The sequence below is a fragment of the Suncus etruscus genome, chromosome 8, assembly GCF_024139225.1.
Source record: "Suncus etruscus isolate mSunEtr1 chromosome 8, mSunEtr1.pri.cur, whole genome shotgun sequence".
NCBI classification, from domain to species: domain Eukaryota; kingdom Metazoa; phylum Chordata; class Mammalia; order Eulipotyphla; family Soricidae; genus Suncus; species Suncus etruscus.
In genome coordinates this window covers 40,947,457-41,235,814 of record NC_064855.1, presented here as the reverse complement: position 1 = coordinate 41,235,814, position 288,358 = coordinate 40,947,457, and the positions used below count along the sequence as shown (strand labels likewise).

Below are 288,358 nucleotides of genomic sequence, written 5' to 3'. Positions count from 1 at the left end.
TGAGATATTAATAGTTTGTGTAACTCAGGAATACACAGATGTAATCTGAAACACAGCTGAGAAGTAAGAAGTGGATAGTCCAATCAGTCAGCCCAGCCTTCATTCACTCCTCAGTACTTACAGTGTTGATTGCATGCCATACTCTGTACTGGGAGTCTTGAAGTATATAAAAGTGGTTTTTTTAAAGAATACAATTATTCCGGGGAAGGCCCTAATATCACCCTGGCACCAACTTGCTCCAGGGTAGGTTCATATGACACCCTGGTGATGAGGAAACAGCAACAATTTGCTCTAAGGGCAGGTTTCTCTGCCTTGCCACCTAGCAGTGAGACTCTCCATGAAACCCGACTTCTACTTAGGATATGTGCAAAAAACAAAATCTCTAATTACAGAAGACTATGACAACCACGACTAAGTAGAACTTTTCCTGGAACTATAAATAAAGACCTTGGGGTTGGACAATTAGCATGCCAACAATGCCATACACACCCTTTCTACTTTTTCTTTTTTAAAAATTTTTTAAATTTTTATGGATACACTTCTTTTTCCATAGAACCTAGGACCAGGATTCACTTTGTTTCATCTCATATTTCTACATCTTTTTACAAATTAAAAAAAGGAAAAAAATGGATGGTGTCCAGGGGCCAAGTGGGTGCATTGGGTGGGGAAAACTGATCAGATCTAAATACCTAAACCAAAGTCAAGAACAAGAAAATCAAGGGACTCACACTATAACAAGCTTAACACAAAATAGATCTGTTACACTGGTAGACCTAGGGTCTAAGGGTGGAGGTAGGAATGCATGCTGGGAACTCTGGTGGAGGGAATAGACCTAATTCACTGTCACTATATGTCTAAAATACAACTATGAAAGACTTGCAATTCACAATGGTCTCAATAAAAACTTTAAAAATAAAATAATACAGTTCTTACTCTCCAAACTGTTACTATGCACTGGAGAACTAAGGCAAACACAACAAAATAGTGATAAAACAGATGTTAAGTCTGATGAGCTACCATTCAAATTCAGTTTCATGATGTCACTGAGAATAGAATTTGGGAAAGTTAATTTTAATGTTGCACAAAACCTGAAGAATCTGGGCCCAGAGAGATAGCATGGAGGTAAGACGTTTGCCTTGCATGCAGAAGGACGGTGGTTTAAATCCCGGCATCCCATATGGTCCCCGAGCCTGCCAGGAGCGATTTCTAAGCACAGAGCTAGGAGTAATCCCTGAGCGCTGCCTGGTGTGACCCAACCCCCCCCCCAAAAAAAAGCCTAAAGAATCTACTAGTAAGTCTTAGTTCAGTGATCTAAAGAATGTTAATTTTCCTCCTTCCTCCTGTAAATTTTCCTACTGAAAAATCAAAAGTGACGTATCGGCCGGAGAGATAGCACGGCGGTGTTTGCCTTGCAAGCAGTCAACCCAGGACCTAAGGTGGTTGGTTCGAATCCCGGCATCCCATATGGTCCCCTGTGCCTGCCAGGAGCTATTTCTGAGCAAATAGCCAGGAGTAACCCCTGAGCACTGTCAGGTTGCCCCCCCCAAAAAAAACACAAAAAAAAAAAACAAAACAAAACAAATCATTTGGGGCTGGGAAGGTGGCGCTAGATGCAAGGTGTCTGCCTTGCAAGTGCTACCTTAGGACAGACCGTGGTTCAATCCCCCGGTGTCCCATATGGTCCTTCCCAAGCCAGGAGCGATTTCTGAGCTCATAGCCAGGAGTAACCCCTGAGCGTCAAACGGTATGGCCCAAAAAAGAAAAAAGAAAAAAGAAAAAAAGAAAAAAAAAAGTGACATATCACACAAGCAAAGATAAGCTTCTCTCACCCAGAAAAAAAAAAAAAAGAACAATCAAATAAGTTGCAGCCATAGTCCTCATAACATGAACTCAAGATTGGAAGCCTGGTCCTTCGGAGACTCTAAATCTATATTCATATGTGAAGTTTCCATTTACAAAGAGGATGTCCAATATTTGTTCTTTCCTAATAGTTCTTATGATCCATTTCTTTACCTTTCATAATTTTTATTTAATTTGAAAAGGAGTCACATTAAATTGACAGTTTGTACAAAATATATTTAAGGATCATGATAGTCTTTATTAAAGTATTCTGTATAGATACATTCACACTCAGAAAGTATAAGAGAGTGGATAAAAAAGAAAAAGAACAGGAAGATATATATATATAATAAAGGATGGAAAATAATATCTAACTAACACTCTTTGACCAGAAACCAGGTGTAATGAAAGTATTTTTAATGCTGTGAAAAAAAAAAAAAGAATTTCACATCTTATGGCTGATTGTAGGAGTGAGCTAGCAGCTGTTTCCTTACTAAAGACAAAGTCCCACAGGCTCCTTTGCAAATGTGAGAAAGTCAGACCTTTTCCCAGACAAATATTTCAGTAAAACAGTCTCACGGCAGCTAAGGACACTAGTTTTATTCCTTTCACGTCAATAATGTCTTTGACTGGCACACTTGGCTCTTGGCAACTGAGATTTCCAGTGGGGAATTCTTTGCAACTCTATATGATATCTCATCTGGCCCATAAATAAAAACCTGTTTTTCTTTTCTCTGAGGATAAGCAATGTCGTCAACAGGAGAGGTTTCAGTTCTCACAATATGAAAGAGCCCAAGAGTTTGAACTTAAAGGTCAGGGAAGGGACACTCTCTTTGACCAAAGGTTTAAGTGAAGGAGAATTTCCAATGCAAATTCACTTGGAAACATGACATTCTACGCAAAGAAACTAAATTGACATTGAGGAATAATATTCACACAAAATTTTTTAAATGTAAGATCAGCACTAAGAATTTTTCCATCTGCCCTTGACACTGTTCTTAGAGAGAAGGTGGGGAGTTTAGCATGCTGTCTACTCTGTCTGTCAATCTCATTGAGAACTAATAATTCTGGTTCACAAAGTAGTGTGCATCAGTCCCCCGGAATTTCAATAAATTGAAGTTTTTGGTTGTAAGAGAATTCAAAATATTTTTTTAAAAAAAGCTCAGTAAAAGTGATTGTTCATGTATACTGAGGCTTTACTATGAAAAGGCACTGTGCAGAGATGTGTAGACCTGGATTCATTAGCACAGTATATTATGTACATCTTTACCACCACTACCATCATGTCCATGTTAAAAGATTTAGGTTTCAGTGACTTACTTAAGTAAGATAAAAAAAAGTCAAGAGGTAGCTAATAAGTAGTAAACTGAATTTGGAGTTTACCTGACACCCAAATCCAGTAGTTAATGGCTTAGTAACATCTTAAGATTAAGAAGAATTGGGGGCAAAGAAACAAGATAGAAACCATCAGAGGCCAAGGTTCAAAGCCCTATTCTGTAAATAGGATTCATTGTAATCTTAGATATTTTAGTTTTTCCTTTTTCTTTTTTTTTTTTTTTTTTTTTTGAGGTGGTAGCTCCCAAAACAATGTCAGGGTCACTACTGGAGAGAATTGGCCTATCTTCCTTGATTGGTAGGATTGCTTGATTGATCAATTGATTCCATGATTGCTTGGGCCTGTTATTACTTGGGTCTAAAAAGCTTTGGAGTCATCAAGGTCATAGCTTGGGCAGTGCTTAAGGAGTCATGCAACACTGGGAGTTTAAATTATGACCTAGATATTTCTTTTGAAATATCTCTCAGTTGTGTTTCATAGCTATCACTTATATTTTGAGAGTCATTATGTTTTTTTCTTCACAATGAGAGCTGATTAATAAACTAGGAGCATCTGTTTCAAAGCTATTACAACTACTAGACAAAACAATACATACAGAATGTCTTGTTCATGTGATGATGAACAAGATTTATTCTTTTAGATTAGAAAGTAACAATAGTCAAGGACATCATTACAGAGAAACTTCCAGAGCTAAAGATGGCATGCAACCGTATCCTGTATGCCCGAAAAGTACCAGCTAGAAGAGACCCAAAGAAAAGTACCCCAAGGCACATCCTAATCACAATGACAAATCCCACAGATAGAGACAGAATACTGAAAGCTGTGTCTCAAAAAGAGAAATTGAGGGGAAAATCCACAAAACTACACCTGCCCCGTGGGGCCCGAGTGTGAAAAACTGTGAGTGCTGCCTGTGTGTGTCTGCCTACTATCCTGTTGCATGAACCTCTTGGGAGTGGGCCGAAAAGAGGCTCCAGAAAACTCGCTTTCCCAGAGGCCAATTCCAGGGTGGGACTCCATAACATGAAAACCGTCTAGGCTTTGCAGAAGCTGGGTCCCCTGTTTGTGACGTCAGGCTGAGAAAATCCACAAAACTACGCCTGCCCAATGGGGCCCGACTCTGAAAAACTGTGAGTGCTGCCTGTGTGTGTCTGTCTACTATCCTGTTGCATGAACCTCTTGGGAGTGCGCCAAAAAGAGGCTCCAGAAAACTAACTCTCCCATAGGCCAAATCCAGGGTGGGACTCCATAACATGAAAACTGGCTAGGCTTTGCAGAAGCCGGGTCCCATGTTTGTGACGTCAGGCTGGGAAAATCCATGAAACTATGCCTGCCCAGTGGGGCCCAATTGTGAAAAACTGTGAGTGCTGCCTGTGTGTGTCTGTCTACTATCCTATTCATGAACCTCTTGGGAGTGGACTGAAAAGAGGCTCCAGCAGAGCATGGCAATTCTGCTTTGCTACGCGGCCGTGCGCTATTTCTAAGAAAAGAACACAATCGCAACAAGAAGAAAAAATCCACTAAGAACTGTGCTGGATCACAGAAGAAAGCATTTCTCACTGGACTGTCTTCTCTGCTGCATACTCGGGCCTAAGATTTGATACTGTGTGAGGCTTCATCCACGGAGGACTCCCCTCCCTTGGAGGCAAGTTGGCCCATCTAGAAAGGGAGGAGCCAGAGGAATGTGCTGCCTGAATCATATAGCCAATGAATACCACCACAACATGTAGAAAAACCCACAATACAAGTGTGACAATGGGGAAACAATGCAGGCCAGCATCAGACATAGAGAATAAAGATGACAATTCTGATGACCAGATAATGACCAACAAACTAATCAACCTCTCAGATAAGGACTTTAGACGAGAAATATGGAAGATCCTCAATGAACTCAAAGAAACCATGGATTGAGTTGAAAAAAACACTAATAAGAACCAAGAAAATATGAAGACAGAAATCACAAAACTCCAAACTGAAATAACATGTCAACTAACAGGCCTGAAAAACTCAGAAAACGAAGTGAATGACAAAATGGATAAGCTCTGGGACAGGGTATCAAAAGCTGAGAATAGACTTGGTGCTGTGGAAGATGAGATACATAACAATTCCATACAGCAGGAGAGATTGGGAAAAAACTTAAAGTAAATGAACAGACAATGGAAAAATTAGTCAAAGAATGGGAACAGATAAAAATAGAAGTCTATGATAAGCTCAACAGAAACAAATTAAGAATCATTGGAGTCCCAGAGACCAAGGAAGAAAATTTCCAGGAAGAATCAACGGTCAAGAATATCATTAAAGAGAAACTTCCAGAGCTAAAGAATATATGTGATCAAATCCTACATGCTCAAAGAGTACCAACCAAAAGAGACCCCAGAAAAACAACCCCAAGACACATCCTAGTCACAATGACAAATCCCACAGATAGAAAACAGCAAGATCAAAAGGGGAAATTAAGTTCAAGCAAGCATCCTTGAGATTTACAGCAGACCTGTCACCAGAAACACTCAATGCCAGAAAGCAGTGGTGGGATATTGTGACAAGACTGAATGAAATAAATGCTTCAACTAGAATACTGTACCCAGCAAAACTCACTTTCCGGTTTGACGGAAGAATACATGGTTTCACAGACAAAAAAACAGCTCAGAAACTTACAGATTCAAAACCAGTCTTAAGAGAAAAACTGAAAGACCTAATTTAAGACAAGACTAACCAAAAAACACACCAAATTTCGATATAAAGGTGTCATTAAATCCCAGGACAATTTTTTCTCTCAATGTCAATGAACTAAATGTACCAGTTAAGAGACACGGAGTGCCTAAATGGATCAAAAACTCAATCCAACCTTCTGCTGCTTACAAGAAACGCATCTGAATAGTCAGAACAAACATAGACTCAAAATAAAAGGCTGGAGAATAATTATCCAAGCAAACAACACCCATAAAAAGCTGGAGTGGCCATACTAAGATCAGATAATGCAAACTTTATACTCAGGAAGGTTGTAAGGGACAAGGATGGACATTTTATATTAATCAAGGGGTATGTAGAGCAGGAAGAAATAACTCTCCTAAACATATATGCAACGAATGAGGGGCCAGCAAAATATTTAATACAACTGTTGACAAATCTGAAAAATAATATCAATAACAACAAAATAATTGCAGGGAACATCAACATGGCATTGTCAACACTGGATAGGTCAACCAGACTGAAACCCAACAAGAATATACTAGACCTGAGGAGAGAAATGGAAGAAAGAGGCCTAGTGGATATATATAGGACACTCCATCCCCAGAAACCTGGATACATATTCTTCTCCAATGTACATGGGACATTCTCCAGGATAGACTACATGCTGGCACATAAAACATATCTCCATAATATCAAGAGAATAGAAATTTTGCAGACTACCTTCGCAGACCACAAGGCTCTGAAATTATTTGTGAATTCCAAAGGGACTCAGAAGAAAAACTTTAACACCTGGAAGTTAAACAGCTTCATACTGAATAAGCAGTGGGTCCGAGATGAAATCAAGGAGGAAATCAAAAGGTTCCTGGAAACAAATGACAATAAAGACAGAAACTATCAGAACTTATGGGACACAGCAAAAGCAGTACTGAGAAGAAAATTTATAGCTTTGCAAGCACAAATCAGGAAGGAAGAAGGAGCTTACCTGAATAGCTTAATGACACAGCTAATAGAACTAGAAAGTGCTCAACAAAAGGACCCTAAAATAGGGAAAAAGAAGGAAATAACAAAGCTGAGAGCAGAAATCAACAAAGTGGAAACCCAAAAAACAATCAGAAAGATCAACGAAAGCAGAAGTTGGTTCTTTGAAAAAAATAAACAAGATTGATAGACCACTGGCAAACCTAACAAAGAGAGAGAGAGAAACTTGATAACTTGTATTAGAAATGAAAAAGGAGATCACTACTGATATGACAGAGATTCAAAGGGTAATCAGAAACTACTTTGAGAAACTCTATGCCACTAAAAATGAGAACCTGGAAGAAATGGATAAATTCTTGAACTCTTATAATCTTCCATGGTTGAAGGAAGAGGATGTAGCATATCTAAACACCCCCATCACCATTGAAGAAATTAATACAGTAATCAAATGTCTGCCCAAAAACAAAAGCCCAGGCCCAGATAGATTCACTAATAAATTCTTTCAAACATTTCAAGAGGAACTACTACCAATCCTAGGAAGACTCTTTTATGAAATTGAACAAACAGAAACACTTCCAAATAGCTTTTATGAACCAACATCACCTTGATACTTAAGCCAGACAGAAATGCTATGAAAAAGAAAATTACAGACCAATATCGCTGTTGAATGCAGATGCAAAATCCTCAACAAAATCCTTACAAATAGGATTCAATGCCTCATTAAGAAGATCATCCACTATGATCAAGTAGATTTCATCCCAGGAATGCAAGGATGGTTTAACATCCATAAATCTATCAACATAATACACAACATCAACAACAAGAAAAAGCAAAACCACATGATCATATCAATAAATGCAGAGAAAGCATTTGATAAGGTCCAACACCCATTCTTGATCAAAACTCTCAGCAAGATGGGAACGGAAGGAACCTTTCTCAATATAGTTAAGGCCATCTACCACAAGCCAGTGGCAAATATTATCCTCAATGGAGAAAAACTAAAAGCCTTCCCTCTAAATTCTGGCACAAGACAAGGCTGTCCTCTCTCACCACTCCTATTCAACAGAGCACTGGAAGTACTTGCTATAGCGATTAGGCAAGAAAAAGATATCAAGGGAATCCAGATAGGAAAGGAAGAAGTCACGCTCTCACTGTTTGCAGATGACATGATACTCTACTTAGAAAACCCTAAAGACTCTACCAAAAAGCTTCTAGAAACAATAGACTCATATAGCAAGGTGGCAGGCTACAAAATTAACACACAAAAATTAATGGCCTTCCTATACACCAATAGTAATAAGGAAGAAATTTACATTAAGAAAACAACCCAATTCACAATAGTGCCACACAAACTCAAATATCTTGAAATCAACTTGACTAAAAATGTGAAGGACCTATACAAAGAAAACTATAAAACTCTGCTTCAAGAAATAATAAAGGACACGTGGAAATGGAAACACATACCCTGCTCATGGATTGGCAGGATTAACATAATCAAAATGGCAATACTCCCCAAGGCATTATACAGATTTAATGCTATCCCACTAAAGATACCCATGACATTCTTCAAACAAGTGGATCAGGCACTTTTGAAATTTATTTGGAACAATAAACACCATAGAATAGCTAAAGAAATCATTGGGAAAAATAATATGGGCGGAATTACTTTCCCCAACTTTAAACTGTACTACAAAGCAATAGTTATCAAAACAGCATGGTTTTGGAATAAGGACAGGCCCTCAGATCAGTGGAATAGGCTTGAATACTCAGAAAATGTTCCCCAGACATACAATCACCTAATTTTTGATAAAGGAGCAGAAAATCCTAAATGGAGCAGGGAAAGCCTCTTCAACAAGTGGTGTTGGCACAACTGGATAGCCATTTGCAAAAAATTGAACTTAGACCCCCAGCTAACATCATGTACAAAGGTTAAATCCAAATGGATTAGAGACCTCGATATCAGACCCAAAACCATAAGACATATAGAACAACACATAGGCAAAACACTCCAGGACATTGAGACTACAGGCATCTTCAAGGAGGAAACTGCACTCTCCACGCAAGTGAAAGCAGAGATTAACAGATGGGAATATATTAAGCTGAGAAGCTTCTGAACCTCAAAGGAAATAGTGCCCAGGACACAAGAGGCACCCACTGAGTGGGAGAAATTATTCACCCAATACCCATCAGATAAGGGGCTAATCTCCAAAATATACAAGGCACTGACAGAAATTTACAAGAAAAAATTATCTAATCCCATCAAAAAATGGGGAGAAGAAATGAACAGACACTTTGACAAAGAAGAAATACAAATGGCCAAAAGACACATGAAAAAGTGCTCCACATCACTAATCATCAGGGAGATGCACATCAAAACAACTATGAGGTACCACCTCACACCACAGAGAATGGCACACATCACAAAGAATGAGAATAAACAGTGTTGGCAGGGATGTGGAGAGAAAGGAACTCTTATCCACTGCTGGTGGGAATGCCATCTAGTTCAACCTTTATGGAAAGCGATATAGAGATTCCTTCAAAAACTGGAAATCGAGCTCCCATACGATCCAGCTATACCACTTCTAGGAATATACCCTAGGAACACAAAAATACAATACAAAAACCCCTTTCTTACACCTATATTCATTGCAGCACTATTTACCATAGCAAGACTCTGGAAACAACCCAGATGCCCTTCAACAGACGAATGGCTAAAAAAACTGTGGTACAGATACACAATGGAATATTATGCAGCTGTCAGGAGAGATGAAGTCATGAAATTTTCCTATACATGGATGTACACGGAATCTATTATGCTGAGTGAAATAAGTCAGATAGAGAGAGAGAGAAACGCAGAATGATCTCATCTATGGGTTTTAAGAAAAAGGAAAGACATTTTTGCAATAATAATTTTCAGACACAAAAGAGAAAAGAGCTGGAAGTTCCAGCTCACCTCAGGAAGCTCACCACAAAGAGTGATGAGTTTAGTTATAGAAATAACTACATTTTGAAATGTCCTAAAAATGAGAATGTATGAGGGAAATGCAGAGCCTGTTTAGAGTACAGGCGGGGGTCGGGTTGGGAGGAGGGAGACTTGTGACTTTGGTGATGGGAATGTTGCACTGGTGATGGGTGGTGTTCTTTACATGACTGAAACCCAAACACAATCATGTATGTAATTAAGGTGTTTAAATAAAATAAATTTAAAAAAAGAATTAGACATCCATAAAAAAAAACAAAATTGTATCACGTGACCAGTCAGACCACCGAAGCAGCTATTGTGAAGTACAGGCTTAAACTACAGGCTCTACTCATCAAACAAATTCAAGCAAACTAGCATTCTCTTGATATTTTCTCCTCTCTTCTCACTACTTTCTTTTTTATTTTTTTCTTTTCTTCTCTTTTCTTTTTTCCTTTTCTCTTCTCCCTTTCTTTCTAATGTATTTTCTATTTTCTCCCTTCCTACCCCTTCCATATATCTTTCCCTTTCCCCACTTTGGAAATCCAATTATCCCTTCACTCCTCAATCCCATCCAGACCTCCCACCATATTAAAACTCTTCACCCTCAGTCCTTAATCCATTAGGCATCAAGATTGACCTCCTCTACCCCAACGAACCAGTACCCAGCACCCAAGCGAAGTGACACCCAGTCAAACCCACACCTCGTCCCCTGCAAGAAAAGGCAGCCAACTCCCCTGCGGACTCATGCTGCGCGGCCCTCCCTACCAACTCCCCCTAACATGGACTGTTACCTGAAACCAGACTTAGTTCCAAAAGTATCCCCAATGCAAGAACTCTTCCAAGACCTCCCTGCCACAAATCTTTTGCCAATCTGAAGAAGGTCAGGGGGGTGTGATGGAAAGGTGCCTGTGAACCCACACACCACAAGAAAAACCCAAAAGACAATGGGAAAACCTGCACTTCCAACATAAGTATAAGACCTGTATTACACCACCTCTTAACCTGCTTTTCCCCAAATGTAAGGTAGTCTTTTGCATCACTTTGGTCCTTTAAATACTTTGTTAATTCATTTTTTTAAATGTCTGTTCTACATACACATATGTAAGCACATACATTCTTATTCCTATTTTTATCTTTTTTGGGTGTGTGACCTGTTTCTGTTTTCCTCTCTGTCCACCCCCAAATACACCGACAATATAATGTAGCACCATTTCTCCCTGCAAAGGCACACTAAAAAAGGGGAGAAATCTTACATATAAAAAAGAGCTTTTATCTACTAGGGATAGGAACTCATAGTTGTTTACAATACAGGGATATCTCCTACCTTGAAAATATGTCACGTGGACTCAACTTAGACCTCAGGTGATTAGACACCATACGTCCAGCCTTGAACCCTGGATCCCAGACATAGAAACGGCACAGTTCTTCACAAAAGCTGCAGGAAACAAATTCCATCCAGGACAACCTTAATACTGCTGGGTCACCAACAAGTGCCAGCTCTAATATGATATCCTGACAACGAGGAAAATGGGAAAAACTTGACCTAAGAGCAGGTTATCCTACCTTACCAGCTAACGATAAGACAAAATCAGAAGACTTGTCACCCTTTAGTAGGTCCAAAAGCCAAGATCGCGATTTACAGATGACTGGCTGCTAGAACCATGACCAGACCATATATACCTTGGGACCAATAAAAAAGCCCTAGTCTAGGGTTTGAACTACAACTTGCACAATAACCATGATCCCCAGTTCCAAAGTTCTGGCAGAGACAATTGCAATGGAATGGGGACTCTGGAAATACAAAGAAAGACACTATCCTAGGTGCCATCCTAGGTTCAGTGCAAAGACCAAGACCACCAACCACAGAAGATGGATTAAAATGACACTGAGGGAACAGAACTTCTAGAACCACAAAGAAAAACTTCATCATAAGTCCCACTCCTGGACCTGTGCAGATACTGATATCTCTAGATACAGAGGTCTGATTTTATCACCCAGGATGGAGCAGAAGTCTTCCAAACACCACAAAAGCACCACCAGGAGAGTAAATGATTCTGAACAGAGTCTATAGTTAATCCCATGACAATATACTCCAAGGGTGGAGAAACCCCATATCTCTTAGGCCAAGTGAATTCCTTTTCGAATGACCCCAATATTTACTGTGCCAAGGCAGGAGGGAAAAAAAAGCAAAAAGCACAAAACATTGTTTACTTTTTACATATTATTTTTTATCTTCATTTATTATTATTATTTTTATTTACCTATCTACTTTTGGTCGATTTCTTTGTTTTGGTGTGGTTATTGAAGTTGTTGCCCCCATTTATACTTATTTTTTGTTTCTCTTCTTTTCTTTTCTTTCTTTATGTGCTCTGCCATGTTTCTTATCTCAAGATCATGGCTTTTTTTGTGTGGTGCTTATCGTTATTGTTGGAGTCCTTACTGAATATTTGACACTTCTTTTTGTACTGGTGGAGTGTTTCACCTTCTTTTTCTCCTTTATCTCTCAAACCAATGATGAGAGCCTCTAGATTCTGCTCATTTTTGGTGTATTAGACTTTTACCCCAGTTTATTACTTTTCTCTTCTTCAAACAAAACCACGCAACTTGAACTAGCTAGTCCTGCCTCTCAATAAGAGGGGGAAATAAGGGAGGCACCAACACCAAACAGGTGCTAGACTACTAAGTAGTAGGCTAGGTACAGAGGGGACCACATATTCTAGCAGCCCCGGGGGTGAGGGAAGAGGATATGGGAGGTAGGACAAAAACGGAGGTGTAGGGGGGACAAATTGGTGCCAAGTACACAGATTTTCGATCTTAACACTTGCAACGATTTATTGCATTATTTTATTGCAAGTTCTCCAGGTAGAGCCCATATCTGATTCACTTTTACCTTTTAAACACTATGTCTGGTAGACACATAAGTTTAATGATTTTTGTTATTTATCTTAAAATATAACTTACAATTCATAAACAATGAAACTCACTATTTTAATTATTTAATTGAGTTTTTACACATACATATAGCTATGTGCCATCATTGCAGTAATATAGAATGTTTCCATCTTGTTAAGAATTACCTCTGCAGGAGGGAGAAAATTACCTCTGCGGGAGGGGAAAAAATTACCTCTGCTATGCTAGAACAGTAATATAGCATGGTAGGGCACTGGCCTTGCATGTGGTCAACCTAGGTTCAATTCCTGGCATTCTATTTGGTCCTTCGAGCATTTCCATGTGTACTTCCTGAGTGCATAGCCAGAAGTAACCCAGAGTTTTAATGGGTGTCGCCCAAAACAAATAAATTTCTTCTGTCTTCAATCCTGCCTTTCTTTCTCTTACTTTCTCTTGCCCTGAGCAACCTCTAGCATACTTTCTTTTTATTTTTTGGTTTGTTTTTGGTACATACCTGGTGGTGTTTAGGGGTTACTCTTATCTCTGCACTCAAAAATTACTTCTGGATGGAATACTGAGGATCAAACCTAGGTTGGCCACTTAGAAGGCAAACACCCTACCCACTGTGTTATTGTTCTGGCCCCTTCTAGCATATATTTATCATTATAGACTTATCTTTTTTAGAAATATATGTAAGTAAAATAACAGTACACAGATTTTTTTGTGTGTAACAACTTTATATGTACATGTATAGTACATATAGTGATTAAACCATGCCGATACAGATGTTTCTAATTCATTCTTTTTCCTTTTTGAGTATTGCTCAGTTGTATATATCCACTCTCAGGATATATACATTTAATGTATTACCAATTTGAGGCTGTTATAATCAAAGCTGTTAAGGACATTTGAGTGATGAAAGTTGTTGGGGACATATGGAAGGAGTACAATTATAGGATCATATGGTAAATGTATGTTCCACTTTATTTCTTTTTTGTTTTTGTTTTGGGGTCACACCAGGAGTTGCTCCTGGCTCTATGCTCAGAAATTGCTCCTGGGAAGGTTCTGGGGACTATATGAGATGCCAAGATTCGAACCACCATTCTTCTGTATGCAAGGCAAAAGCCCTACCTCCATGCTATCTCTCCAGCCCCTCAACTTTATTTTTTTAACTGCCAAACTGTTTTCCTGATTCCTGCCATGTACTTGAGCACAAGAGAGCCATTTTAAACTACTGCTGCCTTGCTCCCTGCTGATTTTCTGCATGAGGCAGCCAAGAAGACAACAGCAAACATAATCTCTTCAGGGCCAACACTTTTGTAAGTTGTAAGGGTGGAGCCAGAGGAGCTTGCTCCACTTCACTACAAAGCCACGCATCTTCTAACTCATGAACCTCACCACAGCACATAGTAAAAACCACACTATACGCATGGCAATGGGGAAACAATGCAGGACAACCCCATCTATAGAGAATGAAGATGGCAGCTCTGATGACCTGAAAAGTATCAATCATATAGGTATCCTCTCAGACAAGATATTTAGAGAAGAAATATGGAGGGTGTTCATGGAGAAACCATAGATAGACTTGAATGGAACACAAATAAGAATCAAGAGGATACGAAGTTAGAAATTAGAAAGCTTCAAACTGAAATAATAGGTCTAAAAAATTAGGTAGATAAAATGAAAACCTCAGTGAAAAGTCTTTTATGGAGTAACAGCAGCTGAGGACAGGGTCAATGAGCCAGAAGATGAAATGCAGAACAACTCCATATAGCAGAAGAGATTGGAAAAGAACCTCAAATCAAATTATCAGACAATGGACAAACTACTCAAAGAATGTGAACGGATGAAAATTGTCTTTGATAAACTCAACAGAAACAACATCGGAATCATTGTAGTTACAGAGACCCAGGAAGAGAGTAATAATGAGAAAAGTTGAAGGAAGAGTGAGAAGAGGAGGAGGAAGAAGAATAAGAAGGGGAATATGAAGAGTAAGAAGAAGAAAGGAAAGAAGAGGAAAAAAGAAGAGAATAAAGAAGAATAGAAGAAGAGTAGGAGGAAGAGGTGAAGGAAGAGGAAGAAAAAGAAAAGAAGAAAAAAGAGAAAATAAGAGGAGGAGGAGGCAAGGGATGTAGCACAATAAGACAGTAGTGAATCCCAAATACACCCAAAGATGTATGACATTTATTTTTTGACACAATTGCCAATGTAGTTCAAATAAGAAAAAAATAAATGCTAGAATAATTGGATAGTTGTAGTTTAAAACTCCTTTAATTTAGTTTAACTCATACCATTCACAAATTAGATTGAAGTGGACAGATAGATCAAAAGAACTGAAACTATAAAACTATTAAAAGAAAACAAATTTGAGTGTTAATTGCATGCGAATTAGGCTAGGAATTTTTTAAAAATAAAGGACACAATAAAGCGGAAATTAATAAAATATACTTCATAGGAATTTTATACTTTTAATTTTATTTTATTTTATTTCCCCCTTTTTTCTTAACTGCACCAATTGACATTCTTATGAACACTGTACCAACCCACACATTCAGTCCTGTCTCTCTCATGTTCTCTTCTCCCCCATATAAACTTTAAGATATTGAAGAATTGTGGGGCTGGAACAATAGCACAGGTGCAAGCTGAATGCCTTCTACCAAGCTTAAATGGGGGCTATGGAGCTCCTGCCCACCAATAGCCTTTCCTCTTTTTCCTCCTGGATTCCAGGGCCATTCCTGAGCCCCTGCCAAGGGGGGCCAGCTAGGTGGGTGCTGGGGAGGACATTAAAGGGGACCCCAGGCCTTTCTCACCCCCTTACCCAGCACAAGAGGCAGGCTTGGGGAAGTCGCCTGCAACTTTCCTTTCCATCAGTCTCCATTCTCAAAACCCTACAGGGGTGCATAATGTGTAGATAGTTTAACAAGATATCATAGGGCTCATAATCTTAGAATGATTTTAGGAAAGGAACAATATACTCAAGACCCACTGGACAGTTTTCGTGGTGTAAACTCCACATAAAGGGCCTACTCCCATATCACTTAGCTTTCTTGACTTGAAAATTATGATTGTTTTTAAAAATGCTCTATACACGATCTAATCCATGAAACCTTTCTTCAGTAAAGTTTACCATCACTAACCATATTTGGTCTAGAAAATGAAAAACCATTACACTGGACTAGCCAGCTTTATATACATATATATATTTATATATTTTATATATTTTATTTTATCTTACTCTTTTATGTCTATAAAAAAAAGCATCCTTTCTCACTACACCTGGGTCAGTTTTATCCTCAGTGTATGCCAATATAAACTCATGAGTATATATGTTTGCCATACCAATGTCTTTCCAATGTCTTCTGTGAATGTCTATTTTATGCTATTGATTACACATAAGTGCTCATTACCATTTCACTTAGCTTTTTAGACTTGAATACTATGATGTTTTTCTAGAAAGGCACTATATAGAATCTAATCCTTGAAGCCTCTCTTCAGTATATTCTACCCTCACCAAGCATGACTGGCCTAGAAAATAAAAAATAAAAAACCTTTGTATCAGAATTGCCGGCTTTTTCTTATTTTATTTTTTTAAGCATTCTGTCCCATTTCATTTAGGTCAGCTTTTTGACTGTAATCTATGGGCCAATCCTTAGTGTCTGATGTATGTGCTTAGCGTACAGGCCCACCATACCTATGTCTGTTTAATGTATGTTTGCAATATACAGAATGCCTATGTTGTATACTGCTCCCCGCTTTACAAGCTCATTTCTAGTCCTTCACTCCCTCACCCACCTGCTATTGTCTTACATTTAACCCTTTTTCCCCCCACAGTTCTTGGCTACTCACAACGCAGATCATTATACCCTTTCAATCCATCTACCGACCAGCTCCCAAAGTGAAAAGATAGATGCTCATCCTGAGAAGAAACCAATATTCTGTTGCTACTGATCTACTCCTTTCCTCCACATCCCTTCACTGTGGCCTTTGCTTACTACCAGACTCGGTTTCTGAGAAGTCCCCCATCAAGGACATTTCCTGATATGGGACTTCTGGGAGCCGTTTTTCAGACTCCACAAGGCCAAATCAGATTTTACACACACACACACACACACACACACACACACACACACACACACACATAACCACAGACTATTTCTTTTTGTGTTTTTGCTTTTGGGTCACACCTGGCAGTGCTCAGGGATTACTGGCTCTGCGCTCAGAAATCACTCCTGGCAGGCATGGGGGACCATAGGAGATGCCAGGATTTGAGCTATCATCCTTCCTGGTTTGGCTGCGTGCAAGGCAAATGCCCCATCACTGTGCTATCTCTCCCGCCCCTGGACTATTACTAAAGACTTAAAAGGGACATGTATATCTCCTTTGAATATGTGTGTTGGCCACTTCAATGTCTGTATAATGTACATCTATAATATACTTTCCCCTTCACTTACCACCTTACAAATTATTTTCTATGCCTTTATTTTCTCACCTTCATCTGTTATTTTTCCCCATTTTACCCTTTTTACCCTCAGTTTTTAACTTCTCAGGAAGTAGAACATTTCCCCCACCCCAGCTGCCAACCAGCTCCAAAAGTGAAAAGATAGATTCTCAGCCTGAGAAGAAACTGCCACCGCTGTTGTTGCTGCTGCTGCTGATGAGTTGCTCTCAGTAGCCCATTTTCTTCCACCTTCTTTTGCTGTTGTCTGTTGCTCACTACCAGATTTGATTTCTGAGAAGCCCACATCTCTATGACATTTCCTTATATGTGACTGCTGGGAGCCATTTTTTAGACTCCACAAGATCATATTACAAGCAAATGCCGTGCTCCAGATTTTATTACCCCCCCCCAAGACTATTTAAAAAGACTTAAAGGGCTTTCTTCTGATTAGTAAAAAAAAAAAAGAAAGACTTAAAGGGGAAGTGTATATCTCCTTTGAATATTTCTTTAGATGTATTTACTTAATAAGTATAAACCTTATTGTCTACTTTCTTATGTAGTGGCAATTCCCCCATTTCTTGGGGGGGGATCTATTTAAAATGTTTAGATAAGTTTCTCTAGTGTTCTCAGTTCATATTAGAACCAGGTTATGGTTATAAGGATTGTTTAGCTTATTTCTATATACACCAGTAGTACCATGTGGCATTGTTCATTTTTGCATAAGCACATTCAAATGGGAAAAATCATATGTGTGCAAACGAGTTCCTATCTAATAGAGATAGTGACTTGGCTTAGGTTCAGAAGATCGGACATTGACCATTCATCCCTAAATTTGGATCCCAAGTATGGAAGCAGCACTGTTTTCTACATTAGTACCAGGAAAGGTCCTAGTGCTGCCCTGGCATTGACTTCCTCCAGAGTGAGTTCATATAACATCCTGATGACTTGGTAACAGCAACAACCAGCTTTCAGGGCAGGGCTCTCTGCATTGCCACCTATTGGTGTGATGAAACCAGAAGATGCTCTTTGTCACCTTGATTTCAACATAGGATCTGTACAGAAACCAGGATCTCTAACTACAGAAACCTGACAGCAACAACCGTGATTGTAAAGAGCTTTTATTGGGACCAAGAGAAAAACTATGGGGTTAGACAACTTAGTATTCCTGGAGCCTGGAGTTGGTCTTATGCCAGGATACTTCATGGGTAAGGTCTCCCTGTTTTTAAACCAAGGTTTTTTCCATTCTATTTTCCCCATATTTCACTATACCTATGCAAACAACAACTGTCACAATCACACACACACACACACACACACACACACCTTTTTATTTATGTTTGGGCCACATGCTTTGATGCTGAGAAGTTATTTCTGGCTATGTGCTCAGAAATTGTTCCTGGCTTGGGGGACTCTATGGGACACTGGAGGATCAAACCAAGATCCATCTTAGGCTGATGCATGCAAGGCAGACGCCTTACAGCCTGTACTACCGCTCCAGCCCTACACACACCTTTGTTATTGTATTTTATTAATCTCTATCTTTAAAAAAAAAAAGAGCTTACTAAACCTTCTGCTATTGTACTAATGACTTTATTAAATTTAAATTTTATTTTATTTTTATAAGTATACTTGCAACTGAACGTTTTTTCTTTTCTTTTATTTAAATTTTTAGTTTTTCTTTCTATTTTTCAATAACTTTGCTTTCCCTTACTTGATATGATCAGTTATGATTCACTTTCTTTAAATTAATAAATTAAATATATATTTAATAACTTTGTAGCTTTGTATCTCATGGTGATTCAATTAAGAAATTTATAAAAAGTAAAATTAAAATAAGATAAGGGTCAAAATTTTTCAGATAAATACAGGCCAACAAGATCTGGTTGCAGTACAAATTCAACAGTTTGCTTTTTATTCTTTTTAATTGGATAGGGAATTATCCAGAGACATATCTAGAGACAGTACAGAAAGTAAAGCATACATACTTGGCTTGTATACATCCAACCTTGCATACATCAAATCTGGTTTGATCCCCAGCACCATTATGGTCTCCAAGCCCCACCAAGAGTAATCCCTTAGCATAGGGCTAACTATAAACCCTAATTATAGTCACATGTTGACTCCTTTCAAAAGAAATTTACCCATTCACCTGTTTAAAACAGATCTGGAAAGTTGACTTCAACCTTGTGTAAAGCAATCATGGAGCTTTAAGGTGAACTCTCTTTGCATATGTTGAACTCAATTTTTATCCTCAATACTGAATATGGTTTCATGAAGATCATTAGGGATCACTCCTGTGCACAAAGACAGAAATTGTCCCTAAACACCTCTGAATGTGGCCCCCAATTCCCCCAAAATGAAATTTCTTCAAATCCAATATTTGACTCATTGTATAAGATGGAATTCTAATGTGAATTCTCTCTGTGTCTCAGCTTGCAGTTTCACACAAGATATCAGTTAGAGTCAAACGTGCATTTTCAATTAGGGGTGTTGAGCAGCTTCTTGAATCTTACTAAATCAGCCTAATTCTTTTTCCTGCTGCTTCTCTGCCACTTTTACTAGCCAGAGTTTACAAAATCACCTGACGGACAGGGTTGATGTAATAAAGGGTACTTGTGCTAATTAACTCAAAAAGGTGAAAGAAAAAAGTAAAGTGATTTTAAAGGTGCATGAAAACATACTAATATGGACATTTTATAAATGCTCCCAGGTGATCTTAATATACAAATAAAGTTTAGAACTATTTCTGGAGCCTCTCAAAAGAGTAGAGTCAGAGGAATGATTCTGGAGAGTTGAGCAAAACTCTCAGATTAGGAATCACTGAGTGGAAGAGATTAGAGTCACACAGATTTTGTCAAATTTCTTAGCAAAATTGCAAAGAGGCACTAAAAATATGACAATTTCCCTGAAGTACTGATCTCCGTCTTTTAGAAGTATCTACACCCTCACTGAATAGCAAGAAATTTAACTCTCAACGAACCAGATATATTCATTATTGGGATTGGCTGTAGGTTATTTTGATCACTATTTTTATTTCATAATAAGAAAATATCCTGGGATGTTAGTGAATGTATCAAATATTTACTTCAGGTTGAACCAGGATTGGAATTCAGTGATCTGGCTATCAAGTTTGGGCTCTTCCCACTTTCCTGTGTAGCCTGAGCCATCTGCTCACTCTTTTGCTAAGAAGTAAAGCCAGTTAGAGGTATAGCATACTTATTTATGGGCCATTCTGACCACTGGCTTCCCAGCCTTGGTACATCAGAATCACCAGGGAAATTTAAACATGAATACTTGAGTACAGCATAGATTCCAGATGTTTGGGATGAAATCAGATCAATCCCTGACCCACTAAAAATCAAGTCGGTCTCCATGAATGAATGAAGATTTAAGAGCTTTCTTATTATACCAGTATGCTTACAATTACCTTTTGAGTGTTCAGGTGAACCCTCCAGGTACACTGCCCCACTTATCCCATATGGCAGTATCATCATGTTAAGAATTGAAGGGTCAACGTCATCTCTCATCCTGTATAGTCTCCTTAGTATCCTCCAAATACCTAATTCTGCCATTCTGCTCTTGAGCTATCCCTTAAGATAAGCAGTTGGGTGTGGGGGAGGAGTGGTAGATAGAGATAAAGCAGCAAAAACGAATCCAATCCCAGTTTGAATTCTCAGCAACACATATGATTCCCTAGAGCACCATCAGGGGTCACTCCTGAGCAAGTCAGGTGTAACCCTAACCATCTTTCCTCCCTCAACAAAGAAAACTATTTAAACAGTAATAATAACTCAATGGGCTAGAGTATACATTGTGCATACAGGAGACCTAAATTTTATCCCTGGAACCACATTGTCCCTTAAGTACTGTGGGAGGCAGCACCATCACCAGCCAGCCCCTAGCCAGGAATAGACCCTGAGTACCAACAGATAAATAACAAAAAAAAAAATTATATATATATATATATATATATATATATATATATATATATATAATTATTATCTAGGCCTCTGACCTAGAAAAATCGGCCTGAGTGCCAGGGTTCCTGTAATCCTGCAGGACATAAGTTCTTTGACACTGTTCCTTCATGACTGTCCCCAGTCAAGATTACTTCAAGTGTCCCTGTTTAGATGAGCAATCCTTTCTTGCCTGCCACCCACTTCCCCAGGCAGTTCTGAGCAAGTTCCTTAGTATAAAGGCTGGCAGGACACCAAACCTATTCAACATTCATAACCACTCTTTCCCCAGCCATAGCTCAATGGCAGCTCACCTGGCTGTGTGATTGCCTTGCAGCTTCCTCCTGACCCTGGGGCTGGCAAACAAATCAAGTGTTTCCTGGTGGCCTGAGAGAGTGGTTCTGTGCAAGGACAAAAGCATCATTTAGACATAATCAAGGATGCAGAAGAGACTTCAGCTCACACAAAGACAGGCCATTTCTAAACCAGTAATTGTTATCTGAATGTGGTAGAGTCTCTTTCCACAAAGCTGGGATTGTACAGCTTTCAGAAAAATAAATTAGCTTGAAAGTGAACATAAAAGGGCTTTGTGATCCAAAAGTATGCTTACAACGTACTACCAAAAATAAATATTACCTCTTTCCCAATATTGAACCAGGCACTTTTCAAAGCTCTTAGGGACTAGAAACAGACAAGATAAAAGAGGAAAATAAATTTTCTAATAAGTTTTTAATAATATTCATGTCAGTTTATCAATATGATTTGAGTTCCAACTGGCATATAATAAAAAAAAACAGTTAAATTTTCATGAAATAATATTTTCCTGGGAATGAGAGATAATTTAGGATGTAAGGTGCTTGCTTGTCTTGTACATGACCAACTCTTGATCAAGTACCAGTATTTCATATGGAATGATCTCTGAGCACAAAACAAGAAAGCAAGCCCTGAGCACAGTTGGGTGTGTCCCCTGTTGCCCTCCCTCCCCACTGTGTAAAGAATCTGTTACTAAAGAAAAGAGGTAAATCTATAAGAAATTAGTGAGTAGAGGGAGTATCAGTGGATGTAGGATCTCAGACACAATATGCCCAGTATATATATCAAGAGTACTTTTCAGCAAATAATAAAATCATCTTAAACTGGCTTAAAAAGTTAAGATAGTAAAAAAAAAAAAGAAAGAAAGAAAGAAAGAAAGAAAGAAAGAAAAGACCAAATATTGGTTTGTATGTGATGAGAAGGGAACCCTTATTTGCATTGGGTGGGAATGTCATCTGATTCTACCTCTAAAGAAAGCAGTATGAAGATTTTTCAAAAAAGTATTGAACTCCCATAAGATCCAGCACAATTACTTCTTCTTGCTATCTTCTCCAAAAAAAAATTCACTCTAAGGAATATATACATACCAATATTCACTCTAGCACTAACCCAAAAGTCCAAAAGCAGTATACATGGGACTGGAGCAGTGGCTCAAGGGGTAAGCCTTGCTCGTGCTAGCCTAGGATGGACTGCGGTTTGATCCCTGCTTCCCATATGGTCTCCCAAGCCAGGAGCTATTTCTGAGCCCATAGCCAGGAGTAACCCCTGAGCGTCACTGGGTGTGGCCCCAAACCAAAAAAAAAAATGCAGTATCCATACACAATAATATATTTTACAACTTTAAACAAAGATGAGATCATGCTCTTTGTCTCTACATGGATGGAACTAGAGGACATCATGCTGAATGGAGTCAGTCAGAAGGAAAGGGATAGAGACAGAATTGCCTCTCTCATGTGTAGTGTACATAGAGGAAAATATGGTGAAAGACAACAAAACTGTAGAGCTATACTATAGAACAGAATTAGGGCAAGTGGCATGGTTAGAAAAGAGCCCTTTATGTAAATTGGTCGAGGGAAATAAAAACTCTGGTGGTAGGTATGTTGTTGGAACAACATATGTATGAAGCTATCACTAATAGCATTATAAAGCACAATGCTGCAATGACACTGGGGAGGATAAAGGTCAAGATATTTATATATTCCATAACTTAAAAATCCAGAGTGGAATGTTATTGCAGGGCACAGGTCTACCTCAATGCCAACTTTATCCCAAGAACACTGCTCCCCTACCTAATAGAAAGAATGGAACAACCTGTAAGCTGATGCATGGTGTCTCTGTCACATAATTGTGTGTCATATTACTAATTACTTAAGCAACATATTACTATCCTGAGAAATGAACATTTTTGTAATAATGTGGATTATTAATATGGCAAGTTGGTAATGAAAGAGCTCAGGCTTTTTCATCATAGAACTTTACAAATGCTTACTGAATGTTTGATACTGTGCTAATTTGTGAAGATAAGAATTTGTGAGGGAAAAAATGTCAGAAGATAAATATTAGAATATTATGTGGTTATGGTAAGAATCCTGCCCCTTGGGTAGGAGCTAAATTAGATATGTGTTAAACCAACTTCAGGTTGATAGGAGAGAAACAAAAATGTGGAGATCCCCGTGCCTCATCATCCTTCCATGATTTCCTTTGGAGACAAAAATCTCACTAAACTTCAAGTATGCCAGTTTGGGGGCTAATATTACCAAGGCTTTTTGGAGTGAGTGCGGGCACTCTTCCCCTCATATCTTCCTTCTTCCAGGAGCCTAGCAGCTCTGTACATATTCCTAAAAGTCTCAGTATTAAAAACAGTGCTGTAAATTTCTAGATAATTTCATTTATTTGATGCTGTCACCCCTATAGGAACACACCAATTTAACAGAATGGACACTAACAAAAAAGAGCTTACCAAACCTTCTGTTATTATATTAATGGCTTTATTGGAGATATAATAATTTTCACAAATGTGCATGCTACTATACTTTTTCTTCTTTTTTTAAAATTTCTTCTTTTCCTCTTTCTTTTTTTCATTATGTTTTCTTAATAGCTTTGCTTTGACTTAGCTGGAAATAAATGTATTATGGTCAACTGTATCAACTATATGATGTATTTTCTTTAAAAAGTTTTAAGAAATGGGGAGGAGGGCCCGGAGAGATAGCACAGTGGCGTTTGCCTTGCAAGCAGCCGATCCAAGACCAAAGGTGGTTGATTCAAATCCCGGTGTCCCATATGGTCCCCCGAGCCTGCCAGGAGCTATTTCTGAGCAGACAGCCAGGAGTAACCCCTGAGCATCGCCGGGTGTGGCCCAAAAAAACAAAACAAAACAAAACAAAAAAGAAATGGGGAGGAGAGCTTTAGGCTTCTTTATATATATATATGAATATATCTCAAATATTTAATGTATTGCTCACTTTGACCTCTTTCTTCTCTTTACTTTAAAATATGCTTTTTTATTTTGTTATTTTGACCATATTGGCTTACATATTTTTCACAGTAAAATTTTAGGTACATATTAACATAGAATTAGGGGAAATTCCCATCACCAAATTTGTCCTCCCTCCACCCTCCGTTCCCATCTTGCATCCCATATCCCTCACCCTCACCCCCCGAGTTGCTAGAACAAGTGCTCCCCTCTGTGTCTAGCTTACTACAGTTCGTACATCTATTTAGTCCTGGCACCCTACCCTATTTCCCCCTCTATTTGAGAAGCGGAATTAGATAGTTCAAGTTATGTGGTTCTGTTTGAAGAAAAGAAAAGCAATAAAATGGGGTAAAATCAAATAAGCCAAAAATGGTTGGAATCATTCTAGAGGCTCTCAACCTCAGTTTGAGAGAGGAAAGGAAAAAAGGAATTGAAACACCACAACAATACAAAAAGAAATGTCAAATAAAATATCCAGTGAGCACTACAGTAATAAATACAAGCAACACATAATAATCTTGGTCCTGAAATAAAAACATGCCAGAGTGCATAAAGAAAGAAATAGATAAAATTGGAGACATAACTTCAATATCTACATCAAAACATAGAAGTCAAAAATAAATAAAATAAATAAATAAATAATAAATAAAATATATGAGATTGATTTGTGCTCTTTTTTTTTCCTGCATAGGCACAGTAAAAATATTGGGGACATTAGAGAGGGAATTCCCTTGGCCTGAGAGATACAGGGTTTCTCCACCCTTAAAGTATACTGTCATGGGATTTAACTATAGACCTCTTGTATGCTTTTCTGGTGTATGGAAGACTTCTGCTTCGTCATGGGTGATAACATCAGACCTTTGTATCTAGAGATCTTGGTGTCTGCCACAGGTCAAAGAGTGGTGCTTATGATGAAGTCTTTCTTTGTGGTTCTAGAAGTTCTGTTGCCTTCAGTGTCATTTTAATCCCATCTTCTGTAGATGGTGGTCTTCGGACTTTGCGCCGATCCTAGGAATGGAGCTTGGAATAGACTCTTTGGTTATGTTCCAGATGACCTGATCAGTTGCGATTGTCTCAGTCAGACCTCTGGAATTAGGCTAGGGCTTTTTTATTGATCCAGGATACGTGCTGTCCAGTCATGATTCTTGCAGCCAGTCATCTGTAGATAGTGATCTTGGCTTTTGCACAGATCAAAGGGTGACAAAGTCTTCTGATTTTTTCTTTTTTTTTTTCTTTTTTTTCTTTTGGTTTTTGGGCCCACACCCGGCAGTGCTCAGGGGTTACTCTTGGTTAACTGCTCAGAAATAGCTCCTGGCACGCTCGGGGGGACCATACGGTGGATACCGGATTCGTTTGCAAGGCAAACGCCGCCCTATGCAATCTCTCTGACCCCTGAAAAATTTGAGCTGATTTTTTTTTTTTTTTTGGTTTTTGGGCCACACCCGGTGGTGCTTAGGGGTCTACTCCTGGCTATGTGCTCAGAAATAGCTCCTAGCAGGCACAGGGGAACCATTTAGGACACCGGGATTCGAACCAATCATCTTAGGTCCTGAGTCAGCTGCTTACAACGACAAAGCCCGCTGTGTATCTCTTCAGCCCACGATTTTTGTCTTATTGTAGGCTGGTGAGGTGGACAATGCTCTTTTTTTTTTTTTTAACAGTTGGTGCCACAGGCAATTTATTTTATTTAATTTATATTTTTTATTTAAACACCTTTATTACATATATGATTGATGTTTGGGTTTTAGTCATGTAAAGAACACCACCCATCACCACTGCAACATTCCCATAACCAATGTCACAAATCTCCCACTCTCCACGAAACCCCAACCTGTACTCTATATAGGCTTTCTATTTCCCTCATACATTCTCATATTAGGATAGCTCACAATTTAGTTATTTCTCTAAGTAAAACACATCCCTGTATGTGGTGAGCTTCATGAAGTGAGCTGAAACTTTCAGCCCTTCTCTCTTTTGTGTCTAAAAGTTATTATTGCAAGAATGTCTTTCATTTTTCTTAAAACACATAGATGAGTGAGACAAATCTGTGTCTTTCTCTCTCTATGACTTATTTCACTCAGCATAATAGATTCTATGTACATCCATGTATAGGAAAATTTCATGACTTCATCTCTCCTGACGGCTGCATAATATTCTATTGTGTTATGTATCACAGTTTCTTTAGCCATTCAATCTGTTGAAGGGTATCTTGGCTGTTTCCAGAGTCTTGCTATGGTAAATAGTGCTGCAATGAATATAGGTGTAAGGAAGGGATTTTTGTATTGTATTTTTGTGTCCTGGGGTATATTCCTAGGAGTGGTATAGCTGGATCGTATGGGAGCTCGATTTCCAGTTTTTGGAGGAATCTCCCATATCACTTTCCATAAAGGTTGAACTAGACGGCATTCCCACAGCAGTGGATAAGAGTTCCTTTCTCTCAACAGTCCCCGCCCAACACTGTTTATTCTCATTCTTTGTGATGTGTGCCAATCTCTGGGGTGTGTGAGGGTGTCCGGTTACCTCATAGTAGTTTTGATTTGCAATCTCCCTGATGATTAGTGATGTGGGAGCATTTTTTCACTGTGTCTTTTGGCCATTTGTATTTCTTCTTTGTCAAAGTATCTGTCCATTTCTTCTCCCCATTTTTGCATGGGATTAGATGTTCTTTTCTTTCTTGTAAATTTCTGTCAGTGCCTTGTATATTTTGGAGATTAGTCCCTTAACTGATGGGTATTGGGTGAATAGTTTCTCCCACTCAGTGGGTGGCTCTGGTATCCTGGGTGCTATTTCCTTTGAAGCAGAAGCCTTCTCCAGTATAATATATTCCCATCTGTTAACTCTTGCTTTTCACTTGCTTGGAGACGATGCAGTTTCCTCCTGAAGCTGCCCTGTAGTCTTTCGGGTTTGATATCGAGGTCTTTAAGCCATTTGGATTTTATCTTCATACATGATGTTAACTGGGGGTCTAAGTTCAATGTTTTGCAAGTGGACTAGCAGTTGTGCCAACACCAATTATTGAATAGGCTTTCCTCTGGTTCATTTAGGATTTCTTGCTCTTTATCAAAAAATTAGGTGATTGTATATCTGGGGAACATTCTCTGAGTATTCAAGCCTATTCCACTGATCTGAGGGGCCTGTCTCTTTATTCCAATACCCATGCCGTTATGATAAACTATTGCTTTGTAGTTAAAGTTTAAAATTGGGGAAAGTAATTCCTCCTATATTCCTTTTTCCCAATGATGCTTTAGCTATTCTAGGGGTGTTTATTGTTACAAAATAAATTTCAAAAGTGTCCTGATGCACTTCTTTGAGAATGATAGGTATCTTTAGAGGACCACATTAAATTTGTACAATACTTTGGGTGTATTGCCATTTTAATGATGTTAATCCTCGCCAATCCTTGAGCAGGGTATGTATTTCCATTTCCACTTCTCTCTTATTTCTTGGAGCAAAGTTTTATAGTTTTCTTTGTATAGGTCCTTCACATTTTTAGTCAAGTTGATTCCAAGGATATTTGGGCTTGTGTGGCGCTATTGTGAATAGAGTTGTTTTCTTAATGTCATTTTTTTCTTATTACTATTGGTGTACTAGAATGCCATTGATTTTTTGTTGTTAACTTTGTAGCCTGCCTCCTTGCTATATGAGTCTATTGTTTCTAGAAGCTTTTTGGGTAGAGTATTTAGGGTTTTCTAAGTAGAGTATCATGTCATTTGCAAACAGCGAGAGCTTGACTTCTTCCTTTTCTATCTGGATTCCCCTTGATACTTTATCCTTGCCTAATCACTATAGCGAGTACCTCCAGTTCTATGTTGAATAGGCAGTGGTGAGAAAGGGCAGCCTTGTCTTGTGCCAGAATTTAGAGGGAAGTCTCCTTAGTTTTTTCTCCATTGCAGATAAATATTTGCCACTGGCTTGTGGTAGATGCTCTTAACTATATGAATAAGGTTCCTTTCATTCCTATCTTGCTGGAGTTTTTGATCAAGAATGGGTGTTGGACCTTATCAAATGCTTTCTCTGAACCTATCAATATGATCATGTGATTTTTATTTTTATTATTGTTGATGTTGTGTTATTATGTTGATAGATTTACGGATGTTAAACCATCCTTGCCTTTTGGGATGAAACCTACTTGATTGTAGTGGATGATCTTCTTAATGAGGCATTGAATCCTATTTGCCAGGATTTTGTTGAGGATCTTTGCATCTGTGTTCATCAGCGATATTGGTCTGTAATTTTTTTTTTCATAGCATCACTGTCTGGTTTAGGTATCAAGGTGATGTTGGCTTCATAAAAGTTACTTGGAAGTGTTCCCGTTTTTTCTATTTCATGAAAGAGTCTTGCCAGGATTGGTAGTAGTTCCTCTGAAATGTTTAAAAAAACTTCATTAGTGAATCCATCTGGGCCTAGGCTTTTGTTTTTGGGCAGACATTTGATTACTGTCTTAATTTCCTCAATGGTGACGGGGGAGTTTAGATATGCTACATCCTCTTCATTCAGCGATGGAAGATTATAAGAGTCCAATAATTTATCCATTTCTTCCAGGTTCTGATTTTTAGTGGCATATAGTTTTTCAAAGTAGTTTCTATTACCCTTTGAATCTCTGCCATATCCATATGATTCTTCCCTTTTTCATTTCTAATCGAGTTATCAAGTTTCTCTCTCTCTTTCTTGGTTAGTTTTGCCAGTGATCTATCAATCTTGTTTATTTTTTCAAAGAACCAGCTTTTGCTTTCATTGATCTTTCAGTTTGTTTTGTGTGTGTGTGTGTGTGTTTCTACTTCATTGATTTCTGCTCTCAGCTTTGTTATTTCCTATTGTCTCCCTATTTTTGGACAACCTCCTCTTAGATCAAGTTGTTCCCATTTCCTCATTGCCAGGATATCATATTAGAATTGGCACATGTTGTTGTCAGAGCAGTATTAAGAATGCCCCAGAGGGAATTTTGTTCCTGTACCTGTTGTGTAGGACTGTGTCTTTCTATTTCTGGGCTCCAGGGTTCAAGGCTGGATTGTAGGTGTCTAATCCGCTGGGGTCTAAACTGGGTTCCCATGACATATGTTCTAGGTGGGAGGTGCCCCTGTATTGTAAAAAAGTATGAGTTCTTATCCCTAGTAGATAAGAGATTGTTTTTAGAAGTAAAATTCCCCCTTTTTTTAGTATGCCTTTGCAGGAAAAAATGGTGCTACATTATTTTGCTGGTGCAATTGGGGATGGAAAGAGAAGAAAACAGAAACAGGACACAAAAATAAAACTATATGTGCTCACATATATAAAAAGAAAAAAGATTTTTAATGAAATAAAAAATAATTAAAGGAACAAAGTGATGCAGGAGACTACCATTTGGGGGGAAAACAGGTTAAGAGGCAGTGTTATATAGGTCTTACACTTAAGATGGGAGTATAGCCTTCCCCATTGTATTTTGAGATTTTCTTGTGGGGTGTGGGCTCCAGGGCACCTTTTCATCACACACCCTGGCCTTCTTGAGATTGAGAAAAGATTTGTGACAAGGAGATCTTGGGTAGAGTTCTTGCAGTGGCGATCCTTTTGGAACTAAGTCTGGTATCAAGCAACAGTACACGTTAGAGAGAGGTGGTAAGGAGGGCCACACAGTATGAGTCAGCCGGGGTGTTGATTGTATTTGCTTGCCAGGGATGAGGTATGGGTTTGAGTGGGTGTCCCTTCGCTTGGTTGCTGGGTACTGGTTCATTGGGGTAGGAGGTTGGTCTTGATAACTAATGGATTAAGAACTGAGGATGAAGAGTTTTTAAAGTGTGGGAAGTCTGGATGGGATTGAGGAGTGAAGGGATAGTCGGATTTCCAAAGAGGGGAGAGGGGATAGTATATGGGAAGGGCTATATACACTATAGGTATGGGTTGTTTATAATTTAGGTTTCGCTCTCAAGGAGGAATCCTATCTCTGTGTGCTCCTGCCCACATATAGACATATAGAGTTAGCTTAATGACAAAGAGGTGGAAAGAGATAAGCTGACTACAGAACAATAGGTAAACATAGTACATGTAAGGTAAAGAAACTAATAGATCAACTTTTGGATACATATGTTTCGCATTCTGAGTACTAAACACTTTGTTAGTGGGGTCTATCTATATAGGTGTTTACCCTATGCAGTATTGTCTGTAGCACCTTATATATCCACTTTATTTTCCTAAATAAGAGGTAACAGTGTGGTTTTTATTTGACATGGATTGAATTGATGATAACGAGGAGGTAAGGGTAGAAGAAGAAGCAGGAAAGAAGAAAAAAGAAAAGAAAAAAGAAGTATTGAGAAGAGAGGAGAAAAGAGCAAGGGAATGTTAGTTTGCTTGAATGTATTTGATGAATATGCCCTGTAGTATAAGTCTGTAGGTCACAGTTGCTACTTTGGTGGTTTGGCTGGTCACGTGCTTCAGGTCCTAAAAGAAGGCATAACCTAGAGGTAAAGGGTATGTTAAAGAGTTTTATCGAGACATTTTCATAATGCGTGCTGAGTATGGTATCTCTTGTGAGTGAGCACCGAGGTGTCACCTTAGGTTGTCCACCCTTTGTATCCAAGAACCCCTGTGAACAGAAAAGCTGAGAGGTTATTTAAATATAGTATGATTAAGACAGCAAAACTTATTGTTTGAAATGCTTCCATTGGAATCAGTGATTTTCCATGGTATTCTTTACCTGTACTCCTGTATAAAAACCCTAAGAGATTATTATCGGCCTTTGTAGTAAAAGGCTGATTACATACCTGTTCTCTATATGCTGCTTCTGGTTTCTTTATGGTATAATGTGTAGTCGAGGCTTTGTGTTGTTCCTCTTCCATTTGGTTTGAGCACTACTCCCCAGTATATGTTGACTATTACAATGTTTGGAGTTTCTACCCTGTTAAACCCTGTTATTTGGTTGTATATATGATGTATATTCTAGGTACTTCAGAATAGTGCTATCATTCTGTGTTTATCTTTCATCTTTGGCTTACTTAATTTAACATAATATTTTCTAGGTCCATCCACGTTGCTGCAAAGTCTATGATTGTATTTTTCTATCTGCTAGGTAGTATTCCATTGTGTACAGATACCACATCTTAATGATCCACTCATCTGTTGATGGACATTAAGGTTGGCTCCAAGTCTTGGCTAGTATACTGAGTTCTGTGATAAATATTGTGGTGCACACATACTTTGGGATGAATGTTCTTCTGACTTGGGGGTAGATACCTAGGAGAGCAATTGCTGGGTCAAATGGCAGCTCAATTCTGAGTCCTTGAGCATTCTCCAGACTGTTTTGCATAGGGGTTGGACTAGGGAGCATTCCCATCAGCAGTGGATGAGAGTTTCTTTTATACCGCATGCTCACCAACAGAGATTGTTCCCGTTATTTTGGATGTGACCCATCCTCACTGGTGTAAGGTGGTACCTCATTGTTGTCTTGATTTGATTTCCCTAATGATGAGTGAAGGTGAGCATGTTTTCATGTGTTTGTTGGCCGTCTTTCAGTCTTCCTCAGAGAAGTGTCTATTCATTTCATCTCCCAATTTTTCTATGGCTTTATTTGGTTTTGGGGAGCTCAGCTTTCTGAATGCTTTGTATATTCTGGATATCAGCCCTTTATCTGATGTGTTAAGTAAAAAGACTTTTCCCATTCAGTTAACTGTCTTCTTGTATAAAGTGGGTTTCTTTTGCCATGCAGAAGCTATTTAGTTTGATGTAGCCCCATTTATTTATGTTTGATGCTAAAGTTCTTGAAATTGGTGTTCCATCCTTGAAGACTTTTTTGATATATAGGTCTTCGAGTGTTCTGCCTATTTGTCCTTAATAAACATTATAGATTCAGGTCTGATTTCAAGGTCTTTAATCTATTTTGAGTTGACTTTTGTATAAGAAGTGAGTTATGGGTTAATTTTAAATTTCTTACAGGTGGTTTTCCAATTGTAGCAACATCATTTGTTGAAGGGACTTTCTTTGTTCCATTTTAATTTCTTTGCTCTTTTGTCAAATATTAGTTGACTGTATATCTGGGGGTTTATGTCTGGAAATTCTGTTCTAATCCACTGGTCTGAGGCTCTGTCTTTGTTCCAGTACTATGCTGTTTTGATCACTATGGCTTTATAGTATAGCTCAGGTTAGATAAAGAGATGTCACCCAACTTCTTGTTTTTTAGTATGTGTTGGCTCTCCTGGGTCTTTTGTGGTTCCAGATGAATTTTATGACTGATTGTTTTAAGTCTTTAAAGAATAATGTCTGAATTTAAATAGGAATTGCATTAAATCTATATAGGTGTTTGGGTAGGATAGTCATTTTGACGATGTTGATTCTACCTACCCATGAGCATGGGATGTTCTTCCATTTCCTTAGATTCTCTTCAATTTTTTTCTGAAGTGTTTTGAAGTTTCCCTGGTATAGGTCCTTCACTTTTCTTGTGAGGTTGATACTTGATATTTTTTGGATACAATTTTAAATGCGATTGTCTCCTTAATCTCTCTCTCCTCTACTTTGTTATTTGTGTAGAGAAACGCTACTGTCTTTTGTGTATTGACTTTGTAGCCAGCCACTTTTCTGTAGTGGTTAATTGTTTCTAGGAGTTTTACTGTGGACTCTTTTGGGTTTTCGATGTATATCAACATATCATCTGCAAAAGGAGATAGTTTGAGTTTCTCTTTCTCAATTTGGATTTCTTTGATTCCCTTCTCTTGTCGGATTTCTATTGCTAGGACTTCTAAGATTATTTTGAATAAGAGTGGAGAGAGTGGACAGCCTTGCCAAGCTCCTGACCTTAGTGGAAATGCTTTCAATTTTTCGCCATTAAGGAGAATGTTGGCTGTGAGCTTTTCATAGTTAGCTGTAACTATCTTGAGGAAGGTTCCTTCTAACCCTATTTTCCTGAGTGCTTTCAACATGAAAGGGTGTTGGATTTTGTCAATGACCTTCTCTGCATCAATTAATATGATCATGTGGTTTTTATCTTCTTTATTATTGATATGGTGTATGAGGTTGATTGATTTGTGTATGTTGAACCAACCTTGCATCCTTGAGATGAAACCTACTTGGTTATGGTGTATAATCTTTTTGATGTAGTGTGGATTCGGTTTGCTAAAATTTTGTTGAGTATTTTTGCATCTATGTTCGTTAATGAGCTTGATCTGTAATTTTCTTTCTTGGTGGTGTCTTTGCCATCTTTGGGAATGAATGTAATATTAGCCTCATAAAAGGAGTTCGGGAGGATACCTGTCTTTTCAATGGTTTGGAAGAGCCTGTGAATCAATGGTAGTAAGTCTTCTCGAAATGTTTGATAAAATTCATCAGTAAAGCCATCTGAACCTGGACTTGTGTTCTTAGGAATTTTTGTAATTACAATTTTGTAATTTTTATAATACAAATTTCTCTGAAGTTATTGGCCTGTTTAGGTTCTCTAGATAATCCTTTTCCGGTCTCAAAAGATGGTATTTTTTTTTCCGGGAATCTGTTGATTTCTAATGAGTTCTCTGGCCTAACTGAGTATAGTTGCTCATAATATGACCTCATGATATGTTGTATTTCTTGAGGTTTTGTTTTAATCTCTCCTCTTTATTTGTGATCCTAGTAATTTGGTTATTTTCCCTCTTTTTGGGGGGTGATTCTTGCCAGTGGTTTGTCTATCTTGTTTATTCTTTTGAGAAACCAACACCTGTTCTCATTGATTTTCTGTATTGTTTTCGTGGTTTCTATATTGTTTATTTTTGCTCTGGTTTTTATTATTTCTTGCTTTCAGGTTGTGTTTGGATTTTTTTGCTGCTGTTTTCCAGTTCCTTAAGGTGATCCTTTAAACTGCTGATTTTGTCATTTTCCTCTTCCTTGACATAGGCCTATATTGCTATGTTGTGTCACAAATTTTGACAAGTTGTCTCTTCATTATCGTTTGTCTCAAGAAATCTTTTTATTTCTTCCTTGAGTTCCTCGTTGATCCAGCTATTGTTGAGCAGCATGTTGTTTGATCTCCAGGTGTTGGATTTTCTCTATTGCTTTTTCTTACAGCCAATGTTGACCTTAGTTTTGGAGTGATCTGATAGAGTGCTTGTAATTATCCTTAGATTTGTTGTTTTATGCAAGTTAGATTTATATCCTAAGACATGGACTATTCTGGAGATGGTTCCATGTGTGCTTGAGAAGAATGTGTATTCTGATTTCTGGGAGTAGAGGGCCCTATATAAGTCTATTAGCCTTAGATCTTCAAATTTTTTCATTAGAGCTCTTATTTCTTTGCTATTTTTCTGTTTGCTGGATCTGTCCAGTGGTGAAAGTGGAGTATTAAGATCTCCTACTATTATCACATTACCCTTCATGTGTTTCTCCATGTTTGCAAGCAATTGCCTCACATATTTTGCTGACTCTACATTAGGTGCATAAATATTGACCAGGGTTAATACTTCTTGATCTAGTGTTCCCCTGATTAGTAAGTAGTGACCCTCTTTGTCTCTGATCACTTTCTTGAGGTTGAATGGAATTTGGTCTGATATAAGAATGGTCGTCCCTACTCTTTTTTGTTTTTCATTGGCATGAATAATTGATTTATATCCTTTTATTCTAAGCCTGTACCTGTCCTGTACTTGTAGGTGTGTTTCTTGCACACAGTAGAAGTCCATTTTTAGTTTTCTAATCCAGTTCTCTACTATGTATCATTTAATGGAGAGTTTAGTCTGTTAACATTTAGGGAGATTATTGACAGAGAGGGCTGTTGTGCAGTTGTGTAGGGTGTTTGTTCTTACAATTGGGGTTTTGGATTGTGTAATTTGTCTCTTAGTAGGTTTTTGGAATCAGTTTTGTTTGCACAAATAATGCAAATTTGTTTTTGTTTGAGAAAGTTTTTAGTCTACCTCCCTTATGAATAAGAGTTTTTCTGGGTATTGGACCCTAGGTTGGATGTTTCTTTCATTCATTCATTTAAATATGACATTCCACTGTCTTCTTGCTTGAATTGTTTCGAATGAGATCTGGTTTGTTTCTTATGTCCCTTCCTTTGTACTTGATTTTTTTTTTCTCCTTTACTGCTTTAAGAAGTTCATCTTTCTCTTTTTTTTTGTTTTGTTTTGTTTTGGCATTTGGATTACTATATGTCTTGGTGTTGGTTTATTAGGGTCTTTTTTTGGGGGGGGGTTACACCCAGCAGTGCTCAGGGGTTACTCCTGGCTCCACACTCAAAAATCGCTCCTGGTAGGCTTGGGGGACCATATGGGATGCGGGGGATTCAAACTACCATTCTTCTGTATGTAAGGCAAATGCCTAACCACTGTGCTATCTCTCTGGCCCCTATTAGGGTCTATTTTATTAGGGACTCAGTTTTTCTTTTAAGAATGGTTTTGAGTCTGTAAAGTTTCTGAGCTGTTGTTTGTCTGTGAAACCATGTATTGTTTCTTCAAACCTGACAGTGAGTTTTGCTGAGTGCAGTATTCTAGGCGAAGCATTTATTTCATTGAGTTTTGTCACTATGTCCCACCACTGCCTTCTGGCTTTGAGTGTTTCCGGTGACAGGTCTGCAGTCAATCTCAAGGATGTTCCCTTGAATGTAATTTCTCTTTTGATCTTGCTGCTTTCAGAATTCTGTCTCTGTGGGATTCATCATTGTGATTAGGATGTGTCTTGAGGTGTTTTTTTCTGGGGTCTCTTTTAGTTGGTACTCTTCGGGCATGCAGGATTTGATTGCATGTATTCATTAGCTCTGGTAGTTTCTCTTTAATGATGTTCTTGACCGTTGATTCTTCCTGGAGATTTTCTTCCTGGATCTCTGGGACTCCAATGATTCTTAAGTTGTTTCTGTTGAGCTTATCATAGACTTCTATTTTCATCTGTTCCCATTCTTTGACTAATTTTTCCATTGTTTGATCATTTGCTTTGAGGCTTTTTTCCAATTTCTTCTGCTGTATGGAATTGTTAGTCATCTCATCTTCCAATGTATTAATTCTATCCTCAGCTGCTATTAACCCATGGGAAAGCTCAACCATGTTTTTCTTCAATTCATCTACTGAGTTTTTCAGACCTGTTATTTGACCTGAAATTTCAGTTTGGAGTTTTCTGATTTTCTATCTTCATATTCTCTTGATTCTTATTCTTGTTCTCTTCTATACTTTGTTTGAGTTCTTTGAACATCTTCCATATTGTGACTCTAAACTCCTTATCTGAGAGACTGAATAGTTGGTTGGTCATGTTCAAGTCATCAGAGTTGCCATCTTCATTCTCTATGTCTGGTGCTGGCCTGTGCTGTTTCCCTATTGTCACACTTGTATTGTGGGTTTTTCTACGTTTTGTGGTTGTATTCATTGGGTAAATGATGTGCACGGTTGCCAAGCAGAGCAGCCATGCTCCTCTGGCTCCCCCCCTTTCTGGACATGTCGACTCACCTCCACAGAAGGCTCATGGGAAGGCGGGCCGTCTGCAGATGAGCCACACACAGGATGAAATTAGGCCGAAAATGCAGCACAGCAAGAAGAGAGGCAGATAGGGGTGTTGGCATCTGAGATCCAGCAGAGTTCAGTGGCTCCTCCCTTTCTAGGCATGTCAACTCACCTCCACAGAAGGCTCACAGGAAGACTAATGCAATTTTTATTGCAATTATTTGGTAACGAATAATCGTGAATACTGTGATATTTGAAGGATGGCCGCAGGCCACAAAATGTTGATGGAGGGCCGCAAACGGCCCGAGGCTGTGAGTTTAAGACCCCTGCTCTAAAGATACTCGTGACATTCTTCAAAGAAGTGGATCAGGCACTTTTGAAATTTATTTGGAATAATAAACACTCTAGAATAGCTAAAGCAATCATTGGGAAAAAGAATATGGGAGGAATTACTTTCCCCAAGTTTAAACTTTACTACAAAGCAATAGTTATCAAAACAGCATGGTATTGGAATAAAGAGAGGCCCTCAGATCAGGGAATAGGCTTGAGTTCTCAGAGAATGTTCCCCAGACATACAATCACCTAATTTTTGATAAAGAATTAAGAAATCCTAAATGGAGCAAAGAAAGCCTCTTTAACAAGTGGTGTTGGCACAACAGGCTAGCCACTTGCAAAAAATTAAACTTAGACCCCCTGTTAACAATCATGTACGAAGGTAAAATCCAAATGGATTAAATACCTCAATATCAGACCCAGAAACACAAGATACATAGAACAAAAAGTATGCAAACCACTCCAGGACATTGAGACTATAGGCATCTTCAAGGAGGAAACTGCACTTTCCAAGCAAGTGAAAGCAGAGATTGACAGATGGGAATATATTAAACTGAGAAGCTTCTGCACCTCAAAAGAAATAGCACCCCGCATACAAGATCCATCCAGTGAGTGGGAGAAAATATTCACCCAACACCCATCAGATAAGAGGCTAATCTCCAAAATATACAAGGCACTGACAGAACTTTACATGAAAAAAACATCTAATCCCATCCAAAAATGGGGAGAATAAATGAACAGATACTTTGACAAAGAGGAAATGCAAACGGCCAAAAGACATATGAAAAAATGTTTCACATCACTAATCATCAGGGAGATGCAAATCAAAACAACTATGAGGTACCACCTCACACCCCAGAGATTGGCACACATCACAAAGAATGAGAATAAACAGTGTTGGCAGGGATGTGGAGAGAAAGGAACTCTTATCCACTGCTGGTGGGAATGCCATCTAGTTGAACCTTTATTGAAAGCGATATGGAGATTCCTCCAAAAACTGGAAATCGAGCTCCCATACGATCCAGCTAAACCACTCCTAGGAAAATACCCTAGGAACACAAAAATACAATACAAAAATCCCTTCCTTACACCTATATTCATTGCAGCACTATTTACCATAGCAAGACTCTGGAAACAGCCAAGATACCCTTCAACAGATGAATGGCTAAAGAAACATGGTACATATACACAATGGAATATTATGCAGCTGTCAGGAGAGATGAAGTCATGAAATTTTCCTATACATGGATGTACATGGAATCTATTATGCTGAGTGAAACAATTCAGAGAAGAGAGAAAAACGCAGAATGTTCTCATTCATCAATGAGTTTTAAAAAATTGTAAGACATTCTTGCATTAATAATTTTTAGACACAGAAGAGAGATGGGTTGGAAGTTACAGCTCACCTCATGAAGCTTAGCACAAACAGGGGTGAGTTTAGTTAGAAAAATAACTACATTTTGAACTATCCTAATAATGAGAACATATGAGGGTTATAGAAAGCCTGTCTAGAGTACAGGCGGGGTTTGGTTGGGGAGGAGGGAGATTTGTGACATTGGTGATGGGAATGTTGCAGTGGTGATGGATGGTGTTCTTTACATGATTGAAACCCAAACACAATCATGTATGTAATCAAGGTGTTTAAATAAAATATATTAAAAACATTAAAATAAAAATTATTAAAAAAAGAAAAAAAAAAGAAATTCGACTAGTGCCAGAGACCAGACCATAATTAGAATACAAAGGCTACCTACAAAATGGAAGGAACTATTGACCTAATATAACTGAAAAGCTTCTTCAAAATTAACTTGAGGTCTTCAAAGTAGAAACAGTTGTTTGTTTTTTAAAGTCAGTTTTAATACCTTTAATAGTCATAGTTTATGTTCTTGTGTTTAATCATTGAAATTTTAACACTATTGCAGCTGTCTTACTGTTCTACTGTGAAACTAATTTAAAGAAAACCTGTTTATTTACAGCAGATGAAATTATACTTCAGAGTGAAGACTCCTACAGTGCTATTTAAGTATTTTACTTAAAAATTTTAAACTACTTATTAACCATTTTACTTAATGTTTTAAACTTCAAATTAGAAATGTTTTAAAAATGCTTTTTGCTAAATATAAAACTTAAAGTTTTTATTTTCAGCAAAGCTCCACTCCATCTACCTTAAGTACTTCTAAAAGCTGGAGAAGTTTTTCTACAAACATTTTTCTTACAAACATGCGGCTAAATTTTTAAAAGCATTTGTCCAATTTTACCCGGTGTCAATTTTTCTAATGTAAGTTTTGGATCTGTTCATGTGTGTGTTGTGCTTAAATGAAGTGGCCACTAAAGTAAAAAGTTTTGTTTAGTGTTGCTTCGTCTTGTGTAAAATGTCCTCTTATTTGGTATCTCTACATTTCGTGATAAAATACAATTTTCAAAGCCTTATCCATTTTTTGACATTTCAATTAATTTTTTTACAACTTGGTCAGTCTGGCCACTTAGCAGCTGACAGACTGTGGCATCCCTGAACCTCCCGAGTATGCCTCTGTGCGTATAGGCCCCAATGTTATGCTACATCCTGTGACCCCACTCCCTCCCAAACCTATAACCATTTTGCCTCCTGCCAAGCCGTTTCCTTATAGACCTCCTGCAGTTGTGTTTTCATCCACCTCGGAAGAGCCTGCCACCCCTGCATTACCCACCGTTCCAGTCCTTCAACCCACCATTTCTGTTGGACCGCTTCCTTCCTCTCAGCTTATCCTGGACAAGATATATGCCTCTGCTACGCCTTAACTGATCCTCGCCTATGAGAAGTGTTGGATTTTGCCACTCAGTCTAACCGCCATTTTATGAAGGAATCACCACCTCCAGTACTCTCGCAATCACCAATAACTCAAACTTATTGCGGTGGGGGTATTGATTATCATCAAAAAAAAGAAAGAAGAAAGAAAAGAAAGAAAGAATGAGAAGAAAGAAAGAAAAGAGAGAAAGAAAGAAAGAAAGAAAGAGAAGAGAAAGAAAGAAAGAAAGAAAGAAAGAAAGAAAGAAAGAGAAAGAAAGAAAGAAAGAAATGAAGAAGAAAGAAAGAAAGAAAGAAGAAAGAAAGAGAGAGCGAGAAAGAAAAGAGAGAGAAAGAGAGAGAGAGAGAGAAAGAAAGAAAGAAAGAAAGTAAAGAAAGAAGAAAGAAAGAAAGAAAGAAAGAAGAAAAGAAAGAAAGAGAAAGAAAGAAAGAAAGAAAGAAAGAAAGAAAGAAAGAAGAAAGAAACGAAAGAAAGAAAGAAAGAAAGAAAGAACGAACTTTGGGACAGTTATCAGGAATTGGGCTGTGTCTTTTGAGATCCGTTATGCGGCCTCCCATTCAATTACAAAAAAATCTGTACTCAATTTTTTGCTGTTAGTATTCTGCACAATATGTGCAAGCCCCAAATTTCACATATTTTGCTTGCTCCACTGGACTTTCTCCCCATATTGTTACTGAAATGTTTCTTGCTTATTATGATTATTGTGTTTTAGTTTTGTTAATGCCTAGATTAACCATTAGACCTGTTGATGATTTGCTTTGAGATAGGAAGATTACTATGTTTAGACATAAGCATGAGCCTATTACTGCTATTACCCTTGCTGTTGTTTTGGGTTTGAGTTTTGCCGGAGTGGGAACTGGTAGTGCTTCTTTAATCACTTCACAAAGTCATTTTAATCAGTGTGCATTTGCTATAGATAGAGATGTTCAGGAATTACAAAGAGGTTTAAAATATTTTTAAAATAAAACACAAGAGGAGTGAGTAAGAAATGGCTGACCAGGGGAACTGCCAGGTGAAGTGCTGACTGACTCACTTGCGGAGTCCCCGCCAGGCGGTGCTTCTTCTGAGGAAACTGAGGACCTGAAGGGAGCCCTGCCCTGTACTTCTCTGTCTTTCCTGAACTCTGGAAGCTCTCCTCAGAGCCCTGGGAAGCGAACCCCCAAAAACTGCATTCTGAAGCTACCCAGCAAGTGGAGCCCTGGGAAGCGAACCCCCAAAAACTGCATTCTGAAAATACCCAGCGAGCAGCCCTCCACAGAGCCCTGGGAAGTGAACCCCCCAAAAAACTGCATTCTGAAGCTACCCAGCAAGCAATCGAGCGACCCTGCACTCTTTCTAAGAAAAGAACACCATTGCAACACGAAGAAAAAAATCACACTAAGAACCATGCTGTATCACATAAGCAAGCATTTCTCTCTGGACTGTCGTCTCTGCTGCATGCTCAGGCCTAAGATTTGATCCTGTGTGAGGCTTCATCCACGGAAGACTTCCCTTCCTTAGAGGCAAGTCGGCCCCATCCAGAAAGGGCGGAGCCAGAGGAGTGTGCTGCCTGCATCATATAGCCAATGAATAACACCATAACACGTAGAAAAACCCCACAATACAAGTGTGACAATGGGGACAACAACGCAGGCCAGCATCAGACATAGAGAATGAAGAAGACAATTCTGAGGACCAGATAATGACCAACCAAACTAATCAACCTCTCAGATAAGGACTTTAGACTAGCAATATGGAAGATGCTCAAAGAACTCAAAGAAACCATGGATCGAGTTGAACAGAACACTAATAAGAACCAAGAAAATATGAAGACAGAAATCACAAAACTCCAAACTGAAATAGCATTTCAACTAACAGGTCTGAAAAAGTCAGTAAACAAAGTGAATGACAAAATGGATAAGCTCTGGGACAGGGTATCAGAAGCTGAGAATAGACTTGGTGCTGTGGAAGATGAGATACATAACAATTCCATACAGCAGGAGAGGTTGGAAAAAAACTTAAAGCAAATGAACAGACAATGGAAAAATTAGTCAAAGAATGGGAACAGATGAAGATAGAAGTCTATGATAAGCTCAACAGAAACAACTTAAGAATCATTGGAGTCCCAGAGACCCAGGAAGAAAATTTCCAGGAAGAATCAATGGTCAAGAACATCATTAAAGAGAAACTTCCAGAGCTAAAGAACATATGTGATCAAATCCTGCATGCTCGAAGAGTACCAACCAAAAGAGACCCCAGAAAAACCACGCCAAGACACATCCTAGTCACAATGACAAATCCCACAGATAGAGACAGAATTCTGAAAACAGCAAGATCAAAAGGGGAAATTACATTCAAGCAAGCATCCTTGAGATTTACAGCAGACCTGTCCACCAGAAACACTCAATGCCAGAAAGCAGTGGTGGGACATTGTGACAAGACTGAATGAAATGAATACTGTACCCCGCAAAACTCACTTTCCGGTTTGACGGAAGAATACATGATTTCACAGACAAAAAACAGCTCAGAAACTTTACAGACTCAAAACCAGTCTTAAGAGAAAAACTGAAAGACCTAATTTAACACAAGACTACCCAAAAGACACACCAAATTTTGATATAAAGATGGCATTAAATCCCAGGACAATTCTTTCTCTCAATGTCAATGGACTAAATGCACCAGTCAAGAGACACAGAGTGGCTAAATGGATCAAAACAACTCAATCCAACCTTCTGCTGCCTACAAGAAACACACCTGAATAGTCAGAACAAACATAGACTCAAATAAAAGGCTGGAGAATAATTATCCAGCAAATAACACCCATAAAAAAAGCTGGGTGTGGCCATACTAATATCATATAATGCAAAATTTTATACGCAGAAGGTTGTAAGGGACAAGGATGGACATTTTATATTAATCAAGGGGTATGTAGAGCAGGAAGAAATAACTCTCCTGAACATATATGCACCGAATGAGGGGCCAGCAAAATATTTAATACAACTGTTGACAAATCTGAAAAATAATATCAATAACAACACAATAATTATGGGGGGACCTCAACATGGCTTTGTCAACACTGGATAGGTCAACCAGCTGAAACCCAACAAGAATATCCTAGACTTGAGGAGAGAAATGGAAGAAAGAGGCCTAGTGGATATATATAGGACACTCCATCCCCAGAAACCTGGGTACACATTCTTCTCCAATGTACATGGGACATTCTCCAGGATAGACTACATGCTGGCACATAAAACATACCTTCATAATATCAAGAGAATAGAAATTCTGCAGACTACCTTCGCAGACCACAAGGCTCTGAATTTATTTGTGAATTCCAAAGGGACTCAGAAGAGAAAAACTTTAACACCTGGAAGTTAAACAGCCTCATACTCAATAAGCAGTAGGTCCGAGATGAAATCAAGGAGGAAATCAAAAGGTTCCTGGAAACAAATGACAATAAAGACACAAACTATCAGAACTTATGGGACACAGCAAAAGCAGTACTGAGAGGAAAATTTATAGCTTTGCAAGCACACATCAGGAAGGAAGAAGGAGCTTACCTGAGTAGCTTAATGACACAGCTAATAGAACTAGAAAGTGCTCAACAAAAGGACCCAAAAATAGGGGAGACAGAAGGAAATAACAAAGCTGAGAAGCAGAAATCAACGAAGTGGAAACCCAAAAAACAATCCGAAAGATCAACGAAAGCAGAAGTTGGATCTTCGAAAAAATAAACAAGATTGATAGACCACTGGCAAAACTAACAAAGAAAGAGAGAGAGAGAAACTTGATAACTCGTATTAGGAATGAAAAAGGAGAGATCACTACTGATATGACAGAGATTCAAAGGGTAATCAGAAACTACTTTGAGAAACTCTATGCCACTAAAAATGAGAACCTGGAAGAAATGGATAAATTCTTGGACTCTTATAATCTTCCACGGTTGAAGGAAGAGGATGTAGCATATCTAAACACCCCCATCTCCATTGATGAAATTAAAACAGTAATCAAATGCCTGCCCAAAAACAAAAGCCCAGGCCCAGATGGATTCACTAATGAATTCTTTCAAACTTTCCAAGAGGAACTACTACCAATCCTGGTAAGACTCCTTCATGAAATTGAACAGAGACACTTCCAAATAGCTTTTATGAAGCCAACATCACCTTGATACCTAAACCAGACAGAGATGCTACGAAAAAAGAAAATTACAGACCAATATCGCTGATGAATGTAGATGCAAAGATCCTCAACAAAATCCTGGCAAATAGGATTCAATGCCTCATTAAGAAGATCATCCACTATGATCAAGGATAAAAGAAATAAATACAATTTTTATGAGTTGCTGTTAACTTTTTAAAAAATTTCTAAAAGATTTATACATCAATGAAATGATGAAGACTTTTAAGATGTACCTATAATGAAAATAAAATATCTCCAATTAAAAAAAATAAATAAAAAATAAAACACAAGGCCGGCCCCCAGAGTGAGTGCGTTCCACTAGGGTGCTCACACGTGGGAGACCTCCGCCGCCCCGAGCCCCCCCCCCCAGAGTGGCTGCAGGGGCCCAGAGCTGCCCCAACAGGGAAGCAGAGGCCTCGCGCCCGTGACCCGCCGGCGCCAGGGTGAGTGCGTTCCCCCCGCGCCCGTGACTCGCAGGTGCCCAGGGTGAGTGCGTTCCACTAGGGTGCTCACACGTGGGTGACCTCCGCTGCCCCACGCCCCCCCCCCCCCAGAGTGGCTGCAGGGGCCCGGAGCTGCTCCAACTGGGGAGCAGGAACCCCTGCGCTACCCCGCCGGCGCCCAGGGTAAGTGCGTTCTACTGGAGCCCTTCCACGTGGGCACTCGGAGAACCCCGCACAACCCAACTTGTTGGCACAGTGACCACACCACCCATCGCCTCACTCTCCAGGCCCCAGAGTTCACCCCACCTGACCCCGAGCTTAGACAGAGGAGGGCATTCCCTAGTATTTAGTGGGCCAGAGCCACCTGCCCCACTGGGACCAGGCTGGGACGAATAGACTGGATGAGCTTGGGGCCTTCCCCCTGGACCTTTAGGCAACCTAGAGCAACCTAGTCCTGAGCCCCAGAGTGGACCTGAGACCCCCCCAAGAGCCGAGAGCAGCTAACGGGAGGGCTTGACTGGGGGGAATTTCTTCTACAGAAACTCGGAGGGAGCGGAGCTTCATTGACTCCCAGATAAGGGAGGGAACAGAGAGTTAGGCTCAACAGCACCTGCAATCAGGTGTGGGCCAGGGGCGGAACTACACCTGCTGACAGGAATAAAGAGGAAGGCTGACTTCCAGGTACTAGAGGAGGGGCGAGAAAGAGCTAGGCTCAACAGTGCCCTCCACCCATTGAGGTCAGGAAAGGGCCAGTATTAGCTGCCAACAAAAGGGGAAAACAACTAATCAGGCCACATAAAGAGCACAGGAGGAACCAAACCCCAGCGAGTTCACCCAAAAGTCCCTCTAGAACCACCCTCAAGGAGGGAACCCACTCCCACACCACAGGGGATCAAAACAGGCAAAAAATAGAAGCACAGCACTCTAAAACACCACCAATTAATACAAAGAAATATGCGTAAATCAAGGAGAAGACTAATATCTGGAGATATGGTGACAAACCCTTGCAAGTTTCCAAGCCCACCTAAAAGCACAGATCCACGTGAAGAAGACCTAAAAGCAGCCATGAAGAAGGAAATGCAAGAATTAATAAAAGATATGAGAGAAACCCTAGCTATCGAGTATAAGAAATCTATGGATGAGCGAATCAGCCAAATTAAAGAGGAAATGTTAAAGAACATGAGAGATTCCATACAAAAAGAAGTGAAGGAATTAAAAGACAAAGTAACAAGCCTTACAAGCAGAAACACAGAATTGGAGAAACACATTGAAGAACTCGAAGGAAAACTGCAAACAAAAAATGATCAACAAACCAACAAAGAAATAAAAGGCAAAGCACTGGAAGGAAAAGTCCAGTATCTAATGAACAAGGACAAAAGAAACAATCTAAGAATTGTGGGTATACCAGAAGGAGAGGAAATAGGGAAAGGGGAAGAACAAGTAGTCAGAGAGATAATAGCGGAAAACTTCCCCACCCTCTGGAAGGAAACTGCAATCCCAATACAGGAAGTAAAAAGAGTTCCCAATAAGATAGACCCTAATAAACAAACACCAAGACACATGGTAATCCAACTGGCAAAAAACAAAGAGAAAGAGGAACTCCTTAAAGCAATAAGGAAGAAAAGAAACCTCAAGTACCAAGGTAGGGACATAAGAATCAAACCAGATCTCCCATTCGAAATAATTCAAGCAAGAAGACAGTGGAATGACATATTTAAACGACTGAAAGAAAGAAATTTCCAACCTAGGGTCCAATACCCAGCAAAACTTACATTCATATGGGAGGATAGACTAAAAACATTCTCAAACAAGAACGAATTTGAACTATTTGTGCAAACAAAACCGATCCTAAATGACTTACTCAAAGACGAATTACACAATCCAAACCCCCGATTGTAACAAAAACCACCCTACACAACACAACTACACAACAATCCTCTCTTTCAATAATCTCCCTAAATGTTAACGGACTAAACTCTCCAATTAAAAGGACACATAGTAGAGAACTGGATTAGGAAAAATAAACCGGACTTCTGCTGTCTGCAAGAAACACCACCTACAGATGCAGGATAAGCACAGGCTTAGAATAAAAGGTTGGAAAAGTAATTATTCAGGCCAATGAAAAAACAAAAAGAGCAGGGACAGCCATTCTTATATCAGACCAAATTGCATTCAACCTCAAGAAAGTGATCAGAGACAAAGAGGGTCACTACTTATTGATCAGGGGAACATTAGATCAAGAAAACACTACCCTGGTCAATATCTATGCACCTAATGTAGAGCCAGCAAAATATGTGAGGCAACTACTGGCAAACCTGGAGAAACACATGAAAGGAAATGTGATAATAGTGGGGGACCTCAATACTCCACTATCACCACTGGACAGATCCACCAAACAGAAAAATAGCAAAGAAATAAGAGCTCTGAATGAAAAATTAGAAGATTTAGGGCTAATAGACTTATATAGAGCCCTCCACCCCCAGAAAGCAGAATACACATTCTTCTCAAGCCCACATGGAACCTTCTCCAGAATAGACCATGTCTTAGGATACAAAGCCAACCTATATAAGACCACAAAGGTAAGGATCATTAGAAGCACCCTCTCAGATCACTATGCAACAGAGCTCAAAATTGAGGTCAAGAAGAAGCAATGGAGAAAAACTAATACCTGGAGATTAAACAACATGCTGCTCAACAACAGCTGGATCAAAGAACAACTCAAGGAAGAAATAAAAAGATTCCTTGAGACAAATGACAATGAAGAGACAACATGTCAAAATTTATGGGACACAGCAAAAGCAGTAATTAGGGGGAAACTCATAGCAATACAGGCCTATGTCAAGAAACAGGAAAATAACAAAAACAACAGTTTAAAAGAACACCTCAAAGAATTGGAACAACAGCAACAGAGAAATCCAACCACATCCAGAAGGCAAGAAATAATAAAAACCAGAGCAGAAATAAACAACATAGAAACTAAGAAAACAATACAAAAAATCAATGAGAGCAGGAGTTGGTTTTTCGAAAAAATAAACAAGATAGACAGACCCACTGGGCAAAACTCACCAAAAAAAAAGAGGGGAAAACACCCAAATCAGTAGGACACAAATGAAAGGGGAGATATTACAACAGAACCCCAAGAAATACAACATATCATGAGATCATATTATGAACAACTATACTTCAACTAGGCTAGAGAACCCAGTAGAAATCGATAGATTCTTGGAAAAACACCCTCTTCCAAGACTGGAAAGGAAAGATCTAGAAATCCTAAACAGACCAATCACCTCAGAGAAAATTGAAGATGTAATTAAAAAAACTCCCTAAGAACAAAAGCCCAGGGCCCAGATGGATTTACAGGTAAATTCTATCAAACATTTAAAGAAGAGTTAATACCACTTTTCCATAGGCTCTTCCAAACCATAGAAAAAACAGGAATCCTCCCCAACTCCTTTTATGAGGCTAATATCACACTCATTCCCAAAGAAGGCAAAAGACACCACCAAAAAAGAAAACTACAGACCAATCTCACTAATGAACATAGATGCAAAGATACTCAATAAAATATTAGCAAACCGAATCCAGCACTTCATCAAAAAGATCATACATCACGATCAAGTGGGATTCATCCCAGGAATGCAAGGTTGGTTCAACATACGCAAATCAATCAACATTATACACCACATCAACAACATGAAGGACAAAAACCACATGATCATATCAATCGATGCAGAGAAAGGCGTTTGACAAAATCCAACATGCTTTTATGTTAAGACACTCAGCAAAATAGGGTTAGAAGGACCCTTCCTCAAGATAGTTACAGCCATATATGAAAAGCCTACAGCCAACATTATACTCAATGGTGAGAAAACTAGAAGCATTCCCACTAAGATCAGGAACTAGGCAAGGCTGTCCACTCTCTCCACTCTTATTCAATATAACCTTAGAAGTCCTAGCAATAGCAATCCGACAAGAGGAAGGAAATCAAAGGAATTCAAATTGGGAAAGAGAACACAAGCTATCTCTATTTGCCGACGATATGATGATATACATCGAAAACCCTAAAGAGTCCACAGTTAAAACTCCTAGAAACAATTAACCAATACAGCAAAGTGGCTGGTTACAAAGTCAATACACAAAAGACAGTAGCGTTTCTATATACAAACAATGAAGTGAGGAGAGAGAGATTAAAAATACAATTCCATTTAAGATAGTCTCAAAAAATATCAAGTATCTAGGAATCAACCTTACAAGAGAAGTGAAAGACCTATACCAGGGAAACTTCAAAAACACTTCAGAAAGAAATTGAAGACGATCTAAAGAATGGAAGAACATCCATGCTCATGGATAGGTAGAATTAACATAATCAAAATGGACTATCCCTACCCAAACTCCTATATAGATTAATGCAATCCCTATCCAAATCCAGACACAATTCTTTAAAGAATTAGAACAATCATTCACAAAATTCATCTGGAACCACAAAAGACCAGGATAGCCAAACAAATACTGAAAAAACAAGAAGCTGGGAGGCATCTCCTTACCTAACTTGAAAACTATACTATAAAGCCATAGTAATTAAAACAGCATGGTACTGGAACAGAGACAGGACCTCAGACCAGTGGGTCAGAACAGAATTTCCAGACATAAACCCCCCAGGTATATAGCCAACTAATATTTGATAAAAGAGGCAAGAATCTGAAGTGGAACAAGGAGAGCCTATTCAACAAATGGTGTTGGTACAACTGGAAAAACACATGTACGAAAGTGAAAATCAACCCATACCTTACTCCTTATACAAAAATCAACTCAAAATGGATCAAAGACCTTGAAATCAGACCCGAATCCATAAAGTTTATCGAGAATAAAATAGGGCAGAAACACTCGCAAAGACCTATATATCAAAAAGGTCTTTGAGAATGGAGCACCAATGGCAAGAACCGTTAGCATCAAATATAAAACAAATGGGACTACATCAAACTAAAAAGCTTCTGCATGGCAAAAGAAACCCTACTTAACGCAAGAAGGACAGCTAACAGAATGGGAAAAAATCTTTTCACTTGACATATCAGATAAAGGGCTGATATCTAGAACATACAAAGCACTCAGAAAGCTGAGCCCCCCCAAAACCAAACAAAGCTATAAAAAAAGGGAAGATGAAATGAATAGACACTTCTCTGAGGAAGACAGAAGGATGGCCAACAAACACATGAAAAACATGCTCACCTTCACTCATCATCAGGGAGATCCAAATCAAGACAACAATGAGAATACCACCTTTACACCAGTGAGGATGGCTCACATCAAAAATAATGGAAACAACCTTTGTTGGCGGGGGATGCGGTATGAAAGAACTCTCATCCACTGCTGGTGGGAATGCCCCCCTAGTTCCAACACCTATGGAGGAAAGTCTGGGAGATGTGCTCAACGAACTCAGAATTTGAGCTGCCATTTGACCCAGCAATTGCCTCTCCTAGGCATATACCCCCAAGATGGAAGGACATTATTCCAAAATAGTACTGACACCCCACTATTTATTGCAGCACTCAGTATAATAGCCAAAATCTTGGAACAACCTAGATGTCCAACAACGGATGAATGGATCATTAAGATGTGGGTACATATACACAATGGAATATAACATGGCAGTTAGAAATGATACAATCACAGACTTTGGCAGCAACGTGGATGGACCTAGATCATGTTATGTTAACGAAGTAAGTCAGAAGACAAAAGATAAAACACAGAATGGTAGCACTATTCTGAAACACCTAGAACCATATATTTTACACACAACTAATAACCTAACAATCATACAACAGGGGTTTAACAGTGGTAGAACCCCGAACACTGTAATAGTCAACATATACGTTGGGGAGCAGTGTTCAAAATACATGAAAAAGGAACAACGCAAACTCTGACTGCACATTATACCACAAAGAAAACAGCAACAACAGAAACAGCAACATAGAGAGAACAGGTATGTATCAGACTCCCCCACAACAAAAGCCCACATAATCCCCTTAGAGATCGTAAACAGGAACACAAGGTACAGAACACCACGGGAAATCACGGACTGCAATGGCAGCATACCATAACACTAAATTTTAATTCCTTTACCCTTGCTATACTTTAAATAACCTCTCAGCTTTTCTGTCCACAGGCACCCTTAGATACAAAGGCCGGACAAACTAAGATGAACAACTCGGGATACACACGAGATACCATACCTTGATTGCACTCGGATGGCCACGAGAAAAACTCTTTAACATACATTTATCCCTAGGTTAAACCTTCTTCTTAGGGAATTGTAGCACGGGACCAGTCAGACCACCAAAGCAGTACCTGCGATGTACAGACCTAAAACTACAGGCTCTAGTCATCGAACACATTCAACCAAAACCAGGCATTCCCTTGCTATTCTCTCCTTTCTTCTCACTACTTTTTTCTTTTCTCTTCTATTCTTCTCTTTACTTTTTCCCCTTTCTCTTCTCCCTTTCTTTCTACGGTATTTTCTCTTTTCTCTTCCTTCATACCCCTCCCATATACCTTCCCCATTCTCCCCCCCCGGAAATCCAACTATCCCCATCACCCCTCAATCCCATCCAGATCTCCCCACCATATTAAAACTCTCCCACCCTCAGTCCTTACTCTTTTAGGCAATCAGATCGATTTTCCTACCCAACGAAACCAGAAGTACCCAGCACCAGGCGAGGGGACACCCAGCCCCCATCCCCACACCTCGTCTCCTGCAAGAAAACGACAGCCAACTTCCTGTGGACCATCATGCTACGAGACCTCCCTACCATCTCCCCCTAACGTGGACTGTTTCCTGAAACCGGACTTAGGTCCAATAGTATCCCCCAATGCAAGAACTCTTCCAAGACTTCCCTGCCGCAAATTTTTACCAATCTGAAGAAGGTCAGGGGGTGGGATTGGAAGATGCCTGGGAACCCACACACCACAAGAAAAATCCAAAAGACAACGGGGGAAAAAACCGTACTTTCAACATAGACATAAGACCTGTAATACACCACATCTTTACCTGTTCTCCCCCAAATGTAAAAGTAGTCTTTTGCACACTTTGGTCCTTTAAAAACCTTCGCTAACACATTTTATTTCTTTTTTTTTTCTTTTCTTTTTTAAATGTTTGCCCTACATATACATTTGTGGGCACCTACACTTTTATTTCCTTTTTTTAATTTTTTTTTTATTTTTATAACCCATTTTGGGTATGCGACCCTAATTTCTGTTACCCACTCTGTCCAACCCAAATACACGGGACAATATAATGGAGCACCACTTCCCTCTGCAAAGGCACACTAAATAAAGGTGGAATCCTTACATATAAGAAAAAAAGAGCTCTTATCTACTAGAGATAGGAACTCATAGTGTTTATAATACCAGGGTTATTCTCCTACCTTGAAAATATGTCATGTGGAATCAACTTAGGACCTCAGGTGATTAGATACCATTAACCAGCCTTGAACCCTGGATCCCAGACATAGAAATGGCCACAGACTCTTCACAACAGCTGCAAGAAACAACTCCATCTGGGACAGCCTTATTACTGTAGGGTCAACAACAAGGGCCAGCTCTAACAAGATATCCCGACAATGAAGAAAATGGAACAACTTGACCTTTAGAGCAGTTTAGCCTACCTCACCAGCTAACAACAAGACAAAACAGAAGACGTGGCACCCTTTGGTAGGTCCAAAAGCCAAGATCGTGTTTCACAGATGACTGGATACGAAAACCACGACCAGACTGTATACATCTGGGACCAAAAAAAAAGCCCTAGTCCTAGGGTTTTGAACTAAGACCTGCACAATAAGCATGATCCCAGTTCCAAAGGTCCAGCAAGCTAAACGGAAAGGGGCTTCTGAAGCACAAGAAAGGACGCTATCCTAGATGCCATCCTAGGTTCAGGGCAAAGACCAAGATCACCAACCACAGAAGATGGATTAAAATGGCACTGAGGTAACAGACCCTCTAGATTCACAAAGACTGACTTCACCATAAGTCCCACCTCAAGATTTGTACAGATACTGAGACCCTCTAAACACAGAGCTCTGATTGTATCACCCCCTGGACAGAGCAGAAGTCTTCCACACACCAAAAAAAAAAAAAAAAAAAACCCACCACCGGGAGAGTAATGATCCTGAGCAAAGACTAGAGCTGATTCCATGACAGTATACTCCAAGGACGGAGAAACCCCATATCGCATAGGGCAAGTGAATTCCTTTTCAGAATGACCCCAATATTTACCTGTGCCAGGGCAAGGAGGGAAAAAAAACAAAAATACAAAAAAAACCCACAAAACCTTGGACATTTATAATATATATATATATATTACCTTCATTTTTTTATTGTTATTATTATTTTTATTTCCCTAGCTATTTTGGGTCGATTTCTCAGTTTGGATGTGATTATTGAAATTGTTGTCCCCAATTATCCTTATTTTTTCTTTCTCTTCCCTTTCTGTTCTTTCAATATGTGCTACGCCATGTTTCTTATTTCAAGACCACGGCGTGGTGTTTTGTTTCTGTTTGTTTGTTTTTTGTTTTTTGTTTGTTTTGTTCTTGTTTTGTTTATCTGTCTTTTGTGGTGCTTATCGATATAGCTGGAGTCCTCACTGGATATTTGACACCTTCTTTTGGTACCTGGTGGAGTGTTTCACTTCATTCTCTCATTCATTTCCCCAAATCGATGATGAGAACCTCTAGAAGGATATTGCCCATTTTCGGGGTATTAGACTTTTACCCCCAGTTATTCATTTTCCTCTTTTTCAGGCAAAACCACGCAACTTGAATTAGCTAGCCCTGCCCCCACTTACAGGGGGAAATAGGGAGCGTCAAGACCAAACTGATGCAAGAATACTAAGTAGTAGGTTAGATACAGAGGGGACACATGTTCTAGACGCCCTGGGGGTGAGGGGAAGAGGAAATGGGAGGTAGAATCCCCCCTGAATTTTATGTAAAATATATACCTAAAATATTATTGTCAACAATATGTAACGCACTATCGATCAAAAATAAAAATTATATTAATAAAAAAAATAAAATAAAATAAAAACACAAAACAGTGGCCGCTCCCTTGCAGAGGGTAGTTTACCAGAATAAAAGGGATTACACTTTTCTTTCTGAAAGAGGGGAGATTATGTGCCACCCTTAAGGAAGAATGTTGCTTTTTTAAAATAAATTAGGATTGGTTGATGACAGCATTAATAAGGTACAGCAAAACCTAGAGGAAAGAGAAGGAGACAAAGAGAGCAAAGTGAATCCTGGATCAGAAATTGGTTTTCAATGTCCCCCTGGCTCTCAAACATTTTCTGCCCAGCTCTGCTGGGACCATTTATAGGATTTCAGCTGCTCATTTCTTTTGGCCCTTGGGCATTTCATAAATTAACAGATTTTGTTAAAAACTCAGGTTGACTCTGCACAAAAAAGACAATAGCTGTCTATTAGCAATGTCCTGGATGTGTCAGAGCCTCTGGACACTAACTTTATTGACCCTACTTCTGTTGTGCTTATAGGCCCTGAAGGACCACTTCCACAGGATGCCCTGCAGCTTGTAAAGCTAATCAGACTATCCTTGTAATCCTGGCTGTGGAGCTGCCAAAGATGGGAATAGCTCAGTGCCAGGAGTCAGTCACACTCCCTCATATAATTAATGATTGGACAGAACGAAATTATTTCATTGTTTTGAGTGCTGATCCTGGGAGCCCACTGGGTTACCTAAGACAGGCTCTCCACCCACCTTTTCTTTTACACTCAGAAGGGGGACAGACTAGTAGATATATATGGCACTCCATACCCAGAAACCTGGATACACATTCTATTCCAATGCACATGGCTCATTCGCCAGGAGAGACCACATGATGAACCATTAAACATACCTCCATAAATTCAAGAGGATAGAAATAGTGCAGACTACCTTCATTGATAACAAGGCACTGAAATTAGGCATGAACTACAAAGTGACACAAAAGAAAAACTTTAACACCTGGTAATTAAACAGCTTACTACTAAATAACCAGTGGGTAAGAGATAAGAAATGAAATTAAAGAGGAAATAGAAAGACTCCAGGAAAGAAATGACAATAAAGGCACAAATTATCAGAATCTATGGGACATGGCAAAAGTGGCACTGAGAGGAAAGTTTATAGCTTTGCAAGCACACATCAGGAAGGAATAGGGGCCTATATAAATCACTTAATGACACAGCTTATAAAACTAGAAAATGATCAGCAAAAGAAACCAAAATATGTAGGTAGGAGGAAATAACACATCTTAGAGCAAAATTAATGAAGTGGAAATTCACAAAACAATCTGAAACGAAAGCAAATGTTTGTTTTTTTAAAAAAATAAGCAAGATTTATAAACCACTGGCAAAACTCACAAAGAAAGGGAGAGAAACTTGATAAAAAAAAAACAGATTTAAAATGAACCAGGGATATCACTACAGATATTTCAGAGATTCAAAGAGTAATCAAAGACTACTTTAAGAAATTCTATGCATTGAAACATGAGAACCTGGAAGAAAAGGATAAATTCTTTGACTCCTATAACCTTCCACAGTTGAATAAGGATGCCATAGCATATAGAAACAGTCCAATCACTATTGAGAAAATAAAAATGGTAATCAAAAGTCTTCCCAAAAACAAAAGCCCAGGCCCAGATGGGTTCACTAATGAATTCTTTCAAATTTTTCAAGAGGAACCAATCCTTTTTAGGCTCTTTCATAAAATTAATAAAACAGAAACACTTCCAAATAGTGTTGATGAAGTTAACATCACCTTGATAACAAAACCAGGGATACTGAAAAGAAAATACAGACCAATATCCCTGATGAACACAGATGCAAAAATCCTCACAAAAGTCTGGTAAATAAGATTCAATGCCTCATCAAGAAGGTCATTCACCACAATCAAGTAGATTTCATTCCAGGAATGTAAGGATGGTTTAACATACATAAATCAAATCAACACCTAATACACCTTACCAACAAAAATTAAAAATAAAAATCATATGATCACATCAATAAATGCAGATAAAGCATTTGATAAAGTCCAACAACCATTCTTGATTAAAAAAAACTCCTTATCAATATGGAAAGAAAGGAACTTATCTCATTATAGTCAAAGGTGATCTACCACAAGCAATGGCAAGTATTTTTTTTTTTTTTTTGGGTTTTTCGGGTCACACCCATTTGAAATTGCCCCTGGCTTGGGGGACCATATGGGATGCTGGGGATCAAACCACGGTCCTTCCTTGACTAGTGCTTGCAAGGCAGACACCTTACCTCTAGCGCCACCTCTCTGGCCCCGGCAAATATTTTCAATGGAGATAAGCTAAAAGCCTTTCCTCTAAAATCTGGTACAAGAAAAGGCTGCCCTCTCTCACCACTTCTATCCAACATAGTACTGGAAGTACTTGCCCTAGTGATTAGGTTAAAAACAAAAAAGATATCAAGAGCATCTAGATAAGAATGGAAGAAGTCCAGCTCTCATTGTATGAAGATGACATGGTACTATATTTAGGAAATCCTAAAGACTCTGCCAAAAAGCTTCTAGAAACAATAGATTCATATAGCAAAATTAACACACAAAAGTCAATGGCCTTCTTATACACCAATAATAATAGAGAAAATGGATATTAAAAATATTCCATTCACATTAGTGCCGCACAAACTCAAATATCTTGGACTCAACTGAATGAAAGACGTAAAGGACCTATCAAAGAAAACTACAAAATCCTGCTTCAAGAAATAAGAGAGGGCACAAAGAAATGGAGACACATACCCTGCTCATGGATTGGCATAACTAATAACATTAAAATGTAAATATTCCCCAAAGCATTGTAGAGATTTAATACAATCCCTCTAAAGATACCTATAAAGAATGTCATGACATTCTTCAAAGAAGTGGATCAAATACTCCAGAAATTCATTTGGAACAATAAACACCCATAAATAGCTAAAGCAACCCTTGGGAAAAAGCAAAAGGCATCACTTTATCTAATTCTAAAATATATTAGAGAGTAATAGTTATTAAAACAGCATGGTATTGGAATAAAGACATATCCTCAGATCAGTGGAATAGACTTGAGTATTCAGAGAATGTTCTCCAGACAATCAACTAATCTTTGATAAAGGGGCAAGAAATCCAAAATGGAGCCAGGAAAGCCTCTTCAATGAATGGTGTTGACACAACTGGTTATCCACTTGCAACAAAGCAAACTCAGATCCCCAGCTAACACCATGTACAAAGGTAAAATTCAAATGGATTAAAGACCTTGATATCAAACCCTAAACCATAAGGTATATAGAAGAACATGTAGGTAAAACACTCTATGACATTGAGACTAAAGGCATCTTCAAGGAGGAATCAGAACTCTCCAAACAAGTGAAAGTAGAAATAAACAAATGGGAATATATTAAGCTGAGAAGTTTTTGCATCTAAAAGAAAATAGTGCCTAGGATACAAAAGCCCCCTACAGAATGGGAGAAACTATTCATGCAATCGCCATCAGATAAGGGGCTAATATCCAAAATATATAAGATACTGACAAGACTTAACAAGAAAACAAACATCTAATCCCATCAAAAAATGGGAAGAAGAAATGAACAGTTTGACAAAAAGAAATACAAATGACTAAAAAGCACATGAAAAACTTCTCCACATCACTCATCATCAGGGAGATGCAAATCAAAGCAATGATGAGGTACAATCTCACGCCACAGAGACTGGCACATATCACAAAAAAAGAACAATCAGTGCTGGTGTGAATGTGAAGAGAAAGAACTCTTATACACTGCTGGTGGTAGTGTGGTCTAGTCCAGCCTTTATGGAAAACAATATGAAGATTCCTCAAAAGACTGGAAATTGAGCTCCCATATGATCCAGCTATACCACTTCTAGGGTTATGACCTAGGAACACAAAAATACAATTCAAAAATCCCTTTCTCACACCTATATTTATTGAAGTACTGTTTAAAATAGCCATACTTTGGAAACAACCAAGATGCCCTTCAAGAGATGAATGGTAAAAGAAGCTGTTGTACATATACACAATGGAATATTATGCAACCATCAGGAGATGAAGTCATGAAATTTTTATATACATGGATGTACATGGAATCTATTATGATGAGTGAAATAAGACAGAGAGAGATAGACACAGAAAAGTCTCACTCATCTATGGCTTTTAAGAAAAATAAAAGACATTGTTATAATAATGCCCAGAGATAATAGAAATGAGGGCAGAGGGACTGGCTCACAATATGAAGATCACCACAAAGAGTAGTGAGTGCAGTTAGGGAAATAACTACACTAACAACTACCATAACTTAAAGAGTGAGAGAAGTAAAATGCCTGTTTCGAATACAGGCAGGGGTCTGGAAGGAGGGAGATGGGGCATTGGTGGTGGGAATGTTGCACTGTCAAAGGGGTTGTTCTGTTTATGATTGAAACCCAACTACAATTAGGTTTGTAATCCTGGTGCTTAAATAAATATAGATTTTATATAAAAATAAAGATAAAAATAAAGAAACCTTAAAAAATTGGGGCCAGTGAGGTGGTGCTAGAGGTTAGTTGTCTGCCTTGCAAGCGCTAGCCAAGGAAGGAGTGCGGTTTGATTCCCCCAGCGTCCCATATCGTCCCCCCAAGCCAGGGGCAATTTCTGAGCACTTAGCCAGGAGTAACCCCTGAGCATCAAACGGGTGTGGCCCAAAAAACAAAAATAAATAAACAAAGAAAGAAAGAAAGAAATAACTTTAACCCCTGAAATTAAATTGCTCACTACATAACAACCAGTAGTCAGAGAAGATATCAAAAGATTCCTGAAAACAAATGAAATGAAGACACAGACTAGCAGAATTTGTGGGAAACCACAAAAACAGTATTAAGGGGAAACTTTTTTAGCTTCACAAACATTTATTAGAAAGGAAGAATGGACTACATAAAAACAGCATGCCTTAAGAAACTGAAAAAAAAATCACAAACAAAATGAACAAAAATAAGGCAGGCAGAAGTAAATAATTAAATTTAGGGTAGAAATTAATGAATTACACACTCCCAACATAATCCAAAAGATCATGAAAGCAAAAATTGGTTCTTTGAAAAATAAGCAAGATCAGTAAACTATTCCCAAGACTCAGAAGAGAGAGAACTCTGAAAAAACTGAGTCAGGAATGAAAGGGAGTATACCAGAGACACTACAGAAATTCAAAGGCTATTGTATCTCATGCAGTCTAAGTCGAGTCTTCATGACAAGTGTTCAGGGTATGAGGTGCCCCTGTATTATAAAATTCATGAGTTGTTTCTATACATAAAATTTTCCCATTTTAATGTACCTATGCATAAAGGAATGATACCATATTTATTGTTGGTGAATTAGGGGGTAAAAATGGCAGGCTATTCCCTGGTTTGAGCCTGAGCTATTTTATCTCAAGCAAGGCTTATCTTCTAGAATTTTGTACTAAGCAGAACCAGAATGAGCAAATAAAAATAAATAAATAATTTAAAAAAAGAGAAAGATGAAAGTGGCAACCTTTGCATTTGGAATAGACACACTAAGAGTTTAAGATAGAGTCTTTTTTTATGGTTCCATAAGTTTTGCTTAGTACCAATTGTTGCAGTCAGTCTTCTGTATTTATTGATCTTGATTTTTGTACAGGTCAAAGGATGGAGTGTCTTCTGACTTTATCTCACCATTAGGTGATGAGGTTGGAGAACCTGCCCTTAAAAGTTTTTGCTGTTTCCTCATCATCAGGATGTTGTACACACCTAGCCTGGTGCAAGTTGTATGCAAGAGCGGTATTAGGGACTTTCCTGGGGGGTGGGGGGTAATTCCTAGTGCTGGTGCAGGGAACTTTGTCAGTTCTAAGTTTGAGGTTGAACTGAGCAGAACTTCTAGAACCATAAGGAAAGAATCTATCTCACTACATCCTGGTACCTGTGTAAAAACCAAGATCTCTACAGAAGACTGACTCTGAAAACCAAAACCGAGCAGGACATTTCCTGGCACCATAAAAAGGCGTAGGGGTTTGACAATGAACATAGCCATAGACTATAGTTGATCCACTGACAGTATGCTTCAAAGGTGGAGAAACTCTGTATCTTTTAGGCCAAGGTAATAATTTTCTTTCTGATTTCCCCAATAATTACTGTGCCTATGCAAAAACAAACAAACAAACAAAAACAAAAAACAAAAAAAAACAAAAAACTTACCACACCAGCCCCCTCCTATTTTTATTTATTTATTTTTAATTTTGTTTTGTTTTGTTTTTATTCTTTCTTCTTTTATTTTTATTTTTTATTTTATTTGTTTGTTTTTATGTGTTTATTTTTTGGTTTTGGGGTCACATCCAGTGGCACTCAGGGAATACTACTGACTCTGCATTCAGAAATCACTCCTAACAGGCAGTGGAGACCATATGGGATGCCAGATTTCGAACCACAGTCAGTCTTGGATCGACTGCATGCAAGGCAAACACCCTAGCACTGTGCTATCTCTCAGGTCCCTGTTTCTTCTTTTAAATTTAAATTCATAGCTTCTACACAGAAATCATCCACACTTTTCTTTCTCAACAGAATCATAGAACATGAGTCAGCTTGTTCTACCTCATAAATTGAGAGGGGAAAAAAAGTGGATGGTACCAAGGGCAAGCATTCTCATGAACATTGAGTGAAATAAAAAATGATTAGCCCTAAACACCCAACCCAAAGTCAATCACAATAGGATCAAAAGACCCAAACTAGGGGCCAAAGCAGTGGCGCAGGGCAAAAGGCATCTATCTGCCTTGCATGTGCTAGCCCAGGATGGACTGTGGTTTATTCCCCCAGCATCCCATATGATCCCCCAAGCCAGGAGCGATTTCTTAACACATAGCCAGTAGTAACCCCTGAGCATCACCGGAAGTTGCCCTAACCCCCCAAAAGAGACCCAAACTACAACAAGCTATACAAAAAAGGAACCTATTACATTAGCATTATAGGGGTCTAAAGTTGGAGACAGGGAAGCATGCAGGGAACAGAGGTGGAGGGAGGTCAACACCGGTGATGGGAATTGCCCTAATTCACTGTCACTATGTGCCTTAAATATAACTACGAAAGACTTGTAATTCACATTGGCCTCAATAAAAATTAATTTAAAAAAATCTAAAGGATAATCAGAGACTACTTTGAGAATCTGTGTGCCACAAATGGAGTGAACCTGGAGTAAATGGACAAATTCTTGGATTCCTATATTGTCCCAACTTTAAACTAAGATGATTTTGTATACCTAAACAGACCAATCACTATTGAGGAAATTGCAACTGTAAACAAAATCTTTCCAAAAACAAAAGCCAAGACCCAGGTGGATTCATTAGTGATTATATCAGATCTTTAGACAGGACTTGCTATGAATCTTTCAAGCTTGTCCTAGAAATTGGAGAAAGAGAAAGAGAAAGAAAAAGATATTAAGGACATCCACGTTGGTAAAGAACACATCAAACTCTCACTATTTGCATGACATAATACTATATTTAGAAAATCCAAAAAATTACAAAAATGTTTCTAGAATCAATAGATTTGTATAGTAAAGTGGCAAGCTACAACATTAGTACACAGAAGTCCAGGGATTTTCTATATATAAATAATGAAAGAGAAGAAATAGATATATAAAAACAATCCCATTGTTTTTTAAATCAAGCACATCAGAATCAACTTAACTAAAATGTAGAAAGATCTATTGGAACTACAATATGCTACTTAAAAAAATGAAAGAGAAAACAAGAAAATATAAACACATATTCTGCTCATGGATTGGGAGGACTAACATCATTAAAATGGATGCCTGCTGTATGCTTTGGCAAAAATGAAACATTTCAGAATGGCTGCTGCTTGCTTTCCACGTGCATGCTTTTCTGTCCCTCCTTGTCTCCAAGATGCAGCCATGAAAGCCACCAGCAAAAAAAAGTCTACACACACATCATCAACATAGGTGGTCTCCACCATTGAAGGAGGGAGCCTGATTCCTGTTCTGCCTTGGCAAAAAGAAGACAATGGCAGCTGCTTGCTTTGCACCTGCTTGCTTGCTTTCCTGTCCCCTGCTTTTATCCAGGATGTAGCCATAAAAGCTACTAGAAAAAAAAAGTCTCCACAGACATCAGCAAGATAGGCAGTCTATGCCCATGACGGGGGAGCCAGAAGAGCATGATTTTGAGGCCACATGCATCTTCTAGCTAGCCAATGAACTGCACCATAGCACATAGAAAAAAAAACACACTAAAAGGGGAAACAACGCAGGCCAACACCATGCATAGAGAAGAAAATGGCAGCTCTGATGACCCAAAAAGTCCCAACCACCTAGTTAGCCTCTCAGATAAGGAGTTTAGGGAAGAAATATGGAAGATGTTCCTAGAATTCAAAGAAAGCATAGATCAAACTGACCAGATCACAAAGATAGAAATCAGAAAACTCCAAACTGAAATAACAGGACTGAAAAACCTCAGTAGATGAAATAAAAACTTCCAAGAAAAGCCTGTCCATCAGAGATAAACAGCAGCCGAGGCAAGAATCAGTGAGCTGTAAAATGATGTAATATTTAAGATGAATAATGACTCCATACAACAGGAAAGGTCTTGCCTGGGATAAAAAAGCTCGGGTCAAAACTAGGGCACAGAGATTGTGCATACTATCATTCTTACCTCCAAATCCACCAGCAATATAATATGTCACCATACCCTTTAGTATAGGCACTCTAAATAAAGGGAAATGTTATGCACAGAAACAAGCTCTTATCTACTAAGAATAAGAATCCATACTTTTAAATATATATATAATAATTTTTATTTTGACCAAAATGGATCACAAATCATTCACAGTAAAATTTTAGGTATATTGTGACATTGAATCAGGGGCATTCCCACCACCAATGTTGTCCTCCCCCCCAACCCCCATTCCCAGCATGCATTCCCATGTTTTATTGCAGCACTATTCACAATAGTCAGAATTTGGAAACAGCCCAAATATCCAAGAACAGATGAGTGAATAAAGAAACTGTGGTGTATCTACAGAATGCAGATATGCAGCTGTTAGGAAAAATGAAGCAATAGTATTTTATATAGATGGATCTATATTATGATAAGCAAAATGTATCAGAGGGAGAGGAATATACATAGAATAATTGCACTCATTTGTGGGATATTTAAAAAGATAGTATGATAATAATATCTAGAGATAATAGAAAAGAGGGCCAGGAGAAGTACTCCATGGTAGGAACTTGCCACAGATAGCAGAGAAGTGCAATTAAGAGGACCACTATGCAATTATAGTTGGAAATGATCACTCAGGATAAGAATTGGGTGCGGAAAGGAGATCAAGTGATGTGTATGGTACCCCTTCAGTAATAATATTGCCAACTGCAGTGATTTAAAAGGGGAGAATGGAAAGAGAGAGAAAATAAAAATGTCTGCTCCAGAGGCAGGCAAGGGGGAGAGTGGGAAGAAAACTGAGGACACTGGTGGGAAATGTACACTGGTGAAGGCTGTTGTACATTTTTGACTGAAACTCAATCATTAACAATTTTGTAACTGAAAAAACCCAACCCTGTAACCATAGTTTAACTAAAGTAAATAAAAAAGAAAATGTAAGAAAGAAAGGTTGTTTGTTCAGTTAGTAACCACAGTGTTTAAAGTAATTTTAAAAAAAAGAAAGGTTGTTTAGTCGGTGTTTACAAAACCATCTCTTGAAGAATTCTCAACCTAGAATATGGAGAATTTTTCCTGTATAAATGACTGGCTGGATAGCTGGATTTGGAGAGAGAATAGACCACTGGTTCAGTCAAGTTCTGGTTAACATCAGTTATGGGGCTGTATGGACAGGTTTATACTATGATAGAAAGCAGGTTTTCTCTCATGGGACAGGAGTGTATTAGGAAAGATGCCTTTTATGCCTGGCACAAAGAATTTTCTGGAAAAAGTGCTCTTGACTTCCTCATGCATCAGACTAAGAGGTTGAAGATTACTACTCTGTCTCCCTTAGAACCCGTGGTGTTTCCATCAACAAAAACATCAGCTGCATCCCTATATCCAAACAATATGTTCTGGTTTTTTTTTTAATCACTGAATTAAAGGCAGTGACTATTTTCAGCTTGGAAAGGATATTTTCAGCACATGGGCAAGATCTTAAGCTTAGAAACTGCTTAATATAAGGTTATCATACTTCCTAGGGATGTTTTATTGCATTACTTCCAAGTCTATCAGTTTATTTCCAGTTTATATCCTTAGGGACAGGATAAAAATTATTTTCTGAGTCATAGAAATGATTTAAGCTGGGTATAATTTGATATTAACTGAGGGTATTCAGAAGCCACTAAGGAATTTAGATCTTTTTCATAGATTCTAAAATGAAATCCAAAGTTGCAAACATCATTTTTCATTTTAATTTAATAAAGTGACAGAAAAAGTTAAGTTATTAAAGCTCTGATACCCCACCAGGATTCTTCAGTAGAGGGGGAAATTGAATTCTTTCTAAAGAATACTACAGGGGGGAAGGAAGGCATTTTTGTTCTATGCTAAGGTTAAAGATGAAAACATGTTTAGTTTTATAAAGGAATTCAATATTAATGAATGATATGCTTCTTTAAAAGTAAATTTGATGCAAAAGATTTTGTAACTCTAGACATCTGAGATATTCATGTTATCACTGTCTCATATGAAGAGCATGTGAGCATGAGGGTGGTGATAGAGATGGCATTGGCCTTTGAAATGGGCTAATATGATGACAGAGACAGGAAAAAAAATCTAAAAATACTCAAAGAGAAGGGCAGTAAAGGCAATACAGAGCCAGTACCAGGTACCACATATGGTTCCTAGTCCACCAGTAGTCAGAATAAGTCCTCAGCACCTCTAGAAGGAAGAAGAAGAAGAAAGAAAGAAAGAAAGAAAGAAAGAAGAAAGAAAGAAAGAAAGAAAGAAAGAAAGAAAGAAAGAAAGAAAGAAAGAAAGAAGAAAGAAAGAAAGAAAGAAAGAAAGAAAGAAAGAAAGAAAGAAAAAGAGAAAGAAAGAAAGAAAGAAAGAGAAGAAAGAAAGAAAGAAAGAAAGAAAGAAAAAAGAAGAAAGAAAGAAAGAAAGAAAGAAAGAAAAGAGAGGGGAGGAGAAGGGAGGGAGGATGGAAAGAAGGGAGGGGAAGGAAGGAAAGAAGAAAGGAAGGAAGAATGGAAAGGAGGGAGGAAGAGAGGGAGGGAAGAAGAGAAGGGAGGAAAGGAGGAAGGAAGGGAATAAGGGAAGAAGAAAGGAAAGGAGGGAGGAAGAGAGAGGGAGGGAGGGAAGGAAGAAGAAAGGAAAGGAGGGAGGAAGGGAGGGAGGGAGGAAGGGATGAAAGAGGTAGGGAGGGAGAAGGAAGAGAGAGGGAGGAAGGGAAAAAGGAAGGAGGGAAAAAGAAAGGGAGGGAGGAAGGGTGAGATGAAGGAGGGAGGAAGAGAGGGAGGTAGGAAAGAAGGAAGGGAGGGAAGAAGGAGGAGGGAGGAAGGGAGGAAGGGCGGGATGAAGGAGGGAGGAAGAGCGGGAGGAAAGAAGAAAAAATGGAGGGAAGGATGAAAGAAGGAAGAAGAAAGGGAGAAAGAACATACATTTAGTTCAACCCCATATTTATGAATACCATAATATTTTTTTGGTTTATTGGGGGTTTTCTCTTTGTTTTGTTGTTGTTGTTGTTGTTGTTGTTGTTTGGTTTTGGGGCCACACCTGGTGACACTCAGGGGTTACTCTTGGCTATGCACTCAGAAATCGCTCTTGGCTTGGGGGACCACTAGGAGACCAGGGGATCAAACCACTGTTTGTCCTAGGTTAGCATGTCCTAGCATGTCTTAGGTTAGCATTGCACGTGCGCCACCACTGTGGCCCCTAGCATAATATTTTAATTAGAAATCTGTCACAAAATTGGTGAGGCCAGTCTTCTCATACTTTGTTCTCTGAATTTATATATCTCACTAAGGCATTTTTTGTGCATTTGTACAAAAGGACACGTTGGTATTACATACTTTTGAAGAAAATGATGGAACAAGGCTAGAGAGATATTAAAGGTATTAAGGACTTTACATTGTGTATAGGGAGCCCCAATTAAAATCTTTAGCATCACATATGGTCCTCTGATTGAAGTCAATTGGCATTTGATATTTCTCTCTCTCATTCAGACTTACTTTACTTAGCATAACTCTTCCCAGTTCCATCTATGTTGAAACAAAAGGTAAAATTTCATCTTTTCTAAGTAGTAATCCGTTAAATTTATATACCGCACCTTCTTTATTCTTTTATCTATCTCTCGGTGGCCTTATGAGTTGTTTCCCAATTTAGTAACTGTAAATAGTATTCCTTGAAGCCAGAGAGATAGCGCACAGCTGACAGAATGGACCTTGGTTCGATCCCCAGCGTCCCCTATGATCCCCCAAGTCAGGAGTGATTTCTGAGTGCATAGCCAACAGTAACCCCTGAGCGTCACCTGGTGTGGCCCAAAACCCAAAAAAAAATGTATTGCAATAAAAAATGTATATGTGTACCTTTTTGTGTTCACAGAAACCTAAAAGCTGTTGAACCCTATGTCCGTTTTTCATTTTTTGAAGACACCAATTGTTTTCTGTAAGGAAATGGACAAGTAAAAATTCCCAACAGTTGAGAGTGGAGTCTTGCTTTTATTCACATTTCACCAGTATTTGTTGCTTCTGATCTATTATCTTTTTTTGTTTGTTTGTTTTGGTGCCACACTGGGTGATGTTACTCTTGGGTTACTCCTGGCTCTGTACTCAGACATTAATCCTGGTAGGCTTACTCCTGAATTTACTCCTGGGAAGAAATTACTCCTGGGATGCTTTGGTGGAACCTAGGTTAGCTGTATGCAAGGCAAACACCATGCCCACAATGTTATTGCTCTGTCTCTGCATCTGATCTTTTTTATAAAAGCTATTAGCACAGGTGTAAGCTGATATTTCATAGGCATCTTCAAGATTTTCTGTTCATTTGTGAGAATGATTGTTAAAGACCCCTATTAATATTGTGTGGTATTGATGTCTCTGTTTGGGCTGGTTAAAAGTTGCCTTATATATTTTGATACTCCTTTTAGTACCAAATTTATAAATGAGTTTTTCATCTTGATATATAAACCTCTTATCATAGATGTTTTCCCTTACTTTTGTTATCTTTTTCAGTTTGAATTTTATTTTGTCAGATTACACACACATATAAGCCTTACTCTGGTTTTCAGGTAGACCAGGGGTCATGTCCAGTGATTCTTAGCCTAACTGTTCAGTGCTTGCATCTGCCACTGTGATACTCAGTAATCCCAGTAACAATCAAGAATTCCCAGGGTTGGGGCCAGAGAGATATCATGGAGGTAGGGCATTTGCCTTGCATGCAGAAGAATGGTGGTTTGAATTCTGGCATTCTATATGGTCCCCAGAGTCTGCCAGAAATGATTTCTGAGTGTAGAGCCCTTAGCGCTGCCAGGTCTGATACCCACCCCCCAAAAAATAAAAAGAATTTCCAGGCTTATACCTTGCACTTCGGATGGGAGTGGAAAGTGCATGCAGATCTAAGGATCAAAGCTTAGTGCTTTTTCTCATGGCCAGGCATGTGCTCTACCCCTGTAAGTCACATTCCAGGCCATAGAACTAAAAACTTTTAAGGGTACCATTTACTTGCATAATTATTTTCCAAACCTAGACTTTGAATCTATATCTATCATTGAATCTCTGTCTGCAAACAAAACATTTAAATTTGAATTCTTAATCCACTTGGTCACTCTATGTCTTTTAATTAGTAAATTTAGAACACTGGTGTTTAGTGAAATCATTGATATGAAAAAATTCGTGGCCATTTTTCTATTTGGATTGTATGAAAAGATTGTGTGTGTCTCTTCCTTTGTTCTTTTTTATTCTTTCTCCTTGTTCTATATATGCCTTTTGTATAGTGATTAAGTTCAATTTTTACAAAGAATCATCTTTGAAGTAGAAATCTTTATCCAGTCTAATATATGTATATATATATTAATGAAGGTAAAGTAAATATTTCTAGATAAAACAAAACTAAGAGTATCAATCACCAGCAAATAAACATGATCAGCCAAAACATCTCAGGTAGCCCTGTTTGGGCTGATACCTTTGAGGCACTCTCAGAAAGGAGTAGGCCAAATTGCCCTTTCTGCATGAACTATAGTAGTCCTATTACATACCCTCCACCTTTTGACAGATATGGCACAGATTTATGACAAGTCAAATAATTTGAGCAGCTAAATCATTTCCAGTAAGCTCATACTACAGAGCTGAAAACTTTAGAACTTTCTTTTCCAAAAGGGATTAGACTAAGTCTCTCAACCCCCAATACTCATCCCGCCATGAGAAAACCAAGTAACTCCATCATAGCTGCCATCTTTCGTTGCAGAAAAATGGCCTACGTCCTCTGCCAAGTCTTTTGATATTTCCCAGGTAACCCGGTTCAGGCTGATACCTTTGTGGCATTCTCAGAAAGAGGGGATGGGGAGATTCACCTTTCTGCATGAATTACAGCCATTCAGTGCCATAAATTATACCCTCCATCAGAAACAGCCAAGATCCATAATTTAACCTTATCAAACTTCCAAGCCACCAAATTTGTTTCAGATCTAGAAGTCCTGGACAGAGCATCCACTTCCTTGCTGCCACATGATACCTCAATATTTTATAGTAGTGTCAGCCAGTAGCAGTATTACAGGCAATCTGATGGGAATTACATAGTAATCTATGCAGTTCAGTGAGGCTAAATAGTAACATAGAAGGCTCAACTAGACCAACCAGAGCCAGAGTAAATTCATAGACACTGACTTTAGTAACACCATAGGGAGATATTACAATCATTAAAAAATTGATCCTTGTTGATCTAAGTTAATTTCATTTGACTTTGTTCTAACAAACAATATAAAGTAAATTTGTTTATGTCTACATGGAGGCAGGCTATGGTAATAGGTGGAAGATTGGGAACATCGGTGACCTGGGCTTAACTCTTGGTACCACATACTATAATCTAGTACTTCCAGTAATTATAACTGACCACAGAACCAGGAGCAAGCCCTGAGAACCAAAATTAAAAAAACTTTTTTTAATAACTATCATTAAATGATGGGCAACATCCTAGTTTAGAAAACCCTGAAGCCATTTTGCTATGCTTAGCCCTGTGATGCAGGCCTGATAGTTCTGAGTGTCTCACTCTGGCCTAACAGAGGACTACACCTCTAACTTGACATAATGTGGTATTTTGAAGAAGCATTGCTGGATAGTTGGAATCCAAGACGTTTACCATACCATCTACTCTACCACTAGATATATTTCCTGGTCCTTTTATGGTTTTTAATTATATCTTTTTATATCTTTTGAGCACTGAAGTCCTTCATTTTGATGATTTACAATTATTTTTTTTCTGTTGCTGTCTGTGCTACTCAAAAGTTATTGTCACTATTAACTGTTATGTATATTTTTCTAATGTTTTCTTTTGAATATATGTAGTTATTTCTGTAACTGCACTCATCACTCTTTGTGGTAAGCTTCATATCTGGGCCACTCCTTACAGCCCTCATCTCTGTCTATTATTATAATAAAGTCTTTTTATCTTTCTTAAAACCCACAGATGAGTGAGAATATTCTGTGACTATCTCTATCCCTATGACTTAATTCAATCAGCATAATAATTTCCATGTCCATCCATGTATAGGAAAATTTCATGACTATATTTCCTGACAGCTGCATAGTATTTTATTGTGTATATGTACCACAGCTTCTTTTGCCACTCATCTATTGATGGTCATCTGCATTGCTTACAGATTCTGGCTATTGTAAATAGTGTTGCAATGAATACAGGTATGCAGAAGGCATTTTTCTATTGTGTTTTTTGTGTTCTTAGGGTATATTCCTTGAAGTAAATCATATGGGAGATCAATTACCAGTTTTTTGAGTAAGTTCCATATTGTTTTCCAGAAAGGCTGGACTAAACGGCATTCCCACAAGCACTGAATAAATCCTTTCTCCCCACATTCCTGCCAGCACTGATTGTGTGTGTGTGTGTGTGTGTGTGTGAGAGAGAGAGAGAGAGAGAGAGAGAGAGAGAGAGAGAGAGATGTGTCAGTCTCAGTGGTGTGAGGTGGTACCTCATTGTTTTGATTTGTATCTCCCTTACAATTAGTGATGTGTAGCATTTTCATGTGTCTTTTGACTATTTGAATTTCTTCTTTGAATTACTTCTCCCCCCTTTTTGATGGGATTAGGTGTTTTTTTCCTGTTAAATTGTGCTGTCAGTATCTTGCATATCTTAGATATTATATTAATCCCTTATTGGATGGGTATTGGGTAAATAATTTCTCCCATTCTGTGATGGCCTTTGTATCCTAGTCACTATTTTCTTTGAGGTACTGAAGCTTCTCAGCTTAATATAGTCTCATTTGTTTATCTTTATTAATTTCTGCTCAAGCTTTGTTATTTTCTTCTGCCTAACTATTCCTAACTATTTTTTCCCTTTGTTGATCATTTTCTAATTTTATAAGCAGTGTCATTAAGTTATTTCTGTAGGCCCTTTCTTTCTTCCTATTGTGTGCTTGCAAAGCTATAAAATTTCCTTGGTGCCGTTTTTGCTGTGTCCCACAAATTTTGATAATTTGTGTCTTCATTTACATTTGTTTCCAATAATGTTTTGATTTTATCCCTGATTTTTATCTCTGACCCTGGATTTTCAGTAGTGAACTACTGGATTTTCAGTAGTGAACTGTTTCATTTCCAAGATTCAAAGTTTTTCTTCTCTATTCCTTTGTAGTTCACTTCTTTTGTTTGCTTTTTGTGTTTTGGGGGGCATACCCAGTTGACACTCAGGGGTTACTCCTGGCTATGGGTTCAGAAATTGTTCCTGGCTTGAGAGGACTATATGTAATGCCGAGGGATTGAACTGCAGTCCTTCCTAGGCTAGCACTTGCAAGGCAGACGCCTTACCTCTATTGCCACCGCTCCAGTCCCTTTAGTTCACTTCTAATTTCAGTGATTTGTGATCTGAGAAGGTAGTCTATACAATTTCTATCCTCTTGATTTTATGGAGCTATGTTTGTGGGCCTGCATGTGGTCTATCCTGGAGAATGATCCGTGTGCATTGGAAAGAATGTGTATCCAGTTTTCTGGGGATGGAACGCCATATACATATTAGTTCACTTTCTTCCATTTATCCTTTCAGAGCTAGTATATTCTTGTTGGGTTTCAGCCTGGATGACCTATCAAGGGGTGACAGGGTGATGTTGAGTCTTACACTATTACTGTATTGCTATTGATGTCTTCTTTTAGATTTTTCAATAATTGCATCAAATATTTTGTTGGTTTTTCATTGGGTGCATATATTAGAAGTGAGATATTTTTCCTGTTGTACATATCCTTTGATTATTACAAAATGCCTGGAATTGTCCCTTAGAGCTTTTCTTTTTTTAATTTTTTCTTTATTTTAACATCTTGATTACAAATATGATTGTGATTAGGTTTCAGTCATGTAAAGAACACCCCCTTCACTAGTGCAACATTCCCACCACTAATGTCCCAAATCTCCCTACATCCCACCCCACCCCCCACATGTGCTCCAGACAGGCTTTCCAGTTCATTCATTCACATGATTATGGTAGTTCTCTGTGTAGTTATTTCTATAACTCACTCACCACTCTTTGTGGTGAGCTTCATGAATTGAGCTGGAAGTTCCAGCTCTCCTCTCATTGTCTCTGAGGATTGTTGCAAAAATGACTTTTATTTTTCTTAAAACCCATACATGTGTGAGACTATTCTGCGTCTCTCTCCCTCCCCCTGACTTATTTCAACCAGCATGATAGATTCCATATACATCCATGTATAGGAAAATTTCATGACTTCATCTCTCCTGATAGCTGCATAATATTCCATTTTGTATATGTACCACAGTTTCTTTAGTCATTCGTCTGTTGAAGGGCATCTTGATTGTTTCCAGAGCCTGGCTATTGTGAATAGTGATGCAATAAATATAGGTGTGAGGAAGGGGTTTTTGTATTGTATTCTTGTGTTCTTAGGGTATATCCCAAGGAGTGGAATAGCTGGGTCGAATGGGAGCTCAATTTCCAGATTCTGGAGAAATCTCCATATCGCTTTCTATAGCGGTTTGACTAGAAGAAATTTTCACCAGCAGTGGATAAGAGTTCCTTTCTCTCCACATCCCTGCCAGCAGTAATTATTCTCATTCTTTGTGATGTATGCCAATTTCTGTGGTGTGAGATGGTGTCTCATCATTGTTTTGATTTGCATCTCTCTGATGACTAGTTATGAGGGGCATTTTTTCATGTGCCCTTTGGCCATTTGTATTTCTTTTTTATCAAAGTGTATGTTCATTTCTTCTCCCCATTTTTGGATGGGATTAGATGTTTTTTTCTTATAAAGTTCTGTCAGTGTCCTGTATATTTTGGATGTTAGCCCCTTATCTGATGGGTGTTGGGTGAATAGTTTCTCCCACGCAGTGAGTGACTCTTGTATCAAGGGCACTATTTCTTTGGAGGTGCAGAAGCTTCTCAGCTTAATGTATTCCCATCTGTTGATCTCTGCTTCCACTTGTTTGGAAAGTGCAGTTTCCTCCTTGAAGATGCCTTTAGTCTCAATGTCATGGAGTGTTTTACCGACGTGTTGTTCTATATACCTTATGGTATCAGGTCTGATATCAAGGTCTTTAATCCATTTGGATTTTACCTTCGTACATGATGTTAACTGAAGGTCTATGTTCACTTTGTTGCAAATAGCTAACCAGTTCTGCCAGCAGAGAGGTTGAAGAGGTTTTCCCTGTTCCACTTAGGATTTCTTGCTCCTTTGTCAAAAATTAGGTGATTGTGTGTCTGGGGAATGTTCTCTGAGAACTCAAGCCTATTCCACTGATCTGAGGGTCTGTCTTTATTCCAATACCATGCTGTTTTGATAACTATTGTTTTATAGTACAGTTTAAAGTTGGGGAAAGTAATGCCTTCCATTTTCCTTTCTGCTAGGAGTGCTTTCGCTATTCGAGGGTGTTTATTGTTCCAGATGAACTTCATAAGTGTTTGATCCACTTCTTTGAAGAATGTTATGGGTATTTTAAGGGGATCGCATAAAATCTGTATAATGCTTTGGGAAGTATTGCCATTTTAACTATGTTAATCCTGCCAATCCATGAGCAGGGTATGTATTTCCATTTCCGTGTGTCCTCTCTTATTTCTTGGAACAGGGCTTTATAGTTTTCTTTGTGTAGGTCCTTCTCATCTTTGGTCAAGTTGACTCCAAGATATTTGATTTTGTGTGGCACTAATGTGAAAGGGATTGCTTTCTTGACATCCTTCTCTTCCCTATCATTATTGGTGTATAGAAAGGCCATTGATTTCTGTGTGTTAATTTTGTAGCTTGCCACCTTGCTATATGAGTGTATTGTTTCTAGAAGCTTTTGGGTAGAGTCTTTAGGGTTTTCTAAGTAGAGAATCATGTCATCTGCAAATAATGAGAGCTTGACTTCTTCCTTTCCTATCTGGATTCCCTTGATATCTTTTTCTTGCCTGATCGCTATAGCAAGCACTTCCAGTACTATGTTGAAGAGGAGTGGTGAGAGAGTACAGCCTTGTCTTGTACCCGAATTTAGAGGGAAGGCTTTTAGTTTTTCTCCATTAAGGATAATATTTGCCATTGGCTTGTGGTAGATGGCTTCAACTAGATTGAGAAAGGTTTCTTTCATTCCCATCTTGCTGAGAGTTTTGATCAAGAATGGGTGTTGGACCTTATCAAATGCTTTCTCTGCGTCTATTGATATGATCATGTGATTTTTTTCTTGTTGTTGATTTGTGTATGGTGTTGATAGATTTACGGATGTTAAACCATCCTTGCATTCCTGAAATGAAACCTACTTGGTTGTAGTGTATCTTCTTGATGATACATTGGATCCTATATGCCAGGATTTTGTTGAAGATCATTGCATCTGAATTCATCAGGGATATTGGTCTGAAATTTTATTTTTTGGCAGCATCTCTGTCTGGTTTTGGTATCTAGGTAATGTTGGCTTCATAAAAGCGTTTGGGAGTGTTCTCGTTTTTTCAACTTCATGGAAGAGTCTGGCTAGAATTGGTAGTAGCTCCTCTTGAAAGATTTTAAAGAATTCATTAGGAAATCCATCTGGACCTGGGCTTTTCTTTTGGGGCAAATGTTTGATTACAGTTTAAATTTCCTCAGTAGTGATGGGGGGGTTAGATATGCTACATCCTCCTTACTTAACTGTGGAAAGTTATGTGTCTAAGAATTTTTTCATTTCTTCTAGGTTCTCATGTTTAGTAGCATAAAGTTTCTCAAAGTAGTCTCTAATTACCCTTAGGATCTCTGCAATATCTGTGGTGATCTCCCCCTTTTCATTTCTATTATGGGTTATCAGGTTTTTCTCTCTTTGTGAGTTTTGCCAATGGTCTATCAATCTTGTTTATTTTTTCAAAGAACCAACTTCTGTTTTCGTTGATCTTTCGGATTGTTTTTTAGTTTTCCACTTCATTGATTTCTGCTTTTGGCTTTGTTATTTCCTTCTGTCTCCCTATTTTTGGTTCCTTTTGTTGGTCATTTTCTAATTTTTTGAGCTGCGCCATTAAGTTATTCATGTATGACCCTTCTTCCTTCCTGATGTGTGCTTGTAGAGTTATAAATTTTCCTCTCAGGGCCGCTTTTGCTGTGTTCCATAGATTCTAGCAGTTTGTGTCTTCATTTTCATTTGTTTCCAGGAAAGTTTTGATTTCCTTTTTGATTTCATCTCGGACCCACTGGTTATTCAGTAGCAGTGTGTTTAATTTTCAATTGTTAAAGTTTTTCTTTTGTGTATCTTTGTAGTTTACATCTAATTTCAGAGCCTTGTGTTCAGCAAAGGTAGCCTGAAAGATTTCTATCCTCTTGATTTTATGGAGGTATGTTTTATGTGTCAACATATAGTCTATCCTGGAGAATGACCCATGTATATTGGAGAAGAATGTGTATCCAGGTTTTTGGGGGTTGAGTGTGCTATATATATCTACTAGTCCTCTTTCTTCCATTACACTTTTCAGGGCTAGTATGTCTTTGTTGGGTTTCAGTCTGGTGACCTATCAAATTTTGATAGGGCCGTATTGAGGTCTCCCACAATTATTGTGTTATTAGTGATGTCTTCTTTCAGATTTGTCAGTAATTGTATTAGATAATTTGCTGGTCTCTCATTGGGTGCATATATGTTTTTTTTGTTTTGTTTTGTTTTTTTGTGGTTTTTGGGTCACACCCGGCAGTGCTCAGGGGTTACTTCTGGCTCCATGCTCAGAAATTGCTCCTGGCAGGCACGGGGGACCATATGGGACGCTGGGATTCGAACCGATGACCTCTTACATGAAAGGCAAACGCCTTACCTCCATGCTATCTCTCCAGCCCCGGGTGCATATATGTTTAATAGTCTGATTTCTTCCTGTTTCACATATCTCTTGATTAGTACATAGTGTCCATCTTTGTACCTTACCAATTTTCTGAGTATAAAGTTGGTATCATCAGATATTAATATGGCCACCCCAGCTTTTTTGAGGGTGTTTTTTGCTTGGATGATTTTCCTCCAGCCATTGATTTTGAGCTATGTTTGTTCTGACTATTCAGGTGTGTTTTTTGTAGGCAGAGAAAGTTGGATTCATCTTTTTGACCTATTTTGCCACTCTGTGTCTTTTAATTGGTGAATTTAGTCCATTGACATTGAGGGAGATAATTGTCATAGGATTTAATGTCATCTTTGTAGATAAGTTTGCTGTGTTTGTTGGTCTCTATTGTCTTAAAGTAGACCTGTCCATTTTTCCTTTAAGGCTGGTTTTTCATCTGTGAAGTTTCTGAGCTGTTGTTTAACCATGAAGCTATGTATTCTTCCTCAAACCTTAATTTGAGTCGGGCTGGGTGCAGTATTCTTGGTGAGGCATTCATTTCATTCAGTCTTGTCACAATATCCCACCACTGTCTTCTGACCTTGAGAGTTTCTTGTGACATGTCTGCTGTAAGTCTTAGGGATGCTCCTTTGAATGTAATTTTCCTTTTTGATCTTGCTGCTTTCAGTATTCTATCTCTATCTGTGGGATTTGTCATTGTAACGAGGATGTGTCGTGGGGTGTTTTTCTTTGGGTCTCTTTTAGCTGGTACTCTTTGGGCATGTAGAATTTGATTGCATGTAGTCTTTAACTCTGGGAGTATCTCTTTGAAGATGTCTTTGACAGTTGATTCTTCCTGGAGATCTTCTACCTGGGTCTCAGGGACTCCAATGATTCTTATGTTGTTTCTGTTGAGTTTATCAAAGACTTCTATTTTCATCTGTTTGCATTCCTTGAGTACTTTTTCCACTGCCTGATAGTTTGTCTTAAGGTTCTTTTCCAATTTCTTTGCTGTGTTGAGTTTTTCTGCATCTCATCTTCCAGTACTCTGATTCTCTCCTCAGCTGCTGTTACTCTGCTGGTGAGGCCATCCATTGAAGTTTTCAGTTGAGCTACCGTGTTTTTCATATCTGTTATTTCAGTTTGGAGTTTTCTGATTTCTGTCTTTGTGTTCTGTTCAGATCGATCTTTGATTTCTTTAAGATCTACAAACCTCTTCCATATTGCTATTTTAAGTTCCTTATCCGAGAGGTTAATCAGATGGTTGGAATTTTTTAGGTCATCCGAGCTATAGTCTTCATTCTCTGTGTATGGTGTTTGCCTGTGAGGTTTCCCCATTGTCACACATGTAGTGTGATTTTTTCTGTGTGTTGTGGTGGGGTTCATTGGTTAGAAAGTGTGTGGCCATGAGGTGGAGTGACCGTACTCTTCTGCAGCCTCTACATGACAGTTTTTTTTTTTTTGTTTTGTTTTTTTGTTTTTTTTTTTTTTGTGGGGGGTATGCTTCCTAGGCCTCTGAGTAGAGCTTCAAGTATTCAGGGAAGACAAACAAGCAAAACAAAGATTTCCCTTCAAGTCCTCAGGGTCATCCAAGGCACAGCAGGAGGGCGGGGCCAGCCAAAAACTCTCTGTAGTAGGCAGGATCTGCGGCTGAAAGCACTATGGCCCAAGATGGCTCCTGTGCCCTTCTGACATCCAGCAGAAACCAGCAGGAATCTGTGTGTGTACATCCGACCCACGTCTGAAGCAGGCAGTATCACCGGCAGGAACACTGATGAAATTCAGTCTCAGGCAGCTGCAAACCGCATGGCCCAACATGGCTTCTGCACCCTTCTGACTCCTGACAGAAACCAGCAGGAATCAGTGTGTGTATGTCCCGACCCACCTCTGAGGCAGGCAGGAACGCTGATGTCAGGCAGCTGGAAACCGCATAGCCCAAGATGGCTTCTGCGCCCTTCTGAATCCCAGCAGAAACCAGCAGAAATCAGTTTGTGTACATCCTGACCCACCTCTGAATTAGGCAGGATCATCGGCAGGAACGCCAATGAAATCCAGTCTCAGGCAGCTGAAAACAGCATGACCCAAGATGGCTTCTGCAGCCTTCTGACTTCTGGCAGAAACCAGCAGGAATCAGTGTGTGTACATCCCAACCCACCTTTCCCTTATACCTTTTCAGAGTCTAAAGTTTCTGTCATCTGATATTAATATAGCCACTCCAGCTTTTTTAAGGGAGTTGCTTGATTGGATGATTGCCCCAAACCTTTGATTTTTGTCTATGTTTGTTCTGAATATTCAGATGCATTTCTTGTAGGAAAAAGAATGTTGTATTTAGTTTTTTTTTTTTTTATCCATTTTACCACCCTGTGTCTCTTACCTAGCGCATTTAGTCCATTGATGTTGAGAGAGATAATTGTCATGGCATTTAGTGTCATCTTTGTGTAGGACTTTATGTGTCTCTTGGTCTGTTGTGTATTAAAGTAGACCTTTCAGTTTTTTTTAATAAGGCTGTAAAGTTTCTGAGCTGTTGTTTATCTATGAAACTATGTATACTTCCCTCAAACCTAAACGTGAGTTTGAGTGGGTGCAGTATTCTAGGCGAAGCATTCATTTAATTGAGTTTTGTCACTATATCCCACCACTGCCTTCTGGCCTTGAGTGTTCTTTGTAACACCCTGTCTGCTGTAAATCTTAAGGACATTTTTCTGAATGTAATTTCCCTTTATGATCTTGCTGCTTTTAGTATTCAATCTCTATCTGTGGGATTCAACATTGTGACTAGGATGTGTCTTGAGATGCTTTTCTTTGGGTTTCTTTTAGTTGATACTCTTCAGGAATGCAGGATTTGGTTGCATGTACTCTTTAGCTCTGAAAGTTTCTCTGCAATGTAATACTTGATTGTTGATTCTTCTTGGAAATTCTTTTTCTGGTCTCCAATGATTTTTATGTTGTTTCTGTTGAGTTTATCAAACACTTCAATTTTCATCTGTTCACATTCTTTTGAGTATTTTTCCATTGTCTGATCATTTGCTTTAAGGCTCTTTTCCAATTCTTTCTGTTGAATGAATTTTTTATGCATCTCATCTTCCAGGTCACTGTTTCTTTTATATATCTTTATTTCTTTATTTAAACACCTTGATTACAATATAATTGTAGTTGGGTTTCATTCATGTAAAAAACACCCTTCTTCACCAATGCAACATTCCCATCACCCCAATGTCACAAATCTCCCTCCTCCCAACCTCCACTCCCCACCTGTACTGGAGACAGCTTTCTACTAACCTCATTCATTCATATTGTTATGACAGTTCTTAATGTACTTTTTTTTTTGGTTTTTCGGGCCACACCCATTTGATGCTCAGGGATTACTTCTGGCTACGCACTCAGAAATTGCCCCTGGCTTTGGGGAACCATATGGGATGCCAGGGGATCAAACTGTCGTCCTTCCTTGGCTAGCACTTGCAAGGCAGACACCTTATCTCTAGCGCCACCTTGCCAGCCCTGTACTTATTTCTTTAACTACACTCATCACTCTTTGTGGTGAGCTTCATGTTGTGAGCTAGACCTTTCAGCCCTCCTCTCTTTTGTCTCTGAGATTTATTGCAAAAATGTCTTTTATTTTTCTTAAAACCCATAGATGAGTGAGACTATTCTGCATCTCTCTCCCTCTGATATTTCACTCAGCATAACAGATTCCATGTACATCCATCTATAGGAAAATTTCATGTCTTCATCTCTCCTGGCGGCTGCATAATATTCCATTGTGTATCTATACCACAGTTCCTTTAGCCATTCATTTGTTGAAGGGCATCTTGGTTGTTTCCAGAGTCTGGCTATTGTAAAAATTGCTGCGATGATTATGGGTGCAAGGAAGAGATTTTTGTATTGTATTTTTGTGTTCCTAGGGTATATCCCTAGGAGTGGTATCCAGCTTACTGATTCTGTCCTCAGATGCTGTTCCTCTGTTTAAGAGGCTTACCAATGAGGTTTTCCCTTCACTTACCAAGTTTTTCAGTCCTTTTATTTCAGTTTGGAGTGTTCTCATTTCTTTTTTCATATCCTCTTAATTCTTTTTGTGGTTCATTCACTTTGATCCATGCTGTCTTTGAATTTTATAACATTCTCCATATTTCTATTTTAAGCAGTTTATTTATTTATTTATTTATTTATTTATTTATTTATTACTTTGGGGCCACACCCAGCTATGCTCATGAGTTACTCCTGACTCTGTGCTCAGAAATGACTCCTGACAAGCTCAGGAATCTATATGAAATACCAGGAATCAAATAGGTTCCATTCCAGTCTGTCACATGCAAGGCAAATGCCCTACCTCTGGGCCCTATATTTCTTCTTTAAACTCCTTATCTGAGATGTTAAATACGTGGTTGGCACTTTTTGGGTTATCAGAGCTGCCATCTTCATTCTCTATGCATGGTATTGGTCTCACTGTTTCATGTTTCACCGTTGTCATGCTTATAGTGTGGTGTTTTCTATGTGTTGTGCTAGGCTAATTGTCTAGAACAGGGGTGGAAAATAGGATTTTTACCCTCTCTCAAAATGGCAAAATGCAATATGTATTTAACATATTATTGTTAAAATTATATGCTTTTGTATGGGTGCCTGTTTTGACAGGTCACTGCGTGGTGTGGCTCTCTGACTCTCACAGTTTAAAAATTTGGCCCTTTGTGTCGAACTTGTTCACCACCCCTGGTCTAGAAGATGTGTGGGAACATAGCTTGAGGCAAAGAGCCAGAGGCACACAACTTCTCCATTCTGCTCTGCACTCCTCCTATTCAATAAACTTCTATTTTGTTGAGGTTTATTTTTATCATGAATAGATGTCAGATCATGTCAAAAGCTTTCTCTGCATCAGTTGATATGATCATATTATACTTTTTTCTTTCTTTAATGTGATGTATTATGTAAATTTATTTGCATATGTTAAACCATCCTTTCCCTTGGAATGAGTTCCACTTGATCAGGGGTTATGATTTTTTAAAATATGCTGTTGGATCCTATTAGCTAAGATTTTCTTAACCAGTTTGGTATTGATATTCATGAGGGATATTGGTTTGAAATTTTCTTTTTGAAATGTCTGTCTCCTTTGGATATTAGTGTAATTTTATCTTCATACAAGATATTAGGAAGGATTACTGAATCTTTGTTGGCTACCGTGACATGACAGTGGCCACTTTTGCAAAAACCTCTCTGCCATTTTCCAGTCCTACATGCTGTTTGCTACAAAGCCCCTGGGCCAGCAGGAAACAAGTAATAAATAATTTCTTAGCCCAGGGGAAAGGGACACAGCCTGGAATGAAGTTGGATTCCCCTAGCCCACATTCTTGAGTTAACAAGGTACCTTTTATTGTTTTGTGCAACATGGGTTTTTATTCCTTAAGAACTTTGTCCCACCATAAATCTGTTAAGAGCTTAGGAATGTGGCCAAACAAACTCTACCCAGAATCTAGCATGACCGCCCTCTGCCCCACTGCCCACTTTCCATATTTGGGGAATGATGTTATTTTCCTTGTTCCAACCTACCTGTCCTGTGTTTATACCTTATTTGGAATAATAAGATAGTCTGTGCACCAAAAAGAGTGATTGACATTACCTATGCCTGCCCCTTTTTACCTTGTCTATATAAGAAAATGCAGGGTCACATTAAACGCCTTTGAATGGAATTTCCTGTCTTGGGCCTTATTATTATAACCTCTCTTAGATTTTTTTCAAGGTGTGGCTGTGTGATCTGAGCTTTGCAAAATAAAGGTGCGGTTGTTCGTGAGCCTCTCGTCCACTCTCCGCTGGCCGGGCCCCTTCGGGGGGCTTATAGGACACCCGCAAGTCTTCAATGTTTTGGCAGAGCCAATGAGTAAAATAAAACTTCTCTAAAGCCAAGAAGTAAAGTAAAATTCTCTGACAGAGTTTTTGTTTATTTGTTTTTAGTGTGTGCCACAATTGGCAGCCTTCAGGGGTGACTCCTGGCTCTGTGCTCAGAAATTATTCCTGGCAGTCTTGATAAAGCATATGGAATATCAGGGATCAAACCTGGTTTTAGCCACATGCAAGGCAAACGTTCTACCCACTGTGCTCTCACTCTGACCCTTCTCTAAAAATTTGATAGAATTCACCAGTGAACCCATCTTGACAGGGACTTTTGTACTCGGGAACATTCATAATTACTATTTTAATTTCCATACTTTTAATTGGCCTATTAATGCTTTCTATTTCCTCCTTGTTAAGCTTTGGGAGATTACTTGATGCTTAGAATCTACCCATTTCTTCTAGGTTCTTCAGCTTAAGATCATAAGTCTATTCATAGTAACCTCTCATATATTTTTTTTTTAATATGGAACGCTTCACGAATTTGCGTGTCATCCTTGCGCATGGGCCATGCTAATCTTCTCTGTATCGTTCCAATTTTAGTATATGTGCTGCCGAAGCGAGCACAACCTCTCATATTTTGATTTACTAAATGGTCCTTGGTAATTTCTCCCCTCTCATCTCTAATCTGGTTTATTTGAACATTTTTCCCTCTTATGAGTTTAGCTAAAAGTTTATCTATTCTTTATTCTTTTAAAGAATCAAATCCATGTTTAGAGTCTTTATATTGCTTTCTTGATTTCTATGTTGTTGTTGATTTCCATGTTGTTCCCTTATAGTACAGCTTCTGCTATATTACATACTGTGGGGAGCCTAGCTGATGAAACCTGGGACATAGGACACCTCAGTAATTCCTAATCTGGTCACCCACGTGACCAAAAGGCCCATGCCTTGAGAACAAAGGAAATAGACAAAAATAAAGTAATTCAGAGCAGCCCAATATATCCAGCCAGAAAGAAAAATATAGAGTTTGCCTTTGTGTTAGGAAACATTATTAAGAACTCTGTTTGAATCTTATGCCTTTTAGTAAAACGTGCTCAGGTTTACCTCTTTGCCCCTCCCTACTACCTGCCCCAGTTTATGCTAATGAATGCTTGTAACTGTGATTGGTGTAAAATTTGTAACACCCCAGACGTGTTTCAGCCCTTAAAAGCTGATCCCCCAACAATAAACTCCCTTTTTGAACAGCATGCGTTGTCTTGAAGGCTTCTGTTACTAATTTCTCTAGTTCTTCTTTACAGGTCGGTTCTGCTCGAGTGAACCCACTAATAACTAGCAACTTTCATCTCCCACCCCCGCGGGGGGGACTCCCACGGAAGTTGCAGAGTGGCGCCCACGTGGGAGCTCGAGTTACAGAATCTGATCGGGTGGCAGAGTGCGACAAGTCCGGAGCTGAATTACGTCAGGTAAAATAAATTAAAGCAACGTAATTTAGTAGTCTAATGCCTAGGTAAAAACCGCCACCCCATTACAGTCCCAGAGTAAAAATGGGGACCAGCCCAAGTAAAGGGGCGAAAAATTATTATATACAAGAGGAACTAAGAAGTAGGAAGATTAAAAGTTAAAGAAACTTGTTGAAATTTTTGGATCTGCTCAAAAGCATTATTGTTAACTCAAATCTTAACCCTAAAAGCTTGCAAATTGTTAAAAATGTACAGGAAAACTTAATAATGGCCTCCCGTGCCGGCTCCCAATCTCTCCAAAGGAAACTCAAAAAAAAAAAATGTGCTCTCTAGCTACCAGCGTTTACCCACCCCTTCGAGCTGTCGCCTCAGCTCTCCCGGACGCGAACGCAGCAACAAACTTGCTGCTTTCCTCCACCCTCCTGGCCAGCTGCCGCTTTATCAGCTAGCAGGGCGGACACCCCTCCCCCCGCTAGCTCTAGCTCGCTGCTGGAGCTCCCACAGCCCCTCCGGCTAAGGGTGTCGCGGCAGCAGCCCCAGATCCAAAGCTCCCCAGAGCGCCTCATTCATAAATAGCTATCCTTTCAAAATGCTAATGATACCTGCAATATATTCTTAGAGGCAACCTCCAAAGAAAAACCTTTTGGTGTTTTAAAAATTTATACAGCAGGCCCGGAAAGATAGCACAGCGGGCCGGAGAGATAGCACAGCGGCGTCTGCCTTGCAAGCAGCTGATCCAGGACCAAAGGTGGTTGGTTGGAATCCCGGTGTCCCATATGGTCCCCCAGGCCTGCCAGGAGCTATTTCTGAGCATAGAGCCAGGAGTAACTCCTAAGCGCTGCCACACGTGACGCAAAAAAAAAAAAAAAAAAAAAAGAAAAAGAAAAACTTTTTGGTGTTTTAAAAATTTAATCGTACACACAGGTATTAAAATCTGAGTCTTTTTATATTTCTATTAAAAATTTATTTTGATTCTTAAGGTATTTAAAAAATAAGGTGAAAATGATGTGTTTAACCTTCCTAATTTGGTATATAATCTTTACAAATTATTCACTTAAAGTCTTCAAAGTAAAAACAGTTGTTTTTTAAAGTCAGTTTTTTATACCTTTAATAATCATAGTTCATACTCTTGTGTTTAATCATAAAAATTTTAACACTTTATTACAGCTGTCTTACTATTCTACTGTAAAACCAATTTATAACAAACCTGTTCATTTTCAGCAAATAATATCATACTTCAGAGTGAAAACTTCTTCTACAGTGCTCCCCTAACCATTTCACTTAACAAAATTTTTTAACTGCTTACATTTTACTTCATGTTTTAAACTTCAAATTAAATTGTTTTAAAAATGTTTTGTGTTAAAGCTAAACCTTAAAATTTATTTTCAGCAGTTCCACTCCAGCTACGTTAACAATTTTTTACAAACATGCCGGCTAAATATTTAAAAGCGCTTGTTAATTTTTCTAATGCAAATTTTGAATAAATCCTCTTGTCTGTTCATGTGTGTGTGTTATGCGTGAAAGTGGCCACAATGTTGTGTTTCGTGTTGTTTGTTCTGTTTGTTTCATGATAAATACAATTTTTAAAGCCTTATCCATTTTTGAAATTTCAATTATTTTTTTTTAACCTGGCTTAGTCTGGCCATCTAACAAACTGTGAAATCTGCTAAAAATCCTGTGCTAAGCTAGCTTTGTCCTATCAGCATGGCAAAAAGTAGGGATGGTAAACCCAAATTTCTCAAATGGCCATCAGGAATAATTTTTTCCTGGAGAATTTTTGGACTTTACAATCACCCAACTTTCTGCTATGTGTAGTTAAGGCCAAAGAATAAGGCCAAATGTGCTAGATAAAAAAGCATCTAGCTTTAATATGATAACTAATAAGTTTAAAAAAATCATTTAAGTTCAGTTTAAAGGTTTTTGAACAATAGGCTATCATTAATTATAAAATTTTTTAAAGTGCTAAAGTCTGGCAAAAGTCACAAGGCATTCCTGTGGCATTCAAAAATAATCATTTTGCCTCCTGCCAAGCTGTTTTCTTATAGACAGACTTCCTGCAGCTTCCCGCAGTCCTGTCCTCATTCACTTCAAAAAAGCCTGTCATCCCTCCTGCTATTGCCATTCCTGCGGACCTGTTTCTAACTGACTCCACCTTTAACAATGCTGAATTTGGTACTCTGCCTGGCTGCCTCCAACCACCCCCTTCAAACCAAGGCTTCATTAATTTGTTTGCTCCACTTGACTCTCCCTTGCAAGACGATGACAACACCTCTGGTTCCTTCCCTTCCCCTTTTATGGTGCCGGAACATAGCCAACTCCCCTGGCGATGTCAGCTCAACCTCTCCCATGCCCTAAGCTCTTCAAACTCTGCCTGCTTCCTCACCCTTCCAGCCCACGCGGTCTTCGGACCCCCCTCCTCTTCTCAGCTCATCCTTGTCATGATCAATGCCTCCGCCCAGACGCCTTCGGTACCTGCTATTCACCCACCTCACCGGCCTAAATTGCTGCCTTGACCTGCCTTACTTCACCAATGACACCAACCTTCTGCGATGCGGTATGAAGCTTCAACAACGTGGCTTAACTTTAAAACTAGTGGTGGAACTTGAACTTTGCCCCTTGGTACCCAATATGATTCCCCCTATTGAAAATTGTAATCAAATTCTTGTCGTTGATTTCTCCTTTCAGTTCATAATTGCCCCCAATTCAACGTTTTTTGCCTGTTTCACTGGTTTATCTCCCCCATTGTTTTACATTTGTTTCTTTAGTCCTAGGACTGTGTTTTGGTTGTTTTAATGCCTAAATTGACTGTTAAATCAAAAATTGCCTTATTACCTCTTAAAAATAACCTTGTCTCTCTCCCGCTGCAGTATAAAAACAAACATTGCCTCCACCCCAGCCTTATTGAAAGGCCTGGGTGTTACTGGTGTAAGCACAAAAATTTATTCATTGGTTCATACTCTAGAATCTGTTAATGCCTTATAACTGTTGTTAAAAATGTTTACAAACTTAGAAAAAGTTTACACTACTTAACTGTTGAATCCCTAGCAGTATTAGAGCAAAAAACTGCCGTGGTTTAAATTTGACTTTTTTTGAGGGAGGGGGAAATTTGTGTCATCCTCAGAGAAAAATGTTGCTTTTTAAAATAAACTTGGCTTAGCTAAAGATAGCATTAAACTTGTGGAAGAAAGTCTAGAGAATAGAAATAGACAGAGGGATTAAGATGAGTCCTGATATAAAAATTGGTCCTCTACCTCATCCTGGCTGTCTAAGCTGCTACCTAATTCGGTCCTTTCATTGGCTTTTTGCTAATTTTTCCTTTGGCCCCAAGGCATTCTGTCGCCTCACAAGTTTGTTAAAAATCCGGTTACTGAGATTGCCCTAATGTTCAGTATAGGTCCAATATCAGTGGCTCTCCTAAATGCACCCCGAAGAACTTGAAGCCTTGGATATACCTCTGAGCTTTAAGGAGTTTTGAGTATCTGGCTAAACGCCCCTGCTTGCTCTGCTCCTGGCTGTGGAGATGCCCATGACGGGGATAGCTTGGTGCTAGTGTCTGGGTGCAAACATGGCATTCCTAATATTTTGCGCGCAAAAACTTTTAATTTGGTCTCTTGTTGCCATGTCCAGTACTGGAAGCCCACCAAACGACCTAAGACAGGCTACTCCACCCACCTTGCTCTTCTTCTTTTATTATTTACAGGAAAGGGGGAACTGTGGGGAGCCTAGCTGATGAAACCTGGGACATAGGACACCTCAGTAATTCCTAATCTGGTCACCCACGTGACCAAAAGGCCCATGCCTTGAGAACAAAGGAAATAGACAAAAATAAAGTAATTCAGAGCAGCCCAATATATCCAGCCAGAAAGAAAAATATAGAGTTTGCCTTTGTGTTAGCAAACATTATTAAGAACTCTGTTTGAATCTTATGCCTTTTAGTAAAACGTGCTCAGGTCTACCTCTTTGCCCCTCCCTACTACCTGCCCCAGTTTATGCTAATGAATGCTTGTAACTGTGATTGGTGTAAAATTTGTAACACCCCTGACGTGTTTCAGCCCTTAAAAGCTGATCCCCCAACAATAAACTCCCTTTTTGAACAGCATGCGTTGTCTTGAAGGCTTCTGTTACTAATTTCTCTAGTTCTTCTTTACAGGTCGGTTCTGCTCGAGTGAACCCACTAATAACTAGCAACTTTCATCTCCACACCCCCGCGGGTCGGGGGACTCCCACGGAAGTTGCAACATACATTATAACAATTTGTATCTTCATTATCCTTAATTTCAAAGATTCTTTTTATTTCTTCCTTGATTTCCTCTTTGATCTGGTTGCTGTTTAGCAGTGCTCTATTCAGCTTCCACATTTGGGAAGTTTTCTCCATCTTTTCACTTGGTTAATTTCTACTATCATTGCATTATAATCAATGAAGGCACTTTGTACAATTTACATATTTGTAAATTTATGTTTAAATTATGCCCTCACACGTGATCTATCTTAGAGACTGTTTATGTGCACTAAAAAAGAATGTATATTCTCATTGGGGGGAATAAGAACTTTGTATAATTTCAACAGTCTCACTTCTTTTAGCTCCTCATTTATGGATTTTGTTTCTACTGATTCTCTGTTTAGTTAATCTGTCTATCTGTAGCATAACTCCTAACGACAAGTTAAGGGCCAGAAGGATCGGCTCACTTGAAGCTCACCACAGAGTGGTGAATGCTGTTAGAGAAATAACTACACTAACAACTATCATGACAATGGTAGTGAGAGAGAAGTAGAATGCCTGTCTCAAATACAAGCAGGGGAGGAGGAGGAGGAAGATGAGGGACATCAGTGGTGAGAATGCTGCACTGAAGAGAGGGTGTTCTTTATTATTGAAACCCAACTACAATCATGATTGTAATTATGGAGCTTAAATAAAGATTTTATTAAAAAAAAAGAAAATTTACATCTGAGTTTTGCAACTCTTGCATTCAGAATTGTGTTTAAGCATCTAAGTTAGTTTTTGCTTTCTGGAAACCATACTTTGACTTTACTGTTGACTTCTATTTCATTGATATGGTCATGAAGGTAGGAGGGCGATGGCAATGATGTTAAAAAAACAATCGACAACAACAAAACCAACAACTTCAATTGATATATCAGTATTGTCAGTGTGGATTAGTAAGGGACTAGCCTAAGGGAGGAGCATTAGGGCATTATGTTGACCTTCCATCTACAAACACTAATAAATCGTATTTAGGGCAAAGGTTTATCTTTATAGTTTGTCACTTCTGTATACTGCTGGAAGGCTGTGCCTCTATGTGAAACTCCATGATTAAAAGGAGAATAGACTCAACTTGTTTAGCAGTCACTAGCCTAAAACAGGACTTTTTTTTTTTTCCTCTCAAAGTTCATTTTCTTACCTAGATTTAAGAGGTGAACTGTTGCTAATGGCCCACCCAATACTGGGCCAGGTTTGATTGCAGTAATTCTTTTTTTTTTTCCTGCTCAGGAAGTTTTTTCTTTATTTAAACATCTTGGTTACAAATATGATTGTGATTAGGTTTCAGTCATGTAAGAACACCCCCCTTCACCAGTGCAACATTTCCACCACCAATATCCCAAATCTCCCTCCATCCCACCCCACCCCCACCTGTACTCTAGACAGGCTTTCCAGTTCCCTCATTCATTCACATGATTATGGTAGTTCTCAGTGTAGTTATTTCTGTAACTGCACTCACCACTCTTTGTAGTGAGCTTCATGAAGTGAGCTGGAAGTTCCAGCCCTCTTCTCATTGTCTCTGAGAATTGTTGCAAAAATGACTTTTATTTTTCTTAAAACTCATAGATGAGTGAGACTATTCTGCGTCTCTCTTTCTCTCTCTCTTCTCCTCTCTCTCTCTCTCTCTCTCTCTCTCTCTCTCTCTCTCTCTCTCCCTCTGACTTATTTCACTCAGCATGATAGATTCCATATACATCCATGTATCGGAAAATTTCATGACTTCATCTCTCCTGACGGCTGCATAATATTCCATTGTGATTGCAGTAATTCAATAGATATAAGCACCATTGGACTCAGAGACCTCTTGATATCTTTTCCAATAAATTATGTCCCTCTATTTCATTCATTACTGTGATCACACTCCTTCAATATATGAATGCACACCTCAGCAAGCATGTCTGTCAGTAGATGTACTGTGATATATAGCTGATTTATGGTGGTACTTTAGCTAGGTGTTATATTTGATGGCACTTAGTCAATGCTCTCACCTGAAGTCTAATAATTCAAACTTAGTTTGCTTTAAATTATGCCTTTTAGCATTTCAGTGGCTTGGTGAAAGCACAATAAGCATACATTTTTTATTGAGTCACTTGGCACAGTTTGAAATGACCACGGTTTACATAAATCTATGGTAGAAACAAGAACTAGAAGTTATAAAGTTCTCATTGAAGTTAGAGGTAGGGGAGAAAAAATAAAGATGAAATTTAGAGTGAAGGGAAATAAGATACACTGTTACAGAGGGCTTTGGTTCATTTTGCAATCAAAGGGGATTTTCAGAGTTCTAAGGGGATTTCGATCATCTATAAGAACTTTCATGAGGAATCTAAACATATTATACAACAAATTATACTTATTATTATACTTATTAAATTATACTTATTGTTATGGCTCCTCAGGCCTGAATATGTTTGTGTATGTGTATACATGCATGTATAATCACTTTCTGCTTTGTTTTTCTGAAGAGGGCCACATCCAGCAGTGCTCAGGCAATACTACTGACTCTGCACACAGAAATCACTCCTGGCAGACTCAAGGGACCATATAGGATGCTGGGAATGAACCCGGGTCAGCCACATGCAAGGCAAATACCCTACCTGCTGTGCTATTACTGCTCTGTCCCTGAATTAATTTAATTTTTAAGAAAACTTTTTTTTTGTACTTTGTTTATTCATTGATCAATTGTTTTGGGGCCACACCTACTGGCGCTCAAGGGTTACTCCTGGCTCTGCTCTCAAAAAATCACCCCTCTCAGGCTGGGGGACCATATGGTATGCCTCTAATTTTTAAGAAAACTTAATTTAAAATATTTTTGTACTTTTTACTTAGGGCAGAAAATTAGGTATTTGGGATGAAAGTTTAATTAATTCCAACTCTAACACAGAATTAGGCATTACAGAAATACAGTACATCATAATTTCTATCATATTTAGTAGAGACTATATCTAAATTACATTATTCTATTACGAAGGCAAGATTAATGCCAGGACATACCTAATCTTTTAGGGGGGCTCAACCCACCAGATGTATCCTCAGATTTTCTTGGTGGGTAGAACTACTTTAGCCCCCATGGGATTCCTCAAAAGGCCCGCTGTGGATGCCATTTTCCCTGTGTGGATGGTTGAGGAATTTCCAAAGAGATGCCTGGCAGTACATTTTCAGGCAGTATTTGACTATCTCTCCTTTGTATATATCAGGCAAAATAATGGCCTCTATCAAATAATTTGGCTCAGAAATTCCAGCACCAAAGTTTATTTGAGAACTCCTTTTTCTGGATATAGTAAACCCAAAAAGCAAAGACAATTTTTCTCCTTGCAACTGCAGTTTCTGGTAATCAAAGGCTTGCTATTGACCCTCCTTTAGAAAGAGGGAAGCTCATTCTTGGGGATTTGGTTCCTCCCTTCACTTAACCTCTAAAACAATAGAATCCAGCCTACAAAGATCAAGTTTCTAGATATTTCCTACTTCCTCCTAATCCTGATTTGCATTTAAAGTAAGCTTGCAAGGAGTATACCTTGAGTTGTGACCTTCTCTCAGGTAACTTAGAATTTTTACAGTCACACCCATAGCTTAGGTATTGTTATTGTTATACTAGGCTTTGTGATTACAATTATTCTTCACCTGTAGCTAATTTTATCCCTATAAATTCCCCTGCTCAAAAAATTAAACTTGTCACCACTCCTGCCAAGAAACGTTTTGACCCCACATATCTCTTGTGTTTCATTTATTTTATATTTCATATTCTCGCAATCCGTGCAATCCACTCTCCCTAAAGTGGATTCACGGAAATCTCACTGATGGTATGTAGGACACGGAAGACGCCTACAGCAATTATGATTTAATGAAAACACTATAAATTAGTATATATTTTAATTGTAGCATTGTTTCAAGAGTGTGTTTTAAGTTTTGATGTTAACACACTAACATCCACCATCAAAGTACTTATATCTATTTCACCACAGTAGAAATATCTTACCATCTCTTCATTTTCCACTTACGCCACCCCTCCTTTCATTGGCAGATATCATCAGATTAGATGGTTTACTTTCACTGTAGACTATCCATTTTCCTTTCTTATCTTTCTTTGTATTACACACCAGTGAAACCATCAAAATCTTTTTTATTGACTATTTCAATTAGCATGACACCCCTCCAATTCCATGTTTAGAGTACAAAACAATAATTCACTTTCTACTTGCTATATGATCAGGCAAGAAAAAGGTATCAAGGGGAATCCATAGAGGAAACGAAGAAATCAAGCTCTAACTGCAGATGACATGATACTCTACTTAGAAAACCCTAAAGACTCTACCCAAAAGCTTCTAGAAACAACAGATCATATAGTAAGGTGGCAGGCTACAAAATTAACACACAGAAATCAATGGCCTTTTTATACACCAATAATGACAGGAAAGAGATATATGTCAAGAGGCAATCCCATTCACATAGTGCCACACAAACTCAAATATCTTGGAGTCAACTTGATCGAAGTTGTGAAGGACCTATACAAAGAAAACTATAAAGCCCTGCTCCAAGAAATAAGAGAGGACACATGAAAATGGAAACACATACCCTGTTCACAGGATTGGCAGGATTAACATCATTAAAATGGCAATACTCCCCAAAGCATTGTACAGATTTAATGTGACTCCCCTTAAAAATACCTATGGACAGTTTTCAAAGAAGTAGATCAAACATTTATGAAGTTCATCTGGAACAAAAAAAACCTTGAATAGCTAAAGCACTCCTAGGGAAAAGGGAAATGGGAGGCATTACTTTCTCCGACTTTAAACTGTACTACAAAACAATAGTTATCAAAACAGCATGGTATTGGAATAAAGACAGACCCTCAGATCAGTGGAATAGGTTTGAGTTCTCAGACAATGTTCCCCAGACACACAATCACCTAATTTTTGACAAAGAGCAAGAAATCCTAAGTGGAGCAGGGAAAACCTCTTCAACAAGTGGTGCTGGCAGAACTGGTTAGCCACTTGGAAAGTGGCTAGACCCCCAGTTAACACCATGTACAAAGGTAAAATCCAAATGGATTAAAAACCTTGATATCAGACTGATACCATAAGGTATATAGAAAACACGTCGATAAAGCACTCCATGACATTGAGACTAGAGGCATCTCCAAGGAGAAAACAGCAGTTTCCAAAACAAGAGGAAGCGGAGATCAACAGATGGGAATCACATTAAGCTGAGAAGCTTCTGCACCTCAAAGAAATAGTGCCCAATATACAAGAGCCACCCACCGTGTGGGAGAAATTATTCACCAATATCCATCAGATAAGGGGCTAATATCCAAAATAATACAGGGCACTGATAGAACTTTACAAGAAAAAAAATCTAATCTCATCAAAAAATGGGGAGAAGAAATGGACAGACACTTTGATAAAAAAAAGAAATACAAATAGCCAAAAGACACATGAAAAAAAATGCTCATCACTAATCAATCAGGGAGATGCAAATCAAAATAACGATGAGATACCATCTCACACCACAGAGATTGGCACACATCACAGAGAATAAGAACAATCAGTGCTGGCAGGAAATGGAGAGAAAGGAACTCTTATCCACTGCTGGTGGGAATGCCATTTAGTCCAACCTCTATAGAAAGCGATATGGAGATTCTTCCAAGAACTGGAAATTGACCTCCCATTTGACCCAGCTATTCCACTCCTAGGGATATACCCTAGGAACACAAGAATACAATACAAAACCCCCTTCCTCACACCTATATTTATTACAGCACTATTCACAACAGCCAGGCTCTGGAAACAACCAAGATGCCCTTCAACAGATGAATGGCTAAAGAAACTGTGGTATATATACACAATGGAATATTATGCAACTATCAGGAGAGATGAAATCATGAAATTTTCCTATACATGGAATCTATCATGCTGAGTGAAATAAGTCAGAGGGAGAGAGAGAGACTCAGAATAGTCTCACTCATCTATGGGTTTTAAGAAAAATAAGTCATTTTTGCAACAATGCTCAAAGACAATTAGAGGAGGGCTGGAACTTCCAGCTCACTTCATGAAGCTCACCACAAAGAGTGGTGAGTGCAGTTACAGAAATAACTACACTGAGGACTACCATAAATCATGCGATAGAATGAGGGAACTGGAAAGCCTGTCTAGAGTACAGGTGGGGGTGGGGTGGGATGGAGGGAGATTTGGGATATTGGTGGTGGGAGTGTTGCACTGGTGAAGGGGGGTGTTCTTTACATGACTGAAACCTAATCACAATCATATTTGTAATCAAGATGTTTAAATAAAGAAAAAATATAAAAAAATTCACCTTTCTTACAATTGAGTATTCTACTGTAAATATATATGTCACAATTTCTTCATTCACTGATCTGTTTCCAGATCTGGACTATATAAGTAGTGTAATAAATAAATGTGAACTTGCATATTCTTAAGATCATTATTAATGGTGAAATTTATTAATTATATGGTACATTTTTAATGCTGGAAATACCTGTTCCCCTTTCTCATAGCAGCTGAACAAGTTTATAAACCCAACAGTGAATGGAAGTTCCATTTTGTAAACATCCCCACCAGCATTTGCTTCTGATCAATTTGGGGGGGGGCGGGGACCACCCTGTGTCACTCAGGGGTTACTCCTGGCTCAGAAGCCGCTCCTGGTTCAGAGAACCATGTGGTACACGAGGGATTGAATCCAGGTACGCCCTGGGTCAGTTGTGTGCAAGGCAAACACCCTACCAATGTGCTATCGCTTCGGATTCATTTCTGATCAATTTTTTAATTATTTGGTTTTGGGCTATACTGACAGTGCTCAAGGCTTACTGCTGGTTCTGCACTCAAAAATTATTCTGGAAGCTTTTTGGGATTTGAAACGTATGTGATGCCAGATATCAAAACTGGTTCAGCACATGCCAAGGAAGCACCCAACTTGCTGTCTAATACTCTGGCCCATTTCAGGCAGGTTTTGTTTATTGGGTTTTAGGTCACACCTCATGGCGTTCAGGGATTACTCGTGGCCCTGAACTCAGAAATCGCTCCTGACAGGCTTGGGGACCATATGGGATGCCAGGATTCAAACCACCACCCATCCTGGGTTGGCTGGTGCAAGGCAAACACCCTACCGCTTTGCTATCTCTTCAGACCCAATTTCTTGCAGTTCTGATATCATTCTCAATTGGTCTAAGATATTTTGCCTTTATTGCCTTGATGTTAGCCTATGTGCAATCATAACAAAGGCTAACATTTCAGGCCTCAGTTCAGAATGCATAAAATGGAATAACATCAAAACATTTCTGAGGGGCCCGGAGAGATAGCACAGCGGCGTTGGCCTTGCAAGCAGCCTATCCAGGACCAAAGGTGGTTGGTTCGAATCCCCGTGTCCTATATGGTCCCCCGTGCCTGCAAGGAGCTATTTCTGAGCAGACAGCCAGGAGTAACCCCTGAGCACCGCTGGGTATGGCCCAAAAACAAAAACAAAAACAAACAAAAAAAAATTTCTGAACTGACCTTACTAGCTGAGAAACTTCTGATTACAAGAAAAAATTCAAAGGTGAAACTGCTCTGTCAGAATATGCTTTGAAAAATTTGGCCCTGTGCTTTTTGGGGTAAAATTAGCTTAAGTCTGAAAATTATGATTTGTCAAAAATTGAGTATATAAATATTCCACCTTTTGCTTTGAATAAACAGAACAGAGCTTAAACCCAACTTGACTCTTTGGCCTGTCTCCCATCGCCAAATCTAAGCACCCACTTTTCAAGTAACCCCAGAAGATTCCTTAGAGTTAGGACTCTCGTGCCCACTCTCCTAGAGGATCCCACTATTGTTCCTGTGTCCAGCCGTTTCTGCCCAGCCCCAAGCAGCCCATGATAACCAGGGTGGCCATGTGCAAGGCAAGAACCCTTCCTGCTGTGCTATGGCTTCAGCCCTCATCAGTTGTATCAGAGTGTGATTTTGGGGGGCGGGGCTTTGGGTCACACCCAGCAGTGCTCAGGGGTCACTCCTGGCTCTAGTTCAAAAATTGCTCCTGGCAGGCTTGAGGGACCACATGGGATGTTGGGATTCAAACTGATTTTAGTTTCCTGATCAAATAAAAAATGACCACTTCATGTGTATTGCCCAACTAGATGTCTTCTTTGGAGAAGTGCCTCTTTGGCTTATCTCCTTATTTTTTCATTTCATTGTTACTGAGATTTGCTTTATAGATTATGGATATTAGCCCTTTGTCAGATTATGGTGTTTGAATATTTTCTCCCATTCAGAATGTTCTGTTTTTCTTTAATGATGTTATTTTGCAGCACAGAAATTATTTTAGTTTGTGGTAATGTCATTTGTTTTTGCTTTTGTTAGTATTTCTTGCCATGGAATCAAATCTTTAAATTCACTAATGATGTCAGTGTGAAGGAGTGTTTGCCTACTGGATCATATATAACATAAATCTTTGATTCACTTTGAGTTGGCTTTTAAACAGTAAGATAATGGTCTAATTTCACATATAGCTACCCAATTTTATCAGTAGTCTCTGTTGAAAAAAATCTACTTTTTTCCATTGTGCTCTGGCTTCTTTGTTATACATTTATTTTATGTTTCTTAATATTTTTAATACATTTTTTTTTTGGTGTTTTTGGGCCACACCCGGTGATGCTCTGGGGTTACTCCTGGCTATGTGCTCACAAGTCATTCCTGGCTTGGGGGACCATATGAGACGCCGGGGGATCAAACCGTGGTCCGTCCTAGGCTAGCACTGGCAAGGCTGGCACCTTACCTCTAGCGCCACTGCCTGGCCTTTAATACATGTTTTAATTGAATCACTGTGAGATAGTTACAAAGTTGTTCATGACTAAATTTCAGGGATACAATGTCCAATATCCATCCCTTCACCAGCGCACATTTCCTGCCACCAATGTTCCAAGTTTCCTTCCTTCCCTCCCACCCTTCTTGCTTCCTTTTCAAATGTTTATCTCTATGGCAGACCTTCTACTTTCTCTCTGTTCCTTTGTTCCTTTTAGACATTGTGATTTGCAATATTGATACTGAAGGGGTAGCTGCTCACAGCTCTTGTCCAGTTCTTGTCCAGAATTATCATTTCCAACTATCATTGCCATACTGTTCCTGAAGGTTTTACTTCTGAGCTTCAATTTTATTCTATTATAGACAGAACAAAATGCCATGCATATAAAAACACTGCTTACTCCATATTTTGATTTATGAAAAATAAATTTATTACATAACACCTTGTTTTTAACAATGTTCTTTTTTAAATTCAGAATACTTGTGTCATTCATGTAAAATAGTTGATACAGTACATTGTTATGTTATAATTTTTTTCCTCAAAAATTCTAAGGCTCTCCTACTCCTCCTTCGCTGAAGTAAGGGCACCCTAAACAACGTGCGAACAAATTTTTTAAAAGAAAATTAATTGAACGAAACTTTTAATAGTACTACACCAACCAGCTTTAAAATCAGGACAAAATATCTGAACTGGATGCCGCACCTTTTTTAAGAAAGTTATCATTCATGCTTTTGTCATCTTAAAGCATGCTCACAAATCAGCAACACCAACAGGAAAAATAAAACACTGTCTATGACAATCATTTTAGTTTCTTTGCTAAACCAAACAAGTTTATATCAATGACAACATATTTAATAACTATCAAATAGCAGCTTTAATACCAGTCAAGTCATAGATTGGAAAAAAAACAAACATAAATTGGAAATTAATCTTTGGGAGCTTTGAAACCTTTCTGGAGAAAACTATGTGGCTTTCTTTTTTACTTTCAAAAAACCCCAAGCAATATTCTTGGTCAAAAAACACTGATTAATGTAGAAAATGAATCAACCCACTGATAAGACACTAAAATAAAGGTGTACCAAAATAATCTCCTTTTGAGGCTTGGTTACTTTGTTAACATATGCTGTATGTTTCAAGTACCTGTTAAACTTTTGTGTGTGTGTACTATTGGTCAGAAAATGTTGTTACATTGAAGGAACTCACCACATACAAAGACAAATGTTTGCCCCTAGCACATTTCACAGCTTCAATTGCTACAGACTGTCACTGAAAAAAATGCATTGGTCAGTCTGAACCATGTCAAGTAAACTATGGAAGTATAGCAAATCCACAACACATAATGTGCTAGCACTTTCTTTTCAAGTCTAACTCCAAAATAGGTACAACTTGGAAGCCACTACCCCAATCTGTGAAAAGTGGTGAAACTTGGCTACTGGACATTTAAAATATGTGGTTGTACAGTACATTCTCATGGCCCATACCAGGTTCCCACAGAAAGCTGCATAGTACGTTCTGCAGCTTTAGCAACAGTGCATTGACAATATTCCAACGCAGCTCAGTACCGGTGTGTCTGATGTGAGTACTGTGGAGGCTGCTGGGAGGTAGTTGAGTATGCCATGCTGCTCTGTGGCTGTGATGTGCTTGGTCCAGGGTTGGGATAGGCAGCATGTGGATTGGAACGCTAGAAAGGAAATAAAGGGAGAAATATGACCCAGGTGTATCTATAAGTTGGCTATAACAAAGCCAGGAGGATCTGTGTTTGAAATCTCATTTATTTTAGTCAGTAAAAATTCAAAGTCCTGAACTATATATGTTTTAAAAATTAAACAAAACCCACCACTTTCCTCCTCCACCAAAGAGTTCTCAATCATCTTACCATAATGAAACTAAGTTTAGTTAGCTAACTATTTAGAGTAAGTGGAGAGGTGGCAAAGAGTTTTCAACATCAGTCTTTCTACAAAGGAACTGACAATATCACCAGTAGGATGTATAAACAGGCAATAAAGCACCCTTTATAGCCTTTGAATGTTGGTTGTATCATCAACTCAATGGATGGATATGTGAAAATTATTTAACTTACAACCCTCAGTTTACTGAAATAATCATAGCACATTTCTCAAATAATTCTTTTAACAGCAGAAGGAAATAATCTGTTTCTTATTTAGTATAATAGCTGGCACACAGTACTCCACAAGCTAACATTAACACTAACACTTACTGTGTACAATAAATGCAACTAAAAAAATTTAATGACTGACAATGCTAATAAAAAATATTAGGCTAGCCACTATGTCATCAATACCTAAGAGGCACTAACTTCTTAAGTTGTGGATTGAGAGCCTACAACATTTGTTTCACAAATGCAGGGTAAGGAATACCTCACAACAATAGAAGGTTTTGAATGTGCAACAACCAAAAATTAATCTAAATCAATCATGTTATGAATACAAGATCTTCTTGTAGTATTCAACTAGTTGAATTTTTTGGACAAAGAGGGTACCTAAGATAAATCGATTTTACTCCCACAGTATCATTATAGTTTGCCAATTCAATTTTACAATGAAGATAAAAATGCCAGAAAATGTTACATTAGTTGTCTAATGTCATATAAATGGCATAATTTAAATGTGATGACCCAAAGTCTGTCTTGTTAAAAAAAAAAAAAACTAAGCTCCATCTACCATATCATTGTCAATAATTTTCATACCAATTAACATTTCATATAAATCTATTTACCCAGGTATAAAATTAGTACTGGGGGGCCAGAGACAAAATAAAGAGGTTAAGTTGCATGACTTGCGTTTGACCAGCATTACACATGGTTTCCCAAGCACTACTAGGTGTGGCTCCAAAACAACAACTAAGAAAATATTAGTATTTTCTTAATTACAGTTCACCTCAATGTTCATCAACCCCAAAATAAACACTGACATGGCAGGTCAATACAAAATAAATGTGAAATACCTGATAGTCTGAGGTCATGATCAGTCCACCTGAGGTAGTGGTAGGAGGAACAACTCTCACTTTTTTCAATGGGGGTCCCTGTGTATGACTGCTGTCTTGATTCCCTGGATGACCAGTTCCATTCGTATGGTTATTGCCCTGCTGCTGCTGCTGGTTCTTCTCAATAGGTTAAACAGAAAAATAAAGTTCAACTCAGAAGGAGACAAAATACAACCAAACCAAATAGTGTTACAGTAAACCTGAATGAAATCAGAAGGTACCAACTGTACTTTAATACTTACTTTATCTCCTTTGTCATCTGGTTCTTCTTCTGTTAAAAATTCTCTTTTAGGGTAAGGGATTTGACAACCGGCAAAAACACTAATTACAAGAAAATAAAAAAAAAACAATTATTGTTATTATTATTTTTGTTTTTGGGGCCACACCCAGTGACGCTCAGGAATTACTTCTGGCTATGCGCTCAGAAATTGCTTCTGGCTTGGGAGACCATATGGGACACCAGGGGATTGAACCGAGGTCTGTCCTGGTCAGCTGTGTGCAAGGCCAACATCCTACTGCTGTGCTATTGCTCCAGTCCCGAGAAATACAATTATTGACACATATTAGTAATATTTTAGTATTCCCTTTAATATTAATTTTAACCTTTTAAGATGAACTTTTATCTATAAAATAAATTTATTTATTATAAATGTATTATAAAATAATAAGTATTATTTTATAAATATAAATATTTATTATTTATTATTATAAATATCTTATCTATAATATAAACACCTTTCTATATGAAATTTTCTTCGCATTAGTTAGAAGTATTACATCAATTTAAAGGTTTCCTACTATATAAACAATAAACATCCAGTTTACCAAAATTTAACTTTCTTCTTTTATCTCAGCATTATTCTTTTAGGATATCAACCAAAATAAAAGATAGGTCCCCTATCCATTCTGAAACCTGAAGGAACACCAAACCCTGCAGGTCTGGGGACCTCATTCTTATTTGTTTTACAGTTTCATATCCTGTCCCTAGGTCAAGGTTTGGCTCTGTCTAAATGCTTAACACACACAGCTGCCTTGTGGAGCTCAGACATGCTGCTCCCTGTCTTGAAAAAACACAAAGCAACATGCCGGCAAACCTGGGCACCCTATCCACTATCCTAAACCTAAAACAACATGAAAACTACATATATCTCTTATATTAAGGACAGGTAGATAAGGGACTCTTATTTCTCATACAATAAACAGCCTTAAATCTCAAATAACTCAGGAACTTAACAATTTTCTTGGTCTATAAAATAACTCTGCATGGTAAGGACAGTAACTTGAAAAGCAGATGCATTATTAGTAGCCATCTGGTATTAACAGTTTGAGTAACTGTGAATCGAAACCTCCACCATTAACACCCACAAACTCAGGAACTCAGATATGTCACAGACAGAAATTCATGCAAGTCCCCAAGCCCTTCAAAACCCTCAAATTTGGTCAATGAGGACCTAAAATTTACTCAGTGTGGTTGCCAGTGATATTAGGAATATTAAGGAATCACTGAATGAGAAACTGAGCCAACTCAAGAACTGCTTCAAAGGATGAGAGAGCAAAAAAATGGAACTAATGGCTCATACATTAGCAAACCATAATAGCAGAATATCATGGTGAGAAGAGTATATGGGTCTTCTCATGACTCTTTTCAGGGTCATGGGGAGAAAGACAGTGCAAGCCAGCTTAATAGGGGAGCTGAAAAAGCAAAGAGAAACAAAAGAATGGAAGGCAATTAACTAAACAAAAACAAGAATAATCATCTTCAAATTAGAGAAATCCAAAACGTGAGAAAAAGGAAAGTAGCAGTATTTGTGATGTGAGAGATAATGGCTGAGAATTTCTCTCTCTGAAGGGTGCAAATTTAAGAGGACAAAATAGATATAAAGAGAACAATACCTAGGCACACAGAAATCAAAATGATAAAAACTAAAAAAGAACTTAAGCAGCAAGAGAAGAAAAACTTAAAATAAGTTAAATAAGAACCATAACAAATCTCCCATATGAAATGTACAGGCAAAAAAAGAATAGAATAATATTCAAATTAGTGAATGAAAGAGACTTTCAACTAAAAGTCCACTATCCTACAAAGACTTATGTAAAATGGTAGGAGGAAAGAATACATTCTCAGGCAAATAAAAGTTAGAAACATCTGTAATAACCAACTGGCCGTCCATTAACTACTAAAAGGCCAGTTATATACACCAATTAACCAATTGTAGAAGCAATAACCCGGCACAGCAGAATGGCAACACAGCTCTTAATATCAATATCTGTTTATGTCAATGAACTAAACTCTCCCAATCAAAAGGCACAAGATTGTGAGTTGCACAAGACTGATCAGAAAACAGAAGCCATCCATTTACTGCTTATAGGAAACACATCTAATAATCACAGGATAGACATATGCTAAGAATAAAAAGGATGGAAAACAATTATACAAGCCAATGGAGATGAGGGGGGGAATTAAGGAGCAGCCATACATATATGAGAACAAATTGCATACCATCTAAAGAAAGTAATTAAGGGACAGGCTTGGGCATTACTTATTGATCAAGGGTAAAATAGTCAAGAAATATGAACTATAATCAACATATGCACACTAAACATTTGTTGAGCAAGTTTGTAAGGTTTTTTGCTTAGAAATCTTCGAAACACATGCATGGAGTTCAGCAGAGTGAGATCAGCAAGAATGCAGCCTCTGTAAACAGTGGCCAGAGTATAAATTAACCTCTGGGTAAGACTACCTGAACCAAACCAGCTGTCTGTAGGTTGTGAGCAGAGTTTGGGGAAAAATCCCCAGCTTGAGTTCAGTGGAGTGTGTGACCAGCAAGATGCATACACTTTGCTTTGTGGCTTCTCATATCTTCTAGTCAAAGAGTTGTATCACAACACTTAGTAAGGATACAGTACATCAAACTTCACAATGGGAAAACATACAGAATCCCACCACACCTTGTGACTGAAGAACCTAGTTCTAGAGACTCAACCAATACCAGCCATCTACATAACATTTCTGATGAGGTCATTAGAGATAAAATGTTAAAAATATTCAATGAACTTAGAGAAATGATAAAATGGACAGCCCAAAAGAATCAAAGTATACAAGAGTAGAAATAAGAAAAACTGCAAATAGAAATATCAGAGCTAAAAAACATGGTAGATGAAATGCAAACCTCACCAAAAAGTAATACCAATACTATATATATTGCTATTATATAATATTATATATAGTATATATACAGTATATATATATATGATTACTCTATATGTCATAGAGGACAAAATCAGTATATATAGGAGATGAGATGCAAAACACCTCCATACAACAGAAGGGGCTGGAAAAGATCCTCAAAGACAGTGAACAGAAGACAATAGAATAGAATTCTGGGATAAAATATTCAATAGGAAAAAACTAAAGAATCATTGGGGTCCCAAAGATCAAGGAAAACAACCCCGATGAAGAATCAACAGTTAAGGACATCGATACTAAAATATTCCCAGAACTAAAGAGTACATAAAACCGTACTCTGGATGCCCAAGAATGATTTTTAAAGAAAAGTACTCAAGGCATATAATAAAATAATGAAAACCACAGATAGGGATATAATATTGAAAAGAGCAGGATCAAAATTATATGCAAAGAGGCATCCTTAAGATTTATAGCAGGCATTCCTCAATACTTGGCTTCCTGATTTTCTGCTTGAGGCTGCAGAGGAACACCCCAGTGAACTTGATCTCAGCAAGGTTGGCTGTTCCCACCCACAAAGGTTGGAGCCAATTTCCTGCCATGGGCTTGTAAAGGTCCACAGCACTCCTCCATACTTGGCTTCCTGCTTGAGGCTGCAGAGGAAAACCCCAGTGAACTTAATTCCATCAAGGTAGGCTGTCCCCGCTCACAAGGGTGGTGCCAGAATCCTGCCATGGGCTTATAAAGGTCATCTGCATTCCTACATACTTGGCTTCCTGTTTTCCTGCTTGAAGCCACAGAGGAAAACCCCAGCAAACTTAATCTGAGCAAGGTAGACAGTCCCTGCCCACAAAAGTGGTGCCAGACTCCTGTCGTGGGCTTACAAAGGATTTCTGCATTCCTCCATACTTGTCTTCCTGATTTCCTGCTTGAGGCTGCAGAGAAACCCAGCAAAATCAATCCCATCAAGGTAGGCTGTCCTTGCCCACAAGGGTCGTGAGTGAGGATCATGGCTGCTCCACTTTGCTTCGCGACCACGGTCATCTTCTAGCCAATAAACCCCACCATTATGCATAGAAACACACACACACACACACACACACACACACACACACATACACACTATAAATGAGACAATGGTGAAACAACGCAGTCCAACTCCATGCATCGAGAATAAAGATGGCAGTTCTGATGACTTGAGAAGAGCAAATCACATACTTAGCCTCTCAGATAGGGAATTTAGAGAAGATATAAGGAGGATGTTTCTAGAACTCAAAGAAAGCACAGACCGAGTTGAAAAGAACACAAATAACAATCAAGAGCATACAAAGATAGAAAACAGAGAACTCCAAACTGAAATAACATGTCTGAAAAATTAAGTAGATGAAATGAAAACTTCAATGTAAAGCCTCTCCAACAGAGAGGACTGAATCAGTGAGCTGGAAGATGAGATGCATAATAACTCCATACAGCAGAAGAGATTGAAAAAAGGCCTTAAAGCAAATGATCAGACAATGGAAAAAATACTCAAAGAATGCACACAGATGAAAAGAGAAGTCTTTGATAAACTCAACAGAAATAATATAAGAGTCATTGGAGTCCAAGAGACAGGAAGAATCAATAGTCAAGGACATCATTGCAGAGAAATCCCCAGAGCTAAATACTGTATGCAAACAAATTCCACATGCCCAAAGAGTATCAGCTAAAAGAGAACCAAAGAAAAGCAATCCAAGACACATCAGAGACACAATGATGAACTCAAGAGATAGGAATAGAATACTTAAAGCAGCAAGATCAAAAAGGAAAATTACATTCAAGGGAGCATCCTTAAGATTACAGCAGACCTGTAACACTAAATCCTCAAGGCCCGAAGGCAGTGCTGGGATATAGTGACAAAACTCAACAAAATAAATGCTTCACCTAGGATACTGCACCAATCCAGCCAGACTCACTTTCAGGTTTGAAGGAACTATACATAGCTTCTTGAATAAACAACAGATCAGAAATTTTATAGACTGATAACCAGCCTTAAAAGAAATACTTAAAGGTCTACTTTAAGATGAGAAAGACCAACAGATAAACCATACTTCTACACAAAGATGACACTAAATCCCATGACAATTATCTCACTCAATGTCAATGGATGAAATGCAAAAGTTAAGAGACATAGTGGCAAAATGGATCAAAAAGCTGAATCCAACATACTGCTGCCTTCAAGAAACACACCTGAGTAGTCAGAACAAACAAAGACTCAAAATCAAAGGTTGGAGAAAAATCATTCAGGCAGCCAACACCCTTAAAAAAGCTGGAGTGGCTATACTGGTATCAGATGACATAAACTTTAGATGCAGAGAAGCTATTAAGGGACAAAAATGGACATTTTCTATTAATCAAGGGATATGTACAATAGGAAGAAATCATACTCCTAAATGTATACGCACCCAATGAAAGACCAGCAAACTGATACAATTGTTGACAAATCTGAAAGAAGACATCAATAATAACACAATAATAGTTGGAGAACCAACACTGCCCTGTCACCCCTTGATAAGTCAACTGGGCTGAAACCCATATATCGTCCACTTTCTTCCATTTCTCTTTTCAGAGCTAGTATATTCTTGTTGGGTTTCAGCCTGGTTGACTTATCAAGGGGTGACAGGGCAGTGTTGGTTCTCCAACTATTATATATATGTATATATATACATACATATATATACATATATATAATATACAAATACTATAATGGATTCATAGAGCAAGAAATGAGCAGAGATGTTTCTTTTTTTTTTTTTTTGGTTTTTGGGCCACACCCGGTGACGCTCAGGGGTTACTCCTGGCTATGCGCTCAGAAGTCGCTCCTAAATGACACTTCATGGACAAAGTCTTCATTTGCTTGTAAATAAATACTTATTTAATTATATTCCCAATTCAGATGATTGCTATCAAAAGTTGAAAGAAAATACTCTCCAAATATCATCATAAATTAATAAAATGATCACTTACTCTGATGTAGGAAGAGGGTCTTCTAAGAAATAGGAATCCTGCATAGCCTGTTCTGAGGTAATTCGCTTTATTGGGTCCATAGTAAGCAACTTCTGAAGCTGAAACCATAAATAAGAATATCACTGTATTACTTCTCGTAATTACACCATTTAGTTCATCTATATGTCATTTGGTAACAACACAGTTTGAAAACTATTTCTCCAAATTAGCATAGCAATTTTATAAAACCATTAAATGTAATATAGTAACTACATTTTAGCTATTTTAATGTTCACTATCTCAATGGAAACTTTGTTTTTATTAGTTTGTTTTTTTTGTTTTGTTTTGTTTTGTTTTGTTGTATTTTTGTGTCACACCTAGCAGTGCTCAGGGGTTACTCCTGGCTCTAAGTTCAGAAATTGCTCCTGGCAGGCTCGGGGGACCATATGGGATGCTAGGATTCGAACCACTGTCCTTCTGCATGCAAGACAAATGCCTTACCTCCATGCTATCTCTCCGGTCCCTTTATTAGTTTTTTTGACCATACTAGTGGTATTCAGAAATTACACCTGGATACAAAGCAAATGACCTCTCCATACCCCTCAATGGAATCGTAATGGAATGAATAGCAGTTTTATGTGGTGACTTGATTTAAGTCCAAGTAATTTATAGCCATGTTAAATCTAAAAATATCAAGTCACACTGGACACATTTCAAGAGCTCAATAGGCACATGTAGTTCATGGCCAGCCCACATTATCAAAGAAAGTTTATCAGTAAAGTGTTTTACTCATCTATAAAAATAAAGTGATTAGTAGAGAAACTAAAATACAGACGTATTATTTAAAAATAGAGACTCTAAAAAGAGACTACTTGAGTTCAAATTAGTTGAGTAACTGATGAAGATGCTTAACCTCAATTGTAACCCTTTTGTCATATGAAAATTTTAAAAACAGTCCATTGGGGCTGGGGCTGTAACTCAGTAGTTACATGCTTTATGTGTTATAAAGTCCTGCTATTCAAAAATAAATTTCAAAATATATAAAATTGTATATATCACGGGTTTGCTTGGGAAATTAAGGAAGTTAATGTAAAAACAACAAAAAATATATATGGTACCCAGACAAGTATTAACGTTTTTTTATCATTACACATTTAGAAATATATTAATGTAAGATTCAGTATTTGGGGGAGAAAAAAGTTTGTTAAAGGTTCTACAAATTAAAATAGATTATATAATAAAATATTTTCATGCTAAAGAATATATAATAATTAGCCCCAGAGCATTTCTTAAAAGACTGTCTCATGTTCTGAATGATCATGTTTGGGGAAAGGCCAATGATCTTCTGCAGTTCCAACATGTTCCCAGGTGATTCTAATGCTTGTAGACTAAATCACACTCTGAAAACCAAGGAATAGATTTAATGTGAGTAAAAAGCACATTAAATATTTAACAATGAAGATGAAATGCTGAAATGATGAGATTTAAATTTAATGATGTTATTTCAGTAGAAGCCCAATTTCACTTTTATTTAGTGTTGAAATAAAAAACAGGGCAATACCATTTGTTTCAACCTTTCTGATGAAGTGTAATAGAAATTTTACATAGGACGAAGATATATAATCTTAAAAAGTGTATCTTTAAAATTTAGTGGTGCTGATAATAATGAATAGCAATTACATAGAATACAATGAATAGCAAGTGAGACTTGACACCTGGTGATGCTCAGGAGTTACTCCTGACTCTGTACTCAGTAATCACTCCTGGCAGTGTTCAAGAAATCATATGGAATGCTGGGGACCAATTCCAGGTTGGCTGCCTGCAATGCAAACACTCTACCCACTGTACCACTGTACTATCTCTTCAACCCTGAATAATAGTAATTTAAGGGCAAATAAGAGCAATTCCCCTATCATGACTTTTGTTCTATCATTACTAATTAATAATTATTTGAATAATAGCAAATTGTGAGGTAAAACTGTAGATTAGAATGTATCTTTTAAATTGTCAAACTATATGCTACATAGAATAAGATATAGAGCAGTAAGAAAAAAACCCAAATAAATGTAGATATAGAGCAATGTTTGTCAAGTTTGTCCTCTAAAATAAGAAAAAAAAATTCCATTTAATAAACCTATTTATAAATGTTGAAAATAAGGCAGGAGCACATGCCTTGCAAGTAGGAAACCAGTGGTTGATGTCCCCAAAGGATTACATAATCCTACAGTGATACCAGAAGTGGCCCCTCCTATCACACCTCATACATTAAAATTTAATATTAATACTTAAAATATTAAAAATAAAGATTCAAAAGTAATTTTTATAGGAGCTACTCACTCCCAGCAGGGTTCAGGCCACAAGAGACACAAACACTAGTGCTGGGACTGCTCTGTCAGGGTCTACCTCAAGAAACAGAGAAACATACTCCATTGCTTGAGCTATGTCTTGACCTACTGAGCTACCTCCCCAAAAGTTTGAAAGAGTGTTAAGCCAGGTAAAATATAGTCTGCCTCTCCAATCTCTACTGTAAAAATTTAAGTTTTATTTATTTGTATTTTGCAGTGCCAGCGATTGAATCCAAAGCCATGTAGGATACCTGTCATACCTGGGTGATATGGGTGACCCTAGCACTGAAAAGCCCTCAGCTGGAGCCCCCATCAAGGACCAATAATGAAATAAAATACAAAGCAAACAATCTATAACTCAGCTATATCCTTAAAACCATATGAATCTAATTTTTATTTTAGTGTGTTTGAAAAATGATCAGCAGATTTTAGCTCCCAAGATATCTCTTATAAACTTGGGCTTTCTTCCAATTTTTCTATAAAATTTAAAATAGATGAAACTCCAGAAATGTAATTTAAAAAATGTTCTTGACAAACTCTGTAGTACCCTGACTTTCTTTTGGAAATCTAATGCAACCAATTAAACAATGTTATGAGTTTGGAAAAGAAAATATTTTATCCTTTATTTATGTACAACAATAAACTCTCTGCCTTCATATTATAAAGTACTCTAAAAATGCTCAGAGACGGGAGTATAGCAGGTAGTGCATTTGCCTTGCACGTGGCCAACACAGATTCTATCCCTGGCATACTAGATGGGACCCCGAGCACTGCCTGGAGTAATTTCTGAATGTAGAGCCAGGAGTAACCACTGAGTACCACCAGGTATTGCCCCAAAATAAACAACAACAACAACAAAAAATAAAGATAAAAATATTCAGTAATCAATTAAGAAGAGCCTCAAGATGGGCTAATTAGTCAGAGGAAAACAGTATTTATTAGAACTATTCTCCAGGGAGACTTGGGACATTGGTGATGGGAATGTTGCACTGGTGATGGGTGGTGTTCTTTACATGACTGAAACCCAAACACAATCATGTATGTAATTAAGGTGTTTAAATAAATTAAAAAAAAAAAAAAGAACTATTCTTCAAATCTTACCAAATGGAATGCTTTACTATCTGGTTTAACTTTATGTTTTTCCATATACTTGATAAGGCTGCAGTTGGTATACCTGAAAGAGATATTCTATGAAATATTTATATTAGACTGAGATTAATTTTACAATGACTTTTTCTCCGTTGTTTTTGTTTATAACCAATGTAATATATTGAAACAATATTGTAAGAATAAAAAGAAGAGCACTAAGCATTAAGTCAATTCTACTGCACTCAACATACTATTTTTGAATATACATGTGATTAAATAAGATAATTTCATTGATAACATATATAGAATAACTTTATACGATTTACTATTAAATTCTTTAGTACATATTATTTTAATATCTATTATATAATCACACAAATGTTATCTCAATACTTAAATAACATGTGTTCAAAATTTAACTTGGCTTTACCCATAAATTAAACATTTTTTAAAGCAGTTATTGTATCCTCCAACTTTAAATTATAAACAGATAATGCATTTCTTCTTCTCTGACCAAAGTGGGTAACAAAGATTAGCAAGGTTAATATAATTATTTCAAATCAATTTCTTCAGCTACATATTTTCCACTAATGCCTAGCTTCCAGAAAGTAAACTGAATGAAATGAATTAATTTCTTCTTTCAAATCCAATTCTGCTAATAGTAGTTATTATTTTTATATATTAAATGTCTTTAAGATCTGTTTAAGGGCCCGGAGTGATAGCACAGCGGTGTTTGCCTTGCAAGCAGCCGATTCAGGACCAAAGGTGGTTGGTACAAATCCCGGTGTCCCATATGGTCCCCCGTGCCTGCCAGGAGCTATTTCTGAGCAGACAGCCAGGAGTAACCCCTGATCATCGCCGGGTGTGGCCCAAAAACCAAAAACCAAAAAAAAAAAAAAAAAAAAAAAAAAAAGATCTGTTTAAATATTACTCATCCCTTAAAAAAGTAAAATTACTTACAAGAATATTTAATTGCTTAAATAATTAATTTAAATTAAAATTATTTAAACCAACTATTCCTGAAAAGCAAAAATCAACTGTTTTATTATTTTCTTCCAAACTTACGTATTTCTTCTGAAATCTTTCATTAATGTTGAATGTTCAGGCATCTTTTTTATATCTTCCCAATCTTTATCTGTAAAACACATTGATAAAAATTTTGTTCGAATAAAAATAGGTTTCCTTCCTCAAGCATAGAAATAAAGGTTGACTTGTTTCCATTGTATTTTCTGTACTTCTTGTTCCATTAAAGCATAGATTCCACTTGTCAGATATAATAATATAGAGAATTGTAAACTCAATTCCTTATCTCCTGTATAGTATTAGATCTCTAAGTTTTGGGGCAACACTAGCGCAGTGTTGACAAGCAATTCTTGATTATGATCAGTCAGAGGGACCTGGTAGTGCTCCAGAGACCAAATGTGATGTCAAAGAGTTGAACCAGGGTTGGACACCTGCAAGGCAAGCACATTAACTCCTCCAGCTCAAGATCTTTCTATTTTTCAAATTCTACTTTATATGCACTTTGCTGTTATTTCTATTGTATAAAAAAGAGGGAAATAAATTATAATGCTCATTTATATTACTAAATATCTTTCTATTTGGAAAACTACATTTTGCTTTTCCTACAAATATTTTTTGTTAAATCAGCAATCATTTCAACAGAAAATACAGCACTTTCATTTTAGTAGTTTAAAAATATATTTTAAAAATATGGTCCTCATAACTTTTACCTTTAAATTTATTTGTTTTACATCAGTAGATCAATGTAACTAGTATTAAGTGCTAGAACTAGAAGGGAATACGAGATAACCTGTATGTTATAAAGCTAATGTAGTGTATATGGCAGTATGTAGTATGCTCTAGAGCTAGCTAGTATCAAGGAACAATTAACAAAACCAAGTTACTAGCTTCATTAAGCAGCAAACATTTTTTTTTTTTCTTACACATACTAGCTAGATAACTAGGCTTTTCTAGCACAATCGATGGACTTTTACTGAATTAACTAGGTGCACAGCAATCTAGCTTAATGGCACCTTTTGCTCATAAATTGCCTTAAAGTATGTTTTCTTGTCAACTTAGTTGCAAAAATATATGCTACCCATCCTTCACAAATAATATGCATACATTTTACTTCTGATGGAATATTCTCATTATTTCCTTGTTCTAATTTCTGTTTTGTCTATTTCTCAAACAGAAATCCTAAGATAATTTCATCATCTTCTTTCAAAAATATACTTCCTATAAAGTATTTTATAGCTTCTCTTTCTTTGTTCTCATCCTTACTATTACAACTAGAGTACTGCTCTAGCATACAAATAGCAAGTTTTTCTGACTTCAGTGATTTTACATTTAATTTTACATATCCTTGCCATCTTAATCTTTCTAAATCATCACAAATTGTATTACTATTGTCAAGAATTTATATTCTCGTTCTTCAGCACATCAAATCTAAACTGTTGACTATTTTCCAAGCCCCTACCCTAACTGTTGGATCTAACATTAAGAATCATCTCCAACATAAGTCGTCTTCATTTCACTCCCCTGGTAAATCATCCTCTTTTCTCAGGCATCTAACTAATGGCAGTTTTCTCAACTTCTAAACCATACTATAAACTTAGCTGTTCAGTGTCAACTCTTTCAGGGAAAGATGAATATCTGCTAAACCAACAGTGTTTTATATTTAGCACAGTGCCTAATACATAGCAGATACTACATTTAGCACTTAAACAAAATTCCTATCACAAAAGATGATGCTTGGTGTTACTCTTTATTTACTGATAATCCTTACAAGTGGACAGGAATTATAACTTCCAGATATTTCTGTGTCAGTTTTGTATTATACTGACCTGAGAAAAATTTCCAGTAAGTATCTATCTAAATATTGTTAGGTATTTTAAACATTTTTTTCAATATTCTGGACCTATGGGCATTTTTCAGTAAATGAGGACAGAGCTTTTTGTGGTGAATCAAAGAACTATAATACAGCTTGAGAGATCAAATATCTGCCCCATGAGATAGCTCAATTTTTCCCTGCTACATGTTAGTAAGTAAGGCCACTGTGGAATGCTAGACTTTACTAAAGAATACTTCGTTACTGACAAGAATTATGGAACAAAAATGTTACTATTCAATATAATATACTTTATAGTACCTTAACTAGAAATAATGTTCAAAACTTTTAATAAAAATCTAAATAATGGCAGGATTTTATGTGCTGCCAAACAAAAGTATATACTATTGAATTCTATTTATAGTTTCTACGAATAAGAAGTAATGGCATTTTTTATACAAATTTTGCAAAATAGTTTACCACTTTTAATTCTAAACATAAAACAAAATAAAACTAAACAGAACAAAATAAAAGTACAATCATCAAATTCAGAAAACATATTTATGCTAATATTTATGCTACTTTTCTTTTCTTTGAATCTCTGATTTATGCAAGTTATAAATATAAAGAAAGGAGTAAGAGTAGCTTTCATCAGTTTAAAATATATACCTTTCCAATGAAAACATCTAAGTTCAAACAACAGTGATTTAAAAACAAAAACATAATGTGTACCTGCAGGAAATCCCATTACATTGAATATTCTGTCCAGCTGGTCATGGTGATAAGGATTACTAGTTTTGATGTCCTCTTGTCGACAGTGAAATATTGGTTCTGACGTTAGTAGTTCTGCAAATATACACCCTATAGCCCAAATATCTTTAAAAAGAAAAAAAGAAAAAAAGAAAGAAAACAAAAAGGAAAGGAAAAAAGAAAAAGGAGGAAAATAAAGTGGTTCTTTCCAAAAGAAAATGCAATTTTTATCTTGGTGGGGAGTTTTTTTTATCTTTTTCTTCCCTAATATCATATTAATTCCTAAACAATTAAAATTATGAATATAATAAAATATTATTCCTAAAATATATATATTCCCACCCACCCATCCCAATTCTTCATTCTCATTTATACTTCTATCCCATCCTGTAGCTTCATTCCAAGGGTAAATTCAAATATATTAAATAAATTACTGGTAAATTTTAAAAATCTCAGATATTAACCTTATTTATAAAGTACAAAAGAAGTTACATCTGGAGCCTGGGAACCACAAACAAACAGAACTAAACCAAAAAATTCAAAAGTAACCAAAAAACAAAAGGAGTTTCTGAAAGTGGGAATACTGAAAAATATAATGATTTTTTTTTTTGGCAGAAACGTTTACTTTATCTGTTTAGTGCCTACTAACCTTCAAAGTAAAAATCTAATAAATATTCTGCCATGTTAGCACTAGTGAGTGAGGTGCTATTCCACGAAGTCCAATACTCTAACAGTATCAATCTGACAAGTTTTTCAACATTTCTATGATAAATTGTCAGATATTGTTAATATTTAATAAGAATAAAAGTTAGCTCTATTTCAAAAACTATTTTCACTCAATAGACTACTAGTACAGTTATTGGGAAGATATGTTTGACACTTTAGAATTTAAAGCTGAAAGCATAGCATTTCTAGTGCTAGCAAAGCTAACTTCTCTAACTAAAGTATAATGGTGTGATCTCAGTAAATGATTTTTTTGACTGGCCTATATTTATTTGTGTTAAATATAAATGTCTATAGGAAACAAAATAATCACAATTTAATCAAATTAAAGCTCCTCATTTAGTAACTGCCACTTAAATTAAGATGATAAACATTTGTCATATAGGAAGATTTCTGAATCTCAAAGCTGGAAAATATAATTTAATTAAAAATTATCTCATATCTACATTTCAAGTAAAAAAACAAGTCCTCTACCAAAAGATTAGACAGCCTGACTATAAGCAAATGATCTTAAAAGTGACACTGCTTATTTATAATTTTAACACATACCACAAGACTAAATCTAGTTAATACTGTCATATGAAATTTTGTTTACAGCAAAAATAATGTGAAGATTGATCACCTTTGACAATATTTTGGGAGTGTGGAAGGTATTGTGCCAGATTCAAACTCAAGGCCTTTTTTAGGCATATGCTCTATGGCTAAGTCACAGCCTGAGGGAAGATTAATAAACTGAGAACAGCCAATAAAAAGACTGACTGTCAATCTGAAATTTCTTTAGCACCCAATAGACATGTATCAAATGACTGAATCTAAAAACTTAAGAAAATATGAAGAAATGAGAAATAAATAGTTTAGCTGTATTAATATTACAATCAATACTTGAAAAATTTAAGCAAGAAATATAGGGGAAAATCTGAATCTGACTGAAACTAAAAGTCAAATCCTAAAAAGTTCTTATTATGTTTCTTCTATTATATTTTCTCCATCAATTTGCCCATTCTTAGAAATTTCAGACAGTTTCTGAAACTTGAGGTAATGCCATGCGTACAGAAAACTCTTGCTTTTCACTAACATGATGAACTCCAGAAAGACTCTCCAGATTAAAGACATAAATTCTTGTCCACTTTTCAAATCCATGATGATTCTGTACAGATAATATAGCTAACGAGGCAAAGTACATTATATAGGCTCACAAGTAGTTGGGGAAATGGTTATGATTTAACATCATTACGTTCACTAATATCAGCTTCTATTTTCAAAATAAATTTTCATTTCATTTCATTGTACATTTCCCATTTAATAAAACAATATATAACGAGTCACCTGAGTTTAAAAGTCCATATTCTAGTGAAACTTTTAACATTGTTTTAGTGACAAAAGAGAAATACCTGTCTTCCTGCCTCTTCTACCAAAATTTAATAAGTAAAGCTGAATTAAACTTTGCTCCTGGGCCCAGAGAGATAGAACAGCGGCGTTTGCCTTGCAAGCAGCTGATCCAGGACCAAAGGTGGTTGGTTCGAATCCCGGTGTCCCATATGGTCCCCTGTGCCTGCCAGGAGCTATTTCTGAGCAGACAGCCAGGAGTAACCCCTGAGCAACGCCGGATGTGGCCCAAACCACCCCCCCCCCCAAAAAAAAACCTTTGCTCCTAAGGGGCCGGAGAGATAGCATGGAGGTAAGGGTGTTTTACTTGCATGCAGAAGGACGGTGGTTCGAATCCTAGCATCCCATTTTGTCACCCAAGCCTGCCCGGGAGTGATTTCTGAGCTTAGAGCCAGGAGTAGCCTCTGAGCGCTGCCGGTGTGACCCTCCCCCCCAAAAAATCCCAAAAATAAAAACAAAACAAAAAAGAAAACTTTGCTCCTGAGAGTTACTAAAACTTACTTCCTGTTTTTATTTTTTACTTATTATTATTATTATTTTTTTTGTTTTGGGGGCCACACCCATTTGATGCTCAGGGGTTACTCCTGGCTAAGTGCTCAGAAATTGCCTCTGTCTTGGGGGAACCATACGGGACACCGGGGGGTCAAACCAAGGTCCTTCTTTGGCTAGTGCTTGCAAGGCAGACACCTTACCTCTAGTGCCACCTCATCGGCCCCCTATTTTTAACAAATTGACCCCACTTATCTCCAGAATACCAAGCCAGCCAAGAATAATCTCAGAGAAAGCTTTCTGTCAAAAAATTGGCTATCCTTTGTTTGAGGGAGAAATACCATTTTTGTAGTCTGTAGTTTGTAGTTTGTAGTCTTGCACTAATGAATAAATGATAAGAGAACTACAACCAGGTTATAATAGAATTTGGGACTGTATTTGCTCGATATATGTAGATGCTTCTCTAATGCTCTTTTGCTAATTCATAGTAGCATCTCTTATGATTTTTTTTGATTTTGTTTTTTCAGCCACACCCGGTGACATTCAGGGGTTATTCCTGGCTATGCGCTCAGAAATTGCTCCTGGTTTGGGGGACCATATGGGACATCGGGGCTCAAATAGTGGTCCATCCTAGGCTACGGCTAGTGCCACCACTCCGGCACCCATAGTAGCCATCTTTTAAATAATCTACTAAGCTCCACTAACAGATGCTTTTTAATATGTTATTAAAATAAATTTATGAACATATTCAGTAGCTTATAAGTACATTCAACTATATGATTCTTTTATCATTTGTTCATACAAGGTAAGTCAAATACTAGGAAATTTCTTGTGAAAGAAGCTATAACTATAGTGTAGAAAATTAGTTGAATACTTTAATGAACCCTTATACTATCTACATAGGAAATGGGAGAAATGGGGGAAAGGGGAAATGGGAATTGAGGAAAAAATTGTCTATTTTTATTTCTTCAATCATTTAGAAAATATTAAAATGGTTTATCTCCCTCAAACAAAGGAGAGCCAATTTTTTGAAAGAAAGCATTCTCTAAGATTATTCTTGACTGGCTTGGTGTTCTGGAGATGTGTGAGGGCAAGGATAACCATGGAGGAGGTACTGACATACTCATTTTTAAATTCTCTTACCCACCCCATTCAGTTCCTATGTGATTTCCCTACCTCTGAAGGCAAGTGTTTTTATCTAATTCACAGAACTTTCAGCATTAAAGGGATCTAAGAGAAAACAAGTTACATTTCTCTCTTTATGTATAACTTCAAAGAACAAAATGCATACTCATACTCAGTGGCTCTTAACTGGACTACAGATCCTAAAGGGGAAGTACTTAATTTGCATTAATTTATTTCTCATAAGTATAATAAAGTATATCTAATATTAATCCATTTTATGATATTGAAGAGAAATATGAAGACTTTATCTTTCCCCAATTATAAGTTTATTTCAACAAGGGAGTAAGTTTCCTTCACTGCCTGTGGTATACTGACAAACTTCACATCAGAAAGACCAGCTATAGTATTTCCTAGTAAATAACGATCTACAGAAATCTTAATCTTCACCATATAATGTTACTCCAGAAGAGGTAGTAATAAGCCAGAATCATAAGCTTCTGGACAAATGTTTTTACAATTAAAATATTTCAAGTTATAATAAATAGCAACAAAGATTAGGTAATCAATTTTATCAGTATAGTCTATTAATATGCCTTATCCAAAATAACACTGCTTTTAAATAACAATTTTCTCAGTAGAAAATAAGTATCTTATTAGTTTAGATATGCATTGCATTAAAATGCTTATTTAAAAATGGTCAAAAGTGTTGAGTAATAATATACATTCAAAAACAGTTTTAGTATTGCTAATTTTTATTTCCTTCTAATTTAAAAATATTTGATTGAATTTTACTTTTTTTTGGGGGGGGGGGGTCACATCTGGCGGCTCTCAGGGGACCATATGGGATGCCAGAAATTGAAACTGCATAGGTCTGAGACTGGCCACATGCAAGGCAAATGCACTACTGTTGTGCTATCACTCCAGTACCTGAATTTTACTTTTTTATAGAATAAAACATGACTTCAATGTAAATATGAAAATTACCTGAAATGGCCTTAAATAAAGATTCTCTGGAGAAAACACATGTTGCATAAACAATTAGTATGAGAGATGATCATTGATTTTTCCTTTCCTTCCTACGATGGTAGCAAAGTAATAAAGTATAAATCTACCATAATATAAAGAACAGGAGATCAACAGGAACAATATCATTCACTTATATAAAATAGCACAAGCTATTACTATTTATTATATAAGCACACAGAGTTCAGGAGAGCAAAATTTAGTGAATTTATTCAATGCTATCAAGAGAAGATGATGAAAAGATTTCATGTTCCACGTTGCAAATATATGGCTACTTTAAAAGAGACTGAAGAAACTTAACTCTGAAGACCTGTAATTTTCACTGCTTGTGAAGATATTGGCAGAAATTATACAACTACCCATACAATATAGAAGGCTAATGAAAACAGAGAAGGTACCAAATCACAATTTTACATTTAACAGAAAGGGAAGAAGATGCTGTAAATTCTTTATTTTGATCTTATTGTTCTCCATATGAAGGTTTTAGGTATTTGAAAGCTGAATGACTTCTACTGAATAATTTGAATGATTTTGGAGCAAAAACTATTTTGTACTAATTATTTGTACTAATTAATTATGGTTTCCTTAATTAAAGGCAGTTAAATGGATTAACATAAGTTAAACAATGCAAAAAGTAAGCCTCAAGATATATTTATGAAAAGTTTCCAAACAATTTCTTAGATTTAGGGTTTTTTTTTTTTTTTGCTTGTTTTGGGGACACACCCTGTGGTGGTCATGACTGACATGACATGTACTACTCTTCTGGCCCTCCAAGCAGTAAATACAAAAGATCAATCAGAAATCAACAGAATTAGAGATAGTATAGCTAGCTGGTAAGGTGATTCTTCAGACTTAGGTTCAATCCCTGACACCTCAATATGGTCCTCCAAATCCCATCTGGTTGATTCTTCAGCTCAAAGCCAGGTATAAGCATTACTAGGTATTACCCCAAAGCAAACAGGAAAGAATCAACAAGTGGCTACCTCAAATCATAGCCAATGGAGCAGCTGGATTTACTAAGGCAATAATGTTAGACAACAGCTTAGATGTAGGATCAGAGTCCCCAATCTTCACTTACTCCTGTGCTGAGAGATTACTAGATTTCTTGGGGTTCAGAGGGAATGGATCGATACTGCTGGATTGTGTCTACATATGAAAATGGGAGCAAGGCAACTTTGGACCTGACCACCTATGCAATCTCCAGACTTTGCAAACAGCCATAATGTACTCTACCCTACTCACATACTCCTACATCCTATCTTCAGATTTTTAAGTTCAATGGCAAAAATAAAATAAAATAAAACAAATAATGATCTAAACATAGGTTCTAAGCACACCCACACAGTCTTCCAGGCACCTACCTGTTCCAAACACTAGCCAGAGATTACTGTTTGAGCATAGAGAACACTAGCCCTGCTTAACTCTTGCCCCAGCCCAGTCCTGCTCAAAGGTGAACTTAAGCACCAAGGGCAATGGAAAAGAAAAGAAGATGCCAATTAAGTACAACAAAAGCTTAAAGGTATTTGTTTACATCTGTCTAACAAAATCTTTAGGACAAATATCCTATCAATACAAGATGATCAGAAAATAACATTGGAGCAGAGACTCAATAAAAGAGAGCAAATGAAGAGGAAATAGAAAAGCGATTAAGGAAAACACAGAGAATATAAGGGATATTATTAATAATGCCAAAAGGAACAACTTCAGAATCCTAACAATTCCAGAAGAAGAAAGATGAGGAAAGACTAGTTGAAGAAATAATTAGTAAGAATTTCCCCAACCTAAAGAATGAAATATAGGAAAAATGATTCAAGAGGCTTAAAGAACTGAAAACACCAAGTCAATATGGTGGCAAGAACCACCAACAGAGAGATACCTTAAAGGAGCAAGACCTCATACAGATAAATCACAGAAATACCATATATACAGGAAAAAGGAAATGGGAAAAATATGACTGGCAGAAGAAATGATCACCTAGAACTTTTCTGATCTCTGGAGAGGCTCATGCAGATTCAAAAAGGCCAAACAGTACCAAACAAAATTAAACAAATAACATAAAGACAGAGTGATCAAAATGTTAAAAATCAAAAGACAAAAATACTACATAAAGCAAGAGACAAAAGGCCTCAATTATAAGGGAAACAACGTAAAAATTACAACAGACTTGCATATGATATATTACAAGCCAAGAAATAGTGGAATGACATATCCAAATTACAAAAAAAAAAAAAAAATCCAGCCTATAGGCTATCACCTTGCAAAGCCATCATTTAGACTTGGGATGATAAGAAACTTTTCAGAAAAAAAAAAAAAAGAACAGCAGCAATTTAGTTATCATAATTGTTTAATTTTGTTTGGTACTGCTTAGGCTTTTTGAATCTAAAGCTGAGATAACCATACTTATACAGAGAAAATCGCATTTAATAAAAAGTTAATTAGAGACAGTTATAGACACTACATGTTGGGTATGAAACTATGAATCAAGAGTATCAACCTTTATGGACTGAATTAAGGCCCACTTAAGTTCATAAAACTTCTGCACATATACAAGGTTCTACATCCTTTAGACAAGAATACACAATGTTCTCTAGTGCACATGGAATATTCTCCAAGATAGATAACATATTAGTGCATAACTCAAATACATATAAATTTAGAAATTGTTAAAAAGTATCTTCTCAGACTATAATGTCATATAAATAGAAATTAATCACAGAAAGAACATGGAGAAAAATTTTCAGCAAATGGAAAGCTGAACAATGCACTGCTAAACAGCACTGGATCAAAGAAGAAATCAAGGAAGAAATACAAAGATCACTGAAAATTAATGAAGATACTAGCTGCCAAAATCTAGGAATACAGCAGAAACTGTACTATAGGGGAGATTCATAGCATTACAAGGAATAGCAAAGAAACCCAAAAAGTAGAAGACAGCAAAAATAAAAACAAAAGAGAAATTAATAACAAAATATCAAGAAGGTATTCTTTTAAATAATAATAAGATAGATAAACCTTTGGCTAGACTTACAAAATATTGAAAATGTTAAAATAAAACAGATCAGAGATAAGGGAGAAATTAAAACGAACCACTTAATAATTTAAAATATAGTGAGAGGTAGGGGCCCAGAGCAGTGGTGCAAGCGCTAAGACAGTGGTCGGCAACCTTTTTTTTCAACTGAGCCAAATCTCGCCAAAACCACAATTGAAATTTATTTTGAGAGCCACACAGGGCACGCACTGACAGAGGCTATGAGCAGAGTCCTGACTCCTGGAGCAGCTGCCCGGCACACAGAAGAGCCAAATTAAAAGTGTAAAGAGCCGCAGGTTACCAACCACTGCCTAAGACATCTGCCTTACTGGCATTAGCCTAGGACGAACCACGTTTTGATCCCCTGGCATCCATATGGTCTCCCAAGCCAGGAGCGATTTCTGAGCACATAGCCAGAAGTAACCCCGACGCGTCACTAAGTGTGGCTCAAAACAAAACAAAACAAAAAGATTATACATGTAGATATAGTAAGAAGTTACTATGAATAACTTTATAATCTTAAGATAGAGAATCTAGAAAAAATTTATAGAGCCCTTTCTATGAAGTTAATAGTATACTAATACGCAAGGCAGAGAGAGACATTTCTAGAAAAGAAAATTTCAGACCAATTTCCCTGATGAAAATCAGTAATCAAATAGTTAACAAATTGGGGCCAGAGAGATAGCATGGAGGCAGAGCGTTTGCCTTGCACGCAGAAGGACGGTGGTTAGAATCCCGGCATCCCATATGGTCCCCTGAGCCTGCCAGGAGTGATTTTTGAGTGTAGAGCCAGGAGTAAACCCTGAGCACTTCCAGGTGAGACCCCAAAAAAGAACAAAACAAAAAAAAGTAAGTTAAGGGGCCGGAGAGATAGCATGAAGGTAAGGCGTTTGCAGAAAGTTAGTAGTTCGAATCCCAGCATCCCATATGGTCAGGTCCCCTGAGCGGTGCCAGGTGTGACCCAAAAACCAAAAAAAAAAAAAAAAAAAAGTTAACAAATCAAACCCAACAACATATTAAAAAAAAGGAAAGAAATCACCCTACTTCCTATCAAGTGTGATTCATCTCAGCGATGCAAGAATGGCCCAACACATACAAATCAATAAACATGATACACTACATTAACTGCATCAATAAAAGGAAAAACAAGGATCCTATCAATTATGCAGAGAAAGCTTTCCATAAGATCCAACAACTGGGGCCAGAAAGATGGCACAGCAGTAAGGTATTTGCCTTGCATGCAGAAGGACGGTGATTCAAAGCACGGCACCCCATATGGTCCCGAGCCTGCTGGGGAGATTTCTAAGCATAAAACCAGGAGTAGGCCCTCAGTGCTGCCGGGCGTGACCCAAAAATCCAAACCCCCCCCAAAAAAAAGAAAGGAAAAAAAGATCCAATATCAATTCATGATTAACACCCCCCCCCAATTAATAAAATAGGGTTGGAGGAAACTTTCCTCAAGATAGTAAGGGCCATCTCTAACAAGCCCACAGTAATATTCTTAATAATCATCCTCCTTCCTGCTTTCAGCTCATTTTGTTGTTCATTTCTTTTTTTTGTATTGTTTGTTTTTTTTGGGTCACACCCGACAGTGCTCAGGGGACCATATGGGACGCCGGGATTCAAACCAATGACCTTCTGCCTGAAAAGCAAATGCCTTACCTCCATGCTATCTCTTCAGCCCCCATTTCCAATTTCTTAAAGCTGTATTGTTTGTATTGTGTAAGTAGGTCTTTTTTTCCTTACAAATTTTTGAAAAATTATAAAATTTTCTCTTAATACATTTTTCGTGTCCTTATTTTTATTTGTTTCCAGAAATGTTCTGATTTCTTCTGACCCCATTAGTTGTATACTATTGCTCTTCCATTTTGCCAGTATTCTTCTTAATGGTAAAAAAGAAACCATTTTATCTGAGATCAAGCATAAGGAAAGGATGTGCAGGCTCCCATTTTATTCCATGTAGTATTAGAAATCCTGGCTATAGCAATCAGCAAGAAAAACAAATCAAACTGAAAAGAAGTCAAATTATCATCATTTGCATATAATATGATACACATAGAAAACTCTCAAGAGTCCACAAAATAGCTCCTTTTAGAAACAGTAATTTAATACATAAAAATGGACTGTATTCTTATATCTAAAAAATGACTCAGAAGGAAAGAAACTGGGTGTCTTCCATTTAAAACAATGTCCAAAAACATCAAGGATCTAGGATTCAACATTTAAGTTGAATGACATGATAGCTCTATATAATGATAATTTAAAATTGCTTAAGAAACAGACCTTCGGAAATGGATATTCCATGTTCACTGATTGGTAGAATCAGTATTATTAAAATGACTATCCTACCTAATCTATTATATAAATTAATGTAATGCACATACAAATGCAGATGATGTTCTTCAAAGATCTAGAAAAGTCAATAATAAAATTTGCAATTGCCTAAGATATATTGCAAAATTTTAAAAACTGAGGATGTCTCATTACCTAATTTGAAACTGTATTATAAAGCTATAGTGATTAAAATCCTGGTACTGGAATAAATATAGAATATCTGATCAATGAGTCAGAAATTGAATATCTCATGACAAAACCCCATATATACAGTTAATCTTTGATAAAGGAGCTGAGAACATGAAATGAAGTAAAGATAGCCTCTTGAACAAATAGTACTGGGAAAACAAATAGTACATGTAGAAAACTAAAACTTAATCCATTTTATACCTTACAGAAAAGACAATTCAAAATGGATGAAAGACCTAGAGATCTAACCAAAAACTATGAGGAAAATATAGACAAAGCACTCCAAGATTTGGAGTTCAAAGGTGGTATGCTTGATATTACTGACAAAGAAAATAAAATAAAAAACAAATGGGCCTGTATCAAATTAAAGAGCTTCTGCACGACAAAATAAATAACAAGAATTTCAACAACTAACTGAATGGCAAAAAATATTCTCATTCAACACTTTCGATAAGGGCTTAATATCCAGGATATATAAAGTATTATCAAAGATCAACAAAAATAAATTCAAAAATCCTGCCAACAAATGGAAAGAGGAAATGAAGAAATACTTCTCAGAGGAAGACAAGGAGATTGCAATAAGGACACGAAACAATGCTCAACATCACTTATCATGAGGGTAATCCAAATCAAGACCACAATGTCATCTCACACCAGTGAAAATGGCACATATCAAAAGTAGTAGGAACAATCTGTGCTGGCAGAAATGTGATGAAAAAGGAACTCTCCACTGCTGGTGGTAATGTTGTGTGGCTCAACCCTATGCAAAACAGTATGGAGAGTCTTTACTAAACTTAGACTTGAGATACCATATAACCTATCAATTCTACTTTTGGTTATCTATTACCAGAACTTAAAAACATTCACTCAGAAGGACATATGCACAACACTTTTCATTGCTGCAATGAGTACAATAAATAAGGTATCTAAAATTCAATGGAGGTACCCAAGGACAGATAAATGGATTATGAAGATGTGGTATTTATACACAATAAAATACAACATAAATACAAGGGATAATATAATAAAATCATTCAATTTGCTGCAACATGGTTGGAACTGAAAGAATCACATTGAGTGAGCTAAGCCAGAAGAAGACAAAGGATGATCTTATTTATCTGTGACATATAAAATCATTTTATTAGGAAATATGATATAGTAAAGGAGGAATGCGGAGATCCTCCTTGATACAATAACCTAAGGAGCAAAAGGAATATGAAGAAAATAAGAGGAAGAAAGAAGATAACAAAGGAAAATAATGGAGGATCAGTGGTCTGGACTTTGGTGATATTGAGGATGTAGGAGAGTGGCATAGATATAAATACAAAGCACAGACTCAACAACACTGGAAACGTAAGATTTAAGCTAAAACCACCGAACTTTAATATGCATGCTGAGGCAGGGGGACAGAACAGGCTGACTGGAATTTTGGCGATAATAGACTGTGGGAGCACTGGTGATGGGAATTGACACTAATGGTGCGTTTAGTGTTGAAATATCCTATGCCTAAAATTCAGTAATATTAGTTGTCAGTAACTTAGTATATCATATTCTTTAAATAAAAAATGAAGCATGGAAACCAACAATTCATCTTTAACAAAGAAGCAAGGAATACAAAGTGGAGCAATGGAGCCTCTGTAACGAATGGTGCTGGGAAAATTGACCAGCTGCATGCTAAAAAGTGAACTCAAATCTCTCAACACTATGCACAACAGTCAAATTAAAATGGATTAAAGACATTGATACAGTTTAGAATTAAAATCATAAAGTACATAACAGAAAATGAAGGCAGCAAACTACAAAATACTGAAGTTAAAGGCATCTTCCTGGATAAAACACCACTGACCAACCAAGTAGAAGCAAAGATAAACAAGCAGAGATACATAAAAATTAAAAGTTTCTGCACCACAAAGGAAAAGGGAACTAGGACACAAACATTACCCATAGAATGGGAGAAACTATTCACCCAGTACCCATTAGATAAGAGGTTGATATACGAGACACAGGTAGAACAAGAAAAAATCTAACCCTATCCAAAAAAATGGGGAGAATAAACAAAAATTTCCTCAAAATAGAAGTACAGAAGGCCAAAAGACACATGCAAAATAACAAGATACCACTCACACCCCAGAAATGCACGTCACCAAGAACCAATGCTAATGGCAGTTGTGGGGGAACAGGGGCTCTGTTCACTGATGATGGAAATGTCAACTGGTCCAACCTTTTTGGAAAGCAATATGGATATACCTTAAAAACTGTAAATTGAGTTTCCATATGATCCACTCCCAGGAATATATCCCAGGAGCCCCAAAACACAATGCAAAATTGCCCTCTGCATTCCCATGTTTATTGTAGCACTATTCACAATATCCAAATTTTGGAAATAACCCAAGTGTAAAATTTGCTTATACATAGATGGGTTATGTGCAGTGAAATGCATCAGAGGGAGAGAGATAGACACAGAATGATTGCACTCATTTGTGGGCTATTAAATAAAGTAAGATAGTATAGTAATAGTATGCAGAGACAAGAGAGACAAGAGCCAGGAGGACCAGTCCATGGTAGGAAGTTTGCCTCAAATAGCAGAGGAGTGAAATTAGGACAGAGAAGCTAACATTATGTCTATAATAGTTGGAAGTTATCACTCTGCATAGGGGCTGGGTGCTGAAAGGAAATAAAGTGTTAGGCATTTTTATTTAGAAATAATAATAATAAAAATTATTTAGAATATTGCAAACCAAAAAAAGAGGGAGGAGAAAAACTGGGGAAACTGAGAATGAGAGAGAAGAAAATATCTGCCCCAGGGGCTGGAGTGACAGTCAACCTTGATTCAATCCCTGGTATACCATATGGTCCCTTGAGCCTACCAGGAGTAATTTCTGAGTGCAGAGCCAGGAGTAAACCCTGAGCACCATTGGGTGTGACCTAAACCACCCTACCCCCAAAATTTCCCCCAGAGGCAGGCAGGGAGGACAGTAGTAGTGTAACTGGAGACACTGGTGGTGGAAATGTATACTGGTGAAGGATATTGTACATTGCAAGACTGAAATTCAATCATGAACTTTGCATTTGGGAGAAAAACAAAACAACTCATTGTATTATGCACAACCTTATAACCCTGATTTTTAAATAAAGCAAATAATTAAAAAAATTTCTTATCACAGGATTCTGACTAGAAATAGTATTAACAAAAGACAAATTGGAAAAGAAGTTATCTTTTCTTGTATTTGCAGACAAGTTAATATACATTGAAAATCCTAAACACTTCATGAAAAACCTTTTGGAAACAATAAACCAATACAGAATGGTAGCAATTTGTAAATTAATAAACAAAAATTTGTGGCATTTCTGTGTGCAATGAACAAAAAAATTAAAAAATTCCTCTCAAAATCATAACCAAAAACATTAAATATCTAGGAATCAATAAAGGATGTGAAAATTATGAATCACTGCTGAAAGAAATAGAAGCTACCAGAGAATGAAAAGATCTTGCTGTTGATAAATTAGAATACCCGGTGACATTCTTCACAGACTTTGAATAAACTACTAAAATTTGCATGGAACCTAATACACCCACCAATCTCTCAGCAAATAGCCAAAGCCATTCTGGGGAGGTGAGGGAGGGAGAAATGGAGGTATTATTTCTCTAATTTGAAGTGTACTACAAATTTATAATAATAAAAACTGCAATGTATTCAAATAAAGATAGACCAGCAGATCAATGGAATGAAGTGAGAGCCTTGAATTAAGCATCCAAATCTATGTGCAGTTAACCAACAACAAAGAAGCTACTAAGCACACGAAATGGAACAAAGAAAATTGCTTCAGTAAATGATGTTGAGAAAACTGGCTAACTACAGGTAACAAGAATCTCACATCATTCACAAAAACCTCATTATCCACAAAAACTCTAAGCATGGTGGCTAGAATAATAGTACATACAGTGGGTATAGAGCTTGCCTTGCAATGAACCAGTCCCTGTTCAGTTCCCGCCATCCAATATTGTACCCTGAGCATACCATAATGATTCTTGAATGCAGTCAGGTGTAACTTCTGAGTATCACCAGGTATAGTCCCAAAACAAAAACGAGAAAAAATTTTTTTCTAAGTGAATTAAAGACCTTGAGCATAGCCTAGAATCTATAACTCATACTGAATTTAGCACAGGCAGAACTCTCCAATAAATGAACCTTAGCAGTATCTTTAACAAGCTGACCAGAGGCAAAGACAGCAAAAATGAAGATAAAAGAAAAAAGGGCTACATAAAATAAAAAGGGTTCTGCACAACAAAAGAAATATAAACTAAATTTAAAAAATTAACTAAATAAAAATATAAACTAAGTAAATAAAATAAAATATAAACTAAAATAAAAAGGCACTCTGTTGAGTGTGAGAAAGTATTTGCACACATCAGATAAAGGGCTGATGTACTCAAGAACCTATAAGGAACTCACAGAGCTTAACAGCACCACCAACAATCCCATCCAAAAAATGGAGAGAAGAGATGAACAGACACTTCCACGAAGTAGACAAGCAGATGGCCAATAGGCATATGAAAAAAGTGTTCAACATCATTTTAAGTAGGGAAATGCAAATCAAAGCAACAGTGAAATATCTCACACCACTGAAGATGGCCTATATCAAAAAATCTGTAAACAACCAGTGTTGGTGGGATTATGATGAGAAAGGAATCCTCATTCACTGTTGGTAGTAATGTCATCTCATTCAAACTCTGTGGAAAGAATATGGAAACTTCTCAACAAAGATTAGAACTACCACATAACAGCAATATCACTTCTTGGAATCCATACCCAAAACAAAAAAACATCAAGAAGATATTATCTACTCATATGTTCATTGTAGCACTTAATACAAAAGCCAAGATAAACAACTCAAATGTTCAACTATGAATAAATGGAAAAAGCCATGGTGTGTGTGTATCTATCTATCTATCTATCTATCTATCTATCTATCTATCTATCTATCTATCTATCTATCTATCTATCTATCTGGATATGTATATATACATATACACACAACGACTATTTGTTGTACATGGGTGAACTAGAGGGTAGTGTGCTGAGTTATGTCAAACAGGAAGGAAAAGAAATAAAATGATCTCTCATTCTGTAGGACTTAAAGATATATATAAAAAAAAAAAAGATCAATAAATGACCAAAGGCAACAGACCTAAAAAGTTACTTCAGAGTTTGAAGTAGTTTGTGGGGGTGGAGGTGCACTGTATAGAAGGCTCTCTCTCTCTTTTTTTTTTTTGTAGAGGGAAGTGAGTACTCTGGTGATGAATGTGCTGTTTGAAACACATGCATGAAGAGTATTGCCAATCACAGTACCTCAATTAAGATTTAAAAAAAATAAACAGTTCAAAAACACTTGCCACATAAAATGTAAAGAGTAACACATGTATATAAAGAGCATGCTTACAAAGGAAACAAAAATTATTCTAGAAATACAGCATATTGCAAACATTTGAAATTATTCTCACAGACCTTGTTTTTTTCCCTGGCTCTGTGCTCAGAAATCACTCCTGGAAGGCTCAGGGGACCACATAAGAAGCTGAGGATCAAACCCAAGTTGGCCATGTGCAAGGCAAATGACCCACCCACTGTGCTATCACTCCAGACCCCTCACAGACCTTTTGAGAAGATATTTCTTCCAACAAAGCTCTGAAATACACTAATCCATAATCAAAAGGGGTTCTTGGAAATAAAGACAAAACACAAGAAAACTGTAGACAAGATCAGTACAAAAAAATCCAATATCTGACTATATAGTATGATCTTTAGGTTAAAAAAAAACCCCATATATACATATATATATATAGTCGTAAGGGGGAAGGAAAGACTTAAAGACCCCATCCACCCAGATGAGCTTTTTCCTTAGCTAAGCTGATGACAGAAGGAAGGAGTATCACAATGTGAAGGAAAATTTATTGTGCCTAGAATTTTAAACACTGCTAAACTGTGATGTATGGTATCTTTTTATAGAAATACAGATTTTTTAAAATTTACCTAAGATACCACCCTCAGAAGTAAATTGCTTTAATATACTTTCACAAAATAAAGGATGAAATAATGATATCCAGATAGAAGTAAATTCAACCCAGGAATTTAAAAAAAAGGAAAAGGGGGGCCGGCGAGATGGTGCTAGAGGTGGGGTGTCTGCCTTGCAAGTGCTAGCCAAGGAAGAACAGTGGTTCGATCCCCCGGTGTCCCATATGGTCCCCCCAAGCAAGGGGCAATTTCTGAGCGCTTAGCCAGGAGTAACCCCTGCGCATCAAATGGGTGTGGCCCCAAAACAAAAACAAACAAACAAAAACAAAAAAAAGGGAAAAGGTTAGAATAAAACCTAAAGCTGAAATAGAACAAAGAATAAAAGCTCTCAGGATGAAGTTATTCAATAAAAGTGTATTTAATACTATGTTATAGAACATATTAAGAAATAATAAACAGAAAAATCAGACATTAGCAAAAGCTATTTGAAAATAAAACTCAAGCCAGCAAAAAAAAAAAAAAAAAACCAGGAAGAAAAAGTCACACTAAAAGGGCACTAAAACAATGGGAAACTGATCTATAACAGGGTACACAATTCAAGTCACTGCGGTAATCATATTTTGCAAGAATATAAATACTTTAAAATATGATGTTTTAAATACTGACAAAATAATGATTATGATGCAATATACCGTATTTTCTGGTGTATATGATGATTGGGCATATAAGACGACCCCCCAATTTTGCAGTTAAAACATAGGTTTAGGCCTATATTCGCTGAATCAGACAGAACGTTCCTGTGCTGCAACTGTATGTACTACAGTGAGCCAATCACAACAAGCAAAGGTTCAAAGGTTATACTGTAATAGACTTCCTCTCTGACTCTGGCCAATCTGAGCAGGCTTTTGACAGTGTAGATTTGGGTCCTGAACATTGTCTAATTTGCATGCATAAAAAGCCTGCTTGGATTGGCTGAGTTAGAGAGGCGGTCCGAGCAGCCTGGCAGTGATTGATGCAGAATCGAGTTGGAAAATTCGTTTTGTGGCAATATTCAGGCAATTTTCGTTTAGCGGCATATTGAAACATTTTTCGGGATATACTCGGCATATAAGACGACCCCCAATTTTCAGGCGACTTTTTTTTGTTTCAAAAGTCGTCTTATACGCCGGAAAATACGGTACTTTATAAGTTGAAGGGTTGTTGATAGTTTAATACCATTAACTTAATTAATTTAATAGAATTAAATTTTCTAATAAAATTAACAATTAAAAATTGAAAGTAAAGTAAAATGTTATAAACCCAGCTTTTCCCCATAATGTTTTTCTTGACTTTAAGGGAAATCTTTCAGTAGCTAACATTTATTTAGGTGAAATAAACACCAGTCTGAAGTTTCAATGACTTAGAAATTTTACTTTATCTTTCTAAATAAAAAATTATTAATACTTTTTACTTAGAATCATAAAATGATCCAACTTGTTGATTATCTATAATAGAAAGATGTCTAGATACACCTACTTCTTTTTTTTTTTTTTTTTTTTTTTTTTTTTTTTTTTTTTTTTGGTTTTTGGGTCACACCCGGCGGTGCTCAGGGTTACTCCTGGCTGTCTGCTCAGAAATAGCTCCTGGCAGGCACGGAGGACCATATGGGACACCGGAATTTGAACCAACCACCTTTGGTCCTGGATCGGCTGCTTGCAAGGCAAACACCGCTGTGCTATCTCTCCGGGCCCGATACACCTACTTCTAATGCTAATGATGGCATTCATAGGTAGTCTATCTTAAGTTTTGTTATTACTTTTTGGTGTTCTACATTATTTGATTTAAAAATACTAAAATATGTGTATTTTACTACAAAGTTAATTTAAAGTGTCATGTAATTTTATTAGTTCTACTCACCAATAGCTTTGGTATAATGTCTTGCTCCAAGAAGTAATTCTGGGGCTCGGTACCAGAATGTTACCACTACTGGATCCAAATCTGCTAAAGGCTTCAAAGGTGAATTAAATAATCGGGCAAAGCCCATATCAGCTGTAAAAAAAGAGGATGAATGTCAAGAAAATTTACAAATCTATCTGGTTAGATATATTACTGTTATTTAGTAAGATATGAAAAATATGCTGAATTTGGGGAAGATCACCACAAAACATTTCATATTGCTCAGAAACTGAAATATAAACAATTTGAGATTTTTCATTTATTAACTATTGCAACTAGCTCTTAACTGGGCTAGAAACTATATCTATTCTTTTTTTGGGGGGGGGGGTCACACCCGTTTGATGCTCAGGGGTTACTCCTGGCTATGCACTCAGAAATCGCTCCTGGCTTGGGGACCATATGGGACGCCGGGGGATGGAAATGCGGTCCATCCTATGCTAGCACTTGCAAGGCAGACACCTTAGCTCTAGCGCCACCTCTCTGGCCCCTATATCTTTAGAGATTTCTTCCCATCTGCCATGCCAGCATTGGGGTAAACTATTAAGCTGCATTTCCATTGTATTGGTCACAAATAAAGACAAACTATCATTAGAGTAAGATTTTCTATTAATTGAATTGATAAATAAGTCTGTTCACTGTTGTAATTAGATTTTGAATAAATAGTATGTTAACAACATTATTTTCTCCACCCCCGCCACTCCAAATTCATTTGGATTGAATTTTACTAATCAATCTTAAATAATACTTTTGTTTGTTTTTGGGCCACGCCCAGTGACACTCAGGGTTAACTACTGGCTATGTGCTCAGAAATCACTCCTGGCGTGGGGACCATATGGGAAACAGGGGATTGAATCCATGTTCTTCTTGGGTCAACTGCCTGCAAAGCAAATGCCCTACCACTGCATTATCGCTCTGGCCTTCAGTAATATATTTTTAATAAAAAGAACTTAAAGGGCCAGAGCGGTGGCAGAGCGGTAGGGTTTTTGCCTTGCACGCGGCTGACCCAGAATGGATTGCGGTTAGATCCCCTATCGTCTATATGATCCCTAAGCCAGGAGCGATTTCTGAGCACAGAACCAGGAGCAACCGCAGACTGTCACCGTGTGTGGCCAAAAATAAACCCCAAAATAAAAAGAATGTAAAGGTCATATAATTCAATACTTCCTTTTAAAATAGAAACAAAGATTAGAAAGAGTTAAATCATTTGACAAATAATATAAACTCATTTCTCAAAGCAGAAATATAAAATACAGTTCACAGCACTGACAATTGTTTAATATGCATGCAGTTATGGTTACTTTTTTCTACCAAACTACAGTGTTCTTTTTTTTTTTTAATCTCTTTTTGTACCAAGCATAGCCATTTATTACACACAGCTTTCCTGAATACATTCTAGTCACTTTTATACCACCTAGAGAAAAATTTCAAGATTCATCCACCATTTCTTTGTATATTCTCTAATACGTTTTTTAATTAAGTAGGCTTTAGTTCTACCACTTTTAGGTTATATAAAATATCACAGAACTTTGACGACAAGTAGAAAACATAAGCCTGATTTAATAAATAGTGGTCTACAGAAAATCTAATATTTCTTCTTAAATGTGAATGCTAGGCTGTTGAGTGTTCCCCAAACCATCACCATCATACATACACATTATATAGAAGTATAATTCCAAGCTAATTTTCACAGAATATATAAAATTTCCCCAAATTTTACAGTAAAAACATATCTGTTTGGCTAGGTATTTTTATATCCTACTAACTTTTAAGAGTTACATATGAGGGGCCAGAGAGATAGCATGGAGGTAAGGCGTTTGTTTGCCTATAATACAGAGGGACGGTGGTTTGAATTCTGTCATCCCATATGGTTCCCCTGTGCCTGCCAGGGGCGATTTCTGAGCAGAGTCAGGAGGAACCCCTGAGCGCTGCCGGTGTGACCCAAAAACCAAAAACAAAAAAGAGTTACATATGAATTTGATACCATGAAACTGGATTGAATAGAACTTTTAAAAGTGTTTGAGGGGGAGCAATGATAGTACAGTGAGCAGATAGAGCACTTGCTTTGCACAGAGTAGACCTGGGTTTGATTCCTGGCATCCCATATGGTCCTCTGAGCTCTGCAAGGAATAATTCCTGAGTGCAGGAGTAATACCTGAACATCGCTGTGTGGCTCCCCCCCAAACAAACAAAAGAAAAATAAAACACAAAAAAATCACCAGTGTTCCACCTTTTCACAATGGCAGAATAGTAGTGGTCTTCAGACCAGGAGTTAAAAAAGGACCAGAGAAACAGTACAATGAGTAAGGTATTTGACTTGGAAGTAGCTGACCTGGGCCCCTTACCCCACATGGTCATCCAACAACACCAGGAATAATTCTTGAGTTAGAGCCAAGAATAATGTCTGAGCACTTCCAGGTGTGGCCAAAAAAAAAAAAAAAAAAGTGCATGTTTGAACTTAGTGGGCATAAAATAACACTTAGTACTGAAAGGACCTAGTCATCAAAAGAAATTAAGACTAGGAGTATTTTAAGGTACATAAATTGTCCCTATTACTAAAATTGTAAAGTTTATATACTAAAAGAAATATCTCCAATATTTCCTTAAAAGTGAGATTTGGGGAATTTACAGAGAATGACAATGAGGAAGAGTTAGGAAAACCCAGAGTTTTTTGTTTGCAAAGTGATACAAATCAGTCAACAGAATTAATTAGAATTAATCTGTACTAAATTCTGTAATTATAAAGTACTAATGACTTCATTACATATTCCCAAACTGTGCTGCCTTTAGATCAGTATCACTAGTTACATTTCTTTGACTCACATATTAAACAAATTAAAGATGACAAGTACAATTTGGAAATGATCATTAGAAAAAAAAAGAATATAGTTCTAACCTTATAGAAGAGAGAGAAAGAGAAAGAGAGAGGACAATGCTTTTATTTTTATTTTGTTAAAATATGAATCAAATCCAGATTTTAACACATGAAAGCCATCTACCACTGAGCCACATCCCCAGGTTCTAGTTGCTACATTCTTTTCCTTCTAGCAAAGGACCGAAAATAAAACAGGCTTGTTCGTACTCACCAAGGGCTCTACATCTAACTGGTCTCAGTGACTTCCCAAGTTTGTAATTGCTAATTAGATGTGGTCAACAGAGACACCTGTTTTGATCTACTATGACCCAAGTGCATATAGACTGATGATTATTAGTATGCAATATATCCTTGTGACTTAAGACTAGTCTTATATAGTAGTTACTAATTCACCTGTGAAGGGTATTTTGTCAAAAGCAAGGACTTCTAAGAATCTAAATTGGCTTAATTTTCATTGGAACACCTTAGTATGAAGATTAACACTTTTCAAGAGTATAAAACAGTTTTGATGTGTATTATTTAGAAATATCTTCAACAAATAGAACTATAAGATATATGCAAATTATTACAACAAAAGTTAGAAGTGAAACAGCTGTCTTCAAAAGTTTTAAGAGTACTACACTGTGACTTATCAAAGATATAACATACCAATTTTTACTCTTCCTCGCTCAGGACCTTCACCCATAACTAAAATATTAGCAGGTTTCTGTGGAAACAAAATAGTGTTTTTTTTTTCAGTAGACAGCAGTGTTTTCTTCTTTTTTTATAGACAGTATGCCAATATAACACAAATCCCCCATTTTTAGTAAAAAATAAAAAACAGCAATTTACTCAAAAGCTAAAATTAATCACAGAAAGTCACCCACCAAAGAAAACCTTTACGTGTACATAAACAAAGAAATATGCAAACTTAATGAAGCCCAACAATAAAAGAGCTTTTCTTTATGTAAAGTACTTTTTTAAAGTACTTTTATCAGTCTGTTAGTAGTGAATACTAAGGGAATCAGGCAAACTTATAATCTTCAAAAATCATTTATCACTCAGTAACAAATTAATTACAAAAAAATGGTCAGTTAAATTTTTAGATTTTGGGGGGGAGAGGAAAGGTCAAGGCATAGTGTTTAAACAAATCACAAGATAGCAATGAATAAATTTCTTAAGTGAGTTAGCAAATAAAAGTTTTTCATATGATTAAACAGCTTAGAGATTTTCATTTCTAATAAAACAAAACCCCAAATTCAAATTAAGATTTTGCAAAAGTAGTATTTTAAACAGATCATTAGTAATCTAAAAATATAGAGAACTGGAGCTGGAACAACAGTACAGTGGGTAGAACACTTGCACACAGCCTACTTAAGTTTAATCCCCAGAACCACAAATGAACACCTTGAATAACCCCAAGCACAGAACTAGGAGTTAAGTCCTGAGTATCACCAGGTATAACCGAAACAATATCTATCTCTATCTCTCTCTACCTACCTACCTACCTACCTACCTACCTACCTACCTACCTACCTACCTACCTACCTACCTAGCTACCTAGCTACCTACCTATCTATCTATCTATCTATGCATGCATGCCAGGGGTCTCAAACTCAATTTACTGGGGGCCGCAGGAGGCAAAGTCGGGGTGATCCTTGAGTGCAAAGTCAGTAGTAAGCCTTGAACATTGGGGTGTGTGATCCAAACAACTAAAACAAAACAAAACAAAAAAAGATGCCTCTAGGGCAGGGCCACAAAATGTTGTACGGAGGGCCAGAAATGGCCTGCGGGCCGTGAGTTTGAGACCCCTGATCTATGCATTATATATGAGCATATATAATGATTATATGTGTATATAATATATACTATGTATGAGCATAAGCCATCCCCAAAGCTTAGCTCCCATTTTACTATTCATTTGATTTGACTTTAGTTCTACCAGTTTATTAAACAAAAAGTGAAAAGTAATTCTGAATGTCAAATACTGATCAAAGACTAGTAGGATAAGTAGGATGATAGCTCAAAGGGCTTGGTACTCCAACCATCACCAATGTGGCCCAAAACAAAAAATAAAAATAATCACTGATTAAAGCAATTACATTAAAGGTTTTATAATGAAGGCTATTCATAATTATATTCAATTTATGGCTTTCCTAATCACCTTCGGCATGTAATATTAACAAAATATATTACTTTTATATTATTCCTCCAGAAAAACTTAAAAGGCATTGTTAAAATGTACATAAACATTTATGAGAATCAAAGTTTCTAAATTTTATCAAGTGAAGATATTAGACAACAAAGAGATAGGATATGCTATAAGACTGGGACAGCTGCAGAATATACCCATCTCTAAAGAATCTCCTATTCCATTTTTAATATGCCATTATGATAGTGGTTTTGTAAAGCAGACAGATATATCATTACCAATAGTACCCATGAACTATATGTACAGGCTACTTAACATAAATTAGTGATCCTATACCATGTTCAAAAGACCCTGTAGAGTCTCTTTAAGACTCAAACCTGGGGCCAGCGAGATAGCAGAAGGTCAGTGGTTCAAATCCCAGCATCCCATATGGTCCCCGGAGCCTGCCAGGAGCAATTTCTGAGCGGTGAGCCAGGAGTAACCCTTGAGCGCTGCTAGGTGTGACCCCAAAACCAAAAACCAAAAACCAAAAACAACAAACAAACAAACAAAAAAAAAAAAACCTCAAACCTACTTCAGAATCTGAGACTCGTGCAAAATGCTGAAGGCAAAAGTAAGGGTTCTCCAAAAACAAACAGGCAGCATTTCTATACTGCTAAAGGTAAAGTTTTGTACTCAATTCACAATGCTGACTAGAGAGGGACCTTTCTTGTTTGTGCTAAGAACCATTCATCAGAACAGAATTCCCTAAACCTCTTGAGCACACTCTCTATATTTTATCTTATTTATTTTATTTTAGATTTCACAGGCAGTATTCAAGAGGTCTGGAGCCTGTAACTGGAGACAGTACAAACTAGACTGAAGAGCTTCAATGCCCGGACTATTAGGGCCACCCTAATGGCAACTAGGGAGACCAGGCAGTGCCAGGTCTTGAATATGCCAGGACCTTGAATATGCACAGTATACATTCCTGACTCATCTCCATATTCCTTACTTTAATCCAATTTTAATTATCTTCTTCCATCCACTTAAACCAGATTTCTGCACCATTGCCAGGGGTAGCTTTCTAAGTCACAAAACTGACAATGCCTCCATTGCTTAAAATTTTCTACAATATCATTAAAATTTTATCAGATTTAGGTAAAACAGCAGAATTCAAACAACCTGTAATCATATAGAGTCTGTGATTTCAAGAAGATAAAAATCTTATGAAAAAGCACTAGAACAGATGGCTCTTTCTTGCAATAACTATCTATTGGGGAGTGGGGGAGATGTTCAGGGTTTACTTCTGGCTCTGCATTCAGGGATTACGTCTGGTGAAGCTCAGAAACCATCCATGGTACTTGTGATCAAACCCAGATTAGTCTTGTGCATGGGAAGCACACTATCCACTAGAATTCTATCTATAAATGAGTAAGCTATTAAATTATTTTAAATTTATTATTACTAAGATATTACATCAGAGGTCAGAGTAAAAGAATAGCAAGTAGGGCACTTACAAGCAGCTGATCTGGGTTTGATCCCGGCAACCCATATGGTCCCCAGGCACTACTAGGAGTGATACCTCATACAGAGCCAGGAGTAAGCCCTGGTCCCAAAACAAGATTAAAAAAAAAAAGGGCAACTTTCACATGAATTGATGTGAAATTTGTTGTTCTGCCTGTTGTTCTGCAAGTCCTTATGATGGAGTGTAAGTTCTTATGATACGTTCCCATCAGTTCTTCAGCACCAGTATGTATGTATTTTATACTATATTTCTCAAAACTGTATGATTATTTCTGACCCCAATGAACTATTTTGTTTGTGCTACTAACAAAATCTAAATTTTTCCCCTTTCCCTTAGTGTATTCACATGCATTCTAAATATAAGTCAAAAAGTTAGAAACCCTTTCAAAACTTATCATCCTAGCTTCATTCCCTTCTCCAAGGGTACCAGTGAATATTTGTTCCTAACCCTTTATATATATAAAAAAAATACCATGTCTCCATAATTAGTCAAATCACAAATGGGGAGATCTTTCCATTTTGAATGGAGTGGTAAGAGAAACAACCTTCCCCCTTCTAAAATGTATTCTAGTCTTATTAAACTAATTAGCATTCCAACTTGGAGATTGGAACTAACCACATTCATTTGCAATTTGGGTGGGGAAAAGTCTCTTGGCCAATGAATGACTGAGTTATTGGGGTTTGGATTCAAAGCTCAAGTTAGTTAACTTAAAATCACATTACTAGACAACTCTCCACCTAACAAAATTTGAGGGAAGACCTAGGAGATGAAACCATTACTAACATTATCTCAATATATCATCAAATTTAAACTCAGTTTAGGAATGCTAGCTATACATAATAAAAGAGGGAGAGGACAGTACAGCAGGCAAGACACTTACCTTTCATATAGCTTAATTAGGAATGATCCCATGATCCCCCACATCCCCCCCAACACCTTCAATAATTATTTCTGAATGCAAAGCCAGAGTTAACCTGAGTATAGGTGTTCTCTCTCTGTCTCTGTCTGTCTGTCTGTCTGTCTGCCTCTCTCACACACACACACACACACACACACACACACACACACACACACACACTCCCCACACAGAAACACACACCTTAGGATCTACTTAGTAGGGCTGAAGAGACAGTACAGCAGGTAGAGCGCTTGCCTTGCCACGCAGATGGCCCATGCATCCCAAATGGTCCCTCAAGCCCACAGGAGTGATTCCTGAATGCAAAACTAAAATAAAGCATTGAGTATTGATGGGTGTACCCCAAAACCTAACAAGCAGAAATTTCCTTAGTAACTTAAAATATGAATATAAACAGCTGTTATAATTTACATAGCCCCACAACTTATTTTCATTAATAATTGCATAAGACGACTCAGGTTGGACTGACTGAAAATCAACACAGTAAGTACTATATAAAGTTTACAATTCAAAGTCCAATTCTAAGCATAACTGTCTTTAATATGCTCTTATCTTACCTAACTTCTCAGTTAACATTCATTATTCTTCTAGTGTAAAAGCAGTTTATGCCTCTGCCTCTGGCAATCAAAAGCAGTATTTCATTAAAGATTGATTTTTTTTCTCAAGTCCATAGAGGGAGAGCTCATATAATATGTCTCATCTTCTGAAATTTCATTTAGCATAATGCTTCAGAGTTCACTCATGGTGTCCCAAATACCAAGGTCTCCTCCTTTTGTATGAGTGAATACTAATTCATTGTATAGTTGCATATTGCTTAATGACAATAGATGTGCAATATATTATATTAGATTATATCTAGTTTATGTAATTATATTGTATGGAACTTGCATAGTATATGCAAAACTAACACATTTCTCAGAACACAACCCTATAACCTGTAAAAGATGAATGAATATACACCATATTTTAAAAATCCATTTACCTCCGATAAAACCTAGTGTATTTCCAAACCCGCTATTCTAAATAATCCTGCAATGACCTTTTAAACATGAAAATGCCTATGTCTCTTTATTTTGAGATACTTTTTGGCTTTCTTTGGATAAATCTCAGATAGAAATATGATCAATAGGTAATTTATTAATTTTATAAAATGTAGGTGAGTAGTAGTATGCCAATATCTATAGAGTTAAAGGCTAATTCAAGCTTGTATTCATTCCAAGTGGTGTTCTGGTCTGGCAGAAATCAAACTGAAGTCCTGAATACAAAATATGCACCCCAATCCTTTGAGTCAGTACTCTCTTTTAGAAACCCTACATAATGTTTTTCACAACAGATCTATCAATTTATAATCCCATTAACAGAACACAAAGATTCCCTTTTCTCTACATGCTTACCAACATTTGTTACTTCTTGTCTTTTTGGTAATCATCATTCTAAGAGGTATAAAATAATGATACCGTGATTTCTTGTATAACTGTTCTCAGTGACACTGAGGATTTTCTTTAGAAAATGTCTTTTGTATAAATTCTTCTTTCTCTATTTAATAACCACTAATCAGAAAAACACCCCAGCTCTGCCACCATGCTCCAGAAGAAAATAATGGCTGCTGATGCCTCCCAGGTAGTTCAGTCCACACTGATAACTGTGTCCTTCTCAAAAAGAAGGTAGTAGATTCCCCTTTCTGCATGAACAACAGCAGCCCAATGACATCTTTGACATAGTCCAATAGGAAGAGACCAACTCCACAATTTAACCTTATTCAACTTTAAAGCCACCTTATTTGTTTTAGATCTATAAAATCTTGAGCCACACAACTGCAAGCAGTCATGAAATCCCTCAATATTTTGTAGTGTCAACCCAGTAGCATCACAGTAAATCTAAGAAAAAAATTACCTAGTAATCTACCACCTCAGTAGTAAGTCTAACTAGTAGCACATACGGCTCAACTAGCATCAAACCACAGGCCAGGAACTCCTTGTACACTGACTTTAATAAAACCATGAAGAGATAAATAATCATTTCAAATTGACCTGTATTAATCTAATATTTGATAATTCCAGTTGCCTCTGTGTCGTAACAAGCAATATAAATTTCTTTGTTCCATATGAAGGGAGGCCATGGTGGTGAGGGGGTGTGGGGATACTGGTGAAGAGATGGTAACACTGATGGTGGGAATGGTATTTGAATATGCAATACTTGAAATGACTGTATTATTTAACAACCTGGTCAACATTGTCTTTCACTGCATCAAGAATTTTCTTTGCCATAGCTCTTCACTCAGAAATCGCTCCTGGCAGGCTCAGGGGACCATATGGGATGCCAGGATTTGAACCACTGTCCTTCTGCATGCAAGGTAAAAATGCCTTACCTCCATGTTATCTCTCCGGCCCCACACCAATTTTCAGTATTCCTCAAAAATGTTAACTCTTTAAAATAGTTGAATAAAATAATTTAACTGCTCTGGATTGTGAGAAATTTACTTAAATTTTTTCTAGCACTATGCTGAGAGTGTCAGAGAAGTCTCATTGTCTCAGAATAATCTGGTATTCTAGAAACATTAAAAAAACAAACATCGGGGCCAATGAAGTGGCGCTAGAGGTAAGGTGTCTGCCTTGCAAGCGCTAGCCAAGGAAACAGCAGTTCAATCCCATATGGTCCCCGCAAGCCAGGGGCAATTTCTTAGTGCTTAGCCAGGAGTAACCCTTGAGCATCAAAAGGGTGTGGCCAAAAAAAAACAAAACAAAAAGCAAAAACAAAAAATCAACTTTTAATGTACCTATATAAAAACATGTACACAAGACATGCACAGTTGACTAGTGTGTCATTTTCCATTGCTTTCAGATCTATATTTGAAGGAAATATATTGTGTATACACAATATCAATATTAAAAAAACACAAATGTAGCCAACTTTAAGGATTTCACAGATGGGAATGAAGCAATAGCACACAAGTAATGTGTTTACACTGCACGCAGCCAATTCAGGTTCAATCCCTGGCTTCCCATATTGTCCCCTGAACCAGCAAGGGGTAATTTCTGAACATAGAGCCAGGAGTAAGCCCTAAAACCCAAGTGTGGCAAAAAATAAATAAATAAATAAATAGTAAATAACAAATAAAGTAATTTAATCATTATTTGAAATAATGATCAAATATTTGAAGAAAATAAAGTTCAATTTATTATTTAAATAAAATTACCTTAAAATAAAGACTATATTCATATTTTAATTAAAATTAATGCAGACCTCATTTATATTTTGTTTACTCAACTATTATCAATAAAGCCTATGTTTTATCCTCAAGCAAAAACATATAGATGCATTTTGTGTTTTACTAGCTATGTAATATAAACAAACAAGAAAATTACAGTAAAGCTGGAGGTATGGTCCAACTTTTCCAAGTAACCTCAAGTCCTTTATTAATGACAATTCAGCAAACAACATAAAATGCACCTTAAATACACAAAATCACGAACTATCTATATTAGTAATTACACAAGCTAGTAAGCCATAAAATATTTCACTCAAAGAAACCGAGCCCCAAAATTCTTTATATTACCAATATATAGTAATATGCTTTGTAATAGGAGGTATAAAAATAAGTTTGAATCAATGGCTCACTATGAGATTTTCATTTGTATGTAATGGTTTCTAGGAAACTTATCCTTCACTAAGGACAGCTATAGCCCCACCAAGTGACAATTTCATAAAACTAAAAGATAGGGTAGCAGCTTTATGTAACTGAAAAAAACTGATATTGGGGCTGGAGTGGTGGCACAAGTAGTCGGGTGTCTTGCCTTGCATGCACTAATCTAGGATGGACTGCAGTTCGATCCCCCCGCGTCCCATATGGTCACCCAAGTCAGGAGTGATTTCTGAGTGCACAGCCAGGAGTCACTCCTGAGTGTTACCGGGTGTGGCCCAAAAATAAAAATGATATTATGCTTTGAAATATCTCATTTCTTTTAAATCTGTTATCCAGTGACACCCCACCCCGAATAATTTCACATGATATACTATTCCCAGTACCATATTCTCACTGTGATACTTTCAAAGGAAATTTTTGTAGAGATATAATACGAAATTTTAGTATAGCATAAAAGTATTTTAAATTGGTTTCGCATAGAAGTAGTAGATAGCTATTATACTTAAAAACATTTCAAACTTTACATATAGCTTTGTATTTCAGCTTCGATGAAAAATAATTATGTCTCCATAATTAGTCAAATCACACATGGGGATTTCCTTTCATTTTAAATGGAGTGGTAAGAGAAACAACCTTCCCCTCTCTAAAATGTATTCTAGTCTTATTAAACTAATTAACATTCCAATTTGGAGATTGGAACTAATCACATTCATTTCCAATTTGGAAATGAATTTACCTCACTTAGTATTATTCTACACTTAATAAAAGGGAACAAAACATCACCCCAAATGCTTAGTAGTTCCAAATTTACTACCGCTATGATAAAAACATGTTTAATCCAGGTTCAATCCCTAGCATCCTACATTATCCACTGAGCACTGCCAGGTATGCACGCAGCCAACCTGGGACAGACCTGGGTTCAATTCCTAGCATTCCATGTGGTCCCCCAAGCCTGGCAGGGGTGATTTATGAGAGTAGAGCAAGGAGTAATCTCTGAGCACAGCGAGGTGTTCCCCGGCCCCAAAGAAAAACCCAAAAATGAACCGAACACCTGAAACTCCAGCACCCCAAACCACCTTATGTAAAAAACAATGGAAACTAAGGAAGACACAAGCAACTGGGGATATGGAAAGAAATCCTAACAGACTCCCAAGTCCTAAAAAAATGCACAAACTTAATAGATGAGGACCGAAAATCAGTATTTAATGTCCTACCAATGGAATTCAAAGAAATCATTAACCAAGAATTAAGAAATCCATAGACAAAATATTCATCCAACTCAAAGAACTCTATCAGAAAATGAGAGAATCCATACAAATGAAACAAAGGAAACTAAAAAAACATGCTAGCAAGCCACAGGAGCACAATTACACACATAGAGAATCACATGAATGACCTGAGGACAAAATGCAAGCCAGTAACAACAAAGAAGTCAATAAAGAAACAAGAGACAAAAAGCATTGGAAGAAAATGTAAGGTACTTAACAAAGACAAAAGGAATATTTTACAACTTATAGGAATACCAGAAGGGGAGGAAAAAGAGAAAGGGAAGATCAAGTAGTGAGGGAAATAATAGAGAATTTTCCAACTCCGGAAAGAGGTACCTGTACAAATCCAAGAGGGGAAACAAGTACGAAAAATAGACCCTAATAGACCCAAACCAAGACATATAGTAACCCAAATGACCAAAAAACAAAACAAAACAAAACAAAGAAAGATGAATTCTTTAAATGAGGAAAAAAACCCTCAAGTACAAAGAAAGGAACATAAGAATCAAACCAGATCTCCCATTTGAAACAATTCAGGCAATACAGTGGAATGACATATTTAAACTACTAAATTAAACTTCCAACCAAAAGACAACTACCCAGCAAAACTCTCATTTAATAGGAGGGAGGACTAAAAACATTCTCATACAAAAACGAACTTGCAGTATTTGTGCCGACCAAACCAACTCTAAATGAACTACTCAAAAATCAATTACACAACGCAAACACCCAGTTGTAATAACAACCCTACACAGTATAACTGCACAACAACCCTCTCTGTCAATAATCTCCTTAAATGTCAAGTGACTAAACTCCCCCATTAAAAGATACAGAATAGAGGTCTAGGGTTGGATCAGAACACAAAAACCAGATATGGGCTGCCTGCAGGATACACACCTAAAAGATCATGATAGACAAAGGTTGGAGGGTGACTGAAACCCAACCACAATCATGTTTGTAACAAAGGTGTTTAAATAAAAAATATTATTTAAAAAAGAAAGAAAAATAAATAAATAAATAAATGATAACTCATCAAATAGGACTATAAGAACCTTTAGTTGATAGCTATGTAAAAAAAATAAAAAGATAGAAATCAATTATTCAAGCCACTGGGGTGGGGGGAAGGCTGGAACAGCCATACTTATATCAGACCAAATTGCATTTAACCTCAAGATAAAGTGCTCAGAGACAAATATGGCTACTACTTATTGATCAGAGGAACATTAGAGCAAAAAGTACTAACTCTGATCCACATTTATGCACCAAATGTAGAGGCAGCAAAACATATAAGGCTTTTGTTCACAAACCCAGAGAAATATATGAACGGACACACCTCTATCACCCTAAACAAATCCACTAGGCAAAAAACTAGGAAACATAAGAACACTAAACGAGAAACTAGAAGAACTAGCATTAATAGACTTACAGAGTCCACCATCCTCAGAAAGCGGAATACACATTCTTCGCAAGTGCATATGGAACCTAGACCATGCCTTAGGATAAGAATCTAACTTGCATAATGCCACACATATAAGAATTATACCAAGCACCCTACCAGACCACAATGCAACAAGAATCAAGACTGACTATAAAAAGAAGATGTGGAGAAAATGTAACATCTGGAGATTAAACACATGCTAATGATCCTAATTACAGAAAAAGCAGTAATTAGGGGGAAATTCATAACAAATACATGCCTACATTAAGAAAGAGAATGACAAAATCAACAGCTTAAAGAGATTTTCTTAAAGATTTAGAAAACCAGCAGCAAAGAAACTCAAACACAGGTAGAAAACAAGAATAGAAACCAGAGCAGAAATGAACAACACAGAAACAAAGAAAACTATACAAAGAATCAATGAAACCAGGAGCTAATTTTTTTCCAACAAATAAATAAGATAGACAACCCGCTGCCAAGACTCACAAAGAAACAAAGGGAAAACAGCTAAATAAGCTGGATCACAAATGAAAGGAGAGAGATTACAACAGAACTCCAAAAAATCCAAGTCATCATGAGGGCTTATGATGCACAACTGTACTCAGTTAAGTTAGAAAACCCAAAAGAAATCGACAGACCTGGAAAAATATCATCTTCAGAGACTTAATAAGGAAGTAAAAAGCCTAAAACAGCTAATCACATCTAAGGAAATTGAAACAATAAGTAAGAACTCCCCAAGATTAAAAAGTCCAGGACCAGATGGTTTTACAGGTGAATTCTAACATTCAGAGAAGTATTACTACCACTGATTCTCAGGCTCTTCTAAAACATTAAAAACAGGAATCTATCCTAATGCCTTTTATGCAGCTACTATCATGCTCATTCCCAAAGTGGACGAAGATTTCACCAAGAAAAAAAGTCACGGCTGAGCTGAAGAGGTAGGCCACTCAACTGAACTGTATGCCACTGAACTAGTTAACCCACAATATTCTGCGCTTTGTATGAGACCAACATCACTATGCTGATCCCCTCACATCAGATACAGCTGAAGCTCTGTTTGAACATACAGATGAGGAGGAATCCAGTTTTGAAGGATTTTAACCTTTGTGATTTAACTTGATTATCTGTTAAGCTACGGTTTTCTGTACTTTAAAGTTTTAAAGTTATTGTTGCCAATTTACAGTTTTTCTTTAGCTATAAATATTGAAAAACATTTAAACTACTGGTTCCTCAATTATTGTAACTGGTTTGGATATATATTTTTATTTTTGAAATGTGCCAGTGGCTGCTGCATTTTCCACCTCGGCTTATATTCGAGTCATTAAAGTTTTCCGGGTTTTTAAGGTAAAATTGGGGGATGTCAGCTCACACTCGAGTGTACAGGCACTTTTTCTTTCTTTTTTTTTTTTTTTTGGGGGGGGGGGCGGTCACACCCTGCAGTGCTCAGGGGTTACTCCTGGATCTATGCTCAGAAATCGCCCCTGGCAGGCACAGGGGACCATATGGAATGCCGGGATTCGAACCACCATCCTTCTGCATGAAAAGCAAACGCCTTACCTCCATGCTATCTCCCGGCCCTCTTTTTTTCTTTATTTATTTCCCTTTCTTATTTTTTAAATCTATTTTCTTTTTAATTTTTCTTAATTCAATTATTTCTTAAGCACCCAGACCCATCCTATAAGGGTCAGGCCTCCAAGGACCACAACCTATGACTAGATCTCTAATGTCTTCCTATAAATGGGCGTGAGTTTGTATGCAGTGGACTATGTTTGACTAATCTATATTGTAAACAATCCATGCCTATATTGTATAGAGCCCCTCTTATATATTACCCCTCCCCCATTCACAACTCCTATCCTCTCGCCACCTCAATTCTGATCTATTTCTTATCTCTCCCTATTTAACCCTCTTACACACACACACACACACACACACACACACACACACACACACACACACACCCTCTGACAAGAAGCCGCAACCACCACTCCTGCAGACTCATTCTATGCAGCCCTTTTAGTCTCCTCTCTCCCTCCTTCCTCCCCCCTCCCCCACTGTTGCATGTTACTGGATTATGTTCCAGAATAATCCCCAGCTCAAGGATCTTTTACTTCTGCAAACCATTTCTCAGACTCAGTAAGACTATAGTGTGGGACGAAAATATGCCCTGGATCTCACAAGTTATACAAGTTATATGCAAGTTATACGCAAAAGGGACCTGTTACACTAGCGGTATGCTGGGAAAAGTGGTGATTACCCTAATTCACTGTCACTATGTACCTTAAAAGTAACTTAAAGACTTGTAATTCACATTGATCTCAATAAAATTTATTAAAAAAAAATAAAACAGGGGCCGGGCGGTGGCGCTAAAGGTAAGGTGCCTGCCTTGCCTGCGCTAACCTTGGACGGACCGCGGTTCGATCCCCCGGTGTCCCATATGGTCCCCCAAGCCAGGAGCAAACTTCTGAGCACATAGCCAGGAGTAACCCCTGAGCGTTACCGGGTGTGGCCCAAAAACCTAAAAAAAAAAAAAAAAAAAAAAATAAAACAGATCACCCTCCTTAATATGGATATGCCACGCTTAACCAGTTGAAAACCTTAACAGGACAAAAACTGATCTCTCTGAGAAAGAAGCAATGTACCAGTAGAATGAGATTGCTTTTTGGGATCATTGCAAACTCTTTTCTTGAGGTTCAGACCTACTAGAAATTTGGTGCTGGGAAATATATACTGTTGAAGGAATGGGTATTGGAACATTATATGACTAAAATTAAATCATGAACAACTTTGTAGCTTTATATCCCAATAATTCAATTTAAAAATTATGAAAAAGGCAGGAAGGGAAGGAAAAGGAAAAGAGAAGCTAAAGGGAATAAGACCTTGCATACTGTGGATCCCAGTTCAATATCTGGCAATGCATATGGTCCTCAAATAGTCAAACAAAAGATATGCCCCAAACATGAGCATCAGTAGATGTGCCTGCTTCTGCTCACAAAACAGATGTGGTTCTTAAAGGTGATTGGCATTTTACTAAACAGTACTTGGAGGCTGATCAAACTCAAGACCTTGTAAATCCTAGACACAGGATCTACAATTTAATCTACTTCCAATCTTGTTTGATTACTAGCTCTATTTATAGCAACCAAGTAAGAAATGTAAACCAACAAAATCACATCATTACTTAATGTTTCAAAAATCAAAAGTTTGGTTTAGAACAAAAATTATCTCACACCAAAACAACAACAACAACAACAACAACAACAAAAACCCTATATATGTTTCCTTCTAGCTCATTTTCTTAAAATACTCATATGTGACCACTTATTACCACCTCAACTCAACATGAATTCCAGAATTTTAAAATTTCAATAGGAAAGCGATGCAGAAGTCCAGCATGCTTAATGAATGACAATGTTAGCTCTAGAGAGTCAACCAGTATCAGCAACCTATATTGCGTCTCTAATAAGGATTTTAGACAGAAATAAACTCAAAAGAAACCATGATATGAATAGGCAGTAGACTTGAGGATATGAGAATAGAAATGAGAAAACTTCAAACAGAAATAAATCCAAGCAGAAAAGACAGAAGTGAAAAACTTGGGAAGCAAAATGAAAAGCCCACTGGAAAGCCAATCAGTGAGGTAGAAGAGAAACTGCGTAACACCTCCAGAAAACAGCAGAAGATGGTGGCAGGGGGCAGGTGAGGGAATCTTAAAATAAATTAACAGAAAATGGAAAAAACATCCTCAAAATAAATTAACAGAAAATAAAAGAACATTGGGATAAATTCAACAGAAACAACATAAAAATCACTGGTTTCCCAAAGAGCCGACTTAAGATAACCCTTATGAAAAAAGAAACAATCAAAGATATTGCTAAGAAGTTTCCAGAGCTGAATAGTTCTTGTATCCACATCAAGGATGCCTAGTGACTACGAGGTAGAAATGACAAAAGAAAAAACACCCCAAAGTGTGTATGAGTCACAATGAAAACCATAAATATAGAATACTGAAAGCAACACAGATCAAAAAATTACAAGCATCCTTAAGATGTATATCATATTTATAAAACAACCTTTCAAGCTTGAGGGTAGTAGTGTGATATTGTGAAAAGACTGGGAAAAAAAAAAGTCAGCCAGAATCTCATTCAGGTTTGAAGAAAAGATATATAACTTCCCCCAAAAAGAACAGTTCAGAAACTTTACAGATTCAAACCTAATTTTCTTTTTCCTTTTCGGGCCATACCCAGTGAAGCTCAGGGGTTACTCCTGGCTATGCATTCAGAAATCACTCCTGTCTTCGATGACCATATGGGACATTAGGGGATTGAACCTACTTGCTATGCAAGTCTGTCCTAGGTTAGCACCTGCAAGGCAAATACCCTACCACTTGCACCACCGCTCTGTCCCCTCAAACCCAATTTTCAAGAAGATTTAGAAGGGGATACTTAAAAGCAAGAATAAACCCACAACTACACCAAACTTCTACAAAAAGGTGGCACAAAATTCCAGGACAATAATCTCAAAATCTCAATGTTGATGTACTAAATGCACTAATAGAGTGGAAAAATGAATCAGAAAATTGAATCCAACATTCTGCTGCCTACAAGAAACATACTTGAATAGTCAAAGGTTGGAAGTTGATACTTCAATTACATAACTCCCTTAAAAAGGTTGGTGGACATATCAAATGACATAAATTTTAGGCTTAAAAAGGGTATAAGAGACAGAGAAGGTAATTCCTTAATAATCAATAAACATTTTCATTAGAAAGAAATCACAATACTAAGCATATATTCACTAAATGAGTGGCCAGCAAAATACTTTAAAAATATGCTAATAGAAATGAAGAAAAACATCAATAGCAACACAATAATAGGGGTGACTTCAACACCATTCTAACATGTCTTAATAGATCAACAGGCGAAAACTCAAAAAAAGATATATAGGAGCTTTGAAGGAAGAAATGGAAGAGAGGAACTTAGTAGATATTAATAAGGGTTTTCATTCCCCAAAAGTTGAACACATATGCTTCTCCAATGAACAAGGAACGTTCTCCAAGACAGAACAGATACAGGATCAGAAAACATGCCTCCATAAAATCAAGAGGATAAAAACTGTACCAAGTATTTTCTCAGACTATGATGCAAAGAAAAATAGATGTGAATTACAAAAAGAAATGGAGAAATAACTTTAATAGCAGGAAATTCAACAATTTACTACTAAACAACCAGAGAGGAATTCAAAAAATTCCTGGAAACAACTGAGAATGAAGACATAAATTATCAGAATTTCTGATACAGCAAAAGCAGTATAAAAAGGTAATTTATAGCTTTTTAAGCATTCGCCAGAAAGAAAAAAAAAGCTTATACAGCTTAAGGAATTAGAAAATGACCAAGAAAACTATCCAAAACACATCTGGAGGAAGGAAATAATAAAACTGAGAGGATAGATTTATAAACATGTAAACAAAAAATCCAAAAGATCGATGAAAGCAAGTTTGTTCTTTGAAAAAGCAAACATGATTGATACACCATTAGCAAGACTCACGAAGAGAGCCCTAAAATACTGAAACAGAAATGAAAGGGAGAATATCAAAACACAGTAAAAAAACTGAAAAGGATAAAAAGAAATAACTTTGCAAATCTTTATGCCATGAAACAAAAGAACCTAGAAGAAATGAATAAAATTTTGGATTCCTATATCCTTAACAGTTGAACTAAGACGATATGGAAGAATCTTTATGCCATATATGAAAGAACTCGAACAAATGAATAAATTCTTAGATTCCTATAACCTCCAATGGTCGAACAAAGATAATATGAAATACCTGACAGACCTATCACTATTGAGGAAATTAAAATTGTTCAAAGAAACAAAAGCCCAGGCTCAGGTGGATTCAATAGTAACTTTTTTCAAACCTTTAAAAAGGACCTACTCCCAATCCTTTTCAGGTTCTTCCAGAAAACTGAAGAAATACAAACACCCCCAGTTTCTATGATGCTAACATCACCCTAATACCAAAACCAGTCAGAGACAGAACAAAAAAAGAAGTACAGACCAAAATTCTTGATGAACACAAATGCAAAGATCTTCAACAAAATACTATCAAATAGAACCCAACAATTTTATTGAATTCTGAAAGGTCATACAAGACCATGTAGATTTCATACTAGGGATGTAAGGATGTTTTAACATATGCAAGTCACTCAACATAATATAATATACAAATAAAAAAATCATGATCATATTGAGATGCAGAAAAAGCATTACATCCAGTACCCATTCATGGTAAAAAAAAATCTCAACAAGATGGGAATTGAAGGAACTTTCCTCAATGTAGACATCTGAGCCATTTTCCACACACATAGAACAAACATCTCAATGGATCAAAACTAAAAGCCTTTCCTCTAAGATTTGACACAAGACAAGGTTGCCCATTCTCTCCACTTCTATTCCATATGTACTAGAAGTACTTGCCATAGTAATTAGGCAAGAAAAAGACATCAAGAGAATCCACACAGGACATGAAGAAGTCAAGTGCTCACTGTGGATTGCATGAGACTATATTTAGAAAATCTTACTCTACAAAAAACTTCTAGAAACTATAGATTTGTGTAGTAAAGTCACGGGCTATAAAAGTAGCCGGAGAGATAGCACAGCCATAGGGCGCTTGCCTTGCATGAGGCTGACCAGGGAAGGACCTGGTTTGATTCCTAACATCCAATATGGTACCCCCAGCCTGCCAGAGGTGATTTCTGAGTGCAGAGCCTGGAGTGACTCCTGAGTGCTGCTAGCTATGGCCCAGAAACCAACAATCAGTCAATAAAATAAAGTTTAAAAACACACACACAAATACTCATGGCTTTTCTACATACAATTACGAAATGAGATGATTTTTTAATTCCATTAACAAGCATGACTTAGAAAAATATGGAATCAATCTAACTAATGAGGTGAAAGATTTATAAAAAAGATTAACTACAAAACACTGATTTAATAAAAGAGAACACAAGGAAATGAAGGAAATGGAAACATATACTGTGCACATGGATAGGGAGAATTAACATCATTAAAATAGCAATGCTTCGGGCCCGGAGATATAGCACAGCGGCGTTTGCCTTGCAGGCAGCCGATCTAGGACCAAAGGTGGTTGGTTTGAATCCCGGTGTCCCATATGGTCCCCCGTGCCTTCCAGGAGCTATTTCTGAGCAGACAGCCAGGAGTAACCCCTGAGCACCACCGGGTGTGACCCAAAAACCAAAAAAAAAACAAAAAAAAAAAACACAATACTTCCCAAAGCATTGCACAGATTTACTAAAATCCATATCAGGATACCCATGACATGTTTTAAAGAAGTAAATCAAAGACTCCTGAAATTCATATTTAACAATAAATCTCCATAAACAGATAAAGAAATCTTTAAATATAAGAAGATAGGAGGTTTCACTTTCCCCAACATCAAAATGTACTATAAAATAGTAATCATTAAAAAAGCATAGTACCGGAATAAAGAATCCTCAGATAAATGGAATAGACCAGGGGTCACCAAACTATGGTCCGCAGGCCAATGCAGCCCGCCAAGTACATTAATCTGGCTCATTGGGTGTTTTTACTACTATGATCTGTCCTGCTTAGGTCCAGGGTGGGATATGCACTGCATTCTTTGACTCCACTTCTTTTCTCTATCTCTCAACAACTTCTTTCAGCCTTAGGCAGAGGAACACAAACCTGGCCTGCCCACCAAGAGCAGGCCCATACTTCCTATGAAATACTGCTAAGTTTGTTGATTTAATTTTCTTGTTCCTCATTTTAAATACTGTATTAGCTCCAATTGTTTTTTTAAACTTCAAAATAAGAAATGTATACAATATGCATAGAAATTAGTTTTTCTTTTTATTATAGTCCAGTCCTCCAGTGGTCTGAGGGACAGTGAAATAGCCCCTGCTTAAAAAGTCTGAGGACCCCTGAAATAGACCGAGTATCCTCAGATGGACCATTAGGTATCTGACCAATTAATCTTTGAAAAACGGACAAGAAATATGAAGTAGAGCAAGGAAAGTCTCTTCAACAAGTGATGTCAGGATAGAACAACATGTAGGTAAAACACTCCAAGACATTGAGACTAAAGGCATCTTCAAGGAGGAAACTGCACTCTCCAAACAAGTGGAAGCAGAGATTAACAGATGGAAATATATTAAGCTGAGAAGCTTCAGCACCTTGAAAGAAATAGTGCCCAGGATACAAGAGTCACCCACTGAGTGGGAGAAACTATTCAACCAATACCCAGCAGATAAGGGTCTAATCTCCAAAATATACAAGGCACTGACAGAACTTTACAAGAAAAAAATATCTAATCCCATTAAAAAATGTGGAGAAGAAATAGACACTTTGATAAAGAATACAAATGGCCAAAAGGAACATGAAAAATGCTCCACATCACTAATCATCAGGGAGATGCAAATCAAAACAACCTCATAGAGGTACCACCTCACACCACAGAGATTGTCACACATCACAAAGAATGAGAACAAGCACTGTTGGCAGGGATGCAGAGAGAAAGGAACTCTTATCCACTCACTGCTGGTGGGAATGCCATCTAGTCCAACCTTTATGGAAAGCAATATGGAGATTCCTCCAAAAACTGGAAATTGAGCTCCCATACTTTCCAGCCATACCACTCCTAGGAATATACCCTAAAAACACAAAAATACAATACAAAAATCCCTTCCTTGCACCTATATTCATTGCAGCACTATTTACCTCTGGAAACAATCAAGATGCCCTTCAACAGATAAATGGCTAAAGAAAGTGTAGTACAACATATACACAATGGAATATTATTCAGCCGTCAGGAGAGATGAAGTCATGAAATTTTCCTAAACATGGATGTACATGGAATCTACTATAAACAAGTGAAATAAGTCAGAGAGAGAGAAAGATGCAGAATGGTCTCACTCATCTATGGGTTTTAAGAAAAATAAAAGACAACCTTGCAATAATTTTCAGAGACAAAAGGGAGTAGGGCTGGAAGTTACAGCCCACTTCATGAAACTCACCACAAAGAGTGATAAGTTTAGTTAGAGAAATAACTACATTGTGAACTTTCCTAACAATGAGAATGCATGAGAGAAATAGCCTGTGTAGAGTACAGGTGGTGGCGGGGTGGGGAGAAGGAATATTTGGGACATTGGTGGTGGGAATGTTGCACTGGTGATGGGGGGGTGTCCTCTTACATGACTGAAACCCAACCACAATCATGTTTGTAACCAAGGTGTTTAAATAAAATATTAAAAAAAATAAAAAAAGATTGTAGCATTCACACTTTCTTTACGGTTTGTAGGCCTACATATTATAAATACCTAAAAATAACTAGATATTCTTCAATTAGAAATCCATCACTTAATAAAACCATACATCAACTTACCAAGTCCCTGTGCAATACCCAATTAGCATGCAAGTAGTGAATTCCATCTAGGATCTGATATAATAGTGACTTCACCATTCCCCGAGGTAACTGAACTGGCTTCTTATTTGCTTTAGAAGCTCTGTGAAACTTGATTATATGCTGAAAGACAAAACATATAACCAAAAATTTAAAAAATGAGAAAGGTAATTTTATATAAAATACTTCCCTGATAAAAAAAAACATTAAAAAAACTCAAAAAAATTAAAATTGCATCTAGCATAACATTTTGTTGAGTAACATAAAAACAAAACTTTCCTACACATACAAGTGTTTCAGAAAACAAATGATTACAACAGAGAAGTACAAAGAACATGATTTTTTTTTTTTTTTTATTTTTGGGCCACACCCTGTAATGCTCAGGGGTTACTCCTGGCTATGTGCTCAGAAGTTGCTCCTGGCTTGGGGGACCATATGGGACACCGGGGGATCGAACCGCGGTCCGTCCAAGGCTAGCGCAGGCAAGGCGGGCACCTTACCTTTAGCACCACCACCCGGCCCCCAAAGAACATGATTTTATATTAAAATATAATTTTAAATTATTTCAAAGGATACTTGATTCCCTATTTATTTTAGCAGAAATTTCCTAGAATGGAATCTTTTTTTTCCTTAGTAACTAAATAAAAAGAAAAAAAAGGACTAAAACTCAATGAATACTTCTGAGTGACTGATATTGAATAGATGAATAGATGTTGTATATATTCAGAGAATTAAAAAAGCAAATGGGGAAATAATTAAAAACAATCTGGTAAAGGGTGTGTGTGCATCTTATGACTAAATCCCAACTAAGAACATATTTGTAACCATGGTGCTTAAATAATTTTTATAAAAATATAAATGAAATTTAAAAATACAATTAAGGCAGATAAAGAATATACATATAATTAAACTTCACAATTAAAATACTTAAAATTAAGATGAATTCTGGGCTGAAAGAAACAACTTGTGCCTTCATCAGAGCTTTCTATTTTAGTGGTGTTCTGGTAAAACCCAACACCAAAAAACAATTTATATATAAATGAACCTCAAAGAGATCCAATGTCTGAAGCTCTTGCTAAGTTTATTTTAATTATAGGCTGCATGAGCAATCATTAAATCTGAAAACTGACTACAATCAGTTCTGCTATGTGTACCACTAAACATTTGCATGGCACCACTAGCAGGAGCACACTCTTGAACTTAATTTATGAGTTAATATTAAACATCCTCTTAAAATAAGTAAACATAATAAATACAGGAATGAGATATCTAGTATTTTAAGTTAACATTTTCCCATCTTATTTTATAGTATGGAAAGTCATGTATGAGTATATCATAACTAATGATTAATGAATAAACAATTTTACTTTCCAAAGAAAATATATAGATCTCAGTGGGAAGGTAAAGATTATTAATTGGTATTGATGTTGCATGATTAATCTATATTATTTCAGTATCAGCTTTATGTAATTTTAATCTTTAGTTCTATCACTTACTCAAAATAAATTAAGAGTAGACAAAAAAAAGATACATAACAAATGTGGTATGTATATATGGAAAATTCACCAACACCTAGATGATTTTTTTTTTCTTTTTTCAGGCCATATCTGTTTGATGCTCAGGGGTTACACCCTCCTGGCTAAGTGCTCAGAAATTGCCCCTGGCTTGGGGGGACCATATGGGACACCTGGGGATTGAACCACAGTCGTGATCTTTCCTTGGCTAGCGCTTGGCAGACACCTTACCTCTAGCACCACCTCACCGGCCCCCACCTAGATGATTTTTAAAATGACTTTACTACAATTGCTTTGTTACCTCTACATACCTCCTCAATTAATCTGAGTACTCAAATATAAAAGTTATAATCTTACTAAGATAAATTCACCTGGATCTGATTAAGATAAATTATACTTTAAAAATACTTAATTTACTTAAATTTGTGATGATGTCAATAATGAGTATGCACATTATTAACAACTTGATATGCAGTATAAAGTGGTGTTATCACACCTACTCATGTAAAATTAAACATATTGACTATACTATCTTTGGGCTCAACTATATTTAATGACCATTATATTTAGAAACTAGCCTGACATTTGTTATTTTTTTCTTCTTTTCCTTTTTTGTTTTTTTTGAGGCCTTGCCCAGAGATGCTCAAAGGTCACTCCTGGCTCTGCACTCAGGAATCAATCCTGGCAGTGCTCAGGGAATCATATAGGATGTCAGGAATCAAAACTTAGATCAATCATGAACAAGGCAAGAGCCCTACCCGCTGTATTATCGATCCATATCAACCTGACATCTTCTTAAAAATTTGATTCAAATTAAAACTTATTTCACTTTAGATTTTAGCATGACAAATATTCAACTATTTCTTTAAAAATGTATAATAAAAATCAAAAATCTATATTCAGCTTAGATCTTGGAAAATAGGGATGAAGAAATTATACAGTGAGTAAGGCAATTGCCTTGCACATGGGCAACCCAGGTTTGATCTCCAGCATCCCATATGGTCCCCTGCACACCCAAGATTAATTATTGAGTGCAGAGCCAGGAGTTAGATCTGAGCATTTATGGGTGTAGACACAAAATAAACAAACAAAAATAACTTGGAAATAAGCTTCTTAAGAGAAATTATTAAAATGTCTATTTCCAGTTCAAGACTTTTTTTTATCAGGTAACTTAGAAAAATAATTTAAACTAATTATTTTTTTAACTAATCATCTGAATAGTTAATATATTTGAACTATTTGTATTTAGTTGTGGAAAACAGAAAACCTAAAAGTAGTCAAATATTTCTTATAAATCTGGAAGTACATGAGACCCTGATAAATCCGTTAAAGCTAAAATTACATAAATCACAGAGCTAGAAAGGTGGTACAGTGAGTGGGTATGGTTCTTTCTTGCCCTGCACTTGGCTGACAAGGCCAAGTGCAGTCTCTGGCACCACTTATGGTGCCAGGAGCCTTGCAGAAAATGATATCTGAACACTTGCAAAGTATGGCCCATCACCAAAAAAGTTTTAATTCTTCAGATTCTAGTTTTGAAGTATGTTACCAAGATTAAGTTGATAAAAATAAAATATAATCATAAGCAGTATGACTATTTTAGCCTTGGTAAATCATCAGACATTTCATATGCTTACTTTCATTTTTACAATATAAGCCTCCTAGTATGATAGGTACCTAAAATTGTTTTCAGTCTTTTAATTACTGACTAAAAGCCAATAGTCCAATGTCTACCAACTTACCCAGAGGTCATGTTCAGCATAGTCAAACAGAAGCCATACTTTCCTATCAGCATGAGACAAAAACACTTTTTGAAGAGAGATGACATTTGGATGCTTAAGCTCCCGAAGTAACTGCAAAACAAAGGAAAATCATTTAATATTATGGCATAAAAAATTTTAACCCATTAATAATTCAAAGGCAATATAAACCCAAGGCAAAAATCCTTAAAACTAGCAAGCACACACGTAACTTTGATAAGTACCCTTTGTTCCTCTTTGTATCTATGAATTTATCTACCTATATACCTTATACAGTATCTGTCCTTATTTTTATCTTATTTATGTATAAGTTTTGGTTTGAGGGCCACAACCAAAAGTATGTGGGTGCTGCTCCTATTACAATTCTTGGAGAATAATGCAGAGCTGGGATCAAACTAGCAAACTCCTCCCTGGAAGTACGTTACTCTAGCCCCTGTGAATGTCTTGTTTTACTTAGCATGATTTCTCCAAGGTTTACCCATGTTGTGACATGTTTAAGAATACCATTCCTTTTTATGGATGTATATGCTACATTTTATCCATGCCTGGCTGATCACACAGGTTGTTTCCACTTTCTAAATACTACAGCTAATAACACTGTGCTGTTCAGACCTAGCTGACACCCTGCTTTGGGAATATACCCAGATAAGAATAGTTCTACCTAGGACCAGAATTGCTGACCATATAATAAAATATATTTATCAGAATGATAATTCTTATTATAGTTTAAATAACATTCATTATTACCATAGCATTAGTGTCACAGTTCTGATGTAAAATTACTGTACTCACCACTATTAAAGTGTTCCAAACAGTCCAACACTGTCCTTATGTTAAGTCTATCTAGTCTATCATTTCAGTCCCCCCCTCACAGGGCTTGGTAATCCTGGTTTTGTAGTATCACTCAATATCTTCTAGTTTTGTTTTTGTTTCTCTATATGACCTTCTACTTTTGTTTTTGTTTCTCTATATATTTATATAGACAAATTATCTATAAAGAGAGAACATCTGGATTTTCCCTTCCTTCCTTATTTACCTGATTCTAATACCCTTAAGTTTTATCCAAGTCACAGTAAACTGCCCATTTTCTCTTTTCTAAAGCTGCACAGTATTCCATTGTGCATATATGCCAAAGCTACTTTATTCATATATGGGTCACTAAACATTTGGATGGTTTTCAAATTGGCTATGAATCTTTTTGAATGAACATTCTTGTATTGGGGAGTAGAATCTAAGAAGTGAAATATTGGGTCCATGAGAGCGCGAATATTTAAATTTTTTAAAGAAATCTCCATACTGCGATACACTTGAGATACCTGGGCCCATGTGTCCCTACGCCTCCCTTCTTGAGATGTGTACTTTCATATTTTTATAGAAAAATATCACCTTTATTACTAAAATAATTTAGTTTGGAGTTTTGGACGATGTTATCTTTCTGCCATCTTTTTTCCCGCATTTTTTTTATTTTAATCAAAGTGGACTACAAATTTTCAACAGTAATATTTTAGGTACATAGTGATATTGAATCAGGAGTATTCATATTTTCACACTGGGTTGTGTAGTTGTTTCTCTCATTTTCTCTTCTTTCTCATTCTCTCCCTCCTTCCCTCCTCCTTGCTCCCCCCCCTACATCCTCAAAATTTCCAAATAAAACCTAATAATCAAAAAAATACAATCTTTTTTAAAATCCAAAGAAAGAAATTTCCATGTCATTTTTCTTAGCAGATCAACCACACATATTTCAACCAAAGGTGAATGAGGGTTCCTGGTTTGCATTTTCATAATACTGGCCATGAACAGTTTTTCATATACCTTGAGGCTGGCACTTCCACAGAGGAAGTTTCTTTTTTTGATATTACTATTTTTATTGCATTGTTGGGCTTTGTGAGTATGTTATATATCTTGAATATTATCCATATATAGGAGGATGATGTTTCTCTCATTCACTCTAAAAGAATTAGAGTAAACTTTTTAACTCATTTTGTCTGCCATGCAGTGTTTTATTTTCATAATGTTCTATTTATTTTTGGTTTTGTTATCTTTACCAATAGAATCAAATCAATGAAGATACCTTTTGAGGTCAAATATCCAGACGTCTTCTGTCTGTTTTCTACAATGTATTCTATGAATTCTAATCTAATCTCAAGGTACTTAAAGCTATTTTGAATTAAATTTTGATTTTGGTGTAACTTAATGAATTTCATTTCATTTTTTAAACATATGCCTAATTCCATTTTCCAATAATAATTATTAAAGAGGCTTTTCTTGCTCTACTTGATGCATAAAACTTTATCACAGATTAACTGCCCATAGATCTGAGCGTTTATTTCTGAGTACTCAATTCTAGTCCACTGGTCTGCATTTATTGCACAAATCAGAGGGCTGCATTTATTCCAGTATCATAGTTATTACCATACCATAATAGTATTAAATAAAGTTAAGAAATACAACACCCCTCCCATGATATATTTTCTCAGAATGGGAGAGAGGGATTAGGTTCCATATAAATTTTAGTAAATCTGTTCTAAGTCCTTGAAGAATGACATCAGATTTTTGATGAAATTGAGTTGTATCCAAACTTTTGGCATAGTACTTTCAGTAAAGTTATTTTGATTACTGTATGCTAATTCTTCCAAACATGAATAAAAATTTTTTCTATGTCCTGGTGTCTCCTCTTACTTCTTTCAATAGTTTCTAGCCAGTTTTGATATATGAATCTTTCACATTCACTGTTAAATTTATTCCTAGGTATCTGGTATTTTGAACATGAAAAAGAAACTTTTGTTTTGTTTTGGGGGGGGGGTCACACCCGCTGATGCTCCCTGTCTTATTTCACTCAGCATAATAAATTCCATGTACATCATGTATAGGAAAATTTCATGATTTCATAACTCCTGATGGCTGCATAATATTCCATTATGTATATGTACCAGTTTCTTTAGCCATTCATCTGGTGAAGGGCATTTTGGTTGCTTCCAGAGTCTGGTTATTGTAAATAGTGCTGTAATGAATACAGGTGTGAGGAAGGGACTTTTGTGTTCCTAGAGTATATCCTTAGGACTGGTTATAATAGCTGGATTGTATGGAAGGTCAACTTCCAGTTTTGGGAGGAATTTCCATTATTGCTTTCTATAAAGGTTGGACTAGAAGGCATTCTCTCCAAATCCCCACCAGCACTGCTTGTTCTCATTCTTTGTGATGTGTGCCAATCTCTGTGGTACCTCATAGTTGTTTTGATTTGCATCTCCCTGATGATTAGTGATGTGGAGCATTTTTTCATGTGCCTTTTGGCCATTTGTATTTCTTTTTTTTTATCAAAGTATCTGTTCATTTCTTCTCCCTATTTTTTGATGGAATTAGATGTTTTTTTCTTGTAAAGTTCTGTCAGTGCCTTGTATATTTTAGATATTAGCCCCGTATCTGATGGGTATTGGGTGAATAATTTCTCCCACTCAGTGGGTGGCTCTTGTATCCTGGGCACTGTTTCCTTTGAGGTGGAGAAGCTTCTCAGCTTAATATATTCCCATTTGTTTATCCCTGCTTCCACTTTTGGAGTGTGCAGTTTCCTCCTTGAAGATGCCTTTAGTCTCAATGTCATGGAGTGTTTTACCTACATGTTGTTCTATATACTTTATGGTATCAGTTCTGATATCAAGGTCTTTAATCCATTTAGATTTTACCTTCTTAGAAGATGTTAGCTGGGGGTCTAAGTTTGCTTTTTTGCAAGTGGCTAACCAGTTGTTCCAACACCACTTGTTGAAGAGGCTTCCCTGCTACATTTAGGATTTCTTTCACTTTTATCAAAAATTAGGTGATTGTATATCTGGGGAACATTCTCTGAGTACTCAAGCCTATTCCACTGATCTTTTTTTTTCTAAAAAGAAGAAAAAGAAAAAGAAAATAATTGCTCTGAAATTTATTTTTTTGGTAGTACCTCTTTGGACATTACTAATGTTGGCTCATACAATCTGCTTTAAAAAATTCCTGTTTCTTGGATATTTTGTAACAGATTGAGGAATAAAGGTAGTTAGTCCTCTTTGAAAGTTTAAAAAAACTCACAATCTAGACCATGGTGTTTTGTTACTAGGGAACAATCTTTGAATTACCGATTTCATTTCCTTGCTTGTGACTGGCCTTTTACAGATTGAGCGTGTTCTCCTAAATCAGTTTAGGAAAGATGCATTATTCTAACAATCTGTCCATTTCTTCTAAGTCCTCCAACTTAACAGCATATTATTTTTCACAGAAATCTTTCTTTATAGCTTGAATTTCTGAGGATTTTGTTCTAACATTGTTCCTTTCATATCTTTTAAATTTATTAGGGCATCTTTTCATTTTTTTCCCTGTAAATCTAACCATGGGTTTATTTATCTTCTTTATTCTTTTAAAGATTCAGCCCCTCATTTCACTCACTGTTTTCTTGTCTATGTAATTGATTCTTGCTCTAACTTTTATCACTTCATTCCTATTTTGGGGTTAATTTGATGTTCCTTCTTTGTTTTTTCTCTTCTTATGTTGTGGATTTAAGACATTTTTCTTTCCGAATATTGGCCTGTATTGTGATTAATTTCCCCATTAATATTGCCTTTCCTGTGTCCCCTAGATTCTGATAAGTTTCCTCATTCTTAATAATCTTAAGAAATCAAATATTTTGGGATTAGAGTGATAGTACAGAGGGTAGAGCATTTGCCTTACACACAGGCAACTTGGGTTCGATCCTTGACAGGAATGATTTCTGTGTGCAGAGCCAGGAGTTACCTAACTGCTGCCAGGTGTGGCCCCAAAACAATTTTGTTCACAGTTTAATGACAAATTTAATTAAAGAGCTCATTTAGAGCCAAACTGGAATCTAAGGCCCAGAAAACTGCAGCCATCTGATTGTCTAAGTGTCACCCCAACCCACCCAGATTAGGTCTCAGTTTGTACAGTACATAGAAAGATCCCATAATTATTTTTTACAAAGAAACATCTAATTCCTAAGAAATTTCATTTGTTCTTTGATTTCTTCTTTGATCTAGTTGTCTATATTCAGCTGCGTTTTATTCACCTTCCAAGTGAAGAAATTTATCCCCATCTTTTTATGGTTAATGTATACCAAGGATTATAGTCTGAAAAGATTCTTGGTATGATTATTGGTATAATTTCCTGGTGTGTTTGAGTAATTCCCTAGTAATGATCTATTATGGAGAATATCCTGTTTGTCTAAAGAAGGTGTAGTCACCTTTTGACAGTAAAAGACCTCGTATATTTCAATTAATCCCCAGTTCTTCCATTTCCTCATTTAGGATTCTTGTATCTTTACTAATACTGTCTTGTTGATCTATCTATTAACATAAACTGAGGGTTGAAGTTTCCACTGTGATTGTGTTTCCAGCAATGTGCCTCTTTAGGTCTGGAATAGAAGCTTTAAAGTAAACTTTGAGCTCCCTTCATTTGGTGGATATATATGTTGATAAGAGTTTAGTCTTATTGGTCTATTATTCTTTTATCCAATAACCAGTGTTCATCCCTAGCTTTATTTTCTTCCTTTAGACACAATGCTTTTTGTCTGAAAACTGAAATGTATAGCTATCCCAACTTATTTTGTCTACAACTGACTTGTATGATTGTTTTCCATTTTTTAATTCTAATATTGTTTCTATCCCATGCTTGAGTAGAATTCCTGTCAGAAGCAAATTACTGGATTGTTTCCTGATCATCCAAATATTCTATGCCTTTAGAATAGGGGTCTCAAACTCAATTTACCTGGGGGCACACAGGAGGCAAAGTCGGGGTGAGGCAGAGCCACATAAGGGATTTCACAAAAAAAAGTCCTCAACCGTCGTTAATAACAGTTTTAATTATTTCTTCTGAGCATGAATAGAACATTGAGTGAAGATCATGAACAGTCCTTCTGAACATGGCATCTTTTGCCTATTCCTTGCTGCCAGAGACTTGACAGTGCTTCTTCTCACAAATCTGAACCATATTTGGCTTTAGAGAGGAAGCAGTTGAGACCCTCAGTATGGCTTGAAGATGATCATCATTAAGTCTAGACCTGTACTTTGACTTATTGAAGTTCAATGTGGAGAATAACTTTTCACAAAAATATGTGCTCCCAAAAAGGCACATGGTGCGTTGAACATTCGGGAAAGCTCAGGGAAGCTGGGGGGCAATTCTCTCAAAAATTGCCTTGCAAGCATGTCTGCTTTTCCACTAATCTCCCTGAACTTGGCTTTGAGATCAGACTTGCACTGCAGGTCAATGAGCTCCATTTGAAGCACAGGAGGGGCATTTGCACATCAAAGGTAAAGGGGTCCACAAAAATTTGGAAAGTGGCTCTGTGCTTTTTGAAGTCTGCAAATCTGTGATCAAATTCCTTCTCTAGCTTACAAATAGCTTCAACATATTTCTCACCACTGAATGGTATGCATCCACAAGTTCCTTGCATGCTGGGCAATGGCAAAGGTTTGTCTGAGAGAGTTGGGATTTCCATAGTTTTGTGGAGAATGCTCTCACAGTGTCATAGGCAGCACAGATAAGCTGCCCCGCGTCTTGTAAAATCTTGTTTAGTACATTCAGCTTATGTGTGATGTCAACAAGAAAAGATAAATTTTGAGCCATTTGTGATCACTCAACTCAGAAACAGCATTCCCATCCTTCTCCACGAAGGCTTTCACTTCTTCTCTCAACTCAAAAAATCTTTTCAGGACATTTTGCCTGCTGAGCCAACGTACCTCAGTAAAATAGAGCACATCTCCCTATTCTGACTCCATTTCCTCTAAAAAAGCACGGAAACTCCTGTGCTTTGACCCCTGGATCTGATTTGGTTGATGCATTTCACAACAACAGACATCACATTGTCACACGGCAGGCATTTACTGCAAAGGGCCTGATGATGGATAATGCAGTGAAGAGCAATGGCCTTCTCTACACTCTCTTCTTCAAGTTTTTTTTTTTTGAACAAGTGCCACCAGTCCATTTTTCCTCCCTGTCATCGATGGCGCTCCATCGGTTATTATTCCAACAAACCTCTTCCATGGCAAACCTGCATTCTCAATGGCATCACACAGATGCCAAAATATCTCGTTAGCGGTGGGCTGGCCATGTATTGGAATTATTGTGAGCAGCTCCTCTCTCAATTCAAAATTGCAATCAACACCACGGACATAAATTGTGAGCTGTACAGTGTCTGTTATATCTGTGCCCTCGTCAAGAGCAACTGAATATGCATCAAAACATTTGGCTTTCTCACACAGTTGATGATAAATGTCACTTGACATGTCAGAAATGTGCTCTGCCACAGTGTTGGCAGAAAGGCTGATTTTGCTAAATTGACCTTTCTTTTCCGGACAGATAATACTTGCAGTCTGTAACATGCATTTTTCTTTTTTTTTTTTTTTTTTTTTTTTTTTTTGGTTTTTGGGTCACACCCGGCGGTGCTCAGGGGTTATTCCTGGCTCCATGCTCAGAAATTGCTCCTGGCAGGCACGGGGGACCATATGGGACGCCGGGATTTGAACTGATGACCTTCTGCATGAAAGGCAAACGCCTTACCTCCATGCTATCTCTCCGGCCCCATGTAACATGCATTTTTCAACAAACTTTCCTTCTGTGAATGGTTTCCCTGCCTTAGCAATCATCTCACTAACCATGTAACTAGCTTCGACTGATGCAACATTCTCTTTGGTTGCTTTCTTAAAGAAATCTTGTTGCCTCATTAGACATGCTTTAAGACTGGCAACCATGTGGCTCTCATTTCCTTGATATTTTGCACATTCCTCAGCATGTTTAGTTGAATAATGGCATTTCAAGTTGTATTCCTTGTGCACTGCAACTTTTTCTGAGCAAATAAGAAATGTGGGGATGACCCTGTGCTCAACAAAGAAATACTGTGTCTCCCACTTTTCCTGAAATTGTCTGTGCTCATCAATCTTTCTCTTCACTGCAGGCTTTGATGAAGTCATGATGAAGGTATGACAAAATCTAATTCTGTAATAGACTTCTATCCCTTAGGCCTCTGATAATGCAAGGGACAGTGGGCAGGAGCATCGGAAATGACGTCTGCACTAGATGCAAAGTATTCGTGATTATTCGCTTACCGAATATTTGCAATAAAAAATCGCATTAGTAAGAAAAAAATCGCAAAAAATCACATTAAATATTTGCAAACCCCAAACGGAACTGCTCGCGGTATGCAAATGTTTAATGCGATTTTTTTCTTACTAATGCAATTTTTATTGCGATTATTCAGGAAGCACATAATCGCGAATACTGCGATATTTGAAGGCAGGCCACAGGCCACAAAATGTTGTACAGAGGGCCGCAAATGGCCCGTGGGCCAGGAGTTTGAGACCCCTGCTTTAGATAGATTAGTTTAATTCACTGACATTCAGATAAATAACAAGTACAAAAGAATTTTTCTATAAAGATTTTTGGTTGTTTTAGTTCTCAGACATTTGATTTGTATGAGATATTTAGTGTTGTTTGCATGAATGGAATAAATGTAGCAAATGTCTCAACCTCTAATTTATCTAAGAATGTTTTTATCTCTAAGATTTGAATGATAGCTTTGCATAACAGAAGATTAGGTCGAAGATTTTTCTTGACAGAATTTTGAATATATCATTCCATTGTCTACTTGCTTTCACAGGGGCTTTCAAAGATATTATGGGCTTATACAAGGCTTTCCTTGTATTTTGGGTTTTGCTTCTCTCTTGACCCATTAAGTCATCTACTTCTTTTAATTGCAATATGTCTCGATAGTGGTATCTGGGTGTAAACTGCTTAGTACTCTATGGGCATCTTGAATTTGTGCACTTCAATGTCTAGTGAAGTTTTTAACTACTTTCTCCTTCATTAGTTTTTCTTCTCCTTAGTCATTTTTTCTCCCCTTCAAGTATTTCTCTAATACATTTTCTTCCATTATTTAGAATTTCATTTCCATTGTCTCTTTTGTGGTATAGGCTTGTATTTTATCTTTAGGATCATTGGTAAGGTCTTTGATATTTTGAATTATGTTTTTGTGAGTTGCTATTCAATTCTTTATCTCCAAAATAAAAGAGGACACAGGAAATGGAGACACGTACCCTGTTCATGGATTAGGAGGATTAACATCATTAAAATGGCAATGCTCCCCAAAGAACTGTACAGATTAAATACAATCCCTCTAAGGATACTCATGGCATTTTCAAAGATGTGGATCAAACACTCCTAAAATTCATCTGGAACAATGAACACCCATGAGTAGCTCGAGTAACCCTTAGGAAAAGGAATATGAGAGGCATCACTTTGCCCAACTTTAAATTGTATTACAAAGCTATAGTCATTAAAAAATATGGTAATGGAATAAAGACAGACCCTCAAATCAATGGAATTGATTTAAGTATTCAGAGAATGTTCCCCAGACATACAATCAATTAATCTTTGATAAAGGTGCAATAAAAGCAAAATGGAGCAAGGAAAGCCTCTTCAACAGTGGTGTTGGGACAACTGGTCAGCCACATGCAAAAAAGTTAATTCAGACCTTCCTCGAACACCATGCACAAAGGTCAAATCCAAATACCTCCCTCAAACACCATGCACAAAGGTCAAATCCAAATAAAGACCTTGATATCAGACCCGCAACCATAAGGTACATAGAAAAACATGAAGGTAAAACACTCCATGGCACTGAGAATAAGGGCATCTTTATGGAGGAAATATCACTTTCCAAACAAGCAGAAGCAGAGATAAACAGATGGAACTATATTAAGCTGAGAAGCTTCTGTACCTCAAATAAAATAGTGATTAGGATACAGAATGGAAAAAACTACTGTATATACTCGAGTATAAGTCGGGTTTTCGGCACAAAATCTGAACAATTATTTTTATATCTGTGACTGGCAATATACCCTCCCCCAAAAAAAACCTGAGTCTGGATATTAAACTTATAATGCTAACACTGTTTCTCTCATACATTCATTGTGTGGTCTCATTTCTTCATATTTCACCACCCATGCATCCACTCTCTTCAAGAGGAGTCAAAAAGTCCTCTAATTCAACCAGACCCCAAGAGCTAGTCAGCAACAACCATATGCTCCCCTGAGATTATCAGGAGTGATTCCTGAGAGCACAAATAGGAGTAACCTCTAAGCACCCCAAGTTTGATCCCCCTCCAAAATTAGGGTCCCAAATAAAATATAGGATCTCTCTTCTCTGACCACATGAAAATTAATAATAAAAAATAAAAGTTCATCTGGAAAGTTTCACAAAATTAAAAGTCAAACTTTTGTAAATCATAATAAAGGTAGAAAAATGAAGATATTTAGTATTAAATTACAATAAAATACAATATAACAAAACTTGTGAAATATAAACTAGAACATTATGTGAGAGGAAAATAATTTTTTTATTTATCTTAGCAAAGAACAGTTTTAAACCAATGATCTAATTCTACCTACAGCAGATAAACAAATGTAAATAAAAATAATAAATGATGAGAATTACTGAAACAGAAAATATTGTGATTAAATTCACAATGAAAGGATGCACTATATAAGTTACAGAAATAGAGAACTTCTGAATAATTCTGTGACAATAAAACCTAACAAATGTAAGATAAATATAGTGTGAAGAGTTCTGTATATATTAAAAAAATAACAATGACTGGTGAACACTATCAAATATTTAAAAATAATTACCAATCATATAGAAAACAGTCAAAAATAAAGGTTAAAGAAATGCTACCTAACTCTGTTTAGCTTAATCTTGAAATTAAAGACAAACATCTAGAAATACAGAAAATTAGATCTTAATATCCTACAAATTCATAGGACTAAAATTATTTAACACATTAGTAAACCAAATCTAATACATAACCAGCAAGGAATAATTTCAATAATAGCTGGGGCTAAAATATAATTCAATGGTAAAGTACTATAAATGGCTTATAAGCTTGAGACCTGGATTGCCCATCACTGCAAAAAGTATATAAATCAAAAATTGAATCACTATATTCTAATAATACAGCAGAACAAGAGAAAACTAGAAGAATATGATCATCAAGGGCAGTATACTTGATAAACAGTTTACCAAATGAGATTACAAAGTGTAGGCACCCGGGTAGGGGATAGAAGGAGGAAACCCTGAGACAATGATAGAGGAAAATGAATATTGGTGGGGAGTATAGTATTGATGCACTCCCTGTATACATGAAACTCTAACATTAACAGTTTTATAAATCAGTGCTTCTCATGAATGTAAATATATATAATTTAATAACATTAAATTAATAAAACAAGGAAACTTTCTAAGCCTAACATTATCTATTAAAAAAAGTAAAAAATTTTAAGTAAAAATAGGTTTTATTTGGAAATCCTAAAAAAAGGGGGAGAGAGAATAAGAAAGACTAATGTACTCAAGAGACAGTGTAGGCTTCTCAAATGGTGGAGAGACCTCCATAAACATCCCAAAGTTAAAGCAGGAGCATAGGAAAGTACACATCTAAACAGGAGAGATGTGGGCAACATGTGCATGTGGAAACCATGTGTATGGGCCCAGGGAAATATGTGCCTAAATAATTTAATGTTTTAAAGGTGAAACAATAAGAATACCTTTCTCCAAGACCAGAAACAAACTATCTGTTTTCACTACTAATCAACACTGCATGAAAACTTCTAGTCAGTATAGTAAGTCAGTACATTCAGAAAAAATTAAAAATACAACAATGGAAATATAGCCAACAGCATCAACAGTAACTACTGCATAACAATGCAGTATTATGCAGTGTTATGCATAACTATTGCATAACAATACAATAAAGTTTAAATAGAACTATAATTTTAATTTCTGAAAATATTTTAGTAAGTCTCAAAAATAAAGTTAAATATTCATGTATGACATGATTTTATGTAAAAAAAAAAACCCCAAGGGGCCAAAGAGATAGCATGGAGGTAAGGCGTTCGCCTTGCATGCAGAAGAACAGATGGTGGCTCGAATCCCAGCATTCCAGATGGTCGTTCAAATCCCAGCATTCCAAATGGTCTCCCGAGCAAACCAGGAGCGATTTCTGAGCATAGAGCCATGAGTAACCCCTGAGCGCTGCCGAGTGTGACCCAAATACCAAGAAAAAAAGTCCCCAAGATATCACTCTAAAAACCTAATAATAATTTAAATGAACAATATATATTACACAATTATTTTAAAAACCTATGTTTAGGGCCAGAATGATAGCACAAAGGTAAGACGGTTGCGTTGCAAGCTGCTGACCAGAACAGACATGGATTTGATGCTCAGCATCCCATATAGTCCCCAGAACCTACCAGGAGCAAATTCTGAGTACAGAGCCAGGAAAACCCTGAGGTCAGGAAGTATGGCTCAACCCCCACCCCCCAATCAATGTTTTTTTTTCTTTTTATTTATTTATTTATTTTAATATATATAATCTTTAAGCACCATGATTTACAAGCATGTTTGTAGTTGGGTTTCAGTCATAAACAATGCTTAGTGCAGAAGCAAACAAAGTAGATTTCAACTTAAGATAATTTCACTAAAATAGAATTAGAAATGTAAAATATTTTTAAATTTGCTTAACAATATGCAAAATATCTGTATTTAAAAAAATAAAGAAAAGTTTTAAAGGTGGAGTATGTATCTTTCCAGATTCATACATGGCTTTTAAGTTTCATTATTAGTCCTTAAAGGAATCATTTCTTCCTTCTTAGAAACAGAAATGGATCAGCTAATAAAAAAGTAATATGTCTTTAAAAATAGCCTAAACAATACTAAAACTAAAGAATATAGCTGATGGTAGCCTTATTTCAAGTCACTGTCAAGCTACAGTGACTACATAAGCGTAAAAGAAAACAAAACAATGGTACAGAAAAAAGCCCAAAAACAGTAACTTAATCTTTTACAAACATAAAAAAAGAATTTAGAAAAACACAAGCTTTGGGTGTAAAAACAGTCACAGTCACACATTTAGATTTGATAAGGTGAAGTGGACCTCAAAACTCTACATCATACAATACACAAAACTGGAGATAATACTGGGTAGGAATATTCCTTGCAAGTACTCAAATTAGGATCAATCCCCAACATGCCATATGGTCTCCCAACCAGCCAAGAGTAATTCCTGAGTGCAGAGCCAGAAGTAAGCCATGAACATGTTGATGTGGTTCTAAAGTAAAATAAAAAATAAATTAAATAAAGTAGAATAAAAGACTATCTCAGCCAAAATTAGAAAACAAATGAAAATAAGAAATTACAATTAAAAGTTCTGCTCAAGTTTAGGTGAAGCACCATTGAGTAACCATTCAGAACCCAAATGTCTGGCAACAGCTGAAGGGAAAAAGAAACTGTGAGACATACACACAATGAAATATTATACATCTAAAGAAAAGAAATTAAATCATGACAATTTGGATGGAACTGGAGATTATTGTTTTGAGCAAAATAGCCAGAGGATGAAGGACAAATACCAAATGATCTTATTCATTCATAGTATATAAAGAAAGAAATCAAAGACACAAATAAAGTGAATTAATAACCAACCCTAGGCACTGAATTACAAGTCTGAGAAAACTAGATTTGTGGAGAAAGGGGAGTTGAGAGGGGCAATGACATAGGTTAAAAGTTACACAAGGGCACTGGTTGAGGATGATTAACTAATACAAAATATATGTATTAAAAAGAATGACAATGTCATTCATGGTCTTTTCTAAAGTAATAATTATGCCCTGGGCATATTGATAGTAATAAAATAAGGCAAACTTATGAATCAAAAATCATATCTGCCAATATCAAAGGTAGGGCATTTGCCTTGCAGGCAGCTGATCTGAGTTTAATCCCCAGTATCCCATATTGTCTCTCTAGTACTGCCAAGAGAGTGCAGAGAAGAGAGTAAACCCTAAGCATCACAAGCATCACTGGTGTGGCCCAAAGGGTTTAAAAAATTCCCCGCAAAAAAAAGACTGCTAACTATCCATCAACAACAGTGGGAGAAAGAGAAGGGGAAATGCCAGAAGTGTCATAAGAAAAGTGATGTCATGAGCACTTTGGAGGTGATGGTGTGCTTATACATCAACATAAAACACTAATGTAAACACTATTTTGATGTCTAAATTAGAATGTAAACAATAAGCTTTTATACTTCACATTATGCCTAACCTCATTTATAGTATTACCTATTTTCTGAATTTTTGTTTTCAAAATCCTGTGATGCGATGCATTTTAAAAAAAAAAAACACATGCAAAAATACATGAGCAAGTGTAAAATTCAGTGAATTTGCACATATTAAGAAGCAAGACCTAGAACAGGAGTAGGATACAAAGCATGAGAAGAATTCTTAAAGTTCCCTTGTTTACTACTTTCTGTCATTAACAATCCTTTTTGTTTGTTTGTTTTTGGGCAATTATTGTCTAACATCACTAATCATAGTTCCATGGATTTGGATAATTCTTTAAAACTGACTAGAATATACAGAATAGTAAATGCTAAGGAACTGACAGTTGAGGCATAAGTATCTTGCCTCAAGACTCCAGTGCATGAGGTCAAAGCAATAGCAAAAATGGTAGGGTTTTATCATGCACAGCAGGTAGAACGTTTTTGCCTGGGTTTGATTCCAGATATCCCAAGTTTCCCCAAGCCTGCCATGAATAATTTCTGAGCACAGAGCCTAGAGTAACCCCTGGCTTTTTTGCTCCCAACACCAACCACCACAGCAAAAAAAGATTCAAGAGTATGGAAAACATATAAATTAAATAAAATACAATTTCCAATATGGCATACCAGTAATTACAAAATGTCCCCACCTCATACCTTACTTCTTTGTTTTTTTGGGACATACCCAGCATAATTAGGAATTGTATTTCTGGTGGTGATAGGGACCACCATATGGGAGACCAGGGTTCAAACTCAGGTTCACACTGTACAAGAGAAGTGTCCTATGTATTATCTCTCCTACCCCTCATACTCAAATCTTTCATATCCTCTAAATTTTCCTTGATCTTGAAGTTAAGATATACCGTATATACTCGAGTATATGCTGAGTTTTTCCAGCATAAAATTTGTGTCGAAAATCCAGAACTTGGCTTAGAATCAGGTCATACAGGCTATTTGATTTGGTGCATGCCCACTGAATCAAATGCATATAGTCTCCAGTCTAATACCGTCTGCTGGAGGGGGCAGTGCTTCAGCTCAGTTCACAAGTCACGGCTGAGCTGAAGAGGTAGGCCACTCAACTGAACTGTATGCCACTGAACTAGTTAACCCACAATATTCTGCGCTTTGTATGAAACCAACAGCAGTGATGATGACAATGTCTGTGCTGATACCCTCACATCAGATGCAGCTGAAGCTCTGTTTGGACATACAGATGATGAGGGGGAGGAATCCAGTTTTGAAGGAGTTTCACCTTTGTGATTTAGCTTGATTACCTGTTAAGCTACAGTTTTCTGCAGTTTATTTGAAGTTTTAAAGTTACTGTTGCTAGTTTACAGTTTTTCTTTAGCAGTAAGTATTGAAAAACATTTAACCTATGATTCCTCAATTATTGTAACTGTTTTGGGTACATTTTTTTTTTAATTTACCAGTGGCTGCTACATTTCCACCTTGGCTTATACTCGAGTCACTAAGTTTTCCCAGTTTTTAGGGTAAAATTAGGGGGTTGGTTTATCTATACTCGGGTCAGCTTATACTCAAGTATATATGGTATATTTTCTACCATTCGTTACACTTCTATCATAGTGCTGGCACACTATTTTCTTATTGAAAGATTTAAGAATCTGTTTCTTCATTCATCATTGTATAAACACCTCTATCAGGAACCTTCCCTGCTTCTGTTTCTTTTACCTTCTTTAACTTCTTTTTTTTTTGGGGGGGGGGGGGGAACCACACCCGGCTCAGGAGTTATTCCTGACTATCTGCTCAGAAATAACTCTTGGCATGCACGGGGGACCATATGGGATGCCTGGATTCGAACCAACCACCTTAGGTCCTGGGTCGGCTGTTTGCAAGGCAAACGCCGCTGTGCTATCTCTCCGGCCCAACCTTCTCTAACTTCTGTCAACATGATAAACAAAAGATGACAATTAGTTGAAATCCAGTGTTTTAAAACCTATTGAATGAGTAAAGTATATAAGTTACTATCCATACTGTTTCATATATCTATGAAGAGGTAAAGGGAGCAAAAGCAATAAAAACAAAGAAATTAATATTCTAGATATTCTGATTCTAACCAAACAAAAACCAATTTAATGCACAATATAGCATAGTAAAAATGTTGATGAAATCTCACAGAAGTAATGTTCAGGTTATGTGCATGAATAATTACTTAATAATAAAATAACTGAAAAAGGTTGTTTTATGAATTATAATATAGTTCCAATAACCAGATGGAAAGTTGTATCTTTGAAAGAAGTTATAATTTTATAAACTCAAAGAATAGCTACAATAAAAAAATAAAACAGATTTTATTAAAATAGAAATATTTATATGTATAAACTAATATCACTATTATGTAGATGAAATACAGTAATCATGAATATTTAATATCATTAATTAGAAATATTTGTAAAGATAACTGATTGTTTTAATTCCAAATGACAAACTCATAAAATTTAAATAGAACTACACATCACCTTTACTTCCCTTTTAAAAAATGTATTTGTAGGTACAGGATTTTATATTATATTATATTATATTATATTATATTATATTATATTATATTATATTAAAAACTTCTAATTAATATGCTTATCTATAACAAGTACAACTTAAAAACCTATATAATTGACTCAGTCAATAGGTAAGAGTGATAATAAAAAGCTTCACTTACTGCTATTTCTCTACATGCCGACATTGAGATCCCAGTTCCTTCTATTTGTTTTAAAGCATAGTCTTTATCATCTTTCCTAAAAAAAAAAAAAAAAGAGTAATTTTAATAAACATATATCTATACTTCTATATTTTTAATAAAACAATTGCAAATCAGAGTTAATACACATGATACAATTCACACTTAATCACAGAATGTATAATAAGACGCATTAAATCACAAAACGTTAAACAATTCAATCTCATTTTATGAGGAAACAAATTAAAAAGAATAATATGACAAATCCAAGGATTCAATTACTTGCAAATTTAAAAACTCAAAAATGAAATTATTCTACTTAGTATGGCACTGTCATGGTGTTTATAGTTGTTTTCTACTAGACTAAGAAAAAAAAATTTAGGGTACATACCCTGTGACCCTCAGGGGTTATTCCTGACTGTGCTCAGAAATCGCTCCTGGCTTGGGGGCCATATGGGCCACTGAGGGATCAAACCGCGGTCTGGCCTGCCTAGGTCAGCCATGTGCAAGGCAAACGCCTTACCACAGCTCCACCGCTCTGCTCTGGCCCCTAGACTAAGAAAACTTTGAATTACCATCTTACGCTTATTAATGCTAACACTTAAGCAATACCTATAAACAATATTTCTAATATAAAGACAACAGTATCTCTATGGATAAAATACTTTATAAGTCTATTCAGATTCTAATTAATAGTCTCCCTCTTAATAATCTCTTAATTTTTTCACCCTTACTAAATTGTGTTTTTACCTATTTTCATGTAAATTTCAAAGTGTATTACCACAGAGATATTCATATTAGTTTTTAAATTTTACATACATCTTTTTTTTTTTTTTGGATTTTCGGTCACACCTGTTTGATACTCAGGGGTTACTCCTGGCTAAGTGCTCAGAAATTGTCCCTGGCTTGGGGGAACCATATGGGACGCCGGGGGATCAAACTGCAGCCCTTCCTTGGCTAGCGCTTGCAAGGCAGACACCTTACCCCTAGTGCCACCTCGCTGGCCCCTTGCATACATCTTTTAAAGAAAAAGAAAAAAAAAAAAAGCCAGAGAGATCGTGTTAGCCTTGCAGTAGCTAACCAGATTCGATCCCTGGCAACCCATATGTTCCCCCAAATCTAGGAATGATCTGAGAACTGAGCCAGAAGTGATCCAGAAAGGCAAAATAGAGTTAGAGAAAGTCCTCTTGGCAATTCAGAAGCACCATTTTTCAAAACAGATCAATGAACCCGAGGAAAAGGGAAGCAAAAGAAAGGGTCTTGCAGTCACCCTGCTGGCTTCCCACTGGTCAGACAATCCCAGGAAAGTGATAAAGACAGAGCAACAGGGGGACCCTCTTCTTGACCCAAAACAGTGAAGCACAGAGAGTGGCCATTCAACTTCACTCTGTGGCCCCACATTTTTCCTAGCCACACCACAATAATCAACGCCATACGGCAAACTGATGCAAACTAGTAATCTGATGATTAGGAAAGCAAACAAGAAAACCACCATGCTTAGTGAGAAAGGATAGAGTTCTGAAGACCCAACTAAGTATGGGCTACATATATAGCCTCTCTGTTAAGTGGCTGAGACGCTTCTCAGATACAGACTTTAGGGAGAAAATATTAAGGATGTTCAAAAATTCAAAGAAACCATGGAAGACTAGAGTGGATATGACAGAAGAAATGAGAAAACTTCAAACCTAAATGACAACTAAAAAAATTCACTGGAAGGTCTCAGCAATAGAGTCTAAGCTTCTGAGGACAAAATCAGAACTAAGTCAAGAAGAAAGTCAAGGACAAAGTCAGAAAACCACATATTACAAATATCCAACAGTGTTTGTCTCTCTGTATGACTTTGGAAAAATTCCCTTGGGAGATTTCCTTCTTTCTAAGGGCTAAGTAATACAGACTCTTTTTCTTTTCTTATTTTTTCCCTTTGTGCTGGAGATGGTTAACAGGGGCTAAGACAAGTGGAATATGATATACTGTCAAGCCACATCCCTGGATCCTCTCCTTTCTAAGTAGCCCTTTACACATCCCCTCTAGAAACAAAATTCACTGCTTGTCTCCACTTTTCTGAATTATTGGAATATTATGCTGATATTTATCTGTTTTCATCCTTTTATAACAAAATTTGACTTTTCCAACTTTACAAGTCTAGTCTTTCATTTTCAAATGTTTTCTGAATAAACCTTTGGGCACTATGCCTTAGGTTCATGTGCTACATCATCTAAAAAGCAACTTTTGGATTTGCCTTCTGAAAATATAGATCCCAAAATTAAAACGAGTAAAACTGGTGTCCTATGCCCTTGAAATGTTTGATTCCTATTGTGAATAGGGAATCTATTCTCTCCAAACTATGTAAAAAAAAAAAAAAATAGCAGTCTTTACTGATCAACTACACTTACATGCAAATAAAACATATCTATAAGTATGTTTCATGACTACGTTCTTTTGTAATCATCTTTATTCATAAATACACTGGAAAAACTCCCACTTAGGTTTCTAGGGATATATGCTTTCTATTTTGTGATGTAGATCATTCAGTGCTAACAAGCCTACCGATTTTCTACTATTCTATAGAAAAGCTTATAGAACTAAAGAACTTCAATTCTTCCATTCATTGGTTAAAGTGTGGTTTAGTGGATACATTTGAACCCAGGGCCTCAAAAAAATAAGTTAGTATCTCAGCATAGCTCTTAAAGGTACTGAACCCATCTTTTTAAAATCATTCACTTCATTTTTCCCTTTTTCTCTGTCAAATAAAACATCCCAAAGATTAAGAGCTGACTGGCAAATATTACATGAAGATCCTCTTCTTTCCCCAACTAAAATCATTTGTAATTTAGGGAAAGCACATTAAAGAAAAGAACTTAAAAACAGAGTCAATTTCCTCAGAGAGATCATTATATAAATTTCTGGGGCTGGAGAGATAGTACAGAAGGTAGGGCTTTTGTCTTGTATATGACTGACCTGGGTTCCATGTCCAATACCTCATACACATGGGCCCTAATTCTGCAAGGAGCAATTCTTGAGTGCAGAGTCTTAAGTAACCCAGGCCTGATTACTGCCAGGTATGGCTCAAAAACAAAAAAATATTTAGAAGATGCAGGCTCATGTCATATCCCAAAAGCCATCATATTGTTTCAACTAATTTTTGTTTTAAGACTTCAACACCCTTGTCAATAAATGACAAGCAGTAGAAAATATAGTCATAGATTTGTTAATGTCTTCACTGTTCAGAGTATGTTCTAACTCCCTGGGTAGTGAGAGACTGAATTCTTAGAAATAAATTGTGTACATCAATAGAGTAATCGGATGTTCAAAAACTTCTGGAAGTATAATAATTATCCAGAGCTATTCAGTCTCATGACTGATGGAAACAACTTCCCTTGCTAAATATTAAACTGTCTACTCACAGATTAGTAACTTGCTATTTTTGAAATGTCATTAGGGAAAAACTATACTTGAACCCCTATGAAAATGAGTTTGCTGTATTATGTTAACTAAAGCAGCTGTCCAGCCTAGATCCGCAGGTTTCAACTACAGTGATGCAATCCATGCTCTAGTCATTGAAGATCTGTCCCAGTCAAAGCCTTCAAACTGAGAGTCTTAGAAATACTCAGAAAATGAACTGGTTACTTTAGACCTGTTACTGAGGCACATGAGAGGCATCTTCCACTCAAAGTCCCTTGTAAAAAGATGTACAGGCTGATTAGTTCTGTACACACTCTCTTCAAGCCACCTCACCTGAGCCACTAAGCTGTCTTTCCTTTTCTACCTTTTCCTCCCTCTCAGTGAAGTAAATAGTTTTATTTTAGAACCAGGAGACGAGTAAACTCCATAAAGTAAAAAGTAACTAGGCATTCCATGTTAGGAATACATGCAGGTTTATTCCAAAATAGAATGTGCCGAAGCTCCTTTTTCTATCTGCTGATTTAAATTCCTTAACCATTTAGCAGAAATTTAAGTGTTCTTGTCACTTGCTGTATCCAATACCTAGCTACAATTTGCTTATGATTTTACTAAAATATTCAAATCAGCAAGTGCTAGACTTTCTTTTGGGTCCAACTTAGCTCACTCTAGTTCTGGGCGATTAATTATCCTCAACAACTAAACTAGATTTTAAATAATAAACCAAAAATAATAAAGAGTCTATAAATAAGAATCGTAAGTATGGGGCCAGAGAGATAGCATGGAGGTAAGGTGTTCGAATCCCGGCATCCCATATGGTCCCCTGAGCCTGCCTGGAGCGACTTCTGTGCAAAGAGCCAGGAGTAACCCCTTAGCACTGCCGGGTGTGACCCCCCCACCAAAAAAAAAGAATCGTAAGTACCGTATATACTTGAGTTAAGCTGACCCAAGTATAGATAAACCAACCCCCTAATTTTACCCTAAAAACTGGGAAAACAGTGACTCGAGTATAAGCCAAGGTGGAAATGCAGCAGCCACTGGTAAATTAAAAAAAAAATGTACCCAAAACAGTTACAATAATTGAGGAATCATAGGTTAAATGTTTTTCAATACTTACTGCTAAAGAAAAACTGTAAACTAGCAACAGTAACTTTAAAATTTCAAATAAACTGCAGAAAACTGTAGCTTAACAGGTAATCAAGCTAAATCACAAAGGTGAAACTCCTTCAAAACTGGATTCCTCCCCCTCATCATCTGTATGTCCAAACAGAGCTTCAGCTGCATCTGATGTGAGGGTATCAGCACAGACATTGTCATCATCACTGCTGTTGGTTTCATACAAAGCGCAGAATATTGTGGGTTAACTAGTTCAGTGGCATACAGTTCAGTTGAGTGGCCTACCTCTTCAGCTCAGCCGTGACTTGTGAACTGAGCTGAAGCACTGCCCCCTCCAGCAGACGGTATTAGACTGGAGACTATATGCATTTGATTCAGTGGGCATGCACCAAATCAAATAGCTTGTATGACCTGAGTCTAAGCCGAGTTCAGGGCTTTCAACACAACTTTTCTGCTGGGAAAAATTCGGCTTAAAATCGAGTATATATGGTAAGTTTGTATCTATAACCAAACCACATTAGGATGTTGGCTTTTGACTTAGAAGTAACAAATTAGTAATAATCTTTCTGCTTCTCTGTGTTGTCATGCTAGATACAAACTCCAGATTCTGACATGTGTCTCACTCTTGGGGAGTAACCATCACCTTCCCTCTCCCTACCTTCAAGAGGGAAGATACGTCTACTTCCAACTTCACAAGAACTTCACCAAAATAACAAGAGAAAGCCCATTTCTCCCTAATTAAATATATAATGAATGTAACTTCCTGGCCAGTAGAAAACAAATGCTATTTCTAGAAAAAAATGATAATAAAATATATCTATAATATCCATATATGATGCTTTATACTAAGCACTTAAGACAAAATACATATTAGGGACTGAGAGAGAGAGAGAGAGAGTTCAAGGTTATGTGCACATCTTGTGTTCTGAGGACCTGTGTCTACCCCACACTGTGCCACACGGTATGAGTGGGTCTGGAGATTCCAGCACTGTAAGATCCATTCGACACCAAATTATTAGTCCCACACAATAACCTTTAAGCCCACATAAGCCAGGTATCACCAGGAATGGCCCTGCACTCCTCATCAACTCTATAAAAAGATAGATTAAAATTTATGCTATATATATTCTTGGATGTATGAGATATAGTTAATTTATTTGTATGTAGTTGTATAGAGAACTTTCTCTGTATTTGGCATAATTGTATACATATTCTCTATACAAATGTTTATGCACATATATAAAAACATTTAAATATGTGTAATTTGATGTAACTACAAAATATATACAAAGAGCAGTCCATTATACACTAAGAATAATAAGAATAATAATATCTATCCCTAATAATTCTTTAAGTAAACCTTTAAATAGAACTTTTTGTTTTGTTTTGTTTCGTTTTTTTTGGGTCACACCCAGCGGCACTCAGGGGTTACTCCTGGCTCCATGCTCAGAAATCGCCCCTGGAAGGCTCAGAGGACCATGTGGGTTGCCGAGATTCGAACCACCATCCTTCTGCATGCAAGGCAAATGCCTTACCTCCTTCTGCATGCAAGGCAAATGCCTTACCTCCATGCTATCTTCTGGCCCCAAACTATTTTATTTTATGTTAACAAATTGGTATTTATAGAAACTTAGAAATGTCTCTGCCTTCAACTACTTTTCATATTTATCAAAATATGCCCTATGCTGAGATATCTTGTACTAGTCTTAAAAATACCCGGCAGTGCTCAGGGATTATGCCTGGCTCCGGGCTCAGAGATTGCTCCTGGCGGGCACGAGGGACCATGTGGGGCACCGAGATTCGAGCTGATGACCTCCTGCATGAAAGGCAGATGCCTTGCCTCCATGTGATCTCTCTGGCCCCTTCTTTTCCCTCTTCATGGGCTCTGCCATGGCGCCTACCTCAAGACCACGGCGTTTTTTTTTTGTTTTGTTTTGTTTTTGTTTTTTGTTTTTTGTTTTTTGTTTGTTTGTTTGTTTGTTTTGTTCTGTTTTTGTGGTGCTTAGCGTTATTGTTGGAACTCTTAATAGATATTTGACACTTCATTTCGTAGGGGTGGAGTGTTTCACCTCTTTTCCTCCTTCGTCTCTCAAACCGATGACGAGAGCCTCTAGAAGAACTCTGCTTATTTCCAGCGTATTAGACTTTTACCCCAGTTTATTATTTTTCTCCTCTTCAAACAAAACCACATAACTTGAACTAGCTAGTCCTGCCCCCCAATTAGAGGGGGAAATAAAGGAGGCATCAGGACCAAACAGGTGTAAGACTATGAAGTAATAGGATAGGTACAGAGGGGACCACATATTCTAGCAGCCCTGGGGGTGAGGAAAGAGGATATGGAAGATAGGACAAAAACGGAGGAGTAGGGAAGACAAACTGGTGATGGGAATCCCCCCTAATTTTATGTAAATATGTACCTAAAATATTATTGTCAACAATATGTAAGCCACTATGATCAAAATAAAAATTATGTTAAAAAATAAATATAAAAAAGAAAAAAATATATATATATATATGAAAAAGAGACAGGGGAGATGGCACTAGAGGTAAGGCGTCTGCCTTGCAAGCACTAGCCTATGACTGACCACGGTTCGATCCCCCCAAACCAGGGGTGATTTCTGAGCACACAGCCAGGAATAACCCCTGAGCGCCAAAACAAAACAAACAAAAAAAAAGTACAAATTTAAAATATCTGATGACGAGCTTTCTGATCCCTGCGGAACACTGCTGAGAAAGACCCCAGCAAACTTAATCCCATCAAGATTCCCTGGACCAGGTAGGCGGTCCCAGCCCACAAGGCAGTACCAACTCCTGCCTGGTGCCTTTATAAAGCCTATGCATCCTTCCATTTTTGGCTTTTTTTTTCCTTCGGGACACACCCATTTGATGCTCAGGGGTTACTCCTGGCTAAGCGCTCAGAAATTGCCCCTGGCTTGGGGGGACCATATGGGACACCAGGGATCAAACCGTGGTCCTTCCTTGGCTAGCGCTTGCAAGGCAGCCACCTTACCTTTAGCGCCACCTCGCTGGCCCCCATTTTTGGCTTTCTGATTCCTGCGGGAGACTGCTGAGAAAGACCCCAGCGAACTCAATCAACTTAATCCATTAAAGGTTCACTGACCAGGTAGGCAGTCCCAACCCACAAGACAGTACCATCTCCTGCCTGTTGCCTTTATAAAGCCTCTGCATCCCTCCATTTTTGGCTTCTGATCCAAACAGAGAAGCAGAGAGGAGCGCAGCCTCTCTGCTTCGCTACACAGCTGCGCACATTACCCATCCCATAAACTCCAACACAAAAGCAGTAAAATCACTGTGTCAACGCCGGAAAACATCATGCATAGAGAATGAAGATGTCAGCTCTGATGTCCCAGAGAGTACCAATCACAGTTAACCTCTCAGACAAGGAGTTTAGAGTACTAATATGCTGAAGAGAACACAATCAGAAAACTCCAAACTGAAATAATAGGACTGAAAAACTCAGTAGATGAAATTAAAGACTCAATGCAAAGCCTCTCAAACAGAGTGACAGCAGCCGAGGACAGAATCAGCAAGCTGGAAGATGAGATGCAGAATAACTCCATACAGCAGAAGAAACTGGAAAAGAACCTTAAAGCAAACGATCAGACAATGGAAAAAATACTCAAAAAAAAAAAAATGTGAACAGATGAAAATAGACAAATTCAACAGAATTTGATACCAAAACCAGACAGAAATATTGCAAGAAAAGAGAACTACAGCGGAAATCAAAAAATTTTTGGAAACAAAAATGAAGAAACAAACTATCAGAATTTATGGGACACAGCAAAAGCAGTACTAAAAAGAAAATGTATAGCTTTGCAAGCACATTTCAGAAAGGAAGGGGCCTATATAAACAATTTAATAACACAGATTTTAAAGTAGAAAATGATCAACAATAGGAGCCCAAAATAGGTAGGCAAAAGGAAATAATAAAGCTTAGAGCAGAAATCAATGAAATGAAAATTAAAAAAAAAGTTCAAAAGATAAAAAAAAGCAAAAGTTGGTTCTTTGAAAAAAATAAGATTGATAAACCACTAGCAAAATTCACAAAGAAACAGAGAGAAACTTAATAAACAGATTAGAAATGAAAAGTGTGAGATCACTACAGATACTGCAGAGATTCAAAAGGTTATCATATACTACTTTGAGAAACTCTATGCCACAAAACATAAGATACCTGGAAGAACAGGATAAATTCTTCGACTCCTACAATCTTTCAAAGTTTAACAAGGATGATCTAGCATATATAAATAGACCCATCACTACTGAGGAAATTAAAAGAGTAATCAAAAGTTTTCCTAAAAACAAAAGCCCAGGCCCAGATGGATTCACTAATGAATTCTTTCAAACCTTTCTAGAAAAACTACTCCCAATCCTTCCCAGACTCTTTCGTGAAACTGAAAAACCAGGAACACTCCCAAATAGTTTTTATGAAGCTAACATCACCCTGATACCAAAACCAGACAGAGATGTTGCAAGAAAAGAAAACTATAGACCAATATCCCTGATGAACACAGATGTAAAGATCCTTAACAAAATTCTGGCAAATAGGATAGAACGCCTCATCAAGAAGGTCATGCACCATGACCGTGTAGGATTCATTCCAGGAATGCAAGGATGGTTTAATATACATAAATAAATCAACATAATACACCATATCTACAAAAAGAAAAGATTAAAATCATATGATCATATAAATTGATGCAGAGAAAGCATTTGATAAGGTCCAACACCCATTCTTGATAAAAAACTCTCATCAAGATGGAAATGAAAGGAACTTTTCTCTATAGTAAAGGTCATCTACCACAAGCCAATGGAAAATATTATTCTCAAAGGAGATAAACTAAAAGCATTTCCTCTAAAATCTGGCTGCCCTCTCTCACCACTCCTATTCAACATAGTGCTAGAAGTTCTTACCATAGCTATTAGGTAAGAAAAAGATATTGAGGGCATCCAGATAGGAAAGGAAAAAGTCAAGCTGTCAATGTTTGCAGATGACATAATAATACATGTAGAAAACCCTAGCTCTACCAAAAAAGCTTCTAGAAACAATAGATTCATATAGCAAAGTGGCAGCTACAAAATTAACACACACACACACACACAAAATCAATGGCCTTCTTATACACCAGTAACGATAGAGAAAAAATGGACATTAAAAAAAAAACATTCAAATAGTGTCACACAAACTCAAATATCTTGGAGTCATCTTAACTAAAGATAAGGACCTATACAAAGAAAACTACAAAACCCTGTTTCAAGAAATATAAGAGGATACAAGGAAATGGAGACACATACCCTACTCAAGGATTGGCAGGATTAATATGCCAATACTCCCCAAAGCATTGTACAAATTTGATGCAATCCCTTTAAGGATACCCATGACTTTCTTCAAAGAAGTGGATCAAATACTCCTCAAATTCATTTGGAACAATAGACAGCCATGGATAGCTAGAGCAACCTTTGGGAAAAGGAGTATGGGAGGCATCACTTTCTCAAACTTTAAATGGTACTACAAAGCTATAGTCATTAAAACAGCCTGGTACTGAAATAAAGACAGACCTTCAGGTCAGTGGAATAGGCTTGAGTATTCAGAGAATGTGCCCCAGATATACAATCAATTAAACTTTGATAAAGGGGTAAGAAATACAAAATGGAGCAAGGAAAGCCTCTTCAAAAAGTGGTGTTGCAGGGAGGACATGGCTACAAGCGGTAGGCTTTTTTGGCCTAGCTTAGGAAAGATGCAGTCTCCGCTGCCCGCCCCTCCCCCCCAGCCTTCTCTCTCCTTCCCCATTTTCCAGGGGGCGGGGAGGGGACTGGTGATCTTCTGGCTTCCAGCAATTAGGAAGCAAATGCCCCTCAGGGAGTCAGAAGCTTCAGCAGGCAAAAAGAGGATTGCATGGCTCCATGTGCTCTTCACTTGTCCAAATCACAGACCAAAGTGATGTCTCGGAAATAACACTCTCCCTCTTGCCTATTTCTAAAACATAAAAGGGAAACGTGTATCTCCTTTGTATATCTCAGATGTATTCCCTTAGCATCTATAACTCTTTTTGAATATCCTCATATATTGACAATTTTGCTCACTGATTTTGTTATTTGATTGTTTGATTTTTCCCCTTTGAGATCTGTTTTAAAAGCAATACTGGTAGAAGAGTATCTCTGTATAGAATTCATGTTTGAACCAAGTTACGGGGAATGTTGGACTTTATTTGTCGGCCCCCAGATGCACCAACAATATCTTGTGGCAATGCTTCTCTTTTGCATAGGTCCATTAAAATGGGAAAATAATACATATGCACACAAGTTCTTATAATAGAGATGGGAACACAAATTTGGTAATGCAATTAGGCCTTATACCCTGAACATTGGCATAATGATTTGGCTTAGGCCTCAGAAGAATGGGCATCGCCCACACACACCTGAACAGTGGATACCATCTATGGAAACAACCACAATTGTCTATTACATAACCAGGATCCAAGCCTCCATTAGGGAAGACCTACTACTACTTTGGCATTGACTTATTCAAAGGGTGCTCTCAATACCCAGAGGGCAGATCGCTCCGCATGTAATGGTATGCTGAAACTAGAGGATGCTCCATATCAGCCTGACATCGATGAAAGAAATGCATAGAATCCAGAATCTTTAAATATAAGAATCTGATACCAACAATAGCTAAAGTGTGAAAAAGTTTCACCGGGATCATGGAGAATGACTCAGGTTGGACACACTAGTATGCCTGGAACCCTAAGTCGGTCTTATGCCAATAAACTTCTGGGGTGAGGCCTTCTTGTAATCAGGCCAAGGATTTTTTTTTTTTCGTTTTTCCCATACTTTTCTGGACCTATGCAAACAATGGCGATTGTCACTATCACACCTATACTATATTTTTTACTCTTATCCTTTAAGGAAAAAAAACACAATTTACTGAACTTAAAAACAAATAACTGTAGTAGAATGCCTGTCTTGAATACAGGCGGGGATGGGAGGGGGGAGGGGGGAATGTGTCTGCCTTGCTAGTCCTAGCCAAGGAAGGACCATGGTTTTGATCTCCTGGCGTCCCATTTGGTCCCCCCCAAGCCAGGGGCAATTTCTGAGTGCTTAGCCAGGAGTAACCCCTGAAGATCAAACGGGTGTGGCCCAAGAAACCAAAAAAAGAAAACTAACAATTGTAAAAGATAGCAGAGATATTTTTCCCCCTAATCCTCAAAGTCAAAAAATAAGAATGTTGAGAGTAAAGAATAGGCTCCATGAAAATCAAGATCATTGTCCTACCTTTAAACACATCTTCATCATTGAAGGTTGCCAAGTTACCAAACTCTATATTCACCATTTACCCAACCAAAAAGTTTTATTTCAACTATTTAGTCAACTACCAAACCCAAATTGGGCTGGGTTCTCCTTGTTCTCCATTCTTAATGTAACTTGTCCAAACATTCTCCTTTCTGAATTACAGGATCAACTCTGCTGATCAACTTCTTACTCAACAATCAGTCCATGAAGTTAAATATTTCTTTTTACATATTAGTATATAATTGTTAGTCATAAGCTGGCATATATAAAGGTTTACTTTGGAATTTTAAAGTTATTTCACAGGTATGTATTTCAATTTTAATGGCAATACAATGCTATTTTTATTAGTATAGTTTGCAATATAGTCTAAAACCAAAATATAAGCTCCATTGTTCTCTTTAAAACTTCAAAACTGCACTGCTGTATCCTTCATTGTTTTTTAATGGTCCATGTAAATTTTAAAACTTTTTTTTCTATTTATGTGAAAAATACCATTTGAGTTTTATCAGTAATGCACCAAATCTAAGAATAGCCTTTAAGTAGTACCAAGTATATATACATAATCTTTGCCAAAAGGCTGAGAAGCAATTAGCACCAACATCCTAAAAATACTCACTTTGGAGTATTATGCTCAGTGATGAGTCAGAGGCAGACAGGCATACATAGAATAATATCACTTATTTGTGGCATACAAGAAAAATAAAAGACAGTATGGTAATAAGGATCAGAGACGATAGAAATGAGGACCAAGACCAGCCTATGTTAGAAAACTTGGCAAAAATAATGGGGTGAATGCAATTAGGGTAGAAAAGGATCCACTATGACAATGATAATTGGAACTGATCAGTGTGGACAGATAAAGTGTTATACCTGATACCCCTTCATTAACAATAGTGCAAAGCAAAGTATAAGGAGGAGAGAGAGGGGAGAGAGGGGAGAAAGGGGAGAGAGGGGAGAGAGAGGAGAGAGGAGAGAGGAGAGAGAGAGAGAGAGAGAGAGAGAGAGAGAGAGAGAGAGAGAGAGGCAGCCGCAGCAGAGAGAGAGAGAGAGAGAGAGAGAGAGAGAGAGAGAGAGAGAGAGAGGCAGCCGCAGCCCCAGCCCCAGCCCCAGCCCCAGAGGCAGGTGGGAGGGATGCCTGGCGACACTGACGCAGGAAATGTGCACTGGTGAAGAGTGGTATACATCTATAATTGAAACTCAATCATGAAGAAGTATGTATCCAAAGTGCTTAAATAATGTAATTATAATAAAATATTCACTTATTTCAAAACTATAAATATTAGCCATTTCAACTTATTCATCAGAGAAAATCATCATATTCATCATATAAATTTTTCACCTTATTTGATAAATCTACTCCTGTATGTTTGTTGCTTTTAAATGTTAAATATTTTTAGCAAAAATGAGATACCATCTCACACCACAGAGACTGGCACACATCACAAAAACAAAACAAAACAAAAAAACTAGAATAACGAATTGCTGGCATGGATTTAGCGAGAAAGGGACTCTCATTCATTGCTAATGGGAATGCAGACTGCTCCAGCCTCTTTGGAAAACAAATAGGACATTCCTCAAAAAGCTAGAAATTGAGCTTTCACATGATCTAGCAATACAACTCCAGGACTATACCACAGAAGTAAAAAAAAAAAAAAAAAAAAAAAAAAAAAAAAAGCCCTCTGCACAACTATGTTCACTGCAGCACTATTTATCATAGCCAGTATCTGGAAACAATCAAGGTGCTGACAACAGATGATTGACTAAAGCAGTTCTTCTCAATTATTTTCTGTCATACCCCCCAGGAAGAAGAAAACATTTTTCGCAACCCCCACGGAACTGTAAATAGTATCTTTTTTTTTGGTTTTGGTTTTTGGGCCACACCCGGTGGCGCTCAGGGGTTAAACCCCTGGCTATCTGCTCAGAAATAGCTCCTGGCAGGCACAGGGGACCAATTGGGATGCCGGGATTCGAACCAACAGCCTTAGGTCCTGGGTTCGCTGCTTGAAAGGCAAACACTGTGCTATCTCTCTGGCCCCAAAATAGTATCTTTATTAAAAAAAACTTTAACCAGAAAAAAATATATAAAATAATTTGAGCTGATTTTTTTCATCAGCGGTGATGTCTGGATTAATGGCTACAATGAGCACGTTTTGCAATGCATAGCTTTTCAAAGCGGGGTTTAAAGCAGTACACAGCAACTCTCAGCTCCAGAGACACAGAGACATAAACAGGGGGCTTAGCTTGTTATGACAGTGTTTGCTGAGGTCAAACGCGCCCCCCTTTACGGAGCCTAGCACCGTACATGCCCCACTATCTGAGAACCACTGGGCTAAAGAAACATGTACATCTACTCAATGGAATATTATACAGCTGTTAGAAAAATAAAGTCATTAAATTTGCATTTACATGGATGGACATGGAGATTACTATGCTGAGTGAAATGAATCAGAGGAAAAGGGATAGACACAGAATAATCTCACTCATTTGTGGGACAGAAGAAAAACAAAGAGATTAAAAAAAAACACATTCACAATTGTGTCTCAGAAAATCAAGGACCTTGTAGTCAATTAAACTAAAGAGATAATAGACCTATACAAAGAAAACTATAGAATACTACTTCAAGAAATAAAAGAGGACACAAGGAAATAAAAACACATACCCTGCTCATTGGCTGAAAGGAATAACATCATTAAAAATAGCAATAGTTCTCAAAGCACTGTGCAGACAATGCAATCCTTATAAGAATATCCATGACGTATTTTAAATAAATTGATCAAACACTCCTGAAAGTCATGTGTAACAATAAAAACCCCATGAACAGCTAAACCAATCCTAGGGAATAAGAAGATGAGAGTCATCACTTTCCCCAATTTCAAAATATACTATATATATATATATATGTATATATAGATATATTATAAAGACAGGTACCCAGATCAATGTAATAGACTTGAGTATCCTGAAACTGACCCTCAGATATTAGCCTTTAATAAGGGGGCAAGAAAAATGAAGTGGAACAAGGAAAGCCTCTTCACAAATGGTGTTGCGAAAACTACTCAGCTACATGCAAGAAAAGGAACTCAGACCTCTCTTTTAACATTGTGCACAAGTCAAATCAAATGGATCAAAGGTATTATCAGACATGAATCCATAAGCTACATAAAGGAAAATGTAGAAATCTCATCACACTGAAACTAAGATATCTTCAAGGATGAAAGTGACCAAGCAAGTAGGGGCAAAGAAAAACAAATTGGACTACATTAAACTAAGGAACTTCTGCACCTCAAAGGAAATGGTTATCAAAATACAAAAACTTCTCAAGAAATGGGGGAAATTAACTATTCTACCCATTTAATAAGAGTTTAAGACTCTAGGGAGCTGGAGTGGTGGCGCAAGCAGTAGGGTGTTTGCCTTGCATGCACTAACCTAGGAGAGACTGTGGTTTCATCCCCCAGCATCCCTTATGGTTCCTTAAGCCAGGAGCGATTTCTGAGCACAGAGCCAGGAGTAACTCCTGAGCGCCACCGGGTGTGGCCCAAAAACCAAAAAAAAAAAAAAAAAAAAAGAGAGAGAGGGGGGGGGGGGGGTTTATGACACTGTATTGCTTAGCAAAAATGAAACATTTAGACTCATCCAAAACAGGGCAAAAACACACATTTCTTCAAATAAGAAATACAGATGGCCAAAGGCACATGAAAAAAAATTTGCTTCACATCAATAATCATCAGGGAGATGCAAATCAGAACTATAATGATTATCATTACATATCACACAGACTGGCAAACATCACAAAGAACAATAACAGCCAGTGTTGGTGCAGGTACAGGGAGCAAAGGACTCACTGCTGGTAGGGATGTCAAGTGGCCCAGCCTTTTGAAAAACAATATGGACATTCCTCAAAAAAACTAGAAACTGAGCTTCCATATGATCCATCAATACCACTCCTAGAAATATATCCTAAGAGCTCAAGAACACAATGTAGAAAACCCCTCTGTATTCCCAAATTCATCACAGCACTATTCACAATAGCCAGAATTTGGAAACAAATCCAAGTTCCCAAGAAAAGATGAGTGGATAAAAAAGCTGTGGAATATCTACAAAATGGAATACTACGCAGCAAAAATTAAGTCATGAGATCTTTTTATACATGGATGAAATACAGAGTATCATGCTGAGCAAAATAAATCAGAAGGAAAGGGTTAAAATGATTACACTCATTTGTTGGATATTAAAAAAGAGTTTGTTAATAATATTCAAAGACAATTTACAGTGGCCAGGTGTACCTTTCCATGGTAGGAAGCTTGCCACCAATAGCTGGGGAGTGCAGTAAAGGCAGAGAAACTATAACTATGATAGTTGAAAATGATCACTCTGGACAATAACTGGGTGCAGAAAGAGATAATATGACATGCATGATAACCCTTTGCATGCAAACCATCCTGTCTAAATGAAGAGAGAGAGAGAAGAGAGAGAGAGGAGAGGAGAGAGAGGAGAGAGAGGAGAGAGAGAGGAAGAGAGAGAGGAAGAGAGAGAGGAAGAGAGAGAGGAAGAGAGGAGAGAGAGAGAGAGAGAGAGGAGAGAGAGAGAGAGAGAGAGAGGAGAGAGAGAGGAGAGAGAGAGAGAGAGAGAGAGAGAGAGAAGAAGAAGAAGAAGAAGAAGAAGAAGAAGAAGAAAATGCCTGCCATAGAGCCAAGCAGTGCAGAGGGATAGAAACTGGGGATACTGGTGATGGGAAATGTGCATTGGTAAAGGGTGTTGTCCAAAGAATAAGACAATTATGAGCTACTTTGTAACTGTAAAAAAAAAAACACTTTATTATGAACAACTTTATAACCATGGTGTTTAAATAAAGTAGTTAAAAAATAAAATAAATCTGGTCTTTTGCACTTTTCTTCAGAAGAAAGAAATGAATTTAAAAAGTTCCAGCTTGAAGGGTCCAGCTCCTGACATTAATGAAGCTCACCACAGGGATCATTTAGTGCAGTCACAGAAAAAATTACACTGAGAACTATCATAACAAAATGTGGCTGAATGAGGGAAGTAGAAAGCCTGTCTAGAGTACAGGCCAGTGTGGGGTGGGGAGGAAGGACACTTGGGATATTGGTCATAGGAATGTTGCACTGGTGAAGGATTTTATATATATTTAAAAAAATCAAAAGAAAAAAAAAAAAGAAAAGATAAGGCCTCCCAATTCTTACTACAGGCTGTGTTCTTTACACTGACTGTATAGAATGAGGAGGTACAGTAAATGCACCCCATATACACCTCAACATAGGCCCTTTGCCTGGTCTGTATTGTGAATTAGGGGACAAAAAAAAAGATCCAGCCTCATTAAAGTGGGTTTTTATACTACTGGATAAAAAAATATAAAATAATAAAAAATAATAAAATAATAATCTTATTTAATGCTTAAATATTTTTACCAATTGTTGCTATACTTCTATGATGAACAAAATATAATCGATAGGTCAAATTTAGCCCAACACTTTTCCCCCTGGACAAGTCACCCCACTATCACAAATTATGAAATTCAGTTTCCCACTTTTCAAGAAATTCCCACTTCTAGTTCACACATCTAAAGTACAATGGCTAACTTGCTTCTGGAAAATCATATTCAGGTTCATGGTATCTCCCTATCTATATAAATATATTGACCCACCACCTATTTTTTACACTACTTGTGAGCTAATAATAATCTCTACACTTAAAAGTATTTTCTAGGGGCCGAAGTGGGCACAGTAGTAAGGAGTTTGCCATGCACGCAGCTGATTCAGGACAGATGGTGGTTCGAATCCCAGCATCCCATATAGTCCCCCAAGCCTTCCAGGAGTGATTTCTGAGCACAGAGCCAGTAGTAACCCCGAGCGGCACTGGGTGTGACCCCAAAATAACAAACAAACCAAAAAAAAAGTATTTTCTAAGGAAAAAAAACCTTCACAAACTTTAAACATTCACTATTTCCATATTGGAAAGCTTCACTGATCTCTGATACACCCATACTTCCTAATCAGCAGTGTATGCTAAGAGACTTATTAAAGATTCATTTGAAAAACAGTGACTTAAAGCTTTACTATGTATGGGTCATAACTGAAAAGCAAAACAAGAAATGAGAAGCAGTATATACTCTATGAATCACTAAAATGAGACGAGTGTGCCGGTTAGTTAGCTATGGATAAACTGTTACATAAACTAACAGTAGATCTACTGTTGGAGTACAATGATTCTTCAAAATTCTTTCTAAAGAGAATATTATAAAGATAAAAACCTATTGACAAATGAGAGAACCTGGACGCAGTACAGCAGGCAGGGTACTTGCCTTGCACATGACTAACCTGGGTTCAGTCCCCAGTATCCTATATGGTTTTCCAAGCCCCACCACAAGTGATTTTAAGCACAAAGCCAGAGTAAATTCTGAGCACTGCTTTTTTTTTTTTTTTTTTTTTTTGCAGTTTTGTTTTTGGTGTAGCCAAAAACCAAAGAAACAAAAAGACATCTGTATCCTCCACTTTCTGTCCCCCTTTCTCAGTGGCTGGATTAAGAACAGTGAGATAAACCATCTTTGTGTACACAGATAAGTGTTAACAACAGAGCAGTTCTTAATGTACACAAGAAACACAGGGCAAACACATGAAAAATGAACTGCGGAAGTCAGTAATTCTGTAGGCTATGAAGGCAAAATTCAAAAGGTAATGTGGCAAAGAAATTATATGAGAAACATTTTTATGCATATAAAGCTCTTCTATTTGTATTACAAACACTTCATCAGTAAGTCTGTATTACTCAATAGTGTATATGAATGTGTGAATTAGAGCAGGGTGGGAGAAGGAGTTAGAAATGAGAAATGCTGAGTTCAGATAACAAAATACAATGAGCAATAAACAACGGACAATAAAGGATATGAAGCACTGGAAGACAGAGAACTGACCAAGTTTAAACTATTATTTGGTTATATATGCAATTTAAAAAACATGAAAATAATCCTAAATATTTTACTACCAAAGTATTAGAATGTACTTACATAAAACATGAGTACTATAATGGGATTCATGAACTCATAGATACTTTATATGACATTTCATAATTTATTATTCTTCTGATGCTCAAAAATGACTTTAGTAAAAACCTCAAGTCAGCTCCTCTTTTTCTTGAAATAATATATCTGAACAGACCATGTCACTGGAGAGCAAATACAATTCAAGCCTAAATAATTAAAGCAGATAAGTAAAACCATTTAAATTTAATAAGACTGCTCCACAATGTCCTGTTCTTGCATCTCTCTAGTACCCATTAAAACTATCAATTCAGTTATTCAAACCAAACTTCAGAATACTTCTCACTCACTTCATTTCCTAACTACCAGCTTAAAAAAAAAAAAAAAGGAGACCTATTACTTTGGGTATTCTGGTTATACATTTCATGACCATTTAATTTATAAATTTTTAAATACTGTTTAAAAACATGTAAAGCAAAGGCAAGAGCAATAGTACTGCAAGTAGGGTGTTGGGGCAATAATACAACAGGTAGAATGCTTGCCTTGCATGTGGCCAACCAATGTTTGATCCCTGTCATTCCATATTGTTGTCAGACACCTGTAAAATCATTTTTTAATTTTTACTTATACCTTTTCTGAGTTAATTAGCACATGTACCCTTAATTACATTAACCCCAACCCTCAGGTAATTTATGTTAAATTTAAACTCTGGCTAATAAAAGTGGCAGGAAAAGCTGCAGAAAGCAAGAAGCTTAGCTGGCTCAGTAATATCCAAGAGGCTGCTCAACAACTCCTGGCCAAAATATGCACTTCATCCCATGACTCTGTCTGGTTTCCTATCCGCTGCTCCTTGCTGCCAACCTGTCCACCCAAAATCCGCACAAACATGAACAAAGTGAACTGCAAGCAGCTGAAAGCAAGCTACAGGAGGTAGCCGTTAATTAACACCTGGGAAACCAGCTAACAAGCAAAATTTACCCCACACCATATGTTCCCCTAAATTAGGTCTGACATAAAAACTAAAAAAAAAAAAAAAAAAAAAAGTAAAACAGGGGGCCAGAGAGATAGCATGGAGGTAGTGTATTTGTCATGCATGCAGAAGAACAGTGGTTCTACTCCCGGCATTCCATATGGTCCTCCGAGCTTGCCAGAAGCGATTTCTGAGAGTAGAGCCAGGAGTAATCCCTGAGCGCCACTGGGTGTGACACACACACACAAAAAAAAAGTAAAGTAAAGCAGGACAAGAGAAACAGCTCAACAGACTGAGTGAGTGTCTGTTTTGCATGCAGCAGGCCCAATTTATTCCCTGGTACAATCTGGCCCCAGAACCTGGAGTACTGCTGGGCAGAGCCAAAAAAAAAAAACCTAAATGAAAATAAAACAAATCTGTGACTCATTAACTTTTATAGGCAAAAACCAATGATTTCTAGTTTTCAGCACAGCTTAATGTACTTTTTCTAGATTTAGCCCATTTGGTTCAATGTTCTGGAGTGGAACATGATTTCAGAAAATCTGCTGTAAATGAAACCTCAGAGCTTATCTTCTGAGATAAAATGGTCATACAAATAATAAAATCTCAGAGTTATATAAGTAGTCTAGTACAAACAACTATCCAACATTTTCTTCAACACCCCAATAATCTGTCATTCAGGATAGGCTGGAGTCATCAATAGAATTTTCTGCCTTTAGCTTAACATTTGAATAACTTTCTTTTAGTCTTTAAACCACACTATTAATATTCAGAGCTTATGTGGTCCCATGGTCAAATGTTCGCAACACCTTAATGTCAAAACTATCTCTCCAGTTCCAACATTTGAATAATTTTAAACAAAATTTCTCCTTTTGTCAGTGTAAAAGTATGTCTTTTTTACTTCTCAATCACTTGACACAGCCGATTATTAATTTATCATCTATAAATATACCTACACTTTCATAGAAATTCTTCGCTTTCAGCACCAAAATTAATTACTGAGTATCAGAACCATCCTATTTCAACGTTGAGAAGAGATAAGGTCAAAAGCATGAGATTAAGACAAAAGCCAAGTGCCAGGAGACAGTTTCTTCCCTCAAACTACCTGACCTCCCCAAAATTGTAACATGTATCCCAAAAGGCCTTCTAAGTACCAGAGTGGAATAACCCTGTTGCCAGTGGCTCCTGACAATAAGCAGCACCATATCCTCAGGTCCTCACACTGAAACTCTGACCTGGTCCTTTCAGTTTACATATCTTCCCCAATCACAGTACTTACATTTTTCGAAACCTGTCCTAGATCTTAACTTCAGACAATATGACAACCCTTATCAAATATACAACACAAAGTAATTAAATTTTCTAGTCCTTTTCAACACATAGCCTAAATAATACAGTGAATACATCAACTCACCCCACACATTTTTCTAGAGATATTCTTCCTCTGCAATTTTCTGGAACTAATTCAAATACAGAGCGCAAGCCATAAGGCATCTGCCTTGTGCACACTAGCCTAGCTCGGACCTCGGTTTGATCCCCCAGTGCAGTGGTCGGCAACCTTTTTTTCAACTGAGCCAAATCTCGCCAAAACCACTACTGAAATTTATTTTGAGAGCCACACAGGGCGTGCACTGGTGGAAGCTAGGAGCAGAGTCCTGACTCCTGGAGCGGCCGCCCGGCACACAGAAGAGCCAAATTAAAAGTGTAAAGAACCACAGGTGGCTCACGAGCCGCAGGTTGCCGACCACTGCCCCAGCATCCCATATGGTTCCCCAAGCCAGGGCGATTTCTGAGTGCACAGCCAGAAATAACCCCTGAGAACATAATACTTATTCAGCCAGATCCCATCCAAAAAAAAATTACAGTTTACTGAGATAAACTTGAACATCTGCACTGAGATAAAAATGAGTTTCAATATATCATAATGGTCATCTGGCCACTTGCAGTCAACAAATATTAGAAGTGCTTACTATTTAACCAGAATCAGCAAGTATATGCAAGTCTCTAAGTAGCATGAGGCTTCAAAATGAGTTATACTATCATCAATTAATTTAGTTATTATGTTATCAAAATTACCACAAGGAGTCAGAGTGATACTACAGAGGGTAAAGTATTTGCTTTGTAAAGGACGTAACAGGATTTGCTCCCCAGCACCAAATATAATCTCTGAGTCCAAGAAGAGTAATCCCTGAGCACAGAGCCACAACTGGGTATGGTGCAAAAACTAAAACAACAAAATAAAATTCCACATGAAACATTCTAATGCAAAATAAAATTAAGGAATAGGGTCAGTGGATAGGCACAGAAAAGTACCTACAAGAAAAAAAATAAGTTGGATGCAATGAATAGGCACAGAAAGCTGTTATGTTCTTAAGTATCTGGTACTTTTCTAGAATAGAGCTATTTGCCCAAGCATTCTTTTATTTGCCACAATTTTGATAAATGGAGCAGTTGTGAACAGTACTGCAAGCAAAACTGCCCAGGCAAGAATAAAGGCCATCTAAGGACAATAGTGTATCTAAGAACCTTCTAAGAATACAAAATAGTAAAAGAAAAAATATTTCTATCCAATTTAGTCAATTTAGTCAGTAGACACACTGCTTTTAGATTATAGCTTTATTTAAAACACATGCAAAGGCAAGTCCTACAGAAACTCTGACTCCATTTCTAATGAAATACCTGCTTAGATTTTCCTTTTTATTTTTTAATTTAGTGGGAACCATAATATTAATGTTTAGGAATACATCACTGCACCATATCTACCACCAGAATACCACTTCTCTTGGTCCCTTCTCATACCTCTACTCCTCATTCACCTCAGCAGATTCAGTCTCATAAGCAAATGTACAAGCTGTAGTCACTGACAATTAGTCAAACAGTTGCTTTTGTTAATTTTTCTTGAGATTTCTCAGAAATACAACTATGACATTATAGTGGTTTCATGAATATAGTTAGGAAAATCATCTAATAATAAATATCTTAAATTGTTCTTGAAAAGTGAATAAACATAGTTGAATACTAGAAAGCTATGAACCAGAGAGGCAGTACATAGTAAAGCATTTGCCTAGCATCTGACCAAACTGGCTTTTCCTCTGGCATCATGTATAGTCCCCCAAGCACCACCATGAGCAATACTTGAGCCAAAGTCAGGAGTGAGCCTTGAGATGATCAGATGTGGCACAGAAAGAAATTATAATGAATGAATATTGATTGAATATTCAGTCATTTACTACTTAATTTTTATTAATCTTTATATTTTAATATATAAACCTTATTTATGAGAACATGGAAACACATACTTTTTTTAAATTTTATTATGATCACTGTGAACTACAAGTCCTTCATAATTGGGTTTCAAGCATATTGTGACAGTGAATTAGGGCCATTCCCACCACCAGTGTTGACCTCCTTCCACCAAAGTTCCCAGCGTGATCCCATACCTCCACTCTTAGCCCCCTAGCCTACCATTGTAACAGGTCTATTTTAAGTTTAAATTAAATTAACTACATATGCTCAGCTACTGAACGAAAAAAGCAATCAAGAGTAGTTCAAAGTGATGGAAAGCATGGCTAGCATGTGTGAAACCCTTAAGTTTAGTACCCATCGCAACATCCTGTGCCCAATCCTACCTTGGGTAGGACTACAAGCATCACCAGCTGAAGACTTAGTGACCCCTGAACATCAAAAGTTTAGTTTTGGGGCCGGTGAGGTGGTGCTAGAGGTAAGGTGTCTGCCTTGCGGTTCGATTCCACGGTGTCCCATATGGTCCTCCCAAGCCAGGGATAATTTCTGAGCACTTAGCCAGGAGTAACCTCCTGAGCATCAAAAACGGGTGTGGCCCCCCCAAAAAACGAAGTTTAGTTCTATACCAAAAGACTAGGGAATGATCTCAGGGGGAAGGGGAGGGGAAGGTAGTACTGATTAAAAAAAAAAAAAAAACAGGGCCAAAGCAATAGTACAGCAGGTAGGGCATCTGCCTTGCATGTGGCCAACCTGGGTTCAATCCACAGCACCCATATGATCCGCCAAACACTGCCAAGAATGAACCCTAAATGAAGAGCCAGAAGTTAGCTTTGAGCACCTCTGGGTGTGGCCTTAAAATAAAACACAAAAGTACAATGGGTAAAGGCAAGGAGGGAGAATAAAAATTTCCTAATATAGATTATGGGAGCTGGAAAGCAGGTAAGGAAGTTGCGTTGTATATGGTCACCCTGGATACTACGTAGTCCCCAAGCACCATCAGGTATAATTCTGAGTGCAGATCAACAAGTTAGGACAAGAAAAAAAGGGAGTGGGGGGGGGGGGTGATGGCAGTATGTACACTTGCCTTGCACACAGCTAACCAAGGTTCAATCCCTGCTAGGCACCCAATATGGACCTCCAAGTCTCACTAGGAGTGATCCCTATGTACAGAGCCAAGAATAAGCCTGCACACTGCCAGGTGTGGCCCCAAAACAAAACAAAGAAATAGATATAGTTTATGAGGTTTTTTTGTTTCGTTTTGGGGGGCCATACGCAGTGACGCTCAGGGGTTATTCCTGGCTAGGCGCTCAGAAATTGCTCCTAGCTTGGGGGACCATATGGGATACTGGGGATCAAACCATGGTCCATCCTGGGTCAGCTGCGTGCAAGGCAAACACGCTACAGCTCAGGCCCCTATAGTTTATGTTTTGCAGGAAAAAGAATTCTAGATATGAGTAGTGATAATAGGTACACAATAGGCTGCACTTAATACCACTGAATTATACATTTAAAAAGTAATTAAGACAGTGGGGACAGAGTGGTGGCGCAAGCAGGAAGGTGGGAAGGCAGTCTGCCTTGCCCGCGCTAGCCGAGGATGGACTAGAGGCCAATACTATAGACTTATCTAAATCTCCAAAGATAAGCCCAGGGAGCTGGAAAAATCCATGAACATACAGGTCTTGCAGCTGATCACACTAGGGCCCTTCCAAGGACCCTTATGAACCCACTCTGTCATGTAAGTTCATCAACTCAGCTTCATAGACCCTCAAATTTGTGGACACCTCCATTAATTTAATACTTTATTTTCCAGTAGGAATATACCAAATTCAATATAAAATTATCATAGAAGACACATAACCTCAATAAAATACACTCAACAAAAGAACACTGAACAGGCAATAATATACAGTTGAGTAGGCCTTTAGACAAGGATATAAACCCCATTGCAAGATACAGCAATATTCTCAAATGTTCCTTTAATCAAGTATTTTTCTATAATTCTATTATATTTATTTAGTTTGTACCAAGCAATATTAAGCATATTATTCATATCTGCCAAGGGCAAGGCTTCAGGAGGTTGAGAAACTGATAACTAGGGTAGAAGGAATATTACATTGATAATGAGATTAGTGTTAGCAATATTAAATGCCAAAAAACACAAATCTGTTAACTACTCTGTAAATAAGTGTCCAAAATAAATTTAATTTAAAAAATATTACCACTACCAAAAAATGTTACCACTAAAGAATAAATTTAACATAAATGTTTAGCAATATTAAGGACTCACATTCCAATTTCAAAAATTACTTCAGAACTCCAGTGATGATAATGTAATAATACTGGCTTAGAAGAAACATGGATGAGTGAGATGGAATGGAAAGCATTAAAAAAAGGAAAACAACTTTTTAATAAGGCTGTCAAGATAATTCAAAAATGCTGGGACAATGCATAACCTGATGCTGGAACAATGTATATCCACACACGAAAGAATAATGTTGGGAGTTAGAGAAATAGTACAGATATTAAGGCACTTGCCTTTCATGTTCCTAACCTAGGTTTCATCCCTGAGCCCAAAGGTCCTTCAGCACAGAGTCAAGAGTAGCTTCCAAGTACCTATAGGTGTGGAACAAACACACACATACTAATACGGCCCCAATTAACTCAATTACAAAAACTGGAGCCAGAGAAAGAGCACAGCGGCAGGGTGTTTGCCTTGCACACAGGCCAATCCGGGACAGATGGTGGTTTTATTCCCGGCATCCCATATGGTCCCCCGAGCCTGCCAGGAGCAATTTCTGAGTGCAGAGCCAGAAGTAACCCTGAGCATCAACAGGTGTGGCCCCAAAAAAACAAAACAAAACAAAAAACTAATCATAAAAAGAAATAGTAACCTTCTTAATTAACTTAAAAAACTGATCATAGCTTCAAGTTTAAGAGATAAAGGAATGATGGGGCCAGAGAGATAGCATGGAGGTAAGGCGTTTGCCTTGCATGCAGAACAGTGGTTGGAATCCCGGCATCCTATATGGTACCCTGAGCCTGCCAGGAGTGATTTCTGAGAGTAGAACCAGGAGTAACCCCCGAGCGCTGCCGGGTGTCATCCAACAACCAAAAATAAGAGCAGAGAGCAGAGAGGAGAGAGGAGAGAGGAGAGAGGAGGGAGAGAGGGAGAGAGGGAGAGAGGGAGAGAGGGAGAGAGAGAGAGGGAGAGAGAGAGGGAGAGAGAGAGAGGGAGGGACAGAGAGAGAGAGAGAGAGAGAGAGAGAGAGGAATGAAACACTAAGGTAAAAACACAAGAGTCGTCTTTGATATTGAGTGATTACTGAGTCAATTTTTTTTTTTTAGATGACAACAAAATCACACCAGACAAAAGGGAAAGTAGATGCCTGGAATAAGCATCAAAGTTAACAAACATTTGTGCAATGGGTAGAAGCATTTGCCTTAAAACAGCTGACCCAGGGGCCGGAGAGATAGCATGAAGGTAATCGGTTCGAATCCTGGCGTCCCATATGGTCCCCCATGCCTGCCAGGAACAATTCTGAGCATGGAGCCAGGAGTAACCCCTGAGCACTGCCAGGTGTGACCCAAAAACCCAAAAAAACAAACAAACAAACAAAAAAACAGCTGACCCAGTTTCTATCCCCAGCATCCCATTTTCATCCCCCCCCCCAAACACAGGAATATCCCCTGAGCACCTCCAAGCATGGCCATGACAATAACAACAACAAACAACAAGAACAACAACAAAGTGTGCTATGAACAATATCAAAAGAAAGTAAGGGCCCGGCGAGATAGCACAGCGGCGTTTGCCTTGCAAGCAGCCGATCCATGACCAAACGTGGTTGGTTCGAATCCCGGTGTCCCCATATGGTCCCCTGTGTCTGCAAGGAGCTATTTCTGAGCAGACAGCCAGGAGTAACCCCTGAGCACCGCCGGGGTGGCCCAAAAACCAAAAACCAAAAAAAAAAAAAAAAAAAAGAAGAAAGAAAGTAAAAAATAACACCCAAAGAGGGACTGGAGAGATACTATAGTGAGTAAGGTGCTGGCCTTGCAAGGCTAATCAAGGTTATACTGTCAGCATGTCATAACAGTCCCCAAAACCACCAGGAATAATTTCTGAGCACATAGAACAGGAGGCAGTCCTTAGGCACCACCAGGTGTGCCAAAAATCAAATAAAACAACAACACAAACCAGAAAGAAAAAAATAGCAAAGAATAGGCCTGAAGGGATAGCACAGCATAGGGCATTTGCCTTGCACATGGCCAACCTGGGTTCAATCCCCAACATCCCATATGTCCCCCCACAAAGCCTACCAGAAGTAATTTTTTAAGTGTAGAGCCAGGAGTAACCCCTGAGCACTGCCAGATATGGCCCCAAACAGACTAACAAACAAAAAACAAAACCCTAAAGAATAGAAAAAATATTTCTGAATTGCGTGTGTGTATTAAGACTAATATTCAGAAATATAAATACAAAATTCCACAATACAAGAGCTAGAGTGATAGTACTGTGGAGGACTGTTTGCCCTGGACACCACATATGGTCCTCCACACCGACCAGGAGTGATCTTGAGCATAAAGCCAGGAGTAAGCCCTAACCACTGTCAGGGTGTGGCCCCAAAACAAAAAGAAAAATAAATTCTACAATTCAAAAGTAGTAAAATTAATCACTTTTAAAGTGATGAAAAAAAGACTTGAAATGTTGAATGTTTTTAAAAGATAGACAAATTGGGGCCAGAAAGGTGGTGCTAAAGGTAAGGTGTCTGCCTTGCAAGCGCTTAGCGTAGGACGGAATGCGGTTCAATTCCCCGGCATCCCATATGGTCCCCCAAGCTCAGAGTGCTTTCTGAGCGCATAGCCAGGAGTAACCCCAGAGCGTCAAATGGGTGTAGCCCAAATACCAAAAAAAAAAAAAAAAAAAAAAAGATAGACAAATAGGTCAGTAAGCAAATAAAAAAAATAGATACTTAACATCCAGAAAAGTTCGGGAAATGTAAATCAAAGTTTACAATGAGTATCATTTAATACCAATAAAGATTGCTATGTATTTGGAGGAGGGAAATAAAATTAATTGTTGGCAAAAATGTGAATTGGAATCCTTATGTATTGTTGGAAGGAATGCCAAAATGATGCAGCTGGTGTGGAAACAATTTGGTGGTTACTGAAAATTTTTACTAGGGATTTCCATATGGCTCAGCAATTCTTATTCTTATGTATAAACCCTAATAACTAATAATTGGAACTCAGACCTTTGATGTTAGGTTCACAGAACTATTAATAATAGCCAAAAAGCAGAAACAGCCAAGTATCAACTGATGAATGTCTAAATGTACTCAAACACTAATATCTTGTAAACGGTATGCTAAATGAAGGCTAGTCAGTCACAAAAGAACACTGAGTATGATTTTATTTAAATGAATTGTCCAGAATCGGTAAATTTGGAGGCAAAAAGCAGATTAGTGGTTGCCAGGAGCTAGCATTGAAGAGAATAAGGAATGACTTTTTGGAAAACAAAGGAGAGTAGTCGGAAAACCAGGTTATTGTGAAGACTGCACAGTCCTGTAAATATTTTTAATACAGTAATTTATAATATAAATAAATAACTTATTGTATATGGCTTTATATCAATAAAGTAATCTGAAGGCTTCATGAAACTATTTAAAACTTTTTAGAAGGTTACCAGTATTTTTTTCCCTTGAAGAAAACTAAGATTTGATGTTCAAATTTAGCACAAAACAATTAAATCAAAACTTCTTTTGAGGGGCCAAAGTGACAGGACACTGGCCTTGCTGGCCAGGATTTGATCCCCTGCATCCCATATAGTCCCTCCAACCCACTAGCAATATCCAGAGCACCTCTGTATCTGGTCCAAATACAAAAACAAACAAAACACCTACATTTTATACATTTAAAAAAAACTAGAAGTGGGGCCAGAGCAATAGCACAGTGAATAGGGCATTTGCCTTGCACGTGGCCAACCTGGGTTCAATCCCTGGCATCCCATATGGTTCCCTGAACCTGCCAGGAGTAATTTCTGAGCGCAGTGAGTCAGCACCGAGCACCACCCAGGTGTGGTCCAGAAACAAACAAAAAAGGTTACTAGAACTGTTATCCTTTATTCTAAAATAATTCCAGATAATTATAATACAGAATTTCATTACAAAAAATACAACTGTATCATATTCTCATCTTATTGAGAGTTTTTTTGTGTTTGTTTTAGAGGGGTTTGTTTTTTTGTTTGTTTTTTTGTTTTGTTTTGTTTTGTTTTGTTTGTGGTTTTTTGGGTCACACCTGGCAGTGCTCAGCGGTTACTCTTGGCTCCATGCTCAGAAATTGCTCCTGGCAGGCACGGGGGACCATATGGGACGCGGGGGATTCTAACCGATGACCTTCTGCATGAAAGGCAAACGCCTTACCTCCATGCTATCTCTCCGGCCCAGAGGGGTTGTTTTGAGGGAGGATTATTTTTGGATTTGTTTTGGTTTAGGGGACACCCAAAAGCAGTGCTCCAGGTGGGGTTCTGGAAATATATAGAGCACCGGGGATGGAACCCAGGTCAGCCCTTGTACAAGGAACAAGGCAAGTGCCTTCCTTCTCTATTCCAGTATTCTGATTTTAAAACTAGAGCCAGAAATAAAGTTGATAAGGGGGTAAAGTACTGAGGATAAGTTACATGACTTGGATCAAACAGTTCAATCCTCAGTACCACCTGGTCCATTGAGCATCACTGAGCCTAGCTGAGCACCAACAGAGATGCTTAGATAACAATTCTAGCAATTCCAGCACTCTAGGGGCTAACAGCACTGCACATGTGTACAGGCTCTAGAAACTGATCCTCTTGCTTGGTTAACAGAAAATTCTTGGGCGAGTACTGAGCTTCCTAAGGACAAAGAGGAGGGGAGGGGCAGAGAAGGGGAGGAGAGAAGAGACCAGCAAACATACATAAAGTTAGTGCATCGTTACATACATATAGCACAACAAAATATAACATGCTGCAAATCCCAAATTTTAAAAATAAGCTCAAAACTGATATATTTTGTTAATTTTGTTGTTGTTGTTTTTGTTTTTGGACCATATCCAGAGACACTCAGGGGTTACTCCTGGCTATGCATACAGAAAACGCTCCTGGCTTGGGGATCAAACCATGGTCCATCCTAGGCTAGCGCACGCAAGGCAGACACCTATACACTTGCGCCACTGCTCTGGCCCCTCCTTAATATTTTTAACTTGCATTAAAAAAATCCTCACGCAGGACTGGAGAGATAGCATGGAGGTAAGGCGTTTGCCTTTCATGCAGAAGGTCATTGGTTCGAATCCCGGCGTCCCATATGGTCACCGGAGCCTGCCAGGAGCAATTTTCTGAGTGTGGAGCCAGGAGTAACCCCTGAACCACTGCCGGGTGTGACCCAAAAACAAAAACAAAAACAAAAACAAAACCTCATGCACTGCACTACTAAAATTACCGCATTACCCTGAAAACTCAAGTTCTTTAAGAACATCAGTATGACTCAAATCACTTGAGTGTGCCTGGGATCAGAGTGGTCAAGATAATGCAAGGAAAACACAGGGGATTTGACTTGGGGTGAGGGTTTGGGGGTAATGGAGGGGAGGCACTCCCAGTCCAGGGACCAAATGGGATGCCAGAGATTGAACCAGGATTGGTGCAAGATAAGTGCATTTACCTGCAACACGGAATTTGGGCTTATATCTATACTTTCAAGCTTGAAAATCTGAGCTTTTCCTCTAGGTCCCTTACATCTTCTTTTAAAGATTCTTGAAATTAACAAAATACATAAGAATTGTCTTATTCTGATAGGTAGTTAACTAACCCTGCTAGGTAGTTAAAACCTGCCTTTTTTACCTACCATAAACAATTACTTCCCCTAAAAAACACAAAGCCAACATTCACTGAATTCATTTCACTGAAAGAAATTTGAGCTTACTAGTTTATGGAGGTAAGTCAAGATGTGAATGCAACTGAGAGGTGACAAGAAATAAAAACAATGCCAAGCTCAATATAAAGCAAAAAAATTCAAGACAAGTGGAGAAGAAAGGGAAAAACTGGATGCTGGAAGTTCAGTGCAAGGAATGTGGGAATGACAAGCAACAGAAAAGGAATGAAGAAATTAAGCAAAATTATGAGTACCAAGTAAAAGATGTAAAGTAGAATACAACAAGATCATTTATCAATCCAATGATAGGTTAAACTGTAGCAGCATAATGCTGCTACAATCTGATGAAAGTAAGCATAAGAAATGAACAGGAGCTACAGTACAGGAGTTTAGGCACTAGCCTTGCACATGGCTGATCCCTTGTTCAATGACTAGTACCCACTTGTTCCCCAAGTATAAAACAAGTAATCCCTCAGCAACTATGAATGTGGCCTAGCCTTGGCCCTCAAACACACATAATAATGACATTTAGTGCTTAGGGGTGTGTGTGTGTGTGTGTGTGTGTGTGTGTGTGTGTGTGTGTGTGTGTGTGTGTGAGAGAGATAGATCACCAGGACTACACCCAGTTTAGTGCTTAGGGAAGTGTGTGTGTGTGTGTGTGTGTGTGTGTGTGTGTGTGTGAGATCACCAGGACTACACCCAGTTTAGTGCTTAGGGAAGTGTGTGTGTGTGTGTGTGTGTGTGTGTGTGTGTGTGTGTGTGTGTGTGTGTGTGTGTGATCACCAGGACTACACCCAGTGTGTGTGTGTGAGATCACCAGGACTACACCCAGTATTGTTCAGGGGCCTTCAGAGCCTCAGAGCAATGCATCATACAGTGCCAAAGATTAAACTGGTCTTGCTGCTTCTATCACCTAAGCCCCTAGCTATAATTTTAAACAAGCACATAGCTCTTATTTTTTAATACAATCAACAACTTAAAATATCTAGTGCTAGGTGGGGAAAGAAAGCCAAGAAAAATTTCCAAAAAACATTCTGATTTTACAATATACTTAACCCCATGACTCAAATATATAATTGTTTTATGTATTCTCATTCTTCATTAAAAAAAAATTGGGGGAGGGGCCGGGAAGGTGGCGCTAGAGATAAGGTGTCTGCCTTGTAAGCGCTACCAAGGAACGGACCGCGGTTCGATCCCCCGGCGTCCCATATGGTCCCCCCAAGCCAGGGGCGATTTCTGAGCACATAGCCAGAGTAACCCCTGAGCATCAAACGGGTGTGGCCCAAAAAACAAAAAAAAAAAAAAATAAAAAAAAAAAATTGGGGGTCTGTAGAGATAGCACAAACACAAGGTATTTGCCTTGCAAACAGCCAAGCTGTTTGATTCCCCAGCATCCCATATGGTCTCCCAACTCTGCTAGGAGTAATTTCTGAGTGCAGAGCCAGGAGAAATCCTGAAAGCCACGAGGTGTGGCACCAAAACAAAAAATATATAAATAAATAAAACAGGGTAATGGGTTTGAGTATCATTAATGCAGCACTTTTAGAAGACATCATATTAAAGCTTAGAAGAGCCTAAAGGCCATTCAGGGAAACTGACCAGCAGTATTCTTTGCTATGTACAGGGATTGGTGCAAATAGTATGTTTAGAACCCAAAGAAACATTGAATTCCCCTGGATACAGCAAGGAAGACTTTTTTCGTTTTGTTTTTGTTTGTTATAGGATGCTGGGACCAAATCCAGATGTCAGAGGAATGCAAGGCAAACACCCAACCTGCTGTGCTCTCACTGTGGTCCTAGCAAGGAAGCTTCTGAATCCTTGTTTCTGGTATCATCTTCTTTTAAAGATTCTTTGAAATTAACAAAATACATAAGAATTGTCTTATTCTAACAGGTAGTTAGTTAACTACCCCTAGCACCAATGGGTCCAAGCAGCATCACCTCATAGGTCCCAGCATTGAACCACCAGGCCCACAAAGTTTTACTTAGGCCCCAGAATAAGGAAGTAAGTGGCTATGGAGAACTAGGAATGAAAAGAGTTAAACTTCCTTTTGCCTCAGTATATTTATTTTTTATTTGCATGCTCAAAATGAATAAATTAAAATAACTTTTAGAGACAAAATAAGTACAGTGCACCACAATAGACCCAGATTTTGACCCCCAAGCATCCCAAATTATCCCCAAATCACTGCCAGGAGTAAATTCCTAAATCAAGAGCCAGAAGTAAGCCCTGGGCAATGCTGATGTGTTTCAAAATCCAAAGATAAATAAATAAAAATAGCTTTTAAAGTCTACAAGTATGAAGGCTGAAGTGATAGTAGAGTGTTTTGCCTTGCACCAGCCGACCTGGCATCACCCCCAAGCACCACTGGTGTACCCCCCCAAAAAAAAAGTTATGGGGCTAAAGTAGTAGCACAGTGGGTAGGAGTTCTTGCCTTGTATGCAGCCAACCCATGATCAATCCCTGGAAAGGTTCCCCTGAGCCCACTAGGAGTCAGCCGTGAGCAACAGCATAGTCCAAAAATGAAATTAAAAATTTACAAATATATGCAACACATACTTATACATGGTTTTACATACTCACATATAGAGAAACTATTCATGGTTATCCCTACAGAATCACTTAAATTAATATTTGAAGTTTTGGGGTTTGTTTTATTTTTTTGGTTTTTGGGCCACACCCAGTGGTGCTCAGGGGTTACTCCTGGCTGTTCTGCTCAGAAATAGCTCCTGGCAGGCACCGGGGGACCATATGGGACACGGGGATTTGAACCAATCACCTTTGGTTTTGGAGCAGCTGCTTGCAAGGCAAACACTGCTGTGCTATCTCTGTGGGCCCAATATTTGAAGTTTTAACCAAGAGAATATATAATTTTTTATTCTGTATGAAAATAACTATTGAATGTTGAAATACCACTCTAAGGAGTTGATACTACACAGAAGAACTGCAAATATATTCCGTGGAGTCCTTGCTATTATAAATAGCTAAACTGTGACTTGAAATTGGTCAACAAAAAGAACTAGTTAGCTAGGTAAAAAAAATATATATAATAAGAACAAAAGTGATCCCTGAAATAATTAAAACTGATTATTCAAATCTGGGAATGGGAACAATATTCTCAAATGAAACATATAAGATCATTAATTTCATTCATTCATACTTTGAGTTACAAGAAAAATAAGGAAAATTCCTTAGACTCTAAGTAATTTCAGCATTTTAGATTTTTGCACATATTTCCAGACTATGAAAGTTTTATAATAAATATTATAATTTTTTTTTTTTTTTTGGTTTTTGGGCCACACCCCGGTGGTGCTCAGAGGGTTACTCCTGGTTGTCTGCTCAGAAATAGCTCCTGGCAGGCACGGGGGACCATGTGGGACACCAATCGAACCAACCTACCTTTGGTTTCTGGATCGGCATGCTTGCAAGGCAAACGCCGCATGTGCTATCTCTCCGTGGCCCAAATATTATAATTTTTATAATAAGGAAAAGCTATTTTCCTTTTAAATAACTATTTGAGTCTCATGTAAAACCACATAATAAAAAAAACTAATTAAGTGTATCTAAAGCTATATATAACCAAAGATAAGAAGCGTTTCATTGCTTGGCCTTTAATAATAATAATAATAATAATAATAATAGGTAAAGCTAACTAACCATATGAGCATCAAATCCTGTGTATAAAACATAAAGTGGGGGCTAAGCAACTGCATAGTGAGTAGGATGTTTGCCTTGCATGTATGTGGCTGAACCAAATTCAATTTGGCAATCCCATCACCTACAAGTGAGCCATGATGCCTGGAGTCAAAAAAACCTTCGAATGATTTTTCCATTAAATATTTTTACTTGCCTAGGCATTTTCATTGTCTCCCTTGCTTTCTACTCCCTTTGAAATCTACTCAACTCTTCCTAATCACCATTTTCTAACCTACAAGGTTCCGTTTTTTGTCAAGCTGCTGTATATAGCCAATAAACTATACACTGCACAATTCCACAATTCTTGTCACACAATCAGGTGACCCTGGGTTTTGTCTCCTTTCTCAGAAATCAAATTCTTGGTCTCCTAGACAGATAAAAACTTCTCAGTCTATGCAAAATTCTCCCTAGATAATTTTAAACTCTGTGTGTGTGTGTGTGTGTGTGTGTGTGTGTGTGTGTGTGTGTGTGTGTGTGTGTGTGTGTTTTATGTGCTTTTGAGCACTAGATTGATTTACTGGCTTAATAGATATTTATTCTACATCTTCCTTTTTCTCTCTTTTCTCTAAACTGTGTGTGTGTGTGTGTGTGTGTGTGTGTGTGTGTGTGTGTGTGTGTGTGTTGTGTTTTATGTGCTTTTGAGCACTAGATTGATTTACTGGCTTAACATTATTTTCTTCTACATCTTCCTTTTTCTCTTTTCTCTGTTCCCCCTCTTACACTAGATTCAAAGTGTCTGATTAACACAATACTTCAGAGTGTTAAACATCTTTTTTTTTTTTTTTTTTTTTTGGTCTTTTGGGCCACACCAGGAGTCGGTCAGGGGTACTCTGACTATACTGCTCAGAAATAGCTCCTGGCAGGCACGGGGGACCATATGGGATGCCAGGATTCAAACCAACAACCTTAGGTCCTGGGTGGCTGCTTGCAAGGCAAACACCGCTGTGCTCTCTCTCCGGCCCCTAAAAATCTTTTTTTAAGATGTTTAATATTTAAATCTAATGTATCAAAAATTCAAATCATTATGTAATAAATTTGTTTAAATAAAAAAAGATATTTAATATTTAAAATCTAATGTATCAAAATTCAACTCCATTATTTTTCCCCTCAGACCGGCTGTTTTTCCTATTTGACGCTACCTCATCTTCCTTATTCAAAAATCAACAAGATCTATAGATTTTTTCTTTCCACACCACCTTCTCTGATTACTTCCCTAATTAAAGTCACCAGTGTCTCTCACCTGAGCTATTATTACACTTTCTAATTCCTGGCTCCCCCCTGTGGTTTCCTCCTGATTGTGTTGTGTAGCAAGTGTTGTTTTTCCTTGCTTTTTGAGCCACATCCGGTGGTGCTCAGGGGTTTACTCCTGACTCTGCACTCAGAAATTACTTCTATAGAAGTGCCTGTCTCAAATACAGGCTGCGGGGGGGGGGGGGGAAGAGGCATTGGAGGTGGGAAGGTTGTACTGGTGAAGGGGATTGTTCTTTTTATGACTGAAACCCAACTACAATCATGTATGTAATCATAGTGCTTAAATAAAGAAAAAATAAATTAATTCTAGCAGGCCTAGGGGGAGAGGGGGCACACTATAAGGAATGCCTGAGACTGAACCCAGGTCAACTGCATACAGGCAAACCTTCCTACCCACTGTGCTATTACTCAGGCCGCAAGAAGCAAGCTTCTTAAATAATAATTGCAGACTACCAGTTTAAAATCCCTGTTGTCTAGACGGCATAAGTGAAAGTCACAAAACAAAATGCGAATTTTCTAGGAAGAATTATATAAAAAATGATGATTTCCAAATAACCGTTTATTCATAGGTGTGGCTTTTCAATGTCTTTTTCTATGAAATTATCAACTCCATCTCCTGCTCAGTAATAGTCTAATAAACATTTTGTGAAACAAATCCTTTTTTTTTTTTTTTTTTTTTGTGGTTTTTGGGTTCACACCCGGCAGTGCTCAGGGGTTATTCCTGGCTCCAGAAATTGGCTCTGGCAGGCACAGGGGACCATATGGGATGCCGGGATTCGAAACCGATGACCTCCTGCATGAAGGCAAGATGCCTTACTCCTCATGCTATCTCTCCGGCCCGTGAAACAAATCCTAAGACTATATGCACACATATAAATGCTTTGAAGATGAAGCAAATTCTGACTTGTAGGGGAAGGATTAAATATTTTTGCTTCCTGAAAATGTTATTTTGTAATGTTTTCTATTCAAATATAGTTAGTTCAAAAATAAAATACCAACTGTCTTCTATAGTACTAACTATTATTCACACATTCTTACTTCTCTCAACTTAATTTATATTTATATTTTATGCATACATATATCACCTCATGTTATTCCTCTGTAAAATCTAGTCCTGAAATTCTTTCAATTACCTCACCATATTATTTTTTCTTCTATCTTTATAAGTGTTGTTCAATAATGGCTCCAAAGATTACCTAATCTCCCCCACTACAACACACACATTCCAAAATCAGCACTAAGAAACAACTGAAGTTAAAATATACTTATTATAAAAAAATAACCTAAAGTTGGGGCTGGAGAGATAGCATGGAGGTAGTGTGTTTGCCTTGGCATGCAGGAAGGGGATAAGGTGGTTCGAATCCCGGCATCCCACATTGGTCCCCCGAGCCTGCAGAAGCGATTTCTGAGCGTAGACGCCAGAAGTAAACCACCTGAGCACTGCTGGGTGTGACCCCAAACCACAAACAAAAAAGTCTAAACTACCAATCTCTTTCAACCAGATTGTGCCCATTCTTTCATATAAAGAAATTCTAGAATCAGATGCTGGCCCTCTGACCTACATTAACTCCCCAACCACTACTCATATAACTTCTAATTATCTTTAAAATTGAAACAAACATCATATTTGATTCCCGTAAGAGTAGATTAGGTACTCCCAGGCTAATCTATAATTTTCCCCTATCATGGTCTTATTCCATTATATTATAATTACTTGTTTTTTGTCTGTGTCCTGTAAATTCCCTAAGGATTGGGGGGGGGGCACCACATTGAGTGTTGCTCAGGGGTTACTGCTGTCTCTGCACTCAGGAATCACTGTTGATCAGACTGGGGGATATATGAGATGCTAGGGATCATACTCCATGTCTAACACATGGGAAGGCAATTACCCTACCCACCATACTATTGCTCCAGTCCTCTCAATTTCAACCATTTTGACCTAGCCAGCTGTTCACTGTTAAGTCAGCTATTATTGCACAGAACCTGACATGCAATAAATTACAAAATAATTCTAAATATATCATTTATTCCTCCAAAGAAAGAAAAGCTAAAGAATAAAATAGAATAAAATGTCAACGTGCTTAAATAATCTAATTTCACATTTAAAAGAAATATCAATACATTAGAAAATTACAGAAGTAAGGATATAACCTAGCTGTAGCTGCCTTGGAAACAAGTTACTGAGCCTAAAGAAACAGTAGCTTGCAAGTATAAGATTATAACTCAAATCCATGGAAACATGTGTGGACCACAATCTGAGATGATCTGTTGTTTAAGCCTGGCAGTTTCTACTGGCTATGGCCCTGAGGCCACAAGTGGTTATCTGTTGGGCAGAAACACCACAAAAAGGGGGGACCTACTCCTTGGATTACTTCAATGTCAGGAAGCACAAAATCTGACAAAAGTGACCCTTGGTGCGCACAAGCAAACCTTGTTTGCCTCAACCAAAAGTGCCTCACCTCGGGTGACACATGCAAGCAACTAAAGGAATGCAAACCCTGGGGAGTGCCAAAATGCAGTGTACATAGCAAAACTTGGTACGTAATCCCCAGCACCAACACAACTAAATATATGCAAGTTCAAGCGACATGTGTGCAAATCCCAATTCTATCCAACAACAACAATGAAGGGGGAAGGGAAATTAAAAGGGGGTCAGAGAAATAGTACAGGTGAAAAGGCTTTGGTGAAAAGGCTTTACTATCTGGTCTAAGACCAATCCCGGTTCAATCTCCCACCATAACCCTGAGCATTGCTTGGGAGCACCTGAGGTCCAAGAGAACCACCAGAATGGTACTGAGGTAGCACCTCCCGGCCCAAGTAGCACAAGTAGCACAAGTAGTAGTATCTTTGGTGCCTTGTATGGAACCAATGGCTCAGTTGGTCTAGTACCATTGGGTGGAACCTCATGCCTCCTGATCATTGCTTGAGAGGCCCACAAAATAAAGAAAGAAAGTAAAGGTAGATTATTTTGATATTGACATTTATGCAAAATGAGTTACACGATAAATATGCTAAGAAATCACATACTTAAAGGGATTATTTCATAAAGTAGAAGAAAAACATTCTAGGGCCCAAAGTTAACATAGGGATGATGCACTTGCCTTACATGGAAGCTATGGTTTGATTCCTGATACTACGTTATGACTTCCCTAAAGAAAACAGGTTCCCTAATGGACACTGAGTTTCTTTAGGTTCCCTAAATGAAAAAAAAAAAAAAAAGAATCCCTGAGCACCGCCAGGTATGGACCAAGAAACACCAGAGCAACAAATTTCTAAACTAATTTATCTGTTGTATGAGATTAAATTTTCTCATGAGTTATTGTTTTCCCTTAAAATCTGAAACCTTATAAAAATAATTTTCTGGGGAGGATGAGAAGAATAATATTTCCTGGTCAGAAAATATAAGCATTGGGGGGCTTTCCTTGCATGCAGTCAATCCCAAACCTATCCCAATGTCACATATGGTCCCCTAAGTCTTGCCAGAAGTGAGTCAGGGTGTAAGCCCTCTATGTGTAAGCCAAAAAACCAAAGAACTAACAAGAAATGTTTCTTAAAGAGTCATCTTTATCTTTTTTCAGAGATAAAGTGCAAAGTGCAGAATACATGTTATCACATGCACAAGGTTCTGACCCGTTCCCCCCAAACATCCCAGTGAAACATTGAACAGTAAGGACAACACTGAATAGTAGGACACAAGCACTGAACTGTGAGAGTCATACACTATCTCAGGTAATACCAAGAAGTATCCCCAACTCCACAGTTCCTTATACTTCATTGGGATGTGGGAAGAGTCCCCTACTTAAAAACTATAAATAGGGGCCGGAGTGATAGTACAGTGGTAGGGTGTTTTGCCTTGCATGATTCCAACCCTGGACAGACCAGGGTTCCATATGTGGCATCCCATATGGTCCCCCGAGTCTGCCAGGAACAACTTCTGAGTACAGAGCCAAGAGTAACCCCTGAGTGCCACAGGGGATGGTCCAAAATATATATAAAGGTAAATAATATTTTAATACCTACCTCCTGTAACCACACACAACACCACTAATCATCAAATTCTATTTTTAATCTCTATTCAGATAACTTAAAATTTGAGTATATATACATATTTATTTACATAAACACATTATAATTGCTAATAGTAGGGTTTACATCATGATGTGAGAAATCCTTTCATAAGACTGAGTATTGGGGCCAGAGTGGTGGCACAAGTGAGGATGTCTGCCTTGCCCACACTAGCCTAAGATAGACCGTGGTTCAATGCCCGGTGTCCCATATGGTCCCCCAAACCAGAAGCAATTTTCTGGCGCATGGCCAGAAGTAACCTCTGAGCGTCACCAGTATGGACCAAAAACCAGAAAAAAAAGATTATTTATTAGTTTATTAGCTATAATGAAGTTAAAAATTTAAATAACTATACCAGAGAGGTATAAAAATTAATTTACCAATAGTTGACCAAAATAATCTGTTACTAGTGTAAAAGGTAAACTGAATGTGAAACAACCCATTGAATGTTAAACTTGAATTTGAGTTTTCAGAAATACAAATTTTATACCCAAATAAACTGATTCTTTTACAAGGTATGTTTCAAAAACTACATAATTAATTTTAGTGCCTTTACTTAAAACTTGGACCATCTATTTAGTTTCCGGTCAACTATAAAAATTTGTCTTTGGTTTTTGATGTTGCACAATTTCATTATCAATATAGTCCAACCCATCAAACTTTGCTTTTCTAAGTATCTCACAAGGTACTGCTTTTCTATTCTCCTAAATAAGCTTATTATAAATAGACTTAACAAGAATAAAAGACTTTCAATTATGAATTTCATATTTTAAATATATCATTTCAATATTTTTAAATATATTAAGTATCTGTCAACACTTGGCAACACTCCAGGAACTGAGGGGAACACAATCATTGCCCTAGAGAAAATCTGTAATATCTAACCCATAAACATTCACCAGAAAGACCCAATGGACATAAAACGTTAACCACACATATGAGGAAACAGCTTCAAAAACAAATCTATGAAAGACTGTATTTTGTAGGGTGATGAGTAAAGAGTGAATTACTAATTGAACATTAAGATAAAGTAATTAGGATTTCTAAATCTAACATTAGAACTATTTCATGAGACAGAAAACTTTCAGCACAAAAAGTGCTACCTAAAAAAGTTCAGAAAGGAGATCTAAATTTGGTGGAGAAGTGGTTTTTGTATTCACCTAAGTTTATAGAATGTAAGTAAACTATAACTGTGATAAACACAGTTGTGATGATAGTACTAGAATAATGTAGATCTGGTAGATAAAGAAATCAAGGTAAACCCATAAAAATGGCCTGTTGAGTCCAGAGAAATAGTACAAACTAAAGTGCTTGCCTTGGCAGTCAGCAAGGTTTAATCCCCAGCTCCCAAATGGTTCCCTAAACCCAGCCAGGAGTGGGACCAGAGCACTGCCCTGAGTAATCCCTGAGCACGCTAGGTATGGCCCAAAAAAACAAAACAAAAAGTGGTCAGCAGCTGCTTTGGAAAATTTGGCAGTTTCTCTAAAAGGTAAACAATGTTCCCATATGATCTACTAATTTAAAAACTTGATTTTATAATGAGTTCACAGTTACTCTTCCAATTTGGGCTTATGTCTCAGAGAAGGGAAAACTTGTCCAACTAACATATCCCACAGCAAAGTCCAACAAAGTCCATCGCAGCATTCTTCGCAGCAAAAAAGTAGAAATCCAAATCCATACTAATTAACAAAATGTGAAACTTAATCATATAATGTAGTAAGTATTCAATCAAAAAAAATGACAATGTATAACATAAACCTTGAAAACATTAATTACACTTAGTAAAGAAGACAAACTCTTTCTCTCCCATCATACCTTCCCTAGAAAATTTCTTTCTTTCTTTTTTGGGGGGGGGGGTGGGACACAACCACCGGCAGCGCTCAGGGGGTTCAGAAGTTAATTCTTGCTCCTAATGCTCAGAAATCCCCCTGGCAGGCACTTCGAAACCACCGTCCTTCTGCATGAAAGTGCAAAAACGACTTACCTCCCAGGCCTACTCTCTCGGTCCCGAAAATTTCTTTCAATGAAACAATTTTGCCTCACCATTTCACCATCTCTAAAACTCTTTTCTTTCTTTTCTTTTTTTGGTTTTGGTTTTGATTTGGGGTTGTGGGTTTTGGGCCACAGCCGGTGGCCTCAGAGGTTACTCCTGGCTCTGCGCTTAGAAAACCGCTCCTGCAGGCTCAGGGAACTATTTGGGATGCCAGGAATCAGACCTGAAATTCTTTTCTACAAAGGAAAGAAACAGACTTTAGAAAGCACCTATGCCAAGGTTAGAACTAACTTTCCTTTCCTCCAAAGAGCATTCCTTGCTCCAGCCTGAGTCCTTGGCTCTCTGAAAAATCAGGTACAGGGATTATCTTCCAGGCTATAAAGAACAAGCAGACTTCAGGCACAGCAGGGCAGAGTTGGGACATAAGTGCCATGCCATTCAGGTGTTAGTAGCAGACCAGCCTGAAAATGGCCAAACATTCTCTGGAAGATGAAGATGAGTTGAGCAGGAGGTGGAGGCACTCTTCTCTTGAGGTGATCTCCCTTGATTCCCATTTTACTAAAATATTTTACTACACATGTATTATGTACAACTGTCATACACACTGGAAAAGCATGACACAGGTGAAGTTGTACTATGTAGACTACCAATCTATTTCTTTTGAAGAAAGTCTTTGAAAAAAGCACCAAGGAGATCAAGAGATCTTCCAAGCAGGAATTTGAAAGTTGGTCAGTGAGTGCCTACTACCTCTCAAAGACCAACACCCATCAATGTTTAGGTTCCTGTCTTGGAAAAGGACTCACTGCATTGGAGAAAAATCAGTCCTGCTCGTGAAGCAGAACTGGCTCCATCTCCTCTATCCCCATGTCACAGTATGGCCCCCAAGTGCTGCCAGAAGTAAATCCTGAGCCACTAAGACATGAGTTAGCCCTAAAACCTCTAGTGTGACCCAAAAACCAAAATACTAAGCAGAAATTTTTATTCAGAAGCCAGGCACCACCATCAGTGACATATCTAGCACTGGCTACAGAGTCAAAGCAATGACAGACAACATTGGGCAAGCACCCTGAGTTGTGGGCAGATCAACCAGCAAGGTCCCAGGCAGGAGAAAGACATCAGCCCCTTTATCAGTCTCTGGGGCTAGGTGAGACAAAGAAACAACAGGAGGCCCTCTTCCCTGAGGTCATCTGGCCTTTTTTGTGGTTTTTATTAACTGTGTTCATTTTATTAGTCTATTTTAGTTTTTCATTTAAATAAATTTCATTGTTTTACCTTAAAAAAACACAGAAAGGCATATAGTATATAATCCCATTTAAATGAAATGTTCATAATAGGCAAATCAATAGAGGCAGAAAACAGATTATGATGGGAGGAGGGGAGTAGGGCATTAAGAGGCACTATTAATGGTAGAAGGGGTTTCATTTTTGTGGCAATAAAAATGTTCTAAGAATTTAAAAAGTGATAAGGTTGCATAGCCTTACAGCTGTTGTTGCACATTTGCAAGAATTAGTTTCATGTTATGTGATACGTATTACAATTTTTAAGAAGGGGACTCAGCATTTTTTCATTATTATTACATCTACAGAATATGTCACAGTTCCATCAATAACAAACAGCATCATACTACGATAAGGGACTGGTTTCATGACTTGACAATAGCCATAGTAATTAACCTTAAGTACCATAATATGAAATGCTTTCAAGTATCAATAGAAAACAGATAAAAATTTCTTGTTTTACTGACATTAATAACTATCTTGAAATGGGTAGCAAGAAAAATTAAAGACAAAAATATAGTCATTCCCCAGAGGAATAATAAAGAGGCCTTAGAACGACCCAAAAACAACAAAAAAGCACAAAAAAAAATTTTGGAGGCCGAAGAGATAGCATGGAGGTAAGGCATTTGCCTTACATGATTCGAATCCCGGCATCCCATATGGTCCCCCGAGCCTGCCAGGAGCAATTTTCGAGAATAGAGCCAGGAGTAACCCCTGAGCACTGCCCACTGCCAGGTGTGACCCCAAAATAAAATACATAAATAAATAAATAATAATAAATAAATACATAAATAAATAAATAAATAAAAACAAAAGAGGCTTAGAACACCTGCCTGACAGTGGTCCCACATGTCCTGAACACAATCCAGGCAGCTCTGTTGTCTGAGCCTAGCAGCTCTCTATCTCTGCTGCCCGAAGCTGCAGGGATTTCCAGCCACACACAGGCCAGTATGTTTATCCACTACAAAAAAAGGGTGCAAGCCCTCAGCAAGTAACTCTATCATGGCCAATGAAGTACAACCACTAGGAAGCACAGTATACTAACAGTACAGAGACCCTGCAACAACCACACTATAACTGTGTGCCTCAACTAAGTCCCAGGCAAGAACTTATAATTAAAGGAGAACAAACTTCTATAAGCACCATGGGCCATGTGTGTGAACAACATAGCCTTACGTTTTATTCTGACATGTCCACAGCTAATAATGTGAAAATGTGGGCCAGAGTGATAAAACAGTATGGGCACTTGCCTTGCATACATCTAATCTGGGTTTGATCCTCAGCATCCCATATAGTCCCAAGCCTGCCAATGGCACACAAGTCCAGGAGTAAACCCTTCAGAGCTAGAAGGTGTGTCCCAAAAACAAAAACAAAAAAATAGCAACATTGTGTGTGCAATGCACCTCAATCACAACAGCAAAAGAAAGAAGAAATAAGAATGATAGCATAGCAGTAGGGCATTTGCCTTGCATGCAGATGACCTGGGACGGACCCAAGTTAGATAGATGCCCAACATCCCAGAGCCCGGAGCCTGCCCAGGAAGCAACTTCTGAGTGAAGAGCCAGGAGGTAACGACTGAGCACTGCTAGGTGTGGGCCACCCCCCCAAAAAAAAGAATTACTGGGGTGGGAGAAATAGTACAATGAGTAGGATGCTTGCATGCATCCAACACAGGTTCAATCCCTAGCACCCTACAATCCCTGAGCTCAGAGTTATATCTAAGGTATACCAGGACAAAAAAACAAATTATAATTTAAGTGATATGGTTACAACAATGTTAAAAGTTTATGGTACAGATGTTCAAAGTTCTGCACCCCACTACCACCAAAGAGCCTACAACCTTCCACCATTGTCCCTGTGTCGCCTCTGGTCTAATCTTCAACCTCTCATCCCCATCACTCTCCACATAGCATTTACCAATGCCCCAAACATCATCAATACAGACCTAGAGCCCTGAGCATTCCCAATGGTAAGTCTACTGGTTCCAGACACTACTGGTCAGAGAAGCACCAGATTCTCAGGCCCCAGCACTGAACACTGACCTAGTTAGTCAAGTATCACACTATCATAGCCCTCTGTATACTGCTTGGGAAACCAAAATAGAAATAGCTATAGCACAGAGTATGTATCATATTAACACTGAATAGATGGATATACACTATAGTACCCTAATTTACATGTGGATCACAACTTTAAATTTGTTAAAATCTTAATTCTGAAGACAAGAAAATAAATTTTAATGTAGTTAAGTGTGCAAATGGCTCACACAATACTTTTACTATTTAGTCCGATATTCTTTTGTTTCCACTGATGTCCCGCAAGCCAGAAGTCACCTATCCCAGACAGTTCATCTCTTCACACAAGTCCCAACAAGACAACTTTTTCTCTCAATCTGTTACAAAATCTGTTACTACTTTTTCATGAATTTTGAAGCCAAAGTCTGAAGCCAAAAGTTTTAAAGCCAAAGTCTACTCTTGAACTTTTAACCAAAAACAGCTCTACTGTGACAGTTTTCCTAAAAGAGAGATAAGACTATTTCAGTTGGATGTCAGAAGTTGCTTATATTCTAATTCACCAACATTTTCATAATGTAACTGTCACAAAGGCAATTAGGGAAGTTCAATGTTTAGCGGATAAATTTATTTTCATTATTAAATAATGAGCCCTCATTATGTCCAATGGGGTATTTGAGGTGCTTATACACAGCATCAATACACACACACACACCACACACACACACACACACACACACACAAAACAGGTTACTCAAAACTGCTAGAAGGATAATACAGGGAGAGCAAATAAAGAAATCCAAACACTAAAAAAGAAATGGAAAAAAAAAGAAAAGAAATCCAAACATATAAAATTTGCCAGAATCTGTTAAAAAAGAAATGAGACCCCCATCATTCTCCTATTCCTCTTGAAATTGCCTTTTCTTGAGGAAGAGGTCACACAAAATGCGGCCATCCTTGAGAAACTTATCCTGAAAACTCTAAAGCAGGTGAGTAGCTTCATTTCTGTATTCCAATGAACCTTGTATTAATGAACATGTAGTGGACCAGCCTGAGATAATGAACTGAACTAATTGCATGTTTTGAATTGTCAGGAGGTCCAGGCTCAATCCTTGGCACACTCTGGTACCCTAAGCAGTAAAGGAAAAGACCTTTCCCCCAAAGCACCACCAGAGTGACTCCAAAATTAAAAATAATAACACATTTAGTCACTACAGTTTACTTAGATGTTTGTTTTTTATTTAAAAAAAATTACCTCATTTAAAGGACCACTGTATTCAGTTTTGTATTCTTCAATACCTTGGGAACATAGAAGGGTTCATAAATATTTACTATAAATTAAACTTAGAAGAGAGCCCCATAAATATTTACTGAAAGGAGTGATTATCTGATTAAATTGTTGGTAGAAAAAAAACAATACAATAATCAAATTAACTATTCTTAAAGTGAATTAAACAATGAATCTGGATAAACTAAATATCTAAATCTACTTATCTGATAAAATGAACTCCTTGACCAGTATCATGATACATTTTTTTTTTTTGGTTTTTTTTGGGCCAACACCCGGTGACGCTCAGGGGTTACTCCTGGCTATGCGCTCAGAAGTTGCTCCTGGCTTCTTGGGGGACCATATGGAGATTGCCGGGGGATCGAACCGCAGTCCGTCCTAGGCTAGCGCAGGCAAGCAGGCACCTTACCTCCAGCGCCACCCGCCCGGCCCCCATCATGATACATTTTTAAGACAAGAAATATTTGTTCAGTATTAAAAAATCCAGAGTGGGATGGACTAGGGTACAATGGTTAGGATGCAGAACTAGCATGTGCCTTACCCAGGCTAGATCCCTGAGTACTATTGATTGCAACTCTCAAGACCTTCACTCCAGCACCCACTAATGGGTAATCAGGTAATCCTAAGAACCTCAGCACCCACACATCCACTGACCTTTACATTAAACCAATGGTCAGGTTGGCCAAGATTCACCATAGGGTCACTTGGGGAGCAACTCCCCCAAATTTTCCATTAATGGGGGATTATTACAGGTTTTATTTGACATTTTTAACATCTAAGAAATATTTAAATCTTAGATAGCACAGCGGTGTTTGCCTTGCAAGCAGCCAATCCTGGACCTAAGGTGGTTGGTTCGAATCCCGGTGTCCCATATGGTCCTCCGTGCCTGCCAGGAGCTATTTCTGAGCAGATAGCCAGGAGTAACCCCTGAGCGCCACTGGGTGTGGCCCAAAAACCAAAAAAAAAATAAAAAAAGAAATATTTAAATCAAACTAAACATAGATAACAGTGTTCAGCAAAATTCTGAAGTCATGACATTCCTCTGGGGGAAATAAAGGGACTCAACTAAGCTCTGATCATAGTTAAGCAATAAAACTGAATTTAAAAACCTTATTGCACACTGAAAAATATCTCTTGCACTAGTCAAGAGATGAATGTTACCAAGAAGTGGGAAGTTACTCGTATTCTCATATATCCCAACACCATGAAAGAAAAGTATAAAGAATGCTAAAGTGAGTTGGACATATCAGGTAAATTAGCCAGGAAGTCATTGGGAAATTAAGTAACTTCTCTGGCAGTTGATGAATATACACAGTAAAAGCAGGGGGTCTCAAACTCGCGGCCCCTCGTACAAACTTTTGTGGCCCAATGCCGGCCTTCAAATATCGCAGTATTCGCGATATTTGCTTACGGGAATATCGCAATAAAAATGCATTAGTAAGAAAAAAATTGCATTAAACATTCGCATACCCCGAGCAGTTCCGTTTGGGGTATGCAAATGTTTAAAGGCGATTTTTTGTGATGTTTTTCTTACTAATGTGATTTTTTATTGCGAATATTCAGTAAGCGAATAATCGCGAATACTTTGCGCCTAGCGCAGATGTCATTTCGGCTGCTCCTGCCTGCTGTCCCTTGCATTGTCGGAGGGCCTAAGGGAGAGAAGTTCATACAGAATTAAATTTTGTCATACCTTCATCATGACTTCATCAAAGCCTGCAGTGAAGAGAAAGATTGATGACCAGCAAAGACATTTAAGGAAAAGTGGGAAATGCAGTATTTCTTTGTTGAGCAAGGGTATCACACATGTCTTATCTGCTCTGAGAAAGTTGCAGTGCACAAGGAATACAACTTGAAATGCCATTATTCAACTAAACACGCTGAGGAATGTGCAAAAATATCAAGGAAATGAGAGAGCCAAGCGGGTTGCCAGTCTTAAAGCATGTCTAATGAGGCAACAAGATTTCTTCAAGAAAGCAACCAAAGAGAATGTTGCATCGGTCGTAGCTAGTTACCATGGTTTCCGGCGTATAAGACGACTTTTGAAACAAAAAAAGGTCGGGGGTCGTCATTATACGCCGAGTATATCCCGAAAAATGTTTTCAATATGCTGCTAAACAAAAACTGTCTGAATATTGCCACAAAACGAATTTTCCAACTCGATCCTGCATCAATCACTGCCAGGCTGCTCGGACCGCCTCTCTAACTCAGCCAATCCAAGCAGGCTTTTTATGCATGCAAATTAGACAATGTTCATGACCCGAATCTACACTGTCAAAAACCCTGCTCAGATTGACCAGAGTCAGAGAGGAAGTCTATTACAGTATAACCTTTTAACCTTTACTTGTTGCGATTGGCTCACTCTGATACATGAGCACAGGAACACATGCAGCACATGCAGCACAGGAACGATCTGATACAGCGAATATAGGCCTAGACCTATGTTTTAACTGCAAAATTACAGGGTCGTCTTATACCGCCCGGTCGTCTTATACACTGGAAAATACGGTACATGGTTAGTGAGATGACTGTTAAGGCAGGGAAACCACAGAAGGAGTTTGTTTTAAAAAAAAAAAATGCAGTTACAGGCTGCAAGTATTATCTGTCCGGAAAAGAAAAGTCGGTTTAGCAAATCAGCCTTTTGCCAACACTGTGGCAGAGCACATTTCTGACATGTCAAGTGACATTTATTATCAACTGTGTGAGAAAGCCAAAATGTTTTGACACATACTCAGTTCTCTTGACGAGGGCACAGATATAACAGACACTGCGCAGCTCACAATTTATGTCCGTGGTATTGATTGCAATTTTGAATTGGCAGAGGAGCTGCTCACAATAATTCCAATACATGGCCAGACCACTGCTAACGATATATTTCAGTATCTGTGTGATGCCATTGAGATGCAGGTTTGCCATGGAAGAGGTTTGTTGGAATAATAACCGATGGAGCACATCGATGACAGGGAGGAAAAACTGGACTGGTGACACTTGTTCAAAAAAAAAAAACTTGAAGAGAAGAGTGTAGAGAAGGCCATTGCTCTTCACTGCATTATCCATCAGCAGGCCCTTTGCAGTAAATGCCTGCCGTGTGACAATGTGATGTCTGTTGTTGTGAAATGCATCAACCATATCAGATCCAGGGGCTTAAAGCACAAGAGTTTCCGTGCTTTTTGAGAGGAAATGGAGTCAGAATATGGAGATGTGCTCTATTTCACCGAGATATGTTGGCTCAGCAGGGGAAATGTCCTGAAAAGATTTTTTGAGTTGAGAGAAGAAGTGAAAGCCTTCATGGAGAAGGATGGAATGCTGTTTCTGAGTTGAGTGATCACAAATGGCTCATGGACTTAGCTTTTTCTTGTTGACATCACACATAAGCTGAATGTACTAAACAAGATGTTACAAGGCCCGGGGCAGCTTTTCAGTGCTGCCTATGACAACATGAGGGCATTCTCCACAAAACTTGTGTTATGGAAATCCCAGCTCTCTCTCAGACAAACCTTTGCCATTCCCAGCATGCCAAGGAACTTATGGATGCAGGCATACTCCATTCAGTGGTGAGAAATATGTTGAAGCTATTTTAAGCTAGAGAAGGATTTGATCACAGATTTGCAGACTTCAAAAAGCACAGAGCCACTTTCCAAATTTTTGTGGACCCCCTTTTCCTTTGATGTACAAGATGCCCCTCCTGTGCTTCAAATGGAGCTCATTGACCTGCAGTGCAACTCTGATCTCAAAGCCAAGTTCAGGGAGATTAGTGGAAAAGCAGACATGCTTGCAAGGCAATTTTTTGAGAGAATTACCCCCCAGCTTCCCTGAGCTTTCCCGAATGTTCAACGCACCATGTGCCTTTTTTGGGAGCACATATTTTTGTGAAAAGTTATTCCTCCACATTGAACATCAATAAGTCAAAGTACAGGTCCTAGACTTAATGATGATCATCTTCAAGCCATACTGAGGGTCTCAACTGCTTCCTCTCTAAAGCCAAATGTGGTTCAGATTTGTGAAAAGAAGCGCTGTCAAGTCTCTGGCAGCAAGGAATAGGCAAAAGATGCCATGTTCAGAAGGACTGTTCATGATCTTCACTCAATGTTCTATTCATGTTCAGAAGAAATAATTAAAACTGTTAATAATGACGTTTGAGGGCTTTTTTTTTTTTTTTGTGAAATCCCCTATGCGGCCTTGCTTCACCCCGACTTTGCCTCCTGTGGCCCCCAGGTAAATTGAGTTTGAGACCCCTGCAGTAAAGCATATGAATACATGCACCATTGTGTAAGATCAAAATTTTGGACCTAAGACACTTGACTATAACACATATGTGGAAGTAGGATCCACCCCTGGATTACCTGATCCTCTAGATACCACCAGGTATGACTTCCCAAGTGAAAAGCAAAGAATAGCTCCAAGCACTAGCAGGAATGAACCAAAAAACTTAAAAAAAAAAAAAAAAAAAAAAAAAAAAACACTTTTGTTTTAGTGACTGTATACCTAATCTTACTAAAGTGTTTCATTATATTCATTTTTCCTAGCTCAAATAATACTAGAAAGATCTCAAATAAAACGAATAAAATTTCCTATTCTTACAAATAAGAAAACTAAGATCTAGAGAGGGCAAATAACTTGCTGAACCCCACAGGCAATAAGAGACACAAATTCGGGGCCAGAGAGATAGCATGGAGGTATGGTGTTTGCCTTTCATGCAGAAGGACGGTAGTTTGAATCCCTGCATCCCCTATGGTCCCCCGTGCCTGCCAGGGGCAATTTCTGAGCATAGAGCCAGGAGTAACCCCTGAGGCTGCTGGGTGTGATCCAAAAACCAAAAAATAAAAAAGAAAAGAAAAGAAAGAGAAACAAATTCAAGTGTCCAGCTTCACCCAACTTGAGTTCTTTCCACCAGATGAAGAATCTTAATTTTATTATTGTATTGTATATTGTATTATTGTATATCTCATTGTATACTGTATTATTGTATTGTATTATTGTATCTTAATATGCTATGAATCTGATCCCACAGTCTCACATATAAATTCTTATAGCATTTGAAAAATCCAGCACAAAAAACATATTCAATATATGAACAAGAAGACTAGACCTTATCTAGACTTATTAAATGTATGATGCTTAATGTTTAAGAACATGAGTTCAGAAGAGAATCTCTGTTCAGGGGTGTGTGTGTGTGTGTGTGTGTGTGTGTGTGTGTGTGTGTGTGTCTGTGTGTGTGTGTGTCTGTGTGTGTGTCTGTGTGTGTGTCTCTGTGTGTGTGTCTCTGTGTGTCTCTGTGTGTTCAGGGTGTGTGAGTTCAGAAGAGAATCTCTGTTCAGGGTGTGTGTGTGTGTCTGTGTGTGTGTCTGTGTGTGTCTGTGTGTTCAGGGTGTGTGTGTGTGTGAGTTCAGAAGAGAATCTCTGTTCAGGGTGTGTGTGTGTGTCTGTGTGTCTGTGTGTGTGTCTGTGTGTGTCTGTGTGTTCAGGGTGTGTGTGTGTGTGAGTTCAGAAGAGAATCTCTGTTCAGGGTGTGTGTGTGTCTATGTGTTCAGGTGTGTGTGTGTGTGAGTTCAGAAGAGAATCTCTGTTCAGGGTGTGTGTGTGTGTGTGTGTGTGTATGTGTTCAGAGTGTGTGTGTGTGTGTGACCACAGGCTGTGTGTGTGTGTGACCATATGATGCTTAGGGCTATGTGTGTGTATTTTTAGTCCATACCCAATGATGCTCACTCCTGCCTGTGCCCAGGAATCACTCCTAACTGGCTCACAGGATGAACCCAGATCAGCAACATGCAAAGTAAGATAGTACCCACTGTACTCTCTCTTTGACCCCCTGTTCTGAAATTTAATAACTCACATAACTAGGGACAAAACTTGCTTTCTAAGCCTCCATTTCCTCACTTATAAAACTGAAAACAGGACTGACTTGATATTGATAATGAATTGTTCAGGATCTAGTGCTTATTCTGTCCACATTATATTACTGCCTCTTGAGTGTTCTACAAGTGTCCCCAAAGAAAGTGTTCTCTCTCTCTCTGTGTCTCTCTCTCTGTCTCTCTCTCTGTCTCTGTCTCTGTCTCTCTCTCTCTCTCTCTCTCTCTCTCTCTCCTCTCTATCTCTTCCCCCCCCCCTCTCTCTCTCACACACACACACATACACTCTACCTAATTATCTCCCCACCCCCTTAGTTTTTTGGCCAGCTCTCAGCTCACTAGTAGGGGACAATATGGGATGCCAAGGACCAAACACAGGTCAGTCACATGCAAAGACAAATGCTCTGTAAATTTGCTGTAATATCACTCTGGTCTTATTATCTGTTCTTTTAAACAAAAAACACTGAAAACCTCAAAAAAAACTTTCATTATTTCCTTTTTGGAGATCAAACTCCAATATCAAATTGATTTTTAAATTCTATAAGTATCCAATGTTACACAATGAAGGTTTTGAAATCAAAAATTGTTTTCTGTCTTCTTATGCTTTTTCATACTTTCATGTTTTCTGACTTTTTCATACTTTCAAATAAAATGAGTTTATCATCTAAATTTTACAAGACGGCAATGCAACTGATTCGAAAAAAAATAAATTTCCCTGCTTCCAACTGAACACCCTCCTTTTGGTTTTGAGACACAAAAACGCCATCTCATTTAGGGTAACTTAGCAAATTAGTTTCAAGATTTACTGTGCATTTACATTTTCACATTTTCACTCTCTAAGAATTTGAAATTAACACAATTTGAAGAGGCTTTTTCCATAAGTAATTATGCTTCAAATAAAGTATTCCCGCCTCCTCCATATTTTTTGAAGGACTGAATTTATTTTACAGGTAGAATATTATCAATCGGGGCAGGTGCAGTGGCGCTAGAGGTAAGGTGTTGGCCTTGCCAGTGCTAGCCTAGGACGGACCGAGGTTGATCCCCTGGCGTCCCATACGGTCCCCCAAGCCAGGACTGACTTCTGAGCGCATAGCCAGGAGTAACTCCTGAGCATTACCGGGTGTGGCCCAAAAACCAAAAAAAAAAAAAAAAGAAAGAAAGAAAGAATAGTATCAATCTAGTACTATTTTTGTTTGTTTGTTTTGGGGTCACACCTGGCAACACTCAGGGGTTAATCCTAGCTCTGTGCTCAAAAATCACTCCTGGCAGGCACAGGGGACTACATTGGATGCAGGAATTCCAACCAACACCATCTGTCCTGGATCGACTGCATGCAAGGCAAAAGCCCTACCACTATGCTATCTCTGGACTCACAATCTAGTACTACCAATTCATCAAGTCAAAGAAATGACCTCCCCAGCTATTTTATTTCCTAAAAGTTAATAATTTATAAAGCTAATTCCTTTGGTCTATGTTCTATTACTAATCATTCATATTCTATGGTAGCCAATGGACAACTGAAAGGATGAAATATTTGCATACATTCATTTTTATAGTATATTAAAAGATCTGTTTCATTTTAGGGTAACCCCCAGGATTCTATTTGAAGATGTTACTTAATAGCTAGGTTCCTAGAATGCTCTGAAATTACAGTTACAGAATATATCATTTAATTTGAAAGTAAATCAATACTAGGAACAAATTATTTGATCATCATCTCTTTATAAAAGATTAAAAGAGACACAAATTTTATTTTACCAGGACTAAAATGCATTGAATCACAGTTCACTGACATAAGATCAAAAGAACCTCATAAATACAAATGCTATATTATACCCAAATGAGATTGTATAGGGGAAAATGGCTAAACCAAAAAATATTTTCTCTAGAAAACAAAAAGGTAATTGTAAAATTCTCCTGACATGCACTACATTTTTTCCAGTTATTTGCATAAACATCATTATAGGTGGCTGGAAGACAGGCCCCCCCCAAATCACTAAAATGTTGGCTTTTTTCTGCAACTGCAATGCTACTTTTCAGACATCACAAATGACTAGAAATATACTCAAATACTAAACATTTAGCTATTTTCCTATTACATAGTTCTTCTAAACTAGTAACCTGAGAAATAAGATATTTTAAAAATAAAATAAAATAAAAATTTAAAAGCAAATTAAGATACAGCTAAAAGTACTGCTTGTCAATAACATTACATTTAATAAAACAAAAAGTAAAACAAAAGTTAATAAAAATTTGCACAATGTATTAAAGTGGTAATTTGTAAAACAGACATGGCTGTTCTCATATTTTAAAATAATAAAAAGTCATCGGATTTTATAAAATAGATGACGACTAGTCAAATGTATTTCAAGGTCTCATCTCATGGGACTAGGGATTTTATGAATATGCCCCAACTTACATAATATTGGGGGATAGGACAATGGTTTAACAGCTTTGGAAAAAATTGAATGGAACATTAATAAAGGATAAATTTTTTAATATAGTAGAGAATAACAACACTTCAATGGAAAAGTACCACTTAACAAAAGCAACAGTATCTTCAGGTGCTCATTTCTCAAAACTCACCGGACTAGCCAGTAAAAAGTACTTTTAAATAGATGTAGCAACTAGAAATATCAAGTTGTCAAATCCCTACCTTTAGCAGGTAGCTTGAAGCACTGAAATAAACATTCTAATTAATCAGAATGACTCTTTTTCTTCTTGTAATCTTCCTGTTTGTTGGTTTGTGTTTGTTTTTGCGGTTGGGCCATACCGGGCAATAAATGCTCAGGGTTTACGCCTGACTCTGGCAGTGTTTGGGGACCATATGGGAAACCAGGGGTAGAACCTAGGTCTACTGCTTACAACGCAAGAGCCCTGCCCTCTATACTATCTATGGCCCTCACTCTTGTCCATTTTAAGTTATTTTATAAAAAATATGTCAATCTAAGAAAAATGCTAAAAACAAATCTAGGCTTCCTTTTCCAATGCCTGGAATACTAAAGTATTTTATAAAAATGGCATTTCCCCCTAACTTCAGTTTTATGAATGGTTTCCTTTTTTTTTTTCAGAACTAATAAACACATCCTCCTACATAATGGAGAAAAAAGTGATTCTTTCAACGTTAAAAAACAACAGTTACCCAAACTAACAATAATGCCCAAGTAAAGCTATAAGCTATAATTTATACTTAACTATAAAGATTACATAATAAGCTTTGAAATTCTCCTTCCGTCCAATTTCTAGCGTCAAAAGCCCTCGCAACGGCATCCACGGTTACAAGGGGGAACAAAAAAAAGCAAAAAAAAAAAAAAAAGGAGTTAATAATACATATTTTTTTCCTCAGCTAAGACTTGCCTTCTTTTCTGTCAATACTACAAGACATTCAGCTCCTGACAAAGGAAGAAGGAAACATTTCACTTGCCTGTTTTCAGAGAAACTAAATCAGGAGCATTATGAATTAAGTCATTTCTGGGGACGAATTTTGCAAGTAAAGAGACTATTTAAAAGTTCATTGCCAGCTGCCAAACTGGGGTGAAGGAAGGAGAGAGAACCTAGATCGCCCCGATTTTGTCAGTCGCCTTTCCCACCACCAACCAACCATCATCCGTCCATCCGTCCATCCATCCATCCACCGGGCACCAAACCCCCATTGTTCTATGCAAACTCATGGCCCAAGAAGGATCACGAAATAGCAGCTGCTACATTTTTGGTAGCAGAATGACCACAGGGAGAAACTCTTCCGATCCCTCCCACCACCACCACCAACCCACACACACACACACATTTTCCCGGCTGCTTCCTCGGCCCTTAAATAAAGCCCAAACGCTCAAGCCACCAAGCTCAAACTAGTCGCGGCTGAGCCACTCCTTCCCGGGGGCCCGCTGGACGTCAACACAGGGGGCAGCTGGTCGCCTACCCTGAACCCCGCCAGCCCCGGGGCTCCTCCTAATCCCGCGAGCCCGCACCTCACCTGCACCCCGACATCGTCGAAACTGCAGTCGCCCGAGAACGAATGTCCCGGGTCGGGCCAGGACGCAAGGGCTCCCCTGCTCCTGCGGCTCCCGCTTCCTCCCTCCACGAAGCCGGCAGGCAGACAGCGACTCGGGGAGCCGAGCGAGTGGGAGCCAGCCCCCCACGCCGCCCCGGACGCTCCCCCGGGACCGCCCACCTGCCGGCGCAGGAGGCCTCCGGCCCTCCCTCGCCGCGCGCGCCCGCACCCGCACTCGCACTCGCACTCACCCGTCTTTCCGCTTGGCTTTGTAGACGTGCCCGTAAGTGCCGCGGCCAACTTTGCAGCCCTCGTATTCAAACAGGTCCTCGACCCGCTCCCGCTCGCTGCTCAGCTTCACTTTAAAGTCATAGTCCATTGTCACCACCTACCTCCGAGGCCGGGGAGCCGGGCCGGGAGGGCCCCAGGAAGGAAGCCTTCGCCCGCGGCCCCCGGGAACCCGCCCGCACGACGCCCCGACGAGGCGGCAGCAGCTGGAGGAGGCCCCGCGCGAGCGCCGGGGACATCCAGGGGCGCAGCGGGGCCGAGGCCGGCGGGGGAGGGGGCGGGGAGGGCGGAGGACGCGGGCGGGGGCGGGGAGCGCCTGCCTGTCTCGGCCCAGGTCCCCGCCAAGCTCCCGGGGCCGCGGCTCGGCCGGGCGCTCGCTCCCCTCCGGCCGGCCGCGCGTGCTGCGCGTGCGGTGCAGCGCGGCGCTGGGCGGGGCGGTGCGGGGCGGCGCGGCGCTGCGCTGCGCCCGCTGCTGCGGGGTGGCCGCGGCCGGCGCGCTCGCTCGGCTCCTCTCACACGCGCACTCACGCCTCACTCGGCCTCGCCCGCACTCGCACGCTCACACTCACTCCCTCTCCCTCTCTCTCCCACACACGCTCCCGCAGCCAGGCAGCAAGCACCGCACAACAGCCGGTGCCTCCTCCGAGAGACGAGGGAGGGGGAGGGAAGGAGGGCACGCGCGGAACACGGCCCGGCTGTCGCAAAAACGTCGCGAAGGCTCGCTCGCGCGGCCCCCTCGCCCGCGCCGCCGCCCGCCGTTCCGCCTTCACGCTCCGATCCCACCCGCGCTCACACGAGGTGGGTGAGGACGAGGTGGAGGGAGGGACGGAGGGACGGAGGGAGGCAGCCGCCGAACCACTGGCCAAAGCTACCGCCAAACGTTTGCACCACGTGGACCGCCCCGGCAGTGCCCGGGCTGTCGGACTACAATGCCCAGAATGCTCCAGCCTTCCTTTCTCCGGCTCCACCCCCCGCGCGCACGCACATACACACATACACAGCGGCTGTTTGGAGAGCGTGGCTTATGGGAGTTGTAGTCCAAAGGGAGAGGAGTTTCAATCACTGGGGGCGGGGAGTAGAGAACGGCCAGAGACTCTGACATGAACCTGTTCTAATAGAATCCTTTCATGTTATTTCCGAACTCCAGATTTTAAAGGCTGCTCTCATTACGGCAAGTCTTCGCCTTTGCTCGCTATCATTTCATGCGTTCTTGTGCTTGTACAAACGCGTGACATCAATGCCGACACTCATTATAAATACCAATCAAAAGGAATCAATGACGAGTATCCACCTACTCCCAAACAGTCTGAACCCTTCAGGTCTAGTCAGAGAAGACATTATTTTCAGAATGAATATTCTGCATCAATGTTTATAAAAGCAACTATTTTTCATCCATGATTGAAGCAATGGATTTAAATACATGAAAGCTTCTTTTTTAATTTCGGTGTAGAAAAGGTGTCAGCTTGGTGAATGGGGAGTGTTCTTTTTATGACTGAAACCAAACTACAACCATGTTTGTAATCATGGTGCTTACAAAAAGTTTTTTTTTTTGGGGGGGGGGCACATCCTGTGACGCTCAGGGGTTACTCCTGGCTCTGAGCTCAGATATCGCTATTGGCTTGGGGGACCATATGGGACGCCAGGGGATCAAACCGTGGTCCCTCTGGGTCAGCCCTGTGTAAGGCAAAAGCCCTACCGCTGAGCCACCACTCCGTCCCCAAAGATATTAATTAAAAAAAAAGAAGAAGAAAAAGAAAGAAAAGCAAAGGTTTCAGGTGAAGGAACCTTAATATCTCATCCTTCTAATTTGTTTTGTTTTGTTTTGAAATTTGTTAATTGTATGATGCATTTTTTTAATTTTCCTGGTTGCGACTATTTCTACTTAAGCTCTGCTTCCCTAAAAAAAAATAAATAAATAAATAAAACGTTTCCCACTTTTCAACCCATAAACAATGTTTTGCTCATTTTTCTAATTATCAGATTCTGTATCATTCTTTTAGATTATCACTTTCTATACAAAGTCATATTTGCCTTACCATCTAGTATCTTGATATATCAAATGATATCTCAACATTAGTATCTTGTAATAATTCACAATAAACATTTGTTAGACTGGGAACAGAGAGATAATACAGTGGGTAGGGAATTTGCCCTGCACATAGTTGACCCAGGTTTGATCCCTGGTATTTCATATGGTAACCCTGAGCCTCCCAGTAGTGATTCTGAGTGCAGAGCCAGGAGTAAACCCTTAGCACTGCCTTAGCCTAAAAACTAAAACTAAAAACATTTGCTGGACTAATGAATAAGTATTCATGTCTATGTTAAAAATACTTATGCAAGAATGCAGTGTTTTAAAGAGGGGATGCCTAGATCACTCTTGACCCCAGAATATTAGGAAGAGAAGGAAAGAAGTGGAAGGATAAAGACAGATGAAAAATGACAAGGGGCAGAGATCTAAGATATTCAGGCACATGGTGATGTTCAGGAAGGATAGAGCTAAATAACCAAATCACACAGTCAACAACTCTGAAAATATTAGACCCAAACTTTAACAACCAAACAAATCTGTGGCTGTTGTGATAGCAGGTTGCAAGGGGAATACATGTTGAAACCAGGGAACATTGGTGGAGGAAAATTATCACTGCTGGTGGGATTAATGCTGAAAAACTGTACACTTAAACTTTGTAAATGATGGTGTTTTAATAGATAGATGATAGATAGAATACACATATACAAGTTGCAAAGATATTTTATGAAAAATAATCAAAAGGACTCTTCTAATATAAATTAGCTATAGAAAGATAAATTCACCATGGTTTTTCCCTAGTACATTAAACATCATGTAGGGTATTTTTTGTTTGTTTTGGGGGGTTTATTTTGGAGGTGGTTCACACCCGGCAGTGCTCAGGGGTTATTCCTGAGCTCAGAAATTGCTCCTAGCAGGCTCAGGGGACCATATGGGATGCTGGAGATTGAACCCAGATCAGTCCCAGTTCATCCACTTGCAAGGCAAACGCCCTATCGCTATGCTACCATTCCATCCCCAATCATTTCCTTTTTAGTAGGCTTACTGGTTAGTTGGGCCTGGGTTTGAATCCTTTTTTGTCATATTTGAATTTAGTCTTGGGACCCTCAGCTTTTTGCTTTTTTTTTTTTTTGAAAAATGGAGATCTATAAGACCCCCCTGATTATGGTAAGTACACAACACCGAAAAGCTTTCATGAATGAGATGGTTTAGTTTCTATTCAGACCTATAAACAAGATGATTCACTAGCAGGACTATTCTCTGTATAGTTAAAAAAAATAAACATTTTCCTAAATATGAATTTAGAATAGACTTTTGAAAATTTTATTTAATGTTCCATTTACTTGTGGGTGGTGGATAAATCACTCGAACTGTGCTCAGGGACTAGGGCCCATTCTCAGGCTGACTTTCAGCTATGCTAAAGAATACCAGAGTCATGTGGTACCTGGGAGATGAGGCAGTACAGGGAATCAAACTCAGGGTGTCAACAACAGTAAAATCATGTGACCCAAACCCAAAAAGGTGTCTGTTATGGAGGCAGGTTTCGCGTGGGGGGGTGGTATGGGATGGACTCTGGAAATGTTGGTGGGGGAAAGTTGAAGCTGATGGAATTGATCCTGAAACATTGTGTGTCCAAAACCCAACAATGAACAGTTTTTTAAGTCGTAATTTAAATAATTTTACTTGTAAGATTTATCTGGCCTAATATCATTCATAGGCATTTATCTGATGAATAGGAAAACACAAGTTCAAATATAAATTTAGATAATTTTTGCTTTGCAATTCGACCGATTGAGGTTAGTTCCTGGTTATCCCGTTTGGTCCCCAAGCATAGCCAGGAGTAATTTCTGGGTGGATAGACAGTAGCATTACCAGGTGTGGCCCAACCCTCTACCCAAATAATATCTATACCTCTAATGTCATAGAAGCATTAGTCAAAAATAGATATTTTCACAATTCTAAAATTAGAGATTGACTTATGTGGCTCATCAATAGATGACTGACTAAAAGTTCTGTGGTCTCTATACTCAATGTAATACTCACTTATTTTTTAAAAATCAAACTACTATTTGGGATAAAATATTGAAACTTAATAGACCATAAGTGAAAGATGAAAATTCTGTGCCTTTCAAACATAATCACAAGTTCAAACCCTAATGCCACGATATGCACTGAACATGATCCTGGCAATTCACTGTCTATAATGTAGCTTACAGTATACAGTACTTGCTTTCTATGTGTAAGACCCTTATTTCTATCCCTGGCAATCTGATTTTCAGCTCTACAAGCTATTTTCAGTTGTAATATAGTATGTATGAGCACCATCAAGAACCACAAGGCAAGCACCACAACCATAAGATATATGACTCAGCCAAAGAATATTCCCTTCTGTCAAGCACAGCAATTAACTCTTTAACCATGCAGAATATAATATCCACTTTGGAAACAACCAAAACCAAAGAAATGCTTTCAAAAATAAGTTCTTGTTATTTCTTTTATCAGTGTTAATTCATTTCCTCCACATCACTAAAAACATGATAACTGAAATTGTTAATTTTTTTTTGGTTCTTTGGCCATAACCAGCAGTGCTCAAGGGTTACTCCTGGCTCTGTGCTCATAAATTATTCCTGGCAGGCCCAGGGTCCTTTATGGGATGCCAGGGATCAAACCATGGTCAGCTGCATGCATGGCAATTGTCCTACTCACTGTGCTCTTTCTCTGCTCCCTAAAATGATTAAAATTTATATCATATAACACCTATTATTAGAGAGAAATGGACTGTTTCTCAATTCCAACTCTAAAAATATCAAGAAAAGGTCTGGTGTGGCTCATGTGCCCATCCTGACACAACAAAGTATGATCAAGGGGTCAGAGTTATATAAGAATAGTAGAGATTTTTAGTTCTTAGGCATGAGGAGCATGAGGAAGATGAGGATAGCAAGCTCACAGAAGAAAGCTATTACAGTGAAGGTAGTGAAATGGGGCAATCTAATGAATGTGGACCTTGAAGAAACTACGTGAGACTAGGTGGATGATTAAAGATGGAAAAATGATGCTTAAAACTAAGACATAAATGAAGAGGAGTAAAACTTTCTAGGCAGTGGGTACAGAGTTGTCCTGTGTATATGAATACCCAATTCCAAGTTATTAAGCTAGAATCAAAAAGTAGCCTAGGAATGCCATTTGTATGGATGAAATTGTGTGACATAACTACATAGGACTGTTAGGGCTCCATAGAGCCCTTTAGACTATATTATAATACATTTAGATTTATTTTTAAGATACTAGGAAGACACCAGAAGAGTGTAAAAGGGGATTAACCACCGATGACATATACATGTATATATGTATATATGTGTATATACACATATATTTATATTATATATTATATATAAATTTATTATATATAAAGAATATTGAAGAGGGGGTGGCTAAAAGATAGGACCTCAAAAATAATAAGAATCTCTATTACATGCCCTATAACCAATCAAAAAACATAATGGTAAACAACCATGAATTGTTTCTCACAGTGCTTTTTTTTTTTTTTTAATTCTAAAACTCAGACTGCATCCATTCCCTCTACCCTTCTCAAAGGAAAGGGAGAATAATCATCAATGGCAAAAGGTAGTCGCAGAAGCGACACCTAGAGCCGGCTCACGCTCAGGAGAGAACGCTCTGGCTCCTCCTCGTGGCTTGGGTTCGCGCTACACGATCGGAGAAACTTCTCTAGTCTCATACTATAGAAATGATCCCTGAAAAGTATGGACTTGTTTCTCACAGTTCTATAGGTCACTGGGCTCAGCTGAGGAATACTGATGGTCTTACTTGAAGTTTCCCATGTAATTGCAGGGAATTGCTAAACTGGCAGTTTTAAAGTGGCCTCATATACATGCCAGGGCTCTTTTTAGACTGGATTTCCACATGGCCTTTCCCCATTAGCTGTCAAGCATAAACTTCCTTACATCCTGTAAAATGTTCTAAAAGAATAAAGGTAAAAAATGCAATGGCGCCTAAGACCTAAACTTCGAATTTACATATGCAGCCATGTTGAAATAGGATACAGGACTAAAGCAGACAACAATCCCCACTTCACTGAAGAGTGGGAAAGGACACTCTGGGGAGCAATTAACCATGGATCACCTCTGGAAGGCTGGGAGCATTGAACTTGGGTCATCTGTCTGCAGGCAAATTCCCTTCCCACTGTATTATTCTGACCCCAGTCTCCATTTCATAAGAAGTATAAGATACAATGCTAGGATTTTCAGTTTACCCAAGTGTGAACATGCATGAATCCATAGATTAGTTTAAATCAATTGCTTTTTAGATGGCTTTTGTTTTCTCTGTGGAAAAGAAAAGCTCTGTGAAAAACTCTCTGGATGAGGAATTAGGAATAAAAGGATAGAAAATAAAATGATTGTATTGGGGCCAGAGCGGCGGCTCAACAGTAAAGCTGAGCCCTACCTGCACACGGCTGATCTAGGACGGACTGCGGTTTGATCCCCGGTGTCCCATATGGTCCCCCAAGCCAGGAGCTATTTCTGAGCACATAGCCAGGAGTAACAAAAAAAAAAAAAAAAAGATTGTGTATCTGGAAAGAGGACATATTTGGAAAAATTTATTGGAGAAGTTAAAATGATGAAAATGACATTTAAATGATGATAGTTATATTTTCCTTTCAAAGTATAACACCAGATTAAAAAATTTAGTTTGATTATTTTGCAATAAATTTTTCAAAATACCTATCCTCATTCCTTCTTTCCTTAATATTTATATATGATTGGGAATAAGATTCCTCCATCAAATACTAAATAAAACACACAGCTGAAAAAATAATTCAAGTAACAGGTTAAAAGTGAGTTCTCCTTTTCCTTAGCTAACAGACTTTTATTCTTGTCATTGATAGAGCTTTCCAAACTAAAAATCTCTCATGTTTGTTCATGAAAAATATCTGCTCTTGAGGCCCAGAGCAATAGCACAGCTGTAGGACATTTGCCTTGCCTGTGATCGAACCTAGGTTCGATCTCTGGCACCTTATATGGTCCCCTGAGCCTACCAGGAGTGATTTCTGAACACAGAGCTAGGAGTAACCCCTGAGTGCCACCAGCATGGTGTGGCCCAAAACCAACCAAACAAAAACATCTGCTCTCTTGTTCTATAAGTGTTATGGAGCATTTATTTGCATTCTTAAGTTGATATATAGCACTATAATTTTTTTTAATATAATTTTTATTTTGATCATAGTGTCTTACATATTGTTGACAATAACATTTTAGGTACATATTTACATAAAATCAGGGGGGATTCCCATCCCCAAATTGTCCTCCCTACCCCTCCGTTGTTGTCCTACCTCCCATTTCCTCTTCCCTCACCCCCAGGGCGGCTAGAATATGTGGTCCCCTCTGTATCCAACCCACTACTTAGTAGTCTTGCACCTGTTTGGTCTTGATGCCTCCCTTATCTCCCCCTCTAACTGTAGGCAAGACTAGCTAGTTCAAGTTGCGTGGTTTTGCCTGAAAAGGAGAAGATAAATAAACTGGGGTAAGAGTCTAATACTCCCAAAATGGGTGGAATCCTTCTAGAGGCTCTCATCATCGATTTGGGAGATGAAGGAGAGAAAGAAGGTGAAACACTCCACCAGTACCAAAAAAAGTGTCAATTATCCAGTGAGGACTCCAGCTATATCGATAAGCACCACAAAAAACAGCCGAAAAACAAAGCAAAACAGACAAACAAATAAACAAAAAACAAAACATAAACAAACAAACAAACCAAAAACACGCCATGGTCTTGAAATAAGAAACATGGCATAGCACATAACGAAGGAAAAGAAAAGAATAGAAAAAAATAAGTATAATTGGGGACGACGATTTCAATAATCACACCCAAACAGAGAAATCGACCAAAATAGATAGGTAAATAAAAATAATAATAACAATAATAAATGAAGGTAAAAGATATATATGTATATATATATATATATACACACACACATATATATACCTATATATAAAATACCAAGGTTTTGTGCTTTTTGTATTTTTGTTTTTTCCCCTCCTGCCCTGGCACAGTAAATATTGGGGTCATTCGAAAAGGAATTCACATGGCCTAAGAAATATGAGGTTTCTCCGTCCTTGGAGTATACTGTCATGGGATCAGCTCTAGACTTTGCTCAGGATCATTTATTCTCCCGGTGGTGTTTTTTGGTGTGTGGAAGACTTCTGTTCTGTCCAGGGTGATACACTCAGAGCTCTGTGTTTAGAGGTCTCAGTATCTGTACAGATCCTGAGGTAGGACTTATGGTGAGGTCAGTCTTTGTGGTTCTAGAGGTTCTGTTACCTCAGTGTCGTTTTATTCCATCTTCTGTGGTTGGTGACCTTGGTCTTTGCACTGAACCTAGGATGGCACCTAGGTTAGCGTCTTCCTTTGTGCTTCCAGAAGGCCCATTCTGTTGCAGTTGTCTCTGTCAGACCTTTGGGACTGGGGATCATGCTTATTGTGCAAGTCATAGTTCAAACCCTAAACTAGGGCTTTTTTATTGGTCCCAAGATGTATACTGTCTGGTCGTGGTTCTAGTAGCCAGTCATCTGTAAGTCACGATCTTGGCTTTTGGACCTACCAAAGGGTGCCGAGTCTTCTGGATTTGTCTTGTCGTTAGCTGGTAAGGTAGGCTAATCTGCTCTAAGGTCAAGTTGTTCACATTTTCCTCTTTGTCGGGATATCATGTTAGAGCTGGCCCTTGTTGTTGACCCCACAGTATTAAGGCTGTTCCGGATGGAGTTTGTTTCCTGTAGCTGTTGTGAAGAGCTGTGCCGATTCTATGTCTGGGATCCAGGGTTCAAGGCTGGATGAATGGCATCTAATCATCTGAAGTCTAAGTGATTCCACATGACATATTTTCAAGGTAGGAGATACCCCTGTATTGTAAACAACTATGAGTTCCTATCTCTAGTAGATAAGAGCTCTTTTTTTTATATGTAAGGTTTCCCCATTATTTAGTGTGTCTTTGCAGGGGGAGGTGGAGCCACATTGTAATGTCGGTGTGGTTGGGGGTGGACAGAGGGGATAACAGACACAGGTCACATACCCAAAAATGATAAAAAAAAATAATATTAAAATAAAATAAAATAAAATAAATAAAAACGTATGTGCTCACAAATGTATATATAGGACCAACATTTAAAAAAATAAATAAATAAATTTAAGAGGAAAAAAAAACGAAAAAAAAAAAAAAAGAACGAAAATGAGTTAGCGAAGTTTTTAAAGGACCAAAGTGGTGCAAAAGACTACCTTACATTTGGGGGAGAGCAGATAACGAGGTGGTGTATTACAGGTCTTATGCCTATGTTGGAAGTACAGTTTTTCCCATTGTCTTTTGGGTTTTTCTTGTGATGTGTGGGTTCCCAGGCATCTTCCTATCACACCCCCTGACCTTCTTCAGGTTGGTAAAAATTTGCGGCAGGGAGGTCTTGGAAGAGTTCTTGCATTGGGGATACTTTTGGACCTAGGTCCGGTTTCAAGAAACAGTCCATGTTAGGGGGAGTTGGTAGGGAGGGCCTCGCAGCATGAGTCCGCAGGGGAGTTGGCTGTCTTTTCTTGCCCGGGACGAGGTGTGGGTTTGACTGGGTGTCCCTTCTCTTGGGTGCTGGGTACTGGTTCGTTGGGGTAGGAGGTCGATCTTGTTGCCTAATAGATTAAGGACTGAGGGTGAAGTGTTTTAATATAGAGGGAGGTCTGGATGGGATTGAGGGGTGGAGGGATAGTTGGATTTCCAGAGGGGGGAAAGGGTGAGGTGTATGGAAGGGGTAGGGAGGGAGAAAAGAGAAAAGTACATTAGAAAGAAAGGGAGAAGAGAAAGGATAGAAAGTAAAGAAAAGAATAGAAAAGAAAAAAATAACCAAGAAAGTGGTGAGAAGAGAGGAGAAAATAGCAAGGGAATGCTGGTTTGCTTGAATGTGTTCAGTGAATAGAGCATGTAGTTTGGGTCTGTACGTCGCTGTTACTGCTTCGGTAGTCTGACTGGTCACGTATAGCACTATAATTTTATACTTTTTTTTTATTCTTTTGGGTGTGTGTGGGGGCACCCAGTAGCACTCAGGGATTACTCCTGGTTCTGAACTCAGAAATTACTCCTGGCAGGCTTGGGTAGACCATATGGAATGACAGGGATCGAACCTGGGTTGGCCACAAGCAAGGCAAATACCCTACTCACTGTGCACTAGCCCCTCATATCCTCTTTTTTTTTTAATCAGACATTGCTCTTTTTCTAATAAGCATATTATTTTTATTTTGCAGATCAAATTTTGTACACAAGAGTGTAGCAAGTAATTTATAGTTTTAATTCATGTTCAGTTTTTCAAAGATTAATTTATTACTCAGACTTTTCTATCCATAATGTATTACTCTCAACTTAATAGATTCTATTATCAGGCCTAGTCACCAGAAAAGTATTTCCTGGCTGGTTCTTGTACAAACATGGATCTCCCGTGAGCAACACAGCTTCCCTACTGCCTCATATAAACATGGTTAGGTTACCTTTGCAACCATAGATACTTGATACATGAGGGTTTTTTTTCCATGCCCAGAATCTACAGGTGCTTCTCCCTTAGGTCCCTTAGGAGGTCTTTTTCTCTAATGGCTAATGTCAAGTTCTATCAGATACTGTCCTTCTTGCCCTGAAACCCTACATCCTGCTTAAATTTTCAAGAGTTTTATTTGCACTATTACTCTATTTCAAAGTAAAGAGCCCTGTATGATCTTTCTTTCTCTACAGTATAAAGTTCAGGCTCCTTCATCTGGTTGTGCAGACTCTATACTTACATTAATCTATTTATGAAAGTACTTTGCAGCTTGGATAAAAATAGTAAAATTAGATTGAAACAGTTATCTCAGAAAGCTAAGTTACCCAAATTTTTGTTTGTTTTATTTGTTTGTTTTTCACACCCAGTGATGCTCAAATTTTCATCTTGCCTGAGCACTCAAGGATCATTCCTGGTGACTATGGGGTACCCTGTGGGATATTGGGGATCAAACTGAGGTCAGCTACTTGTAAGGCAAGCACCCTATCTGTTGTAATATTACTTCCATTCATAAGCTGTTGTTTTAGGGCCACACCTGGCAGCACTCAGGGGTTACTCCTGGATCTGCGCTCAAAAAATCACTCCTAACAGTCTCAGGAAATCATATGGAATGCCAGGAATCGAACCCAATTCCATCCTGGGTCAGCTGCATGCAAGACAAACACCCTACCTTTCTGAGCATGGAGCCAGGAGTAACCCAGATTTACCCTCTCTGGCCCCAGACTGAGCTTTATTTTCCTTTTTCTTTTGGCCAAAGATGACAGAATTTAGGGCCTCACACATCAGAGCATGCTCACCAGGGTATGACTGCTTATGAGTGTCATTAGCTCCCTTAGCTACTTCCAACTCCATTGCCTGAGCTGCATTCTTGCTTTCTGCTTGATCCATTCTCAGGCCCACTGCTGTAGGTTGTTCCAGAGATGATGACTTTCATATGATAAGCCATCATACGAAAAAAAAAAAAAAACCCTTAGAATTCAAGAGAAATTTGTGGACTGCTTCCTATAGGGGACTCTACCTTCTACCCACTTGCTTTTCCATCCCAACTCCTCCTGAGTTCATCTGACATGGGGATCCTATTCTATGCTGTACCCTGCTGACTGTTGTTAAAATAGACCCAGGGTTTTGGAGCATCCTAGGAACTGGTGTGCATACTCACTTTTTCACTGACACTGACCTGGGAACTAGTGTGTGTGCTCACTTTTCCCCTGGCCACTAACAAGGGAACTAGCATGTATGCTTGCTTTTCCACTAACCACTAACAGGGAAACTAGTATAAGAACTCCATTTTACTCTGACATTGACCATCATATGAAAATGCCAATTCATATTCTGATATCTTTTCCAACAAAATAGAAACATTTTAATCTTATATATATATATATATATATATATATATATATATATATATATATATATATATTTTTTTTTTTTTGGTTTTTGGGCCACACCCGGCGGTGCTCAGGGGTTACTCCTGGCTGTCTGCTCAGAAATAGCTCCTGGCAGGCACGGGGGACCATATGGGACACCGGGATTTGAACCAACCACCTTTGGTCCTGGATTGGCTGCTTGCAAGGCAAATGCCGCTGTGCTATCTCTCCGGGTAATCTTATATTTCTATGTCAAAACTGTCTTTTTGTAAGTCTGAGTAAAACGATAACCTATGACCTCTACTTACTGTAGACAGGCCAGAGATGATTATCTTTGTAGGCTGCTAACTAGAAAAGGTGAGGAGTTTCTGGAATGTTATCTGAAGCAATTTGACACTCACAGCTCTCCTCTATGAGCAAAGCTTCCAGAAATACTTATGATAATCAAAACAGAACATTAGTTTAGGCCAATTTTATTTACAAGCATGTTTTAATGTTAACAGTCATTTTATATCATAAGTAAGGATGCAATTATATTTATATCTCCACCTTCTTTATTCAATATTATTAATTTACACACCATAATACTGTAATATTATTACAGGCCCTAGAAAAACTTAAAACAGTGTTTCCTAAAGTGAGGTTAGATTGACTGGTAGGTTCTTGAGAATTGTATGAAAGACATACAAAATGCAGAAAGTTAAGAAGTTAGTTGGGGGGGGGGGGGCGGAGAGATAGCATGGAGGTAAGGCTTGCATGCAGAAGGACAGCGGTTTGAATCCCGGCATCCCATATGGTCCCCTGAGCCTGCCAGGAGTGATTTCTGAGGATATAGCCAGGAGTAACCCCTGAGCGCTGCCGAGTGTGACCCCCCCCCAAAAAAAGGAAATTAGTTGGGGGGTTACGGAGCAATATACACAGAGGTAAAGTGTTTGCCTTGCATGCTGACGACCCAATCGGACCCAGGTTCAATTTCTGGCATCCGGCATAGTCAGGGGTGACTCAGAAGTCACCCCTGGCAGGCTCAGGGGACCATATGGGATGTCGTGATTCGAACCCAGGTCTGTCTTGGGTGCAAGGCAAAAGCCTTACCACTGTGCTATCGCTCTGGCCCCAGGAGTGATTTCTGAGTGCAAAGCCAGGAGTAACCCCTGAGTGTCACTGGGTGTGCCCCCCCAAAAGAAATTAGTTTATTGTATAGTTCAAATAGATTGATCCAGGATGCTTTTCATTGTCCAGGCATCTTCTTTTACAAGTCACTCTTTTTATCTCATGATGGTCAATCCAGCGTAGAACTTTCTGAGTCCTGTTTCTATCCTCCTCCAGTATATGATAGCTTGTTATTGTCTCTAAGCTGTTCTGTATGCAGTATACACTTTCCTAGGCTGAGCCTCTCTTGGGACTGTTCCTTGTTGTCTTGGCTTTCCCACTTTCCAGTCATGGATACAGTGGTCATAAGTAAGACTCCTGTGCTAAGTACCTGTCACTAGGCTTCTCTTGAACTATACCTCAGAGATTCCTATTCAAGCTTGCCTAGTCTCTGGCCACTGACACATATGTGTGGATGAAATTCTTGTACCTTGTACTTTGTCTCTGCCTGGACTTCCAAGTTTCAACACTGAGGCCTGTTCAGGCTATAAGCCCTAAATGTTTTCTGTCATCTATCTGGGTACACAAGACATCCTGAGCCTACAGTCTATCTGGGTGTAGACTTAGAAAGGAGAGACTGCCTGGAGGTGCCCTTTAACCTGCTGTTATCTTCCACTTTCATCCATCACATCATCTATTTTTGTTGGATACTTTTTTGATGGGTAAGATTTAAACCAGGGGTCTCAAACTCGCGGCCCTCCATACAAAATTTTGTGGCTCTGCTCTAGAGGAATCTTTTGTTTTGTTTTGTTTTAGTTGTTTGGTTCACACCCCAATGTTCAAGACTTACTAGTGACTTTGCACTCAAGGATCACCCCGATTTTGCCTCTTGCAGCCCCCAGGTAAATTGATTTTGAGACCCCTGATTTTAAACTGACCAACTAAATTCACCTGGTGCACTACCCTTCTACCCCTGGTGGCACTGAAGTAATAGAGGGATTGAGGGGGAAGGTACCTTTGGGAGAACTTTCACTTTCTGTTTACTTAAAGAAGGTAGATTTCCAAGGGGACATTGAGTGCTATTTTTTCTGAAAAAAGGAAGGCAGGCTAAATAAGTTTGAGAATATATGATCTAGAAGAATAGGATTGGAAACCTGCTCCATGCACAACCTAGTCTGATCTAATGGTCCTCAATTTTATATGCTCAATAGAGTAAACTTTTCTAAAGTTTCATACTTTAGAAACTTTTAGAAAACAAAGTTCTGATATTGAGATCTCATAATAGACCAACTAATCCTGAATATTTTTTGGTACTCATGACCACATGTTGATATTTTTTTTTTATTATAGAGAGTAACAGTTTCCTTTTTTTTTTTTTTTTACACCACCCATCACCAGTGCAACATTCCCATCACCAATGTCCCAAGTCTCCCTCCTCCCCACCCGACCCCCGCCTGTACTCTAAACAGGTTCTCAATTTCCCTCATACATTCTCATTATTAGGATTATTATTATGCAGCTGTCAGGAGAGATGAAGTCATGAAATTTTCCTATACATGGATGTACACGGAATCTATTATGCTGAGTGAAATAAGTCAGAGAGAGAGAGAAAAATGCAGAATGGTCTCACACATTTATGGGTTTTAAGAAAAATGAAAGACATTCTTGCAATAATAACTTTCAGACACAAAAGAGAAAAGAGCTGGAAGTTCCAGCTCACCTCAGGAAGCTCATCACAAAGAGTGATGAGTTTAGTTGGATAAATAACTACATTTTGAACTGTCCTAATAATGTTGATATTTTTTAATAGCACTCTCGTATGAGTAAATATATATCAGAGAATATATATACATACATATATCTGATATATATCTATCATTTTCTACTCAACTCACACTAAGACATATTGGGATTATTAGAGAAAAGAGGAGTACTGCATATACTTTGAAAATCTATTTAACTTTCATTTCCTCAAAAAGAAAAAGTCATAATACCTAAAAGAAAAAATTCTTATGGCCACTACAAGAAGATAAAGAAATGCATTCATGGCTGATCATCTTGTGGATAAGAGGGAGTACATCCATCTTCTTATGATTCCACTGGTCATCAAGATTATTAAATTATTATTATTATTAGATTAACCCCTCTGAATACAAGAGTCTGAGACTGTGATTTTACTTTCCAGAAAGAAACATCCAGTAATGAGAGGGCAAGGACAGGGAAGGGGGAATTGCTGAGCAAAGACTAAAGTTTCACCTAGCTTGGTTCATCATCTGAGAAATTTTTACCCCAATATTACTCTTTTGAAGTCATCAACTCTTGTAAAAGATTCACTGATCTCCTTAGCCTTATCTAGGAGAGGTCAGTGAATCTCTTCATCTTTTATGAGATCTTGTAGTGGCCGTAAGAATTTTTTCTTTTCTCTTCCATCTTCCTCCTTCTCTCTATGTATGTATCTTTTTCTGTCTCTTTTTTCTGTGCCAGGGACACAACCCTAGTATGCACAGAGCATTGAAAGAATCTGGCATTAATTGCTAAGTAATTGCTAAGGTTTTTGCCTGTGGAGGGTTGGTACATGTACCACACAAGAGAAAAGAACTTCAGTGATTCTGGCAATTGAAATATATGGAGAAAACCATTAGATTTTTATCTAAAAATGTTTTAGTAAATATTAACCTAGGTGGATAGACTCCATTGCCCAGTAGATGTTGCATGTGACATCAACAAAGCCCTGTAGGAAGGGGCCGAAAGAGGCGAGTCTCATATCCTGCTAGATGGCACTTCCTTGCCTTTCTATACAGAAGTTACCAATAAATAAGGGTCTTTTGTTTATTTGGGAGGGAATGTTTGGAGCCACACTCATCAATGCAACAAGGATTCTCCTGATTCCTGACGCTGCTCCAAGGAACCCAGGACCTCTGCTTTGCAAGAAAGAGGGGCCTCTGAAAGGGAAGGACTAGATCAGGAGAGATAGTTCTGATGTCTGGAAGGCAAGACTTGCAGGCAGAATCCCAGAACCCCACCCCTGGATGGTTCCTTGGAGCATCATAGCGTATGGACCCTAAACCAACCAAATAAAAGGCAATGCTTTTCTACCTATCACTTTGGACTCAAACCTTGAGATTATATTTCATGATGACTCAATTAAGAAAATATTCACCATACTAGGAATGAAAAGGTATTTCAAGGCTAAGAGTTACTGAATTTGGATAACTTATTTCAGCAAATATAGGCAGAAAATGTCTGAAAGAAAAGTTGAGCATGAGGAGCAATAGGGCTAGAACATAAAGTCAATTAAGGGAGAATTTGTCAGCTTCAAGCATGCTCCCATGATCCATAAGAAAAATTCAGTTATGTTGCTGGGTAGTTCTTGAAAGTTTCAGAGAACTTGCATAAATGAAGTCAAGTTGGCCATTTTTTCTTGCACAGCCAACTGAAGGTCCAGAGAAGCAGACATGTGTCTTAATTCAGTTGCTTTGACAAAATACTGCATATTGGTTGGTTTCTTGGCAATGGGAGTTGATTTATCTCAGCTCTGGAGACTATAAGATAGAGATGAAGGTGTTTGCCTGGTTCTGGTGAAAGATCTCTGCACTGCGGTGTACAAACATCTCATGAAATCCTGTGGCAGAAGGAAACCAATTAACTCCCTGGCCTCTGATACAGCTCTTGATCTAATCACCTCCGAAACATCAAAGTTCTAAGTGCTATCACATTGAGGTTCTGGGGAGATAGCTCAAAGGGTTAGTACCATATGCTTGAGTTTGATCTGCCAACACCACAGAGTACTGTAAGGCATAATCCTCAATCAAATTAAATATTTCATCTTGACTGAGTTTGACGAGTATTCTAAGTACAGACTTGCTTTACCTATCCAGAATTTCTCAGCCAGCATCACAAATTCCCCAAAATGTCTGATGTTCTGAAAAAAGATTTCATATAGAGCTCTGCACTAAATATACTGGCTCACTTTGTGGAGTAGGTGCAGGGTGTTACTGGATCATAGCTGTATGTACTCAGGCAGCTATCTGTGGGTCTAGGGATTTAAACAGAGTTGACTGCATGAAAGGCAGTCATGAAAGTGCCTCATCTTTGTCCATACTCTCTAACAGAAAACTTAGTAAAATTTAATTTTATTTTTTTTGGCTTTTGGGCCACACTTAATGGCACTCAGAGATTATTCCTGGTTCTGTGCTTAGAAATTACTCCTAGCAGGGGCCGGAGCAGTGGCACAAGTGGTAGGGCATTTGCCTTGCACGTGCTAACATAGAATGGATAGCAGTTCAATTCCCCAGCATCCCCAAATCCAAGAGTGATTTCTGAGCACATAGCCAGGAGTAACCGCTGAGTGTCACTGGGTGTGGCCCCCCCCCAAAAAAAAAACAAAAATGAAAAAAAAAACCAGAAATTAATCCTAGTGGACTTTGGGGATCACATGGGATGCAAGGGATTGAATCCCGGTCAGCTGTGTGCAAAACAGAGATGCTACCTGCTGTACTATTGGTCTAGCCCCAAGTATTTAAAATTTTAAATTGGAGGCTGGAGATATTTCTCCAGGTTTTTCAGGATATTGCAGCAGGTAGGACATTTGCCTTGCACATGACTGACTCTAGATCAATAACCAGCATCAATGTAGTCTCCTGAGCATTATCAGAAGTGATCTCAGAGCTAAGATCCAGAAATAACTCCTTAATATTTCCAGGTGTGGCCCCCTAACAACAAACGATTTAAGCAGTGTTAATACAAAAATTACATATACCAAATATAGGGTTTGGGGGGATTGTGGGGTTTGTTGTTGTTGTTGTTGTTCACACCTGGCAGGACGCTCAGAGCTTACTCTTGGCTCTGCATTCAGAGATATGTGATACTATGGTCCCCCAAGCCAGGAGCTTATTTCTGAGCATCACCTGAGTGACCCCTGAGCATCACCAGGTGTAGCTCAAAAGAAAAAAATAGCGGAATAACAAATGTTCAAAGAATACAGAAACAAAGGGCATGAGAACTGCTTTTCAGTAGGAAGATTATCACTGTGGGGAACAGGGGAGAACTCATGGAAGGGAGCATGATGATATGATAGCAGTTGATTAAAGTGGACACACTGGAATAGCAGGAGATGCTGAAAGGAGGTAAAGGAACATGTTTTGTACCCTCTCAGTAATGATCTTGTAAACCAAAACGTCTAAAAAAGGAAAAAATGCCTCAGGGAAGGGAAGTAGGATGGAAATTGGGTGGGAAAATGGGGCCATTGGTGGAAGGAAGTGGACACTGGTAAAGAGAATGGTGTTGGAACATTTGGAACATTGTACATCTAAAATTCAGCTATGAGTGACATAACTTTGTAATTCATGGTAATTCAATAAAAAATTAAAAAAAATTTCATAGGCCAATTAGCATTTTTCAAATACTGTGCCGTGACAAACTAGTGTGCTGTGAGATACTGTCTGGTGTGCCGTGGGAAAAATTCCAGTTTCATCTGTAACATGCGGCTTCGACATGATTGGTCTATTTGTGAGCCAAAGTGCATGTTATATACTATAAAAACTAAAGACAGAGGGAGACTGAGAACTGTTGACAAAGAGCTACGTGTGTCTTTCTTCAATTCCTGCCAGAATATCAGCTTTGTGTTCAGCCAAGCAGGCCCAGGTTTTGCACTAAGTAAACAGAAATATGAACAACTATAAAATACTTTATTATTTCATAATACATTAATTATAAAATAATTTATGTTTATTTGATCTGTATTTAAGATAATTATATATATAATAAATATAGGCACAGAGTTAAATTTTTTTGACATTTTCTAATGGTGGAGTGCCTTATGTTTTTTTTATGAAAAAGTGTGCCTTTTTACAAAAAGGTTGAAAAACATTGGGCTAATTGGCTTGAACCAGTGGTTTATAATCTTTTCATACCTGTGGACTGTGACAAGTATTTTATGAGTTGCTATGACAGAAATAAAAACTACCCATTATTTGTTAAAAAGGTAATATAAGAGGGGTGGAGAGGTGGCACTAGAGGTAAGCCTTGCAAGTGCTAACCTATGTTGGACCATAATTCAATCCCCCGGCGTCCCATATGGTCCCCCCAAGCCAGGAACAATTTCTGAGCGCATAGCCAGGAGTAATCACTGAGCATCAAATGAGTGTAAACCCCCCCACCCTAAAGGTAATATAAGAATAATCATGTCTGAAATCTAAATGCTCCAGTTCTGACCCCGAACATTAGCAAGCCAGGTTTTAACCAGAAAGTGCTCTGCAAAATAATCAAACACACACTTAAAGAAAGACAAGATTTTAAAAATTCCCATGTTAGGGCCAGAGAGATCGCATGGAGGTTGGGTGTCTGCTTTGCATGCAGAAGGACAATGGTTCAAATTCCGGCGTCCCTTATGGGACGGTGGTTCGAATTCCGGCATCTCTTATGGTCCCCTGAGCCTGCCAGGAGAGATTTCTAAGCATGGAGGCAGGAGTAACCCCTGAGCACTGCCAGGTGTGACCTAAAAACAAAAACAAAAAACAAAAAAAACTAAAAAACGATTTCTGAGCATAGAGCCAGGAGTAACCCCTGAGCTGAGTGCAGCTGGATGTGAGCCAAAAACCAAAAAATAAAAATAATTCCCATGTTACCCTAGCTTCAGTCCACAGATCACCTTGCTAGGAGCTGCACAATGAATCTCCAGAATGAAAGCCCCCCACCCTTCCTTTTTTTTTTTTTTTTTTTTTTGGGTCACACCCAGCAGCACTCAGGGGTTACTCCTGGCTTGGGGACCATATGGGATGCCAGGATTCGAACCATTTTCCTTCTGCATGCATAGCAAATGCCTTACCTCCATGTTATCTCTCCACCATCCTTCTATCCTCACCATTTATCTATGGAAAAACATCATACCTAGAAGGTGGGACCATCTGGTTTCACTACCAATTGGAGGTGTGGCATTCATAAAATAACATCCAATGAGAAACCATGTGGAAGTTGATTGACATAGAGACAGACAAATCCCCTAATTCCATGGTTATGCATTGAAATTTATATATTAATATTTGTTATTATACTACTACATGATCTAGACATGACATGCATTAAGCAGCAATAACTTTTCTTTTAGACCAGCAATTGAAAACCACATACTTTTTTTTATAATTATCTTTATTTAAACATCGTGATTACAAATATGATTATAGTTGTATGATTACAGTCATGTAAAGAACACCCCCCTTCACCAGTGCAACATTCCCCCTACCAATTTCCCAGGTCTCCCTCCTCCCCACACTCGAGACAGGCTTTCTACTTCCCTCATTCATTCACATGAAAACCACATACTTAAACCACAAAAATTCATTCCTCAGAGTTCTGGAAGTTCAAGATAAAGTAGTTTTCAATGAGGCCTGTGTCTGGGCAAAAACAGGGAGGTCCAGTCCTAATTCCCTCTACCAACTTAAATGGGGCCTCCTCTCCAGTGTCCCTTCAGTATTCTTCTGGGTTCCAGTGCCATTACTGAAACACCCTTTCTTCCCTTCAGTTCTCTTTTCCCCAAACTGGTTGGAAGCTAGTGTGTCCACGCAAAGTCATTTCAATATATATCATAGACTTCCTGGCAGATTGGGTCTAGCACTTGCTGATACTCCAGCAATCCAATCATTAAATGCAAAGATCAATTGGGTAGCTAAAGAAGACACCTCCTATGGGGGGATATGAAGAGAAATCCTGGCAAATCTTGAAGTCCACCCAAATGCCTGAATCTTACAGATGAGAACCTAAATTCAACACTTAATGGTTTAGCAATGAAAATCAAGGCATTACTAGCATGCAAAATTAAGAAATCTATAGATGAACAATTCAATCAACTCAAAGAAGAACTCTTTCAGAAGATGAGGGAATCCATAAAAATAGAACTGAAGAAACTAAAAAATATGTTAGTTAGCAAGCCATTATATAGGCAGAGAATCACATAGATCAACTTGAAGACAAATTACAAGACAATAGTGATAGAGAAGTCTAAAAAGAAAGAGACAAAACTCTGGAAGAAAAAAAAAATGTTTTTTTGATTTTGGGGTTATGCCCAGCTGTGCTCAGGGGTTACTCCTGGGTTTATGCTCAGAAATCGCCCCTGGCAGGATTGGGGGATCATATGGGATGCCAGGATTTAAACCACCATCCTTCTGCATTCAAGGCAAATGCCCTACCTACATGCGATCTCTCTGGCCCTCTGGAAGAAAATTTATGGTACTTAATGAACAAAGACAAGAGAAATAATCTCTGAATTATAGGAATTTCAGAAGGAGAAGAAAATGGAAAAGATGGAGAACAGTAGTGAGTAAGATAATAGTAGAGAACTTCCCCCACCTTTGGGAAAGAGGTTTCTCTACAAATCCAAGAGGCAAAAAGAGTGCCAAACAAAATAGACCGTAATAGAGCAACACCAAGACATTTAGTAACTCAAATGGCAAAAACAAAAAGAGATATCGACTCTTTAAAGCAGTAAGGTAGGAAAAAACCCTCAGGTATAAAGGAAACAACATAAGAATCAAACCAGATCTTCCATTTGAAAGAATACAGGCAAGAAAAGGTGGAATGACATATTAAACTACAGAATTAAAGAAACTTTCAACCTGGGGTCCACAAACCAGAGAAACTCTCATTTATAAGGGAGGGAGGGTTAAAAACACTCTAAGACAAAAAATAATTTTCAATATTTGCATTAACCAAACCGACCCTAAGGGAGCTATTCAAAGACCAATTACACAAACCAAATCCTCAAATGTAACAACAACCCTAAACAATTTAATGGGAAATAGCCCTTTTAGTCAGTAGTCTCCTTAAATGTCAATGAGTTAAACTCTTCCATAAAGAATGGATACAACTGTTTAGACTGAACAGGTGTTCACTCAATTGCTATTTATAGATGTCTATATGCTTTAATGCTTTTATCCAGAGAAACAGGTGCAGAATGAGTTTGGAAGTCATGGACTCCTGTTATAGTGCTCACTATAAGTTGTTTTAATATCTTAATTGTACTATGTCTATAATAACTCCTTGATATTTTTTACATAAAATCTTTAAGCATCATGATTGCAAACATGAATATAGTTGGTTTTCTGTCATAAATAGAACATGCCCCTTCACTAGTGCAACATTTTCACCACCAATGCCCCCTCTCTCTCCCTCATCCCTACATCCCTACCTGTATTCGAGACAGGTATTTTACTTCTCTCACACTCATTAGTATTGTTATGCTAGTTGTTAGTGTAGTTATTTCCCTTACTGCACTCACCACTCTGTGGTGAGCTTCATATTGTGAGCTGGTTCTTCCAGCCCTCATCTCTATTGTCGCCGGGCATTATTACAATAATGCTTTTAATTTTTCTTAAAACCCATAGATGAGTGAGATTATTCTGTGTCTATCTGCCTCTGACTTATTTCACTCAGCATAATAGATTCCATATATATCCTTGTAAAAGAAAATTTTATGACTTCATCACTCCTGACAACTGCATAATATTCCATTGTGTATATACAGTTAGCCATCCATCTAATGAAGGGCATCTTGGTTGTTTCCAGAGTCAGACTATTGCAAATAGTGCTTCAAAGAATATAGGTGTAAGAAAGGGATTTTTTAATTGTATTTTTCTGTTCCTAGGGTATATTCTAGGAGTGATATAGGTGGATTATATGGGAGCTCAATTTCCAGTTTTTGAGGAATCTCTATAGTTTCATAAAGGCTGAACTAGATGGCATTCCCACAAGCAGTGAATAAGAGTTCCTTTCTCTTCACATCCCTGCCTGCACTGATTGTCCTTGTTTTTTGTGATGTGTGCCAGTCTCTGTGGCATAAAATGGTACTTCTTAGTTGTTTTGATTTACATCTCCCTAATGATTAGTGATGTGGAGCATTTTTTCATGTGTCTCTTGGCCATTTGTATTTCTTCTTTGAGGAAGTGTCTGTTCATTTCTTCTTCCCTTTTTTTGATGGGGTTAGATTTTTTACTTGTTAAATTCTGACAGTACCTTGTATATCTTCGATATTAACCCCTTATATGATGGGTATTGGGTAAATAGTTTCTCCCATTCTTTAACCTAGGCATTATTTTCTTTAAAGTGTAGAAGCTTCTCAGCTTAATATAGTCACATCTGTTTATCTCTGCTTCCAGTTGTTTGAAGAGTGCTGTCTATGTGTGTACATGAGTGTATGTCTGTCTAATGTCCTTCTGTAATATACATAGTGTGCATATTATATACTGCCCTTCTCCCCTGTTATATTTAACACTCATACCCCCCTTGCTTACCACCATATATATTATTTTCTATGCCTTCATTCCCACCCCCATGTTTTTTTTCCCCATGTAACCCCTTTATCTTCATTTCTTAACTCCTCAGGAAGTGGAACATTCTTCCACCCCAGCCAGCTGCCAACCAGCTCCCAAAGTGAAAAGATAGATTCTCCACCCAAGAAGAAGTAGCCAATGCTGCTGCTGCTAATTTGTTCTCAGTGGCCCTTCCCCCACCTTCCTTTGCTGTGGACTGTTGCTCGCTACCAGATTTGGTTTCTGTAATACCCCATTCAAGGACAGTTCCTGATACGTGACTGCTGGGAGCCATTTTTTAGATTTCACAAGACCAAATCACAGGCTGAAGCTATGCTCCAGAGATTACTCCCCACCCCAGACTATTTCAAAAGACTTAAAGGGGACATATATATCTTCTTTGAATTATTTCTTTAGATGTATTTCATTAATAGGTATAACCCTTATTGTCTAGCTTCTTATGTAGCAGCAATTTCTCTCATTTGTTTGGACTTATTTAGTAGGAAATTCTAGTAGATAAGTTTCTCTAGTGTTCTAAGTTCACATTAGAACCAGCTTATAGGGATTGTTTACCTTGTTATTTTTATCCTCATATGCACCAGTAGTACCATGTGGCATTGCTCCTTTTTCCATAGGCACATTAAAATGGGGGGGATATCTTATGTGTGCAAACAAGTTTTTATCTAATAAAGATAGGAACAAATACATTTTATATTGCAGTGGGGCCTTACACCCTGAACACTTGTCATAGTGACTTGGCTTAGGTGCCAGAAGATCATACATTGACCATTCCCTCCTGAACCTTGGACCTATTTATGGAAACAGCATGGTTTTCTACACCAGCAGCAGGAATCAGGCTTGTACCAGATAATATCCTACTGCTGCCCTGGCATTGGTTTACTCCAGAGTGGGTTCCTATGACACCTTGACGACTTGGTAACAGCAACAACCTGCTTTCAAGGCATTTTTCTCTGCATTGTCAACTAATGGTGAGATGAAACCAGAAGATGTCCTTTGTCACCTGACTTCAACATAGGATCTGTACAAAAACCAGGATCTATAACTACAGAAACCTGACAGCAATAACAGTGATTGTAAAGAGCTTTTCTGGGACCACAGAGAAAGATTTTGAGGTTAGACAACATAGCATGTTTGGAGTTTGGAGTTGGTCTTATGTCAGGATTCTTCATGGGTAAGGTCTCCCTGTTTATATGCCAAAGATTTTTTCTTTCTATTTTACCCAAATTTTTCTATGCCGATGCAAACAACAACTGCCATACACACACCATTTTATTGTTTTTTTATTTTAATCTCTTATCTTTAAAGACAAGAGAGCTCACTTAACCTTCTGCTATTGAATTAATGAGTTTATTGGAAATACAATAATTTATGCAAATATACTTGAAACTGAGCTTTCTCTTCTTTTTCTTCTCTTCCTTTTTTTTTTTGTTAGTTTCTTTTGGGTCACACCTGGCAGCGCTCAGGAGTTACTCCTGGCTCTGTGCTCAGAAATTGTTCCTAGCAGGCATGGGGGACCATATGGAATGACAAGATTCGAACCACTGTCCATCCTGGATCGGCTGTGTGTAAGGCAAACTCCCTACCACTGTGTAATCTATCCGGCCCCTCTTTTCTTCCATTTTAGTTTTTATTTTTTCTTCCTATTTTCTATTTTTCTCACTAACTTTGCTTTTCCTTATCTTGAAACCAATGTATTATGATCAGTTATGTCAACTATGTGATGTATTTTCTTTAAATAAAAATTAAAAATAAAACCAAAGATCTCTGTGAAAAAAATAGAATAAAATAGTACACTGATGATAAAGTAGTTTTCAGGTTTAGTTTCTTCTGAGGCTTATCCCATAAACTTTTGGGTGTCCACCTCCTCACTATGACACATTTTCTGTGTACAAGCATCCTAGGAATCTTTTTTAGGTGTCAATATATCTTCTTCTTGTAAGGGTGATGGTCAGAACTAATTAAGGTCAACCCTGGTCACCTGCTTTTAACTCTTAATGCCTTATGTCCAAATCAAGTCACATTCCTGAGACACAGAAATTAGGGTTTTAAAAATGTTAGATGAGATTGAAGTGATAGTACACAAAGTAGAGTTCTTGACTTGCGTGCAGCAACCTGATTTCGAACCCCAGCATAAATATGGTCCCGAGCCTCAATATTTATGTGTTTTGTTTTCTATTATAAAATGAACTAAAGTTAAAAGATATATATGCTCTGAGAAAATGACAGAAAAACAGATTAGTTGAACCAAAGATATAATTTTGAGACTAGAAACAAATATCTAGAGTAATTGATCTCTTTGCCCAATTCATATTCAGTCTCTTAATAATCACTTTTCTTGGGCCACAAAAACTGAATCGAGATATAATTGTTTGCTTATAATAATCTTCAGTTTCCCCATCAGGTAAATCACTCGCTTGTATTTTATATTTTGGGACTCAGGATATAAACAAGTGTTTTCCATCGAAGTAAGATGCACTTGATGAAAGGTTTCTGATTTAAATCAGGTATTGAGCGTCTAGAAAGAGTATAGCAGGTATTACATTTACCTCACTTTCAGCTGACAGGGGTTTGATCCCCAGCATCCCTGACTCCACCATAAATAATTCTTAACTGTAGAGCCGGGAATAATCACTGAACATTGTTGCATTTGCACCAACCTTTAAATCTGGTGTTTACTTAACTCTGCTTGAAGTTTGAATCTCTTAAGTTGTGGGTTCTGTGACTTGCTTTCACGATTTCTGAAGTAATTCTATTAATATGAATAAATCTTATTTGCAATAACTTGTATCTCTCTGCTCATCCATGCAGTAGGCTAAGGAGAAAATCATGCAGGTGTAGAGTTAAGTTCTGGCATTATAAAAATAAATAGAGCCATTTGTTTGCATTTAAGAAATTAAGGCTTAGATGGGGCGTGTGTGAGAGGAACCTTTAAATTAACAGAAAATTGCTGTATTTGTTTGATGTCTTCTATTGAATGAAGGGCAAAATTCTTATCTTCAATTATTTTTACTGGCGACCAATACATAATGGAACCCAGTAAGTTTAAAAGAATCATACTCAGAGGCCGCAGTGATAGCACAGTAGTAGGGCATTTGCCTTGTATGCAACCGAATCAGGACGGACTCAGGTTCAATCCCCAGCATTCCTTATGGCCCCCCGAGCCTGCCAGGAGCAATATCTGAGCGCATAGACAGGAATAACCCCTGAGCACCACCGAGTGTGGCCCAAAACCAAAAAAAAAAAAAAAAATCATACTCAGGTGCTTTAGGAGGTTCAGAAGACCATCCATTATGTTTTGTAAATGGATATGGGGTGGAGATCATGAAAAAAAAACACCCACTTACCCAACAGAAAAAAAGTCCTTGAAAGGGGCCAGAGTGGTAGGGCTCTTGTGTTGATTTCAAACTGGTCTGATCCCAGACATTCCATATGGCGCATGACCAAGAGTAATTCCTGAATGCTGAGCTGAGAGTAACCCCTGAGCATCACCGGTTTACTCCCCCCCCCCCCAGGTCCTTGCAGATGATATCTGCAGAGTCCTAAGGAATTTGGTTAAGATAGATTGAAATGCTATTCAGGAGGACCCATAGGATCGTTGAGTAATATTTTAAGTAACTCCTGTATGCCCAGTAATCAGTGTGTGAAGCCATGTAGATTGAATATTTATCTAATATTCCATTTGGATATCTAATACTGCGAGGATCTAAAATATGTGACTACTAGTCCTGCTAAACTGGCACCCCATCAATGCTAAGACTACACCTTGTTTGTTCCTCAGATGTTGGCTATAAAGGTGGGGTTAGAGTCATCCCTCGAGTTATTCTGTTGCTGCAAGGCTCAGTGTCTGCACCAACCGATGGAAAAAGCAGTGTGGGTACTGGACAATGATCCTCTTAGTGGACGGGATGGCAGGGAAATGGGGCAGAATCTGAGTCGGGGATGGGGCATGACTAATGGCGAGGTTGGAGTCTTCTCTTAAAAAGCAGGTGGTGTGAAGGGAGTATAGCAGGCCAGGGGTTTGCTTTGTAAGTGGCCAACCTGACGTGGTTCGATTAAAACAACAACGACGACGACGACGGAAAAGCAACCAAATATGAGAATCATGACTGTGGTGCTTCAATTTCTTTCCACATGGGAAGTTGTAGAAACACAAGAGAAGCTTTCGAGAAGGCTTGGGTTTGTCCATCCAGGTCCTCCATGAAGGCCCGGCTGTGTAGCATTCGGACCACCTTCGTGTGCTGAGCTCTGCAGCTGGGCTCGCCAAAAGGGAACTAAGGGCCAAGCAGTTGCTGGTGCTTTCCAAGGGTGGAAAGCAGTTGGTGTCCCAGGGACTATGTGGCGGCCGTGGAGCTAGATGACAGTGGAACGCGAAACGCCGGGTTCCTGGATCCCACGGACGCAGTTTGCAGGAGCACCCGCGAGCGCCCGCCTGGCCGTGGATGAGCATTTGCTCTGGGCCTGGAGCGTGACTAGGAGCTAAGGAGCTAGGGAGCCAGGGAGCTAGGGACTGGGGCCCATCTCCTCCATTCCCAAACTGCAGAGCAGGCGCCGGCTCCTCTCTTGGGTAGCGGATTAGATAGATGCGAGTCACGCGGCGGATAAGAGGTGAACCCCGCGTCCCCTTAGCCTCAGGCTTTAGGACCCGTCGTCCGCCACGGACTTCCCTCCGCGTAGGAGGTCGGCGCGGTGCCAGGCGAGGTGAGTGAGCCCCGGGGAAAGCCGCCGCGGGTCTGGCACCACCACTTCCGGGAGACGCGAGGGCGAGCTGGCCTTCCTGGTGCCCGTCTCTTCTCCGATTGGCTGGCTGCTTCCAAGCACGCGCTCTGTCTCGCGTGCTGATTGGCTGGCGATCGCCGTCCGTCACCCGCCTCCTGCGGGCATCTAGGTCGCTAAGGGAAGCGTTATTGGAGGCTCGGTTGGGAAGAGGTTAGTAGTAGTCTCAGGGCCTCGGGAAGCCCAGTTGGTTTCGGGCTTGTTGCGGGGAACCCGTCCCCGGGCGCGAGCGTCCGTCGCAACGGTCAGGAAAGGAAACCAGTAGTAGCGGGACGAGGGGCGGGGCGGTAGCTAGAAAGCGGAGGGTTAGAAGTTCAAACTGGAGCCACCGAAGCCCGGCACCGGGCTAGCGGGAAGCGGGTCGGCAGACTCCTGCGGGGTGAACTGGAATCCGCCCCCGGAGCTGCTGCCGTGTCGGAGGAAAGGCCTAGTTTTGGTTTTGTTTTGGTTTGGTTTGGTTTTTGCGGCGCTGTGGGGAAAGGGCCTGGCGGTGATCCCGTCTGGTCTGGGCGGATGTCTTGACAGGATCTCCGGGGGTCCCCCGAGACTTCGAGCCCGGCCTTGAAGACCTTCCTTCCCTAAGAGACAATTCCCTAAGTCATTCTTTGACTCCCCCTCTCTTTTCTATTGCTTCAGATGGGCAGCGCTCAGAGACACAAACAGTGGAAAGATGGACATCCTCGCACACGTTAGAAGCATGTTGAAAGGACAGTAAGGTATTGGGGTTTGACTTCATGGCGCTGTCGGAGCCAGAAAAAAAAAATGACCTTTCGGAGGAAGTAACGGGAGAGGAGGTTGATTTGATGGAAGTTTGCCTGCCCCCTCCCCACCCCTCCCTTGGTTAAATAGTTACCGAAAAAGTCATTAGTGCTGGTTTCAGCTGATGGTCTTGTGCTCAGGATGGCCCATTCCGACTTTGAAGACAAAAGGAACTCCGAGTTTAGTCGTGCTAATACACTCTTGGTTTGGATAGTAACGATCTTTTTTTTTTTTTCCTCGTCCGGGGTCCCACCATTTATTTCCTGGCTCTGCACTTAGGAATCACTCCTGGAGGGCTCTGGGTACCCTATCGGTTGGGGAATCAAACCTTGGTCGGTCATGTGTGAGGCAAGAACTTTCTGGCTGTGTTTTAGTCCCAGCCCCAATCTTTTCTTTTGAAAATGAAATCTTTATTTTAAAAAATACTTGATTGTTTTAATGCCAGAATCGGCATGAAATCAAGAGTTGCTTACTCTTCCAGTGAGTGATCCATTTAGGTTAATATTGCTTAAAAGGAATTAACATTCTCTATATTCCTTATGATATTCCTTAAAAGAAAAATAACTTCATATTTGTTTATGAAACACTGAATTGCAACAGCTGCCTCACTGGTAACCTAGTCAATTTGACCCAGCAGATTCTATTAAATTTTTTTTTGTTTGTTTTTGTTTTTGGGTCACACCTGGCAGCACTCAGGGGTTACTCCTGGCTCCACGGTCAGAAATCACTCCTTGCAGGCTCGGGGGACCATATGAGATGCCGGGATTCAACCAGTGACCTTACCTCCTTAATATCTCTCCGGCCCCTATTAAATCCTTTTAAGGGCTTTAGTGGAAAACCAGAAATTGTCCAGGGTTTGTATATTTCATCCACAGAACACCCACATTAAATAAAGATGGACCTGGCTTACTTTGGAAAATTCTGACTTAGAGTTGGAAATGAGATTAGGTCGTCTCTAATTTTCAAAATTTCAACTGGACTTCTTATACAATCATAGTTGAGATCTGTTACTTTAATAAGACATCATGTTTGAGAAAAAAATTTTTTTTTGGTGGGGGAGTTTGTTTTTTGCGTCACACCTGGGGGTGCTATGGGGTTATTCCTGGCTCTGCGCTCAGAAATTGCTACTGGCAGGCCTGGGGGGACCATCTGACAGGATTCGAACCACCTTACACCCTGGATTGGCTGTGTGCAAGGCAAACACCCTACTGCTGTGCTATCTTTCCGGCCCATGTTTGAGAAATTCTAAAATAAAGCAGCCTACCCAGGTTCAATTCCCAGCACCATATATGAGTGCTGACAGGAATGATCACTGAGTGCAGAGTAAGAAACCTGCACCTATTTAAACACAACACTACATTTAAGGAATAATTGTGAAACAGTTTTCTTTGGTTTAGTTTATAAGTAAACTCTAGACTGGGGAGATAATACACTTGCTAATGGTTCCTGCTTTTTTTTTTTTTTTTTTGGTATTTGGGCCACACCTGGTAACGCTCAGGGGTTACTCCTGGCTATGTGCTCAGAAGTTGCTCCTGGCTTGGGGGACCATATGGGACACCGGGGGATCGAACCGCGGTCCGTCCAAGGCTAGCGCAGGCAAGGCAGGCACCTTACCTTTAGCGCCACCGCCCGGCCCCATGGTACCTGCTTTACATTGTGGCTGACCTGGGCTTATTTCCCCTGTAGCCCACATGGTCCACTGAGCCTGCTAGTAGTGAGCACTGAACATCCCTAAGTGTTGCCCCAGAAAAAAAAAAAGAAAACAAAAAAGTAAACTCAGCATTGGCATTTAAGTCCAGAAAATTTTTTTTGCTGGGCAAGGTTAGGAAATTTCACAGGCAATCATAATCCTCGGTATTTGATAAAAGGAGGCACAAAGTGCTCTTATGCACTCATCAGTTCTTAGCCAGGCATGAAATCTTGGCTGTTGAATTTGGGATAATCCTGTTAGATTATTTTAAGGAGAGATTAATTTCTGGGTCTGTTCAGCAACTTGCTAGACTAGTTTGTTTTTTTTTTTTTGAGACTAGTTTTTTTAACCTCAGTAAAGTGTAGTTGGTGTGAGGTGGTAATATTATGGCCATGATCTTTATTTTCAGAAGGATCCTCTTGCTTTAGATGAATGTGATGACCAGTGCGTCTTTGTTTATTAAATAAAGAATATGAGTAGTTTGAGCATAAATTATATGTTAATGAGGTGCCATGAAATCAATTTTGATTTTATACATGATGATGCTAATATTAAAATAATCAAGACTTTTTAGAGTGCTAATTTTCAGAAGATCTGGTATCACTATCTAAATCTAGGTAGAATTTATGTATTAATATGAAGTATCTAGAATGAATCTTAACAATGAGGTGTTGATTTTAACAGTGACTTTAGGCAAATGAGGGCATTTTAAAAATGAAAATTGATACTAAGTTAAATACATGAAGCTTTGTGTAGTTTGTGACTAATATCTTAAATATCTTGAACAGAAAGCCAGAAATTTCAGTATGAATCAGTCTAGATCCAGATCAGATGATGGTGATGAACAAACTTCATCTCAAGGCCACAGTCGCCGTGGAAATGAGAGAAGATGGCAGCAAGAGCGTCTCCACAGAGAAGAAGCCTATTACCAGTTTATTAATGAACTGAATGATGAAGATTATCGGTTAATGAGAGACCATAATCTTCTAGGCACCCCTGGTAAGAGATGAGTAAAAGAGAAGACACCTTTAGCAGTATAAGGAGGAATTTCAAAATAAGGAATGTTTTCCTCTTCTTTCTTCCTCCCCCAAGACACAATACAATTTTTATGAATTAAAAAAAATTTTTTAATAGGGACTGGGGATGTGACTGCGGTAAAATGCAGACTTTATGTGAGAACTGGATTCCATCCCTGTACAAAAACAAAAACCCATGCTAAACCCAAATGTTTTACATAACAATCAACTAATAAGTTAATAATAAGTACTGATATTTTTATAATTTATAAAGTAAGTAAGAATGTTGGATGTAGAATACTGTTACACAAATAATAAATTGTCAGGTTAATGAATTTCAAAACCAGATATTGATATGTATGGTCCTGTTACTCTTTTTTGTTTTGTTTTGTTTTTGGGTCACAACCAGCGGTGCTCAGGAATTACTCCTGGCTCTGTGCACAGAAATCACACCTGGCAGGCACAGGGGACCATATGGGAGATCAGGATTCAAATCATCATCCTGGGTTGGCTGCATGCAAGGCAAATGCCCTACTGCTATGCCATCTCTTTGGCCCCGATGGTCCTGTTACTCTTAATAGTTATACAAATATGGATTTAATCTCTTGATATTCCATCTAGCCAGGAGCAAATCTAGAGCTCCACTGTGTGTGACCCAAAATCAAACAAAAATTTGTATAGTAAAGTATTACTCTAACTAAACCCAATTCTTAACTCACATGAGTTATTATAACTTAATCAAATAACTGATAAATAACTGAATGTTCATTGTGTCTCCAAATTATTTACATATTTCATAAATAACTAAAATATGTCCTATATTTATTGTATATTGAAAGCTAATTATCAGCTCTTGAGATAAAAATTATCAATACGGGGCCGGAGAGATAGCATGGAGGTAAGGCGTTTGCCTTTCATGCAGAAGGTCATCGGTTCGAATCCCGGCGTCCCATATGGTCCCCCGTGCCTGCCAGGAGCAATTTCTGAGCATGGAGCCAGGAATAACCCCTGAGCACTGCCGGGTGTGACCCAAAAACCAAAAAAAAAAAAAAATTATCAATAAAGATCAAGAGTTTTTGTAGAAATGCTCTTTTCATTTCCTTTGAACTATTACAGAAATCTACATAAAGTGATACTGTCCTGTAGTGCTTTCTGATATGGATAATATTGCCTCACCCCAGTTGAACCCTGGAATAATTTAGGGAGAATGTTAATAGCTTTCATTGCATTTGGAGGTACAGGGTGCTTTTATTTTTGTGAATTTTTTGCCACATCTGCTGATGATTGGGTTATTTCTGACTCTATAGTCCTTGCGGTGCTCATGGGGTACCTATTGGATACCAGGGGATGAACTCAGGTTGGCTGAAGCAATGCAAGCACACTCCCTGCTTTACTGTCACTCTGGCTCCTCAAATTATACCTTATATTAATATTAATGAAACACAACATAGTGGTTATTTACACCAATGAAATATTTTTCTTTCTTTAATTACAGAGCATTAAAAATGATAACCTGCCTCCTGTGTTTTGTTAAAGATTAGTATAAACCATTATGAACTTAGTAGTTAAAAATATCTTAAGTGCTCTGGGCAATTTTTTATTGTTTTAGGAGAAATAACATCAGAAGAGCTACAACAGCGGTTAGATGGAGTCAAGGAACAATTGGCATCCCAGCCTGACTTGAGAAATGGTCCAAATTCCCAAGGTACTGTGTACTCCTTTCAGTAAGGACCAAATTTTATTGGAGTAGTTCAGAATGAATTCTCATATATTTTCAGATAGCATTGCAGTATTATAATGCAGAGCAGTGTAGTTAGACAATACAGGATAGGGGTTGAATATAAAGATGTGTAATACATATATATATATATAAAATGGTATAGCATTAAGATGATGACTAGTGGGGCCGGAGAGATAGCACAATGGTGTTTGCCTTGCACGCAGCTGACCCAGGACCTAAAATGGTTGATTTGGATCCTGGCATCCCATATGGTCCCCCATGTGTGCCAGGGGGCTATTTCTGAGCAGATAGCACACCCTGAGCACTACTGGGTGTGGCCCAAAAACCAAAAAAAAAGTGATGATTAGCATGATTCTAACATTAGAATATACACTACTGGGGCTGGAGCAATAGCACAGCAATAGCATTTTATATGGTCCCCTGAGCCTGCCAGGAGTGATTCCTGAATTCAGAGGCAGGAGTAACCCCTGAGCACCCAACAGGTGTGGCCCAAAATTTGGGGGGGGGGGGGGAAATATATATATATATGTATATATATGTGTGTGTGTGTATATATATATATATATAATTTTTTTTTTTGGTTTCTCGGGCCACACCCATTTGATGCTCAGGGGTTACTCCTGGCTAAGTGCTCAGAAATTGCCCCTGGCTTGGGGGGAACCATATGGGACGCCGAAGGATCGAACTGCGATCCTTCCTTGGGTTAGCTCTTGCAAGGCAGACACCTTACCTCTAGCGCCACCTCGCCGGCCCCTATAAATTTTTTTAATAAGATTTTTATTTTGACCATATTGGTTTACATTATCTTTCACAGTAATATTTTAGGTACATATTAACATTGAATCAGGGGAATTCCCATCACCAAATGTGTCCTCCCTACACCCTCGTTCCCATCTTGCATCCCATACCCCCCACCCTCACCCCCAGGGCTGCTAGAATAAGTGGTCCCCTCTGTATCTAGCGTACTACTTAGTGATCATACGTCTGTTTGGTCCTGGTACCCTCCCTTATTTCCCCCTCATTTTGAGAGGCGGAAGTAGATAGTTCAAGTTATATGGTTTTGTTTGAAGAAAAGAAGAGCAATAAAATGGGGTAAAAATCAAATAAGCCGAAAATGGGTGGAGTCCTTCAAAAGGCTCTCAACCTCAGTTTGAGAAAGGAAAGGAAAAAAGGAATTGAAACACCTGAACAATATACATATATAAGTATTTCTATACACACACACATTTGGGAAAAATATATATTTCTATACACACAGCACCGTTTCTTTGGAGTGGGTGCTCTCTACCCAGTTGTGCTTGGGATTACTCCCTGTATCTTTGTGGGTTTTGGTGAATTGTGCGGTTCTGGAGATCTAACCTGAGGCTCCTACAAAGCATATGCTCTGAGGCCAGAAAAACTTACATTCTTCTAACCCTAGTTTGAATTCCTGGCATCACATATAGTCTCTTTGAGTACCTCTGGGGTTACTCCTGAGCTTGGCCAGGAATAGCCATTGAGCATCATCAGATATGATGCACAGACTTTCTCCCAAACTATTTTTTACTTAATAAATGTACATGGCCATTGGGCCATCTCCCCAGCTACACATGGTACTTTAAAAATAACAAGATTGTACAGCAGGTAAGGTGCTTAAATTGCCTGTTGCTGACCCTGGTTTGAATCTCTATCACCACTTATCACCCAGTCCTCATCAGGATGATCTTTGAGTATAGAGTCAAGTGTGGTTGAGAAACAAATTTAGCTTTTTAAAATTTTGTATGAAACACTAAAGAAAGATTGAGCTAGGAACCTGTTTTGTTGTTTCTTATTTCTATGTTTAGTCATTGTATTGAACACTAAATCATAAGAAATTTATATTAAAAATAAAGTTCTTGGGGCCGGAGAGATAGCATGGAGGTAAGGCATTTGCCTTTCATGCAGGAGGTCATCGGTTCGAATCCCGGCATCCCATATGGTCCCTGTGCCTGCCAGGAGCAATTTCTGAGCCTGGAGCTAGGAATAACCCCTGAGCACTGCCAGGTGTGACCCAAAAACCACAAAAACAAACAAACAAAAAAAATAATAAAAGTTCTTACTGAGAATAGAGGTGGGTAGAGATTTGTTGGCACTTTTGTAGTGGTGGAGCATCATAAATTTGTATAACCATCAATATCTTAAACAGTACTGTAACCTTATCTAAACTATAATAGTAACTAAAAAGAAACATATTCAAAGGAAATCAGTAAATAGAATTCAAAATAAAACTTGATTGTCATGCTGATAGATGTCACTCCTCCCCAGGATTATTGTTAACCCACATATCAAAGATTACTGTTCTAGAATGAAAGTTAATATCTCAGAATGCAGTGGCTTAATAGAAAGGTTATATATTTCTTCCCTTGGACACCAAGATGGGTAAACTTCATAAGTCCTGCTGCTAGTTATCTGCTAGCAGTTAGTTTTTTGTTTTTGTTTTTTTTTTTTTTTTTTTTTTTTTGTGCAACACCCAGCAGTTCTCAGATCTTACTCATGGTTCAGTGCTTAGGGATCAGTTCTGGTGGGTTTGGGGGACTAAATGGATTTCTGGGGCTGAATCTGAGTTGGCTGAGTACAAGGCAAGCATCCTAACCACTGTATGTCTTTCCAGCTTCTTCTCCACTGTTCTATAACTACTCTCCAGTGTGGTAGCTACTGGTTATACAAGATTGTTTACAAGTAATTTTAAAATTTAGTTCCTCAGTTAACAATAACATTTAAATAATAGTCACATGTGCTTACTGACTTTGTATTGAATAGTACATATAATATGTATACATATACATACATGTATATGTATAAAACATCTCTACATCTAAAAATTTTAGTAGGCCCAACTGCTCCATGGTACTTTGACCAAGTTACAGCCATACCAGTTCCACTTGGTTGAAAGGAGTTCCAGGCATCAGTCTGAAAATGAGATACATTAATTCTACTTCCATCTCAGCAAAAAGAACTAGTCACAAGACTCCAGCCAACTACCAACATACTATATGACCTCTGCAATGCATTTAAAATAGAAGGATTTTTTCATTACTACTTTTAAAGGTAGAAATAGCATTTATTTATATTTTTGGTTTTTGGGTCAGACTCAGCAATGCTCAGAGTGTGGTTCTACATTAGAATCACTCCTGGCAGACTCGGGATTATATGGTGTGCTAGGCACAGAACCTTGGTTAGCTGTGTTGTGTGTTCCTGCCCCAGGAGGTAGCATTTAGAATGAGGATTAACGTTGATCTGCCTTTTGTTCAAAATCTTTCTGAATTAAAATGGAACTTCTTTATGTTTAACTTTTTTTTGGGGGGGGGGTTCATGAACAGGAGAGATTAGTTAGTACAAGGGATTAGGTGCTAAGTTTATATCTCACCAAACTGTTTTGAATCCTCAGCACCACCTGTGGTTCCCTGAGCATTGCCAAGGGACACTCATTAATACAGAGCCAGGTTTTACCACTGGGCACCATTGGATGTGATCCAAATTATCTTTTCCTCAATTCTCACCTCTGCAAAAGATAAACATTTTCTGGCAGGGGATGTCGTTGGATGATATACCATGTGCTTGCATGCATGAATTCTCATTCAGTTCCCATCATCACAAAAAAGGTAAACTTTTGTGGTATTTGTTTTTGGGCCACACCTGGTTCAGTGCTTACTCCTGGCTTTATGCTCACAAGTTACCTCTGGCAGGCTCAGGAAACCATAGATGATGTTCAAACTCAGATCAGGTTGGTCATGTGCAAGGCAAACACCCTACCCAGTATACTACTACTGTTCCCTTTTCTTAATTGAGTTGTAAAAGAATGACTTTTTACTGATTTCTATACTTTATTAGCTCATTATTGAAAAACCAGAAAAATTAATCATAAATGTATCATAGCAATCTTGTTTTGTTTGTTTTTGGATTACACTTGGCAGTGTGCTCAACTACATGTAGGGCAGACACCTACATCCTATACTATCATTCCAACCCAGTTATTTATTTTTTTTTGGTATAATATTATTTTATCCTTAACCCTTTGAGATAATTATTTCCAGTATATCCACAGTGAATGTTTGTAACAGACCTTAAGTTGTCCCAGTTTACATTAAGATAGTTAATGTGGTCCTATTATTAATTTTAAAAAGTTATATATTTTAGATAAACATTTTTGGGCAGTTCCTGGGAAATGGGATAAAAATTTTAAGAATACATGAATATTTAGTTTCATGGTTGGGGAAATGGAAGAACTATTGATGAATTATCTTTACCAGAGGATTTCATAAATACGTGGTGAGTTACATTGTTTTGCCATTCTATTGATGTTGCCCTATAAATAAAGCAATTTAAATGTACTACTTTGGAAAATAAAGTACTATTTTAGTATTGGATATTTCTTAATACTTTTTAGAAATTTGAGAGTATTTTGAAATCACTTTTTAAGTACATATGCGTTCTGAAGTATAATTAAAATTTTTTTCCTAACAATGTTTGATAAAACTATAAGAATAGAGTTTCTGGAAGTGATCTTATGATGCTTTGATTTTCTTTTTAGACTCAGAAGATCAAAGAGCAAGTTCAAATCAAGATTCTCTGTTAGAATGGTTGAATACCTTCCATCGCACAGGAAATGCAACTCGAAGTGGACAAAATGGCAATCAGACTTGGAGAGCTGTGAGTCGAACAAATCCAAACAGTGGAGAATTTCGGTTTAGTCTTGAAATCCACATCAATCATGAGCATAGAGGATTTGAAATTCATGGTGAAGAATATACAGGCATTCTACTTTCAGATAGTAGCAGAGAACATACTGCAGATAGACAGCAAAGATCAACTAGTCCTGTGGCTAGGCGAACAAGAAGCCAAACTTCAGTGAATGTCAGTAGTAATAGTTCCAATGTTTCAAGGACTAGGCTTGGTTCCAGAGGGCAGAATTTAGAAGGATCTTTCTCAACACGGGGGAGATTAAGAAATAGAATTGGAGATACAGGCAGCATTCCGGGAATTAGTATGCCACGCACTAATTTCAGTGACCACACAAACCAGTCGGGTAATGAACTCAGGCAAAGGGAGGGGCAACGATTTGGTGCAGCACATGTTTGGGAAAATGGGGCCAGAACTAATGTTACAGTGAGGAATACAAACCAAAGATTAGAGCCATTAAGATTAAGGTCTACTTTCAATAGCCGAAGCCGCTCACCAATTCAAAGACAAAATGACACTGTATATCATAATTCACAAAGGGAAGGTAGGCCTTTGCAACAAACTATGAGAAGATCTGTTAGGAGAGGGATAACTCGTGTTTTTTTAGAGCGAGGTAGAACACGCAGAGGTACTTCATATACTCCATTCTCTAACTCAAGACTTGTGTCAAGAATAATAGTTGAAGAAGGAGAAGAACCTAGAAGATCTTCAACTGCTATACGACGACATCCAACAATCACACTGGATCTGCAAGTGAGAAGGATTCATCCTGGGGAAAATAGAGATCGGGATAGTATTGCAAATAGAACTCGATCTAGAGTTGGGCTAGCAGAAAACACAGTCACTATTGAAAGCAATAATGGTGGCTTTCGTCGAACTATTTCTCGTTTAGAGCAGTCAGGTATTCGAACCTACGTTAGTACCATAACAGTTCCTCTTCGTAGGATTTCTGAAAATGAACTGGTTGAACCATCATTAGTTGCCCATCAGTCAATTTTAAGGCAGATTATGACTGGATTTGGAGAATTGAATTCTCTAATGGAAGCTGAGAGAAATGGTCAGCATTTACCAGACAGGCACTCAGAACTGAGTAACTTAGGTACAATTGATGTTAGCCAGCATATTGAAGATTCCCTGCAGGAAATGCAAGCTCAGGAAGATAGCTCTGAAATGCCTGTTGAAAATGAAATCACTCACCCTCCCACCCAAAACACTAATAATAGAAGTGGCAGGCAGCCTCGAAACTCAAATAACTTAGTTGAAACTGGAACACTACCTATTCTTCACCTTGCTCACTTCTTTCTACTAAATGAAGGTGATGATAATGATCGCATACGTGGTTTAACCAAAGAGCAGATTGACAATCTTTCCACACGGAACTATGAGCATAGCAGTATGGATAATGAACTAGGTAAAATCTGTAGTGTTTGTATCAGTGACTATGTAACTGGAAACAAGATCAGGCAGTTACCTTGCATGCACGAATTTCATATTCATTGTATTGACCGATGGCTCTCAGAGAATTGCACTTGTCCTATCTGTCGGCAGCCTGTTTTAGGATCGAGTCTAGCAAACAGTGGGTAAAGGTAGTTGATAGTTCTATACGAATACTGCACTTTAGTAGAGCTGAATATTCAAGAGTCTTATGTTGAGTTATTTATGATGAGCTAACCAGGATGGAAAATAACAGATTATTATAGTTGGAAATATTTTTGTGTGCTTTTTTAACTTGTTAAAAGGAACATTTATATAAAATTTAAATGCAAAGTTAAATTATCCAAAAGTACTGAATAGTTAATATTGCTAGAACCAAATAATCTTTAAAATGTTTTTATTTTGATAATCTTGTCATGCTAAGCACTTTTATACCTGCACAGTTCAGTAGGTTAAAAAAATCTGTCTTTTTCTTAATAGCAGACTTTACTTGGTCTTTCAGGTTCAATAGGTATAATACAATGACCAAATTATTGGTCTATAAATAAGCCTTTATTTAACTTTTTTTCTAAGAGCAGTATGTTTTCAAGAAAGAATGTTTGGCTGAATGTTTACTAATTTATGTTACTTGAAATGTTAAAATTTAAGATGCAGCATACATATGTATATGTGTATAGATATAAGCATATAATTTTAAGGTTAATATATTCAATCTAAAAACTGCCATTTTGGTTCTTATTTAAGCTTTTGGACTATATCTGCATATGGCACAAGATTTAATATTTACAAGATCATCTCTGGGAGGAAATGGATTAAGACATTTAAAAATAGATAATTTACTGAAGCGTCTCTGACAATCTGACTTCTTAGACAGCAAGCAATATGTAATATGAACAAATACGTTTTTCAGAAATTGAACATAGATATTTTAGCACTTAGAGGTTATTTAACTTGAGGTTAGCCTATTTTTTGTGACTCTTTTGAAAGTGCAAACAGTTCTTTTGATTATATTAAGGTATATAATATGCATGGTTTCTCAAATTTAGTTTAAAATCTAAAAAAATCTATAAAGAATCAAATATTAGATAACATGTTAAGTTTACTTGGAGGCAAAAGTACTCCAGTAATATGGAACAAAAAAAAATCGTAAAGAGAATGTAGAATTTATATAAATAAAAGTATGCATTGAAGATCTATTTCTACCAATAAATATTAAAGCAAAGCTTTGTGTGAATTGTTCATTTTCTATTGGTCCACTGTGGTTCACTCACTCAAAAATACTTTGTGCCAATCCAGTGCCCAGCAGTGTTCAGATATTTAGTATTTAGCAGAGGACAGAGTCCTCTGTCCTTTGTAGGAAAGACATGGAATTGGTGATAAAAATGATTCTCTTCTGATTTGTTTTTCTTTTGGCAGGGTAAGGAGTTGTGGGGTCTCCCAAGTATAATACTCAGGATGTCTTGGGGACATTCTTGAGATACTGAGCCAACTATGCTGAGACAGTTAAGTGCTGTAACCCAGTTATACATTGCTATTCAGGTAGTGCTGAGGGGGCTCTGCAGTCCCAGGGATCAAACTCTGTTCCTTAGGCATGGACTTTAGTCATTTGAGCTGTCTTCCCAGACTTCACAGGCAGGATTTCTTTATAAATACCATTTTTCTATGTTGATACTGTTTTGACATAATATATCAGGTCATACATTTTTGTTGTTATTTTGTTTTTTTGGATCCACACCTGGTAGCACTCAGGTATTAGTTCTGGCTTTGTGCTCAGAAATCACTCCTGGAGGCCAGAGGGACCGTATGGGATTCTGGGGATAGAACCCGGTTGACTGCATGCAAAGCAATTGCCCTACCCTCTGTGATATTGCTTTGGCCCCTACCTCAGGTCATAATTTTTTAAGATTTATATAGAAATAGCACTTCATGAGTGCAGGCAGTTGCCTCTGCCTTCTTATAGTCTGAAAATCTGGCAACCAAACTACCCCACAAATGCAGAAATGTCAGCCACAGAGCTTGAGATTCCTTGACCTCATGACTACATTAAACCATGTCAATACTGTCATTTCAGTAGGAATACACTAATTTAGATGTCAACTACCTAATGTTCAGAAGCAAAACAAATAACAGAAAGATCAACTTACAACAAATAGCTTAGTAAACCTGAAGTAACGTAATGATTTTATTATGAGATGCAATACTTTTCACAAATTTTCTATATGCTATATTTAATGGCAAAAACAAATGTATTATGAACAACTATGTAAAACATAGCTTTTATAAAGTGATTTATAATTTAAAGTAAAGAACATAGTGTTCTAAGTGATGAGGGCAGTTATTCTTTGTGATTGCCACAGGCTCATTTTGGAGGTTTTCTATTAATCTTGAGTAATAGTGGAAATCAGAGAGCTAATAGAATATCTGTTAACACAGAATAGATAATTTCTCAGGATGCCGCACCCATCATTGAGAAGACCACATGTTCTAAATTTTAACGGACATGGCACATATACACAATGGAATATTATGCAGCTGTCAGGAGAGATGGAGTCATGAAATTTTCCTATACGTGGATGTATATGGAATCTATTGTGTTGAGTAAAATAAGTTAGAGCGAGAGGGATAGACACAGAGTAGTCTCACTCATCTATGGGTTTTTAAAAAAATAATAACATTACTGTAATAAGGACTAGAGACAATAGAGTTAAAGGCTTGAAGGGCCCGAAGGACCAGCTCACAATTTGAAGCTCACCACAAAGAGTGCTGAACACTGTTAGGAAAATAACTACACTAACAAGTAACATGACAATGTTAAAGAATGAGAGAAATAGAATGCCTGTCATAAATATGTGCACGGGTGGGGGAGAAGGGGGGGCATTGGTAGTGGGAATGTTGCACTGGTGAAAGGGAAGGGGATATTCTGTTTATGATTGAAGCCCAACTAAAAACATGCTTGTAATATGGTGCCTAAATAAAGATTTATATACAAAATTTTGGAAAAAATTAAAAAATAAAATAACTCCATATCTGTACTGTAATAACTTGCATTGCTTCTGAATTTATAGCAGTTACTAAGCTTCCAGAACTATGATAGCCACAAACTCTGATCCTTGTTTCATGAATAGCAGTATACGGAAATATAGTATAAATGACTCAAATCTTATTTTGAACCTAATTTGATTTGTTGTTTATAATGTGGAAGAGAAGGTATCAGAATTACTCCAGAATCATATAATAACCACCACAACATCTTCTGTGACATTTTACTTGTCCAAAGACATTTTTTTTATTGTGACCAAAGTGAATTACAAATCTTTCACAGTAAGATTTAAGGTACATAGTGACAATGAATGAGGGCATTCCCACCACCATTGTCTTCCCTCCACCCCTGTTCCCGACATGCATCCCATATCTCCATTCTTTACCCCCCAGAATACTAGTGTAACTGATCCCCATTGTACAGCTTGTTGTATATTGGGTATCGATTCTGTTGTCATTGACTTTGGGTTTGGTGTTCAAGTCTGGTTATTTTTTATTTCTACTACATATTCATATGACTGTCTGGTCTGGTACCATCCTTTTCCCCCCTCAATTTATGAGGCTGAATGATTCAAGTTATGCGGGAAAAAAAGGAAAAGAAAAAAAAGAAAAATGTGTAGCAATTACCAAAAAAAGAGAAAAAAATGCACCCAGCAATTAAAAATTCAAATAATAACCACAAGAGTGAAAAAGTAAGAAAAAGTGAAAGAAAAAAGAGGAGGAAAAATAAAGCAAAGTGAAACAAAACGATAAAAAAAGGAGTGCTGGTGTGGCAGGTTTTTGTGCCTCCCCCCTTTTCTTTATTTTTGCATAGGCACAATAAGTATTGGGGAAGAAAGGGAAATTTCTTGGCCTTAAAGATGCAGGGTTTATCTCCCCTTAAGGCACACCATCATGGGAACAACTACTTGCTCCTTATATGCTCATTACCACATCCCAAGGGCTGTTTTGTGGTGCCAGGAAACTTTCCTCTCAGTTGTGGATGATAGAATCAGGTGACAGTAGCTAGAGATCTTGGTATTTGCGCAGGTCATAGGACAAGGTCTAGGATAGAGTTTTTACGGTTCTAGAAGTTCTGTTCCATCGTTGTTGTGTTCAGTCAGTCTTCTGTAATAAGTGTTCTTTGTTTTTGCTCAGATCCTAAGCTGAAGCCTAGAATATTATGGTTCCAAAAGTTCTGCTCAGTCTCTGTTGTCAAAGTTGAGCCTCTGTAATTAGAGATCTTGAGTTTTTGCACAAGCTCTAGGCTATAGCCTGGGGTAGGGTTTTTCTTATTGGTCCCAAGGTAAGTGCTGCCCAGTCATGATTGTCAAAGTCAGTTTTCAGTAGTTAGCACTCTTGGTTTTTGCACAGATCAAAGAAAGATACATCTTCTGATTTCCTCTTACTGTTAGGTGATGTGATAGGACAACCTTGTCTTAGATCAAGTTGTCGTGTCCTCATTGTCAGGATGTCATATCAGAACTGGCACAAGTTGGTACCAGAGAAATTAGAAATTTCCCAGTGGAGCATGGTTCTTGGTGTTGTTGCATGGAGCTGTATCAGTTCTATGTCTGGGTTCTGGGGTTCGAGTTGGACTAACAATGTCTAATCTTATGGAGACTGAGTTGTATCCACATGACACATGTTCAGAGTGGGAGGTATTCTTGTGTTATAAAATGTATGAGTTCTTATCCCTAGAAGATAAGATCTTGTTACTGTGTCTATGGTTTCACCTTTTTTACTGTGCCTATACAAAAGTGTATGGTGTCATATTGTATTGCTGGTGCTATTCTGGGTAAGGATGACAGGCTACACAGTCTCTGTGCTCTGATTTTGACTTGGGCTTTTATCCCAGGCAAGACTTTTTCTTGTTTTTTATACCAAGCAGCACCAAAACTGGTGAGGATAAAGAAAATATGTATATATATATATATATATATATATATATTAGAACAAATAAATATAAAAGGTAATTGAAGAGAACAAGTGATGTAGGAGACTACCTTTATATTTAGGAATAAACATCTTAAGATGCATGGTATAGATTCCTCTTACAGTGCTCATTACCATATCACTTAGTTTTCTAGACTTGAAAATTATGATTGTTTTTAAGAATGCTCTATGCACAATCTAGCTCATGAAGCCTTTCTTCAGTAAAGTTTATCCTCACCAATCATGATTGGCCTAGAAAATGAATAACCTGAAACCGGAGAGATAGCACAGTGGTAGGGTGTTTGCCTTGCAAGCGGCCATCTCAGGATCAACAGTGGTTCGAATCCCAGCATCCCATATGGTCTCCTGTGCCTGCCAGGAGAGAGTTCTGAGCAGAGAGCCAGGAGTAACCCCTGAGTTTAGCCAGTAGTGACCCCAAAACCAAAGGAAAAAAAAAGAAAATGAAAAACCTTTCCAGCTTACTTGTCAGCTTTATATTTTTAAGTCTTCTGTCCCATTTCACCTGGGTCAGCTTTTCAACTGTAAGCCCTGGATCAATCCAGTGTCTATGTATACACATGAGTGTGTGTGTTTGTCACCTCAATGTCTATAATGTTCATCTGTAATATACATATTGTCTGTCTATGTTGTATACTGTCCTTCTGTCCTTCCCCCTGTAATATATAACCCCTCTTTCTCCCCTTTGCTTACCACCTTCAAATTATTTTCTAGCTCTTTTCACTCTCCCCCCCCCCAACCCCTCCCATCAGCTGCCAACCAGCTCCCACAGTTGAAAAGATTTTCAACCCTAGAGAATCTGCCACTGCCACTGTTGCTAATTTGCTCTAGGCGGTGCCTTTTTTTCTCACCTCTCTTCGCTGTGCACTGTTGCTCGCTACCAGATTCGGTTTCTCAGAAGCCCCTGACTTGAGGACATTTCCTAGTATGTGACTGCTGGAAGCCATTTTTAGGCTCCACATGACCAAATCACTGGCTAGAATTGTGCTTTGGATTTTATCACCCCCCACCCCCAGACTATCTCAAAAGACATAAAAGGGACATGTGTATCTCCTTTGAATATTTTTAGATGTATTTCCTTAATAGGTAAACCTTTTTTTGTCTATCTTATGTAGTAGCAATTTCCCCCATTTTTTGTGATTTATTTAGTAGGGAATTCTAGTGGAGACTACCACCTGTGCTCTTAATACATTTGAAATGCTTTTTCTATAATGACAAGAAGATTAAAAAATTACAGACCTATATGGACTTTCCTTTAGAAAACCTTGAGCTATTACAGTACACTATGGACTCTAAGAACAAACAAGAAGAATACAAATTATTCTCTGTTTTGAACCACTATGGTGAAAGTAAAAGTGGTCATTGCACAGCCTATTGTAAAAATACAGTAAGAAAACATTGGTTTAAATTTGATGATCAAGGGATAGCCTAGAGGTAGGGCGTTTGCCTTGCACACAACCCACTCAGGACAGACCCAGATTTGATCCCTGCACCCCACATGGTCCCCCAAGCCTGCCAGAAGAGATTTCTGAGTGCAGAGCCAAGCATAACCCCTGATCATCACTGGATGTGGCCCAAAGAACCAAAAAGAAAAATGGATGATCAAGCAATTTTAGAAATAGTAGGGGCTGGAGAGATAGCACAGTGGTGTTTGCCTTGCAAGCAGCCTATCCAGGACCTTAGGTGGTTGGTTCGAATCCCGGCATCTCATATGGTGCCCCGTGGCTGCCAGGAGCTATTTCTGAGCAGATAGCCAGGAGTAACCCCTGAGCACTGCTGGGTGTGGCCCAAAAACCAAAAAAAAAAAATTAATTTGTTTGTAAAATCTTCAGTGGACTATATTATTTTTATTTATTTATTTATTTATTTATTTATTTATTTATTTATTTATTTAAAAGAAACTTGCTGAATGCATAGTCAGAAATTTCTGAGCGTCACCAGGAGTGGCCCAACAGCCCTCCCTGCAAAAAAGAAACTTGCTGCTATAAATATAGCTCTTTAAATTAGCGATGTTGAACTGAATGCTCCTTAGATATGTGTATAATGTTCTAATGTTTTTACCAACAGAAAAACAGCTACAGGGTGTGGATTCCCACTATATTGCTTATTATTATAATGGTTTGGTGTCTTAATTTCTATTCTATTATGTTTATAATAATATTTAATGCTTCTGTTAACAGTTTTCCATGAAGATATATTTTGGAAATCCTGGTTTCACATTACATTGATATTTTCTGTTGGACTCCTATTACAGTGCTCATTGTGATGTCTTAAAAATATTTTAAATCATTTTACATTTGATTTTACCTGCATATTTCTTCTAATGTTCTCCACAGAGATACTTGAATAAGGCATTTGAATGCCAAAGACTTTTTACAGTGCTCATCACCATATTACTTAGTATTCTAGCTTAAATATTATGATTGCTTTGAGAATGTTCTCTCTGGGACTGAAGTGCAAGTATAGCAGGTAGGGCATTTGCCCTGCATGCAGCAGACCTGGACGGACTGAATTTGATTACCAGCATCCTATATGGTACCATGAGACTGTTATGAGCGATTTCTGAATGCAGAGCCAGAAGTAAATCCTAAGCACCACTGGGTGGGCCTCCCCTCCGCCAAAAAAAGAATTTTCCCTGTGTATTCTAAACCATGAAGGCTTTTTTCAGCAAAGTTCCCCTCCATTGATGTTGATTACTCCAAGGAAGTAGAAAACCTTTTTCACCCGACATGCCAGCTTTATATTTTGAAGCACTTTGACCAATTCTACCTAGGTCAATTTTTCTATGGATTGATCCTTTTGTCCGTCTATGTTTGAGTACGTGTGTGTGGTGGCCACCTCTACGTTTGTTGTTTGTCCTTATTACACATATTTATATTGTATTTCGTCTTTCCTTCTTGTATATGGCCATTTCTTTTTCCCACTGCCGCAGCAGTCGCACTGGTGCTTAAGGTATCTTTCCAGTGTAAGTTTGTAGGATTTATGTAAATAAGCCCAGCTGAACTTGCTGCAGACTGCCCACTGTGTGAAAAGTGGAACTCAGGCAGCACCATTGGTATGTGAACTGATCATGATCCTCTTCAGTGGCCCACCCTACATAAAGGTCTCCTGCTCTATGTCATCACTCTGGCTGCTGCTGTTAGAGTCTACTCTAGTCTTTGAACTGCAAGTCATCCTCAAAGAAGGCAGGCACATCACCGTTGCTGATGTGTTCTTGTTGGTCAGTTTCTACCACTTCATTTTACCACAGATTGTTTTTGGTTTCAGCTATTGACAGATCCTCGAATCTAGGACATTTTCTGATCTGTGAATGCTGCGAGTCACTTTTCCAGACTCCACAAGACTGCATTGCATACTACAGTTGGGATCTGGAATTTATCTACTCTCCTCAGACTATCTCAAAAATTTTAGAAGATATGTATAACTTCTTTGTACACTGCTTGAGTGCATCTCTTTAACATGCATATGCTCTATGGTGTATTATGATTTCCTTTTTATTTAGATTTGCTTGTAGAAATTTTTAGATGAGAGTAGATATAGCACCCATGAAGTCTTCGTGCTTTTGATAGAACCAAGATTAGAATTGTTGGTTTATTATCTTTCCCTTAGTCTGCAATAGTATCCTATGGCACCATTTCTTTTGCATAGGCACATTAAAATCGGAAAATATTAGAAACTAAGAGAAATTATTATTCATTAGGGATGAGGACTCAATAATTTTTTGCTTCTTAACATTTACCTTGTTGACTTGACTTGGACATTAGTCATTTACCCCTGAACCTTGGGTCCAGCACAGTTCTGTGCACCTACACCAGGAATCGACCATCTAACAGTACAGACCCTAGGTCTGCACCAACTGGAAATAGAAGTCTCTCCCAACCCTGAAGAGGGATGGGACAGACTCCTTTCTAACAGGACATTCCTATAGAGGATGAGAGGCTCAAGGTCACCTTCTGGCTTATCATTTTTATTTGATTTTCACTTCTTTACATTGGCCAAGCCTAAGTAACTCTGATGTAACAGGGAAACCATAAAGGCAGATTGGCCTAGAAAAATTGGAGCTTGTATAGGAATGAATGGAACTGTCTTGGCACTTACTGGTCCCAGGATGGGCTAACCCACTAACCTACAGCAAAAGCTGTGTTTGAGGAGAACCTTTCCTGGAACCTTGAATAAAGAGTATAGGGTTAGACAAATTAGTGTGCCTGAGCCTGAAGATGATCCTAAGGCAATTAGCTTCATGGATAGGAATACTCTGTTTTAGGCCAAAAGCTTTTCCTTATGTTTTACCAACTTTTGATGAACCCATGAAAATATTGCCAACCTTTATTTTTAGAAGTATATGCCATAATCTTAGAATGTGAATTATTTTGTTTTTCTATAAAGCCAATTAGGGGGAGATGTTGGTTTATTGGTCCTACCTTAATCAATATTCGCACTCCACCCTAGGGTGTGATCTGTTGATGGGATATTGGAGTATTCCCTACTTGGTATTTCTCTCCCATCCTAGGGTGTGGCCTGGTTTTTGTCAATAAAAGCAGGGATCTCAGAAAGGCAGAGACTCATTCTTTGGTCTTCTTCCACTAAATTGCATTTCTTCCTTAGAAGCAAAAAGCTTGGGTGGTTGAATTCCTTGCTTAAGTGCTGGATTTTTTGAGCCAGTTCTTGTAACTTTTCACTGTATGGATTATTTCCTATATCAACATTTGCTTCCAGACCTGCCTCTCACTAGATTCTCATTTTGGAGCCCTGAATTTCACTAGCAGAGTAGAAGGAGATAAAAGAGTCCATCCCATTAAACATAGTATCTAAATTCAAGTGCCTGGGAATCAACCTAACAAGAGAAGTGAAAGATCTATACCACAAAAACGTCAAAACACTTCAGAAAGAAATTTAAGAGGACCTAAGGAATTGGAAGAAAATACCATGCTCATGGGTAGGAAGAATCAATATCATCAAAACGATCATCTTACCTAACTACTAAATGGATTCAATACAATACCTATTCTAATTCAGATATTCTTTTTTAAGGACTTAGAACAATTGGTTATAAAGTTCGTGTGGAACCAACAAAGAGTGAGGTTAGCCAAACCACATTGAAAAACAAGAAACTAGATGGCATCTCTTTACCTAACTTGAAGCTATACTACAAAGACATAGTGATCCAAACAGCATTGTACTGGAACAAAGACAGAGTCTCAGACCAATGAGAATAGAATACCTAGTGACATATCCCCATATATATGGTCAACTAATATTTTAAAAAGGAGCCAAGAATTTGAAATGAAACAAAGACTGTCTCTTCAACAAATGGTGTTGGAACAACTGAATAACCACCTGTAAGAAATAAAAGATTGGGGCCCGGAGAGATAGCACAGCGGTATTTGCCTTGCAAGCAGCCGATCCAGGACCAAAGGTGGTTGGTTTGAATCCCGGTGTCCCATATGGTCCCCCGTGCCTGCCAGGAGCTATTTCTGAGCACACAGCCAGGATTAACCCCTGAGCATCGCCGGTGTGACCCAAAAACCAAAAAAATAAATAAATAAAAATAAAAAAAACCAACAGATTGATCCATACCTTACACAAAAGATTAAAGACCTTGAAATGAGACTCAAGGCTATAAATTTCATTGAAAAAAGCATAGGCAGAAAACTCCAAGTCTTAAACCTCAAAAAAAGTCTTTGATGATAGAAAGTCAATGGCAAGAACTATAATTTCAAACCTGAATAAATGGGACTACATCAAACTAAAATGATTTTGTATGACAAAAGAAACATGGGCTAAAACTAAAAGACAGCCAACTGAATGGGAAAAATTTTTTGCACTCACATCAGATAAAGTTTTGATATCTAGGATATACAAAGTACTCACAAAGGTTGACTCCACAAAAGTCAAAAACTCCATCAAAAAATGGGGAGTGGGGATGAACAGGCACCTCTCTGAAAAGGACCAACCGATTACCCAAAGACATGTGAAAACATGTTCATCATCATTTATTATTTGGGAAATTCAAATCAAGACAACTATAAGGTGCCACCTTACATCAGTGAGGATGGCACATATCAAAAATACTGGGAACATGGGGCCGGAGCAGTGGTACAAGCGGTAGGGCGTTTGCCTTGCACGTGCTAACCTAGGACAAACACTGTTCAATCCCTCAGCATCCAGATGGTCCCCCAAGCCAGGTGCGATTTCCAAGCACATAGCCAGGAGTAACCCCTGAGCATCATCGGATGTGGCCCAAAAAGGAAAAAAAAAAATACCAGGAACAATCTCAGTGGGAATGTGGTAAGAATGGAACTCTCACCCACTGCTGGTCGGAATGCTGCCTGGTCCAACCCCTATGGAAAACAGTATGGAGGGTTCTCAATAAACTCAAAATTGAGCTGCCATATGACCCAGAAATATCTCTCTTGGGTATCTATCCCAAGAATAGAAAAACATTCATCCAAAAGTATGTATGCACACCACTATTCATTGCAGCACTCAGTACAACCTGGATGTCCAATAATAGATGAATAGATGATGTGGTATCTATACAAAATGGAATACAACAATATCAACAAATCAATAAGAAATGATAAAGTTATGCAATTTTCAGGAATATGCATGAAACCAGAAAATATTATGTTAAATGAAGTAAGCCAGAAGAAGGATACAGAATATTTACTTACATGTGGTATTTCTAATAACTCCAATGAAGAAACACAATGGTCTAAATGGTAGTTACTCAGATTATAGCTAGGAGAAGGAAACAAATTAAGTGTAAGAGGAGAAGCACAAAGAAATTACAAAGAAACTTGTATGCTACAAAGAAACCTGCAACAACAGAAACAGCCTTTTTGGTTGAACAGGTGTTCAATCTACCTCTCAATACAGAGGCCTAAAATGTTCTAATGTTTTATCCACAGAAACAGGTGTAGAATGCAGATTGGAAGCCAGATTCCCACTGCAATGCTCACTATCATTAAATTTTAGTGCATTAATTTTTATTATGATAAAATAACTCTTCAACTCCTTTGGACACCCTAATTTAGCATTTCAGTGCTCTGTTACATTAAACTTCAGTTACAATCCTCATTACGACAAAGTCTTGACAAAATACCCCAATTTATCCATTTTCTTTTGATTATTTCTGCTACTACCACCTAATGCTTATGTACATAGAGACCACTGAACTAGGCAAACTGCACACCATAGACTTTTGTTACAGTCCCTGTTCATTGCGTATGTTTCTGCAGGTTACTATTATCTTCTTTTTTTCCTAACTATTATATTATAATGCCCACGCTGTCAGTTTCCTTTCAGGGAAGAAACCTCAATGCACAAGACATGGTAGACAATACAGATGCAGACTCCTCTCATAGTGCTCACTACCATATTGCTTAGTACTCTACATGTTAAAATTATGTTTATCTTAAAATTCTCCATGTACAAAATGATTCTGAAGCCTTATTTAGCAACATTTACCCCCACCATTGATGAAATGCTTAGAAATTGGAATACCGTTCCCCCTATGTGCTGGCCTCATTTTGTTTTTAAGTGCTATGACCCATACCATAAGGGTCAGGCCTCCAACTACAACCTACTAATAGATCTCCAATGTCTAAAAGTGGTGGGAGGGGGTAGGTGGTGGACTCCTCTATGTTTGTCTAATCTGTATTGTACATAGTCCTGCCTATATTCTATATAGTTTCGATTATATATTATCCTTTCTTCCCCTCACCCTGTTCACCACTTTATAAAATCACTCCTATCCTCTCACCTCTTTAACACTGACCCGTTATCTCTCCCTATTTAATCCTTATTACCCTCAGCTCTTTACTCCTAAGGAGCTGGGTCCACCCCCAGCCCCAGCAAGCTGCCACCAGCTCTCAAAGTGAATGGACACCCTCCCAACCTTCCATCTGTCACCCTGGCAAGAAGCTTTAGTCAACACTCCTGCTGACTCATTCTATGTGGCCCCTTTACTCTCACCTCACTTCAATGTGGACTGTAGCTTGCTACTAGATACAGCTCCAGAGGGATCCCCAGCTCAAGGACACTACCTGATCCCTGACTACTGCAAACCGTTTTTGTTTTGTTTGTTCTAGTTCTACTTAGTAGGATTCTAGTAGAAAAGTATCACTTGGGATAAAAAAAAAGCCATATCTGCCCACCTTCTTTTTTTTCTTTTTGCTTCTTTTAATTTTATTTATAGCTTCTACATAGAGGCTCCCTCCTTCTATTTACAGAACCATAGAACATGAATCATCTTGTTCTATGTCATATTTCTTTTTTAAAACTTTGTTTATTTGCCACACTCAGTGGTGCTCAGGGGTTACTCCTGGCTTTGCACTCAGAAATTGCCCCAGGCAGGCTGGGAGACCATATGGGATGCTGGGAATAAAAGTGGGTCCTTCCCAGGATGGCTGCATGCAAGGCAAATGCCTTACCACTGTGCTAGCTCTCCAGCTCCTCTAACTCATGTTTCTTTTTAAAATATGTTTTCTTTATTTAAACATATTGATTAAAATATGATTGTGATTAGGTTTCAGTCATGTAAAGAACACCCCTCTTCACCAGTGCAACATTCCCACCACCAATATCTCAAATCTCCCTCCATCCCACCCCACCCCCACCTGTACTCTAGACAGGCTTTCCAGTTCCCTCATTCATTCACATTATGGTAGTTCTCTGTGTAGTTATTTCTATAACTGCACTCACCACTCTTTGTGGTGAGCTTCATGAAGTGATCTGGAAGTTTCAGACCTCTCATTGTCTCTGAAGATTGTTGCAAAATGACTTTTATTTTTCTTAAATCCCATAGATGAATGAGACTATTCTGTGTCTCTCTTCCTCTGACTTATTTCACTCAGCAAAATAGATTCCATTTACATCCATGTATAGGAGAATTTCATGACTTCATCTCTCCTGACATCTGCATAATATTCCATTGTGTATATATACCACAGTTTCTTTAGTCATTCATCTGTTGAAAGGCATCTTGGTTGTTTCTAGAGCCTGGCTATTGTGAATAGTGCTGCAATAAATATAGGTGTGAGGAAGGGCTTTTTGTGTTGTGTTCTTGTGTTCTTAGGGTATATCCCTAGGAGTGGAATAGCTGGGTTGAATGGGAGCTCAATTTTCAGATTTTGGAGGAATCTCCATATTGTTTTCCATAGAGTTTGGACTAGACGGCATTCCCACCAGCAGTGAATAAGAGCTCCTTTCTCTCCACATTTTTGCCAGCACTGATTGCTCTCATTCTTTGTGATGTATGCCAATCTCTGTGGTGTGAGATGGTATCTCATCATTGTTTTGATTTGCATCTTTCTGATGATTAGTGATGAGGAGCATTTTTTCATGTGCCCTTTGGCCATTTGTATTTCTTTTTTAACAAAGTGTCTGTTCATTTCTTCTCCCCATCTTTTGATGGGATTAGATGTTTTTTTCTTGTAAAGTTCTGTCAGTGCCCTGTATATTTTGGAGATTAGCCCCTTATCTGATGGGTATTGGGTGAATAGTTTCTCCCACTCAGTGGGTGGCTCTTGTATCCTGGGCACTATTTCTTTTGAGGTGTAGAAGCTTCTCAGTTTAATGTTTATCTCTGCTTCCACGTGTTTGGAAAGTTCAGCTTTCTCCTTGAAGACAACTTTAGTCTCAATGCCATGGAGTGTTTTACCTATGTGTTGTTCTATATACCTTATGGTATCAGGTCTGACATCAAGGTCTTTAATCCATTTGGATTTTATCTTTGTACATGGTATTAACTGGGGGTCTATGTTTGCTTTTTTGCAAGTGGCTAACCAGTTCTGCCAGCACCACTTGCTGAAGAGGTTACTCTGCTCCACTTAGGATTTCTTGCTCCTGTGTCAAAAATTAGGTGATTGTATTGAAAGGTTCGAACATCCTAATCTAGCTGCCCGATGCAGAGAAATGAAAAGACTGACGCCCCAGCAAATGCTCTAGCAAGTTCTGTATTTCTGGCTGGTTAGGGTCTAGTGCGTGCCCATAACAAGACAGAGGCAAAAGACCCAGAGCCTTTGTCCAGTCTGTTTATATACTTTTCAGGCAAAAGCAAAATCACTCCTAGTCAGTGATTGTTAAAAGTCAAGGCAAGCTTTGAAGAGAAACAGGCAGTAAAGGGCGGGAAATACAGTCCACATCAGGGGCTGTAAGATAAGGGAAATGCATAATTTAAACATACCTGTGACATTTAGATAAAGGGGATTGCCCGCGCAGGGGCTGTAAATAAAACATACCTGTCCAGGGTTTCCCGCCGAGATAAAGGGAATTGCTGTTGCAGGGGCTGTAAAACGCAGGAAGTTAAAGACTACATCTGGGCCCTAGCTCATCAAAAAAAAAAGACAACTTAAGTAAAGCCTTAAAAGAAATAAGAAAAACAACTCCGTTCATCATTAACTCATACTAGGTTTCATCCATTTTAATTTTTTATTCCCCACTTTCAGTTGTTCCTGATTCTATTCTAAGAACCAACGTTACGAAGTTTGCATTTCCATATAGTTTTAGGTGCCCTGAGACAGTTCCTGACACTGTTGCCTTAGCACCATTAATTTAATATCTCCTATTTGGGAACGAATGAAAGTTGTAACCCAGTTAAGAATGCAGGGTCCCAGCAGAGCGCACATTCCAGGAAAGCTGTCCCTCTGTTTCTCTGGTATGTTAGGGTCGCTGGTCGGACAGTGGGCCACAGATCTCCTGGGCTGAACACTTGGTCCAGGAGACTGGGACCCCCCCACGCCAGGCGGGTCTTCATGGCCGGCCCTGGCAACTCGGGCCCTGGGGGGTGGGTGGAGGAGGGAAACTCCTCTTTTCAATTTTCAAACTGGAGAGGGAGCTCGCACTTGGACTCAGCAGAGTGCACATGCCAGGAAAGCCGTCCCTCTGTTTCTCTGGTATGTTAGGGTCGCTGGTCGGACAGTGGGCCACAGATCTCCTGGGCTGAACTCTTGGTCCAGGAGACTGGGACCCCCCACACCAGGCAGGTCTTCATGGCCGGCCCTGGCAACTCGGGCCCTGGGGGGTGGCCAGAGGAGGGAAACCCTCCCCTAGGTATATTGCACCCCCTGTTTTGCTTGCTAGTAATATTATTTTTCAAAGCCGTGGCGACAAATATACTTTTTAATCATTATCCAAAAACGTTCCTGATCTTAGATTGCTCCTAGGAATAGAATCAGGATGCTCAAAATTCTGACAAAACACTCAAATTGACCTTTATTGTTTAGTCTTTTATGTATTGCCTCTCCCCTCACCCCTTTGTCTCTCCTACCTTTTCACACCCAAACCCTGAACCATTATCTTTCCCTTATTCAACCCTCCTTATCCTCAGTTTCTAATTTGGTAGACACCAAGACTAACCTTCTGCCCCAACACCACCATCCAGCTACTAATTGAATGACACCCTCTCGGTCCCCAGCTCATGCCTACGCAAACAACTATGACCAACACGCCTGTTGACCCATGCTTGGTGGCCCCTTATGTCACCATCAAACTATGGACAGTTGCGTGATACTGGAATCAGCTTCAGCATAACCCCTAGTTCAAGGACAATATAGGGTTCCATAATGCCGCAAAACGTCGCAAACTCAACTATCACCTGTTGTCTTCAAATACCCTTGTTTTCTTTTTTTTTCTTTTTAAAACACAAAAGGGTCACATGTATCTCTTTTGTATATCTCAGAAGTAGTCCATTAACATCTATAACTCTTTTAAAATATCCTCATTTGTGACCATTTTGCCCACTAGATTAGTTATTTGATTGCTTGATTTTCCCCCTATGAGATCTGTTTTATAAGCAATACTGGTAGAAGAGTAACTCTGTATAGATTTCATGTTTATACAAGTTACGGGACATGTTGGAATTTATTTGTTGGCCCCCATATGCACCAACAATATCTTGTGGCATTGCTTCTCCTTTGCATAGGCACATTAAAATGGGAAAATAATAAATATACAAACAAGTTCTTATCTAATAGAGATGGGAACACAAATTTGGTAATTTAATTAGGCCTTTTACCCTGAACATTGGCATAATGACTTGGCTCAGGCCTCAGAAAAATGGGCATCGCCCACACACACCTGAACTATGGAAACAACCACAATTGTCTTTAACATTCCCAGGATCCAAGCCTCTACCAGAGGAGACCTACCACTGCTTTGGCATTGACTTACTCCAAAGAGTACTCCCAACACCCAGGTGACTCAGCAACAGTCTGCATGCAGAGCAGATTGCTCTGCATTTAATGATATGCTGAAACTAGAGGATGCTCCACATCAGCCTGACATCAATGAAAGAAATGCACAGAATCCAGAGTCTTTAAATATAAAAGTCTGATACCAACTATAGCTAAAGTGTAAAAAAGTTTCACGGGGACCTTGAGAATGACTGAAGTTGGATAGACTGGTATGCCTGGAACCCAGAGTCTGTCTTATGCCAATAAACTTCTGGGGTGAGGCCTTTTTGTAATCAGGTCAAGGATTTTTTCTCCCATTTTCTCCATTTTTCTGGACCTATGCAAACATTGGCGATTGCCACTATCACACCTTTACTATATATTTTTTACTCTTATCCTTTAAGGAAAAAAATACAACTTACTGAACTTAAAAACAAACTACTGTAGTAGAATGCCTGTCTCGAAAACAGGCAGAGGATGGGAAGGGGGGGCGGGGGTAATGTCGCACTGGTGAAGGGGGGTGTTCTGGTTATGACTGTAACCCAAATATGATCATGTTACTTAAATAAAAATATATTTAATAAAATAAATAAATCAAGATCCTAAAAAAAAAAGAATGCAGGGTCCTATAGTAACTAATACTAGGATACTTAATAGGGGGCCTAATAATGGCAGCAGGTAGGGAAGTATCCCACCCCATAGTGACCATACAGGTTTTTTCATAAAGTTCCTTTCTGCGCTTTGCTAATTCCTCTTGATGTTTTTTTTTTTTTCTTGATGGTTTCTAATCCTCTCTCTCACTATTCCTGACTTATTGGTGTAAAAACAGCATTCTTCTTGCAGGGCTATACAGAGTCCTTCCTTTTTGGCTAGAATAAAGTCTATTCCTTTCTATTTTGTAGGACAACTCGGGCTAGAGAGTCGTGCATATCTTGTAGGTCCTGTATGGATTTATATATTTGTTTTACATCTGAAATAAGCTTTTCAAATAACTTGTTATAGAGATCCAATGAAATACCTAACCCTGCTGCTCCCATTCCCAACCCCCCAACTGCACCCAGGCCTACCAGGAGCGGTAGGAACATGACTGCTCTGTGAGTTTGGTGCCTTCCTAAGAAGTCCATGCTTGGGAGAAGGATGGACTCTGTCCCTGGGACAATATCAATGTTGGGTAAAAGGAGAGCAGGTGCACAAATGCCTGTTCCATTTTGTGGTAATACAGAATAGGCCAGATTTCCTCCCACACACCCATAGCAGCCAATTGTTGCTCATTTTTCATACACAACCAACAGTCTTCTGCCAAGGAGGGGTTAGTTTAGTTTAAAAGTTTATGGGTGGTTTCTAAGATACCTTGTATGTTTGGGTCCAATTCTTTAGCCGGCACCCTAGCCTGAAGGGATGGATGTTTGGGCCATTTGGGCATTAGGGCATTAGCCCATTTGATGGCCTCTCTTTTCCTTTCCTGGTCTGTGGGTCCTCCTACGTTGAAAGCATGTAGTGGGGCTTTGAGGGGCCAGCACACCACATCCCCAATGTTAGCTTGACAGTTCACAGTCCCATATGGGGTTTTGAAAACTTCAGGTCCCCAGTCCCCTCCTGTGCTCCCGCTGTAAGTGGCAGTTAGTTTAGCTACTAAGTAGGTTCGGTCATTTTTGATACACTCTTGGTAAGATGTATAACATCTTGAGTGCACTTGAGTCAGTTCCACGTACCCAGTGGGACAAGTTCCTCCAGAAGAAGGAGGTAGAAGTTGGGGATTTTGCTTACATATCCATCGTTGTTTTTACTTCTCCAGTGGAGGAGGAAGAACAAAGTTGGAGGTAGGCGGTCTTTGCTCCACAATGGACCTCCGTATGGAGCAGTGCCCAGGCTCAAGCTGATATCCACCTTGACACATGTATTTCCATGCAGGGCTTTCAGTAACCTTTGTTGGTCTATCGGTTGGTTGAATCCTCCCAGGGTCAGGGGTGACCAGAACAGCAACAGCAGCAGGAGGCCGAAGGCACTTGAGTCGGATTCTGAGGGGATTTTCTGCTCGTTCCACCTTCCAATCATCATCATGGGCTAGTTCCGCAGGGGCTGGGTTTTAGGTGTGAGGTGTGTATCCACGAGGCAACTCCGTCCACTTTGGCAGCCGTTGGGGTAGTCAGGAGAACAACATATGGTCCTTTTCAGCAAG

General features: G+C 38.2%; 2 protein-coding genes and 3 non-coding genes across 7 annotated transcripts; 2 read left to right on the top strand and 3 right to left on the bottom strand.

The window, feature by feature from the left end:
- Positions 1-81,190: 81,190 nt before the first annotated feature.
- Positions 81,191-81,297, bottom strand: LOC126016957 (U6 spliceosomal RNA). Its single transcript, XR_007498638.1, has one exon. It is a non-coding gene; the product is annotated as a U6 spliceosomal RNA (small nuclear RNA).
- Positions 81,298-95,581: 14,284 nt separating this feature from the next.
- CDK8 (cyclin dependent kinase 8) lies at positions 95,582-229,788 on the bottom strand. Of its 3 annotated transcripts, none has more exons than XM_049778250.1 (13): positions 229,502-229,788; positions 172,889-172,964; positions 156,075-156,185; positions 152,804-152,944; positions 133,125-133,182; positions 129,566-129,697; positions 111,344-111,487; positions 108,844-108,913; positions 107,791-107,863; positions 104,366-104,463; positions 98,421-98,499; positions 98,140-98,298; positions 95,582-96,856 (listed from the first exon to the last, which is right to left on the bottom strand). In XM_049778250.1, the coding sequence occupies exons 1-13, from the start codon at positions 229,627-229,629 to the stop codon at positions 96,731-96,733; spliced, it is 1,395 nt and encodes a 464-aa protein (XP_049634207.1). In that variant the 5' UTR covers positions 229,630-229,788; the 3' UTR covers positions 95,582-96,730. The 3 variants fall into 3 exon arrangements, with proteins under 3 accessions (XP_049634207.1, XP_049634209.1, XP_049634210.1); XM_049778252.1 differs by having other exon boundaries at positions 98,140-98,295; XM_049778253.1 differs by lacking the exon at positions 111,344-111,487.
- On the top strand, positions 189,917-190,049 carry LOC126016538 (small nucleolar RNA SNORA51). Its single transcript, XR_007498333.1, has one exon. It is a non-coding gene; the product is annotated as a small nucleolar RNA SNORA51 (small nucleolar RNA).
- A 5,333-nt stretch (positions 229,789-235,121) lies between the features above and the next one.
- LOC126016844 (small nucleolar RNA U3) lies at positions 235,122-235,333 on the bottom strand. Its single transcript, XR_007498536.1, has one exon. It is a non-coding gene; the product is annotated as a small nucleolar RNA U3 (small nucleolar RNA).
- Positions 235,334-257,830: 22,497 nt separating this feature from the next.
- Positions 257,831-270,263, top strand: RNF6 (ring finger protein 6). Its single transcript, XM_049778224.1, has 5 exons — positions 257,831-257,847; positions 258,331-258,410; positions 260,934-261,142; positions 262,769-262,864; positions 267,450-270,263. The coding sequence occupies exons 3-5, from the start codon at positions 260,950-260,952 to the stop codon at positions 269,180-269,182; spliced, it is 2,022 nt and encodes a 673-aa protein (XP_049634181.1). The 5' UTR covers positions 257,831-257,847; positions 258,331-258,410; positions 260,934-260,949; the 3' UTR covers positions 269,183-270,263.
- The last annotated feature ends 18,095 nt before the right edge of the window (positions 270,264-288,358 follow it).

Coding starts and splice junctions, on each gene's coding strand:
- CDK8 (XM_049778250.1), bottom strand. CDS start 229,629: ATGGACTATGACTTTAAAGTGAAGCTGAGCAGCGAGCGGGAGCGGGTC. Junction 98,500..104,365: donor GACCCTCTTCCTACATCAGA/GTAAGTGATCAT, acceptor TCTTGTAATTAG/TGTTTTTGCCGGTTGTCAAA. Junction 98,299..98,420: donor CAGATGACAAAGGAGATAAA/GTAAGTATTAAA, acceptor TAACCTATTGAG/AAGAACCAGCAGCAGCAGCA.
- RNF6 (XM_049778224.1), top strand. CDS start 260,950: ATGAATCAGTCTAGATCCAGATCAGATGATGGTGATGAACAAACTTCA. Junction 261,143..262,768: donor TAATCTTCTAGGCACCCCTG/GTAAGAGATGAG, acceptor TTATTGTTTTAG/GAGAAATAACATCAGAAGAG. Junction 262,865..267,449: donor AAATGGTCCAAATTCCCAAG/GTACTGTGTACT, acceptor TTTTCTTTTTAG/ACTCAGAAGATCAAAGAGCA.